The sequence below is a fragment of the Ammospiza caudacuta genome, chromosome 7 (genome assembly GCF_027887145.1).
Source record: "Ammospiza caudacuta isolate bAmmCau1 chromosome 7, bAmmCau1.pri, whole genome shotgun sequence".
Lineage (NCBI taxonomy): Eukaryota > Metazoa > Chordata > Aves > Passeriformes > Passerellidae > Ammospiza > Ammospiza caudacuta.
Genome location: NC_080599.1, coordinates 17,884,600 through 18,123,563, shown reverse-complemented (window position 1 = coordinate 18,123,563; position 238,964 = coordinate 17,884,600). Strand labels below are relative to the sequence as shown.

General features: G+C 46.6%; 11 protein-coding genes across 23 annotated transcripts in view; 7 read left to right on the top strand and 4 right to left on the bottom strand.

Moving 5' to 3' along the window:
- The first annotated feature begins 7,478 nt into the window (after positions 1-7,478).
- Positions 7,479-21,298, top strand: OLFML2B (olfactomedin like 2B). Of its 2 annotated transcripts, none has more exons than XM_058808410.1 (8): positions 7,479-7,686; positions 8,755-9,018; positions 12,393-12,500; positions 15,435-15,605; positions 17,262-17,490; positions 18,390-18,872; positions 19,332-19,508; positions 19,776-21,298. In XM_058808410.1, exons 1-8 carry the CDS (start codon positions 7,543-7,545, stop codon positions 20,375-20,377), a joined length of 2,178 nt encoding a protein of 725 aa, XP_058664393.1. In that variant the 5' UTR covers positions 7,479-7,542; the 3' UTR covers positions 20,378-21,298. The 2 variants fall into 2 exon arrangements, with proteins under 2 accessions (XP_058664393.1, XP_058664392.1); XM_058808409.1 differs by having other exon boundaries at positions 17,262-17,499.
- ATF6 (activating transcription factor 6) lies at positions 20,508-95,517 on the bottom strand. Of its 3 annotated transcripts, none has more exons than XM_058808411.1 (16): positions 95,379-95,517; positions 95,221-95,285; positions 93,415-93,502; positions 93,002-93,096; positions 92,390-92,519; positions 91,937-92,143; positions 89,206-89,426; positions 83,655-83,840; positions 83,157-83,248; positions 71,857-72,000; positions 69,989-70,108; positions 68,160-68,262; positions 67,146-67,210; positions 63,063-63,177; positions 39,532-39,616; positions 20,508-23,792 (listed from the first exon to the last, which is right to left on the bottom strand). In XM_058808411.1, the coding sequence occupies exons 1-16, from the start codon at positions 95,446-95,448 to the stop codon at positions 23,584-23,586; spliced, it is 1,995 nt and encodes a 664-aa protein (XP_058664394.1). In that variant the 5' UTR covers positions 95,449-95,517; the 3' UTR covers positions 20,508-23,583. The 3 variants fall into 3 exon arrangements, with proteins under 3 accessions (XP_058664394.1, XP_058664395.1, XP_058664396.1); XM_058808412.1 differs by having other exon boundaries at positions 63,063-63,174; XM_058808413.1 differs by lacking the exons at positions 93,415-93,502; positions 95,221-95,285; positions 95,379-95,517 and having other exon boundaries at positions 92,873-93,027.
- A 699-nt stretch (positions 95,518-96,216) lies between these two features.
- Positions 96,217-106,769, bottom strand: SELP (selectin P). 3 transcript variants are annotated; one of them, XM_058808641.1, is made up of 18 exons: positions 106,686-106,769; positions 105,431-105,518; positions 102,816-103,205; positions 102,611-102,718; positions 102,321-102,503; positions 100,155-100,340; positions 99,835-100,020; positions 99,529-99,714; positions 99,217-99,402; positions 98,897-99,082; positions 98,579-98,764; positions 98,252-98,437; positions 97,937-98,122; positions 97,594-97,779; positions 97,342-97,461; positions 96,922-96,952; positions 96,667-96,722; positions 96,217-96,527 (listed from the first exon to the last, which is right to left on the bottom strand). In XM_058808641.1, exons 3-17 carry the CDS (start codon positions 103,201-103,203, stop codon positions 96,668-96,670), a joined length of 2,559 nt encoding a protein of 852 aa, XP_058664624.1. In that variant the 5' UTR covers positions 103,204-103,205; positions 105,431-105,518; positions 106,686-106,769; the 3' UTR covers positions 96,217-96,527; position 96,667. The 3 variants fall into 3 exon arrangements, with proteins under 3 accessions (XP_058664624.1, XP_058664622.1, XP_058664625.1); XM_058808639.1 differs by having other exon boundaries at positions 96,217-96,493; XM_058808642.1 differs by lacking the exons at positions 98,897-99,082; positions 99,217-99,402 and having other exon boundaries at positions 96,217-96,722.
- LOC131560022 (1-phosphatidylinositol phosphodiesterase-like) lies at positions 106,695-112,823 on the bottom strand. Its single transcript, XM_058808643.1, has 3 exons — positions 111,979-112,823; positions 110,552-111,739; positions 106,695-106,831 (listed from the first exon to the last, which is right to left on the bottom strand). Exons 1-2 carry the CDS (start codon positions 112,135-112,137, stop codon positions 110,624-110,626), a joined length of 1,275 nt encoding a protein of 424 aa, XP_058664626.1. The 5' UTR covers positions 112,138-112,823; the 3' UTR covers positions 106,695-106,831; positions 110,552-110,623.
- A 112-nt stretch (positions 112,824-112,935) lies between these two features.
- Positions 112,936-115,440, top strand: HTATIP2 (HIV-1 Tat interactive protein 2). 2 transcript variants are annotated; one of them, XM_058809002.1, is made up of 5 exons: positions 112,936-113,126; positions 113,204-113,311; positions 113,409-113,546; positions 114,307-114,368; positions 114,938-115,440. In XM_058809002.1, exons 1-5 carry the CDS (start codon positions 112,968-112,970, stop codon positions 115,161-115,163), a joined length of 693 nt encoding a protein of 230 aa, XP_058664985.1. In that variant the 5' UTR covers positions 112,936-112,967; the 3' UTR covers positions 115,164-115,440. The 2 variants fall into 2 exon arrangements, with proteins under 2 accessions (XP_058664985.1, XP_058664986.1); XM_058809003.1 differs by lacking the exon at positions 114,307-114,368.
- Positions 115,441-119,439: 3,999 nt separating this feature from the next.
- Positions 119,440-131,455, top strand: LOC131560323 (regulator of G-protein signaling 5). Its single transcript, XM_058809004.1, has 5 exons — positions 119,440-119,564; positions 124,468-124,578; positions 126,753-126,814; positions 126,943-127,109; positions 127,623-131,455. Exons 1-5 carry the CDS (start codon positions 119,521-119,523, stop codon positions 127,782-127,784), a joined length of 546 nt encoding a protein of 181 aa, XP_058664987.1. The 5' UTR covers positions 119,440-119,520; the 3' UTR covers positions 127,785-131,455.
- A 729-nt stretch (positions 131,456-132,184) lies between these two features.
- RGS4 (regulator of G protein signaling 4) lies at positions 132,185-140,070 on the bottom strand. Of its 5 annotated transcripts, none has more exons than XM_058808269.1 (6): positions 139,862-140,070; positions 139,243-139,467; positions 136,471-136,575; positions 135,423-135,484; positions 134,530-134,696; positions 132,185-134,010 (listed from the first exon to the last, which is right to left on the bottom strand). In XM_058808269.1, exons 3-6 carry the CDS (start codon positions 136,563-136,565, stop codon positions 133,759-133,761), a joined length of 576 nt encoding a protein of 191 aa, XP_058664252.1. In that variant the 5' UTR covers positions 136,566-136,575; positions 139,243-139,467; positions 139,862-140,070; the 3' UTR covers positions 132,185-133,758. The 5 variants fall into 5 exon arrangements, with proteins under 5 accessions (XP_058664252.1, XP_058664253.1, XP_058664250.1 ...); XM_058808270.1 differs by lacking the exon at positions 139,862-140,070 and adding an exon at positions 139,569-139,698; XM_058808267.1 differs by lacking the exon at positions 139,862-140,070 and having other exon boundaries at positions 139,243-139,560.
- A 26,700-nt stretch (positions 140,071-166,770) lies between these two features.
- On the top strand, positions 166,771-176,291 carry RGS18 (regulator of G protein signaling 18). Of its 3 annotated transcripts, none has more exons than XM_058808444.1 (5): positions 166,771-167,078; positions 167,758-167,859; positions 170,869-170,930; positions 171,949-172,115; positions 174,348-176,291. In XM_058808444.1, the coding sequence occupies exons 1-5, from the start codon at positions 166,960-166,962 to the stop codon at positions 174,600-174,602; spliced, it is 705 nt and encodes a 234-aa protein (XP_058664427.1). In that variant the 5' UTR covers positions 166,771-166,959; the 3' UTR covers positions 174,603-176,291. The 3 variants fall into 3 exon arrangements, with proteins under 3 accessions (XP_058664427.1, XP_058664426.1, XP_058664428.1); XM_058808443.1 differs by having other exon boundaries at positions 170,866-170,930; XM_058808445.1 differs by lacking the exon at positions 167,758-167,859.
- Positions 176,292-185,406: 9,115 nt separating this feature from the next.
- Positions 185,407-188,269, top strand: RGS21 (regulator of G protein signaling 21). The gene is made up of 3 exons (XM_058808662.1): positions 185,407-185,462; positions 186,730-186,896; positions 187,891-188,269. Exons 1-3 carry the CDS (start codon positions 185,420-185,422, stop codon positions 188,092-188,094), a joined length of 414 nt encoding a protein of 137 aa, XP_058664645.1. The 5' UTR covers positions 185,407-185,419; the 3' UTR covers positions 188,095-188,269.
- Positions 188,270-220,710: 32,441 nt separating this feature from the next.
- Positions 220,711-224,213, top strand: RGS1 (regulator of G protein signaling 1). Its single transcript, XM_058808646.1, has 5 exons — positions 220,711-220,854; positions 221,227-221,310; positions 221,953-222,014; positions 222,591-222,754; positions 223,413-224,213. Exons 1-5 carry the CDS (start codon positions 220,733-220,735, stop codon positions 223,596-223,598), a joined length of 618 nt encoding a protein of 205 aa, XP_058664629.1. The 5' UTR covers positions 220,711-220,732; the 3' UTR covers positions 223,599-224,213.
- A 10,243-nt stretch (positions 224,214-234,456) lies between these two features.
- The window catches only part of RGS13 (regulator of G protein signaling 13), a 6,996-nt gene continuing 2,488 nt past the window's right edge, over positions 234,457-238,964 (top strand). Inside the window, 3 exon segments of the mRNA XM_058808065.1 lie at positions 234,457-234,521; positions 237,050-237,111; positions 238,360-238,526. Coding sequence (XP_058664048.1) covers positions 234,457-234,521; positions 237,050-237,111; positions 238,360-238,526 — 294 coding nt within the window.

Below are 238,964 nucleotides of genomic sequence, written 5' to 3'. Positions count from 1 at the left end.
TGTGCCTGGGTACCCAGCCCAGGCTCAGGCTGGGCAAGGCAGCACAGATGCTGAGTGTGTGTGCAGGACTCTCTTGGGTGAAGGAGAAGCTGCTAAAGACAAAGATGGTGTGCCATGGAGGCACAGCTCCAGACTTTGCCTTCTGGGACACATGTTCTCTGTGCAGTTTGGGAGCTGGCTCCGGCTTCTGCTCTCGTCTCTTTTCCCAAAGCCAAGGCCAACACTGCTGGGGTGCAGAGCAGCAGATTGGAAGGGATATAGGGGAGCAGGGGGAGCGTAAAGCTGAGCTGGTGGGGGTAGAAGCTGGTGGTATGAAGGTGTCCTCTCCAACACCTCCTGGGCCCCTAGAAGCCCACGGGATCTTCAGGGACGTGTGGGCACTGACCATGGCAGAGTGATCTGCTGTTGGTATGCCAGGACAAACAGAGCATGTTGGAACAGGTTCCACAGAATCACAGATTTGGAAGGAACCCTCAAGGATCATCAAAGCACAACTCCTGGCCCTGCACAGGACACCCCAAGAATCACACCAAGTGCCCCAGAGCATTGTCCAAACACTTCTGAAACTCTGGCAGGCACAACCACTTCCCTGGAGAGCCTGCTCCAATCCCCAACCACCCTCTGGGTGAAGAACCTTCTCCTAATATCCAACCCAAGCCTTGCTGGACACAGCTTCTTGCTGCTCCCTCAGGGTCTCTTGCTGGTCACCACAGAGGAGAGATTGGTGCTTCCCCTTGTGAGGAAGCTGCTGTGAGGTCTCCCCTCGGTCTCCTCTTGTCCAGGCTGACCAAGCAAAGTGACCTCCCTGCTTCTGGCATGGCTTCACCTCCAGGCCCCTCCCCATCAAACAGGACCCCAGGTGGGGCTGGGCAGGGCTGGTGACGCTGGCACGGGTGCCATCCCCGGATGGGCTGCCCAGGGCACTCAGTGGCACGTGCTGCTGGTATGTGGTGACTGCTGGAGAAACCTGTCCCAGCACATCCCACTGGATCAATCACCTTCCCTGAATGTGGCTGCTCAGGCTGATGCTCCCTGCCCGAGGAGCTGAGCTCAATCCATTCCCCAGGGACCTGTCAGTGGTGTCAGTTGTGACACAGGCTGCTGCCAGAGAGGGGTCATGTTTTTATCAGGCCTTGCTAATCCCTATTTTCTCTCCACCTTTTTCCCCTGCCCGTGCATCCCTCAGCGAGGTGCTCATCGGGGATTTGATTGCTGCAGGACAAAGGGCAGCTTTCCCAATGTTTATCAGAGCACTGCTCTGTGAGCCGTGGCTCCAACCATGGTGGCCTGGGCACCTCAGAGGCACTGCTTGGAGCAGGACAGGCTGTCCTGGCCCTGGCCCGTGCCCACTTTGCCAGCAGTGCTGAATGCTGTGCAGGGGCTGCCTGGGGTGTGCAGGCCCTGCCTGGCTCTCCCTGCACAGTGCCCTGAGCCCTCAGGTCCATGGTTCAGCTCAGGAGAGGGCAGAGCAGGGCATTAGCAAGGGGGACACTCCAAGGTGGGTTCCAGCACAGCTGGGAGCCATGGGGGTCAGCCAGGCTTCTTTCCCTGGAGCCAAAAGAACTGAAGACAACCAGTCCTCAGAGCCTCACTTTTGCCCAAGCTGGAGGCTCCCCCAGAAAGTTCTAAAGGGGTTTTCTGTCTGAGAGACTGAAACAGAAGGGTTTGCTTCCTTGCTTTGTCCCTGAGCACTTTTATGGCTACCACAAGCCCCTGCTTCCCCTTGAGGGCCCTTCTTGTCCCCTGCCCTGTCTTGGCAGGGCTGCTCTGAGGCCAGCAAAGAGACAGAGCAGCGTGGAGGGACTCCAGGGGAGGGGAAGGTGTGTGGGCAGGGCAGGGTGCTCCAGTCAGGGCTGTGTGGAGAGATTGCTGTCCTTCTGCAGCAGCACAGTCAGTCAGGCCTTGGTGGAAGCTCAGGGGCTGCTGGTGTGGCTGTGTCAGGTCCCAGTGCCAGCAGGGGCAATGTGCAGGTGGTGCAGTCACTGTGCCAAGGGCAGCGAGGGCACACACGTGCGGTGCCCGGGCATGGCACTGAAGGGCGGGATGGGCAGACAGAGGGACAGGAGGACATGCTGGTCCTCCCCAAAGTGATGGAGCAGCCTGGCAGCGTGTGGGCGTGCTGGGAGTGCGCTGTGAGCAGGGCACTGGTGTGGCTGGGTGGCCCAAAGCCGGGACTGCCTTGCCCAGCCCCACGGGGCACAGAGGGCACGTGCCTGGTGGAATGGGATGTGTGTGCTCAAGGAGGTTTGTGTTTGGAAACACAGCAGGGCAGAACCTTGCCTTGATCACAGGGGCCAGGCTTAATTACAGTGTGAAGTGGAGATGGGTACAATCAGCTGGCATCTCAGGGAGGCTGGATGGAGCAGCTGCATCCCTGAAGGTGCAGGCTATGAGTTAGGGTCGAAGGTATGGACACACCCTTGTTTTTACCCACTGGATTTCTTTGTCATCTTCTGCGCTGTTCAAACCAGAACTAATAGCCAGAGCTGTTTTCCTGGCTGTGCCATGCAGGGCGTTTCCACGGTACTCTGTAGGTGCCAGTGCCAGCACAGGACAGAATCCCTTGATGTGTAGGAAAGCCCAGGTGAATCCCAAAAGTCTTTGACACCAATGGGAAAATGTCAGGCCCCAGCATCTGCCACCATTTGGTGAATGGGAACAGAAAGCCAGGAATTTCAGCATAACATTATTATAAAGCAGAACTTGTATGAAGTCCCACTTTGCTCACACTGCAGTAATCTGTCCTGAGCTTTGCAATCAGTGCCTGTGCAGCTCAGTTTAGTGCTGAGCTTTTCCTAAACCCAGCCTTAAGCTACTCTTATAAGCTCTTGTGGATGGACCAGAGCTGCCCAGGAAGCCTGGGGCCCTTCCCAGCCTGCCAACCTACCTGACACAGTGCAACTCACCTGGCCTGCTCCTGGCTTCAAAAACCGTGCTTGGAAAGTTCTGTTATAACTGGTTTTAGGACATATTTTAACATACATTTTCTGTTCTGGCTTGGACAGGTCTCCTCCCCAGTGCAGGTGCTCTGCAGAGGAATGCTGAAGGGTCAGGCTTGGGGCAGTTGTGGCTCCGCTCCCGTGGACAGCCCCGGAATGGTTTCCGGAGCGTGTGCCTGCTCACCCAGCTATCATTTGACTCACAGACATAAACAAAAAGCTTGCTGCTGAGGCCAGCAGGGCAACCTCTCAAATTGCTGGGCAGCTCTGGGTCACGTCACGAGTTTTCCTGCCAGGTTAATTCGCTCCATGGGCTGGATTTCCTCCTCCAGCGGATGGATGTAGGAGGGAGCTTCCCTCAGCCTGGGCGCCTGGGCCAACCTGTGTGGTGGAGCTGCTGCCGAGGCGCTGCTCTGATTGCTGCGCCCCTGCCCGGCTCTGCGGCCTCCTGCCACCCCACCACAGGCTGTGCCAGGCGAGTGGCAGCGCTGGGCACACCTCCCACACACTCTCACCCATGCCCGTGGCAGCTGCAGAAGTGTTGCCTGCAGGAGCCCTGGCGTGGGGACAGATCCACCAGCCTCTCTCTGTCTGTGACCCCTGCAGGTACATGCCTCGCAGGATCCAGCGCGGCTCTACAGACACCACCGCACCAAAAACCACCTGAGCCGAGGCCACAGGTTCTGGGAAGAGCTCCAGCACATACCAGGGGCATGCAAAGATCAACCGCAGCCTGCAGCTCACCTTGCTCACCTCCGGGCCAGATAAGAAGGAAGATGATGTGTCCCATCCTTGTGATGCTAGGCATCTTTCAGGTTTTGACCCTAAGTTTTCTGACATGTGTCCTTTCAGACTGGCAGGAGTGCCTGGCAGGCTGGAGGCTTGGTCTGCCCTGCAGAGACAGTCTGGGGAAGATGGGGTGGCAGGGACCTCGTGCAGCTCAGCACAGAGAAGGGCAGGGCCCTGCTGGGGCAGGAGCAGCCCCCTCACCAGCATGTGCCGGGCCACCCAGCGGGAAGGGAGCTTGGCAGAGAAAGCCATGAGGGGGCTGGCAGGGAGCAGGCTGGGCAGGAGCCAGGAACACACCTTGGCAGGGAACAAGGTGGAGGGTGTCCTGGGAGCATTAGCTGAGGGCTGAGAGCAGGCACAGGGAGGATCTTTCCCCTGCACTGAGCGCTGCATGGCCACACCTGGAGCGCCGCACGCAGCGTGGGGCTGGCCGGCAGCGAGAGAAACCCTGGAGAGCTCCAGAGGGGTCACTGCCATGGAGAAACACTGGAGCATCTCTCCTGCGGGGCAAGGCTGGGCGCGCCGGGGCCTGCGCCGCCTGGGGGAGGCTCGGGGGGCGCGGGCAGGCCAGCACGGCTCTGTGGGCCGGCCGGAAGCGCTGCCATCGCCGGGAGCTGCGAGGAGCCGCAGCCCCGAGCGGTGGATCCGGCTCCGGGCCGGGCCGTGCCGCGCGGGGGAGCTGCGGCCCCGCCAGAGGGACCGGCGGGACGGGCCGAGATCGGGCACACCGGGATCCAGCTCGGGCATCCCAGGATCCAGCACCGGCATCCCGGGATCCAGCTCGGGCATCCCTAGGGATCCAGCACCGGCATCCCGGGATCCAGCTCGGGCATCCCGGGATCCAGCTCCCACATCTCGGGATCCAACTCCAGCATCCTGGGATCCTGCTCCCACATGCCGGGATCCAGCTCCAGCATCCCGGGATCCAGCACCGGCATGCCGGGGATCCAGCTCCAGCATCCCGGGATCCAGCTCCGGCATCCCTGGGGATTCAGCACCGGCATCCCGGGATCCAGCTCAGGCATCCCGGGGATCCAGCTCCAGCATCCCGGGATCCAACTCCCAAATCCCGGGGATCCAGCTCCAGCATCCCGGGATCCAGCTCGGGCATCCCGGGGATCCAGCTCCCACATCTCGGGATCCAACTCCCAAATCCCGGGGCTCCAGCTCCGGCATCCTGGGATCCAGCTCCATCATCCCAGGGCTCCAGCTCCCACATCCCAGGATCCAGCTCCAGCATCCCAGGATCCAGCACTGGCATCCCGGTCTCCAGCTCCCACATCCCGCGGGGTCCCACCCCGGGCACCCGCCCGCCCCCGGGAGCCGTCCCCGGGGCGCCCGGCAGCCTCAGGTGTCCCCAAGGTGTCCCCAAGGGGCAGGATGTGCCGCCTGTGCCGTCCGTCTGTCCTGCCGGTCTCAGCACGCTCCGGCATCCCAAGGAGCGGCCCCTGCACCCCGGAGGTGCCGCCCCAGCCCTGGCCCGGCCTGACCCGCGGTGTCCCCTTGGTGCAGGGCCCCAGACCAGCACAGAGGGGCGAGGCACCAAGGACAGGCTTTCAGGTTTTTGCACTCACAGCTCCAGGCACAGCCATAGTCGTTGCCTGTCCTGAGACTTGTATTCCCTTTTGCCCAGACCTGGTGGTGTTTGTTCTTGTTGCACTTTGAAGAGCACTGTCTCCCTGCATCCTTGGGCAGCCCTGGCTCTGCTTGAGCCCAATAACAGAGTGGAGTCAGCTCTGGGGATACTGGGGCCTCCTGCTCTCATCAAAGTTTGGGCCAGTTTCCATCAGCAAGACAGAAAAGCCAGAACCACACCTTCTTGCTCTGCTGTCCTCAGCAATCTGTGGATTTGTCTTGTTTTTTTCTTGAAGGAGGACTATTCAGACTCTAGAGATGATTGCTATGAACCCAAAGTGCCTGTCAGTTTCTCTCCTTGCCCCCAAAAGACCGGATTAAATCCATCTTTAACCCAAACTAAACACCACCGTAAGAAATGCTTTCTTCCCCTTCGAAAGAAAAGAAATCAGCAAGGTGTGTCAGTAACATGCGAAATCCCTCCTTTTAGTTTTGAAATAGCGTGGTTGATTTGTTTTCCTTCTGTTTTTCCAGCCTTTGGAAGCAATCATTGAGAAAAGGCCTCCCCATTTTCAGGTGCTGTTTGCTGTGCAGCTCTGTGGGCTGGTGCCGCTGCCAGCCTGGCAGTGCCATGGCTGCTCGGGGCTCTGCTCCCCTGGGCTGGTGTTGCTGCCAGCCTGGCAGTGCCATGGCTGCTCGGGGCTCTGCTCCCCTGGGCTGGTGTTGCTGCTAGCCTGGCAGTGCCATGGCTGCTCGGGGCTCTGCTGCCCTGGGCCAGCCAGGCACGGGCTGGGCAAGCGCTGGCCCGGCAGCCCCAGGACAGGGGCTGTGCCGGCAAAGGGGGTAGCTGCCCTCGGGGAAGCTGAGCCATGGAAACACAGGCGAAACAGCCTGTGCTCAAGGGACCCATTATCCCTGAGAGAGGCTGCTTGGGGGAGGCTTTTAGAGATGCCTTTGCCTCCCACTGCTCTCCAGCTGCCGAAGGCTGGCTGTCCTTCTCCTGCCAGCCTCCCTGGTTGCTTCCCGCCCTGCTCTGCTGTGCTCAGCGCTGCCGCAGGGACCCACAGGGCCCTGGCCCCCTCTCCTGGCTTCCCTTCCCAGGGAGGCCGGAGGAAAGGGAGGCACAGCGCCATCCCACACGAATCCTGAGGTCAGCATCATCTGCCATCCCCTTGCCACAGCCGCTTCCTCTCTCACACGAGATGTTTTCTTTGTGTCTGGCAGCTCCATCCCTGCGGAGCTACCGTGGGAGAGAGGGGTGGAATGGAGCAGCTGGAGTCCCCCTAAGGAGGGTGCCTGCTCCCAGGGCTGCAGGCACCAGATTTGGGGTGGTTTTAAGACCCTGCATTAGGGACTGGGGGCGCTTGGCTTGTGCCTTGCTTCAGCAAGAGCTCACACGGCCTCCCATGCCACTTGCTGTGCGTGTGACTTCTGTGGGCATGTTTGGAGGAAATGTGAGTCTGTGCCAGGCCTGGGCCACGGTGCTGGTGCGTTTGTAAGGGCACCTGGGGTTCCCTCCTGTGTGGGCGAGGCCCAGCCATGTCACGGCGGTGCAGAGATGCTGTGCCTGCGCGCTCCCCGGGAACAGCGTGTCCAGAACACTTCCTTTTGGCAGGAGGTGCACAAGGATACAGGACTGCCAGAGCACAGCCTGAATTTCACTGAGCACACAGAGGTCCACACTCATGGCTGGGAGCCTTTCTTGGAACATGCTGCTTGTGTGACCCCAGCGTGGGCAGTGCGACTGAGAGCCGTGCCATCGGGACCATTTCCCTGCCATCCAAAGGATGGATGGAGGGTGAGAGCCAGGCTGTTCCTGGAGCTGGAAAAGGAGCCAGACAGGCCGTCAGGATGGCTCTCCGTCCGCCCCAGCTCCCTGGCACACGGCAGGGATGGGATGCTCAGGCTCGCCGGGTGCCGACCGGCAGCGCAGCCCTTTGGGGAGGCGGGTGGCGGCTCCCCGAGCACCCCGCATGCCGGGGCTCCCCGCAGCCCGCTCCGGGCGGGCGATGCAGGTGGGAAGCGCCGGCAGGGGCTCGTCCCGCCGCCCAAGGGGAAAGGAGCGGGAGAGGAGCGGAGGAGGAGCGGAGGGCGGGAGTCGGAGCGGGAGGGAGGGAAGGAGGAGGAGCGGGGCGGGAGCCCGGGCCGGCCCCGCCCGCCCCGCCGCTCCGCACCTGAGCGAGCAGCGGCGGCTCCGCGCCGGCCCCGGCCCCGGCCCCGGCCCCTCCGACGCCCGCCCATGGCTCGGCCGCTGCCGCTGCTGCTCTGCCTGGCCGCGCTGGGCGCCGGCTGCCGGGCGGAGAGCCAGCCCGCCGGCACGGCCGGGCCCTCGGCCGAGCCGCTGCAGGACGAGGCGGACAACCAGGAGAACATCCTCTCGCAGGTACCGCGGGGACTGCGGCACGGCCGGGCCGGGCTGGGCGCGCCCTGCGGGGCGCTGGCCGCTGCTGCGGGCTCGGGGTGCTCGGCAGAGCCGGGTGCTCCTGAGCGTGGACTTCTCGGCAGTGCTGGGTAGTGCTGTGCACACTCTGGGTGATGCTGGGTGCGCGCTGTCGGTGGAGCTGGGTGATGCTGCGCACATCCTGGGTGATGCTGGGTGTACGTTCTCGGTGAAGCTCAGTGATGCTGTGCACCGGAGGAAGTTCATCACGGAGGGCGCAGTGAAATCACTGAAGCCCATCAGGGAGCACTTCACAGACTCCATCCTATCATTTCTCCGGGGGGACTCAGAAAAAGGGAAACTCCTTGAGAGGAGAATTGGTGGGGCCTCTTTGTGTGCCGAGGGGAGGGATCCGGGCTCTTTCCCTGCCAGTGGGATGCGGTGGAGGTTTCTGTTAGATTTGGCTGATCAGGCAGTGTGTTATTATCTGCCCTCGGAAATGGCTAACGCAGAGACTATTGCAAATGTACCGCCAAAGTTATTTTTGTGCTTGGGCTTCCAGAAGCGCTGTCTGCAAATCTCCGTAAAGGAAATTCCTGGCATTGTATAGGGCTAATCAGAAGTACTGCTTCACCACCAGGTTACGCTGCTTATAGGGTGGCTTTCAGTCACTCTTCCAATGTACCCTTGCTGTGTTGGCCTGTGTAAAACAGTCTTGCTCTGGGTAGCAGGTGGCTTATTGGGTCTTTTGCACACAGAGCATTAAAAGAAAGCAGAAAAATTAAAAACTCTTGTATTTAAAATTCAAAGCAGCATTCTGCGCACAGTGCAATAAAAACCACAAAAAATAACCAACTGAAGGAAGCCAGTTTTTATTCCCCTTGTCGGCAGCGATTAGCTCTGCGCTCTCTAGAAAGCTCCTTGGCTTGGCAGATTCTGGAAGAGCTGGCCAGTTTCCTTGAGATTCAGGGTATCCAGAGTGTCCTTGTTTGGACCTTGAGCTCCGGGCCGTGCTTGTCCCCGGGTGTGCAGAGGTCAGGAGGTTTCTCACTGCCGGTGACCTGTGCTCAGCTGCTAGGTGACTACGACAAGGTGAAGGCGGTGTCCGAGGGCTCCGACTGCCGCTGCAAATGCCTGGTCAGGCCCCTGGGCCGCGGCGCCTGCCAGAGGATTAACGAGGGTGCCTTCAGAGCCGAGGACTTTTACACGGTGGAAACCATCACGTCAGGGCCCAGCTGCAAGTGTGCGTGCGTGGCCCCCCCCTCAGCTCTCAACCCTTGCGAGGGCGACTTCAGGCTGAAGAAGCTGCGGGAGGCAGAAAGCAGCGACCTGAAGGTAGGAGAGCAGCTTCAGCTCCTGGCTCTTTGGGGACAAGGTCATCTTCTGAAGCCTTTTTTTTTTTTTTTTGCTGATCTTTTTCTGAAAAAAACCTCTATTTCCTAACATTTTTCTTAAGTCATCTCCTAGTTATATTTATATCTGCATGTTTGATATAGAAAGCAAGCTCAGCTTAAGGGACTGAGTCGAGCAGCTGCAGTGGATGATTCACTTGATTCATCCTGTCCTGCCTGGGGTCCACTGTGGCTTTCTGTGCTGAGAGCCCAGTAGGGACTGGGCTGCTCCCTGCCCCCTGTCCAGCTCCAAATGTCCCTGGAGGACAGCTCTGCTCTCCTCAGCAGCTGCCAGATCTTTTTTCTGTTACCGACAGGGACTCCCAGGGACCCACACAAAAAAGCTGATTTGGCTTCCATGAGCCGAAAGCCGCTGATGCATCAGCGTGAGGGTGTGATGCACAGCTGGCTGATGGCAGAATGGATTTGTTGTTTTAAATGCTGACGCTTCTCTACTATTTAGTATTTTATCTCTCTAGTAATACGTACTTCTTTTCCAAAAGTCACAGTGTTTGTTTTAAGTACTCCTGTAGTACTTTTACTGGATACTTCCTTTTGCTGGTGTAGCAGCTGGCAGCAGACCCTGCTGGGTTTTCCAGTTTGCCTCCCGTGCCACTGGCTTGGTCCAGTCCCTGTGAGTCCCTGGAGTGGCAGGTTGAGTGCTGGTGGCACTGGTGCCCCTCAATCCCTCTCGGGTGGGAAGGGGGTGGCGTGCAAGGTGCCGTGGGGCAGCTGCCATTGAGGCCACCACGATGGGCTTGTTCTAATTAATTTGGAGCTTGAGGATGTGTTTCATCTTACCCTACTGCAGACAGTTAGCAGCTTCTTGTCCAAGCTCTCCTGCAGCTAGGGAAGATAAACAGGCACAGGCAAACAATCCGTCATTCCAGGGAAGGATGACTCCCAGTCTGGAGTTGTTTGATGGTCCCACGTCTGGGGAAACGCCAGGAGGTCCCACATGGCCTTAGATGAGAGTCTGAGCTCTCTGTGGTGAGGGGAGGGGACACCCCGAGGTGACAGAGCCACCCCTGTGGTCCCTTGCGGGGAAGCAGGCAGAGCTCCTGCACCAGCAGCTCCCAGCTCCCTCCTCATCCTCCTCCAGGAGGAGCAGAACTCCTGAGCAGAGCTCCTGGCCGTCCCTTGGCTCCGGCAGTGCTTCCCAGCGGGCGCTGCTCGCAGCCAGCTGTGGTGTGAAAGGCTGTCTGCCTGTCTGTGTGTCTGTCTGTCCTCTAGGAACTGGCCCCGGCTGCCCCGCTCCCTTCGCAAGGGCTGGCGGCCAGGCGGCTGCACAAGGTTTATCCAAACACACACACTTGGGGTGTTCTGTGCTGCCAGCGTCCAGCCCAGCAGCTGGGCAGCACGACTGCCTTCCCTCCAAGCACAGAGCCCCTCCTGGGGTCAGGATCACTGGGAGCAGCCCCTTCTTGTAGGACAGGCTGGGAAGAGGGAGAGGACACAGCTCCAGTTCTTAAGCTACTCATGAGGAGCAGCTCCCACAACTCATCAGTGAGTGAACCCCTCAGCTCTAGCAGCCCCAAAGGGTTTTGCTCTCTTTGCTGGTCCAACAAGCATTGCTCTTTCCCGGCCCAGCAGCTGGAAGGGCCCAGGGTCATTTTTATGTTGTGTTTTACCAGGCTTTCTTATGATCTGACACAACAGCCCTGGGTACTCCCTGTGTGGGAGAGCTGTGGGAAGGTCCCTCCCTTGGGTGGGCTGGAGGATGAGTCCCTGAGGGAATGATGAGAAAGAGAGAGACATCCAGGCAGCAGGAACACAGCCCAGGGCAACCAAGCTCAGTTGAATGCCTGCACTGGGCTTTCCAGCTGAAGGTTTCAGTCCCATCTGTGCCTTTAGTAAGGTCCAATGGGAATTCATGCACCATCAGACCATGGGAGCCAAAGTCCACAGTGGGTGAAGGGAGGGAAGCAGTGAGTTGATAGGAACATCAGTGTGGTCTTTGGGGAAGGAGGGCAGGGAGGAGCTTTATCTCAGATCTGTGAAATGGCAGCAGGCTGCCTGCAGGCACAGCGCGAGTTTTGGGGGTCTTGGTGCAGAGTCAGTGCAGGGGGGCTGTGCTCAGGATCATCTGCAAGGAGGTTAATGCAGTCTGCAACCTTTGTGCATTGATGGAAATTCTCCAGCCTGGAGGAGAGTGGTTGTCTCCAGTGGCTGTCTGGCAGGCAGTGTGCATTATATCGGCCGTCTCCATCCAGCTCTCAGTGGAAAGTGGATGCACAGCCATAAAACAGCTCTTGTCTCTTAATGCTGTCATTTTATCTGACCCAAAAAATCTTTCCTTTGCTGTCAGCTCCACAGGGAGGTTGCAGAGGCTGGGGTGGAAACTCCAAGTGCTGCCAGCAGTGCTGCCTGTGATTCTCCCATGTTTATGAAGCTCTGCTGACCAGTTTGTAGCTGCTGGGAGAAAAATGTCACCGCCCTGTAGTAATTCCTATGTACTGAAAATCCTGCTCAGCCATCGGGGTTGTAGAATCCACAGCACCACGCTGGACACATGGGGACACATGGAGACACATGGGGACACATGGGGACATGTGAGACCAGGAGGAGGTGGCCCAGGAACCCTTCCCACCAGCCATGCCCTGCTCAGCACTGTCCTCTGTGGCACAGCACCAGAAACTGGACAAAATGCAGAACAAGGGCTCTGCTGTCCAGATTCCCAGGGGTGACCAAGGGCTGATGCTGGGCAGGACGCAGGCACAGGGGTGACTTAAATAGAGGGTGTCTGTGAAATGGGTGACTGCAAGAGAGAGCAGCATCCCTGTGATAAAATTGTTGTTCAGAAAGGGAACTGTTGCCAGGCTGGCACCGAATTTCTATTTCTTCACTCTTGCAATTTGAGAGTATTTTAAAACTTTTTAACAAGTTTCTTCTTGTTCCAGGAAAAAGAGCACAGGATGGCATGAACTCAGAGTCTGATCTCAAACTGAGCTGCCTTTTCCTTGTTGCCTCTTTTGCTGGCAGTCCCATCACTGGTGGAGTAGTTAAGCCTTTGGGCTTGTGGGAGAGCCTGCCTAGAGCTGGCAAAGGGAGCAGCATTTTACCTTGCTCTGCTACTGATCCCCAGCACCCAGAATGTGCTCCTGGAGCCCTGAGGCTCTGTGGAGGGGGCGAGCATCACTCTGCAGGCCGTGCTCTGACCGGGGCAGCAGTGCAGCAGGGCTGTTGAAGGGAAACCTTGCCTGTTAATCCAAATTCTTGCACTCAGATGGAGTGCACTTGACTTTTTGGCTGAAGAAGCTCCATGGGGGTATGTTAGAGCGAGTGCTGCTGCCTGACTGTTCTCCCCTTGCCTTGCAGCTCTCCTCCATCGTCGAGATGCTGGAAAGTGCTTTTTACGGCTTAGACCTTCTGAAGCTGCACTCAGTCACGACCAAGCTGGTGGGTCGGGTGGAGAGGCTCGAGGAGGTGAGTCCTGCTCTCCTTCAGTGCCCTTGCCCTCGGTGGGACTGACCTCCAGCCAAGTTCCTGCAGCCTTTGGTGCATTCAGAGCCACGTGGCCTGGGAAGAAATGTCAATTAACTATTTGGCTGAAACTAAACCAGACCAGACTTGGATGTCTGAACCAGACCTGATCACAGGCAGTGCTCAGTGCATCCCCATCCCACCAGCCTTGCCCGACCCTCTCCAGCTCTCGCAGTCCCTCAGGGTTTAGACTGGGAGCGGGGTCCCAGCTGTGGCCTGGACAGGAGCAGCACCTCCTTTGGGTCAGAAGGCCCTGCTGTTACGTTTCTCCTCTTCTCAGTTTTACTTGCATGCTGCTGCGATAGTTGCTGTCAACCAGGAGCTTTTGTGCTGTTTGATGTGGGGGCGAGAGGTTCGAGGCTGGTGCTGGGGTACACTCAGCAGGACTGTGGGGAGCCAAGGAGCTCGCATTCCTGAAGGACCAAGTTACGTCTTGGCCTGTGTTAAAACAGAGCAGAACCCTCAACCTTCCATTTAATTTTAGAGCAGACTTCCAGTGAAATAATTTTCACTTCCATGCAGTTTAATATTTCTTTGGCTAGCACAGCGTAGGGTTTGCAGTTTAAGCTCTGCTTGGCTGTGTAGGAACAGGTTGCCAGATTAAATAGTGGAGTTTTCTCCCGTGGTCTGTATCTGGGACGGTAATTCCACATTCTTGTCGGAGTGGAGCAGTCCTGTTTGTCTCCAGCCAGGAGCTGAGAGGCAATGACTTATAAAGCCAGAATTCCACTTGCAAAGCGTTTCGGGAAGGCACGGCGTGCTCCGTCCCGGGGTCAGGAGGGAGGCTGCTGAGGGGAGCACACTGCCTGGGAGCTTTGAGTTTCCAAGCATGGAAATTGACCCCAAAGGGGTTTTGAGGTCTGAAAATAACAAAGCACCCATGTTCTCCTTTGCAATTGCACCCTCTTCCTGTGGTTTAGTGTGTTCTTCAGTCATTACTTGGGTTTGCCAAGGGATTGTTTCAGGTGGTGTTATCACTGAACTCTGCTCCAGTATCAAAGTGGCCCTGCCTACCAGCTGGTTTCTGCAGGGGGGTTCAGAGCCAGCAGTGCTGGTGGCACGCTGGGCACGTGGGGTGACCTCTGCAGCCTGGTCACTCCGCTCACAGCCTGTCACAGGCAGGCAGATGGGCAGAAAGCTCCCTAGGGCTGAAGGAGTTTGGCCTGGGGTGGAGTTGTAGAGGTGTAGGAGCAAGGAATTCACAGGGGTCTCTAATTTCCCAGAAGTGAGGGTGCAGGATCATGTGAAAGCAGCTGCAGCTTCCTGCAGGCACTTGGACAGGATGGAGAAAGGCAGGAGAGGCCTTGGTTAGGAGGAGATTGCCCAGTGCTTGGGGCAGAGCCCAGCTGATGCAAACAGCAGGTGTGAAATGCCTCCTGCTGCTGGCTTAGCACGGGAATTCCTGTGGAGAGGATGTGGAGGAGGATCACAGCCTGCACCGGCCTGGGCTCTGACAGCAGGGACAGCTGAGATGCTGAACTGGAGCCTGGCATGGCTTCAGAGCATCGCCCTCCCGGGCGGGTTGCTTTTGGCAGCTGCTGCCCTGCACAGCAGCTGAGCAGCCTCAGCAGCATCACAGGCCAGGCTTTGGTGCTGCCTCTCTGCTCAGGGGGAGGCAGATTTCAACCTTGAGCAGGTCACAAGCCAAACATGACACAGGAGAAGTGGTAAGGGCACAAGGCTGTTGGAATCAGTCATCCTCTCCCAAGGAGGATGGTGTTGAGAGCTGCTCCTGCACTGCTCCTGGGAGAACATCATGAGATGCCCTGCTCCTCTGCTTACTGGAGCAAAATGCTTGCTGGAGAGTCCCTGTGTCATTGGACTCAGCCTCAGATATCCTGGTAAATTGGTGACTCACGATTCTTGGGTAAAGCCTGGGAATTCAGATGCCTGTGGAAGGGGCTGGGGGTTAACCCTCTGGTTTTGCAGGGCTTGGAAGGTTTCATGAGTTCTTTGCGGTACAACAAGGTATTTTAGACCAATGGTGTTGGTAGGCGGAAGGAACTTCCAATTCTTGGTCCATGGGGTGCCTTCTCTAGTGAGGCAGCTCCTCTGCTTTGTTTTCAGCTCACAGCTGTCACATCAGCTGGCAATTTTGAGGTCACAGATGGAGGTCACGGTGGGTTTAGGAGAAATTAATGGTGGAACAGATTGAAAATGAAGGATCAGGGTAACCACCCCCAGTGTCTGTGCTAAAGTGCTTTGACTAATGTGCCACCTATCCAAAGCAGTTGCTGTTTGAGGTGTAGAAGCCCAAGGAGTGATGAGCAGAGACTGCAGCCCTCCCTTGGGTACGGGCTGTGTCTGTGGCTGGGGACTGAGAAGGGTGAATGGCTTTGCCTGCCGGGGGAGTTGCAACCAGCCCCAGCTCTGTCCCTGTCCCAGGGCAGCTCTCTGAGGGTCACTGGCTCTTGTCCTGTTCCCAGATTCTCAGATTCTGTGGGAGCAGAGGGTGTTGGGGAGCAGTAGTCCCTGAGTGCAGGCACTGTGTGGCCAGGCCAGGAAAGTGGGATTAATAAACGCAAGATGAACTTGCTGCCACAAGGGCACCAGGGTGACTTAAGGTGTTTCAGCTTGTCTTTTCCTCTTCCTTTCATCAGCTGGCGAACGTGGCTGAGGGTGGGGGTTGAAAGACCCTCAAGGCCACTCTCCCACTCCATGGGAACCTGCAGCAAAGAGTGGATCTGGGATATGTACACCAGGGATGGGGTTCCTGGATCCACTGGGGTCATGGGCATCTTCTTAGCAGCTGAAGTGCCTAGCCTCATGGAGAATCCCCAGCTGTGGGTCCAGGATGGCAAACACAGAGCTCCAGGGCTGTGGTTTGGGGCCACAGAACATCCCTTGTGGTTAAAGTGTCCTCTCCTGCTTTCCTAGGGCATGTCCAGGAACTGGACGCAGGAAGGCCAGCGGGCAGGAGCCAGCGGGGAGGAGGGTCTGCAGGATCCCCCTGGCAGGGCAAACTGCTCCAGGCTCCTCAGCAACAGCCTGGCCGACATCGAGGGCTCTCTGCAGCGGGACGCTGAGGCTGCCTACGGCCACTCGGAGGTACAGCTCGGTGTCGCTGCTGCTGCCCATGCAGCCCTGCGGTGGCTTCTGCATGTGGCCCTGCCCCGGGGGGATCTCTCCTCGCTGGAGTGACCCCACCGTGTGCCTGGGCACAGCCCAGCTGCTGCTGGGATGGGATCTCGGTGGAAGCAGGGGGAGCTTGCTCCCTCGGCCTCCCCCCTTCCCACGGGGTTGTTGGTTTTCGAGGTCAGCGGTGGCTGAGCTGCTTGGAAAACGTGATGTCATTGTGGGGCCGGCTGGGAAGCGCTGGGAAACAGAGCCTTTGATTAGCAGGGCTTGGGGCTCGGTGGAGGGACAGCCTGTCGCCTGCCTCCCCTCCCTCCAGCCAGGCAATTGCCCCTGCACCACCAGCCCCTGTGCCTGGAGGGCTCTGGGCAGGGGCTGGGCATCCCCTGGCTCTGGCACCCAGCACCAGACTGTGGGGTCCCCGTGGGTCTGCCCAGCATGGGGACATCCTTTGCCTGGGCAGCAGTTTCGGTGCAGCCCCAGAGATGTGAGCGGGGTGTTTTGGGAAATGGTCTGGCAGGGGTGTCCTGAAGTTCTCGCTGCTTCAGTGGGACTATCTAGGATGGCCCATGCTCCTCTGATCCCTGCTGGGCAGCTCCTGGAGTGCCCTGCCCTCACCCCAGTGTCCCTCTGCAGGGCAATAGGAGGTGTCTGGCAGGGGGGAACAGTTAGTACATAATTTCCAGCTCAAGCAGGCTTGCTCAGCTCCTGAGGATGGCAAGAGCCTGTGCTTGCCCTCCACCCCTGCTCTGCAGATCCTGTGTGGGGATGGGCTCCCCAAGCCCCTGGGGACAGTGCTGGGCTCCCACACGTGCACTGTGTGTCAGCAGGGAGGGAAGTGGCACCAAGTGAGCTGTGCCAGCACTCCCTGCCCCAGGGAGAGCCGTGCCCAGGCAGGGGTGTCCAGCTGTGCCCCCAGCCCCACTCCCCTGCTCCCACACCATGAGCTGAGCAGCTGCTGCCTGCTGGAGAGGAGCCAGCCCCAGCCAGGCAGGGGAGCAGACCATGGGGCTTTTATTACCCCGAGTGACCTCATTTCCCAATATTCCCCTTTTCTCACTGCTAATTGCAGCAGGGCCCATCTTGTCAGCCAAATGGGCACCGCTTCAACCCTCAGGCTGGCTTTTCGATTTTCTTTAATGAGATGAAATCCTTCAGACCTGAGCTGTGGCAGCTGGTTCCCTGCCCTGGGGGGGTTCCTGGTCCCTGCCTCGGGAGGTTCCTGCTCCTGCTGGGAAGGTGCCTTCAGCCTTTGTGAAAGCTCAGTGCACATTGCACACTGTGCAGATCAGCTGCTGGAACCAGCCCCTGGCATTCCAGGGAGTGACCCTACTTCTGCCTGCCCTGCACCCCACAGCGTGTGCCTTATGGAGCCCTGAGTCCCAGAACTGCAGGGTGGCACCAAGGACATGCAGGAGCAGTGCTGGTCTGCCACCCTGCTGTGTCCTGAAGGACTTTCCCATGACAAAATGGGGCTGAGGGAGACAAAACCAGGACTGAGGGAGACCCTGAGGAAGGAGGGAGCTCAAATCCTTCTGCCCAGCATGGGGCTGTGCAGCCTGACCTGCCCTTTCACCAAAACATAGCATTTCTAGCCTATCTGGTAACAACCTCCTGTGTCTCTTCCAGGGGAAATATGAAGAAAGATTCCTGAAGGATGAAACCATCTCCCAGCAGATCAACTCTGTGGAATCCCTCCCGGAGCTGCACCTCTCTCTGGAGGAGAAGAAGCCTGAGCAGCTCTTGCAGAGGAAGCTGCGGGTGAGGAGCCGGCCTCCTTCCAAGCCCACCATTGTCCGAGGCGTCACCTACTACAAAGCCCAGTCCACAGAGTCAGAGAACGACATCGAGGAGCAACGTGAGTTGGGTATGCAGCCATGGTGGGATGGTGGCTGCATCCCGCAGCAAAGCCAGTGCCTCATCTCCTGGGAATGTGGGTGCAAAGTGTGTGAGAGCACGGGGGGAGGTGGGACAGCTGGTACCTCACTGCTGTGCAGCCTTTGAGCTGTGCCTGCGGGGCAGTGTAGCATTGGTATTCCATGGAAAATCTCTGATAGCTAAGGAAATAGCTCACTTCTTTGGTTCAAAACACCCAGCATCAGCACCTTTCCAGAAGGAAATGGGGCTTTATTCAATATGCTTGTGTTTCAAACCCGCCTGCCCGTTGGCATCCCGGGAGGATTGTGCAGTGTTTGCTGTGGTGCAAGGCAGTTCAGGGCTCGTGGCCCAGGCTGGGAGCAGGGGATGAACCCTCATGGACCAGCGGGGTGGGCAGCACGGGCAGGGCAGAAGGGCCAGTGCCCTCACTGTGCAGACTGGCTCAGCAAGGACATCCAGCCCTGCCCTACAGGGGTTTGGGAGCTCCTGGAGATGAGGAGGAGCAGAGGGTGCCCGTGCTAGCTGGGGAATCCCAGTGATCCCCGTGCCCTGCCTGAGGCTCCTGCTTTGGATCCTGGGTTAGGTGAGTGGGATCTGGTTTGGAACGCAGCTGGGTCTCCATCCTGCCCATTCTCTCTGGGAGGTGGCAGGGCAGAATTGGTTTCTGTCACCTCCCGCTCTGCCTGGCCCGAGGTGGTGGATGTCACTGTGATGGGGCCTCACTCACCTCTTGACACGGGCACTGTCAGCCTCAGGGGACACGGAGAGGGAACGCAGGTGGATTTAGTAGCAGCCAGCCTGCAGCAGTGCCCAGGGAGCCGGCTGGAGGGGCCTGGCTCCCCTGGCTGCAGGGCTGACACCTGTGCCTGTGTTTGGCAGCGGACGAGCTCTTCAGCGGGGACAACACGGTGGATCTGCTGATAGAGGACCAGCTCCTGAGGCCCAGCAGCAGGGCAGGCGAGCCCATGAGAAAGCCCTCCCCAGTGGGGTGGCCGCCCACCCCTGGCATAGCTCCCACCACCGTGCCAGCTGCGGGCACTGCTGTGACACCCACGGTGCCGCTGTCCCCTGCCACGCCAGAGCCCACCACCGTGAGCTGGGTGACCCCCGCCCCGAAGGCCATCACTGCCCCGGCAGGGCTGGCACAGGAGGGGACCCCACAGCTGCCAGGCACGGCCAGCACAGGGGTGGCCACAGCCACAGAGAACTTGCTCGTGGCCACCCCCACTGGAGGCTGGGGTGACACGGAGCCCAGCCCGGGAGTTTGGGTCCAGGCAAACACCCCCGCAACGCCGGTCAGCCCGGCCATCCCTGCCACGCCAAAGGAGGGCCTGGAGGAGGAGGACATCAGGAACATCATTGGTGAGTGCCTGCAGCTGCTGTGCCCATCCAGCTTTGTGAGGAGGGGCTGGCTCGTGCCCACAACACATCCTGATAAGCACAGCACACCTGGATTCGGTCACAGGTGGGAGATGTCATGGAGATGGCAGCTGGACAGCACTTCACTGGGGTGCCAGGTTTAGTTTTTAACTCTGGAACCTACTGTAGTTTCCTCTCACCTTTAGGGGCTGGGTTGGGCAGAGCAAAAAGACACGGGACCTCAGATGGTCAGCAGCCTCAGCTGGAGCAGGGACATGGCTGAAGCTGTGGGGAGATGTTTGTGGGGTCTGGCCAGTCCTGCTGGGCCTCACAAAGCTGCACCAGAGCCAAGGTGGCAGAGGGTACCTGATGGGTGAGCAAGGGGCTTGGGGAGAATGATGCCTTCAGGGAGAGCATGGCCACCCTGCCTCTGGCCTCACAAGCCTTTCCTTGTCCATGCAGGGCGCTGCAAAGACACGCTGTCCACCATCTCGGGGCCCACCACCCAGAACACCTACGGGCGCAATGAGGGAGCCTGGATGAAGGACCCCCTGGCCCAGGAGGAGCGGATCTATGTCACCAATTACTACTATGGAAACACACTGGTGGAGTTCAGGAACCTTGACAACTTCAAGCAAGGTGAGTTTGCACCATCTCTGATACCATGCTAGCCACCACTGAGCTGATCCAAGCAGCATCCCCATTCCTGGGGATGATCTGCCTAGGGACCTTCCACTCTTGGGTGCTGGCACCCGGTGTGCAGGGCACAGAGCATGGGACAGCTCAGGCTGTGGCTGGTGGCCAGGGAGGGAGTGTAGGCAGAGCTGTGGGCAGAGGTGCTGCTGGCACAGCCACTCACCCCACAGCAAAGGGAGGTCTCAGCAGCCAGGTGTGTCTGCCCTGCAGGTCGCTGGAGCAACTCCTACAAGCTCCCGTACAGCTGGATTGGGACAGGGCACGTTGTCTACAACGGTTCCTTCTACTACAACCGGGCCTTCACGCGCAACATCATCAAGTATGACCTGAAGCAGCGCTACGTGGCCGCCTGGGCCATGCTGCACGATGTGGCCTATGAGGAGTCCACCCCGTGGCGGTGGCGAGGCCACTCTGACGTGGACTTTGCCGTGGACGAGAATGGCCTGTGGGTCATCTACCCAGCCATCAGCTACGAGGGCTTCAACCAGGAGGTGATCGTGCTGAGCAAGCTGAACGCGGCTGATCTCAGCACTCAGAAGGAGACCACGTGGCGGACGGGGCTGCGCAAGAACTTCTATGGGAACTGCTTTGTCATCTGTGGGGTCCTGTACGCGGTCGACAGCTACAACAAGAGGAACGCCAACATCTCCTATGCCTTTGACACGCACACCAACACGCAGATCATCCCCAGGCTGCTCTTTGAGAACGAGTACGCCTACACCACGCAGATAGACTATAACCCCAAGGACCGCCTGCTCTACGCCTGGGACAATGGCCACCAAGTCACCTACCACGTCATCTTTGCCTACTGAGACCCCCCCCACCACAGTGGGGCACTGCAAGCCAGGGGCCACCAGCACCTTTTATTATTATTTTTATTGTTATTATTGTTATTTTGTACAAATTGAAGAGTAAATGATGGGTTTTGTTTCAAGCTGGTTTTTTATGGTGGATTGTAGATCGATCCCCAGGCCAGAAGCACTCCCTTTGTCTTTGCTGTATCCTTGCTTCTGATTTTCCTTCCCAGGGGAAGGAGGTCCTCCTTTGGAAGGGCAGGCCCGGCTCTCCTACCCAGGGAAGAGGAGGTGGCCCAGACACCGTCCTCCTGAGGATGTTTTTAGCTGGAGATGATCAGCAATACAGCCCGAACCAGTGCAAAGCTGCACGCACCAGGTCCCAGCGGGATGCTGCTGCCTGCCTGTCCTGGTGGAGGACCTGCATGTCCCATGGGAATGTCCTGTCTCTCAGGACCATCCTCCCAGCTGACAGCCAGCAGGCCCCTTGGAGATCCTGCTGTACATGGGGCTGCGAGCACGGCTCCAGCAGCCCCTGGTGCTGGTACTTACGTCAAGGACTGTCCCCTCCAGCCGGCGCTCTGCCCTCTGCAGGCCACCCTGGGGGGCTGGACGCACCCCGAGCCCTCACTCATGCCTGGAGGGAGCTGGCGGCAGGAGGGGGATGCTGTAAATACGTGTAGATGGCTTTTGTTTGTTCATCTTGTAACCCAAATAGTTCCCCTTGGCATTTGCTGGTGAAGGCTCTGCTCAGCTGGGCACTGGGCTGCCTGGGCAGGGGCTGGCAGTACCCTCGCTGTGCCTCTCCACCTCCTACATTCCCTCTCATGCCCATGCCCGCCCTGGTCCTGGACCACCAGGATCCCCTCAGAGAGGCACAGCCCTCGCCCTTCTGCCCATCAGCATCTTGTATTTACCTGCTGTCAGTAATAAAGGATCCAGTACCTTTGCAGCTGTTTGGGGCTTTCTTTGGCTCAGCTTCACCCTCTGGGTGCATGACAATGCACAGGAGTGTTTTGGGTGGGTTTTGGTTGGTTTGGGGAGAGCCAGTTTACACAGCAGATGGGGACAAACTCCAGAGGGCTTTAGGCTGCTTGGGACTGGTACTGGGGCAAGGTGACATACCATGTCCAGCCCTCATGAGCTCCTCTGGCAGGCTCTGGGTGAGCAGCTCGTGTAGGTACCTCTCTCCAGCAGCAGGAGGGGGACAGGGTGGATGTGCCACGGGCACTGCCAACACTGTGCCAGGCAGAGCCACACTGCACAGCCCAAGAGATGGCAGACCAGGGCAGGTGTTCCAGTAGTTTGCCTAAGGAAAACAGTATAAACAAGCACAATAATGAAGTTATTCGTAATAAATAAAAGAAGGATTTTACTGCCTTCAGTACTAGGGACACAGAGGACAGAATTACACAGCATGAGCGATGCTCTCCACCACCAGAGCCCAGGGCTGCTGATCGAGGACGTGGTGCTGCAGCAGCCCTTCCCAAGGTTGTGCCAGGCCCAGCCACCACCCCAGTCCCCTCCCCAGCTCCCTGGCAGCAAATGCCCCCAGAGCAGCCAGCAGCCCCTACCCACGGCTGCGGGGAGCCGCGTGCCTCTGGCTGGGGCACCGCTGGGGTTTTTATTTCTGACTATTGTGAGCTGGCCCACAGTCAGGTGGGGCCAGGCCAGGAAAATGAACTGGTGTGAGCAGCGCAGCCAAGCCCAGCCAAGCCCTGCTCCCTCCCAGCACTGCCGGGGACGTGGCAAAGGGCACAGCTTCCCCAAGGTGCTGCAAGGCACATACTGCACAGGGGGTGTATTGCCCCTCATCCTCCTCCTCCTCACTGCCCCTGGAGCTGTCTTGCTGCGGGATCAACCTGTATTTCCTAACAGCCACACACATACGTTAATAATAATGATAATAATTAATAATTAATAACCCCATGTGAGCCAGTTAGCACTCAAACCATGAAGGAAAGGCAGCTGGCTGGCAAATTGAAGCTCATCATACTCTTCGCAAAATGCACAAGGGAGAAAAAATAATGTAACAACATGCTGAAGTCATTATGCAATGCTGATGCTGTGCTGGCAGCTCATCCCAGCTGAGCTCCAGTGTGCTGGAGCTCCTGGGCCCAGCTCTGGCCTGGGGCTCGGCTGACAGACAAGGGACAGTGAACAGAGCTCCATCTGCAATGGCAGCAGTGGGCTGTGGCCAGTGTTTGGGGCCAATGGAAGCCTCCTGGCTGCCCAGCGAGTGGCTGGCTGTGCTGGTGAGGCAGACAGGGCTGTATGGTGCTGAGTGTGTGTGACACATGTGTGGCTTCAGGGGAAGGTGCTGTGGCTCTGTCCCATGGAACTGAAGCATTCCCAGCAAGGCTAGTGCTGCTCCAAGGGCAGTTGTTAGCTGTGAAAAGCATTAAATAGCACACACAAAAAACCCACGCAAAGAAAAACCAGGAAGAAAAAAACCCAAAACTCAAAAAACCTAAACTTTACAAATGCATCTGCTGCATGAAATCACTTCCTTTGGGGCAAGCCTTCAGCCGTGCAGCCACGTGGGCTGGGGAAGGCAGCAGCAGGATCCTGGAGAGCCAGGCAGGTGGGGGTGGGCAGTGCCTCATCGGGCAGCCCAGCCCCAGGGCAGTGGGGCTGTTCTGCTTGTAGTGCTTTAGTGGTGAGTGAGGGGCCCCAGCACCCTCCTGAGGGGCTGGGCTGGGCTGCTCCACCACACTGCTGCATCCCAGGGCTTCCTGCTGAGGGAGGCTGCATGGCAGGATTTGAGAGGGAAGGATGAGCAGTGGGGTTCTCTGGTCAGGCCCAGCACCTGAAGCTGGAAGCTGGACTTCTCCTGCTGCCCAAGCACACTGCAGGGAGAGCGGCCCCATCCCAAGTGTGGGTGTCTGCTGCCTGGTCTCTGGCTCACCAGCCCACCTCCGGCAGCCTAATAGGGACAGAAACGAAAACCAACCCACAATTCTGGACAGCGCACAAGCAGCAGGGATGGCCCGTGTCCCCCACGGTGCGTGGGGCCCCCAGGACTGTCCCTGGCGAGGAGCCAGCCGAGCTGCGCTATCCCCGGGCAGGATGCGGCCATGGGGTGAGGTCAGGCACAGCAATGGGCTAAGGGGGCTGTCCCTGCTGTGCCCCCGTGCCAGGAGCCCAGGATCTGCCAGGGAAGGGCTCAGGCTGGCGGCAGGACCTGCTGCGTGCCGGTGCTGCCCCGTGCGCTGCCTCAGGAGCTACTGCAGGGATTTGACAATGGCCCTCAGGGCATGGGGTGTCTCTGGGACGGACGGGGAGGAGCTGTAGAAGGTGTCGCTGCGATTTCTGCGCTGCTCTCGGAGGTATGGAGGGACAGATGAACTTTTGATGTGGAGGATCCTGGTGTCCATCACTTCGCAGTCAATCTGCATCATCACCTCGTAGTCCTGCCCATTGATCACATTCTCTGCAAAAGTAAGGATTAAAAAAAAAACAGGTCAGAGTTACCTCTGCAAGCTAGGGATCCAACAGCACTAAAAGCAGAGCTTTCTGGACCCCTTTTTGTCTGGAGCAGGAGCTGCAGTGGGGGAACTCCCTTTCTGCAGCTGCACACATGGAGCTCCATCTCACACAGCAGAGCCCCAGACTGCTCGTGACACCTCAAAGAGCTCAGACCACACTTAGCATGTGCAGTCACACCTAGAAATTAATGTCTTTTATTTCCCCTTCTTCATCTGCACATCATTACTGATGGAGTTTGCACTGTGTAACATTCACTACAGAACTGTTGTACTTGAGCTACTAAAGCATGGGAGTAATTGAAAATAAGGTTTATTTAAGAAAGCTGAATGTTTCACTTTCTGTAACCCTCTTGACACTGGGGACCTTGAGACATTTCTTCACCAGTTTATTAACAAAAACCCTAAAATGTGATCTCTCAAAAGAATTAACTGTGCCTCATTCCCATGCTGACCTGGCTGCTGTACTTGAGTGACGTGGTGGCACTGGGCAAGGCCACTCCCCTGACAGAGCCCTGGGCACAGGAAGACCTTGAGCAGCACACAGGACCCCAGCGTGGCCCCCAGCCCGGGACATCTGCTGCCACAGGAGCTGCTGGGCTTACAGGCTGTGCACATGGCTAGCATCTGCTGCCTGGATTTAAAGGTGGGAGACTATTCCCTGCACAGACAGTGTGCCCAGGAATGCAAGAGCTGAGATTGGATTTCCAGGCAAGACCAATCCTTTCAGAGCCAGAAGACTGCCATTGGCTGGGCTTCCTTTCTGTGCTCAGGAGGATGGAAGATCACCTAATGGAAAGCGTATGGATTGGAGGAATGCAATATACATTACTAATTTTTACTGTTTTCCTGGATTAACTCTGACTCTGGATGACAGCTGAGGACCGTGGCCGGACCCTGTTGCACCCCACGCCAGCTGCAGAAGCCATTAGATCAACCATGTCTGGTACAGTAATGAAAGGCAGGAGCAAACCCTGGCTAAGGGGGCTGAGAGCCTGCAAGGGAAATCAAAGCTTGCACCTGCAAGAAATGAAATGGAAAAAGCTCTGTATGTGCCACCAAGAGACTGAGGCCAGGAGCAGCTGTGCAAGTCTCTGTGCCACTTGACCCAAAGCCCCGATGAGCACCTCACCCTTCCTGGATGCTGCACTGCTGATAAAGCCCTGCTATGACATAAGGGACCCTTTCAGAGGCCATTCCTCCAGGTCACCCCTTCTCTCTGCCTTTGAAGGTGCTCTAGGCTCCCAGCCACGGGCTCAGGACCAGTCAGCAGAGGGAGCTGGGCTGCTGGTGCCACTAAGGACAGGGGGCTGGAAAGGGGAGCAGAGGGGCACAAGGGGAAGCTGAAGGGCACAGAGCCTGGAGCCAGCAAATGGGCACAGATGGGCTCCCTGTGACACAGCAAGCAGGAAACAACTCCTCAGCTCTCATGCTGTAGTTGATGGAACCCCAGCTATGTGAGAAACAGTGTTCCAAAGCCACAAGTGGGTGAGGTGGGATGGGATGGTGGCCAGGGCCAGGAAAACATCTTGATAGTGCAGTGAGCTTCCCTGACTATTGGCAGCCAGCACAGAGGGCTATCATTAAGTTCTGGGCATTGCACAAGACAGAGGAGAACAGCAATCCCAAGGGCTGCCCAGGCAAGGCAGGGAGCTGTGCTGTGTGGGTGGCACTGGGGAACCAGCCCAGCCCATTCTGACCAGCTGGGATCCCCATCCCCCTGTGCTGACACAGCTCCCTCCCAACAAAGTGTGCCAGGATTAAGTAAGCCAGAGCTCTGCCACCCCATAGCAGGAGGGGCTGTGTCTTCTGAGTCCAGCACAGCGGCGAGAGCTGGGAGGAATCACTCCCATGATGAGCTTCTCTGGCCAGCAGGCACACAGGGGATGCACACCTCCCCACAGACATTCACAAATACCCAAATCCTGCCCTCGGCCTGTGAGTTAGCCCAGGAGTTAAAGGCAGGTTTGAAGTCAGCACCTGATTCTTTCCCTTTCTGGGGTAAAAGCATTGAACTGCTGCAGAAAACCTCTGCAAAGGCTTTGATCTCACAGGGGTGAGGGCAGCAGTGGGAATGGCTCAATGCCCACTACAGGCATTTCCAGCAGCCTTTCTCATTACCCTTAGCTCCAAACAGACACAGAAGAGGAGGTAGGATGTTCCTCAAAGACCACAGTTACTGCTTGGTGCTGCTGCCAGGCACCTGGCCCAGCCTCATTCTAAGGAGAGTTCTGAAAGCAGTGGCAGCCCCAGGACACCCAGCACACCCCATCCCAGGGAGGGCTGATGCTCTGTGAATGCCCTTGTGATGGTCCCAGCAGAACAACAGGCAAATGTGACCCGAGTACAGCTGGCACAAGCCCCTGTTTGGGAAGACTAGCTCACTGTCATTGCAAAAAACGATTCCACATGGCTCTGTCCTGAGCTCGATGCCATTAAACTGCTTCATGATCTGGACGAGGAATAGACAGCATACTTAGAAGATTTCTGGAAGATGCTAAACTGGAGAGATTCCAATGACCTTGGAGTGGCTAGATCGGATGAGACTGCAATTTTGATAAAAGAGAGAAGCTGTCCAAAATTTTCAAAATGTATTTCAACCACAGCCAGAGCTGGAAAATGAGTAAAAATGAGTAAAAACTGGGCAGAAGTACTACAGAAAAACCTTGAGGACTGCAGAGGATCATTGTGGATAAGCCAGCAGAATGACAGGATTAGAAACAACAGCTCGACTGCAAGAGACACATATTTAACTTTGACCAAGTTTCTAATGATAATGAAATACAAGCCCTGGATGAAAGTACCTTGGGGAGATGAGAGGATCTTCATGATGAAGAGTTTTTAAGGAAAGGCTGGAGGAGCAGCTGCCTATCAAGCCCTTGGGTACCAGAGCTCCACAGACACTTGTATTCACTCCTGGTCCTCTGGCCCTGCACCTCTGTAAGCTGCAAGTTCCCACTCCTGACCAGAGCTGTGGTCAGCACCTTCCTCAAACCCAGCACCTCGAGCTGTGGGTTCTCCACTGGACTCCATGGTCTGATCTGATTCCCAGAACAAGCAAACGATATTGCCTGGTGATTCCTGTGTCAGATCATTCAAAACCAGCCTTGTCATGCTTTCTCTCCTTCCCCTCCCATGCAGTACCAACACCTGGAGGCACCAGAGGGGGGAGAGGGTGGGTTTCCAGAGGGCTGTGCCCAGCACTGAGCTCAGCAGGTGCCTGTGGCTGATCCAGAGCTCAGGCCAGCCTGCACTGCCCTGCCTGAGCACACAGGCACCAGCCCTCCCAGTGAAGCACAGGTAGCAGGGTGTCTGTGGGGCAGGAGTGACAGCCCCAGGCTGCTGCCTGCTGCTCAGGTGCTGGCTGGAAGGTCAGCACCGCCAGTGTGCGTTACACAAGGGCAACGCTGACGCACACTGATCTTCACTGCCCTCAATTACCAATGACTGATGTTTGGTGGGGTTGTGTAAATGAAAACAGATCTCCTGTAAAGGAGAGATAGATTAATAATAGATTAATAGAGAGACAGATCAATAAATAGATTTATTGCTCCTCTTTGAAGTTCAGAACACAGTTTTTCACACAGTGCAGACTCAGCCTAAAGAAGCTATCCTTGCTGGGCCAAGAGCCAGTGCTGCAGTTAATTCTTTGTTAACAGCTTTAAAAGCCATGCTTCAGATGACTGACTATTTCAAATTAATAGCAAAGGTAATTGTGCCAAGCGTTGCAGCTCTGACTGCACTTTCCCAAAGAGCCTTACTGGCTCTTGCAGGCTGTACCAAACTCCCAGCACGAGCTTGGTCTGGGGAACAGAAACCTAATTCCCAGTGCTGCTCTCTCTCTAAAAATAATCACATTGCAAGATCCAACAGATGAAAGCTGAAGTCTGCAGTCCAAACCAAAACCAAACAGGGCTGAGGGCATTAACTACTGCTACAAATTACTGAGGGTGATAGAAGATTGTCTTCATATTTGAAGCACTACATTTTAAAAACTGTAAAGGCCATAAAACCAAAATCCTCCTTCTTCCCTCAGTAGCACTGACATCCATGAATCAGTTGGCTGTTCAAATGTCTGTGAGATTGAGCACCTACTTCTATGGGAGATACTCTCTCAGAGAAAGGAAGAAGACAGGCAGAGAGTTTGAAAGGCAGGCAATGAAACTTTTGTTCTGCAGTTAGTAAGAACAAATGGTGATCTCAGCTCTTTCCACAGAATTCAACTTTACACATACCATCAGGCTGTTTGGCCCTACGGACACACCTGTCTGAAAGAAGATGTAATTCTAGATAATTTATCCTTTCCTATTTACATCTTCCCCAAAAAGCTTTGCTGCAGCAAATGTTCACTGTGAAAACTGGTGTCTGCAGAGAAACTGAAACAGAGCTCCCCTGAAAGGCCACCTGAGCTTGCTGGACTGTTTCAAACACCATGGAAAGGTTTTACAGCTTTTTGAAGGTGCACTCATGCCATATGTACATTTATAGTGCCTTATTCTACCAGAACTATAAATTTTACTTTGCTCTCGGCAATATCACAGTGTATTACCAAAAAAATACTCAGTGGCACCAATACTCTATCATGCAGCAAGGTCCTCAGTCCTCAGGCCCTTTTCTAAGGCCCCCAGCTGCCTTTGAAGCAGATAACTGTGTGCCTGTACCTACTGGCTGCTTTCTGAGTAGGCAATTTTAAATGGTCAGAACCTGCCTGGCTCTGTATCTGCTGTGCTCACTGAATACACATTTTAGGTGCTGTCAGCCACACAGATCTGGACTACATGTCCTTACTCCTGCTAAGTACAGGGAGGGCAGTCACTCACCCCGTCCTTATTTAACTACCTGTCTTTGTCAGTAAGGAGAGAGAATCATCCCCTCCTTGTGTGGGGGGTGGGGAGCAGAAGGTGACTTTGCTATTCATGGAACCAGTTTAACTGATGTCAAAATAGGAGCCAGCGAATCGCCCCTGTGTAAGGTGATCCAAACCCACCAAACTCTATTAAAGCTGTCTTTGCTGAACAGCTCCTCACACTCTGTACTTTCCACAATTCCTTCTGAAGAGGAAGTTTCCAGTCTGTGTCAGCATTAATCTACACTTGGAGCCCCTTCTGCAGCCCATCTCTCACAGCAGCAGAAACCAGGGCAGCTTTCAAAGAGCCACTAACGTGCTCCAGCACCTGGGAGCTTTGTGCGAGCTGCACCAAGCTGACAATGATGAAGTTTAGCTTTAGGAATGATTTAGCATCAAAGAGTTTTTATTGTAACCTACCCTGGCCCAATCCAGAGCTCATGTTTAGGGTAGCAGGGCTCAGAAAACATGAGCCTCAGGAGCTGAAGGCACCAGCTGCACTGGCCTGCTGAAGGGCTGCAGCTGTCCCCACACATAACTCACAGGGCTTTCTCTACATTGTCACTGCAGCAATCTTCCATCTCATCTGCATTGAGAAGCCCTGACTGTCCTATCCAGCACATCTGGACAATGTTTCCATCTGAAGGGTTGGTATACACTACCAAATAAGTATATAAATGAAGCAGTGTAACAGACTAAAAATATGCTCACTGCAACAACGCAGCAGGATTGCTAAAACATTTACAGATTGGATTGTTGGACAGGATTGTTAGAGGCAAGGGAGAAAGTTATAGTGTGACCCAAATAACTTCCTTTTTTAAAAGCAAATTCTCACTTGGAACTACTTCCAAACAGAGCAGTTGCAGTGGTCTCACCTCTGTGAACTCAGCTGTCCTCAGTCCTGGGCATAGACTAAGTGAGATCCTGGCATTTCAGTTTCCAGGTCTCCTACCTCCTCTCCAGCTGTGAGCCAGATATCTCTAGGAGTACAGAAACACTGGATCCACACCATCAAACTCACCCTGACAAGCCATGAACTGACAGCAGGAGACAGGGTCTCTCTCTTCATGCCTAATCCATTGGAGCAATGGTGTCAGGGGTTATCCAAGGGAGACATGCACAGGCATGAGAGGTAAGCAAGAAAACCAGAGGAAACAAGCTCTCAGTGGCCTCTGAAGTAAATAATGGAGCCACCAGCGAGGCTGGCACTGCTGTGGGTGAGGAGCATCACCTGCCCTTAGCTTACAGCACTGTGTGGTTTCTGGAAGAGGCCAGCAGCTCCTGTGAGCAATGTGGTCAATGGCCAATCTGGGCCAGCTGGTGCTTTCTAGTACCTGCTCTAGACTGGGAGGTCTCAGGGAGAGGGAAGGAAAGTTGGCTCCTCCCAGGGACCGTGTCCCACTGGATTGCCTACCTCCCTTTTCAGTCTTTCATGCTGCATCACTTCCTCTAAGAGAAAGAACGTGAGCTACTGAGGAGCTGGCCCAGTGTGCACTCAGTGTGATTGCTGCTGTTTTGGAGAGGGAGCCAATGGTCGCCTCAGGAAGAGAAGACCAGACTCATCAGTGTTGACCCTCACAGGCACTTGATTTAAAATTCCCTTGGAGTATTTCTAGGAAAAAGAGAGACATTTTTGACAGCTCTGGCTGTGTATTTGTGTGTTGTTGGCAGGGTAGCATTGCTGCAGGATTACCCTATTTAAAATCTTACCATCTGTGACAATGCTAATGACAAAAGGCAAAAACCCAAAGAGAAAACAAAGACAAGGGTAAGGAGTTCTGCTGCACAGAAAACTCTAGGGAGTGAAGGAAAGAGGCTAGAGGAAGAGCAATGCTCTTAGTCAGAACCATCCCATGCCTACTTGGGAGGCACTAAAAGGATAAACAAACTTCCCACACTGCCTGCAAATCCAGACCTACCCATTTTACAAGACATTAAACTGCACACAGGAGAGTAGCCTAGAAAGGCATTCCAGTAAAGGCTTCTTTCAAGAACTAGGGCTGGAGGGCTTGTCTCAGGACAGGGCACTGCTCCCTCTGAGTGCAGCAGGGACTGGGAGCCATGGCATCTCCCCAGCACAGACCTGTGTATCATACTACTGGCAACAACCCCTTCACTGCAAAATGAGACTGTCTGTTTCCACCTTTTAGAGAGACACTAATCTGTGAGTGAGCCTTCCCTCTTGTCTCACAAAAGCTTGCTGCCTTTCAGCAGTCTCAAAGAACCATATTTTCCCAAGGTTTCTGAACACTCAGTATGTTGCTGTGCTGAAGGGAGCACCCTTATTGCCACTCACTCTCCCTCTGGGGCCTCCAATGGAGCACTAAGGTAGGGCTTTCCTCTGCAGGAGCTGTGCTTTCTTCCCAACCTGTTGCATGTGCCAGGACACACTCAACTCTCACAGATTCTGCCAACTGGTGCAAAACTGAGACTTTGGTTGGAGTAATTTTTTAAAAGTTTGCCTTATTTGTCACCTGCCTGATATTTATACAGCCTCAGTGGCTAATACCAGCACAAGAACACTTTACTCCTTCCTTCAGCAGCGCTGATTTCCACTTGAAGTACTCCTTAACACCTGGGTCCTCCACAGGCACTAGAGACTCCCTGGCAAGTCTCCTCTCAAAAATATTTTTACTATTTCTTTTATGCCTCAGGCATGCTGTTGCTCAGTATCTTTTTCTGGCTTAACTTCTTATGGTTTGACATTTAGTTTGCCAGAAATTATCCTTTTTTTTTTTTTCCCCATTCTCTCATTTGGCTACAATGTCCATTGTTTAAAAGACATCTTCTTACTTCTATGGATTGACTTTAATGCGTTACTTAAGCCCACAGTATTTTTTTTAGTCTTCTTTTAAAGACTTTTGCAATGAGCTTTTAATCTTTAATCAATTTTCATTTGTCAGCATTTTAACTCCAATAGTTTTTCCTTTAATGTTTTTCCTTTTCTTGCCTTCTTTTTTTCCTTTCCTTTTCCCATTTTATTTAGCCTCTACCTTTGAACTGTGGCATTTCAGGTTGCCAGCACTTACTGATAAAATTAATTAACCTACTGGACTTAATTTTTATTTTCAAGAGGGAACGTCATGTTTGCATTGACATGGACCTTGCCTATCACCCAGTATCACTTGTATCCTGGTGTTAAAGTGTGTCACTGGTTTAAGACTGCAGGCCAGTGAGAGCCTGTATTGCCTTACAGTTGAAATGTCTTTATAGCTTGGACGGTATCCAAAGAGTGAGCCGAATTTTCCACCTGTCTAACTTGAGTACATAAAGTTACCTCATTTACTTAGATCCTGCAATCAGCTCCTGCTTGTAGAAGGGTATTTTTAACACCATCTGTCTGTGTGGGGTGAGCACTCTCCTGCACATGAACTTCTATGCCTCAGTGCCTGTGTCAGGCACCGATGGAAGCGCTGCAGAGCCTGAGCGAACGCAGCGTGCTCACAAAGAGACACAGCCCTTGCAAACGTTTCTGTCTCCCAGCTACAGCAGCAGGAGATTTACAGCTTTCATGTGCGCGTCCTGCTCTGATACAGGGGTGCCTCCTTTCCCATGGAGAGGGGCAGCTGGGGCTGGCAGTCATTTCTTCATCCACATTCACCCAGAAGGTGTTTGTGCTAGACAGGGACAGGGCACAGCCTGCTCCTCTGGAGCTGCTACAGACTCAGGCAGGATGCAGGGAGATGATTTACTTTATGAAGTGGGGAATGAGCAAAAATGTCCTTCAGGAACTCAGGATGTGTTTTTCAAATAGTTTCCAGGGCCAGAAGATGCCCAGGAAGCACAGCAGGAAGGACCAGGGGTGAGGAGGGCTGTACCAAGAGGTGAGGGAAGTGCAGCCTGGAGGACAGACCCAGGATCTGAGGAGCAGGGAAAAGCCTCCCAGCCCTGCTGGCAGGAGTCTCCTTAGAGACTAACCCAAACATTCCAACAGGCCCTCTCAGACTGTTTTCACCAGTCTCTAGGTTTACTCCAGTGATGTTCTCAAGACTGAACTCATAAATATGAACCTCCTCTACCAGCTCCATTGCAGCTTTTCATGTTTTTACAGGGTGAGCTCATTATGGGTAATTATGCTTCAGATCACTGCAGAAATAGAGAGTTATCAGAGTTGGCCCACGTATCACAAACATAAAACTGTTTGCCACCTATAATTTCACACCAAGAGGAATTATATAATCTTGAATTTACAACATTTGAAGATATATTAAGGCAGATTGGCTGGGCTGGAGGCTAGAATTACAACATGCTGCACATAGCAGGACACAGCCATGATGGCAACAGTAACCTCATAGATTGGGGTGAAAGTTTCCTCTTTGCTTTGCAGCATGCGCTCTCTGTGAGCCTTGGAAGAGCACACGCCCACAGCAGCACCAGCATGCAGGGCTAACAAACATCCAGGAGACACACACATGCTCATTTCAAACCAACTCTGCAACTCCACACTGGCATCCGTGCTGCCAGCCTATGGCAAGGGCTTCTTTTTAATTATATTTTGTGTATTTACAGAAGTGTATCATTCCTATGGAAAAAAAAAATCTGCTGTAACAACTCAACACTGGCATTGGAAATACTACATACCAAGTCCAATTGATTTATGACTAATTCTCTGCCCCCTTGGCAAACGGTGCATTCCCAGCACAATGCCATCTGCAGCAGTGCCCTGCCGGCACAGGGAGCACCAGGCACGCTGGGGCTTGGCCTGCTCTAGCAAAACCCATGAGATACTCATTTCTGTATTCATTAAGGGGCAAAAGGCACTGAAGATCCTCTGAAATAACCTTCCTGTTCTTTTGAATGCATAAAAATAGATTACTCATTTAGTAATTTAGGTAAACAACTTGTTATGAAAATTCATTAGGGAATAAGCCTTCATGATTTCATTTCTTGTTCGTTTCCTGTCTAAATAAATAAACATGAACTCAAGTGACACAGATTCCATTACTTTTGCGCACAGATTCTTGAATGATTTCTTTCTTACTTTTTAAAATAATTTCATCTCCTCCTTTCTGTCAAAGACAATGTATTAACAAACATGGCGGGGGAGAGCAAAGCCTTTCAAAGGTAACAGTTGAAAACTTTTATTTAGGATTTAATCTAGGCAATGATCAATTCTGATTCAAAGAAATGTAGGAAAGTTTGAGGAATATTTTGTTTTGACAAACTGCACTTCTACATGACTTTGAGAACAAAAACGCAAATAGCAGCATCTTACAAGATTATTAAAATCTGTTGTTAAAATTTCTTGTTAAACAATGTTCTGCCATCATTTCAATCCTGTCCTCTGCAGCACAGCTTTACAAGAGCACGGGAGCAGAAGTACATCTCTGACACTGGCAAATCCTCCTAATTACAGGAGAACCACAGTAATGTGCCGGCCCATGGCTGCACACAGGACACTGCAGGCTCTCCTCTGTCCCAGCCCAGGCTCAGGAATCAGCTGCTGCAGTGAGGGCTAATCATGCCTCTGATTCTTCCTTCCTCAGACTTCAGCAAAACAACTTTTATTCCTCAACTGGCAGCTCAAGAAGCAAAAGAATGGCAGTTACAAAATGACTGGAATGGCAGCATTGGAGACATTCTTAGATGTATTTCCCTACATCCTGTTTAGAGAACTTGACGGACTCCCGGGTGACTTTCCTGAAAAACCTTAGCAGTCACCCTTCTTTCATCTCACATCTAGGTTCTAATCCCACATACACAACTTCCAGAGTCTTCTGGTCACACACTACAGCTTGTAAGGCTGTGCCGAGTTCTCAGCACCTTCTGTCAAATGCAGATAAAAAGCAGAACACTGAGGGAAGTATCTCTATATCTCATGCTTGTGCAGCCAAGAGATGTGTCCCCTGTACCTGGTAGAATGGCATGAGCTTCCCAGCCTGGTGCCAAGGACAGCAGCTGTGAGAGGGAGCCATGGGCACCATGCCTTGGCTTTTAGGCACAGGGAGAACAATGAGGGACAACAGCTATGGACAACCCTCCTGGAAACTGCTCTGGAGCCATCCAAAGCAAGAAAGAGGCTTCCCAAAATGCCAAGCAGTAGCCTGCAGGGAAGGGGCTGCTGTTCAGTCAGATACATGCTATTTTAGACCTTCCTCAATGACTGACTGCGAATTCTGTTTCTTGCTCTGAAAAAAGGAAACCCATCTTTTGTTTGCTTGACCCTGAAAGGCAGAGGAAGTTGAAGACTTTATTTATTCAACCCTAAGACATGGGAACTTACAGACCATTGTCACTTCCCAAGGAGCTTTTGTTTTTATTTTCCTCCTCAGCCTGTGTGGGTTCTGTTTGCCTTACAGATTTTTCATAGACAGTTTGCTACCATCCTGGGACATCTGTGATTTGCTTGCACATGGCTGGCAGTTGAAAGGAGGTTTTTTGTAGCTGCAATGCAAATAATTATGCTGCTTGATGGCAGAAATCACTCCAGTTTTGATCAAAAAGCCTTACCACTAGATTTGTTTTCCACCTTTTTAATTAGAATGTATATTATTTCAGAGCACTTTTGAAGTCTGTTACCTCAGTATGATGATGGATGGCAAGAAGGAAAGCTGATGGAACTGCTCACAAATCAGAAATTGGCTAACACAACAGAGCACATGGACTCTGCTGAAATCAGCACTCCATTCCATTTCTGCCTTTGGGAGATTATTTTGCTGTTGGATTTCATGACAAAAAGCAACCCTTAGGAGAAGAGGGCTCCTTAAGAAGGTTAAGGAGAGTCAGGTTATTGAGGGTCACACAAACAGCTATCTCAAAGGCAGACTGAAGACAAGCCCCACTGGGCTTCATCAGACTAAGGACCTACCCAGAATATTTATAAAAAATTCAAAACGCTCTCTGTCATGGCTGCTAATTCCAAGAAAATGAGCCTTAGATTTCACCAGGGGCTTTCTCATCAGGTCTCTCACTTTTGTTTTCACCTAGAGCGCAGACACCAATCCCCAGTTTAAAGAAAGTGAACGATGGAAAAACTTTCACATGCAGGGAACTGTTTTGCACAGGGATCCCAAGAAGAAAAAAGGCCATTTTAGTCTCTGTGTTGCTGCTAAGGAGAGTACACACCTGTACAGACACTTAGAGCTGCTCCTACCAAGAGCAAGTGCAAGGTGTGAGAGTCCCTCACCTAATCCCAGGCAGAACTGAAAGGGGCTTCTTGGGCCAGACACTGAAGTGGCTCTCTGGCCCTGCCTGTCCCCACTCGTGTGTGCTGCACAGAGCAGCAGTCCTGCTGGGCTGTGCTGGGCTGCAGAGCTGCAGGCATGCTGCACACACAGAAAGCTTGTGCTCAGGGTGGGCAGAGTGGCTCAGCTACACTCTTCTCCATAGGTTACTTGGATCCAAGGATCCATGTTGCAACATGCTGCAGTTAAATAAATAGAGGGCTAATGGCAGATGGTTTCACTTAAACTTCAAGAAAGGCACCGCCTATATGTCAATTTGGAATTGGTGTAATGAGCCAACAACATTCTGAATTAAAATAAAAGCAAATTTAGGAATGAAACCTACTGGAGACTTAACTAGTCTCAAGTGCATAGTTAGATTTCTAAAATAATAGCTGCAATCCAGCATAACAAACATGACTTGCTTGAAAACAAAAGCCTGAGTTTAACTGTAGATTGCAGTTTGTTTTCATTCCCATGAGAAACTGTAAGATATTTCTTCTTGGAGTAACTTCTCAGGAAGGCTCACCAATGGTGCCTCCAAAACCACAGAGAGTGGGACTAGGACTCCCCAGTTGTGCCTTTTTCCTTGCAGGTTTACCAGTGCTGAGGCCCTTAGGTACCATCAGGCAGATTTTCTGTGAGTACTGCATGTGGTCCCTGGGCAGAGGCAGGTCAGAACGGGGCATGGCTGGCTGCAGGGGCCAAGGGCAGAGCTGCACCATGGGACAGCAGCCAGCAGGGACACGGCACAAGGGCAAAGCACTGCTAGAGCATCTGGGGAGGCAGAAAAGGAAGAGCTGCCAGCAAGCACTGACTGTGAACTGGGGCATGGCCTAGCAAGCTTGGAAAGGGACTATGACCAGGGAGGAAGAAGGAAAAGGGAGTAGGAGGCGGAGGATTACCAGGTAACAATGTATAACAAGTTCCTGTACTTAAAAAAAAAATTAAATTTACACATATTTAACATATCTTAACATACTAAACATATTTAAATAGGCAAATATGTTTCTGTACACCCGGACAGTGAGGATCTGGTTCCATCCTAATGCTCTCTGAGGGGTGTGGGAGATTCAGGCTGACTGTGAGAAGGAGCACATGGCACATTACAAGGTAAGGGCTGCTTTTACTCTTTGCCAGCATAGAGCAACTGAATACTTGAAAGCAAGTTTTTATCTGGAAAATTAATAACATACTGCTATTGCCTTGTACAAGATCTCCTTTTTAACTTCGATCTTACTGACTGTACACACGTGCATGTGCACATCAATTACAAGATTGTCTCTTGACATTTTCACTACCTCACAGCACAAGGACTGCCACCTTCCTCCCAGAAAAACTCTTCAGGCTGTAACCTTGACTCTGCTTTGTACACTTGTGAAAACTGCCAGCTTAGTCTTGCAGAGCCATGTAGGACAGCAGTGGACAACTCACTCCACTCTGTACTCATTGTCCATACCTGTTCTCTGTCACAGCAGCTAATGGTGGGAATGGCTCAAGCCAGCTAAAGGCAGCCTCTAGTGGGCCTCAGAAGGCACCAGAACAATCTAAGTGTAACCAGAAAAGGATGACTGTCTGCTGGGAAAAGACTGTCCAAGTAGTTCAAAGGGTTGGTTCTCAACTGCCCTGTCAAGTATTTAATCTTTGGAAACAGTGTCATGGGTAAACTTTAGTACACAATGCAAGTAATCACAAGCAAGTGATGAAGTTCTGAAAAAACTTCAAAACAAAGACCCCTTCATTTGTATTCCTGTCAGCTCCTCTGGCAGGGTTGTGGCAGTAAAAAAGAAGGGCAAGGAAATGGCAGTAGAAAAGGTTTCCCTTCTTGCACAGATATCTGGCTGAGGCACAAGGAATCAGGGGACAAGTTCTTACACTGAAAGTTTTGCCAATTTCTCCAAAGGAGACTCGTCCTTTTCCAGCAGCCAACTCTCTGCAGGTGCACAAAGAATTAAGGTGGGCTTAAAAGAACAGCAGACAGCTGGGAGGAAAGCTCTGCTGTCAGCTAACTCCCAGATGCTTGTGCAGATGAACTCCAGTCCCCACAGAGGCAGAAAAGGGTGGAGAAGCAATTTTCTCAAAGGACAGAAATGGGTTCTTCTCCAGACAGAACATTTTAGGGAATCATGTCCTATGGTTATCAATAGTCAAACTGAAAATCAAGCCAAGTTACCTACTGGCTCTTGTTTGTCTTTCTTCCCAACACCTGGCTGGGTGTCACAGAGGAATCCATGTTTGATGCTGTTGTTTACTTAATGCTATTCTTGTGTCTCATCTGTTTCGACATCTCTGCCCAAATCCTTGGACATTTTTTTTATTTCCTGGATTATGCTGATGTTCCAAAGAAAAAATCCCGAAGAACTGATGAAAATATAATTTCACAATGTTTCATTATTTATGGATAAGATTTGTCACTGGATTCTGATGGGTATTTTCCAAATTATATTTACTCCAGCAAATGAAAAGTTATTTAAAGTAAAAACAGGACTCGGTAAAATGTTAAGAAGAAATAATTTGTAATTTAGAAATAGTGTTTGTACTTCAGTGATAAAGTGCCCATTTGCATGTGGGCAGGTCAGCCAGAAAAGGATTTTTGTAACAGACATAAAAAGGGAGTTTCAGGCAGATAAATGCCAAAAATAATTTTGATACATCTAATAAAAATTCCCCTAGGATAGCTGTACAGATTATCACACTCGGCTGTACTGCATGGGAAAGTGCAATTATTAAAATGCTAAAAGCCTGAACTGATTCTTTTTTTCTTAGTTTATGGAAATTCGCATCAGCAGATAATGTTTTCAGCATGCTGGGATTTAACAATAACATTTGGGCTTATGATTCACATGTACTGTAAAAGACAGATGTTTTAAAAAAGCATTATGTGCACAGTTGTTCAGAAAGTAAAGTTTACGCTGCTGCAGGGTTCTCAATGCCTTTGATGAGTGTGGCAGTGACCCTGTGTCCCAAGCATGTCCCACTCTGGCAATTCCTCACCATCTGAATTCATGATATATTCGTGCAGGTCATGTCCTGTCTCTCGTGTGGGACTGAAATGCTGACCCAGAACATTTCTGTGCACTAATAAGCCCGTGCCCCAGTGCAAAGCTGTTTTCTCTGCTGTCCTGCAGCACCGTAACATGATGATTATTAATCCTGACCAGGCAGTGCTGAGAGGTCCCACTCACACTGAGTGTTGTATAACAGCGTGGTAAACAGCTGAGGAGGGCCAGGGAAGGCAGTCAGCATCCTAATAAACCAGCAAGGCCAAGGAATTTGCCCTGCTAGGCAAGCGTAGGAGGAACCCAAACGAGGAGATGAGGACAGTCTCCATGGGCTCTGTGAGCCATCGAGTTAAATCCCATTCATGTAACCCTTCATCAGCTGGGTACAAATCACCAGGACTGGATGGCACCCTCCCCGTCCTGGAAGGAGCCACAATGCACAACTGCTGGCCAAGTCCCCAGCTCTCCTCAAAGTCTGGGTGACCAAGCATGGGAGATCTGCCAGTACTCAGCTCCAGCGGGGACCCTGGCAGCTAAACCCCAGCAATGATCAGTTTGACTTCTTTTGCAAAGCTGTAATGACAGACATTTGGCCTAAGTTTGCTTTTCATGTATGAGTCAGTCACATCTCTTTGAAACTGTTCTCTTATCGTTCCCTTACTTCTTTTGCACTTACCATTGATGTTTACAGCTGGCAGCACTATAGACATCTTTGGTCTCCTGGTCTTGTTATGTGTGGTGGCTGGCAGTAGCAGGTGGTCCTGGAAAACAGCAGAAAAGATGTGTTAAATCTACTCTCAAAGCAGAGAGCTGGGAAAATGACTTTCCTTTCTCTCTTATTGGCATTCCACACTGTACTGTTTACAACAGCTCAGAAAATTCATATTGTTGAGGGAGTCTTCCAAAAGTCACAGCAATTGCTCATGCTGTGTAACCAAGAAGAAATCCCTATTGCATGCAGCAAATATGAAAAAGCCTTGATCATGTGGAAAGAGATGCAAACTACTATTAAGCCCTCATTCAACAGAGTGCTTATGTATATGATTAAAGCAATTTAACTTGATTTCAATGATATTTAAACATATGTTTAAGGACCTTGCTGAATTGAAGCTTTTACTTGCACAGCTGTTTACTTTCTATGTAAGTCATCTTGCTCTGTGAAGCTCTACACCACATGCCTTGTGCAGCAGGCCTGCACTGCTCAGAGCTGGACTGGGGTGTGAAACACAAGCTCTGCTGACAACACCTCCTAGGGAAGCTGGATGGTGAAGCTGTGCTTTAGTATCTGATCTCTCCTGGGCGCTGCTGCCTGGCTCTGACAGTGGGAGCTGCCTCTGCAGGACACAGACCTGCCCTGGATACAGACCTGGCCTGCAGGCAGAAGCACAGCCTCTGTCCAGGGCTCTTGTGCTGCTGCTGAACTCAAGCTGCTCAACTTGCAGCCTGGAAAAATATGCTTCTTCCCTTATCAATGGAACTTAAAAACTGTGGTCCAGGCATTTCTCATATTATTAAGCCAGTTTGATGGTCTCCTTTCATGCTTTCCCATGCTTTTCCCATACAAACATCTCATACTTTTGGGCAAGGTTATCTTTTTGGCAAACTGAATTCGACTTCCTTCAGGATACATTAATTTATTAATGTCAGGGTAACTGTAATTTTGCCATTGAAAAATATAAACATTACAGTGTTATATGTAAGATTTGGGGAACTGAGTTACACACAAAGTTAAGTGTCAAATATGTCAAGATATTCTGTAGATACACTGCAGAAATATCACTTTCTTTCTCTTTTTTTCCCATCAAAAATTTCCCTCCCCCAAAACACTAAATGACTGACCATGAGAAGAAAACATTACTTAAATAAATGTCTGCAAAAAACATCTTGGTAACCAAAATTATAAAACCACTCTGGTATAATTCTCAGATCACGTATGTAATTCCCATTTCACTTTTGAACCGCTTAAGATTAAGAAAACATTCACTAAGACAATGAACCTTACATAAAAACTCTTCTTGAAATCCAATGTTCCCAAAGGAACAGGCCTAAGATAAGATGTCCATTAAATTACATTTTGTAGCAATGCCCTTGCCACAATTTGGTGACTATTTTTAGCAGACCTTAAAAAATGCTTATACTGTTTGGTTTTTTCCTTTTTCAATGCTTCTGAGAGTCCATCACTACCTACCAAACCACAAGTACTGCACTGATGATCACCTGAGAGTCATAACAAGTAGCAGCTGCTTTTTGCTAACCTATCTGAAGAGTGGTGCATTAATCTATGCTGCCTTATAATGGCACCTTTATTTACTGTATGTCTAAATTGTATTAAGAGCTACCACAAGGATTTTACAGTGTTTTGGACTTGCTGCACAACCTCGCAGTGATTCAACAGCAACTCTGGAGAAAACAGGCAAACAGAAAGCTCTAAACCCAGACTGCCACCAGGAGCTAATGTGCAAGATGCACCCATTGTCTGGAAGCTGCCCATCTACAAAGAGACATTTTATAAATCTGGAATTGGTGAAATGTATCCATCTCTTGAATCATCTTTATCTTTCATATGCATTTTGCATCAGTGCAAACTTGCAAAGTTACCTAACTACCCTCATTCTGTCATGAAGTCAAAGGGTATACTGTAGAATATCAGATATTCTGACCACAGTTAGCCACCCACAGCATTCTCAAGCCCAGAAGTCTTCAAGCAGTCCAAACCTTTTATTTGAAAGCAAAACAAAATTAATTCTATGCCACAGAAATGAGTGTACAGATTAGTGATTTGGAAGATATCAGACATTTGGAAGCACTGTTTGAATGCATTTATAAAATGTCATGTGCCATTCTGAAGGATGCTGAATTGCATCCCAGAAGGGGTTGTCACACTCATCCCTAATTTTAAACAGTAGACAAAAAAACCCCAAAACAAACCTAAATTCAAATATTGTTTGTGATATTAACACATGGTATAAAACTGAAAATGAATAAAAACAAAATTTGCAAGTCAGCATCTGGCTCAGGAGCATGAGTGTCAACCAGAGGCAGAACAAATCAGAACTATTACCCAAGAACAGATGGCTTTGGCTTGGAGCTGGAGCTGCACTCAGACGACAGTTTAAACAGACTAAGCAGACCTGAGACTGCTGGCAGAATGACTGGAAAAATATCAGCCTGGAAAGAATATTTCAAATGAGATCCTTGCTTCAGCATTCTCATTTTTCTTTTGATCCTCTCTGCAGTTCTGTGATACTGAAGCCAGATGAGATGGACAGATAGACACAGATACTAAAAACCCAGCCACGAACACATTACCTTAATTCAGTTAAGTCTCAACAACACATGGGCCTGCAATAAGGATTCTGAGGTTTCTTGTGTATCAGATCAGTGTTATCAGGGCTCCAGCAGGGATAAGGCATTAGAGCCTCATGTATCTCTAACCCTACAGCCAAATGGCAATGGAAATCCTGTCCCACTGTGCTAGAATATTCCAAAAATACCGGTGCTCCTGCAGCTTCAGCCTCAGTCTATGATATGTGGTTTGGAACCCAAAGTCTCTCCTACCTAGATGCATGAAAATATGGAGACGTTTTAGCTTTCATTTTCTTTTGTTAAAAAATTGGTTTTAACTCTCATAGTTTTAAGGATGTAAACAAAACATCATCACTGCATACCATGAAGCTTCATTAAACAGAGGAAAAAATGCTAGGCATGGGTTTTTTTGATCTAATTTTGTTTCTTAAATTACCATCACCTCCAATCTGGACTCTTGGCATTTAAATTAACAGAACTGGCAATAGTGCTTGTTTTGGCTTTTGCAATGCATATCCCATCAGCCACAGCACCTCCCAGGGAGCAGTCCTGCACCTCCTCCATTCCTGCCTCATTGTGAGACACAAACACACAGGAATGAACCCTCGCAGTATGCCCACGGCAGAGGAAAATGCTCCAGGGACCGTCTGGAGGAGTGGGGCAGGCATTTCAGGGAAGCTCACGTGACACGGGACACAAAGGAGAGGATTTCCAGCCCCGCAAGGCGCTGCACTCTCAGCATGAGCTGTCCTTCCTCCTGTCCCAGGGGTTTCTCACTGTCAAATCAATCCCCCTGGATTTTTCTTACCTTCTTAGCTGTTGTGCTTAGGTATGGATAAGTATTTTTCAAAAGGCTTTTCTGAGGCCTTAATTAAGGACTCCTGATTGAGATGTGCTTTGTTAGAGCATATTCAGCACACCTGCCTGTGTGAACACTGCTGGCCATGCTGCTGCTGAGGCTCGGGCCCCTCCGGGGGGCTTGGAGCACGTACCCTGCAAAGTACAGATGTGATCCATGTGGGAGTCAAGGCTCCAGCAACACCGCCCCCGCCCCACTTCCCACAAAGACTTGGTCAACATGTCCCAGTGAGCCCTGCTCTTCATTAAGAACTTCATCTCTGACAAACCTTTTGCAAAAACAAGTGACATTTGTTGCTTGACAGCAATAAAAGCTCAGAGGAGACTGGATTAAAATACCAAAGGAGAACTTTAATGTGCTATTCTGGTAATTTGCCTTGATGAGGAGATTTGATCTTTACCATGGCCTTGGAGACCTGCTCTGTGCTAGAATGTTGCAACAAAGGCAGTTGCCAGAGCAGAGGGGGCAGCAGGAGCCAGGCGTGCCAAAGGGCACCCTGTCACTCTGTCCAGCAGCTTCCCAAGGCTTCTTACAGCAAACAAACACTGGAGCTGGACATTTTTTCATTTCCATTTATGACTAAGAAGTCTCCCAGGGAATTGTGTGCCTCGACCTCTTCCAGCCTGAATCTTCCTGCTGTGGTTCCACATTACAGCTGCTGCCGACCCAGGCTGAGCTGATGCCTCAGGTTTGAGCTTTTATATTTTTCATATTCTGTGCTGCTTTAGTGTGTAGTTCTGAGCTTCCTCTCTTCACAGAGTAGCTAGACAAAACAATTCCTTCCCTAGCTTGGGACCAAGGAGAGCCACCCAAATCTCAGGCCCAAGAGCACAAACAACATGGACTGAAGAGAGAAGAACAAGAAGGAGGGGACTGCTAACCCTAAAGCTGGAATTGGACAGTGAACTGCAAGATGCAAATGGAGCAGAACTGATCAAAATGAGAGACCTCATGACTGTTTGTGCATTTTGTGACCATTTTGGTTCATCTTGGGTGCAGCCCTGGCGGGGCTCTTGTACTGCCCAAGGTGGATCCATTGAGGCCTAATAAATCCCTGCTTTATTCTTTAACTCTGTCCAGCCTCTGTTCTAGCTCAGCCTTCACAAGGCATCAGAGGAGCTCTCCACATCCCACGGAGGGGCTGTTTTTCTTTAATGGCACAACTTTTGGCAGTTTTCAACACCTCCTGACTGCTTAAAACCTTATCTGTTCACTACCTGACCACACATAATGAGTGACAGAAAACAAGTGCTTTTTTGATACCAAAATTGTGTATCAAATCCATGCACTGTCTTTTGACCCTATTTTTTCTGAACATCTTCAGAGATTTTGAGTCTGACATGACACTGGAACCTCTTTACAGGTATGCTTTTGACAGTACAAAGAATGTGCAACAAAAATATGCTCTCCCAGGCCCAATACTGCATGCCACTTCAGAGACTGATTCATAGTACCAATACTCCAAGGAGCTAGACTTCTTAAACCCCTGGGTTGGCAGAGCCCCTGAGCCAGCTTTTTTTCCCACAAACTACAGATTTGACACTTCTTTAAAATTTCAGGATCATTGTTTCCAGCTTTTTGCTGTTACCAGAGATGTGATGTGTCTGTCCTGTTCTCCCACACAGTCACTGACCATGCCCTGAGCAGCATTCCAGCCCTTGGGACACAACTCCTGGGCAAGAAACGGTACCTGAGAGCTTCATTCTCAGGAATGCAGGATGTCAGCAGCTCTCTGAACACGAAAGGAGGCTTCCCCAGGGAACAGAATTCACCAATGTGCACTCAGAGCCAAGAGGCTCATCCTCATCTACCCCAGCAGCTCCCAACAGTGCAAAGGCACAGAGCAGGATGTAAATGGGAGTCAGGCCTTGGCATTTCTGGTTTCCTCCCGCATTTCAAAAAGGACATGTATGAAAGTTTACAAATTTGTAGAGGAAATGGCTGTATATTTTCATTATAGATTCATTTGGGAGACGGCAACCATCCAGTGCCCTGAGGTTACACCAGGCTGGATGCAGCACTGGTCCATCTGAAAATGCCAGAAGTTCTTGAAACACTGTCTGTTTGGCTGGTTTCTGAGGCTTTTTTTAAAGGTAGACCTTAGAAATCCAAGGAGATTTACTTACCTCATCATGGATCCTTACAGGGAATCCATGACATGAAGAGTATGGGAGCAGGTGAAAAATGGGATAATGACTGCAAGGAACCCACAGAAACTCCACAATAAAATTTCACAAGGTATCAGCCTCTCTGCAGCAGCTCTTGGCAGCACATCCCGAGAGCAGCTTTACCATTTTGAGTTTAACAATGCCATTTAATTTAATTTGAAGTTGTACCAGTTCTACCTATGCTAACCTTGATGTTAGCCAGCGCACTAACACTGTTTGAGTTTGCAGCACATTTAAAGAAGAGAGTTTGTAATTGAGAATTCAACCCCTAATCATAGCATCTAACTACTTTTCTAGGTTTTAAGGGATGAGGAGAAGATTGTCCCAGAACAAGAAAGCTCCAAAAAGTAGTGGGAATAGAGATTGTTTTTCTGCTTTCATTTTTGCCAGAATTGTTCCTTTTCACCCCAATGCTGTTTCAATCCCTGTATTTCTGTGCACAGGTGGTTTTTACAGCCTATTCTTTGCACACAGTGATGGAATGAAGTGATGAGATATGATTTTTAATTTAAGTGTTTTACCAGAAATAGCTCAATCCCACAGTCAATAAAATGTCCTCTAGTGTAAGATTACACCTTTCTGCCATTCCCAGACAAATTTTCATAAATAAAACCTAACTGCACTTTGGAACAACTTCTAGTCACTGTCCTGGCAGAAGAAGGAGTTGCTACCCAGTTTAGCTCCCACATGAGAGACCTTTTAATGAAGAAGTCTTTAGTGCCTTTTATTGTAAATTGTGCTACTGCCAGATGTGATAATATGGGCTGGACTCCAAAAGCAAACTACCTGGAAAGCACCTCACTGTGAGTCAGAGGGCCTTGTGAAAATCCCAGAGACCTCAGAGGAATGGAAAATTCACTCTGTCACAGCTTCCTTCGGAGGAGTTTCCCCCTCCATCCAAAGGCAGCACTGCTGCTTGCCCACGAGTGGGGCTCAGCTTTGGAGAGTCTTCTCTGTGTAAAGGAGAACCAGTAGCAAAGGATCTCTCCTGGACTGAGAACCTGAAAGGTTATGGAGACTACTAAGGACAGCCGAGACCTGCTGGGTTCACAAACATGCAAAGCACTGTGGAGGTACACAAAGGCAGCTGTAAAGCAGGTGTATAGAGGTGAAAAATACTGACATACTGCTCAGTTTTTCTGTTTTCATGATTTATAATCCCTTTGTTCAACATACAAGGCCAAAGAGGAGGAATTATGTCTTTAGATACCACTAAATTATGCTGGTAATCAGGTATCTATAGACTCTACCCCGTGGGGCTCTGGGAAGGCAGCGTGTCTCCCTCCCCCAGCAACAGGAACACGAGCGTGCTTCCAAAGAAAAGCTCATCCACCTGTCCTACTGAAACACCCATCTTCACCCTCCTAAAGTGACACCACAGCAGCAAAATTACCAGCTCTCTCAAGCTTCCTGCTCCTCTGCAAATCCCTCGTTCTGGAATTACCCGAGATGAACCTGCCTCATTTCTATCCAAGCTATTTCAGTATCATTTTTGACTTGCAAGACATCCAAAAAAGAAGCACAACATACCATCACCCTTGCCCTGTGAATAGGAAATGCCCCAGGAAACCATAGTTTGCAGAAGCTTGAATGGAGCACACGAGTGCCAGTCCAATTGCAAGGGAGAATGAGGTGAAGGAACATCATTTGGACTTTATTTCTCTGATAAATGTGTTTTTCCCTGTAGTTTTGTCCTTTTTGATTTGAATAAGAAGGAAAAAGGCCATGTTACCATGGAGGGCACAGGACAGAGACTGGACAGAAATCCTGCCAATTAAACTTGCCTGCAGAACTGCTCTGCGGGGCCAAAAGTAAAGAACAATGCATGCATTTGCTATGATGTAATTTTGGTTTGGCAGCAGATTAAAAAAAAATTCCTAAATGCAAAGTAAGAGGATGTGAGGGACAGAATTCTATGTCTAAGTGAACAGTTTTGGTTAAAATCATACAGGAAAGTTCTAAAGCATTCTTGAAAATACTTTGGTAATTTCTGTGTGTGTTATTTGTAGAAATTATCAGCATTTCAAAAGAAACTGGAAAAGGTATGACTTCTGTGCCTCAGAGAAGGAAAAAGAATCCCAGCTTGTACTGGTGGGAAAGTTTCTCCATTATGTTTGATAAGGATGAGGTTTTCTTCTAAAGGCTCTCTCAATCTAACCAGCATCATAAAATTACAAATGTTTGCTTCAAATTATCTGAAAATTGTTTCTCTGCCATTTTCTGTCTTTTCCAGAGGCTATAGAAGCACAGAAATGCAGTTCATCTGTAACTCCCAGATGAGTCTGTCAATTGTCTTTGCAGATTTTACAAACTTGTAAAACCCAAAAGGAATTGTTTTATTACTATTATCCATAAAAAGAAATACTCCTCCTTCTATAATTCACTGCAGCAGAGCTCTGCTTTTGCACAGCATCTGCAGGCTGTTAGTTTTGAAACTGCAATCTGTAATTGCAAAAACATGTAATTTAGATAGGGCATGTGAATCCAGCCCAGTAAAACCAAAAAGGATTTAGTCCAGATTCTCTGCTTCTCTCACAAAACACTAACTGAAACTTTCTATACTTGTCAGCATGACCTCAAGTCTTCTACAGAAGACAAATCCTGGATTGCCAGAGTTGCTGCTCTGCTGGAGACTGCCCCAAAAAGCACCCAGAACCCCACCTGCAGAGGAGAATGCTGCTATCAGCTAACACGGCTTTTCTGCGGTTCTGCCTTTTGCAGCCCAGCCACACAGCACAGAGGCAGCCAGGGCACAAAACCAGTGCAGTTCCATGGGCACACTCCTTAGAGGGGAGTGGGATCTCTCCAGATCCCATTCCCATGAAACAGAAGCTGCATGGCTAAAGAGAAATTGATGCCAGGCTTTCTCCAAATGCTGGCTCAATGTAACACTGCAGTTCCAAATCCATTTGCTAATACAGCTGTCCCCTGCTTTCTCTTCCAGCTGACTTCAAAGGACAGTGAAGTACTAGAACACTTTGATCTCACTTTGCGGTGAGATCATCCTGAGAGCTCTTCAGAGCCCACTTGACAATGCCACAGCCTACTCACTGTCAGCAACAGCCTTCTTCCACACAGGAGGCTGGACCAGAGCGCTCTTCTAAGCAGCATTTCCAGCATCCATAAGGACTTGGGCTCAAATTTTCAAGTCTGTCAAGACCATACTTCTACCTTGCCTTTTCCCTGACTTGCTCACCTCTCATGGAAAGACTGTGTGAGAAAGATGTTGATAGCAAGCAGGGTTACAAAGCTATCAAAGACAGCAATCAGGGTTAAATACACATGAGAAACATTCAGGAATAGCTACACAAGCTCAGGAAAGGTCACACAGCCTGTGACTGAACGCTCTTCTGGCAGAACAATTTCATTTCAAGGCAGGAGAAAGGATGCTTTCTTACAGTGCAAAAATGCCCACACATGCAGGCAGCTGGGGATTCAAAAGAACTTTAAAATCCTAATCAGAAACAACTGCTAAGTAGAGTCAAGACTTCAATTATTTTTAAAATCAAGGCAATTAATTTGATCACAGTGTGTTCAGTCCTACAACACATATGGCACAAGAGCCAGCCCTAATCTGAAATTACTGTCTTCTTGCCTTCTGCAGCACCAGAAAGAATTCAAACCTCCCATTCAAGCTCCACACTAATGCAAGACAGCTGCAAGCCAAGAAGTAGAGCACTTGCAGTTGTCAGTGCAGCAGACTGGCCATCTCAGACAGCTCAGCTAAGGGAGCTGAGACAGAATTTGGACACAAGATGCAGGATTCAATCTGAAGGGCAACTTTTATTAAGTGGATCCAAGCATGTTCCCATGCAAAGGAAAATGTTATATATATTACTGGTGTACAGGTGAATATACATTTAAAGCTTCAAGTAAAAATGCTACTAGACTGCAAAACTTCATTTTACAGAAGCTGTTAATTATTCTAAAAAGTGTGCACAATAGGCACATTTGGCACAACAGGACCCAACTGTTCATGAGCCCAAAATCTGAGCACACATAGACGCATTCTTGAGTTGAACACCTGGGATTCACCTTAAAATATGTTTTACTGCCTGCAGAGAGAACATCCATGTCCTTTGCAGTCAGGATATCAGGTACTGGATTCAGATCTGGTTTGAGGGAACAAAATGACAACTGCAGCTCACATCTCAGTCATTGTGACTTTCCCCCTTTCCTGATCCATCCACTGATCTGTGATTGTTGTCAACTTGCTGAAAATATGTTCACTGGGAGGGGTAAATAAACAAATTGAAAGCAAGGCTAATGACAAGAGTGAATAAATTAAGTCTAAATTAAACTCAGATCAAACCCACTGTGAGCCATACTCAGGGTGCTCCTCTCTCCTCTCCCTGCTGGGCCAGCCCCAGTTTGCTGCTGCTTGCCCTCGAGTGCCTGTCCTGGTTTCAACTAGGAGAGACTTATTTTCCTTCTTAGCAGCTGGCACAGTGGCTGTTTTGAATTCATGTTGATAACACACCTATTTTTTGGCTGTTGCTGAGAGTTTACCCCAAATCAATGACTTCTGGCTCTGGCATGATCTGCCAGTGAGCAGGTGCACTGCTGGGAGCCTGGACAGCTGACCCAAACTGGACAAAGGCATATCCCACACCACACAGTGCTGTGTGCAGTACACAAACTGGGGAGAACTGGCCAGGATTGCTTCTTGGGACAGGCTGGGCATCAAGCAGCAGGTGGTGAGCAACTATACTGTGCATAATTTGCTCCTCTCCTCTCCTCTCTCTCCTTTTCATTATAGTTGTTACCGCTTTTGTAATAATATTTATTTTATTTTCATTATTAAACTGGTTTTATTTTACAAGGTGTACATTTTTTTTCTCCAATTCTCCTCCCCACTGGTGGGGAGAGAGGGCATGAAAAAGTGGCTGCCTGGTTCTTATTTAATGGATGGGGTTAAGCCATGTTACTGCCCAAGAGCACACAGTGGCAGCTTGATTCACATCTGCAGCCAGAGAGATGCTGCTTCTGAGAGCACAGCAGATGTACAGGAAATTAGCAACAAATCTTTCCTAATTGTGGAAGTTGCATCAATTACACAGAAATACATCAGAGGACTGGAAAGTCTGGGTTAGAAGTGTTTGCTGTCCCTCAAATTCTTGGAAAAAGCAACTAACCATGAGCTAAGTTTCTGGGGATCTCCTCCTCCCCCCACCCTTTAGCCTCATATGCTCAGGGTACCTGAATCTCTCTCTAAACCTCTATGAACTTAACTCCAATGAGATGGAGCAAGCAAGAAATGATGTTTTAGGTCACCATGATGATGGCCACAGGCAGAAAGCTGTTTTATAAACAGAGACAGTACTTTTACTAAACTGCCTTTGACCTGGTTTAAGAATACAGATCTCATTTGCATTGCCAGTACCTGCTGGGTAAAGCAGCTTTGAAAGCACCTTTCTATGGAACCTGAAGAATTGGCTCCTCTGATTTCACTGCTGAAAGCAGTTTCTCCTTCCTTGCAAATCATGCCAAAGCTGACTAAGACAATACCTTTTAATAAATATAATCATCCATAATGCAAATGCCACTGCCAAGAACAGAGCAACATGGGACATAAGGAAAGAAACACAAAGAAAACATAGAAATAAACACTCCTCTCAGTCACCAGTCAGCTGCATTTTTGCCTGAACCCCCCAGCTTCACTCAGAGCTCTGCAATGACTCCAGCTCAGAGCTGGGTGGGTCTCTGCACACCCTGGCAGCAGGGACAGGCAGAGTCCTGGGCTGCCACGGCTGGACAGGGGGCTGGCACACTCAGGCCATGGCTGGGGCTCCAAAGCCAAGCTGCATTCTGTTTCCCTAAAACTGCTGGTGCACAGACAGCATGGTTTGAATATCAGGATGCAGTGGGCTGAATCCAAATGCAATGGCAGCATTTTGAGCTGTGCAATGTGTATTACATTACAGCTGCTTGTTGGAAAGATGTTTCTCATTCTGCAGATCCCAGGCAATCTGTATGGCTAAGGATTCATCAACTATTAATAGCTTCTTCTAATTAAAGAGGTATTCAATATAATAATGTTAAAGAAGTTATTGCCTCTGTTACTAATAATCTCAGTTAAGAGAGTATGAAGATGAAGCTCCCTTTATTTTTTTTGCCTATTGGTTTGTATTTAGCCCAGCCCAATGAGCTTCCTTCTTTTCACATTTGTAGCTAAGTTTCACTTCTAGGTTTCACTTCTAAATCTCAATTCTGAGTCCAGATTTTTTGCCAAACATCTGCTCTGTTTGAATTTCTAGTCTTGCTGAGGAATGCATAAATCAGTTTTTAGAAACAGAGAATTTTATAAGTGAAACAGTACTATAAAAAAAAAAAAATCAGCATTTTCCCCTAAAAAGAACCCCTCAAACCAAAACAAGAAAACAATCTGATGGAAAATGGTCTTAAAAGCATATATAAGGTACAGGACTAACTCTTACTTGGAAGCAAAAAAGATGCCCGACACTGAGGATTCTTCATTAATCACCCTTGAGCTACCTGAAGTGCCCTTCAGAATGGCTGGGCACAGCCTGAGCAATCTGATCCCCATGACCACCTAAAACAGGAGGGTCCCTTCTCCTTCCCTGCCAGCCTCTGGCAATTGTCAGACTCTCCTGAAACTGCCCTCAGCTCCTCAGGCTGTTTTCCCACCAAGATAATAAAATAAAATGGCCCTAAGAGAGACCTGAGTACTCACAGCCAAGGAACTGGCATGGACAACAGGAACCCTCCTTTCTGGTGCTGATAAACCATGTGAATGACTCACTGGTCTGTAGCCTTAGAAAGTCCTGGGATCTGCTCATGTAGCTAGGGAAGAAAATGAATCATCCAGTTTTGAACAGTGTGAGAGTACTACAGTGCTGTACAAGCCATCACACAAGCCACCTGCACTTGTCCATTGTACAGCTGGTAGAAAACAGCAGTTTCCACAGAAAAAGCTTTCCTGTGTGACAACAGTTTGCTTGGATCCTGCTCTGAAGCCTGAGAATGGATGAACAGAGGTGTGAACTGGTGCATGAGCACCACACTCCTTGTCCATCTCCTGACACCATGTGAGTAACTGCCTGTCTGCCACAGCAATTGAATTAGCAAGATCACAGGCACCAGATTAGATAAAAGAGAGGGAAAGGTCAGCTTTGGGAAGATAAAAACGTGGGGATGCTTGCTTGCACGCCACTCAGAAGACATCAGGCTATTGCTTTCAGGCTGGAGCTGTCTCTCTTCCTGCAGAGTAATGTGTTTTCTTCTATCACTACTTGCCAGCTCTCCACCACATTTAGAACAGAATAGCTCGAGCAAATAAAAGCCTTTCATCTCCCCACTCAGGGTGAGATTAATTTTTTCCAGGTTTAGCTCTCTCACAGAGTTGTCTGGGCTCCTTTTAAAACTTACAGAAGGAAAGGCACCTCTGGAAAGAAATCCACATTTAGGTAGCTGTTTGGGATAGGTGGGGAAAATTGAGAAGAGCTTTTCTGCCTCCATTTAGCAGAAAAGGAGCCTTGAGTGGTGCTTGAGAATTTGTGGTGCCTGGCAGTCCATAAAGTAACAACAGCAATCTGTGAAATTTTTTAAGAAAGAAAGTCAGATGCAAAGAAATTAAGAAAGAAAAACAGAAGTATGAGAGGAACACTGCAAATTAAGCAAACTTAAGCCTTTATCAGTCCACCTCTCACTTGACATGTGCCAGCAGCATGTAGAACTACAGTAAAGCTTTTGCCTTCAATAGTTCTAATGAGGTACATTTTGCTAATGGAAGAAGAAGTCTTGAGTTAATTTCCACATTTTCTACAAACATCCTGCAAAGTGTGACGCAACCATATCAGAGAACCACAGAAACTCTGTTTTCATAAATGTGGGTTTTAAAAATGAAATGCCCTATTCACAACATTTCACCAAGCCACTGGAGTTTTCAGCTTTTTTATTTCAAAATACAAGGGACTTTGAGGTCAAAGAAACCTCTACCAGAATTCTAATCACAGAACAAAGATGGAGGAATGATGCCCGAGAGGTTTTAGATGAGTATATATCAGTGTCCTCTTAGACACTGAGGGTACAAATACTATGGCAAAATAATTGATTTCACTACATGGATAGTATCAATTGCATGGGCACTTTTAAAATCGCCTAAATTATGCTTCCATATGAACCCTCCCTTCTTTTCTTATTACTGTACTGGTTTTAATTCTACACAAAACAACTGAACATCTTGGACTCATGGTGACTTCTGCAAATTAGCAGAGGTACTGAGCACTCTGAAGGCACCAATCTAAATCTTCTCTTCTAGCTGGAGGGCAACTCAGCTTGCCATTAACCAGTTTAACATGTGTAGTCACTACTTTCTTCCTTACCTAAACTCATCAACAAAAATACCTTATCGTGCTTGTAATGTGCAGGTCTACAGCAGAGCAAGAGCCTGAGGCTACTTCCTCCTGCGGGATGTGCTCCCTTTCACTTCCACTCCCTCCTGCCCTCTGAACCTCTCGTGGCTCTGCAGAGCTGTGCCTGACCCACACAGAGGCAGTGTGAACTCCAGGCAGTCCCCAGGCTGCAGATCATTCCCCTCTGTGCCTCTGACCCCACACAGATCTGTTTGTAAGCACACCAAGAGCATACACAGCCCTGTAACAACTGCACATGCCATTACTGGGAGGGAAACCCCCACCAGGAGCACAGTAACACATCCTCTGATGGGCCAGATTCAACACTGTAACTTCCTACAAGCCCAGGCAGCTGCACCAAGGCTTTGTCAGGGCATTTTTAATCACAAAAAGCACTGCAAGCAGCTAGAGGTGATTTGTAACAGAACTGGACAGAAGGTGCCACAGCTGAGGTACAGGGCTCTGGTTTTTGTCTTTCAGTGCACACTAGTCTTGTTCTAAGATGCCTGTTTCCTAGGAGAATTAAGGTACTGGAAGTGACTTTTATAAACAAACAGGTAAATTCTCAAGTCAACCATCAAGATTTGGAGAGACTTAAGTCATAAGGGTATCAACTTTGATTCATGTGAAGAGGTTCTACTCTGCTGGACAGTGCTGGTTAGAACTGCCAGGACAGCAGAGGAGGGATGGAGAGCTGTAGGGGATTAAATGATCATCACTTGAGAACTTACAGAAGGTCAGGTTCTTCTCTCTGGCCTATCCTGCACTCTTTAGAGGCACATGTGTGCATGACAATGAGATTAAGGGACAGACATGCTTTTTACATGCATTTCTTACATCCCTTTGACAAGTGCCATTCTGTGGGCAATATCCTCCTCCTGGACTGCCATACCAAGCCAACACCAACCAACCCTACCCTGAAATGGAAATACCCTGTCACAACATTACCATTTACCCAGCTGGCTTCACACCCTTTTTTCAGCATTGGTAGTACAGCACCTGTGTTTAGCCTTAACCTAAAGTTTCCTTCTAGTTGTGTAAATGTAGTTCTTTACACTTTCTTTCATTCTCCTAGAGCTGCAATTACCTGATTTTGCCAAAAATTTACACCAAGCAAATGGCTGCATCTGTTGCTTTTCTCCAAATGACAGCACGTTGAGGTCTACCTTCATTTTTGTACATGTTTCCCTATGTTGGCACTTTGGAAATTGAGTGGGAAGAAGGAAGGGAAACTTCATGCCTGGATTCTATGCAGCACCTCTGCTGCCTGCTGGAGAGTTAAGGCTTACAGCTGGTTAGTAAATGCCAAACAGATGGACCAGCAAAAGGAAAGAGAAACCCAGAGTGTTATTTCCTTGATGTTAAGGAGATGCCCTTCTGGAGATGGTGGTCCCAGATCACCTAAGACAGCAGATTGGTTTTCTTTCAGCTGCCTTTTCCAGGAGTCACCTGTCCACTGATTGTCTACTGAGTTCCTGATGAAAAACAGCAGATCTGAGTGCTCAGGGCTGTTCTTAGAGAGGAGAAGAGCTCCACACTGATTTCCTAGAAAGGAGATTAAACAAGGGCTTCCCAGATGCCAACAAGTGACTCAATCTAAGAATCTCCAAGCTGAGGAACAGCTTGGGAATGTGCACTTCTAGAATCTCAGAGGAGAGCATTGTTTAACACACAGGAGCCTGGCAGGACTCAGATCCTGAAAGGAAGGCCTGTGCACCTTCCCTTCTCTCCAAGCACAGCTCAGACCACTTTCCTCATAGTGGATATAAGCCTCTTTGAGACAGCTGACACTTCCAACCTTGTTTTGGATAGTCACGAAACCAAGGAACCATAACAACCACTTGTGCAATACTTGGTGGCCCTTTGCCAAGCAGCTCCAAGGGCAGTGGCCCATGGCATTTAGCAGGCAGGCCACTCCTCCACAGCATCCTCATGCTGCAACACACTGCTCGAGCTGTGCACATGCACCTCCTGCACAGCTTTGCCTTCTCTCCATGAAAAACACTGTCAAGTGCCAGAATTATTCACAGGCACATTTTAACGTTTGCAATCAAAACACAAAGAGGATTTCCTGAACAGTGGTTTCCAGTGTGAAGGATCTCTTAGCTTAGCCCATGGCATTCTGAATTCCTAATCACTAACTCAAAGCCTGACAGTCTCTATTAAATGTGCTGGCAAAATTGGAGTTCATCCAACTGCAGGGTGAAGAGCAAAGCCGTGCCAGGCATGAGGCAAAACGATCTCTTCTCACACCCACCACCATTCCAGTAGATAGACCACAAACAACTAGGAGATCCAGAAGCTGAAAACAAGTTTTATGTTCCACTTTCAAGCAATTTCAAAGCCAGTTTAAAGATAAGAATGTAGAGTGAATTCTATCACACTTCTTGTCCTAGGAGGGTCAGCTATTTAAAAATAAAACCTGGAAGCTAGCAGAGTTCTATTCGGTCCAGTGGGAGGTGATGATAATCTGCACACACTCATAACAGCACCTGGGCTCTTACTTCATAAAATAAGCTTTGTGTGCTGTCCAGCTAAAAATCTGGCAAAAGGATTAATTCTAACTAGAAGCAAATAACTTCATCTGACCAGAATTAACTCTACATGTGTGCCTAAGATTTTAAATAATGCTCTCAAATGTAATACTGTAATGATTAATATTCGCTAAAAAGTAGGACACTAATGAAACCAAACCCATCTCTATTATGCAAGCTTTACTTTTATACAGAGTGCCAGATATAAAACCAGAAAATGAACAGAAAAATATCACTAGTCCGAAGCCGTGGAAGTGTGAAGTTCAACTAAGAAAGCCAGCAGGGGTACTTTCAAGTGCTCTCTGCATGTAGTCATTCAAGGCAAGCAAAGTATCATGAAGGTCATTTTTTCAAGCAGTTCACTCCTATCAGATTCAAGTCAGTGTCTTACTGGCTACTGCAGTTCCAGACGTGAAGGGATCATTTATGTTTCTGTACGTTTATGGCTCAGTCAGCATCGATCCCACAATTAGATACTGCTACAAATCATAAGCAAGAGCCCACCATTCCCTTCTGGGAACTGTTCAGAATAATCTGAGTAAAATTTTCTTCAATGAACATCATGCTATCACAAAAGAAAGATGTACTATTATCTGGCATAAGTAAAGTATTATTAATGCATTATTGAACTTGGGTTATTTCCTGAAGGAAGGGAACTGTTTCAGAGCTCCGTATTTTCACCACCTGCACTGACTGAGCACAAATTAATTGTCTGTGGATAAACTTGTGCTCCTGCTCACTTTGTGGGTGGCAATTGCCTGTTCTGTACTCTTATTAGTGCTGTTCTGTACTCTCATTAAGTGAGATACTGCTGTCATTCCTTTACTGAGACAATGCCCACTATATAATCACATCTTCCTCCCACGCTTCCCAATTATACTTCTCTAGCCTATGTCCACACCGATTTCATAACCAGTGGGATTTTTACAGAGGTTTTCCAAACCCAACAATCTTCCTTTCCTTCTTGCCCACAGCTCTTTGTCTCTCAAGCATGCAGCACATTTTAAATACATGTATGCTATTACTGGTCACGTCTCCCTGCAACCACTTTGGGTTCTGGAGACATTTCTTGCAGCATGTTTTATTTTCACTATAATTATCTGCAGTGTATGTTGTCCTTCCAAATACTAGTTTAAAAATAACAAAGTATTAGTTAGATCTGGGATGTGTAAAGAAATTCAGTGATGGCATTAATATGATTCATGAAGTTCCAGCAACCATAGAGAAGACAAACGAATCAAGACTATACACACAAAATCCAACAGGAGCTTTTGCTTCATGCCAGACATATTCCAGTTGACTTTCCTGCCTCTGCTTATACATCTGTCCTCAACACCACATCAATTCTTGACTCTATTTGGAGGACAGTGGGGTTCAAAGGGACCCAATGAGATAAAAATCAGAGCAACTAAGCCTTTGCTTCCAAAATGCCTTGGGATAGATTCCCAAGTAGGAGCAGCTCTCCAAGCAGGAGCTAAGAACAGAACAAAGGAGGCAAAATCCCACTAGCTGGGACAGGCATCACTTCCCTTCTCAGAAACACCATTCTGCAATGCTGCTCTGGTCCCTCCTGCTTGCACCTGGTTGAGCCAGGAGCTGGCTGCTCCTCGTGGCTGCTCCTCTCTGCCTCCCACACATCTGGGATGTCCCACTGCCTGCTCCTTCTCTTCCCCCTCCTCTCAGGCTGCTTGTTCTCCACAGCACACACACACCTCTTTGCTGCTTCGCCCCCCAAAGGATGTCCTCAGTGACAAATGATGACCTAGTCAGGTTTTTTGGAAAATAGGAGAAGGTGTTGACAGAAACACTTTTTAAAGAACTGCTGGCCTTTAGCTGCAAACCGAAATTAACTTCTTTTGAGTGTCCTTTTACCTAACTTGCATACACAAATATTTTGAGAATCCCAGGACAGAGGTGAGGCCATTTGTGTTCTATAGACCAACAAAAAAAATTTAGACTTCATTTTAGATTGTTAGATTTCTCTCTGGAGGTTTTTAGACTAAGCTCTAAGATGCTACCAAAAGCAACATCTTCCCCAGCTGAGTAACAGAAAGAGCACAGAGAAACCTTCTCCCCATCACCTCTCCATCCCTTTGAAAGTCACCTCTACATCCTCCCCACCTACCTGAAATATTCCATATGGAAAGGAAGACAGTTCAAGAAACAGCAGAAACAAAAACAATGAAGCAAGCTTTACTGGACACCAGGGATTTGGAAGGAGAAGATTCCCTGACACAGAAAGAATCCAAAGTCTGGCCAGAAAAGATGGAATTTGTAACAAAGACTACAACAGGCCAGACTAAATTTTCACTATCGACACTTAGATGGAAACAGGAGGTTTTCATAATGGATTTTCAAACCTGAAAGTCAAATACAGCTGTAGTTTTGACAGAGGCTGACTCACTGAGCTTCAGGGCATTCTGAAGCACAATCACACATTCTGTTTGCTTCCAAATTCTCCCAGAGAGGCATGAACCGGCCTCACAGAGAAGACAGGATGAAGGGTGAGCTCTGCTTTGAAAAGGACAGACAGTTTTATCATGGATACTATGCCCTAAACCTCAGTTCTTTTACCACATATTATTCTCAGCATATTTATAAAATATAAGACAAAATCTAAAAAATCTTACAATCCTGTGATAAAGCAACCTTTTTCCTCTGAACAGCTACTAAGGTCAGGCTCCACAGGAAAAAAATCTGCATATTAACTGACAGCAGTTGCAAATCCACAGGACTCAAACAGAAGAGCTGCTCTATCTCTAGATAGATAGGGCAGCAGGACTATGTGGGTCTAATCAATTCATCTAAATGAAACACCAAATTACACATCCCAGTCTGCAGAAATCCACAAAGAAGTCAACAGCAGAAAACACTATGTTCAGTAAAAACCACCCATTGTCAAGTGCAACAAAGTAGGAGGAAAATATATGTTAGGACTGAATTTCTGGCTGTGAAACATCATCTGACGCCAACTTCTTCTAAAGCAGTTTTCCCTGCAGGACGTTGATGGCATCAGGAGTGCAGTGAATTGGAACCTGCCTCATTCAAATTATTGTTGCCAGCAGTGTGTGCAGCACAGCAAACTGCTGCTGCACAAGCATGTCAAAGCCAGCCTTTATCATCCTTTGCTTCCTGAAAGTAACAGATCATCCCAAATACAATTATATCATCTCAAATACAATTAGCACAGGACTGGCTTATTACCAACAGAAGCACATTTCAACTTTGCTCCTAGCAAACAAAGAAAGAACAAACGTTCTGATTGAAATTTGGCTTAATAATTTCAGCAAAAACTTGTTTGCAGAACTCGAAAAGCTGTTAAATGCTTACTGCAGATGTTGGCTTATAGGACCAGAAATTTACTTTCATAATAAGAGGTTTCCCTGAAGATCTATGGTTTATGGCACTGAAGCAGAAATTTATAAAGCCAATTCCTGGTCTTACAGAAGCTGGTAAAGGCTTTGCCATTGATTCCCTCCCATAGGGCCAGCATCACTCTTTCTCTAAGAAACAGAAACCATTTAATATCAACTTTTTACTACATTCTATTTGTAAGATAGTCTATATGCACTGCAATAAATGCAAGTGGGAAGCTTTTATATTAGAAGACATTTTTGCTTTGAGATGGAGAAGTAGTGAGAGGAAATGCCAGAAGTCCTCTGAACTTCCCAAGTGAATTAAACTCTAAACTTTGTTTTCCTTAAGAACAGTAATTACATTCTTACCCTAAAAAATGTCACTGTCCTTAAATAAGCCTGCAGAGATGTCATCACTGAGTGAACCTTCCAGGATGGAAATCTACTCCAAGTTGTTTAATCACTCCAAGTTGTGGGGACTCTGATCCTAACCACACAAGGGTAGAACGATCTGAAGCAGCATTTAGAGGCCAAAGTAAATTGGATGGGATTTGTTTTCTCCAATGATTTAGTTAATTACTTTTCACATTAAGCTAGCTCTTCAGGTAATTCTAGAAACAATTGCAAGGCCTGAGCACTCTGTGGCCGACCAGATGTGAGCTCTGACAGAGAGCTGTGTGGGTGCCGGGCTCACACAGAGGCAGCCAGGTGTCCCTTGCCTGCTGACAGAGCACCTCAGATCCACCAGCTGGGCTTCTGTATCCACACAGACGCTACAGAGCAGAAATCAAGGGGGTTGGCAGAGCAGCAGACTCTTGTTTAAAATGACATTACAGATTCCCCTGATAACAGCAACAAATTAATTTCTTTAGACCCAGAGCAAAAGCCCTGCTTCTTCCATGGACTCGCTGATCCAAATGCTACTTTATTTATTTTCCTCTCTCCTCCTTAAAAAGGAAAAAAAAAACCATGTAAACTTTAACTTCAAATATGTGGACCTGCAAGCCTTCCAAGACAAAGGAGAGAAAATAAAATTGATGAGATCATGGGAATCTCAGTCTTACAGGTAGCAAGCATCAGCAGAAGAACATGCAGCGTGCAACAGCTTTGCTTCCCAGTCCTGCATTTCCAGAAGTCTTGGCCGAGTCCTACCATGTAAGAGGCAGGGATAGCCCTAGCAAATCCCATTTTCTAGAAAATCCAAGGAACTCAGGGCATGGCTTCTGCAGTGCAAGTGAGAACACACAAAAAATGTTCCATTTTATCACAGGCATCCAGGAGAAATGCTGGGGTTTGTGAGGCTGCAGAGCAGGAAATGGGGACAGAGGATCCAGGGACATCAAGTGGAAAGGAACTCCTGACAACCACAGTCCACCTTCCACTTGGAGCACAAAAACCAGAATCACCCACTCCCTGCAACTTTTAACTACCTGATTCTTGTTCTGTTTTTTATGTTACAGGGCTGTAACAGCTTATTAAGTACGTGGGAGTGTCTGCATGGCAAACAGCGAGAGAGGAGAACAAAACATTTCATCTCCAGGCCTTGGCTCCTCACTTGGACAAGCACAAGCAACACAAGTGAACTTTGGGACAGCACTGGGGGGGAATCAGTCCTCTCACAGCTCCTAATCAGTAGGGAAAAGGGAGCTGTGGTCCAGAGAAAATGAAGTCAGCAATCCTCAGGAGGAGGTGAAAGGGCACCTTCCCAGGCTGGGGCCCTGCTGATGGCACCCCTCTGGCTGTGCAGGAGTCCTTTCTTCTGCACTCACAAAAGAATCTAAGCAAATCATTGAAAAGTGCCTCAGGGCAGAGCTTGCTGCTAGATCAGGTTTGCCCTGTTTAAACAATAAATGAGGTAATGCATGAAACTGCCTTCTATTTGAGGACACTTCATTCATAAAACAGAAATACCAAAAGCTTTGCAACCAAATAAACTTCATAGATGGGTTTAAAAGGCCCCTGCACCCCTCCCAGCAAGAGAGCAGAGCAAGCTGTAGGGATTCTGTGGCACAAGGCACACTGTTCCCAAGGACAGCTCTGCAACTTGAAATGAGAGCTGACAACTTCCAGGTCTTTAACCCAACAGTGTAAACAGGACCTATGGACATGTACATGCATTCAGGTGGGCTGGAGCAATGGCCCCAAGAGCAGAAGTCTACAAACACTGCTCTGATTTTTGTTCAGAGTTTCCAGGAACACTTTTATTCTCTGCTCCCTTTTCCTCATCCTCAGGATATGTGGAGCCTGGTGCTGGCTATATTTGTGTTGCTAGCTGAAAGAACAGCAGAACATGCCAAGCATTTAATAACAAAATTCCAGCCTTGTGACACAACCCAGTAATCCCAAGACTGGAAGCTAACCTCATATTTCTGCTCAGCATAAAACCTTAATACTAAGAAGAGCACTGCTATTTTTATTTTGCCTGAACCTTTTCTACAGAGGTGCATCTCACAAGTCAAGAAACCTGCTGTCTACCAGGTGGAACAGGGCTGTATTACCTATGTACCCGTGGCATCTATAGATTGGTGATTATGACAACACAGGAGCTGCTCAAGCTAGCTGTGCTGATCTGTGTGTTCTTACACAGAGCTGGTTTTAGCTGGGTGAGCTGCTGTCATGGCCACTCCTGGTGCCCACTACCTCAGGGCCCCTCTTGGGTCACTCTTCTGAAGAGGAAACAAATGGAGCTTTGCAGGGTCCTGGCAGGATCACAGCTGGGTGTGAACATGCACAGAACAATTCCCACCTAACACCCCAACTGCAAAATGGCAGGGCAGGAGGCTCAGCAAGGCCCAGGGTCAGCCAAATGTGCATAACAGACATATCTAATGACTCATCGAGACCTCTGCAAAAGGGAGGAAAGAAGTTCCTCCAACTCCAGGTTGATGTTTCAACCACTGTCTGCCTTGATCATTTCCATCACCAGATCCCAACCAGCTTCTCACTGCTGCAGCTGTCCTGGCTTTGACACTAGTCAGGCTTGCAGTGCAGAAAGTGCCATCAGACACCTGAAATTCCATCTTATAACAGCTTTTACCACCAGTAACTGTGCTGCAGATGTGAGGCTGTGCCTGACAAAGCTACAGCACAAGCCTCTGGTCTATCTCAGCACAGATAGCAGGCCCCCTCATCTGTGTCAACTTACAAGTCACAAAACAGCAGAAAAATTGTGGTCCTGCACACAGTTCTGTACAGCTGCAATATGTGATACATAAAACTGCAAATGCAAGAGTTTTAGGGGAAGACAGAAACTCTATTGTGCTAACAGTAATAATTTATGCAGAGGGTATATTTGTTCCCATACTCAGAAGCAGAGAAGGTTTGTAACCCTTTTAAGTAGCTCTAATGTGTGTTGAACCACAGAGTTCATGCAATTTTGGGCTGTCTTGCACTATAATGTTTCCTGCAAAGCTCTTTCCATCCCCAATATGACGGGCATGTTTTACAAAGACCATGATCTGGCATGTTACTTGTAAAGGACACAGAGAAGCATAATTTCATAAGAAACACATTTACCTTCAATCTTGCCTAAGTCATCTTTGGTATGTCTGCAAGAAGCAATCTCAGGGACATGAGTAAAAGGCCAGCAGCAGCCCCTGCTACACTTACTCTGCGGAATGACACCACATAGAAGGTATCTTCCCTTCGGTGAATCGCTTCAAAGAAGTCTTGATAGCTCCTTGGAGAGGCATAATACACTTGCAGCTCATTCCCTGAGTTCCTGCTGAAATAAAGAAGGGCAAAGGTAATTATTTTAGACAAGACAGTTAATTTCAGTGAGACTTTGGAGACCTGCTTTTTAAAGGAACTCCAGCTCTTCCTCCACTGAGAGAAGCTTGAGGAACACAGAACACAGGTGAAGGCAATGGAACTACTCAGTACTTTTTGAAAGTTCAAGGTGTTTCAAAGGTCTTACTGTGGCAAAGTTTTCCAGATTTGTTTTTGTTCATGCTTCTGAGGCCAGCAAAAACCTGCTTGCTAGCTCAACAGGAAAAAAAGGTTTCAACCTAAAGTGTCTGAAAAATTGTGACGACTTCTGAAAATAAATTTAAGGATAAAATGTCGTTCTAAAATAAAATATCAAACTATTTAGTAATGAAATAATTTTCTTTTACTGCTAAGAATCCAAACCACTGAAACTGAAAGAAGTACAAAGTTAAGCATAAACAAAGTTTTTAATTTACTGTCAAATGACAAATTCACCTTCTTTCTCACTCACTTTTTTTTTTTTTTTTTTCTGCTGTGTCCTCTTGTCAACTCAAAGATTTTTCCCCTGGTCAACTCCAAGGTTTGTTCTTGATTTCAATTTAGACAGAGGAACAAAAATAAGATATTCACATAATTCTGGCTTATCTTTTCCACGGTTCTCATCTTACACATGAGACACAAGGAAAAGATGCTCTAAACCATTCTAAGCCAAAACACTGGCAAGTCCTACAGTCATGGTACTTATCCACTGTTTATCCTGGAAAGGTGAGAAATTCCTAGCATATACTGCTATCATTAATACTTCCCCAATCCCATTCCAAAATAACTTATTTAATCACACTGGAAAGCTGTACTCAGGGAAACCATCAGCTGGACCTTCAACCTGTCATTTTCATTTCCTCCACTTTAATAGCACACTGCATGTTTGCAGCAAGGACACTGACCGGGCATCCCACCCCTCCCAAGCTGTCTTCTGCTGACCCAGGTTTTGAACTAGGATGGCTAATTTAGATTATTTTAGTATGTTTATAAAATATAACAAGGCACAAATCTATCACCAAGAGATTTTCTCAAGCAGCAGTAATAACAGGCTGTCACCATCTTCTCTTCCACTGCTAACCGAGTCCTGTCACAAGGAGAAGACTGCAGCTGACAGGGCAGCTGCCCTTTCATAGGACTGGGAGTGTAAGTCCTGGGGGATCAGGAGCAGGCAGCTCTACTCCACACATCCCCTTCTGCAGAACTGTGCATGACAGGACTCAGCTCCTGTCCTTCACACACAGGAAACAAAGGCTGGAGGTAATCTGAGCTTAATTACTCATCCACAAAAATACGCAGGCACAGCAAGTCCCTCCTGAGATGGAGCATGGAGCTGGGCTGTGATGAAAGGCATCACATCTGAGATGGAGCATGGAGCTGGGCTGTGACGAAAGGCATCACATCTGAGATGGAGCATGGAGCTGGGCTGTGATGAAAGGCACCAGCACTGGAGCTGGGCTGAGATGGAAGGCACAGCACTGCACATACAACACATCCTGAGAACTGACACAGGCTACACAGAGTTGTGTGCTAGCCCACACTCCATGTGACACAACAAGACCTGAAAACCAGCCACAGGACAAAACTGCCTCAAAGCACTTAGAAACCACAGGGTCTTTCCAAAGCTCTCCTGGTTGTGTAACACACCAAATATGAGCAACACCAGGGGCTTATTGTAGGTACACAGTTTGTGGTAATTGGGAATTGGGCTGTGGCCAAGCCTCATCCCTAATGGGCTACAATTGTGAAAAGCAAGTGAACAGTATTGAAAGCAATGAGAAACCAATCACAGAAGGGAACAGAGGGCACACAGGTACAGTGCATGAACAATGAGAGGTATAAAAGGTTGGGCTAAAGAACAAGAGGGGCAGATGTTTGCAGCCTTCTGAAGTGATATGTCATTCTGTACGGGCAGACACCTGAAGCCTTCTGATGTGATATGGTGTTACTCTGTAAGGGCTGAAGCTTTCTGAAATGGTAAGATGATACTCTGTGTATCATGGCCATCTCAACCGCAACATGTGCTGCGGTGTATGACATATTGCAAGGCAGGACATCACATCTGCCCATAACCGCGATGGACCGCTCCACCAAAGGGAGGGAGTAGCTCCAGAACCAAAAGCAGCTGCAAAACTATCAGTCTTTTAAGTAACACTTTTGCATATTACAAGAAAGCACCATCTTAAATTGTGTATCCCAAACAATGGTGCTGAACCTGGCCATTTATTGGGAGATAAAGAGAACTTTTGTTTTAAATCTCTGAAGGACACTGCTTGTCATGCACCACAGAGCACTGGGATGTTGCACACAGGCTTGTTTTGGGAAGAAATGAAGCAGGACACAGTGCTTTATGCATCAAGAGCCATAATCTTAACAGTGCAAAACTTAGGAAAATAACTGGAGAGTCTCATTTTGATACCTGAAGCCTTAAGAAGCACTCTTACATAAGCCCTCAACAAAATCACCTCTGAAAAAAGCTACACCATACTATAAAGAGATGAGGGGTGATTTTCTTTGAAATCATCTTAAATTTATCACCTCCACAGCTTTGACTTCCCTGAAATTCTTTTCAATCCTCAGCTTCCTGATGGAGATTACAATGGAGATGGAGACTATCTCTTCTAAGAGAGGCATTCAGTAAACCTGAAGTTAAGCCTTTGAGTAGGACATTGGACTAGAGATCTCCGGAGGTCCTTTATAACCTAAACTTCCCTTGATTCTATGATTTCACGGAGCACCAAATAGCTGGTGGCTCCAAGAGGAACTGGAAATCTGTTATATGTTCTTAGCAATTCCAGGACAGTCTCAGCATACAGCTGCCATGACTCACCAGTCCTGTTCACATAAACATCCTTAATCTGAAAAAACCCCAAAAAATCTCACTTCCTTTGGAGCACAACAGATGCATGATGTTTCATGCTGTTTCCAATAATCCAGATAATTTTTTTTCAAGAGTAATGCAAGCATATATATTAAACTGCCTTATGGCTTGAGGCTTGTTCATCGGTGCTCAGTTGAAGCAGCTATCCTTCATCTGCCTGTAGAACTCAAAAAGCTTTTTTTTTCTCTTGTAAGTCAAGATGTATCAAAATTTGACAGCCTGTTCTCCATAACATTTGCCTGCAGCTTGCTCTTTTCCCCCAGGCTGATGCTGCTTTCAAAGCAGCAGTGCAAACAGGAAGGCCACAGCTGTCTTACTTGCCACAGCACCATTTCAGGTGGTGTTCTCACCAAAAAGTCCCCTCCATACTCCATTCTGCTCTTACACTCCTCTTTGGCACTTCAAAGCAGACAGTCTTCTAAACAGTTTCACACAGAGATCAGGAGAGAGAAATTTTGTTTCCTAAATCTTTTCTGTCCAGTACTTCCCAGGAAAGAGGGACAGGATAGTTATGAAGAGGGGTGGGCAGGGGACATCAGGAAACTATCCATTAACATGCTCCAGTAATCACCAGAGAAAAGTCAGCAGATGGAGACAAGGAATGCAAATGAGATACAATGGCACTTTAAGTTCATCATACCAATTTGGTCCTGGCTCTACCTTTGAAAATAATGAGAGAAACCTCTCCCTTACCAGACTCATGGCTCTTTGAAACCTTCGTATAAACTAACGATGTTCTCAGAGTTCAAAGTCTGTTCCCCCTGTTTTTCCCTAAATATTCAAATCTGTTTAGAAAGGGACTCTGGACAGCAAAGCAAAGATTTTCTTAGAATTCATAGCTAGAAAATTCCTGGAAGAGTACAGCTGTGATACAGGGGTCCCTTCAACTGTAATATAAATAATTAGAAGCTGTTATTTGCTAAGGGAGAGAATTAGACCAAGAAAAGTAGATGTATTTGACTTAAGAACTCCGAGAAGATGAAAATGGTCGTTCTTTACCAACTGTTGGTGAAAAACTAGCTTACTAAGTAGAAAGCAATAACAAAAGAGCTGTTCTGCCTTACCTGAGACTGGTGTCTGTGTAAGGCATGGCCATTAGCTGGGAATCTGCTTTGCCACTGAGGGAGCTCTGAAAAAGGGGAAAAAAGAAAAGATGACACAAAGTGAAACCAATAAGCAATTCTGTGGTTTGCCACTACATTAAATACAACACACAGAATGGGGGGCAAAGGTTAATCAGCACTCTGCACCAGAAACGTGCATTTTTCCACTGAAACATGAGAAACTGAAATGGTCATCAATCAAGTTGGAAAAACAAAACCAGCAAGATTTTAATACAGCCAAATTTGAAGCCAACATTCAGAGACAAGAAAGGGAGCTTGGCATCATAGACAGCATTTCTAAACATTCTACCATTCTGCTCTGGACACAGGTGAGAAGGATCTCAAGTTTAATACACAACACTTCTCTAGAATACTGCAGTCTTTCCCGCATTGTAATGCTCTGGACAACCACCCGCCACAACATTGCTACATCTAACCAATTTAAATACTTTGACAATTCATTGTCTTAATTTCAGCCTTAATGTAAGTATGCCATCTAGATAAAAGAGATTTTAAAAAATAAGAAATATGAGCACAAGTCTCATAATTCTGTAGTCGTACAAAAAAAAATCCCTCTGGCAATAATTTAAAAATATTTCAAATATTTAAAATATTTCAACAAAACGAATCAGCTGTCACCCTTAACAGTGAGTCAGATGAATGTGCTGTAGAGGTTGTATTTCTCTCCACTAAGTAATTGCTTATCCTTACAGAGAAGCCATAAAAAGTATAACAATTTATTTAATTTTAGAAAATGCTGAACATATTTTGATGGCTGCAAAAAGCAATTCAAAACCCTGAATCCAAGAGCACGAATGGAAGAACAAATCTGACAATGCAATAATCAACCAAACAGAGCAATTTAAAATGGGATGTGTTGGCTGCCCTAATTCCAGGCACGATGGCCACTTCTGTCTATGATGCCGGGTGCACGTGAGGGAGAGTGCTCCGTGGAATGGGTTTTCGCTCGCATACCTGCGGGACTCGCACTCGCTGCTGCTGGCTGTTGCTCAGGCGCCGCGACCGCGTGCGCTCCACCTCGTGCCTGTGCACCCATCCTCGCAGCTCGTGGGTCAGCCTAGGAGAGCACAGCATCAGCACACACTGCACACAGCACTGGCACCATGGTTCAGTGTTATACAACAGTTTAGCTGCCACGGAGATGATGCCTTGGGATTTTAGTTTGTATGTTTTTCATATATTTGTAATCCTGCAGTTCTTTAGCGTATACACATACAGTGTTAGCTACTGTCTTCACATTTTGGTCAGACACATCAATTCCTCTCTAGGCCTGGGAATCAAAGACACCTCCCTGCCTTAGGCCCTGAGAAACAAACAAAAGTGAGATGGGGGGGGTGCAAACTTGGGTTAAATTACTTCATTACCTGAACCTGTAATTGGAAGATTAACCCCCAATATGCAAATGGACCAAACATGCAAAAGTATGAAAACCCATGACTGTCATCCATTTTTGGGTGTAGGCCCTGTATGAGCTTCGACTGCCCAAGGTGTACCTATTGCAGGCCTTTAATAAATATCCTGCTTTTACTCTGTTAGTCTTGTCTAGCCTCTGTTCTAGGTGGCCACTACAAGGCATCATAGACACTGAAGATTACTATTATTTCACCTTATAATAACTTATTTTTAATACCACAGGAAGAAAATACAATTTTAAGATTTATCTATAAAGTATTAGATTCACGGGTGTTCCCACATAAAATAGATGTGGAAACACCCATTCTTTTGTCCTTCCTTTTGCTCAGCAAACAGTAATTTTAAAATTACAGGAAGGACCACTTAAATTTAAAATCAAAAGTTGATCAATTCAAGACAAATTATTGATTAAGGATAAATTTTGGCAAATAAATCTGAGAGAAAGGATGGACAAAGAGAATGGAGATAAGGTTAGTGACTCATATCTACGGAAAAAGTGGAGCTAAGTGTTTTCGAACAGTGAAAAAAGAACATGTGCAATGTCATGTTTAGACTGCTTCTATCAGAAGCTGAAGAACAGAAGACCATCTTTTATCTAACTCAACTGGGAAAGGCTTTTAGCTGGACTCGATTTCCACATCATTAACACTTCTACATATGAAGTGACCTCTCTTTTAAGTCATGAAAACCCCCCAGACTATCAGAAAATTGTTATTTGGTTATTGCAAATGACCAGTGTGAAAACAGAGTGGTGAAAATCATTACTAAAAATCATGGAAACATTACAAAGATCCAAGTAGTCCTTATGACAGCAGGCATTGTGTGACACTGTTCACAGGGGTCTTAGGATGAGGGAAGAGACAAGGATCTGACTCCGTGTTTCAGAAGGCTTGATTTATTATTTTATGATATATATTACATTAAAACTATACTAAAAGAATACAAGAGAGGATTTCATCAGAAGGCTAGCTAACAATAGAAAAAGAAAGAATGATCACAAAGGTTTGTGGCTCTGCTCTCTGTCCGAGCCAGCTGACTGTGATTGGCCATTAATTAGAAACAACCACATGATCCAATCACAGATGCAACTGTTGCATTCCACAGCAGCAGATAACCATTGTTTACATTTTGTTCCTGAGACCTCTCAGCTTCTCAGGAGGAAAAACCCTAAGGAAAGGATTTTTCATAAAACGTGTCTGTGACAGGGATTGGACAGCGCAGACACTCAGGAGACACTGGTCACGTACTGGATTAACACGATGAATGGACAACAGTATCATCCACAGCTGTCCAGCAGCACTCAGCCAACACAGAGTTGATGTATCAACCCCTAATAAACTGTAAATGCTCTCAACAGGTTGTTTTCTCACCTCAGTGACTCTGTCCTGTTGATCAGAGGCCGGCAGGGTGGTGGTGGTGGTGAAATATATAACAGTCGTTCTTCTGAGACTATCATTAGTGCTTTGTTATCAGATACAGAACGGTCATCCCTGGGAAAAATCAACAAAAGCACAGCAAGAAATCCCTTAAAAAGCTTTTTCATGACCCTTTGACCAAAGCCAGAGAATGAGCACTATCACTAGTAGACCCATGAATGTTACAGCTGCTCCTGTGAGACCTCTGAAACAGGTGACTAACAATTCCTATCAAACATCCAATGTTCTTAGTCAATCCCTCAAAGGGGGCTGACAGCTCTCAGTGCAGGGCAGACAGATGAGCATTAGCAGATGTTGGATCTCTTCCCAAGAAGGCCAGATATTGATAGAATATGTAGTCTGTAAAATATTCCTCATAGTATGCAAACTATGTGATGTCTGCAGACACAACTTTCTTTTTCATTCCAGAGCTGTGCAAGACTTGCTACAGAAATACTATTTATTATCCACTAAAACCATGCAGATAGAAAGACCATAACCTATGTAACAACTGAGCAGCCACAAACTATATTATAACTGAATGGAGAGGATTTACATCTCTGTCTCCAGAAACTAGCTTAGTTTTGATAAGAAGTGAAAAGGAGCATGTATTTCTCAGTATAAAAATCCGTAACATTCAGCAATTCCTGAGGGGTTAACTATTTATCACCAAATATCTAATGTAGCTTTCTCTCCTGACTGGCTATCAATGTAACAGCTGTAGTCCTCTTGATTTTGACAGACTTGTAGTTCCTGAACCTCAAATTCTTTCTGAAAATTCAGGTATAAGAGCTTATGAAAGCCTTATTCATAATCCCCTCCCTTTCCCAGCTTTCTCTCCAACTTCATGTCCGCTTCTCTCTACTGCATCTAGGACTGATAAAGAATATGCAGCAAAAAGCTCACAGCTTGCCAAACCCAGGGAGAAGCAGAGAAAGAAAAGGAGGTACAGGCACGAGCACATCCTCCTGAGAGAACCACTCCACTCTTCTGTCCCACAGGTCATGGTCTGAAATGCAGCACGTAGGATACAAAGCCCTCACCATGGCTACAGCCTTAAAATGCTCCTGATTTATTGCTTTCTTTTTGCATGGCAAAATACATTAGGGCTTTCTGCACATTTGTGCCTGGCTTTGTTCAACCAGCCAAAACACTCTGCTGGAAAGGGACAGTCTAATAGGATAGATCTTGTAACGGGAAAACATGAGCTGTATTAGCCAGACTCCAATCTGGAGGCAATTATATGTTCACTTATGCACTGCATGCTGGAGATCTAGGAAGCCTGAAAGGCAGTATTGAATTAAATAATGGATAAGCACAGGGATGGACTCAGATGGACTTTTTAAAATGAAAAAGAGACTGCAAAGTGCATAGTGTGTTCTTACTTGTGAACTTCCCCAGTCTTCTCTGGAGCAACTAAGAAAACAAGTACTCCAGCATGAAAAGTAAGAAGAGATAGATAACATGACAGCTATCACAACTATGCAACCTAAAATATAGATCAGAGGAAAAAAGCAAACAGCTGAATTGAAGAAGGTCCTGGAAGTCTTGGTGACAAGCACTTGTGGATAAGCTCCCTTCCCTAACACCGTGCAGCACAGCCACGTGTACACTTCTGAAGCTCTACACATTGGGTACTCTGGGAGATAAAACATCATATTCATTTGAAAAGCAAACTGAGAAGCTTTCAAAACACTGTGCTTAGAACTCAGGTACTCTGTAGAAGCAGCAAGAGCACCGGCCAAAAAGGTGAGCAAGGCAGTGAGGGCTAAAAGCACCAGTGCCCTCTGCCACCCAAAATACGTAAAAAGTTTTGATCTCACCTATTACTCTTCTCTGAAACAATGCCCTCAGGTATCTTCTGAGCTGTGCTGGACTCCTGGTGAGCTGAGAACTCCAGAAGATTTCTGGTCCGGTGATTAGAACTCACAGTGGAATCTACTCCATTTGGATCCTTTTCAAATACACTGGAAAACACAATAAACATAGCAAAATGTATCACACACATAAGAGCTCTGCAAGGCACTTTTCTGTAAGGCATTTAACACTCAGGTGGAGAAGTTTCTGGCTGTTGTTACATTACATGGATAAGGTTCATGTTGTACCTACTGTAAAAAACTGAGGCATCACTGTAATATAATTGTTCAAAGCAGTAGTAGTCAGAAAAGAATTTCTGTTCTCTTTTTCAGTTTTAATTGATTGAAGGATTCAGATGCTCTAGTTTTCACATTCCCTCACACAAACTACATCTGCTGAAACTAAGTACACTCTGCTTGTAACCCAGGTCTACAGGGATAAGAAAATGATCTACAATCAAGTCAAAGCACGCCAAAACTTCAACTTTCATCAGCCTCAAAGTACAATCTACACAGTTTATATGAATACAACATGTAAAGAAAACTTAGCTATCAAATTCCGTGCAGCTGCAAGCCTGGAATGTTACGCCAGACATCTACCAGGACTGTACACAAACCTAAATATGTTCAATTCTACTTGGATTTAGAACAACTGGCAGGGCCAACAGCCCCATGGGCAACAGGCCATGGTGCAGACATCCTGATCTGGTGTGTGCTGGCATGGACTGGAGGATCCTGGCCTGGAGGCTGCTCAGCCAGCCAGGAGTGTCTGTGCAGCCCTCCACGCAGAGAGGGAGCAGCACTGCACATGTGAACAGACAACCCCATCTTCAGAAGGGTGAGCTACAACTGAGAACTCTCAAAAGCACAGAAGCAATACTTCAGTTTCTCCTCTCCAGCGGCTGGCTTTCCTCTTTCATAACACAGTTGCTTCCTGAAATATGCATGTTTACAAACCCAAATCCTAACCTTCTTGGCTGCCAACAGCAGAGCATCACCAGCAGCAACAGAGTGAAAACATAAAAATGCAATGCAGCGCACTGACGAGATCTCTGCCATTCATGCTGATAGCAGTTCACAAGGTATATTTTAACTCATGCCCCACCCCTCCTGTCCAGCAGACAAGTATTTCCTGGTTTTACATGGCATCACTTTGCAACAGGCAACAAATACAAATGGAGACAGGCAAAACCTAGCAAGGAGGGCAGATTAAATACTCCACAATTAAGCAGAAGGCAGACAAAATTGCCTAGAAATTCCTTCTCTTTTGCCAACACTTTTGCACTCCTATTAGCAGTGACCCTGTGAGCAACTGTGTCATGTTCTGAACCAGAGGAGTCAGGACAATCCTAGACTCAGGTTGATGTTGCTTTGACTGCCTCCTCTCCTCCAGGTTTCTAGGCAGCAGCACGGAATGCTACAGGCTCTGCTTTCACTTGTGCCAATGGGCAGAAAAATACTTACAGTTTCCTTACTGCCTGTGTACAGTGTATCCAAATGTCTCATTGCTTCTCCTGCACAGAAAGCTGGATGGTTCATTCATTACCTCCTATTGGGCAACACCAGGCCTATCCAATTTTACAGAATCAATCCCCACTACCTACTAGGTTTTATGAGATCATATCTCTTCTCTGCCAACGAAAGCATGAGCACAACTGGCAGCATCTCAAGCCCAAGAACCAGAGAGCAAAACTAACGCTGATGTTTAAACAGATGCCTCACATTCCTGTTGGAAGCCACTCACCTGTGAACTACCCTTACTGTACTTAATCTGGAGTCATGACAGCTAGAAGTACATGGCACTTTATTCATTAGACCAAGAATATCCCTCAGAAGATCTGAAAGTTGTTAACTGTCCTGCAAATCCCTTCTCCACAGCCTGAAGTGTATCAGCCATCCAGTGTGCTGCTGGACCTCCTGGATCTGGTGTTTTAGCCTATCCTACTTCTCTTCTTTCCTATTCAAAATGACACACAGAACCAGAGAAACTGTCCACGTAATTAGTTAGTTAAAGCTGAGAAAATAATCTAAACAGAAGAACAGCAACAAACTGCTTTTTATCCATGATGCACTTCCTTCCTATTTGTCTCATTCTGCAAAAGCAATTCTTGTTATTTCAGGTTCCAGCTTGGCGAGGTGAAGTGTCACATACAATTCATTCCTGCTGCAGCTCACCCTGAACTCCCAACAACAGAGACAAATCCAAACCAAGGATAAAGACATACACTGCACCACAAGCACAGCTAATCTTCCTTTCTGTGATTTAGTTGTTTTAGCTACACACCCATTCTAAACCACACACACCACATTTATTGCATCAGCTCTAGAAGAGAGGAAATGTTTATTTTCCCCTCTTCTCAAGCATAAAACATCTGTATCTTTTTATCAACTGAGCATGGGATGTTTCAACTTGAAAGAAGATACCTTCAAAAGCAAAAGGCAAAGAAGGAGGTGAACAGAGTATGCTTTGCCATCCTTACAAGCATAAACCATGGTGCCCACTTCTCACAATGTGAACACAAACTTGAGAACAAGATATGATATCAGGGTATTTTTCCCAATGCCCTTTCCTTTATCAGGATCGTTTATTTTTCTTTTGAAGCAGAGCTAGCAGCAATTTCTGCTATATAGGCCACTTTTGCACTCCCTCTTTCACATACTTTTTCTAGGACATTACAAATGACTGTTCCTTCTCAATGTCTCAGGTATGTCTGAAAAAAAAGAAATGTAAAAATCCCCTTTGTTGCTCCCCTGGTTTGTGGCAATGACCTGAAACTAAAATAACTTTAGTTCTGGATAACGAAAAGCCCCACAAATTGAAATCCTGCCCCACTGTCACCTTCTAATTACTTGGGCAGTTTTGCTAATTTTGTTAGTTTTTTCCCCATCTGAACAGAAGATGTTGTTCTGATGTATCATTCTTCTCTTCTCTTCTCTTCTCTCCAGAGGGAACACTAGTCAAGTTTGTCTATAAATAGGGCTCGATCTTCAGGAAACAAATAGGAGAGGACATGCAGGTAATGGTCCATGTCCTCCAGTTTCTCCAAGTCCTTTCCTTGCCATGTGGGTACCTGAGGGCCTGAGACAGGGCACCAGAAATATTCGCCCTTCTTCATCTCAAATTAATATGGGGGAAAGGCATGACTTAGAAGCAAGGAATCCCTCCAAGCAGCTGGGATGATGATGGACCTGTCCTGCAGAGCTGCATCTGGAAACATCTGCTGACCTCAGGCATGCTGAGCTTCACAAGTGCTAAGCAGAACAGCAACAATACAAGCAGCAACAGGAAGGGTCTACAGAACAGATCCCAGCACCACGACACTGAGGAGAAAGTAAATATTGGGCATTTAAAAGCATCAGGCAGAAGAGGTCAGCAAATGTGAAAAAGAAAGGTAGAAAATCCCATTCAGGGGGAAGAAAGTTTCAGAAAACAGTATTTTCAACTAAGATACCAACAGTTAGTTTAAGAACTGGTTTAATATGACAGATGGCAAAAGCCTTGTCAGTTTTTTCATCCTGTTGAGCTACAAGATGAGAAGTTGGAAAAGGAAGAGCACTTTGGCATACCTGCTCTGTGCAAGTCCTGCTAACTGCAGGAACAGAGTCACTGCCCCACATTACAAGTAAAAAAAGACTGAAGCTCAGAATTGGCTTTACTGGGCAAGACAGTCTTTTAGAAGTTGGAATCTTTCCTTGGAATCTTTCTTGTTTAGCTCACTCACACACCTGGGGTGCCTAGCAAGGCTTTAGAGCCTGCATTTGGACGTCCCAGATACTGTGAGCATGAAAGGGTTTTCACAAGCCACAAACACCCTGTCCCAAGCTGGCTGAGTTCTTGGCTTGTTCAGATGCAAAACCAGATCCAAGGGAAAAAAGAAAGAACCACTAAATACTTCATGCAGATGTTTGTTCCGACATGTAGATAAATTTGATTATAAGAGGGAAAGAAAAGCAGCACTCCTGCCATGGTTTCTCCAGGCACCTGATATTTTAGCTGTATTTTTACTTCTTTGGTTTGAATGTCAGTTTGATAAATGTGAAAGCAAGTCTTGCCAGGAGCCCAAACTAAATTTCATTTGTGCTTCTGGCTGAACAAATCCTGTGCATTTCAAGTTTTGAATACTGACATTTAAGTTGTACAGTAATTTGTAGACGAAAGCCAATAGTGGTATCATAACAAAGAGTTTTCTGGGGACAGAACTCTGAGCATGAGCTGGGAAGTTTCCAACAAGCTAAAGTTGACATTGCAAGGAGACACCAACCAAAGACCTTGTCCTCTTCCTAACTGATTCCAGACAAGGCTGCCATAGTGCCAGACACTCTCTGGAAAGTATTTCTCCTTTCTACTCCCAATGAGTGCCCCATCTGCTGACAGCAAGGCTCTGCCTTCTCCTGAGGGCTGCTCCACAGCTGCCCTCCTCTGAGTGCTGGGCTGGAGAGAGCAGCCCAGCCTTCCTCCTCTGCACTGGAAGAGGAGGAAAGCAACCCAAAGAAGAGTTTTTGTATATTTTTGCTGTGTTTTGCATGCTTTAAATAGTAATTAATTTAAATAGCAAATTTTTAATGAAGCCTCTGGAAAGGAAGAAAACAGATATTGACACCCAGAGCACTTTTTTTTGCTTAGAAAACTCCGTACCATTATCTGGCCTTTATTGCCAAAGCTTGTGGCTGTGATCAGCAGAGGACAGAGGAAGGAATCCCTTCCTGCTCCCAGAGTTGTAGTTTGTAAGAAAACCAAAGATATCTAATTTTGTTCCAGCATCAACTATCACGAGAGGTAATGAAAGGTCTGGAACCTAGACCCATATCCAATTCTCTCAGCCTGTCCTTTTTCTCTCGATTTCTCCCTCTGTCTTCAAGGAGAAACTACAACACAAGACCAAAGGTGTGCTGCAGAAGCAGTTTTATATCTTTTGGCCATCTCCAACACAAATGTACACTCAGCTCAGCACTGAAACATTTTCTTTCAGTGTCACAAACACCATATTAAGTTTCCTGTACTACAAGTGTTAAGATCCTCAAATGTCTTCTGATGCTTCTGCTATAACACCCAGAGGGCTTCATCTCTCCTTGACAGCCAGAAGCCATGGGCCTGCCTTACATAGCACAGTTTTATGCCTCATGCACTCAACTCAGTTTGTTCTTCACATTTCACCAGTTCCTCTCTACTAGTGAGTAAGAAATTAATAGGCATTTGACTGTCATCATTTTTATGTAGGTTTACTATACACCACATCTAAGCCTATCAGCCTCCTGAAGACATATGAGAGGCTATTGAGGCTTGCAAAAAGCAGAAAACCAATCCTTTTCTATCCTGCAAACAAGTGCAAAAAAAAGCCCATGAGAGGATGAACTGAGGAAAAGAAACTGACCCTGAAGTACAGCCCATGATCTGCAGTGCTCTGCTCTCAGAACCCCTCTCAGAGAGGCTCTGAGCTATCACCCTGAGTTTGGAAGTTCCACTCCTCCTGCAAGCCATCCGTGCTTCCAACCAACCTGCCCCACTTTGCTCTGGAACAGAGGCAGGAAGGAGCACACACAGAGTCCAGAAGAAATGTTAAGGAAACAAACTGATGTAAGGCCAAAAGAATGCTGTTTGAGCTGCTGGTCACTGCCCTTCACGTGCGGCAGGTGCCAGACTTCAGCCTACTCAGCACATGCGACTCAAGGGGACATTTGGGATGTTTCTGAACATACCATGTCACTGCTTGAGGTCACCTGCCAGGGCAGCACAGAGGAGACTTCAGACCACGCCAGGACCTGGCCTGGCAGCTGTGGGTGGGATCTGCACTGACAGACCCCAACACAAACACACAGCTCCCACACCTCTGCAGCAACACAGCACTTGCTGCAGGTGATGGTATGGGAACAAGATCAGCTCATTACCCACACAGAAAATGCTCCCTGCTGGCATTATTCCTCTAACTTTCCAACATCCCATCACTGAGCTATCCCTACGCTCCTGCTGACCACACAACAGGTCTCTTTCTTTAATCAAAGAGTCCAGCATAAAGTCTCAAACAACAGCAAACTTGCACAACACCACTGCTGAATGCACCTCAGAATAATCCTGGTCTCCCACATGCTCAGGTAAGGGCACTAGACCACAGTGACACCAATACAGGTGTGCCCAATGGATGGTGCTGTCAGCAGCCCAAATCCTTCATGCTCCAAAAGCTCAGCAGATCCCAGCAGTGCTGACTAGCATGCTGCACACTGGGTGGGATGCTAATCTGGGTACTGCTATCAACGACTTGTATTTTCATTACTTTATCCTCACAAACAGAAGGTCATGGTAGCTTGCAAACTGAACAATCCTTGGGCAATTTCCTCATTTTTAGTAAAAGATGATTATTCTTAGCACTTCTGCATTTTTTTTCCTGTTTGTGCTACCAATTTAAGAAATTAGACACACCCCTAAGTCCTCCAGGAATCAAAAGTCACTGCTTCTTCATTTCAAATGACAAATCACTTCTCAGCCAGCCAGGCCAGTGTCTTTATTTGCAACTGCTCAGTGGATCTAAATTTTTAATAGATTATTCAGTTTCCAGGATAGTCCTGGAAAGTAGAGGAAAATCCATGAGGACACCCTGGAGAGGAGCTGCAATGACATCTCTGCTAAAGGCCAGCCATTCTACTGCAGCTGCCTGAGGTCAGTGAGACACAAGAGGTTTTGAAGCAACAGCAGCAGCTGTACTGAGCTACATCAATCACCACCTCACTCATCCTCCATCACAAACACTGCTCCCTGCATATCTTCAAGTCTGTTTTCCAGTTTGAAAGGGATTCCAGCCATACAGAGGTGGCCAACTTGTAAGGAAACACAAAATTTATAATAATACTAACAAACCAGTATCACACCACCCTCTCAAACCTCCTGCTCCCATCTCTTTGCAAATCTGCCTTTCCTCCCTCCAACTTCATAGTTTTGTTTTCTGTCCACTACATAGCGAAAGTGGTAGTTAGGACACATTCTGGCTGGCTGACGTCTTAATAAATGCTCTAAGATTGCTGCTAGGTGACAACCACCATGTGAGCTTATGCAGACTGATTATGGGGAAAGAAATAACTAGCTGAACACTTTTTATAGCCAAAAAGATAATGCTACAGCCACCAGCTTACATGCTTTGCTGCTACGGTCCCAAGAAGAGATGCAGAAAATTTATCTTTTGCATCTTCTGTGATTGTTCTTCTTTTCCTGCATTTTACATGTGACTTGGGTTATTTTCCTGCAACTATTTTACTATCACATGTAGGACTTGCATTAAATAAACCAAAACAAACATACAAGACAATTTATATTGAAATGAGAACAGGGAAGAGAATCAAAATAAAAATGTTTCCAAAATAAATATATGGATTGTTTAGACTAGAACATGTGCTTGGTTGCCATTCGTTTCAGCTTTGTTTGTGCTTGTTTAACACATTTTCAGATCTGTTTACTCTAAGGCATAGTCCAACACAAACGTGGAAATCAAAGCAGGAGAAAAAGGCATATAGGAGCTGAAATAATTTGAAAATGACCAGATTTGATGTTGTAAGTGCTAAAAACCAGCACAGCTAATTAGATGTTTGTCAATGGCAGCAGCCAGCCATGTCTCAAGGATGCCGTGGCAGCTGGGAGTGGGACCAATACCAGCTCCACAGAAAGCACACATGGAGGCAGGAGAGCCTGGCTCACAGGGACACCCAGCTCCAGATGCCCTGGTTCCAGCTCCCAGCCCTGCTCTGTGCCAAAGCCTGTGTGCTCCCTGCCTTTAGCCCAATGCTGCTGGGTGCCAGTTCCTGCCTTGCACCTCACAGAATGCAAGGCTGGGGCAAGGGAGTGATCTCAGTAATGAACTGAACCAAAATATACCCTCTTCCCTCCACACACCTCACCAATCACTCTCAAATAATAATAAAAGGAGGTTTTTATATGTGTTGAATCCAAATCCAAATAACTCACTAAGATTACAGAATAGTTCACTGACACACAGATGGGAAATTCCTGGGCGCCTCTCTTTTAGTATAAAACACACAGATAAAAGAGAAACACTAACAGAATTTCTGCTAAATTAGTTCTGCTTTTAATAACTGAAAGCTTCAGTTTTCAATACAAAGCAGCAACAAACCCAAAGAGTTTAGTAACACAGAACTACCCAATGCAGAGTGACCACTAGCTCCCCAGAAGCCCCTTTCACATCTTCAAATTGCACTGGCATTCAATTTCTATACAATCAGACTTGCATTCTTTTCTTAGAGATACCATGGTGCTGTGTCAAAGACTGAAGGATGTTCTGAAAGGCTTGTCAGTAATTAAGCAGATTGGGCAGCACTCTCCCTGCAGTATTTTCAAACAGATTTCTTGTGTCAACAGGCCAACTTCCCTACCAGACTTTCACCCCCACCCCCAAATTCCCAAGTTCAGCATTACAGATTACCCCCACGCTATCTGTCAGCATGAAAACCTGTGTCAGCAGAATAATTTTATCGCTAAACTCGTTTGCCAAGGGCTGCCACATCCTGGACTGCTTTCCATAATCTTAAAACAGCAGAACAGCAGGCTCAGCATCCGCCACAAAACATTACAAACACCTCACCACACACACAGGCAACAAGACTTAAGACTGATTAAAAAAATTGTGTTAGTTGTTATTAGTGCAACACACATCCACTAATGCAGAGTAAACACAGAGACACACAGAATGTGCAATCTGAGATCATCCACCCATCCAGATGGGATTGCTCTGTGGAATGCTGAGCCCAAACACTGCACCTTCACTGATCCACTGCAGGCCATGGAGGCTCTGCAGGACTGCCTGCTCTTCAGCCTCACATCCCCAACCCTAAACAATCCAACTGTTTCTCTGCTTTCTCTGGTTTGACAGAAAGAGGTAACCTATACATCTGCCCTTTTGTTTTACCCCTAGTCTTCAAAAAATCCTACCACTTCCCACAAGAACTTGAAAAGCATCTTACAATAAAGCCAGCTAAGGGAATTTAAAAGTCTGCTACAGATTTTAGGGGGTGAATTTGCCATGATTTTGCTTTTTTGGATGTCACACTCTCTTTGCAACAGTTCATTGGTTTTAAGTAACAAAATATTCACTGCTAGTATGTTTGGATCAAAATATCCCGCAACTCCATTCAGGTGTGTAAGTGAAATGATTTCTTACATAGAAAAATTGGCAACACGAGGTTTCAGAACATATTTACCTCCAGCTAACCACTGCATGGAAATTAGGGATTCCACAGTTAGCTAACTGGGGGGAAATAGTGTTTTTGCTGAACTATAAGCTAGCATGGATATTATCACAAAAAAAGTTACTTGTTTCTGTAAAAAATTGCAGGGACTGGAAAAAAGGACATATATTGGAAGCTTCTGCTGTTAAGGACTAAGCAGAACAGCAATCCTGTCCTGTTCGTGGAGCTGCCATTCAGTGACACCTTTATAAAGAAAATGCGTATGGGAGGAGTGAAATCTAAAGAAATTGTCTGTATAGCTCATATTCCAGGTCTTCTAAAGAGTATTGCACAATCAAACATTCACACCACCTTGATACAGCCTAGCATTTTAATTGCAGTGTGAGCATTTCTTCTGCTAGGGAGGACAAAAAACAGGAGGAGTAATTCCTTGCAAATTTGCAATTACATTTCTCTTCATTGCCTAAATCCAGTGCTGATGCAAACCACCTGGTTCAGGCACAGCAGTTACACTGGCATGCTCAGCTACTCTACAGGCCAGGAACAGTCAGACACCCAAGGATTTCTTCTTGCTTTATCTACTTTATTAAACATTAAACCTGTCAGAAAGTTAACCCTGTCACACTCCTATAGTTACTGAGTGCTGCAAAGACATGAACACAACATGACCTTCCAGACCACTCCGACAGCGGTGCCTTGCCATTGAGCTCAACACCTTGCTTATTTTTGGGGGTAGGGAAGATACCACAAAACTTCAGAGCACTGTGGTAAAAGACTTTCCACCCACCTCTCTGTTCCCAAGCCTTTCATCACGAACAAGAATTTCATGCATTCCATCATCTCACTGCAATGCAGACACAAGTACACTTCCCCCAGCTTTAGAAAGATGACTGGCTCTAGTAATTCTCAACCAGTGTCTATCTCAAGTGAATAGTAATGCTTCAAATGTAGATGGGATGTACAAATCAATCCCTTAGTATCTGGAAGATGACTTTTCTGCCCGATAGTCAAAAGTCACAATACAAATCCTAAATACACTAAGAAACGGTCTACCTTAACATCATCCATATCAAAGCAAAATTATCAGCTGTATTTTACTTCCTGATATAAACAATATTTGCAGTAAGTGCAAATACTTCAGAAGTAATTTCAGCTTTAGCAATTTTTCTAATACTAAAAATACCAACATCACTTTCTAAAAATTTATCACAGTCAGAAACAAAATCTTCCTCCGTATTTATCCCATTGCTTTAGTTTGACTGGGATTTTGAGGACAAATGCAGACACTGCTGACTGGGATCCTACTGAAATATTATGCCTCTTTGAAAAAGTGAACAGCTCAATCAAAAAGGTCTTTATGTTCCAAAGCAAGTTAAATAGACAGGTATGTGCAAGAAGTATTTCTTTTTATTCTCCTTTCTTCCACAGATTTCTTTATAAAGTGTCTGCCAAGTGATGTAGCTTTTCCCTGCTGTTCTCTGGCTTCTACACTCTACTGATAACAGTTCAAATAAGAGAAGTTTCTGATTACCACTTCAACTAATTAAGGAGAGGGAACAACTTCTTCACCAGACCTGGGAGACAAGGGCTTACTCAGTAATGAGGGAGCTGGACACATCTTAAGAGTCAGGGCTGCAAGGCATGGAATATACAGCAGGGTTTCCTGAGTATTTTGAGCACTAAAGCAGCTTCAAGTCATAGCTACTGAAATTAGCACAGGTATGAGCAAGCAGATAAGCTCTCCAAGTCTGACTTTTTTTTCCTAAAAGGATTCTAAACACAGTTCTTAATCTCTACAGGCATAAATGGAGCAGACAAACTGCTGAGTGCTGGCACTGAATAACAAAATGCCAAACCAGAAGAAATGAGATGTAAAAGATCCAGCCCTTATTGCCAGAAGGATTCCAGAAGAGGAAACATTATACAGATGCATCTTCCCCTAAGCAGGAGGAGAATAAATGACAGATTTCAGATTTCAAGCTCAAGGCTTTAAAACACAACACTGGCTATTATTAATGATTCAAACAAAAATCTCAGGACAGGAAACTTGCCATGCAAAGAGGAATTTCTAAGCAGCTTACCTCAATGGACCATAATTCAACATTATAAAGGCCAGTATCACCATCACACAGAGTGTCCTTCTCTTCGGAGATGATACTTTGAGCTTCTGGTTCTAGACAGAGAAAACAGAAGACACTGAGTAGAAGACAGGTACACATATGCAGGGGTATGTCAGAAGCCAAGTACATACACCAAATTATATTTGATTTTTAGATTTATACTTGCCTAATTATGTGTGAATATGGTCCTGACCTACTTAAAAACAAAACTTTGGTTTAAACATTATGATCAGCTTCTATCCAGTGAAATATGCAGAAGCATCATGAAGTAAAGAATGAAAAGTCTACCAGATGTGTCAGCTATCCTGACCTAGAGTTGGTGAAAATCATGCTTGGACCGGGATGCTGAGCTAGAAACCCTCAAAGGTCTTATAGTCAATATTTCCCCAACTCTGTTGTAGCACCTTCCACCTGAACAACTGTCTTCATATGAAATCAGACTTCACCACAATCTCCTACCTCTAGTACCACTTCATCCAGCTGCCTCTTCAACGTGCTGTTTTCTTTCTTGAGTTTCTCATTCTCCAGCAGGGCTGCCTCCAGCCTGGCCTCCAGTCCCAACATGTATTCCTTCTTTTTCTTGCGTGACTGAAAGGCTGACTCACGGTTTTTAATCATGCGCTGCTGCCGCCTCAAGACATTGACCTGAACACACAATACACAGGCTGTTAACAATCCACAAGTTAAAACTGTCTCCATTCCACACAGAATTTCTGCTTCTCTGCTTTGTCAGAGGTCTGCACAGATAGAAAGCAGGTCTTTCCCATACTCTGCTTCAAATGACCTGGAATGGTCAGCACAGAGGCACCTCAGGATCATGGTACACCTAAGGAAAAAACAGGTCCTGAACTGCCTCTGTTTTCTTCTGTATTCTCAACATTCTATATGCAGGGGTCATCAAACATATACTCAAGTTTGATTTGATCAATCACATCACAAGACAGAAAAGAACTTATCTTCAGGTCTGCAAGGCAGCAAGAATGTCTTTTACCTTGACTTCTCCCTGCACCATTTTACAGCCTACAATCATCTGCTACATTCAGGCTACAGTCATCTGCTTTCCTAACAGAAAATTTCTAGGGTTTTTCAGTCTGTTCTGTATGGAAGTCATTTCCATACTGATTACACCTGCTTCTGTACCTTTATCACCTATGCTACACAGTTTTTGAGATTTTGAATAGTGTTGCTGATCTCAGATTGCACATTCCGTGTGTATCAAGCACTCACACGGCAGTTTAAATGCACTCTCTGGGTGCATCTACACTAACATCTTAATTCAGATCAGGAGTGTGGCTTGGGTTCACATTTCCTGACTGTCCCACTAAAAGTGCTTTGCTTCACATCACAGACCAATCTCTGAGAGCACACGAACTGGATTCCTTCGGGATGAAGCTCAACCAGCAAACATGCTCCAGGAGAGCACATAATTCATTCTAACCACTAGCAGGCATTCAGTCTGCAAGACCAGACTGGGACAGCTCAAAGCAACCCTTCCCCATCCTCCAACAATCCTGATGACTGATTTTTTTCCCATGCAGGAACACTCCATCATCTTTTACCACTTAGTCATTTTGTGGCTTGCACTGAGTGGGACGACCCAGACCAAAAGCATCTTGCTGCCGACAAGGATAACAACGATGAATACTGCAGAACTATACAAAAAATACTTGAAATCCTAAGTTTAAACACTAGATTGTTGATTTCCTTTCGCTCACAGATTAGCAACAGTGTTTTCATTAGGAAGAGAAGAATTCCATCGCATTTTTAAGCTGCAATGGGATGTGCCTCAATGACGATTACACTGACAGATTTCTGAATGATCCATCTTACATAGACCTGAATATCCTTCAGTACCTACCAGCAAAGGCTCTGGTGTAATCTGTATCTCCCAGAGCAGGAACATTAAAGAAAAAAGATGAGAACTATTCCAGAAGTATTATTCTAGGGAAATAGTATAATCTGTCACAGAACAGTAACATTAACTAACTCAGATTTTGAGTTCGGCTTTCCAAAATCCTTAACAAAGCTTTTCAACTCTCTCCTTGTATCTATCTGCACACAGACAATATGCTGTTCTAGGGCACTGGCATCTTCAACAAAAAGTGGCCACAAGCTGTTTGAAGAACCATTCTTCTTGATGCTGCAGTTTGGTGACAAAGATGAAGAAAATGTGCTACAGTGCATTAATGTTCTGGGTTGCCTCCATGTTGGTCTAATTGCTTTTTATAAAGATCATTTATTATATATCTAGCCTGCTTTCACCAACCAAAGTCCATGACAGTGAAGCTGTTTGTACTTAATCCAGTTTCTCTCTTTAGCATGGGGTGGAGAAGGAAAAGATTTTAACATATTTTCATTAACACTAAGCTTTGTCTTGAATTTTTAAGTACAACATTTAACATAAAAAAGCTTCTGCAGACATATAAAAACTGGACCAAAAAAAAGATTCAGCCTAGCCAAGAACTGCAGCGTACAGAACACACCAGTCTGGGGCCAGGATCACTTAAACTGTTCAGAGATGAAAAAACAAGGCATGAGTTCATGCAGCAGCTTTGGCTCAAGTTGTGTGCTATTCCAAACAAGGAGTTACATTCCCCTTTCAAAAAAGACATTCTGCATTTTGAACTCAGAAAAGACCAAATTGTTTTCATCCATTCTTGTTTACAGACCTGCTCAGGATTATTCATTACTGGACAGCTTTTAATTACATGTCTGGAACCTCTGGCAAATCTACATGCTTCCCTGAAGAAAATAAGGTGTTAGAGCACCAGTGCAGTGGCTCTATACTAAAAGTACATCCTAACATACATCTGTCACTGTTTCAGACACTGCCATCTACATTTTATGTGTCACTTATCTGGACTGGTCTACTTTACTTACAGTTGCCCAAATGCTGTGAGGAACAGCAACTCTCCCCAGCTGATTCCAGGTACTCTGTGCAGTAGCTGCATTTCAGTATATGCCTCACCAAATACATTTTGACTAATTTCTAAGCCCTGCTGAAATGAAATCCAGTATTTGTGTCCCTAAGTTATTTTGTTTTAATTTACAATCCTTAAACAGCTTAAGGTCTTTCTTGGTCAGCCCTCCAGGTCTTGCCTGGCTTTTCTCAGGGAATATGCCACAACTGCACACTCAATCCCAACTAAATGTGATGCAGGAAATGGAAAGAGCTGTGTGAAAGTGCTACAGGAATGCTGAACCTGGAAGCAGTATGGTAGTCAGCATCACACAGCTGGCCTAGCACCAAGGTAAATATGCCCCCTGCCCGAGCATTTTGATACTCAGGAGGGAAAGAAAGTAATTTATAATGTCAGTCTGCTTCAGCAACATTGCTTTACACAAATGCTGAACCAAGATAAAAGGTAGCAAACAGCTCTGCTAACTTCTTTTACAGCCTCCAACTTTTAAAATTGTATCATATTAATGTTCCACTCAAGATAGCAACTCCTGGTTCTAAGGAAACACAGACCATAGAGGGAGAACTTGGCCTTAAAAACAATCAGTAATTAGTGATGCAACTTCTGCTTTCTAGCTTTGAAAACCACACCACCACTAGCAGAGACACACACAAAAACGCTGTAAATATGGAGAACTGGCAGGTTCATTGCAAAGCCTTGCTTTAAAGAGCACTAACCAGATTCAGATTGTCCTCTATCTTCAGAGGTTTTACAGAGTCATGCACTTTACAAATAAACACCGCTACCTCCATTTACTTCCAAAGAAAACTCAGTTATGAACAAAATCTAACCTCCCTTCCAACACAAGCTGTACTTCTAGAAGCAAGAATGTCTCTCATACTCTGAAGTGTTTTTGTACATGTGCTGGGAAAGTTGACAAAGAGCTGAAAGTACAAACCATTCAATGCAGCATTAGCTGGCTTCTTACCTCAGCTTATGAAAGCTACTGTCTGAAGATGCATCTTTGATTGCAGGAATACAGGACATATGCAAGGTTTTTTTGTTCGAATGGAAGTTCTGGGTTTTGTCTCTAACTCAACAGAACACAACTTGCTTAATGAGTTTACATCACACAAATATTACATAATGTACAGCACAGAATTTTGCATAATTAATCTTTTCTAGGTTTTCTGTATTCTGGCACTTCCTTCATGGCTGGTGGGCTGCACGTGTGCCACCAGGACACACGGGGCCTAACACTTACAGCTAGCCATCAGCTCATCCCAGTGTAATTCACTGGCAGTCTGAATGTTAAACTAACAGTTTATCCCTCCTAAACCCAAAAGAAAGTCCTGCAGTGTTTCTTTTTATCCTGCAACATTTGCTTAGATTAGGAAACAATAACACGTGTTGCAGAGCTCAAATGGCAGTTCCCTCTGTGCAGCCCTGAGCGCCACATACTGTGTCCAAGGCAATCGGGAGATGTTTTAACCCTGCTGGCCCCAGCTGAATCCCAAAACATTTGTTTCTTCTCAAAGCACTTTTTCACAGTATGTGCCAAAGAACAGCTGCAACTGTTTTTTCATGTTGTAACAAACACAGGTAAGACGTGCAGCATTTCACAAGTCTTAAAACTATTTCCCTAAAATGGCTTTGTGTGGAAATACCAACACAACCACCCCTGGAAACCAAAACCTGCTTGGTACCCCAGCTACACATTTGACTCCTGATGTCGTGGATATGGATATGTATATGGAATATGATGACAATGAGGGGGCTTTGTCAATTAACCCTTACATTCAGACAATGGCAAGGTGCCATGCTAGCCCTGCTTACAGGGAGTCACAAATCTAGTGACTGCAGGTCATTGATTTGTGGTCCCTCGACTTAACTTTGCATGATGGGCAATTATCATTAAAAAATGCAGCACACTTAACTGCCTTGCCTACTACAGACCTTTGCTTTCTGCACTTTGAATATCAAGTTTCCACTGTACTCTGGCTGCTAAACCATTGGTAGCACAATATTTTCATTACAAAACACAGCCCACACACAAAAATGATTAGTGAGGAAAAGTTACCATCAAGCCTGAGTGGCAATCCCAGACACCAGGAAATACAGCAACATCCCTCCAAAGAAGCTGAAGGAACAGGCTTCCCACTGCTTTTGGGAAACAGTGATCTGCACTGCTAATAAGCAGGTGCCTATACAGCAAAATTCCACGTGTTTTCACCAGTGTTTTCTACCTTACACTGAGATGTGATAGGACTCTCAGCTCACAACTGTTCTTGGAATACCCCGCTGGGGAATGACAGAGTTTTGAAGTCACCAACAAGAAGCTTTGGTCTGTTCTACAAGCATGTCTTCTTTGGACAACAAAATGCAATCAAAGCAGTTCCAAGTTACTAGGAGCTAAATCAACTTAACACCCAGCTTGCTAGCTGGTTAAGATGTCAGAGCTGAGGGGGAAAAAAAGCCCACACACATCTCAAAAACTACACTTTACACCTACTGCTTACTGTGAGCTACTACTGAAAAACTTACTTATTCACATTATAATTGTTGAGAGCTTAGCCCTCTTCTACTCATTCAATAAATGACCAAAAGGGAGCCTGAAGAGACTAGGATCATATGGAACACAGTAACTGAAGTTTCTAAAAGTTATTAGTAAAATCTGGAGAGATAAATGGGTATGGAAAGAGAATGAGGCATTGAAATTTCCAATTCACCTGCTTCCAAAGAAATGTTTTTACTATATGGATTAGAAAAGTCATTTGGCACTAACCAAAAACCAGATCTATCAAATTTTCCTGTATATAAGAGAGGTCCAGCCACTAAGAACTTGCACTTGAGAAGACAAGTTACAGTAAATATCAATCAGCACTGTCTTCTGCCACTACACTTGCACACCTGGTCTGCAGCTCCAGGCAGGCCAGCAGACATTTAGCTGCTCCTCCCTGTTCTGTGCCAAGCTGCTGAATTCCCTGCTTACAGTTGGAAATCCTACTGAGGGTTTTCCTGAGACTCTAAAGGGACCATTAGGTCCCTCATGCAGGTAACTGCAAGAGGTGCACAAGCCTTGGCTAGCAGCTGTCAGAGTCAGAACTTACATCCAGCCCCATGGCCGGGGAGCTGCTCTGGAGCAAGGGCTTTGTCACCGGGATTTTGCCGCTGCTGGAGCCGTTCCCAGCAGCTGGAGACAGAGCCTTCACCGTGTGGTTCTGAAGTGCTGGGGCCCCTCCAGTGACTGCAATGACTGGCTGGGAGGCAGGAAGCACCCCAGAAGCCTGGAGCTGTACCACAGCAGGCTGGGGCAGCACCACAGATGGACCTGGAACACAAGAACAGCAGCGCTCAGCATGGATGGAATGGATTTATACATCACCATTTTGCAGGGGCATACTGCTATCCTCTCCTGCCCTGCACAGCTGATCTCAAATCCATTAGTATATTGCACAGAACAGGAATGGAAAGAAGTTATTCCGAAGTTTACAAGACTCTTAATCCATCTTGCAAATCAAAACTACAGACATTAAAGGAATCCAATAAACCAAGCTCTGTCTCAAAAGCTCTTCAAAGTTAATAAAAGTCAACACTTGTTATATACATTATTCAGTATTGCTAATACTTGAAGCACTCTGAACAACCTTTTCACAGAATTTAGCCAACTTTCCTCAATCCTTCTTCTCCCTTTTGTCCATAAGTACTTTATTGCTGTATTCAATGGAAAACTTACAACACCAAAGTGACTCAAGCAACATAGATCAATTCAAACTAGCAGCGAGATGGAAGATGAACAAAAAAGAGCAATGCAAGTTACGCTTTCAAAACTTATGCTGAAGCTTCAATTCACACTAAGACCAATTTTTGAAAAATGTCTTATGCAAGAGAGTTTATACACAACCTGAATTGAGCTTAAAGAAAAGCCGGCAGAAAAAATGAGGTAATTTTGACAGTTTGAAATGGAATTAAAAACAGTCACTTCCAACAAATTTCAGTCCAACAACTACATTTAACTCAAGCAGGTGCTTGAGTAATATTTTGCTGTCTGAAAACACATGAATGTCTCCCTAATCCTTTGTAACAGGATGACCTTGCCAGCTTTCAAAAAGAGCACATTCCAGCTGAGCATTCCAACCAAAATGCTCGACAATGGATTACAGCACTTATCCAGCCTTCTGAAAGGTGAAAAGTGAAGTAATTTACCTAGTGCCAAGATCTTATGTATGGGGTTAAACTAGACCTTTTTTTTTTTTGCAGGCACAATCTCAAAGACATCATAACTTAGTACAACCCTGTTTAAGAATCTTAAATGATGAATTTGAGATTTTTTCAATTTTTTTTTGTGTATAAAAGAGATGATGCTCTAAAACCATGCTTTTGCCTTTAAGCGTTTCTAAAAGGGGCTGTGAAAATAAAATTTCTCATGCTTCTTTTAAGATAATGGCATATTTCAAACTGGCACTTCCAACTTGTCATATGCAGGGGATTTAGACAGATGAAAAAAGATCCTTATGGTTTTTATTATGGGAGCTCCACAAGAGAAATTTTAAACATGCCATCAGTTAAAGGAAAGCATGGACATACTTTCTCAAAAGTATTTCCTCTACACTGTCTCACAGAAACTACTGTCCTGACTTTTTTTCAGAGAAAAGGAGAAGCTGATCTTCAGAGTACTAGACTTATATCCAAAGAAATCCATATCCCCAGCATTCCTTATTCCAGATGGTATTTTATCAGCTGGAACATCAGAAGGAATAAGAATTAGGTCACGTTGACAATGCTGACCTGTGTTTTAAGCAGTCTAGCAATCTTAGGCATGTTACAACAAATGCCAGCATCTCCAGATTTGGCTGAACCCCTGATGGAAGAGAAATCAGTAATGGAGACAAATTTTTCCCAATTGCAATAATTTCTAGATACGTGCCCTTAAGAATTTGTCTCCTTTTCCTCCTTCCGCGCCTCAGCTCCCGTGCAGTCAACTGCAAGAGACTGTGGCCATCAGCTGGTGAAACGAGCAACTGCAGCTGGCAAGTGCTGCAAGGCAAGCACGGGCCCTCCTGCCCCGCCTGGAGAGGCACATCCAGAAATGAAAGCTCAGGCCATGGAGCCAGAAATGAAAGCTCAGGCCATGGAGCCAGAAATGAAAGCTCGAGCTACTTCAAAAACCAATAACAGGGTAACTGTAGCAAAGAAGAATTATCACGGGGCAGGAAGTCACTTTCCTCTTGTTAACATCATCAACTTTTCTAACCTCTGACACAGCTCTCAATTTTTAGCAGATTTCACAACATTCTCTTTAATGCTGTTTTAGTGAGCTAAAAAGCCATAAACCCATGCTCCCTCCATCCTGTGGAAGAGTTTCATGTGGGTAAAAAATGCTTATATCACTTCCCCCAAGCTTTCCAGCTCCCTTCAAGCCATCCTGATTCTTCTGGATCTTCCTTCAGTTATGACAACAACAGCACTGTAATCACCTTATGCACCACCTGACATTGCAAGCAGAGCAGAGCAAAGCATCCCTACAGATCCTTCCAAATCAGCAGTTTTATCTCCACAGCTGCCAGCGTTCAGCACAGCCTGTCTTCCAATCCAAAGAATGGAATTATATAATCCAGTCCTCCATTTTACACAGTGCCTATGTGAGTGCTGTTTCTCACAGGACAGGATGAGAGGAGTAAGGCCATCTTCTCAGCCTAAAGGTTTTCCAGCAATGCATGTAGGACCCTTTTTTTTCCTATTCCTCTTCTTTCATACACCAAACCTAACTCCATTCTACCAGCCAACCCAAACAGACAATGCTACCACCAAGACCTGGCTCAGTCAAGACAATTCACCTACCTTTAGGAGGTGCTGGCTGGATGTTGACAACTGGCTGATTCTTTGGCAGTGGCACAAGCGTGGGAAGAGTCTGAATAATGATGGTTTTAGCTGGGATGCCAATATTAGCCTGAGCTTCAGGCACAGCAGGCAAAAGGGGTTTGGGTTGTATCAAAGGCCTGGACACTGTCTGACCACACTTCTTCAGGCTCCTTGCAGAATTATTTGCTAGAAAAAGAAAAAGAGTCAGAACTGGACCAAGAGGCATAAAATACATAATTCAAGCTATAATGAAGTAGCTTTAAATGTGGGGTTTTTTATCCATCTATAATATCTGTTGAAAATAAACACACCGGATCAAATACCTAAGTAATAAATGACAGGACTCTAGTGTCTGTTAGTTAATAGTATTAATTTGCATGCAAGACAACACACATATTATCTATAGCATGAAAGTAACTCTTTCTCTCATACCAGATCGAGAAGAAATGCTCACAGCAGGCTTCTTCCCTCCATCTCCTTCAGGGGATGCAGGGCTTCTGCAGCTCTTGCTGTAGAGAGAGATGGGAGACATCTGGGAGCTACAGCTGAAGTCCACATCATCCTGCAGACACGAGGCACAGGAGATTAACACTTCAGAAACTCAGAGCAGTATCTACCAGCACTTCAGAGTCTATCTGCTTCTCATCACATCTGTGTTGCTGCTGCAGCCAACAGGACAAAGGTTTTACTCTGCAATTTAATTCTGGCTAATGTCAAGTACCACTAAAAAAAACCAACAAGTACTTCTCCCCATCAGCAGAGCAATGGGAGGCAGAGGCCAACCCTGCTAGACCCAGAAGCCTTTAGAAGGCATTTTGTTTGTCAACAAGGCTACTGAACATAGATGAGGAAAGAGAGCTGAACATGTTCTTATTCGAACGGTTCACAGAGAAGAGATAAGAAAACACCACTGACAGGTTTTTGCCAGGGTTGGGAAAATAAGCTGTTTCCTCTTATGCCATGAATTTGGTCAGAGGAGTAAATCCCAGGGCTTTTGGTTTGTCAGAGCTGTTGCTGTGTGTGTTACATGGGGGGTTTGCATACAGGCACATTCTGCACTGGAGAGTCCACAGCCGGTGGTGAAGGGACCGAACAGCTGGAAGCGGCTGGCGATAAAGGCTCTGTCTTCACGTTTGCATCTGCAAGAGGCAGGTAAAGACATTTCACTGCACAAGTTTGTAGCAATGGGAAAAGTAAGGAACACACTGTCCTACACCAGATATTTAATTCCCAAAGCAAGGCACAGCAGAAAATGTAAGGAGATTAAAGGTATTGAACAACTTGGCCTGTAGGGCAGCCCTTGCCAGCTGTACCCATCTCCTAGAGAAACACAGCCTATCTCTCATCACAGAGCAAAGGCTGCAGGGCATCAAACAGCTCCACATGAGTTTTAAGAGCTCACCCTTGTGGGGCAGGAGGGGAAGAGCAACATCTGCGAAATATAGGAGGTTAATTACCTGCATAAGCATGGCCTGTAATATTCCAAAGGTCCGAGTCCCAAGACATCAAATCCAAATCAAAATGAAAGTTATAAAGATCATTTTCCTGAAATGACAGTTCAGAAAAAGAGACAAGACAAAGATGCATTGACACCATCAGCAATTATGTTCACATTCCTACAGCTCCAGAAAACAAAACAAACAGCACAACTATCAATCACTTCAGGTGCCTTAAGGTATGCAGAGAATAAAGTCCTTAAGGGAGAAATTCTCAACTGAAACACACAAAACAAGGCTTCTTTTTAACTTACACCAGTAGGAAGGGGCAGGTCAGTTTAAGATCATCACTAATTATCATACTCTTCTTTCTAATTTTTACAGCAAAAGTTTTAAGTTCATTGAACCATCTCACTAAAAAACAAAAGTCTTGGGAACCTGGTGCCATCCTCTCCTTCATCTGCCTTGAAAAATTTATTTCATGCTTTTCCACCACTACATCTCAAAGCACTTTACAAACAAAAGCAGCACCAGAGGCAGTTTACCAGCAGGAAAACAGACACAAGACTGATTGCCCAAGACCTGACTAATGGTATGTGTTAGGTCTCCCTATAATTGAATACACCAATGTCAACATCTAAAGCCAAGGACACCAGTTTCCTTTTCCAACAAAAATCAAAATAATCAGGCTAAAATCACTCCATACATATTATTTATCATATGCCGTTTAAAACAACAATTGGGGGTTTTCTCCATTTATTATGCTTGTGCATCTGTAAGTCTCAGTTTCCTATGCAAATGTGGCCCTTTATAAGCATTTGCATGAAAAATACAGACATGACATACCCAGCTTATACAAATATATAACAAAGATTTTCCTGAAAACCATGCTGCAACTATACCTTCCCCTATACTCTCAACTTGCCCTGTGAAGGGAGGCTCAAAAAGCCTGCAAGCTGCATAGATAATGGTATTTTTAAGTTAGAATGAAAAGAAAGCTTATCAGAGCACATTTAAAGGAAGAATGACCAAAGAACCGCAATGTGAGCTGTGCATTAAGAGTCCTTACCCAGGCACGTAATGCTGACCTGCTGATAGGGAATACCTTTCCCCATGCAATCAGTCTGTTCCCACATTTTCTCCAGTGACTGGTTCTACACATGTAGGAATGCTCTTAGAACCTGGGGTTCACATGAGATGATAACCCAGGCTTGTGCTGAAGGTGGACTGGGACACAGAGAGCAGAGACATGGCAGGGGAAGAACATGGAGAGGAGAATCCACGAGGTGAATGCCCCGGGAGAGAAAAAGCAGTACGGACAAGTGGGCAGAAAAAACGACAGGGATTAATGCAGAAGGTTGCAAGCAAAAGTTTTTTTGAGAAAATCCTACATTAAAGAAAAAAACAATAAGCAACCTAATAGGCAAAGGGATAAAGAACAGCCCGGGTGGGTGTAGGTGTAACATACCCACCGTTCTCCCAGGTAGCCCCGAGCCAGCGCCACCCCAGCACTGCCCTGCGGGGTTCACCTTCACCGGGGCAGTGACACCGCCACTCGCCCTCGCCGGCACCTCGCACCCTTACCCTGCCGCCCTGCCTGGCACCCTTACCCTGCCGCCCTGCCTGGCACCCTTACCCTCACCCCCTGCCTGGCACCCTCCGTTACGCTCCGCAGCCGTGCCCGCAGCGCTTCAGCCATCGCTATCTCCGGGCGCAGGCCGGGCGGCCACGCTCTCCTGCCAGGCTGCTCCGAGGCCCCCCGAGCCGGGCCGGGGCTCTCACCGCCGGTAGAGCGCGGACCCGGCCCCCGCCATCCCCGGTACTCACGTCGGGCTCGTCCTTCGGGGCCGCGGCGCCCAGCAGTTCGCTCAGCTCCTCACCCAGCACAGCCTCTGCGGAGAGAAAAGGGCTCAGCGCCGGCCCGGCCCCGCCGGGGAGCTCCGCGCCGGCCCGGCCCGGTCCCGGCCCCACGAAGCCACGCTCACCCCAGTCCAGGCCGCCCCCCGGGGCGGGCAGCAGCCCCGCCGGCTCCCACTCGGCCTCGGCCGCCGCCATGGCTTCCCGTTCCTCCCGAAACACACGTCTGCTTCCGGCAGGGCAGGGCCAGGCCCGCCCGCCCGCCACGGCGGCCGCCGGCGGACACTCGGAGGCAGCACGGGCTCGCACGGCCGCTCTGCGCGCTCCGAGCTCCGCCGAGAATCACAGCTGCAGCTCGGCTGGGAAAGACCTCTGAGATCAGCGAGCCCAGCCCGTGACCCGACACCCCCTTGTCACGCAGACCATGGCACTGGGGGCCGTGTCCAGTCCTTAAACACCTCCCAGGGCAGCCCATTCCAGTGTCCGGCCACCCTTTCTGTGTAGAAATTCCTGTGAATGTTCAACCTGAACCTCCCCTGGCACAGCTTGAGGCTGTGTCTTCTTGTCCTCTCAAAAATAACCTGGGAGAAGAGGCCAAAGCCCACCTGGTTACAATCTCCTTTCAGGCAGTGATCAGGTTACACCTGAGCCTCCTTTTCTCCAGGCCAAACAACCCCAGCTCCCTCAGCCACTCCTCATCAGACTTGTGGTCCAAACCCTTCATCAGCCTTGTTGCCTTTCTCTGGACATGCTCCAGCATCTCAACATCCATCCTAAATTGAGGGGCCCTGAACCAGACACAGCACCCCAGAAGCGGCCTCACCGGTGCCAAGTCCAGGGGAAGAATCACTTCCCTAGTTGCGTTGGCTACATTATTTAATGAAAACTTCTCCCCACGCCAGGCACACAGGAGGCATTAGTTAGAGAAAGGTATTTATTCAGACCCCGCTGACACAAGCTCATTGGTAGAAGCGTGAGTGGAGCAGCTATTGGGGAATGTCCAAATTCCTGGTGGGAGAATGTCCAAGGGCTGGGTGGCAGGCTGCCCTCAGCACATGGCTCTTGGCCCCTGGTGGGTCTCCAGCAGCCTGCACTGGAGGCAGCTCCCCTTGCCAGGGGAATGCTGCACACGCAGCATGGTGGCAATGTCCAGGGGCAGCTCTGGTCCAGGCTACAACCACATACAGCCACAGGCATGGAGTCCCTCTGTGCTCCCACAGCAGCTCCTGCTGGGCCTGCAGCCCTGGGGGACACAGTAGGTTTCAGTCTCAGGCAGGCTGGAAGCACAGGAATGATGGAGCTGGTGTTACCCACTCCAGTCCAAGGGGTGTCCCCTCCCAGGAACACCCCAGCCAGGAAGATGGCCACCCAGGTGAGTTTTGAACAGGGTGCTGCGAGGGTCTCACCCGGCCCCACCTCACAGATTGGCATCATATGCTGAGTTGGTGAAGGTGCCCAGCGCTCCCAGGTCACTGGAAGGCAAACACAAGGATGTCACCTTGGGGACTGCAGGAGTGTGTGAAGACCAGGAGTTAGCACAGCCCTGTCGTCCCCAGAGATGCTCCCGTAAAAAACCAGCCTCACACAGGCAGATCTGGTTGTCAGCAGGGTGAACATAGGGCTGTGACAGTCACAGTGCAGAGCCACCCTCCTGCAGAGCACAGCTCTCACCTGGTGGGTTTCAGGAGCTTCCTCTTCTCCTCTGATAACAGTGTTGAAATGTCCATGGGCATAAAGCACATAGAAAAGAAATAACCAGATCTGTTTAGTGAAGGTCACAAGAAGCTGCAGCAGCAGCATCTGAAATTGAGCAGAGTTGAGCAGGCATGAGGTGGGGCTGCCTTAACAAGGATTTGCTGCCTCCTTCAGAGTGATGATGTTTATCTAGCTCTGCCCTCCAAACCTAGCTGCTGACATTTTTAGCAGGACCAACTGCCAAGGACCCAAACAACTCAGCAAATAAAACATGTGAATGGAGGCAGTCACACTGTTAAACACTTCTGATCACCCCAGCCTCCCCTGGGACTGTCACCACCTTGCCTGAGAGCCCCTGGCCAAAGCTAGAGTGGGCTGCAGGAAGCATTTCTGTACCTCTGTCACTGAGCCTCTTGGCAAGGAGGGCAATGAGTCCCCCAGAGAGCACAAGACCAGCTACTGCCAGGGCTGAGCCACTGCTGTAAGCCAGGACTTGCTTTAGGAAGGCACCATCCTCTGAAACAAAGCCACAGAGCCATGTGTTAGAAAGTTGTCAGCACTTTGCAGCCCCTGGAGTTCGCCTCCACCACATTCAAGATGTCCTTGGAGGAAAGCTGGAACTTCCACATGCTAGAGGAGCTGGGGTACCTGCACAGACAGGAGGATCCCTGGTCCAGTTCCCTGTGGCCTCACACTGGAGCACCTCTGCTCCCATCCGAACAAACCCCTCCTCACAGGAAAAGATGCACGTGGAGTTGTAGGTGAAGTTCCCATGCACATGAGAGCAGCTCAGCTGGCCTCTGCTGGGGGGGGACAGCACTGGGCAGCTGATGGCTGCAGACAAAGCACAGCAGGAGCATCAGGAGGACAGGACTGATAGCAATGAGATGGGGTTGTGTGGGCTGGCAAGCCAGGGGATAAACTGCCATAGGCCAGGGTGCTGGGGAGAGCACTCTGCTACAACAGATACGTGTGAGATCACAGGATTTACCTTTGCAATGTGTGGGGTCCCCAGTCCAGGTCCCCAGGGCTGTGCACTCACGGCTCTCTGGCCCCTTCAGCACAAACCCCTTCTGGCAGGAGAAGGCACACATGGAGCCAAAGGTGAAGTCCCCATGGAGGTGGGAGCAGGCAGCCTGGCCCATCTTGGGGCTGGTCAGTGCTGAGCATTTGATGGCTGCAAGGGTAAAGAGGCACAGCTCAGAAAGGAGCCTGGGAGACCACACTGCTGGGACCAAGGGGCTGGGGACACATCATAGTGTCACCCCACAGCCAGTGACACCCTGAGCTGTGGCAGCAGCTCTACCTTCACAGTGTGGGGCATCCCCTGTCCAGGTCCCCGTGGCTGTGCACTTGTGACTGTCTGACCCCATCAGCACAAACCCCTTCTGGCAGGAGAAGGCACACGTGGAGCCAAAGGTGAAGTCCCCATGGATGTGGGAGCAGTTCAGTTCTCCCTGGTCTGGAGCTCTGAGCACTGGGCAGGTGACAGCTGCAAGGACAGAGAAACATTTTCAAGCTGAAATGTGGGTACTACAAGGCTAGACTGTTGAAAGAACAGGACCAAGAGGGTCCTCTAGTGAACATCCCTTGCTCAACACAAGGCCTGTGACACCTTGAGCAGCAGCAATACCTTCACAGTGTGATGTGTTCCCAGTCCAGGTCCCCAAGGCTGTGCACTCACGGCTCTGCAGCCCCACCAAGGCAAATCCTGTCTGGCAGGAGAAGGCACACACGGATCCATAGGTGAAGTTGCCATGGAGGTGGGAGCAGTGCATCTCCCCCTGGTCTGGAGCATTGAGCACTGGGCAGGCAATTGCTGCAGAGTGAAGAGGTGCACATCAAGCAGCAGCTTGGGGACTATGAGGCTGAATTCTTGTGATGAGAGAACTAAAAAGAGAATATCCCAGGGTCTGCCCAAGGCCAGTGACAGCTTGAGCAGCAACTCTACCTTCACATCTTGTTGCATCCGCTGTCCAGATCCCCGAGGCTGTGCACTCACGGCTCTCCGGCCCCTTCAGCACAAACCCCTTCTGGCAGGAGAAGGCACACGTGGAGCCAAAGGTGAAGTCCCCATGGAGGTGGGAGCAGTTCAGCTCTCCCTGGTCTGGAGCTCTGAGCACTGGGCAGGTGACAGCTGTAGGGGTGGAGAAGCACTTTGAGCAGGAGTCTGAGGACTACAAGGCTAAACTGTTCATCCTGAGAAGCTTCAGGGGAACCCTAGTGCCACCCCATGGCCAGTGACACCCTCAGTTCTAGCAGCAGCCCTACCTTCACAGCGTGGGGTGCCCCCTGTCCAGGTCCCCAGGGCTGTGCACTCACGGCTCTCCGGCCCCTTCAGCACAAACCCCTTCTGGCAGGAGAAGGCACACGTGGAGCCAAAGGTGAAGTTGCCATGGAGGTGGGAGCAGCGCATCTCTTCTTTTTCTGGAGCACTGAGCAGTGGACAGGCAATTGCTGCAAGGACATAGTTCAAGGAGGAGTCTGGGAACTACAAGGCTAAACTGTTTGGTCTGGGAGACTGGGAAAACTCTAGTGTCATCCCATGGCCAGTGACACCCTGAGCTCCAGGAGCAGCTCTACCTTCACATCTTGCTGCATCCCCTGTCCAGGTCCCCGTGGCTGTGCACTCACGGCTCTCCGGCCCCTTCAGCACAAACCCCTTCTGGCAGGAGAAGGCACACGTGGAGCCAAAGGTGAAGTCCCCATGGAGGTGGGAGCAGTTCAGCTCTCCCTGGTCTGGAGCTCTGAGCACTGGGCAGGTGACAGCTGCAGGGGTGGAGAAGCACTTTGAGCAGGAGTCTGAGGACTGCAAGGCAAACTGTTGGAATGAAAGGACCAGGACACTGGTGACACAGAGGCCTGTGACACCTTGAGCAGCAGCAATACCTTCACAGTGTGATGTGTTCCCAGTCCAGGTCCCCAAGGCTGTGCACTCACGGCTCTGCAGCCCCACCAAGGCAAATCCTGTCTGGCAGGAGAAGGCACACACGGATCCATAGGTGAAGTTGCCATGGAGGTGGGAGCAGTGCATCTCCCCCTGGTCTGGAGCATTGAGCACTGGGCAGGCAATTGCTGCAGAGTGAAGAGGTGCACATCAAGCAGCAGCTTGGGAACTAGGAGACTAAAATTCTGGGACCAAGGGGCTGGGGAGCACCACAGTGTCACTCTAAGCCCAGTGACAGCTGGCACTCCAGCCACAGCTCTACCTTCACATCTTGCTGCATCCCCTGTCCAGGTCCCCGTGGCTGTGCACTCACGGCTCTCCGGCCCCTTCAGCACAAACCCCTTCTGGCAGGAGAAGGCACACGTGGAGCCAAAGGTGAAGTCCCCATGGAGGTGGGAGCAGTTCAGCTCTCCCTGGTCTGGAGCTCTGAGCACTGGACAGGTGACGGCTGCAATGGAGAGCAGAGCTCAGAGACGGGATAAATGAGGTTAAATCTAATAATTCAGGCTGGATCCAAATCAAATCTTACCCCCACTCACCTCTTTGAAACTGTAGTTGGTGCAATGATTTTTCTGCCCTACAAGTGATTTCCTCAGGGGGACACAGTTGCTGCTCTGCCAGAGCCCTGTTTATCCCTTTCACTACCCTGGGCCAAGGCCCCTGGGAGGAAGGACCGCAGCTGCTGCAGTCCTATTCATCTCCCTCCCTTTACTGGAGCAGAGACCAGCCTCTGTCCTTGTCACAGTGACAGGAGGACAGCTTTGGGACTATAAAGCACTGCCATGGCTAAAGAGGTTGTATACCAGCCTCCCCTGCCTGTTCCCAGGGTGTGTTTTGCTGCATTCCAGGGTGATACCCAAAGTTTCCTGGGGTGAGTGGCTCTGCTGCCCGTGGGAGCACCAAAGGTCAGTGCCAGCAGGGTATTACCACCACCTAGCCAGCTGAGACAGACTGCATTCACTGCATCTTCTGCTTTCAAACTGACACGAAGCACTTTCCTGGGTAGACTTTTCCTTTTGTAGATATTTTACAGGCAATTCTGGTTTCCCAGTCCCCAGAGGTGCCTGTTGGTGAACATGCTGTGCAGGTGGGCGCAGCTGACCCAGCCCCTTTGGGGGCCAGCCAGCAATGGGCCCACAATGGCTACAGGCAAGCATGGGGCAGAGTTTGAGGCAGGACAGGCAGCCTTGCCCCTCACAGTCCTTGCTGCACCACCAGCCTTGCTCTGCTTGTTTCTGGAGTAAGCTCAGCTGGCAATGCTTGCAAATATCATTTTGTTACCAGCACAGGCGACCAACTAACTCATCTGATTGTTTGCAATAAAACAAAAAATCAATCATATTACAGCCAGCAGGAAAAAAACAAGCTGGGAAAGCAAGCCTCTAGGAGCCTAAAAAGCCTGGAGCACAAAGGCTCAGCCCAGCTTGTCAGTGGGGATTTTTGCAAAATTGGGAGCCATCTCCTGCCCTTGCCCTGCTGGGGATACTGGTTACAGAACAGTCGCATCATATCTCCATGCCTGTTCCCCTTAGCTGCAGACAGTTTTGCTGGTCTCAGCTACCTAAGGTCCTGGGTTGGACCACAGGCCCAACCAGCACAGGCAGCAGCAGCAGCACTAACTTCAAGGCAGTTTTGGTTTTTTTTAAGAATATATATACAAAGATGCTTCCCAGTCCCATTCCTTCCCAGTCCCAGTTGTGTCCCACGTCTGCTTGACTCACCCCATCCTTGTGCAAGGCTGTAGGTGTACCACACAGCAGCACAAGAAAGGTGGAGCGAGACTCTTGCACCCCCAAAAAAGCCTGGCAGTTCTCTGGGATGCCTGGTGCCTGGCTGCAAACCCTCAAGTCACTGACAGGAAGACTTTCTCTGCCCCTGCAGAATAACATATCACAGCTTTCTCTCCTTTGTGGTTTCCTGCCACACTCTGTCCCACCCAGCTTAAATCTAACCTCATTTCATGAGTCCTTATCCCTGTTCAAGGTGGCCCACCCCTGCCAGGATACACCCTTCCCCTGGCTGTGGGACAGAAACCCCTCTTTTCTCTTTCCCAAGATGCCAAAAGCCTTCCCAAGGCAGATCAGGTGGGCTAGGGGAGAGGGACACTGCCACAGAGTTGACAGAGGAGCCAGGACACCATCCTGACCCCACACTTGGTGCACACAGGGTGCTGATATCTGAGTGGGATTCAGGGCAGAAAACATGGGCACTGGGACAGCCAGGCAGAACAGGGCCTCACAGCTCACAGCTGCTCTGCCCATTGCAGCCTCCTCAGGGAATCCCACCCCATGATGCACCACCAGGAGATGCTTCCACAGTAGGCAAGGGTGCAGCAACAGTTGTCTGAACAGCATTGGGCACATGGGGCTGGTTCCCCCAAAGCATCAATGCTGCACCCCTGAGACCCCCAACCCCTGCCAGGCCCTACCTGTGCAGGTGGGGATGTTTGCTGACCACTCCTGGGAAGGCAGGCACCGCAGCACGCCTGCCCCTCGCCGCTCAAATCCCTCGTGGCACCCAAACTCACAGGTGGAGTTGTAGCTGAAGTCTCCGTAGGGATGGCTGCAGTTCATGGGCACTCCCTTGGGCTCCAGCTTGGCACACTGCACAGCTGGGAGAGACACGGTGCCACAGCCCATCAGGAGCACCGGAACCCTGCTTTGTCACCAGGGCTTGGACCCTCCAGCAGGGAAGGAGGGGTGGGGATGGATGTCTCACCATCTGTGCACTCAGGCCCGCGGAAGCCGGGGTAGCACTCGCAGCGGTAGCTCCCAATGGTCTCCACGCACTCGCCACGCTGGCTGCACAGGAAGGGCTGGCAGGAGGCTGCATGCACAGGGGACAGTCATCAGGAGCTGCTGACCACCCTGCCAAGGTGCCCAGCCCACCCAAGCCAGCTCCGGCACGCAGTGCCCCTGCTCACCCCGGTAGCACAGTGCCTTCTTCTTCCGGTTGCAGGGCTCGTCGTTCCACTTGCCGGCCTGCTGTGGCCGCTGGATGTAGATCTCCACGCAGTCCTGGTTGGAGCGGCGGTTGTTGGGCTCCCCCCGTGCCCAGTTCTCTGCCTCCTTGGACAGCACCTTCCCGGTGCCCACCCAGGTCCAGATGCCGCCCAGCTTGCGTATGCCGATCCAGTAGTAGCGCCCGTGGAAGGGCAGGCTCTTGTTGAGGTACTCGATCTCCTGCTGGTTCTGGATTGCCACCAGGTCGGTAAAGAAGGTCTGGCAGAAATTCCTGGCCTGCTCCCACGTGTAGTCTCCTTGGTCACTGTAGTGGTAGGTCCAGGCACCCACCTGCATCCACAGCACCATGCCTGGGAAAGAGGATGAGGTCTGGGATTGGTGCAGAAAGGATGGCAGCTGGGTCAGGGGTGGGATCCCTTGGGACATGAGGGTGGGCTAAGCCTGACATCGTGGCCAAGAGATGCCAGGGACAGGCTGGGTGAAAGGATTGGATGAAGGGGTGACTGTGGATGAGAATGGGACTCCATGCGTACACAAAGACGTGGCAGAAGGAGATGAGGACAGAGGGGGATGGCACAGGGATGAGGAAGGTGGAGGTGACAGGGTGAAGGCTGACATGGGGCACGGGATGAGGCAGGCAGAGCACAGGAGGCAGAAGAGCCCCAAGCAGTGATGCCAACCCTCCTCCAACATAAGGATTGAAAGCTCAGCCCAGTGGCCCTCTTCCCCTGCCCACAAAAGCTTCCCAAAGAGGAAAGTCCCGCTTCAAGATGGTTCCATAAACACAGTTCCTTCCTTGAGTGCAGATGTGTATACTTCAGTTTTCTTGCTTTACCCTGCTACATGAGAGCCAGATTGGAGCACGGCAGAGCAGGAAATATGCCCTCACCCCCAAAAGCATTTGGACCCCAACCTGCTCATCTGAGACAGAGATGGTCTAGAGTCTTGTAAAACTCAGTGTTGCAAAACAAGGTCTTTCAAAAACAAGCTCATATTATGGTCATACCCAGCAGGCAGGGCAAAGCCAGAAAGTAACTGGAACCCACACCCAGAAGTGAAGGGCACTTTGCTGAAACCCTGCTCTTATTTACAGCATTTCACACCACAACTTTATGCAATCAAAGGGTTTTAGCCACAGAAAGAAGCTTCCTCCATTCTCCCTGGAGCAGCTATCTCCACAACTGCAGAAAGTGATGTGGGGATATCATATCTCCATCTGTGCAGAAAGGGAGATGAGGATCAAAGTTTGCTCCAAACAACCAGCCTAGCTTACACTGTATCTCAGGAGAGCATTTTATCACGCTGCAGTTGTGCAAAGATCCAGGCATTGCAGATGAGATGCAAATACTCGTCTTCTAAAGTCTAATTAGGGCTGTACTTTGGTCCATTGTTATACAATTTTGTAAGTAATTTCCCATAATTTGTCTGGTTTTTCTTGTGAAAGAGCAAACTATCCTCTTTGTTCAACAGAACTGAAGCTGGGGAAAATGCGGTTCCCTCTTTACCTTTTGGGAATTTGGGCCTGCAGGACAGGAACTCAAGGCACCTTCTGGAAGCCTGCCCCATCCTCAGCTCCCACCAACCTCCTCCTGGCCCCTGCTGCTCCCCAGCACGGCTCAAGGCAGCTACCCTCACACAGCCCATCCCCAAACTGAGAAGGACCAAAGTTTGACATCTGCTCCATGTCTGTCCTCCATATGCTCTCCTACCTCTTTCCTCCAGCTCCACCAGTTACACCCTTTCTATGGCACAGCTCATCTCCCTGGTGTTATGCTACTTGTCTCTGCCCCACCTGGTGCTGAGCCCCCAAATGAGTGCTGTTTTCCTGTGGTTTGACCCCTTGCTCCCGTGGCAGCCCTGATACCTCTTCCTAGGGTGGTGCTCAGCAGTTGAGGTGCCTTTGCCTTTTGGTTTTCTCTCAGAGCCAAATCTCAGCCTCCTCCTGACACTGCACTTACCTCATTTCTGTTCCTTAGCTCAGTCACTAAGGTTCTTAGGAAAATAATTCAGCTCACAGAGGTTTTCCAGGAACAGAGCAGGCACCAATAGGCTTTTCTCTGTGCAATGCCAGTATGTGAAGGAAATACCCAACAGGCAGCAAAACCAAGTTAGTTTCTGTTCAAAACCAAGTTAGACTCCTGATGTCAATTAGCAGCTCTAATTCTGTGTGGTGCTGCCCCAGCTGTGCTATGAACCCTCACACCCATGGTCCTGTGACTCCATCCATGCCCAACTCCCCAGCACGGGCATGGGTGTGGGCGGTGGGTAGAGCTGCCCTGCCCTTCCCCGGTTCGCAGTACAGTTCACAGTACCAGCTGCCATGCTGCATTTGGGGAACCAAACATCCTGCAGGGACCTCAGCCGTGGCCTGGCCCTTCCTAGGGGAGCACAGTCTGCCTGGAGGGAGCTGGCACAGGCAGGGGCAGCCCCCTCCCGGCCCAAAGGGATCCAGCCCTGAGGATGGGCCGCTGAGCCCCCAAAATAACAATGCTGCATTTCTCCAGTTTCTCAGACCTGCAGACTCCTTGGCAGCAGGGTCACACTGGGCTTACTGAGTGGGTGGTGGGTGGCTTACCCCATGTGATGGCAGCGATGCCCAGAGAGGTGCCAGGAGAGCCCAGAGTCCGTGTCCTCCTGGCAGATTGCAGTCCCACTGCAGTGCCCTGACAGAGAGGAGACATGAGCATGCACATCCCAAGGGGTTCACACGTGCACCCACACCGCTGCCAGGCAGTCCTGGCTCACACAAGGGCAGGCGCTCGTGGCACTGGCACGCACGCACACACGGTGTCCTGTGCCCTGGAGCCCCTTCCTGCCCAGCCAGGGCTGGCACCTACCTCTGCAGTGCCCTGTGTGCCTGGCAGTGTCCCGTGAGCCTGGGGTGGCTTGGGCACGGTGTCCCCGGGCCAGCGTGCATGTGTCCCACAGCCCCCAGCTGTGGTTCCTGTCAGTGCCTGCCCACAGCCCTGCCCTCCCCTGATCCCCTTGTCCAGGCAGACCCTCAGCCATGCCTGAGGAAAGGAGCAGTTCTTACCATGTTGGTGCCGCGGCTGCACCGTGCCCAGCCCGCAGCGGCTGTCCCTCGGTGGGCAGTGCTGCTCACGCTTCCCCCGAGCCTGCAGCTCCCTGCCCCCGGCCTCTTCCCCTCCCATCCCAGCCCCGCTGCCAGCCCACATCCTGCCCCACACCCCCGCCCTCCCCTTCCTTCTCTAGCCCCAAGAAACCCTTCTCTGAGCCCGGGGCTGGAGGCAAACAGTGGGGTCAGCACTGGCCACAGTCCTCATGGACCTAGCTTGGCAGCAGCCCCATGGCATGGGAGCTGGCTGCATCCCCGCTGCCATGGGGACATGACAGCCACAGGAATGACCCACAACAAGCCAGGATTGCTCAAGCACCCCAGAAGGAGGAGAAGGGCCCCCTGAAAAGTGTTCAGCCCCAGGCCATGATGCCCAGAGCACTGAGACCTCTCTGACCCACCGTGTCCATGTGCCCACGCTGGTGGAAGAGAGAGGAGGCTGAGGTGTGATGAGATCCCTCGTGGGCTGAGTAGGACAGTGGCTCACCACCTCTCAGCTCCATGCCAGACACTCTCCTCACATGCAGGTGTTTTGCTCTGGCTGTGAATCTTCATATACCATTTATAAACACTTACACAATGTATTTTCTGTCTTTGCCTTTAAGTCTTTATGAGAAAGGTCCAGGAATATGCCAGAGGAACTTCCCCCTGACTTATTAACATCCTTTAGGAACTTCCACCAGCGTTTCAGGAACATGTCTAATTGTGTCCACCGCCCCTTGGATCATTATAATAATTATAAACAGTTTCTTACCCTGTCCTGCTCGTAAGTAGAATTGCCTTGGCTGGGTTTTCTGCAGAAATTACTCTGCTCACTTCCAGCTAAAGCCAAACAAGAGCCATGCAGGTCACATGCATTTTCCAGTTCCAAAGAAATTGATGCTGCTCCACCAGGACATTCTAGACAAAAGGAGGAACCCATTCCACAAGAGCCATAACCCACTACAATTATTTTATCATTGGCCAATATAAATGAACCTTGTTTCCTGTCTCTGGATCTCTTCCTTGAAAAATGTTTTAATGCAGTTGTTTCTTTCTATGGAATTGCTGAGTCTGTATACCCAGTAATTCAGGAACACTTGATTTCTAGCAGCTCCTCTGCCAAGAGTGGTCAGTTATGGGAAGGGAAGGAGCGGCCAAGCAGGCAGAGAGGCTGAGGGGCAGCTCCTGGGGAGGAGACCAGCACCAAGTGCTGAGGGTCACCTGGCAGGGTGGGAGCTGCCCCTCCTACTGGTGAGAGACTGCTGGGACTCAGAGGGATGTTCATGGGTACACAGCCTCAAGGCTGTGCCCCTGCCAGTTTCACTTCTGCTGGAACCCAACATGGCAGGGCAGAGCGGTAGAAAAAAATACTCCCACCTTTATTTTTGTAACTACAAATAGTTGTTGGTATTGCTTTAAAAATGGAATCAAGGTGTCTGAGATGCAGAGGCTGTTGCTGCTGCGAAGACAGAAAATGACCAAGTTCAATCTCTGTGTGAAGGCAGGTGCCCCATGCCTGGGTTCAGAGAGGCAGTCCTACATGGCAGAATGGATACTTGGCAGGATGGAGGCTTGCTTGGCAGGTACTGGAAAAAAGTATACATGGTAGAGGGGAGAGAAGACCCGAATCAGCTCTGCTGGGAGCTGGTTAATCACCAGGAGCCCTTTCACATCTCAGGTTATTTCCATGGTTGGCTTCGCTGGAAGGGATTCAGGATGCTGCAGAGCACATGCTCCTGCTGGATTCCTGCTGCTCTGCTCACCAAGGAAGGGGCTGAACAGTGTGGGGGTTTCCCAGGTGTCAGGATGGTGCATCCTGTCCCCCCAGCCATCCCTCTGAGGACACGAGGCAAGCTGCCAGCTAGGGCTTTGCTCAGCAGGGGCTCAAGGGAGCAGGTACAAAGACCCTTTCCTGTGTCACCCCTGCCCTGCCCTCCAGACCCAGGCACTTGCATGGAGAAGCGCCTCCTTTGCTGTGCCCCGGTGCTGAGCAGCCCTCGGGGCGATGCTCTCAGCGCCCCGGAGCCGTGCCGCGGGCTCTGCCCCTGGGGAAGGGCACGGCCGCGCGTTGTTTGGGGCAGAGGCTCCCGCCCCAGGCTGGCACAGCGTGTTCCCCTCCTTGTGCAATGTGCCCGCAAACCGCACAGGAACCGAGTCACCCGACACGGCCCGGCGGCTCGGCTGCTGCCCGCGATACAGCGGGCACCTTCCTGGGAGCCCCAGGGCTCACCAGCCCCTGCAGGCACCCGATCCCGCCCGGCAGGGCTCTGGGGTGCTGCCGGCCAGGACACACACGCCTGGGTGCAGCCCCGCCGCTGCCATCCCTCCGTTCTTCCCTGGGGACACGGGCGGCTCTCCCTGAGGCTTTAGAGGCATCTCCTGATGGCGGGCAGGACATCCCTTCCACCACAGGTCCCCAGAACGCCGGGGACCTTTAACCCAAAGGCCGGCCCTGAGCTGCAGAGTGCCTTTGGGCAAGTCTGCCAGCGCACAGCTCCAGCAGCCGGAGCCTCCTCCTGCCCCCTTTTATCAGCTGCTGCCCCGCCTCAAGCAGCACCTGATAAAATCTTTCTCACAATTTGAAAGCGTTTGGACACCGGGAGACGCATTAAGGGTGCTACCCTGGCTTGGAGGTACTGAGATGATCGCAAGGATTAGCCAGGAGCAGAAGTCCAGGGGCAAGTACCCCGTAGCCCTCACCCACAGGGACCTTGAGGCGCTGGGACAGCCCTGGCTGTGGGATATAGGGGTAGTTTTGGGCAAATCGCTCCTGCCCACCCTATCCAGACCCTCTCAGAGATGTTTGTTTGACCTCAGCTGTAGGACAGTTCTCTGCCTCCTCTCTTTCATTGTGAAGCTGGTGCTGGAGAGCCTTTTCACTGGGCATCACTGTCACACGGGTACCCCTGCCTGTGCTGCCTGCCGGCTCCCTGGCACCTGGCACCAGCCACATGTGCACGGCACAGATAAGGGTTTGCCAAACAGGATGCCTGGGGCATAGATAACACCGACATTATCTCACTGCTTGAGTGACAGGGAGTAAACAAGTGACTCTGCCCACCCAGGGAATCCCAGGCGGCACCTCTGCCCTGCCAGTGAGCTGGGGAACAGGGTGGGCACAGACTGCTGGGGTGCAGCTGCAGGGATATGCCACATCCAGGGGCAGCCCTGTGTGACAGCCAGACCACTCAGCCTACAGCTCCGAGGAACTGTGATTGCCCGGCTTCTGCCCTGCCTGGCTCTGCATGGCACTGTGCATCCCTGGAATGCTGAGACAAGCCACTGCTCACCTGGCCCTGCCCCAATAGAACCCATCCTCCTGGCAGGACAGTGGGACCAGCCACACTGGCTGGTGTGGGGGCAGCCCAGGCACAGGAGGCACTGGCAGCCAATGAACCAGGCCACCCTCACCTTGGAAACCACCAGTGCTTTTGTAGCATGTCTGGTTTAATGCAGAGATTTCAACCTTCTCCCATCTCACATAGCAAACCCGGAGCCAGATTCCTCTGCCTGTCACCTCTGTCACCTGCTGTGTACTATTGCATCACCTGCTGTGCGCTACTGCCGGCTCCTCTCCCTGGGCAGCAGATGAACTCAGCACCAAGCAAGAGCTGTATTGCTAGCTAGGGCTAGCCCCTGCACAGCAAAAGACATCCTCTCCTTGGGCCAGGAACTCCTGTGGCATCTTCTCCAGCTGTGCCCAGCTGTGTTTCACCTGAGACAGAAGCAACCTGAGGACATCCTTCCCCTTCTGGCAGGCCAAGGCTGAGCTTTCTTCTTCTAAAAGTTCCTCTTTCTTTCTCAACTCCCCGCTTCAGCACACAGCCTGTCTGGCTCGGCTGCTGCCAGTGATGCAATAGACACTCTCCTAGGTGATGATTTCTCCCCTGGGATCTTGGTTACCTTTCTGCTCAAAGGAGTTATTGTGTTGTCTATTTGGATTAGTGATCTATTATCTGCAGATAGGGCAGGCACTGGCACAACATGTTTTAAAGTCTTTTTTTATGTAGAGCTGCAAAGTGCCCTGTCTGCACTGCCCCAGCTGCTGCAAACTGCTGGGCTCTGCCGAGTGCAGCATCCCTTGGTGTGTGACCCCAGGGACAGGGTAGCCCTGTCTGAGTCGCTGCCTCTGTGGCCATCCAGCGCTCCATGCACAGGGTGGGTGGCCCTTGCTGGAGCTGGCTCTTCCTAAGAGTCCTGACTTCTGGGGCAAACCCCTGCAGGAAAGAAACAAAAGCTAAAACAATGAGGAGAGGACAGTTCCTAGCCACTTGTCACCTTTGAAATTAATTCTTACTCCTGTGACCTCTTGCTGCACTGCTTTAAGAGCAAGATGGTCACAGACAACAATTTAACAGTGCTTCATCCATGGGCAGAGGGGTACAAGATCCTTCACATCTAAGAGCAAAAGCAAAACGTCTTTTCTCCACTTTTCTGACAGGAAATGGCAAGGCAACATCGGCAGTGCTTTCCTAGCTTCTTTTTATTTTTATTTACCCTTAAGGAAAAGGACTATTTTGCAGAGAGGCATCTTGGGAGAACTCACTGGCCCGACAGGAGGCGAGGCAGGACGTTGTATCCCCACCCACCCCTGCTGCCCTGCGACTCAGGCGGCCCAGCCCCGTACCGGCACCGTACCTGGCTTCTGAGGGCAGGGCGCAGCTCCCCGGCCTGCCCGGCTCCGGCCCTCCTCTGCTGCCTCCGCGGCTGTCACACCATCGTCACACGAAGGCTTCCCGCTGCTCTGCAAGGCCTGGAATCCCGCTTTTGCCTCCCAGGCCCGGAGGCCCTTGGGCCGAGGCGCGGGGCCGGGAGCAGTGTCCTCCCCGAGGGACAGCGGCGCGGGCAGCGTGCGGGGCTGTGAGGGCCGCGGCCCCGCTCCCGTGTGCCGCGGCGGTGCCGGGACCGAACCGTGGGGGTGCCGGGGGCCGCTGTGCCGCGTCCGTTGGCCCGCGGGCCGTTGCTCTCCACGATGAGCCGGAGAAGGCCTGCGCCAGGGAAGTCCATGATGACCACCCCCCAGCGCACGGGCTGCCCGGCCCGGCGCCGCAGGTGCTGGCAGCAGCGGGGGTTCACAAAGCGGGCCACCTCCTCTGGGCAGGTGAAGAGCCCGTTGCCGGAGCAGAAGGTGAGGTACATGGTGCTGGGGTCTCCGTCGGCCGCCTTCTCCAGGTGCCGCCGCACTCGGGCCCACTTGTGCTCCAGCGAGAGCACGTTCCAGGCGTCGCTGATGCTCAGCTGCTCGTAGGGGATGCCCAGCACCTCCCGCGCCAGCGCCTCCAGCACCACTATCTTCCCGCGCACCTGGCCCAGCGTGGGCACCTCCTCCCGGCACCACACGCAGCCCTGTCCCTCTTCCAGCAGGCAGCGGTGCAGCTGGGCAGCGAAGCCGGGCCGGGAGAAGATGGGCAGCTCCTCCTTGATGCGCATAAGCACGGCCTCGCCGGGGTGGGCGCGGAGGAAGCGCAGGGTGCGGCGCAGGACGCCGCGCAGGCTGGCCCGCTGGAAGGTGCAGAGGTGGTAGATGCGGAGCTCCCCCCGCGACAGCTTGCAGCGCACATCCAGGAAGCGGATGCCGGCCGCCAGCTGGGCCTCCAGGCCCCAGCTCTGGCACCGCAGGCGCCGGCCACCGAACAGGCTGAGGGAGTCGTGGGTGCCAGGGATGGAGAGGTGGGAGAGGGGCAGGGCGTCGGGGAGCCCCGCCATCCAGTCAGGGCAGCAGGCTGCCGGCTGGGGCACACAGTCGAAGGCAGCGCTGTGCCGGGACCATGTCTCCATGCCGCCAGGAGAGCGGGCACCTCGGCACCTGGCTGGCCCACCAGAGCCCTGCCGTGGAGGAGAAGCAGACCATGAGCGGTGGGAGCATGCATCCCGATCCCACTCTCCCAGTGGCATCTCCACATACTATAAAACCCTAGAACACACCATACCCTATGACCACATGCACCCCATATACTTTGCTGCCTGTACTTCTGTCACACTATACTGTTCTCTTGCCATTCTCAAGCACCCGTCCCAGTACCCCCGAGCCCTGCAACGCCCCAGCCTCCCCCTCATTCACGCACCTGGGTTTGCCTGTGGCTGTGGAGCAGAGCCCAATGAGCAGGGCACGGCCGTGGGTGCCGGCGGCACACTGGCAGGTGGAGCGGGATGCCAGCCATTAACCCGGTGACTGTCATGACGCGCGTCCTGCCTCGCAAATGGCACGTGCACCTGGGATTCATCCTCAGCCCTCGGCCAAGGAGCGCACTTGACAGACACACCAGGCTGGAAAACCACCTGGCTGATCCCGACAGCAGCCATTCAGGCCTCTGCACCTCCCTCCCCAGGAATCAGGACAAACGGGATCGTGGTGCCGCGGGGCCCCTTGATGCTGCCCACGGGAATGGCTGCTCAGAGCTGCGGGGTGCCTGCATGCCTGCTCCAGAGCTGTGTCCCGGTGGGACCCGGACCGCCCCGGTGAGGATTGGCGTCGTCCCTGTCAGAGAGACAAAGCACAGAAAGTGTCCCGAGCGGGGGTCTGCGCTTGCCAGTACATCCTAAGACCTCCTCAGCGAGAGTTTCTAAGGAAATGGGCTTCATCTCCTTGCTCTTCAGGCACCAGGGACTGCTTCACAGTGGAGTCACTGCAAGGCTGCCCGGCGGGGAGTGACCCACCTCCTGCCCAGGGGACAGAGCTCCAGAGCACCCCGGCCGGCACCACGTGCTGAGCACAGCGGGGTTTGGAGAGGAGCCGCCGCACAGATTACAGACCCCTCCGAGCATCCCTCCAGCTCGCATCCCCTCCGCCTGAGCGGGGTGGGCACAGGGATCCTCGGGGAGCGTTCTGTTCTGTCTCTACAGGAACAGCCCGCGGGGACCGGCCAAGGGGCACCTTCCCTCAGCAGCGCCCGGGCTGAGCGGGGGTCCCTGGGCCGCCCCGACAGCCCCGCCCGGGCCCCGGCAACGGCCCGGTGTGGCGCCCGCCCGCTGCCCGGGCACGGAGCGCCCGCCCGCGGAGCCGAAGCGCGGCCGCGCAGCCGCTCCCGGCCCGGCCCCGCCCGCTGCTCTCGGTATGGCGGCGGCGGGCGGCGGCAGCAGCTGCTTCGTGCTGGGCGCCTCCGGGGAGACGGGCCGGGTGCTGCTGCGGGAGCTGCTGGCCCGGCGGGCCTTCGCCCGGGTCACGCTGATCGGGCGGCGCCGGCTGAGCCTGGGCGAGGCGGAGGCGGCCGTGGTGCGCGGGCCGGGGGACAGGGCTGGCCGTGGCGGCGGGGAGCGGGCCGGCGGCGCTGACCCTCGGCCTTCCCGCAGGAGCAGGCGGTGGTGGACTTCGAGCGGCTGGGCGAGCACACCGCCGCCTTCCAGGGACACGACGTGGGCTTCTGCTGCCTGGGCACTACCAGGGCCAAGGCTGGCGCAGTGAGTGGGGACCCCCTGAGCCCCGGGCGAGCAGGGGTCCCGCCTGTCCCCTCCCCTGCCCGCTCCCTGCCCCGCTGACCCTCCCCTCTCCCCGCAGGATGGCTTTGTCCGTGTGGATCGGGACTACGTGGCGCAGGCAGCCGAGCTGGCGCGGGCAGGGGGCTGCAAGCACTTTATCCTGCAGTCCTCCCGGGGGGCAAACGCACAGAGCCGCTTCCTCTACCTCCGCGTGAAGGTGAGGGGGCTGCTGGGGTGGGCTCCTGATGCTCGTGCAGGAATCACGGGATGCCAGGAGGTTCGGGAAGCAAGCAAGAGCTGAGGTTTAGAGATGCAAATGACTCTGAGGGGCCTCCTGCTGCTGTGGGACAAGGGAGGGGGCTGGCTGGACAGCTGTGCAACTGGCTTCTTATAAAGCAGCACAACACCTGCATGCAGCGTCTGCCTCCCTCCTCAAACTCCAGAAACATCTGCTGGGGTCTCCAGCCCAACAACAGTTCCCCAGTCTTAAGCTGGGATAGCTTCACAGCTATGTGGGAAGCTCAGGACTGTGGCCAGGTGAGACATGAACTATCTCCTGAGGGAAGGCCTGCAGGCTCCCCAGGGAGGACCACACCCGTCGCAAAAGCTTTTTTGTCCATGTGTTGCGTGCTGCTGGACTCAGAGCTGCCTGCCAGCGCCTTGTGCCACCTGGATCCATCTCCAGGCTGGATGCTGAGTCCAGATGCTCTCCGGAGCAGCCTGTTGCAGTTTAGCACAGTTTAGTGATGGTTGCAAGGGCGCACTGCTGAGCCGTGGTCCGTGTCCACCACGGGCCCTCGCCCCGGCTGCCTGGCCTGGAGAGCTGATCCCTGCCTGGCCTGCTCCAGCCTCACATGTGTGTTAGTGCCACCCTGCCCTCGGCTCAGCAGCCCTCTCCTGACTGTTCATGGGGGGTGGCAGGGATGGTGCTTGCAGTCATCCTTGTCTCCTTTCGTCCTGCCTGGCTGCTCTGACAGGGAGAAGTGGAAAACCTGGTCCAGGCTGTTGGTTTTGATCACTGTACCATTCTCCGGCCAGCGTGAGTAGTGTGGAGGAGGGAGGGCACAGGGTGCAGGGTTGCCAGGGCAGCAGGGAAATGCTTCAATGGGAGATGGAGGAAGAGAAAGGATACATGAGGGTAGGGCTGGGGAGGGAAGTGAAGAATGCCAGCAGCAGCAAATGCAGCTCATGGATGAGCAGACTGCTTTCCAGTGCTGCAGGGAGCAATCTCTGCAGTTTCCTATGGCCCATTCCACTGCTAGTGCCATGCACCATGCAAGGACAGGAGCTTTGGGCTGAAAGCATAGGTTGAGGCACATAGGTCAGAGCTTAGCTCCAGATGGAGAGGGAACACTCCCCTGTGTCCTTTCCGGTGTACTGTGCTCTTGATACCTAGGAGAACTGGAATTCTGCCCTCATCAGCACAGTGGGGAAAGGAGTTTAGTATCCGAGGGCTCAGCTCTGTCACATTCCATGACCCTGTCAAGACCCCAAAGCCCATGTCAGTTCAGGGAGCCTCTCTGGGCCCTGGTGCAGCTGGAGAACTCAGTCTCTGGCTCTCACCGTGGATTGTTTCATGCTGACCCACCTCACCTGCTTGCTCTGCAGGGTGCTGCTGTGCAGGCGCCAGGAGTCCCGGCCCATGGAGTGGATAGCCCAGCAGTTCTTGGGCGCTGTGGCTCGGCTGTTCCCCACCGCTTACTCAGTGCCTGTGGAAATGGTGGCCAGGGCTATGGTGGCCTGTGCACTGCAGCCAGGAGAGGGCAAGGTAAAGGTGCTGGAGAACAGGGCCATCCATGAGCTAGGAAAGGCAGTGCCACAGCAGGGCACATAGGGCAGCAGCGATGACGCACAGGAGCTTGGTTCACTCTTCAGATGCTCTCTGGGGTGAGGATGAACGCACACATGGGAGAGGTGTGGGGTGCTTGCATGGCTAGCGTGGAGCCAGAGGTACATCCACTTCTTTGCACTTTGGCTGATTCTCTCAAGGGATCAAAAATGCAGGTGCTGGCTGCTGGGTGGGGATAAACAATGTGCTCTGCTGCCTGGATCCATAATACAAATACGGGTAAAGATGATGTAATCCAGGCCTTGAATAAAACCCTGTGACTGATCTGGTTGTGCCAGCTTTGTGTTGAAATAATGTCTGTCACCCACATGTCAATAACCCAGCCTCAGCCTCATGTGCTCAGATCGTGTCACTTCAGAGAATGCTCACAGGCAGGTGACAGGCACAGGAAGGCAGCTGCCTGTGTGGAGGCTGCACTTGACAGAGCACATGGTGGCACCAGTGCTGTTTGGATAGCAGAGCTCCTGGATGCTCAGCAGCAGCTGCTGAGGCGCCAGGAGTGGTGGCTCTGCCTGCAGCAGGTCTGTGCAGACACTGCTGGGCTCATCTGCTCTGGGTGCAGGGCTCTAGGGACGCTGCTGCTCACACCTGGCCTGCCACTTGGGACCTGTAGTCACAGAAACACCATGCAAGTACTTGCAAACGCCCGTCCCTCTGGGCTTTCCTTGCAGGCACGAAAGAGCCTGAACCCAGCCCCGTTTTCCCAGGAGTGCTCTGCATGTGCAAATGTTGAGGTCAGCCCTGTGCACACCATGTAGGGGGCTTGCTCCTGCCCAGGTGCCAGAAGGGGAGCAGGCACGAGGAGCAGGGCAGTGTCCCAGGCCCCGGCTGCTCTCAGGCCTCGTGCTCGGGGTCGAGGAACTCGGTGGCTCCCCACAGGGGATGCAGAACATACGTGACTCCCAAGTTCCCTGCTGGCCAGAGTCCCAGTGCTCCGGGTAACGCTGCTTTCCAGGATTCTCTGACCTCACCCACGGCTCCTGTGTCAGTGACTTGGATGTGGCAAATGGAGGGAGCCTAGATCTCATCTCCTCCTTCTACACAAGCATTTCCATCGTTGGCTTGGGCCTCAGGAAGTTGGTGCAGGCAGTGAGACAGTGTAGGCCTGCACCTAGGCAACTCCTCAGCCATGTGAGGGGCTCAGTTCAAAGAGGCCACAGAGCCACAGCTACTGATAAAGACTGTCCCAGTGAGAGCAAAACACCTTGAGAGCAGTGCACAAAGGGAAATGAGAGCTAGGCTGGTCAGCATCACGCAAGTATGAGGAGCACAGAGGCTGGTCGCCTGCAACACTGGCTTACACAGGCATGGTGCACTCAACGCTCAAAGAGATTTTTATTAAAAGGGCACATGCTTATATGAGGGAGTGCAAATGAACATCTGAAGTGGCAGGACCTTAAAGAAGGGAAAATTGAGATGAGAGAATAAAAAAAAAGAATTCAAGCTCTGGAAAAACCAGGTGGAAAGCGAGCCACAGAAGATGTGAGAAAGCATCCTAAAGGCATAAACATGAATTATGGCTATGTGAGAAGCAGAAAGTTCTCCAGGGAGGCTCAAGGACAGGATGTGATCAGGCTCTATAGGAAGGAATGAGCCATCAAAGAAAGCCTCGCTGAGTTACTTGCACTGCCCTTTGCTGTTAGGGAGCTCACACTACCATCATTCCTTAGGGGACACACATTTGCATGACTGTCCCAAAGCATGCAGGGGAAAAAAATATTTTTTAACACCATTTTTAGAACACATGGTTAAGTCAGCCAAAAGGAGCGCTCAGATGAATGTCCAAATACTCTCCTGGGTGGCAATTGCAGTGATCCCTTTACCAAAAGGTCAATATTATTAAATATGATGCTAGTTCTTAAAAAGTTCCAGTGGGAACCAGGAAACAGCAAAGCAGCTAGGCTGCCTTCTGTAAAAGGCACATTGCTAGAAAGGATCATAGAGTCTGGAAATAACAGGGCCAAGGATAAATTGGTTGTAATGGAGATTCCATGTGGCTTTTGAGGGGTCAGTTGCAAGGCACAAGCCTGGATCCCTCTTGGAGGAAACCAGCCATTGTGTACACAAGAAAATCTGCTCCTCAGAGTGCACTCAGATCTCCAAAAAGCTCTCCCAGAAGGGCTCTTAAAGAAATTAGGCTGTCATGGGAAGATGAGGAAGGTCTGTGTAGTTTCTTATTGGAAATATTTTCTTAGCACTCCAAAGCTTTGAAGCACACAAAACAAACATTTCTTGCTGGACAAAACTCTGTGGAAAATGCAAGCCATTTCTGTGTAACCCTTGTTTCTGCTCAGTGGTAAAGGTTTCTTTTTCAGTGTTTCAGATAAATCTGTGTTAAAATGCTCAGCTGCAATCCCAGCACACAGTATAGCTTCCTTATCACCCTCCCACATGGAGTTTCCTCACACACTTTGGACCTCAGTTGCCCAATTTGCTCTGTGCACTCCTTAAACCCCCACCCCAGAGCTTTAGAAGAGATTTTAGACCACTGGTCACTGAATTACGGCAGAGAGGATTTGCTCACCTAGGGCTGAAGGAGGTGAAGGAGGCTAAAGTCTGCAGGGAAGAGGCCCAGTCCCTCCAGGGGTTCTCACTGGGGAGAGCTCCACGTTCTGTGAGCAGCAGGAGCCTGCAGAGACGGAGCCGAGTGCTTGGCACACCTGGCGGGGCTCTGGGATTTCCAAGGGTGCACAGCCCTGGCTGCAGCTGGCGGGAGAGCAGAGCAGGGAAGGGTGCTCAGGGGCAGCAGTAGCACAGAGCACCTGGTCCCACAGAGCCACGTTCTCCCGGGGTTCCCATGCTGGCTTTATTACAGAAGATTGGTGATGGAAGGACACTGCCCTGCCAAGGGCTCAGCAGTGGGGGTTGCCCAGGAGTGCCCTGGCCCTGCAGTCCCTGCCAGTCCTGAGCTGTGAGAGCCACCAGCCCCTCTTGCCCGGCCCACGCTGCCACCACCTTCCCTGCCTGAGCAGCCAGCACAGCCTCCTGCAAACAGCACCACGCTTCAAAGGGGCTCTTCAGAACAGCCTCTGAGCTGGCACTCTGTGACATCCCGGTGACATCCCTGATGAGCTCTGTGGCCCCAAGGGCACTGGCACAGCCCAGCAAAGGTGCAGTTTGCAAGGCTATGTTCCTCCAGAGAGCCGGGGCTGCACCCCAGCTGCTGGGAGATGGGGCCACTGATGGGGGTGAGGCACCTTCGAGCTCCTCCTGAGTCCTTTGAGAACAGGGCAGAATGAGAACAACCTGGAAGAGTAAAGGACCTCCATCCCTTGTGGGTGCTGCTCTTCCCTTCCCCACTCTGTGGGACACAAGAGAGGCTGGTGGGCACCTCCATGCCAGCAGAGGGAAGGGCAGCCCACCACACCCTGGCTCTGATCCCTTGCCCGAGTGCATCTTGGGGGCTGTAATCAGCCCAAGCCATTATTATCTGAGCATCTCATCCTCTGAAATTGTTAGCTGTACTTTTTTTCTTTCAGTTTCCACTACAGACCAGCACAAAGCCAGGCCAAGCTCTCCAGGGAGGCACAGTTTCCGGCAGACTTCCAGCTTTCACTTACTCAGATGCCTGAACACAGGCAGTGTGTTGCTGCATAATCCCACAACAGGTGCAAAATCCAGCCAGAAGCCAGAGCCAGGCAGGCACATCTCTGACACAGCACAAGGGAAAGGGGACCAAGAGCTGAGCTGCAATGTAACCCTGGGTTTCACCCAGGAAAATGGTGGCTGTTAGTGCCCCTGGGTGTAGACAGCCAGGTAGGGAGCAAAGTCCCTATTCCCAGCTCCCAGTGTTAAACAAAGCACAGAGAGGCACATTTTCATAGTCACCCAGGAGCCAAGGTCTGAAACTAAAGTTGCCGATAGCCACCACCATTGTTGAAGCAGTGGATATTTGACATTAGCCACTGCCTAGAAATCAACAGCAAGATTTCTCACAAGCATTTTTATTTTTCTTAAAGTTCCATTTTTCACTCGAAAAATCTCACTTGAATGAAGCATTTCTACCTGGCTCTTCTAAATACTGACCTGCAGCCTGATGAATCATTAAAAGAAACGCTGTGGGCTTCCTGAAGTCCCCTAAACCTCAGCTTGGCCCTTCCAATTCCATTACCTGATCTCACCCCAGCAAATGCCCATTTTCCTCCCCCCTGTGTGAGCTGAGAGAGAAGAACGCACAGCCCAGCAGCCGGCGGGGCCGGCACTGGACGCGGGGCTGGCGAGGCTCCAGCCGCGGCGCTATATAGGAGCGAGGGAAGCGGCCGGGCTGCAGCCGGAGCCTCTGCTGCCGCTTCGGCCGTCGCTCGCACCCTTCTCGCGGCCCAGGGAGCTACAGCCTGCCAAGATGTGCAAAGGGTTAGCAGCGCTGCCCCACACGTGCCTGGAGAGGTGAGAGCGGCCGGGATGCGCGGGATGCCGGGGCTGCCTACCCGCGGGGCTCTGAGGGGCACAGGGGCCCTCCTGCAGCACACCCGCGATGGGCATCGCTCGTGGGGACTGCCAGGACCCAGCTCTGAGCGGGCAGGGAAGGGAAGCTGGCTGGGGTGGCACAGTGGCTGAGGTTCCTCGGAGGGATGAGCGCTGGCTTGGTCCCGAGCTCCCCACTCTGCCCTGGGAGTCGTTCTGCTGCGCGAGTTTGGGCTGCTCCAAACCCAGCCCTCCACCGTTCTGGGCAGGAGCGCTTCGTCCTCGGATCTTATCAATTTCCACACAACACGGGGAGGACAGGAGGAAAACATCAGGACAGAGGTTTTGCCTTTCTGAGGTGGAAACAGCCCTGTCTCTCCAAAGTGCCTCACGATCCTCTTTTAATTGCCTGCGTGCCACTGACACGTGGAATAGCCAGAGCTGGCCCCTCTCACAAGGCTCAGCCCTGTACAGGGCACCAGCTCTGCCCCCCTTGTGGCACCCATCCTCATCTCCATCCCTGTCCACCCTGGTTCTTGCCCCACAACCTGCCCCTGATGGTGGCAAAGGCTCCTCACAACCCCTTGGGAGCTCAGGCGGGCTCCAACCCCTCGCCATTTCCATGCTGATTGGAACCTGTCCTCTCCTCTGCTCCCATGGGCTTTGGAGGGGGTCCAGTGAGAAGCAGAGGTGCAAGCACCTGAGGTCTCACTGCAGCAGCAGGGCACTCAATGCTTCACCTAAGGGGGAAATTTAGGAATAGACTCAAGTGAATTCCTCAGTGAGGGTTCCCACACCTGCAAATGCCTTAGTCCTGGTTTTTGGATGAGACTGACAGTGGGAAATTCACTGCTCTGAGAGGAGCTCCAGAGAAGCTCCAGCTGAAATTGTGCCACTGAGGGCTGATGCTGCTTGCCCAAAAGGCAAATTCTCACCACAGGCACAAACAGGAGCACAGGCCTGTGATGGTTTTGTTGTTGGAAACTTGTCTTTCTGTGATGCTCCTGAATGCATGCTGACCTTGCCTGCTCCCCTGCAGTCTCCTGTGCCATGGGCAGCCAAGAGCACTCTTCCAGTTTCATGTGGGTGATCCACGTTTCTGCTCTGCTATCATCCTTGTTGCCACTCTTCTGACACTTTTTAACAGTAAATTTTCTTAATAAAGATCTTCTCCCAGTCCTGCTATGCTGATGTTTTCATCTGCTGTACCCTCAAATCCTCACTCTTGAAGGCTGCATTCACACTTTGACACTCAGAGTCAGGACTGCATTTGTCCCCTGTGCATCACGTTGGATTGCTCTTCCCAGCTGCTGCACTGCTGTGTCACAGACCCTCCTGCAGCTACTTCCAGCTCGTTCCCAAGCTCTGGTATCTGCTGCTCGCCACTGACCCCTTCCCAGAGTGGCTGAAGGCAGCTGCAAGCCCGCCTTCCCCAGCACATCCCCACAGGTGTGTGCTCCCTTCCCCACATGCCATCCATGGACTCACCTCCCTCTGCACCTGCCCACCCAAGGAGCTGCTCCCCCAGGTCCCCCCACAGCTGCCTTCTGTGTTTTCTGGCCTCTTCAGACAGGCATGATAGGTTGAAAGGAATCTCTTCCTACGGCCAGAAGAGCCTTGACTCCTCTCCAATAGACCATATTTGTCCATGTGTCCACCACGGGTCTGACACAGCTGCCACTGACATGCCTGTACAGCATCACTCTTGCAGTTCTGTGGCTCCTCAAATACCCTCGGGAGGCTTTTGCAGGTGAAGGGACATTTCTCCTGGCCCCTCCCTGCCCTCAGGCACAGCACCACCTTTAGCTTTCAGCTATGGCTTTAAACTCCTTTGAGGTTCTATTTTTGTTTCGCTTTTAAAGCTGGAGTCTCTCCTGGCCCTCCCCAGCAGCCCTTCTTGTCCTTGATATGTTTGACAGAGCCCATATTTTCTATTAATGCTTCTTGGAAGCTATTTCTCAGACTTTTTCTTGGCTTGCTCCCATATGTTCTCACAGTTGACCTTCCACCATTTACAGTCCTCTTGCTTTTTCTCACTTGGCCGGGGTTTTTTTCTTTAAAAGATGCCTTTTTTGTTTATAGCTGCCTTTTTCCTCCTGCTGTTTAGCCTTCCCTGAAGCCTTGCTTGATAGCTTGTAATCCATCTGCTGGAGGACGCCAGGATGGTGTCTTTAAATAGCCCTTCCTTCCCTCAGCCTGCAGGCTTTCAGCTCGCTCCTGCACTTCCTTGCTTCCCTTTAACCACCTTCCTTGTCTCTGCTGTCTCTACAGATGTCAGGCAGGTCCCCCTGCCAGGGAATGGCTCTGGCGCAGGGGGAAGGCTCCTGCTGCTGTCCCCACACCTGCAGGGCTCCAGCAGATTGGGCAGCTGCTGGGGTCCCTTGGCAGCACCCCGGGATGGAGCAGGATGGGGCTGCTGGGGCCTCAGTGCCTCTTGAGCCTGGCACTCTCGGCCAAGAGTCACTGTCAGGGGATGGGAATCAGAGAGCAGGGCTTTGAGCAAGGTCTAAGCACTTGCTGTGTGAAGCCGCCATCAGCTGCATCCAGACCTCGTGTAGGTGTTGGCCTCATCTGCACCAGGGCATGGGGTCCCCAGGGGCTGCTCCAACAGCAGCAGAGTCCTGCTCCTGTCTTGTCTTCCCAGCTCCTTGGGTCATCATGGGCTGAGTTTGACTCTGGGTGCCCCTGCTCCCAGCACAGCTCGTGTTATCCCTCTGCCTGCTCAGGAACTCCTGGTATCCACTGTCCTTGCTTCCAAGGGCAGCCCCCAGCCCCTCTGCTGCTGTTCCCCCCTGCTCCTGCCAGACGAGCCGCCCGTGATGGGACACGTAGTGCAGCTGCTTGGAAGGGACTGTCCCTGCTGCACAGCACCTGGCACTGGCAGGGGCTTGGTCCTGGCAACATCCTGACTCATCCCTCTCGAGCACTGCGAGAGGGACAAGGTGGCACCCAGTATTTCTGCTCAGACCCTCCTGAGAGATGCTCCCTGAGCCCATGTGTCCCCTTCCTGCAGGCACCTGTGGCCACAGGTGCAGATGCCTGGGAAAGGAGAGTCAAGGGAGAGGCCAGCCTGTCCCCTCAGCTTTCCTGTGGCTCCCTCTGCACCCAGCCACTGCTTTGGTGTTAAGGGGCTGCCCACTTCACCTGCTCCCCATCCCTACAACTGTGCCATCCCCATGGGTCAGGGCCATGCCAGGTGGTCCCAGTGTAGCAGCACTGGCCAGCAGGGTGCCAAGGGGCAGCTGAGGCTTGCCGGAGAGCTGGCCCCAGGACATCAAGGGCCAGCTCTGGCTTGGAGCACTTGTCTGCATTTTACTTGTTTACTTACAGCAGGATGAAGGGCAGCATCCCAGATGCTCTGTGTGGGAGCATGGTGACCTTGTCACCCTTTTCCTGAAGTCTTGAGCTCTCCAAGGTTCAGGTTTTCTCAGAAGCACTGGCAATGGGAAGTGTCCCTGTAGCTGCTGACGCTGTCCATGACAGCAGCTGGGTCTCCGTGCTGCACACCCGCTGCAGGCGGCCCCTGCAGCCCCAGGCTGGGCTGCTCCCTCTGCCTGGTCCTGCTGCCGACCTGCAGCAAGGGTGGCTGCTCACAGGCAGCTTTCTGCAGCAGAAACAGGGGGCAGCTGGCAGGGAGCAGAGCAGAGCAGAGCAGACACCCCTGTGCCAGGTCTCCAAATGTCACCCGTGGGGACTGGTGGGTGGAAACCAAAACACAGAGAGAGAGAGAGTTTTACGAGGAGGGAAAAAATCAAAGGAATTGAAATGAAATAGCAGACATAGCAATGGAGCGATCATCCACAGAGGGCTTGTGAAAATAAACAGCAGAGAGGAAAATTGCAGGGAGCCCTGCAGGCAGCTGCCGTCCAGCTTTGCCAGCCATGCCGAAAGCTCAGCCCAGCCTGTGAGGAGCTGTCTGTCCCCTCTCCTTCACCTCCTGTACCAGCAAGATAACCTGGAATCCACCAAATGTTGCTGTGCCAGGGAAAAGCCCTGCCCTGCAAAGGTGGGGACTGGGGGTGGCGAGGGGTGTCTGTTTTCACTCCTTCAGCCTCACACAGTACACCTGAGTGCTCCCTGCAAAAGCTCAGCCTGCTCTTGCTGCCACCCCTGAGCTGCAGTGGGCTAGGGGGCAGCCTCCTTAGCAATTTTAGATGCTCAGGACCTAATTACTTCTTGTCTTGCATGAAAGGGAACATTTTGGGAGACAGCTGGGCCTACTGCCAAGCCCCAGGACCCCCTGTTTTCTCTGCATCCTCCAAATGCAGGTCTAGAGCATGGCCTTGGTGCAATGGGAAGGGGCAGTCAGCCTTTGGCAGTCTTCAGCTCCTGAGACATTTTTTCCCTCTCTGCCCAGAGAAGGCAGCACCCAGGAGGTGCCTGTTTACAGGACCCTTCCCATTGCAGATATAAGGCTTAAGTATTACTGACAAACATGCTGTGTATCTCTATAAGGGCTCTGAGCGCTGTCAGCAGTGTGTGCTGGTGGCACAGTGTAGGGTGGCACCATGGGGCAGGCATCCCCCAGCACGGCCTCTTCTCCAAAACCAGCTCCTTCAGCTCCTCACCAGCCCCTCTCAAGCTCATCTCTATAGAGACTGAGCGGGGCACACACCCCCTCTAAGTCAGCCCCAGAACAGCCTGACAGCCCTGCTGATGCAATTATCCTGGCCACAGATGGGGACAGAGCAGGAGATCAAGATCAAGAGCTGCCGCTAATGCACAGTGCCTGTTTAGAAATGCCGCAGACAGGCACAGCCTTTACAGCATTAAGGTCCATTTGTTCATCTGGAATTAATTACAGAGTGGGTGCAGAGCAGGGACTGTGAGAGTCCCACTGCCCTGCTCCTCTGCCTGACCTGTCTCTGCTCCTCCCCTGCTGCAGAGCCAAGGAGATCAAGACGAAGCTGGGCACACTGCTCCAGAAGCCTGACTCAACCATTGACTTCATCATCCCCTACCCTGAGAAGCCAGAGAAGCCACCCAAGGCCCAGAAGTGAGTACTGCACTGGGTGGGCTGCAGCAGTATGTGTGCCCAGCCACTGGGGTGGATAGGAGCCCTTTTGGGATGCAGAGGAGCTGAGCCCTGCTGTGGGCTGGCACAGCAGCCTCTACATGGCAGGCAGCTTGTGGCACGCTCCTCGTGACCTGCCTGCTAGGTGCAGGCTCAAGAAGTTATGTCAGGGCAGCATGAGACATGTCAGGTAATACAGCTCTATGGAAACTAGATTTCCCATGGAAACTCAATTTACTTTTGGTGAGATTTCATGTTATTCGATAAAGGTTTTCTCAGAGGCATATGGCACTTGGACTTCTCTGAGTCACCTGCCTCAACCCAGAGGTGCCAGCCTCTGCAGCCATCCGGCTTTGGAGTGGCAGTGTGTCCCTGAGCTGGGTGCCCAGCCTCATGGCACGGCTGGCTCAAGGCAGCTTCATGGTGATGGGACCTCCTCACCCTATGGCCTTTGGCCTGAACATTGCTCCCCAGCACCAAGCTGGTGTATGGTACTGGCTTATCAACGTTATTTAAAGCAAATGAAACATTAATTATTTTGCCTGCCAATCCAGGGTGCAGCGGGTAACACACAGGGGGATGTTTGCCAGCACGGTGCCCGCCTGACATAGCGCTGCCCGGCGAGAGCTGCCCGTGCCAAGGAGGGCTGGCAGAGCCTGGTGGATTTTGTGGTTCTCACTCCATCACTGCCGTGCCCCAGATGCCTCTGTGACAGAGACATGTCCATCTCCATTAGCCATCCCTGCAGAAAGCCAGAGAACATCTCCACTCCCCACTCCCTGCTCTCTGGAGGAGCTGTTTTCTCCTGCACTGCATCACTGTGCAGCCCTGGCATCATTCACCTGTCAGCATCTCACTTGCAGTTAATATCATCCCAGGGACATTCAGATAATGGGAAAGTGAATTTGGTGGTTTCCAGGAAATCTGGGTTGTGTTAGGTTGCTGCAGTGATTCTCCTCCTCACTGGGGTGAGAAGTCACCTGACAGGGACATGGGGGCAGGGATAGCTTTGATCCTTGGCAGAAGTGCAAACACAGTTCAAGGTCCAGAAAGTGAAGGATAAGAACCACTGTCATGGTGCCTGCTGCTGATGGTTTGGTGACAGGTAAGGGCTGGTACCCACCCTGGGCAAGCCTGGCATTCCTGCCACTCTCCTCTCCCTGCTGGAGCCACATGGGCAGTGTGACATGGCTGGGCGCCAGCACTGTACTTCCCCCAGATCCACCACTGAAGCTCCTGTGCCCCCAGGAGCAGGATAGGCTGTCCTGCCCACTCTCCCTCCCTGCTCCCAGGGATGCTCTGCTCAGCCAAGGGGTTTCAGCCCTGACGTGTGGCCTCTGCAGCAGCAAAACAAGAGAGTGCACCACTGCCTTCAAGGGGTGGAGAAGGACCTCGGCCAGCCCAGCACTCAGTGCCGAGCAGGAGGGCCTCCCTGGCAGGGCTGCAGGGAAGGAGCTGGGAGCCCAGGGCAGTTTGGTGAAACTCCTCGGGGCTTAAATAAAACAACAAAAAGCCGCAAACAACAACAACAAAAAACCCAAACCAACAACAAAAACCCCACAAACCCGTTCCGTCTGACTGCAAACATCGCATTGAAAAGTATATTAAAGAAAAAAAAAAAAAAAAGAGGAAAAACGGTGCAGATGGAAAGCGCTGGAGGTTCCCGGTGGGAAGGGCGCCAGGGGCCGGGGCGCAGGGCGTGGGAACGGGGCGGGCGGGCTGTGGGAGCCGGGGACTCTGACCCGGCCCCGCAGCTCGGCCCGCAGTGACCGGGCCCCCGTGGCCAGCGGGAGCATCTTCCCCAGCCCAGCAGGAAAACACAGGGATGCTTCCCAGCCGCCCCTCCCGCCTGTGGGCCAGGAGGAGCCCTGTGGCTGCAGACGGGACTCGCTCTGCAGCTCCGCCGCAGCTCTGCCCAAGCCCGGGGGAGTTCGCCTTCCCCACGCCATCCTCACCCTCCCTGCACTCGGCTATCGCCCTCCCCTGGGCTGTGATGCAGCCCCATTCCATCCCCAGACCACTGCCTCTGCTCTGAAAGTCTCTGCAACGTGTTATTCCATTCCTCCCTGTTTTCAAAGGAATTATTAAAAACCCTGGAGCCCAGACAGGGCTGTGGGGTAACCATGGACCACCTGGGCTTTCTTTACTCTCGTCAGGCCCTCTCCAGAGGAAGCTCTGCAGTGGCGCGATTCCTTGGAGAAGCTCCTGCAAAACCCCTGTAAGTTCACATCTCCCTGCGGTTGGTCACCTCCCCTCTTTCCACGTGCCCTGGGGTGCTCAGGGAGGGCTTTGCCCCCCTGGCACTGCCAGTGCTGAAGTGAGGGCTCACCTCCCCCTTGCCCCCAGATGGGCTCGCCAGCTTCCGCAGCTTCCTGCGCTCCGAGTTCAGCGAGGAGAACGCCGAGTTCTGGGTGGCCTGCGAGGACTACAAGAAAACCAAGTCCCCTGTGAAGATGGCAGAGAAGGCCAAAAAGATCTATGAGGAGTTCATCCAGAATGAGGCACCCAAAGAGGTCAGTGGCCATGGGGCAGGAGATGGTACTGGGAGGGATGAGGCCGCAGCCCTGTCGGCCTCCATCCCAAAGCACAGAGATGGCCACAGAGCACCTCATGTGGTGGCTGAGAGGTCAGAGGGCTGTGTCCTTGTCAAGGGGCAGCCTCATCCTCACATGCTGCACTCCCATCCTTCACAACCCTGGAGCCCCTGTTTGCATGCTCAGCCTCTGCTGGGCTGTCTCCATCCATGGGCACCCCCAACACGTGCCTGTCCCCACCCTCCCCATGGAGGCGTGACATCAGTCATAAGGGATGACAATGTACAGTCATCTTCCTCCCCAAGTTAGCTTTGCAGCAGGACAGAGCTCATCCTGACAGCTTTGCCACCAATAATTCTACCAGAGAAATGAATCTGCCTCAGTCCCTCCCCTCACCCTTTGCGTGATTGCTGGTGGGACAGAGCGGCGAGGGAAGACCATCACTCAGCCCTCCAAAGGCAGGCTCCCATCCCTCTGACACTCTCATGACAGGTGAACATCGACCACTTCACCAAGGCTGTGACCATGAAGAACCTGGTGGAGCCATCACCAACCAGCTTTGACATGGCCCAGAAGAGGATCTTTGCCCTGATGGAAAAAGACTCCCTGCCCAGATTTTTGCGGTCGGAGTTTTATCATGAATTAATCAAGTAGCAATGCAGCAGGGCTGTGAAAGGCATCCCTGCTGCTTCTCTCTAAACACCTGCCCCTTCTCCTGCAGCTGCTTTGCTTTCTCGATACCACCTAGAGCACTCAGAGGTGTTGCTAAGCTTCTCCCCCATGCTTTGGACTGTCCGGTGTCCTGGTGTTTCCTCTCTTACTATCTCTTTCCTCTCCCACAAAAGACCAATTTGCAGAAACTCCCTGGAGTTGGGACGCAGAAGGGTGAGGGAGCAGCCCCAGCTCTGCAGTGACCAGGAGCCTTGTGGCCAGCTGACACATCCCTGATGCTGCGGAGCTTGGCATTAGCTGGAGGCTCCGAGGTGCTGATTTTGCCTTCTTAGGGCTCCTTAGAACATGACAATTTTCCTCAGTGTTGCCCATATTGCCGGCTTGGCCCAGGCTCGCTCCCTTCTCCCACCTTCCCCAGCTGCTGCTGAGAGTGCACAGGTACCTGCAGGTGCTCCCCTTCCTTGCCAAGGTGAAGTGAGACACATCCACTGTCCGATTTGCATCACCTTCCCTCCGAAAGCAGCCAGTCAGCAGGCGCAGTGACAGCCGGCCAGGGACAGGGGCACGGCAGGGACACCAGTGACACTGACATGTACAGCAAGGATGGCACTGTGACAAGGAGGGCAGGGACCGCTGTACGGCAGAAGCAGGTGCTGCAGGGAATGCCTGGCTGGCACCAGGGGTGAGCAGAGCGAGCCTGTGGCACCTCTTCCCCAGCAGCTCCACTCGAAGTCAGCCTGTGTGCTTCCCTCTAAATACAAAAACAACAGGATAAAATGAGACCTGTTGGTCCAAAACACTGGGACTGCTTAGCAACGCCGAACTCCTGCTCACTCCAACCTTTGCACAGCGCCCTGAGCTGCCAGGGCACATCCTGTGCCACATCCCAGTGCACAGCCCTCGTGGTGTGCTGGGATGCAGCTCTGGGGGCTGCCACGGGCTCTCTTGTTGCAGTTGATTCTCTCTGCAGTAGGCACGCCAAAGCAATGCTCCTGAACAAACCCAGCATCGCACAGGAGGAAGGGAGGACGTGCTGGGGAAAAAGAAAGCTAAAATTCCAGCTGTTCAGGTCCAATTTGAAAAATCCAAACCAAACACACACCCACCATTGGAAACGTGAAAAATAACCCCCGGCTTCTAGAACAGCATGTAGACCCTGCTAAGTTTGTGTAGCCTTCATCTCTCTCTGCTGTCTCCTCCTCTCTACCCAGGCCATGTGTTTCCATAGGCTGTCTCTAAAAAGGACTAGCTGCTTTCTAATGATTCAAAGCCAGCCCTCTGCTAAGAGAATAAATCACACCTGAGGAAGGGGCAAGGGCATACATGAAAAGCAGCCCACAGGATCTCATTTCAGCTTTGAGGGAAATGTGACAAACCCCTGCTCCACAGGGCCCAGATGGTTCATCCCTGAGTTGGTTTCCTGGTGCATCATCCACAGGGTCATGGCTCGCAAGGAGCTGCTTCAACCAGCAGCCTGACAGGTGCCATCAAAACATCCGTGGCCCTGCTGCCCACGGGCATTCGGGGCTGCTCTGCCTCACTGCAAGTCATGGGACTCTAAGCAAAATGCAGTAACATAAACAATGGATTTGCCAGTCTCTTCAAGACTTTCAAAATCTGATCAAAACCCCACCAGTCTCAAATATTTACACATTGTCACTATGGCAATGAAGAAAAATACATCCCAAGCAGCAGGAAATGGGCAGGAGTGGGGAGGCAGGGGAAGGATGGAGGCAGTCACAAATGTGACTCTTTTTTTAAGCTCTGGAGCAAAAGGCCTGGGAAAGTCGGTGCTGGAGCAGCAGGGTCGATGCTTGCAGGCATTCCCCTGGGGTGAATGCAGAGGGTGGCTTGGGTGACCTAAAGAGCCCAGGGGAGCCCATGAGCAGTAGGAGGGTCCCATCAAAAGGGCACAGGACCCCCCAGCAGTGTCCATCGTTCAGTGGGCAACAAGGGGGAGGCAGAAGTAGGGCTAGGTGTGGGATGGGGGGCTTGGCCAGCCCCTCTGCTGCCGCGTGCTCCCCCCACCTCTGCCTGCACACGCTCCCTGCACCCTCCCAAAGTCTCCATGAACTGGTGTCAATTCAAGTGGATTCAGCATGTTCAAGCTCCTCATTTATAGCATGACTCAGAAAAGCAAAACGGAACAGACTTCCCTGCAGGAAGACCTGGATCTTTCATTTCTGCTTAATCTTTGGCAGCTATTTCCAGGTTCCCTCACATGTTTCACAGTTAAATGCCACCACCACCACCACTGCCATAGAGTGGGGATGCTGCTGGAGGCTCTTGCTATGCACCATCAAATCCTGGGACGTCACTGCTGCAGCAACAACACATGGGGCAGGGAGAAGGTGTCTGGGTATGTGTGTGCTGGAAAGAAAGGCACAGGCTGGATTCAGGCTGGATTCAGGAGAAATGCCACAGCTCTGTTGGCAACCCCTCCCTGGCTCAATTTCTGTTAAAATGTTGGAAGTCTACTCTGGGGGCTGCCCGTGATCTACTGGGTGGCCAGAAAATGTGGCCACTGAAGCGTTTTGGAGCTCTAGGGAAGTTGTGTTTGTGTAGAAGGGCCATTTGGCTAATTACTCCAGCAGGCTTGCCCAGAAAGGTGACAACACCTGTACCAGCCCCAGGCCCAGCTTTCCATTAGCCCACAGGTATTTGCTATTGGGCTGATGCCAGCCATCATATTTCAGGTAGGAGATACTTCATGTATTTTATCACTCTAGCTCTTGTGAAATGTGGCATATATAGCAGTATGTAATACAATATGTACATCTGTATTCCCGTATTCATATATACACGTGCACACACATATATACTTGTAACATGGGTATCTTGGCCCCCTGAGAGTCAGAGAGCCAAAAAGCAGAGTTTCCACACCACAAAGATGTAGTGCCTAGGGTCCATCACAGAGAGGAGTGTGTGTGGGTTTTGCATTGTTCCAGACCCTCCTGAGGGAAACCTTGGCCATCCAGCTGAGAGAACACAATGGTGCATCCTTCAGGATCACCCTGTGCCCGTGGCCTCTGTGTGCCATCCTGGCACCTGGGCTGGTGCAGGAGGCAGGTCTCATGCCCCTCGAGGGACCCCTATCTCTGCCGTGGGGCAAGGCAGCCCCACGCTGCAGCCAGGGGCATGGGGCACCAGGCACTGCCTCCACGCCACCCTGGCACCCAGTCCCTGCCACAGGCACATGTGGAAAATGGCTCCCTGCTGCTGCACACCCCAGAGGGACACCAGAGGATGGTTTGATGTGTGTTCTATGGTGACTTCAGCGACATGGAGCCTCGCACCTCATCAATCACAGGGAGAACCACACAGCTCTTGCCCTGCGTGCTGAGGCTGGGCACCACCAGGGCTGCCCAGTCCCTGACTTGGGCACTGCCAAAGCCCAGTGGCTGAAAGCGTCCCAGAGCTCATCCAGGCTCCCCTCAGGCCTTGGTCACTCCCTGGGAGGGTGCTGCATGCTGTGGCCAAGGGCTGGAGCAAAGGCAGGAGGGCACATCAGCTCCTCCCACCCAAGAGCTGCAGGTTTTCAGTCTGGAGTTCTCCATGGGACAGTCATGTGGGGAAGATGTGGGGAGCTGGTGTGCACTGAGGAGCTGTGTTAACCCATATTCATGTACCACTCAGTAATCCACACATAAACATGTATTTCTGCTACTGTCTCAATGGACTGTTCATTTTGTCTCTTTGTTCTGAAGGTGCAGCACTTTCTTACCCACTATAGAGCACTCCCAAAACTTATACCCAAAAGTCTCTGGGAGCTTATATTGCATGATGCAGTGGTTTCTCAGTGAACTGGAAAGGGAATCACCCCAGGGAGCTGATCCAGGAGAACACCCCAAGGCCAGTGCAGCACAGCACCCCTGGTCCTACGCTGCCTCAGGCTTTGGCTCCCAGGGTCAGCTCAGGCTCCAGCAGCTGGAGCTGGGGCTGAGCAAGAGCCAGGCCTGCTCTCTGCACCCACAGGGCATGGCCCAGGGACAGGCTCAGCTTTGGGATAAAATGTGTTCTGTCCATTCAGGGTTGCAACACATCTGCATCAGGGAAGGGCTCCTTGATCTTCCCCACTCCAAAGCTGTCAGGGGGCGCTCACACTCACCCCAGAGCCTTGGTGAGGATGGCTAATTCCCATGTTCAGCTGGTGGCCAGGCAAGGCATGGACCCATAAAAACCCTTTATCCCCCAGGCTCATGGTGCTGAAGGTGTCTGAAGGATATAATTGTTGTTGCTTCATCTGCTGTTTCATCTTTCTGTGACTTAAAACAATCTCTGAGTGAAGCCACTTGTAACAAAACTTTTAAGAGTGACCTTGTCCAATGAATTGGATCTCCATGCATTTTCTTTTGTTCACGTAATAGCATTTTAGAAGGGACTAACACAAACATTTTATTTAGACTGCATTCATCATTATTTAAATATTGATACAGTTTTTGCAATAGTTACCAAGAGTTCCCAGTACCAGGGGGAAAAAAAAACATAGCCACATGCTTGGCTATGTTCAGTGCTTTAGCAAGCCTCTCCATCTCTTAGCTGAGCATGCAGGGTGATAGGTGTTGGTACATTGAATAAATACAAAATAAAGCACATGTTAAAAAAAGAAGTTTCTCTATGGGCCTGGAGAGCCACAGCCTCCTCCTGCCATGCCAAAACCCCGGTGTGAGAGCTGCTGTCTGGACTGGGATGCAGAGTGCAGGGTACGCAGTGGCCGCAGCAGCGATACCTAATGGAGACCAAGGCTGGGGGACAGTGAGACAGCCGTGCTGCAGCTCACGGCAGCAATGCTGCAGCCGCCTCCTGTGCTTCCCACTGCAGTCAGTGCCCAAGCCCACAGCAAAGGCCCTGTCTCACCACAGCAACCAAAGTGTCAGCTGCCTTCCGGCAAAGCCCCGGAGCAGTAATGAGATAGACACATTCCTCCTACCATCTTCAGGAAAAGTGAGCCATGCTACTACTGAAATACATAAATAACACCTTAAAAAACTCCAACATTTTCAAGTACTCCCAAGCAGGGCCTTTCATCCTCAGATATGGTGGTCCTATTCCCTCACAAACTGCTTCTTACAAGCCAGGACAGGCAAACCTGAAATGGCACTCCCAGAGTCAGGAATATAAACCTGTCTGGGAGAGAAGGAACATGTTTCTGTTCTGTTCTGCTGGACTATTTAACCTGGGAGCATGAAGGTTGCAATTAATAATATAGGAAATAATGAGCCTCCCCCAAAGTGACAGCTCTGCACAGCCCTAGAGAAGATCCTTGGCCAGCATAAACAGGGTGCTACAGAGGGAGCAGCAGCCAGAGGGAAGAGTTTCCCGTGATGGCCGAGGGAGGCTGAGCTTCCCTGCGACTGTGGCTGTGATGATTGAGGGAGGCTGTCCAAAAAGTTTTGGTTTCCCTTCAAGAAAGAGTAGGAGCTCTTCCTGTGCCTGATACTGCAATGCAGCACAGCCTGAGCTCTGAGCATACACTCCTGACAGCCTGGACATTTGGGAGTTATGAACAGCTAAGAACCAGAGCCAGCCCTTTTCACCTAAACCTCTGCAGATTAGAAAGGGGAGATGACAGTCCCCAGCACTTCCTTTGGCTGCCCCTCTGCCCTGCACCTGGCTGTGTGTCACGCTGTGACCCCGCCAGCCTGGTCCCTCCGTGGGCAGAGCCAGGGCTCACTGGGGCTCCCCAGCACCCTGCTGGCTCGCAGGGCTTGGCACACGCAGCCACTGCCTCAGCTCCTGCCAGACAGACCCCAGCGCTCCTACACCGACTGTCAGAGGAGGGTTTGCTACACACACTGAGCCTGGATTGAGTTACAAATGCTGGCTGCTGCATGACATGGGATACAACTGGAACATTAGACAGCTACTGGAGACAGCTCTGTTGCTTCATGCCAATGAGTGCTTTTGCTGCCACTTATTCTGCAAGAGCCCGGCCTGCCCCTGCCTTGCTGCAGGTTCAGGCGCACTGAGAGATGATGTTGGAGTTGCAGTCTAAGCTGTGAGTGTGGTTTCTTTTGCAGTTTTCGGGCCTACAGCCAGCACCAGGTGGGCTGACCAAGTCCAGGTAGTAAGGGGACTTGAGGAAGCGACGGTAAGAATCCTTCTCCATGAGGGTGAATATTTTTCTCTGAGCCTCATCAAAGCAGGACAGTGTAGGCTCCAGCATGTTGTGGCTTGTCTTCTCCCGTGTGCATGAATCCAAGTTCACCTGTCAAAGGGCCAAAGGGACAGTGTAAGTAGAACCTGTCCCAGATGGGGCATAGGAAAGGGAAAATCTAAGTATCTCTCCACCATGTGTGCTTGCTGAGCAGCTGTCTGAAATGGCTGTTTAACACCCTGTAGCCTCAGCAGAATCTGTGCAGCTGGACACCAGTGCATCTCTGCTACCAGAAGAGCTGTCAGGGGAGACTGACACATACATCCCTCTGGGATGCAGCTGGCCAGGAAACTCAAACTGCATGGGAGCAGCTGAAACATTGGGAATCATGGACCTCTTGGGCTTCTCCCATTTCAGTGTGTGCGTGGAATGGCCATGTGGTTGTAACTAAACACACTTTCTCTCTAGCCAAATTTAATATAAAATCAATAAAAGACCCACCATGACCTTCTAACTAGCAGAGAAGCAGAAGCCTTCATCTCTTGTAAAACTATTGACTTCTGCTTGGCTGTGCTTCTGGTTCAGAATTTAGGGTGGTGCCTTTGCCCAAGGAATGTTCAGTGCACGTACCTCTTTTGTGGCCTGCACTGAGATGAACTCATCATAGATCTTCCTGGCCTTGGGGCTGAGCTTGGCTGGTGACTTGGTTTTCTTGTACTCCTCACAACTGACCCAGAACTCGATGTTTTCCTCACTGTACTCAGATTTGAGAAAAGCGCGGAAAGCAGCCAGTCCTCCTATGGATTGTTCAGAGGAAAACCGAGTCAGGCAAGAGTGTTGGTCCCTGAACACGTGCACCCCTGAATCCCAGCAAGCAGTGATTGTGGGTTCTCCTTCCCAGAGCTGGATGAGGAGCTGCCCTGGGCTGGCAGTGGGGAGGCTGGAATGCAGACAGGCCCCATGGGGATGTCACACGTGGGGGCCCAGCTGCCTGTTCCCCCACTGTGACCTTCAGTGTCCCTGCCAGGGGAACACAAGCAACTCGTGTGTTCCCAGGAGGCCTTGAGGAGACAGCCAGCATGCTCCACAGAGTCTCAGACCATGGGAACAATGTGAAGGAAACCTCAAGGACGTGAGTGTAGCCCACAGCTGATGGGAAGGCAAAGTTTCCCATAGGTTCAGCTGCAAATAATATCTCCTCCTTTTGCTTCTTGTTTAACCCATCACTAACTGTGTGTCCCAATCTTGCCCTCCTCTTGCACAAGGGCTAAACCAGTTGCTTTCACAAAACAGACAGCTCAGCAGCAGGCCAAAACCACACTCATGATGCATTGGGATTGACCCTTGCCTTGGATCTGAGCAAGAGACCCCTTCCCCACCCCTCCCAGAGGTCTGCATGGCCAAAGGAGCTCCTGTGTACCCCTAAGAGACAATCATAATGTCCTGTGTCCCCTCCCATCCCCTCCCAGGACTGTTCAGAGCACACATGCTCTGCAGGCAGCATAAGAGCACTCTTCACTTACTGTCATGATGGATCAAATTTTCCAAAGACTCTGCCCATTTTCTTACTTCCTCTTGGCTAAGCCTAAGAAGAGACAAAGGGAGAAACACAGGGCTGAGTTAGAGTACAGAAAGGACAAATTTGGTTTGTTTCTCAACACCACTAGAAAAATCTTTTTTCCTTATTGTTGTAAGAGCATACACAAGAGACTGAGAATGAAATATCAGCTCGTTTTACAAATACCCCCAGGGACCCCAGATCTAACCTACAGAAATTTTGGTTTGCAATCCTCATCAGCAGCCACGGGCTAGAAATTAATTTTCCTGGAAAAAAATTGGTGTGGATTTCATATTTATTTTGTGCCTGGCTGCATCTCTTGCTAGAACACAGGTCTGGAACCACTCTTAGAAGTCATATCAGTGAACTCCAAAGGACTGGTTCCTTTAAGCTGTCAGGGGAACAGTAGCTATGTGGAAAAGAGGACTATGGGAACTGGAAACACACGGGGAACACATCCTACATTCATCCCCTCTACCATACTAGAACACCCTAGGGCTCATCTGTTCCAGCAGCAAAGCTTGGCTTTTGGAACCCTCTTTGGAGAGAGCACTGTGTCCTTGCAGACTGGGGAGAGCAGTGACACCCTCACAGGCTGCTGGCTGGTTTGTGTGCCTTCACCTCTGTGCAGCTGTGGGGAGTACTGCACAAACCCAGCCCAAAGAGGCATGGGATGCTGATTCTGCAATGTATCCAGTTGCACTGGGTCTGGAATGGAGTCATTCCCCTGTGCAGGACACTGTACACGCCCTCCCCATGCTCATTCCCATTGAATCACGGACGTGGAGCCAGAAGGGACCTCTAGTTCAGCATTCTTCATGGAAATTGAAGTCCTCAGGTGTTGATGGTCAGCTGACAGGACTATCAACACCTCAGGGCTATTGCCACACTAGATCCACGCACAGGTGTTCAGGAAGAACTGGGAAGCAGCACCAGAAGTCCAGCTTGGTGAAGGAATAAACAACATGCTGCAGCCAGTCTGCGATTAACTAGGTGACAGCATCTGCTCTTACCTTTGGCTTGAAGATAACTTTTCCTTCTTGCCCTGGGAAGAGCTGTAGTCACAGGAATCTGACTTCTGCAGCAAGAAGCCCAGGCGGTGCTTCATGTCTTTGGCACTGAAAGAAAAAAAATCAAGGAGGAGATGAAGACAATGCTTTGCACTCCCTCTGCAGCCTCCTCCAGCATTACTCAGTGACACAAATTCAGGTCACTGACAGGGACTCCAGTGCTGATTTTCCCCTCATTGCATAATGCACATTTTTCATTCTAGACAAACACAATGGCAAACAAGTCATTTTTCATGTTCAACAGCATCTTGCTGAGAAGGTCATCAGACTGGAAGCAGGTGGCAAAGGGAGAGAAGCTGCTGTTTTCCTACTGTTTACAGTAAAAATATTGTGACAGAAAAGCATCACCGTGCTGTGTGTGTTACCTCTCCGTGAGCTGATTTGCCCAGCTGCCAATGTATGGTTCTTTCACCCTTACTAATCCCTTCCTGCAGCCCCTGCCATTTCCCCACCTCATCAGCTGGCACAGGAACAGCAGGGCCGTGCCAGACCACCCCACCAAGCCCATGACACAGAGGGAAGGGAGGAAGTCAATGGCTTGGAGCAAGACTGTGGGGTGAAGTCAGGGGATGAGCCAAGAGCTCCACCACAAGCAGCCCACACTGGCTGCAAGCTGCTCCCTCGCTCCACAGCAAGCTCCTCTGAAGATTCATCCTTAATTCTGTTCCACCTTCCAGCTCAGGACAATCCTTTCTTCACAGCAGCTTCTAAGTACGCAGCTGATACTGGCCTTGGCACCTCTCTGGGTTTCCTTCCAGTTTAAGAATGGGCGGTGGGTAAACCATGCCTGCTTGCTCAGGGGTGGCCCTGGCCTGCCTCAAGGTGCAGCCACAGTGTAAAGCAGGAAATTCTTCTCCTTCTCAGATGGGAGCCTGGAAAAGAGCAAGAGGCTGTGCCACAGGGCTGAGCCCCAGTAGCTGCTCAGCCCCCCAGCACTGCTCTCTGCTCCAGTTCCCTGTCAGGGATCCTGGCCATACCTGATCTCACTGCTTGCCTCAGAAATGTTCCTGCGACAGCTCTGGCACTCGGGGAGAACAAAGGGAGCTCACAGCTGCCTTAGAGCAGGGTGCCTGTGGCCAATACCAACACCCAGGCTCTGCCCAGGCACCCATGGGGACTCTGGGCTGCCAGGCTTGGGCTGCCTGGTGCTGTCATGCTCCTTGCCCAGGAGAAGGAAGCTGCTCAGCTTTGCAGGAGGGTGGCAGCAGGAGGAAACAAGACACTGCTGCTTGCAGCCAGGCCCACAGCTTTCTGGAAGAGAGGGATTTTGCTGGGAATCCTGGACAGAGGTGTTTAAAAGATGTGAACTATTTTTCCTTGCATTTTTCAATATTTTTTTAGCCTCATCAAATGTTCCTGCAAATTGGAAGTGTCAACACTTTTTCCTTGTATTTTCAGCACCCGTTTTTAAATTCAACCATGAGCAGGAAGCTTTATCCTCAGATGATAGGATAAAGCTATCATCTTTAGCTCCCATCCCCGGATGGGAGCCAGCTGAGTCTCTGCTTGCATTTTCCCAAGCCATTGCACATCTGCTGGGAAGCAGCCTCAGGAGTGCTGCTGCAGGCACGGGTGGGCAGCAAGGCAGCGCTGCACCAGCACAGACCCGCACGAGTTTGGATGGGCTGGATGAGAAGGGAGCGTTGTGCCTCCCTCCTGGGCATCTCCAGAGCACCTGAAAGGGAATCACACCCCTCCAGGAGGGCTCATGGCAGCCTAGAGCCCCCTCGTGCTGGCCTGTGGGCACATTTGGGGCTGTGCAGCTCAGCCCATCCTGACTGGCACCGCACGGCAGGGGTGTGGTGAGCCCCACAGCAGCCCCACAGGGCTGCGCATTGGGGAACAGCCTGACCTGGCCCCTCACCATCGCCCAGGGGACTCGGGCTGATCCCACACCAGCTGCTGCCGCATCCACATCCACCGTGCCCGCATCCCTGCCTGCTGGCACACGGGTCTCTTGCGCTGCCACGCTGCATTATCTGCATTTGAAATGCATTTCAGGGGATAATCCTTAATTGTTATCCTGTCTGCCTTGCTTCCCCCTCAAAAGAATCAAGAAAATTTAGCAGAGAAGAGCCAAGGGAGAAAAGGGGTGCAAAGACTGCAGCAGAAGCAGCTGACAGGAATATCAAAATATCGCAATGCTAAAAGCTGCTGTTTTTGATGATGGGGATGATGGGAAGGAAAGCTTTAGAGTTCTCCCTGCTCCGTATGAAACCTTTCTGCAATTCTGCTTCTAGCTGAAAAAAACCACAAAAGCTTCTAAGCAGTCATTTATATCTAATCTTGCAAAATAATCAGAGCCAAATCCGTCCTCCTGCCTCGGACACAAAGCGCAACGCATCAGCGCGTCTCCGGGCTAACGAGACCATTCCCAGATGCTCAGAAATAAACAGTACCTTTTTAAGCAAGTGGCTGGCAGTGCAGCGAGTCCCTTGCACATCTTGCTGCCGAGGTCGGATCGGTATTCCAGGAAAAACAAGGAGGCAGGAGGCGGCGGAGGCTGCGCTCGGTGCTGCGCTCGGTGCGGTGTGCGCGGCAGCGGCGCTGCCTGGGCTCGGCTTTATAGCCCAGCCCGAGAGCCCGGCAGCGCTGGCTGACCCAGTCAGGAGTCAGCGCAGCAGCAGCAGCACCCGTCCCCTTTTTGCCCACCCCAGAGGAAGAGGGTGACGTATAAAACCCAGACAAAGGGGTGAGAGAGATTGAAAACCTTACCAGAAACGAAGCTCGATGTCTGGCTGCAGAGGTGGAATCTTCGAAAAGGGCTCAAAAAGCTTCGGGGTCTTCCTCTGTTGCAGGAGGTCGGGATGGTGCAGATGAAAAGCAGATTTTCGTGGGGGGACACAAATAGTAAAAAAGGTCAGACAATCAATTCTGAGACGTGAGATGAGCTTTGCTGGTTCCTCTGTTAATTTCCTTTCCTCTTCTATTTAAAGTAACCTGGATCGAGAAAGGGACAAGAATTTTAAACAGAAAAGGTTACCATAATCCAAACGAACGCAGAAAATAGAGCTCTTAAGGAAAGAAGAATGTAAATTCACCAGGGAACTACCCAGGCAGATGAGACTTTCCTGTTTTATTCCAGAGTCATGTGGATGTATATTTTTGGTGAGGCTGCAACAAAAGCCCGGGGGGGGGGTGGTGGTGCAAGGCATCATTGGAATATAAAATGTGCATGTCTCAGCACATAAATTTGAGGATAGCTCACATACATGCGTGGAAAAAAGGAATTTAGGTTGGCAGCGCATCTGCCTTAGATATGAGTATCACTGCAGCACCTTCTCCATTTGCATTTGCAAAATCAAAAGTCAGACCCAGGGACTCTGGGACTCACCAAGGAAAGATGGTTAATTAAAATAAAAGGCTTAACTGTGCCTGACCAGAATGTCTTTGAAGAAGTTCTGAGAGTTCTTCATGCTAAAGAATGAACCCATGAAACACCTGTGGGGGTGCCTGCACTGCCCTGGGTTTGCTATAGTTCCAAGAACAGGATGACTTCAGCTACTTGTCCTCAGCCCTTGGATGGTGCAGAAAGCATCTCTCTCCCTGCCCCTCTAGGGAGAGAGAGAATTGGCTGATATTTATCGAGTTGCAGCTCAGCACAGCCTGTACCATCCTTAGCAAAGCGGGGAGGGCTTTGGGCAGACGGAGGTGCATATGGGCTGCTGCATTTTAAGTCCTGCTCCCACTGTGAAATAAAGGAGCTTCTGATTAGCAGCAGGCTGCCTGCCCACGCTATCCACTGCTGCACCTCCTCTCCCAGAAACCTTTCAGTGCTTTGCTCACGATCTGCAGAAGTTGCAAGATGAGCCTTTCCCTTCTGTGTCTCTAGAGTCTACAGCCAGCAGCGTCGAGTCCAAATCCCCAAAGAGTTTACCTGCCTTGGCATACTGCATCCTCTCAAATCATTAATTGTGCTGAAAGGCAATGCTCTAATTAACTGTAAAATGCTTTTGTAGGAACAGGATTGTCCTGCTGCCAAACCTGAGGCAATGAGCCTGCGAGTCCTGTACTGTTTGGACTAAAAATCAGCTCCAGCTCAGGGCAGTGGAAAACTTTACCTGAGTGAATGCCCTCGTCCTTTTAGTGTTGGTGAGTTGACAGCCCTTGGGTGGATCTGTAGGAAGCAACTGGGCCCTGGCAGAGTTAGTGCCTAAGCTCTGTGGTGTCTTCTGTCTGGGTAGAAGTTGAAGGGCAGAATATGGCCAACAGAAAAATCTTAACTAATTATTTACTAAATATATGTTTAATTTCATTTGACTATCAAACTTGTGCAATGTTACTGACATTCAAACAATTCAAGAACTCATCTGCCTGACACAATCAAAGTGTTTGCAAACTCTAACCTTGCTCCTCTCTCTGGCAAGATTAGAGCTCTGGCTCAGGCAGGTCACAAAGGCTGCTTGCTAGGGAAAGGAACTTCTGTGCAGAACACAAAAATTCTGCACTTTGTCTGCAAAATGTTGTATACTGGATTTAGGAATGTCACACTTCTTTGTGGATTGCAAGCACGTTTGCTGCATGGCTCTAATGACACTCAGATGCTGGTGTTGTTGACATCAGGTCACCTTTTGCATTCCCCAACTTCTGTGTGAGCAGGCTGTAATGAGGAATTTCTGGCACTGCCATCACAACAGCCAGCCTAAATGGCTTTAAAATAAGGACCATTCTCCCTGGACTGGGCATGGAGACTCCTAGAAATGCTGCAGTTGAAATTTCCCTTTTTCCAGTTCATTAACACTGACTGGCTCAGCCTGGACCCCGTGAGAGGAGTTTGGGCTTGTGCACTGTTTCTCCTCTAAGATGTGATTCCCAGCTTTTGCAGTTTAATATCCTCTCAGCTACACCAGCTGGTCTCCAATCTAAAGTATCCCCTTCCATCTCCCACCATCACAGGCAGGCCTCTTCCTCCAGGGCAGGCAGAGACTGCGCTGTGCTCAACACCAAGCTCTCCTCCTCATCCTCCTCCTCCCTGCCAGCTCATGAAGCAGCAGCTCACGCCATGTTTTACGCCTGGCACGTCATCCCTGGCTTGCCTCACCTGCTCATGGAGAGCTCAGAGGTGAGGATCAGCTTGGGTGCAGGGCTGGGGGTGGGCTGGGCCATCCCTAGGCCGTGCAGGCCTTTGGAGGCACCCAGGGGCTCTCAGGAGCCAGCACAATTGCAAATGTCTGTGGTACCCACCATGGCATACCTCCCCCGCCCGCTTCATCCCTGCTGCATCTCGAGCAGCTGGAGATGAGGCTCTGAAGGGAGCTTTCCCTCCCACCACTGCCGGGGAAGAACGTCACACCCGTGTGCTCACCCCGCACACGAGCGCGTGTGGGAAGTATCCCTCGGCCCCCACAGCCGGGGGCAGCCCGTGGGAGGACACAGGGAGCACGGGGAGCGCCGCTGCTCCCCTGGTCATTGCCCGCAGCTGAGCTGCCCCAGGCCGTTGCCCTCCTGCCCCAGTCCCATCCCTTCTCATCCCAGAGCAGCTGCTGTGGGACGGGAGGGCACCAGGAAGATGCTGCTGCTTTGCGTCACTGGGAGCCAGGAGGGCGTGATGTGGGGCTGTGGGGATGGGCTGCTGGGCCTCTCCTGCCACTGCTGCCTTCCTTCCCCAGCCTGCCTTGCAGGGGCTGTGAGCCACTCCTGCTCCTGTGCCAGCGCTCACAGAGCCAGCCAGGCACCTTGGCAAGGGGTGAGCAAATGCCCAGGTGTGCACAGTGGACAGTGGGTGAAGCACTGCACATCTTTCCCACGGCCAACCATATCCAATACGTGTCTGGCAGACAGCATTGGTGAGGAACTACACAGCTGAAAAGCATCACTGGGGTTGGCACTGGTCCCCAAGCCCCCAGGCTGCAGAAGCCCCCCACATGTAGCCACTCTGGTGACATTTCTGCCAGGCAAGTGGCCACAGTGCTGAGCCCTGCTGTGGGGAGGGGACCTGTACACCTGTTAGCAGGTAAGATTTCCTTCCAGCACTGAGAACTGAATCTTACCCAGCAGGCATGTGGCTTGAGCGAATTACAGCTAATGAGCTGGGAGCAGAGAACCCTGGAAGGACCATTGGGGTGTGAGCTTGGATGGATGAACTCAGCCTGTGTCTGACCCTGACACTGCATGCAGCCACATTTCCTGTCCCAGGGCACTGACTGCGGCCTGACCTCCCTAAGAGACACACAGAGAGGCCACACTCACCCCCATAGGGTCCTCCAGCCAGCGCTGGGATTCCCAGAAATAGCGTCCCACAGCAGAGTCGGAGGGAACTGTCCTTTCCCATGGCTCTGCAATGCACAGTGTGACTCCACGCATGAGCACGGCCCTGGCTCTGTGGCCAGCCCCTGGAGGCGGCCTGAGGAGGGGCTACGTCCCCCAGCGCAGCCCTGGCAGAAGGGATGAGTCACCCTTCTGCAATATTGGTCATTTGCTGCTCACACGGAAAATTTCTCGAGTGCATGGATGTACCTCCAGGCTGACCCAGTCCCCTTTCTGCTCTGCAAGCACGAGGCGAAAATGGAACTCTTCAAGGGAAAGCCGCTTTAGTTTGCTGTGGTAGTTTCTTGATGAGCCTGCCATTCTCTGAAACAATGCTCTGTAGACATTAGCACATTCATTTGTAGCCTCCCTTAATTCCAGCTTTGCAGAGTTCATGCAACCAAATATGGAATCCAGACAATTTCCCCATGCTCTCAGTTGTTTCCTACTTAAATGTGCACCTACAACAGCATCAGGGACCTTTTGTCATTTCTAAGGGCTTGGAATTTCCTAATCATTCTGAGGGATTGGTGAGAGTCATATTTTTCTTCACTTCAACCCCAAGGTTTTGGGCTCCCTACTTGTCCTCTTAGTACCCAGAAAAAATATTTCAACTTGTGTCAAAGGAAGAATTTTGTTCAGCCCAGATGGATGGGTTTTTTTCCCTCTCCTGGTTTGGATTTGCTAACGAAATAAGTTTTGGTTTTTTGTATGATGGTTTTTTGGTGGGTTTTTTGTTTGTTTTTTTGGTTGATTGGTTGGTTGGGGTTTTGTTTTGTTTTGTTTTTTTAGGTCTGGCTATTCTTTTTTTCATGGCCATCAGACCACAGGAAAATTTATTATTTGAGTAACTTGCCTTCCAATTTCCCGAATCTCTGTCTCCTCATCCATTTTAAACATTTCCTGCTAATCACTAAGACAATCACTGCACCACAAACCAGTCAACATATGGCTGTTCATTGATGCTTTCTCATACAAAAATCACTTTGAAATGTCTCATTTAGCCACTTGTAATGCATTTAGTATGGATTTTATGACACTTTAAGCCAAATATTGATAGCACGTCATATTCACTTATGAATCTATTTCACCACCATAACTTCCTCATATAAAAACTATTAAGCTCATTAGAAAAGGTCTATTTTTCCATTAGATCATGTCAGCTGGTATCAATGACATCACTGCCTTTTCCAGTGTGTTCCCCATTGTCCATACTAATAGTGCTCCTGAACTCATCAACAGTTAAGAGCTATGGGACTGCACAGCTCACCCTTTCCTAGGGAACCGCTTTAATTGTGGGGACTGATCGTGAAGAATCATTAAGGTTGGAAAAGACCTCCAAGATCAGCAAGCTCAACCTTTCACCAAGCACCTCCATTCCAGCTAAACCATAGCACTGAGTGCCACGTCTGGGGGTGGTGATTTCTCCACTTCCCTGGGCAGGTCGTTTGGATCCTTAACCACCCTTTCAGTGAAGAAATTCTCCCTGGTGTCCAGACTGAACCTCCCCTGCTGGAGCTTGAGGCCACTTCCTCTCATCCTGTCACAAGCTGCCTGGGAGAAGAGTGCAAACCCCACCTGGCTCCAATCTCCTTTCAGGCAGTTGTAGCAAGTGATAAGGTCACCCCTGAGCCTCCTCTTCTCCAGGCTAAATACCCACAGCTCCCTCAGCTGCTCCTCACAGGACTTGTGCTCTCCAGAGCCTTCAGCACCTTCATTGTCCTTCTCTGGACCTACTCTAGCACCTCAGTGTCTTTCTTGTAGTGAAGGGCCCAGAACTGGAAACAGTACGTGAGGTGTGGCCTCACCAGTGCCCAGTACAGGGGGAGCAATCCCTTCCCTGGTGCTGCTGACACACTATTCTTGATCCAGGCCGCATGCCCTTGCCTTCTTGCCCAGCTGGGCACAGCTGGCTCATGTTCACCCACTCGTGACCAGCACCTCTTTTTCTGCACGGCAGCTTCTCAGACACTCTGCCCCAGCCTGGAGCATTTCATGGGATTGCTGTGACCCAAAGGACCTGGCCTTCTTGAGCCTCATACAGCTGGCCTTGGCTCATGGATCCAGCCTGTCCAGATCTCTCTGCAGAGACTTCCTGCCCTCCAGCAGAGCAACACTGCCACTCAACTTGGTGTCTGGGAACTTGCTGAGGGTGCACTCGGTCACCTCTTCCACATCACAGATAAAGATATTAAACAGGACTGGGCCCCATAGTGAGCCCTGGGGAACTGCACTGCTGACTGACCACCAGCTGGATGTAACTCCAGTCACCACTACTCTCTGGGCCTTGCCATCCAGTCCTTAACCCAGTGAAAAGTGCACCAGTCCAAGCCCCGGGCTTCCAGCTTCTCCAGGAAAATGCTGTGGGGAAAATCAGAAAGCATGGCTTTCCAATTCCAGTATTGTTTTATTTTTAAATGAATGGAAAAGAACCACTCTTTGGTGTATTCCTCCAAGAACCCTAGTGCAAGCCAGTTGCACTTAGCTGATGCGAGACTGTGTGGATCATTCCCAGGGCTGTGTAGCCCCAGGCGGGGAGACACTTGCTGTCTTTACAACAGACACTGAGCTGCTGTTTGTTTAAATACACAGTTCTGTGCTCCTTCCTGCTCTTCACAAGATTTTTGCACTACTTGAGGCTTACTGGGAAATCCCCTTGTGAGAAACAACAGTTCACTTTGAAAATTTAAAAAGGTTTATCAAACCTTGACAAAAATACAACAAAAGGACTACATAAGGAAAAATTCACAGTGCTGGGAACTGCCTGCATGCACACCACATGGCTGGTTAATCTTCAAGATGGATGCTCAGTCTTTTATACCCCGGGGGGTTGCATCAGCCAGCCCTGGCCCTTCCCAAAGTCTGTCAGGCAGCTCTTCTTTGCCATTTATCAGGGCAGACTGCTTTCCTGTAACTGGATTGGAGCTCAGGTGTTGCCATGCCCACCCCCTAAGCACCACCAAGCTTTTCCATTCCCAGCTGCCCCATGCAAGGGACACGTGTGCAGCCTTCTTCTACCTGTCCTAGAGAACCCCAGCTGTCTGATGGCAACAATACAGGGGGCAAAGGGAGCTGTGGGGAGAACAGAGGACACCTAAACTACAATAACATAACTGTACCTCACTAAAGCTTTTCTTAATATTCACACAATAGTTATCCTTTAATTGCAAGAGCCAATCATCTCATTATCCATCTATAACACCCTTGAGCCAGAAGCTGTGATGAGTGGTGGTGGGACTGCCCAGTGACCCTGTGGGGCCCATCAATCACTGTTTGCTCACAGTCAGTGCTTGGCACACACCTCTCACTTGTGGGCTGATTGCTTCACCCTAAGGTATAGAGTAGGAGGAGGCATCAAGGGAGGCAGGAAGAGAGTTGATGCATCAGAAATTAAGATGTCTTTATGTACAGTGTGCAACAAAACCACTTCTTGATCCTTCTGCACCCTAGCAACCCAGCTGTGCAGCAGCTCCTGTTCTCCAGCTTTAAAAAGCCCAACCCTTCAATGTGAGTGAACAACCTTCTGCCTAGACAAGCACTGCAGGATGAGGAGTTACAAGCTACAAAACAAAATCTTTCATCACTGCAGATGTAGCAGGATCTACTCTCTTAACCTCAAATGGACGTTTCTTGCTCCCTTCCCTCTTATCTTTGCAGTGGCAGCTTACCAAGATTAGAGGTGCCATACTACAAGGACCATGCCAGGGAACAAAAGCTAGAGCTTTATTGGCTCGTGAAAAGCCCAGGGGACGTTTTGTCAGTGAGGTCACGGCCCTGTGCTACAAGCACGTTGCTTGCTGCTCCGATCACAGCTTAGTTGTTGAGCTCTTTAAGCCAGCTCACAAAAGGTAGCTTGGAAGCAGCAAGCATCTGTCAGTGCCTGTCTCAAGGTTATGCCTGTTATTTAAAAGGTGACTTCTTACAAGCCTGTGAATGAGGTGGCAAGAATTACAATTTCAGGCTAAAGAAACACAAAAGCAAGAACAAGCAGCTGCAGCACCTTTTCAGACGCACTGTGTGATGCCAGCGTGCTACACACAATGACTTGAGAAGAAACGAAAGCTCTTCATGCCGCCCCAGCCTGAGGGACAATTCTAAAAGGTGCCAGGTATCCAATGGATCCTCAGCCCTGGTGTGCAACTGGTTTAAACCTCACAAAGAGGGAGAAGAGGAAACGCTGACAGCAGTTGATTCTTGCCTGAAGTTTCTTGACCTCTGTCTTGGAGGTGACTCAGAAAAATTAAATTGCAAGTGGCAAACATCCAGTGTAGCAAAAATGTGGAATACTACAGCGGGCAAATGTGAATTGCTGCAGAGACTGGTTGCACGAGACTGCATACCCTGTATAACAGACATGCAGAGGCTGCTTGCTGCGCCCTGTTTTGTCAAGGACATCTTGATATTTAAAATTTATGTTGCACGAGTACTAAAAATCTGGGCAGATCTGAGTTTCACTGTGCCACAGAGATTTAAAAACAAGATAGAGAAAGAGCTGTGAGCAAAATCTACGGCACATGGGCACATGGCTGTGTCCAGCAGCTGAAGCTCAGAGGGACCACACTCAATGTTTTATTGCTCAGAAATTTCTGCTTTTTCAAAAAAAAAAAAAAAAAAAAAGAGGAAACAACTGTTTCATGTTGTTACATTTTATCCTTCTGAACTTCTCAGCCGGATGCAAGTGCCTGAGATTTTAGTGCCTCTTCTGAAACCAGTGGTTCTGGTACTCCAGATGCAGGCTGAATGCTAAAGACTGCAATCAGCAGATGAGCCACCAGTAAGCTGCTATCCCAAGGCAAACTCATGCTTTGTGTTTCAGCTAGAAATAAGTTTTGAGGAAAAATATTGGCTTCTACACATATTTTGAATCAAGCCTCCAGTGTATCCATAACTGGCTCATCTAACACAGGATCACTTGGATCACCCAGGAATCTGACCAACACTTACTGCAGCAATCCTAAATGGTCATCCACAGGGGACTTGTGGTTCTAAGGACGTAATGTAAAAAAATCAAAGGAGATACTCTGTTGGATAACCTTATAAATGGAGCCACAAATGTATATTATGGACCTGGACTTCCCCAGATCAAGTATGTTCAGCTCCAGGACACTGTCTCTGATCACTGGAAATGCAAGTCAGCTCTAAAGACGTGCATCACACTGAAAGGAGCAGCAATGCTCATTGCTGTCATGGTATAAATCACACACAAAGAGTTTTATAGTCCATAAGTGCAGCGTGTTTATCTTATTTGTTCATCATAAGAAATTGCAGTTTGTGGCAAATTGCGTTTCCTCATTTTGTGAAATTATGCTGCAGTCCCAGTTAGTCTAGCTAAACCTCACCCACCGAAATCTAACATGAAATTGCCACTCGGTTTAACTTCCCTACTGGACTTGTCCCACCTGGAAAGGATTGCCAGACACAGACCTTGGGTTGTTACACAGAGCACTAGATGACCATCAGAACATGCCCAACATCCCATCAGCCAGGAAATGCTGCCTGTTGGACAGGACATTGCTTGTCCTCTGCCCGTATCACTGGGACAGCTGCACACCACTGCCATGCTGCCCTGTGCATTCACCTCTGCTCCATGGGCCATGTCCTGCCCTTGTGCTGCCACCAGACACCAGCTGTATTTCTCCCTGTCTCATGAGCACCAGCATCTTGTGGTGCCTGTGAAGGGAGGGCCAGGCTGAAAAAGGGAATGGAGACACTCTGCCTGGGAATGGGAAAGGCTGGGGTCATGAGAGCTGGAAAGGGAAAGAATACCCAGTGATGTACAGAAGGAGCAGGAAGCTCTGTGAGGAGAGGCCCTGAGATGAGCCATGGGAAGGAGGAGAACACATCCCACAGCATCTGGACAAAACAATCCTTGGGAACACTGTCCAGCAGCCAAAGATCTCCAGGGACATTCATCTGTCCCTGGAGGGAGCATCTGCATGTGCTGAGAGACCTTGCTGACCTGCAAAAGAGGTCACAGTGAGCTGAAAGCAGCATCCCAGTGCTTTAGGACAGTGTAGTAGGATCTTTAAGAGAACTGTGCCACATATGGGCTCCAGAATGATTCTTCAGCTCAGCAACACCCAACCATCTTTACTGTCATCTCGTGCTTGAGATGCATCATGGAGAATTACTTATATTCGGAGTGGGAGCAGCTAAAAATAGTGCTAATATAACAAGGATGAGAGATGAATTTCAAGATGGAGCAAGAAAATCCAGAATCCCTTCACAGTCATTATATACTCCCACAGCTTTCAGACATGCTTTGAACAGCAAATGCTGTTGCTGTTTGTTAGACAAAGAGGCAAATTGCTTGTGACAGTGGCAGATGCCTGGAAGGCTTCATATTGGAGTGATTTCTTTTTGCCCCCTCTTCCTTGAACATTGTTGCTCTCCATCTTTTAACCCTGTTCCCTGTTTCCTTCAACCAAAATATATGGGGCTGAGCATGCAGAGCATCTGGTAAGCCATCACATCAAACCTTTCACTGGCACAGAACAGAATGGCATCTGCAATTTTCTGCGTCAGCATCAACAAGGCAACTGTCCCTGTCTTTTTTCAGGCTCGCCCTTCAGGTGGTGCCGTTTCTGCCACGTGCAGGGAGTCTGTCCCTTCTGATGATGTGCAGCACAATCTCTGAATAAGCACTGCGGATCTGTGAAATCTTCAAGAACTTTTTGATGAGACACAACCAGAAGGCTCAAGAGTGGAAACAACCAAGAGCTCAGGGATTGGGGTATCATGATACCCCAATCCCTGATGCTCACACTCCTTCAGGTGGTGCAAAAGGTACTCCTGACTGAAGGAGGACAAATACACAGAAAAAAATCTACTTGCACCTCACCGGATTAGCTGCCTAGAGACCTCTCAAAAGCTGCAGAATCCCCGAGTTTAAGCCTTATCTGAAGAAAAAGGGTCATTTCTCTCCCCTCGTAGGAGCCCTTTGAATACGGTGACCCCTGTCCCGGTGCTGTCTCTCAGCTGTCTCACACATATGCTGGCTCCCCCCACACTCTGCAAGCCCTGCACTGCCCCAGAGCAATCCCTGCCCCGCTGCCGAGTATAATGCAGAGGAAGTGGCTCACCTAAACTCTCTGAATCGCTCCGGGGGCTTTAGGGGGTGTTTACCCCTCCTGTTCTAGTAGACAAGGGCTCCAGGGAAGCTACCTTGAAATCCGAGCTGTATTTAGAGTGACAGGCAGCTGATGCAAAACAGGCTCAAAAGGCAGTTTGGAAAAGATAAATTGGGTAGAGAGAGGCCTGGCTCACCCCTCCCACAGCCACAATAAAGTGCTTGATGCGTCCCTTCTCTGCACTTGATCACGTTCCTGCTGCTTGTGTTTCGTATTATGCAACTGATTGACTTCACAAGATGTGAGAACAGAGCGTCTCCTTGCCCTGCTCCCTGATGTGTGCTAAGTGTGTTAGACTGGAAGGATGGAGCAGAAATCAAAACAAGCCCCGAAGCTGCCTGGTTTCCCTGCTAATGCTTGTGCTCAGATCCTTGTGCTACAGTAGTCTGAAGGCACCACCTTCATGTTTCACTGGTCTGCAGAGCTGTTCTGCTGCAGCTTCCCAGTGAGCACTGGGATATTTCCTGTACCGAGCAAAAACTGTGCTCAAACAGGACTTTGCTCTTTAGGGGTTAATGAGCACCTCTCGAAGCAGACTCTGCTCCATGATATGTGCAGGAAGGCAGCAGGAGGCACATATTGTCTTGCCAGCTGCATCCCCATCACACAACGTTAAAGTCACAGGGCTGTGGCCAAGGGCATGACCTGCTCGAGAAGTGCCCTAATCCCTGAGAGCTCAAGGCATTTCTCATGGAGGCTCAGACTGCTCCCATTCAAGAATCCACTGCCCTGGAGCCAGCATATCCCACTGTAGCATCTTCAGCCAGGTGCCACCTCCCCAGGGATAGTCCTCAAAAAGCACTTCCCACCATGATGCTCATACTAGGAGGGAACAGGATCTCTCAACAGAGGACACCCATGTTGTGTACTCTCATGTCCAGGGTGCATCACTGTGATCTTGCTGAGCTTCTTAGAATTACTTTGCTCCATGAAATCTAGTGCTGACAAGAGTGGGTTTGCTGCTGTATTTTTTCATTTTCCAACATCCAGCTGTGGATTGCCTTTACTTATAGCTCATGGATAATAGAGGCCGAATCCCACTGTGCTTTTTAAATTCTTCAGTATATGCATGCTTGGTCCAAACCCCATCAGGGCAGTACAGAAGGCAGGCTGGACTGTGTCAGCAGCAGAGACCAAAGTAGGCTCAAATTTTGAAGAAATTATCTCTAAAATCCTGCTTGTCTTTGTTCTGTCTGAGTCACACAAGGTAATATACAGTACATACGGGAAGGGGAATGGGGACAGCTCTAAAAGCAGGGTTTTTCTTCCCCCACTGCAATTTCCCTCTCATATATTGCCTAGAGTTGTTCATAAGAGGGCAGAATATTCTGCCCTCAGTCCTTGACCAACAATCTTGTGGCATATAATTCAGTCAAATGTCTGCTTAGTATTGTTAATAAAAAAGAGGACTGCAATAAGATATTGGCTTTCACATTTATAGATATTATTTTTTGCATTGATCATAAGTATTCAGATATTATGTCATGTACACCTTTATTTAGCTGTTTGTCAGTATAACAAAATCTATAAGTATGTCCTTCATAGTTTATAGAAATAGTAGTAGGGTGAATATCCCATATTATAGGCCTTAGGTGAACACTAGGTGTTAAAATACCTCTATGGAGCCAAACAAATAGTGTAAAATGTTGTTCCCCTTTCCACTGACTGAATCCTTCAAGTAATAAGATAACTGTGACACAAACCAGAGCAGCAGAGGACAATTAAAGAATATCATGTTAAATTTAAGAAGGACATACAAAAATCTTATCAGAGGATGTGAAAGAGCAGGATGGAGACACAAGAAGAAATAAATATATTGACCTGACACACAGGATGTTATGCAGATAAGCTGGAGTGTGAAGAACCCAAACAAAGAAGTTCCCAAAACATCAGAAAGTTTACAAGAATGTTTGAATAATGTATGAAACACATGAATATGCATGTACCTCAGGATGTAATCATGTAATGGTTGTAACCATATAAAGATAACACTTTATATGTCAGGACAGGGCATGTTCTTTGGCTGCCCGCCAGGAGCACCCCAGCACTGGACTTTTGTCTCTTATTTCATTCCTTAATAAACTTTACAAAAATTCTTTATCTTGAACTCTGTTTTTCACGGTATCACAACAAAACAGTAACAGACCTGGAACACAAAACCACGTATTATTATATAAGGACAGGGAAATTATTCCAAGCCAAAACTCCATCAGATTTTTATCCAGATATTCTGTGTTCTGCAGCTGCTAATACTTTTTCAGTTAATCTGTTTCAGTACTGGTGTAGAAACATGACTATCTCAACCAGCCTCCACTCATGAACTAACTGGCCTAACTATCCAGGGTTTGCAATTCAGTGAAGCAAATCCTTTGTTTAGCAGCAAGTACATCTGACCCTCCAGGGCTTGTCTGGAGACACCCTTTCCAATCTGCCCAGAATCCCCAAATATGCAGCCATGGAAGAGCAGTGGTGAACCTAGCATGTACAGAGCTTAGCAGCAGTTTAACTACAGACTGGAAATGAGGAAAAGCATGGAGATTTAGAACATGAGTGATCCTGCACAGGGAACAAGGGGAGGGAGAGCAGAGTGTGCCATGCACACAGACAGGCTGCTGGAGGTCCCTGCAGGATGAATGGATGAGACACAGAAGCTTTCAATCAACTACACAGCTAAGCAGCTGTAGTTCACAGCAGCTAAGTTGCTGTGAATTACAAATATTTTCCCAGGAGGTAAAAGGCTACCAGGCTGGGACCATGCTGCCAAGAGCACAGGGCAGTGTGCAGAAACAGAGCCTTAAACTGTACACACTGCCCTTCCCGCCACCAGCAGCACAGGCTAAACTCTTCAGATTTGAGGCTTATCTGCTTCTCCTAGTCTGGACACGTTTGCTTTCCTGGTGGCCCATCAGGAAATGCAATGGTGTGTGAATTGCCATTCTCTCGGTGGGACGTGGGGTCTTGTGATGCCTTCCTTGTCTGTGCCGTGATCTGACCAGACTGCAAGGTCTTTTGGTCATGACATGAACACATTCTTCAGTTTTACAACCAGGAGTGGCATCCTAGAAACCCAGTTTTGGGAGCAGTGCTCTACCTTATCACTACAGGTCATTCTTTTAATCCTCACCCTCTTGCATTTCTCTCATTCTTTACACACACTACGATTCAGGCTTCACTTCAACCTCAGTATTTCTGTTACAAATCTCTTACACACCTACATGTGGGATAATCACAGAGCTCTGCCTCCTTCAGACATTCAGTAAGAGGCTGGAAGATGGATATTGCTCTTCAAGGAGGTTGCAGACTGACTGGAAAGAGTCCAGAGTGCAGACCTAAAAGGTAAGATGGAAGAATGAGAGTTTGTTCAATCTAGAAGTGGGCAGACCAAAGCGACACAGGGTAACAATACATGAAGTACCTAAACATCACAGCCATAAAAGGCTGCAGTTACGGAGAGAAAGATGATAAACTGTTAGTGTGTCCATGCTGGGTAAGGACAAGAAATGTTTGCCCTCAATTACACCAAATAAGGATTAGATTAGGCAGCAGACAAGACTTTTCCAGCCATAAGATCATGAAGTACTAGACTGGATCATCTGGAGAAGGGCTTTTAACACCACATCGAAGAACTCCCACTAAAAATATAATTTATCTGCCTCTGGCTTGGTGAAGCTCTAGAGGGCCTTTCTGCATTCTTTCAGAGAGGGTTTATGGGGAGATGGTAAAACAGGAGTTTAAAGTCCAGCTTTGGTCTCCATGTTGGTGGAGATTTGTGGCTGAATGTTGGGGCCATGGCATGTCCTGACCCTAATGATCCCACCTGGCTGCCTCAGGGACAAACATCCAGCTCCTGTTGAATAGCAGGGACCCACTAGCTCTGTAAAATCCTGACCTTCCTATTCTTCCCACTGCCATAAACCAAGCTAAGCTGCATCATCAAATTTTTTTTTTTTTTTAAGCTAAATGGATTTCCGCCTACTCTGCAACCCTGGGAGAAAAGGAAGTTGAATTTCTGGCTAGAGACAGCAGTTCACAGTGACCAGTCGCAAGGGAAAAGATGATATCAATGTTTCTGAGTTTCCAGTTAATTGTGTTTACTGAAGAATGCATAGCATTACAGTGCCTTGAGCTTTGGCCAAGTCTGTAGAAGTAAATAAAGACAATTCCAGCCTAATGTTAGAAAACTGACCCTTGGATTATTTCTGAGCTCACTTCTTCCAAGAGCCAGAATAAACCCTGATGTGTATATGATACGTGAAATAGGGAGCACTGGACTTATACCTTATTATTTCAGCAAAGAAATGTGTTTGCTGTAGGGAGAAGGCACCTCTCCTCCAGGTGACAGCCAAAAACATGGCAGTCCTTTCCTCCCAGGGCTTGTCTGGTGACCCCTGTGCAGCTCAGCAGACTTCCAGTGACCTTCTTAGGAGGATGTGCTGCAAATGTGCTCTGTAAGGAAGCAGCAGCAGGGGAGATGCTGCCCAAGCGGAGACAAGGCAGGAGCTGAGGATGATCCCAGCATTGGCTGTGTGCTCACTGAGGGCACCATCCCACAGCACCTGAGCAAAGCAGGTTACACAGGAACCCACCAGTGTCCATCCACAGCCCTGGGAGGGATCAGAGTAGGGGCCATTTAGAGGTCTAGCAGGAGATGGGGCTGCAGACAGACCAGCCTACAGCAGAGCTTGAGACCTGAGTTTAAACGGAGCTCCTGGTCCATGAGCATAGGGTGTGGCTGGGGCTGGTTGGGGCAGCTAAGGCCCCTCAGTGCCCTTAGGGGCTCTGATACACTGCCCTGCACCCTGAGCCTGCTCCCAGAAGGGCAGAGCCATCTCTGCCCTCCCATGAGGAGCTGTGCTCTGTCCAGAGGCCATGGCAAGCATCAGGTGCTGGCCAGTTCCTTTCTGATCCTTTCCAGCCCCTCTTCCCCCTGTGCTAGCCAGAGTCCTGCTGACTCCTCCTATGCTTTATGAGCACACCTTGCAGATTGCTCACAGCAACCCCAACACAGCCATTTCTGCCCAGTACAGACCCATTAGCCAGCAGCTCTCTCCTCAGTCTTTAATGATTCAAACCACAAAGCCATTTTTCATGCTACATCTTCTTTCCCAGTGAGTAAAAGTCAATTAGTGTTTTCAACTTTGCTCTGAAACAGCCTGGCTCCCTCCTGCTTCTTTATGCTACCAGGAAACCATCTACAATAATGACTTCCTTGGATGTCTAGTGCCGTGTTGCTGTGAATTACAAGCTCTCTAAATTTCCCTCCCTGTGTACCAAACACCTTACACAGAAGCTATGTTTTGCTGCCAGAAATTCCATGATGAATTGGGTTTTGAACCTGTCATGTGGCTGCTTTTTAAATTTTAATTTTTATAGTCAAGAAAAGAAATACAATTTTGGCTTCCAGAATCTTATTTCCTAACTCAAACATGTAGTTCTTAATCCTGCCTTAATAGAGGAATAAACTCTTGAAAAGCAAATGCTCCAGAAGATCTGCAGAGTCAAAGCAGGTAGGAGTGCTGTGGCTGTCAGTGAACTCTGGTGGCTGCTGTCATTCACCCCAGGGCCCTGGCCAGCCCCAGGTCACACAGCCCAGGCTCCCTGTGAGTGGCTGGCTGCAGCCCACAGGGGCTTCAAACAAGGGGCTTTGCAGAAACAAATCAGCCCCAAACACAGGCTCAGAGTCTCTTGTATTTGTCAGTGTTAGGATGTAATAAGGCATTAAAACTTGATTGGCACATGATAATTGTATTAGAGCTGCGAGGGTTTTAAAGTTAAGAGACAGTAATGTTCCTGAAATGAAAAATTCAAAACTAGTGTTTTCTATCATATTGATATTTTTATTTGAAGGAATAGCCATTAATCAGAGCTAATTGAAATTAAATAAGATTTTAGAAATTAAATTATTTAATTGCCTTGCCATTTTTAATTAAAGAAAGCAATTCAGTTATTAAATAAACTCAGATGTTTTTAGGTTCATTGCTGGTCAGTAATGAGTTTGTACATCTGCCTGAATTTCACAGAATCAAGCAAAGGTTTGGGTTGGAAGGTTTGTCATTCCACCCCCTCGTGAGCAGCAGATTCACAGCAGGTGAGTGGCATCCCTGAGCTCCTTGACTGAAGTCTCCTACCCCACCAGCATGCCAGCATCCTCCCTTACACACTGTGGAAGAGCTGTGCATGTCCTTCTATTTGCAAATATCCCCTCTTGGGCAGGTTGTAGTGTATCACCTGCCTCAGAAAGCCCACACAATAATTCCTGCCCTATGGCTAATGGACAGGCAGGGGCTGGTCTTTGAGTCCATGGCATCCCTTCTGGCACCTCCTGGGGCAAGTTCCATGCAGTGCCAGGCTCCTGGTACTCTGCTGAGTGTGCTTCCTGGCATCCACGTCTCTCATGGCTGGATGGGGCTTACCCTGGGCAACAGCACCTGGGGCACAAAGCCTGAGTCACTTTTGGGGAGAGCAGCCGCTCTTCAGACGGGGCTGAGCACGTGTGCAGGGAGTGTTTGCGAGGGCTCTGCTCAGCTCTGATTCAGCCTTGAAAGCAGCTGGCAAAAGTCACTGGGCCTGGCTTCAGGCCCAGCTCACACAATTAGAAAAGTATTAGCTGAACTTAATAGGAAAATCAACATTAAGCAGATCGGAGCTGGTACAGTTGTTAAAGACTATGTTGTGTTTTTCCCTGGCAGAAGCCCAGCCTAATAGAGGGCTTCCAGCACCCAGAGCAGTCTCCAAATGAAGGCTTAATTGGCCTCTGAAGCCACTCATATAATTACAAACACTTTTAATGAAGCATGAAAAATACAAGAGCCTGGGACTGGGACATGGAGGGAAGAAATCACTCATTTCAGAAAACAAAGCAAAGCTGCTTTACCGTCCTCTTACATTGAAATCTTCCTAGCTTCTGCCTGGCCAGCAGAATGTGGTGCTAATTTCCAGGGCAGTGCTAAGACCAAGGGGAAATCTAACACAAGACAAAACTTTTACTTTCTCCTGGCTGTGGGGGACACCCCTCCAGACCCCCACCCCCGAGGGGTGGGGTGAGCACTGGGTAGACACTGGGACGGACTTTGACTGCCCACTGCTGGTGTGCACAGCACAGCCCTGCCTGCGGCAACACAGCTGATCTGGCAGAGGATTTATTGTTTGATTCTGCCGTAACTTCAGCTAAATGGCCTCCCTGATTTCTCTTCAACAGCTGCTCCCTGGAACACAAGCCTCTGCCCATTACTCAGGCACAGCAGCAGCATCTGTAGCACCTGGCTCAGCCAGAGCCAGGGAAGCTGCAGCCCCTGGAATATGCTCCCCAGAGCAAACTGGTGGAGAGCCCAAGGTACAGCTCCTCAGTTCCTATGCTGAGTTGAAACAAAGATCAAGGGGGTTTGGGTTGGTCTACAATTTTCTTGTTTACTGGGGCAATTTGTTGGCTTGTCTGTTTTCAGGAAGACTCTCAAGTCTTATTGACAGAGTAACTGAGGTCTGGAAGGGAGTCAGAACCCATCTGGTCCAACACTCACAAAAAGCAAAGAGAGATAGGACATCCTATATCCTTTCTGTAGATCAGGTGGCACCTGGTCCCACCAAAAGGAAACTTCAATCAGGAATGTTAGGAAGGATCCACAGGCAGATCAAGTTCAATCAAGAAGGCTTCCTCCCTGTATATATGAGCAAAACAGATGTACCAGCACCACACCCAGCCTTGTCCAATTAGCCATGCTATCATCCTGGCTAATTAGCCTTCTCAGAGCTTTGCAGGGCCAAAGGAACCTTGCTTATTCTTTCAGTATCAGTTCAGATCACACTGGAGACTTCACCTTATATTTTGTCTCAGTGTTTATGACTAAGGCCAGAGTCAGAAGCTGTGTGTGTCCATCACCCACACCTCTGTTGCCAAAACTCACACCTGGTAATGCAGGGGGAGGAAAAACTCAGGAGAAAAATTCCAATAGTATCGTATGGAAGGCAAAGGGACGCCACAGGTGCTACCAAGGCTGCCAGAAGGGCAGCAAGGAGGCAAGGAGGCAGCAGTCAGCTGTGCCTGCTGTAGAGTAGATAAACACCACTGAGCATCACTTTGGTGCAGACTGGTTTTCACCACACACCTTGTGGGATTTGAAGGCTCATGGCCCTACACACATCTTGGCCTTCCCTCTTGGACCCTGGATCCCTCTCTTTGGAAAGCTCCAGTGCACATTTCTCATGTGCCAACACACACCCTACACAGTGTCCATACAAAGCCACTGAATCACTCAGACCAGGAATGAGAGATAGGAAATTTCCATGCTGTCCAAGAAACTGATTTTGGCTGGACTTACTCAGCCTCCTGTCACTGCTGTGGCATTCACGTGTAGTTACACACTGAGAGATGGACACTGGTCACTGGACCACAATTTTTTCTGTATGACTAACATGGTTTGCTAGCAAATTCTGTCCAAGAATTCTAGCCCTGCACAGGCCAGACTGTGTCAAGAAATGCCGCAGGATAATCTCACACGTAGCATTTTTTATCTTAGGGGGCACCAGGCAATCTACTGAAGCAGGCTGTATTCAAGCAAAGGGAGAGCATCCTCTCCCACCCAGGAAGATGGTGATTAACAGCTACAGTTTCCCTGGCACAACCTGGACACAGTCAGACCCAAAGCAATGACTTTTTCCTTGGCTTTGCTGGGTTTTACTTTAACAGCTAAGATGCTAACATTTGATCAAATCACACTTGGCTAGAGCAAGACCTGTCATGAGCTTTACTGCCTTCAAGTGATGATAAGCAGAAAGTGCAGATAAATAAGGCACCTGAAGAGGAGCACGTTTTGCAGCAGCCAGAGTGAGACTTCAGAGAGGCTCACTTGTGCAAGGAGGCTTTTCCTCACATGTCCCAGGCACAAGCCCGGGGTTTTGCTTTGAAGTATCTGCTCTGACTCTGCCCCTAGGGCTTGGTGGGGTTCCCTGTTTTCAGCTCTGCTCAGATAACCATCACACCAGTTAAATGAGTACAGCATGGCAAGCACTGGGGGCAAAGCAGTGCCAAATGATCCTTCAGAAGCCAGACAAGGACCCCAGGTCACAGCCCACCTGGTTTTTTACAGCTAAGATGATGTGGGTTCCCACATGCACTCAGCTGCCAGATGCAGCTACAGGGGCAAACATAAAGAGAACAGTTGTGTCTCTGGCCATGTCTGCAGAGCCCTGCCACAAAAGTAACAGAAAGAAACAGGGCCTGTGCCATCAACACAAATGGAGATTTGTCATTGATGGGTCTGTCATTGGAAGAGGGTGACCAGGACAGCAGTGCATGATCACTCAGCTCTGGATACTGGAGATCCATCAGAAGCGAGAAGGTGATAAGAGCATCTGCAGGTCCTTCTCAGTAGGAACAGAAGGATTCTCTGATACAGATGATCTTTAAACTGAGAGTTGATGGTCTGACCTTGCACAGTCATGAGGGCCAACTCTTCTGCCCCCCAGGCAGCCGACAAGGATCTTCACATCATGGCACATGTCTGGGATGAGTTGGTGTGAACCAGGCAGCAAAACTGCAAGTACAAGGGAAGTCTGAAAGGAGGTTGGAGCCAGGTGGGGTCCAGCCTCTCCTCCCAGGCTACTTGTGATCTGACCAAAGTTTTAAGCTTTGCCAGGGGAGGTTTAGGTTGTATATTAGGAAGAATGTTTTTCACAGGAAAGATGATTAGACACTGGAATGGGCTGCCTTGGGAGGTGGTGGAGTCACCACCCCTGGAGGGTTTAAGGACTGGACATGGCCCTCAGTGCCCATGGTCTGGGTGACAACGTGTGGTTGGGTCAGAGCTTGGACTCGCTGATCTCAGAAGTCTTTTCCAACCAAACTGATTCTGTGATTCTGTGTGACTCAGCAAGATCTGCTGGAGGTGTGGGATGGACATATGGGGGTACCAAAGGTGCTCTTTCTGCTGGCTGCAGGTCTGACCCTGCTCATGGAGAGCTGGGAACCTCGGGGAAAACCAGAGGCAAACTGTAGCTAAACTACCTCTAGAGAAGAAATAGAATGAAAGGGAGGAGGGTAGGAGGGCTGGGAGGAGCTGTACCCAGGGCGACATCGGGAGCTGTAGTCCTGTACCCTCCATGGCTGCGCCTCAGCCTGTGCCCTGTGCTGGAAATCAGGCTCTGTGTTTCCTGGAAAACCCCAAACAACTGACTCCTTTCACCAGGGAAGCACCTGGGAAGAAAATTTCCAAAAGATCAGACTACTGCACTGATTATTTCTTAGTCCTTAAGAAAGGCTGCTCTGTTCATTGCTGAGGAGCCAAGCCCCCCTCCCCAGCATGAGCTGGGGGGCATGGAAGGTACCAGCAGCAAAGGGACACAGCACACAGCTCTTTTGGGTTTGACTGGAGAACGTGTGGGATGTTGATTCCTAGGCAGAGGTGTTCATGTCCCCTTTTTGCGAGGGAGAAAGGACATGTCAGAACTTTTCCTACAGAGGGAGCACCGGGACAGCCGTGGCTACTGTCAGCCACCAGCTGAGGTGCCTTATTTTGGCGCTGGAAGGTCTGGGTGCCCATATACCCATCCTCTGGGCAACATGTGTCTATACTACAACGTGTAACATCGGTCAGGATGAGATGGAATTTGATAATCAGAAAGCAAACACTTTAAACTTGGAGATCATTCTGGGTTGAAAAAAAAAAAAATACTTAGCCTCAGTGAAAATCTCTAAATTAGGATTTGAAAGGCGCTTGTGGATCAAGTAAAGCAAAGGGTCTCCTGATCTGCAGACCTTCCCTAGGAATTGCAAAAAATGGCTGTGGTCACTGCAAACTGGAATGGAAATCGTTTCATACATGCCACAAGGACATATTTCAGATCAATGGTCTGTCCTCAGGCAATCTAGGCTGATCAGCAATAGACGAAGTGCAACATTTGTATTAGATTTGGTGACCACAGCAATATCAAACTTCTTAAAGATTCATGTTTATCAAGTTGACAACAGAAGCTGATAAATGATCACCTGTTTTCACTCAACAGAGAGACTAGAATACCTCCCTTCCTAGTGTGCATACTGAAACTGCAAATATCATGCTTCCTCTGTTTTGAGGAAGCACTTTTGGCAAGCTTTGCAAAACTTATTTTTGTGATTCCAATTATTCTAGCTGTGGCAGAAAAACACAGAGGAGAAAGACAGGAGCAGCAGATTGGGCCTGATGAGAATCTGGTGTGAAAACCAGAGGTCACCAAGGACAACTCATGCAAAAGTTAAGAAGTGTATCATCAAACCCACAATAATCATGCAGTATGCCATGACTCAGGCTAAAAGCCTGAAAAATTCGAGGAATGGATAGTGCCCAAATGGCAAGGTCTTTTGTCATGGTAATAACAGCACAGGGTGACAGTGAGGAATTCATAAAATCCATCCTGCTGCCTAGCAGAATGAAGGATGGGTTCAATTGTTTCTGCTGCTGCTGCTCACATCTGCTGGGTCCCAAATGTCTCAGATCACACAGTCTCCAACACAACACTGCAATCGAATCAGATAAGATTTCTTGCATGACTGGAATTAAACACTCACACAAGTAAAGTCAAGGACTTTACTAGAGCAAAGCCTTGTCTCTGCTATGCCTGAAGTTTCCCTGAAGGCTCTGTAGGATTCACAGCCCTCAGCCTCTCACTGTGTTAGGTAACCAGTAAGTTTTCTTGAGGGTTCCTGCAAATCTGAAAAAACTGGATAGCAGTTTTGGGAAAGCTGGTACCCTGATGCCTGGTGACAGAAGGCTTTTGTTAGAAATTCTGGTATTAGCAAAGAAGAAGAGAGACTATGACTGACTGGTAAAGGCTGACAAGGAGCATCCCTGCCTCAAAGCCAAACTCCTCATTAGATTTCTAAGTTTAGGAGGAGGAAAAAAAAACTACAACTGCAAAACGTCCATAATCTAGGAAATAAAACTATTCCAGCTTCCATTTTAGAATACAACTTTTTTCAATCATCAAAAATTAGTTGAACCTTCCTGGAAAATTTCTCAGTCATTCTGAAGATTGCACTGAAATGTGATGTAACATTATTATTTTTACCTAATTTTCGTGATGAATGTCTTTGGGTAATTACTGAAGATAAAGATCAGACTGACATGTAGCTTTTATATCTTCAGATGCTTTTGACAGACTTTGAAGATAATATATTTACATATTCATATGGAAATTTAGCTATATATTTTTTGGGTACCAATTTTTTTTACTGTTCTGATGGGAAATCCACCATACCACTTTGTAAGCCCTTGGACTATTCACCTCAGCTAAATTCAGGATGCAAGAACAAAATGTTATCAGGAAGAAGTAGCAATAAAATATAATAACATATAAGCTGAAAAAAAATATTGCAGAATCACTGTGGAGGTTTGACAATGCCTGCCCTGGTAGCTCAGCCTGGGCTGCAGCATCCTGAGATGTTCCTGATAGTCTGACTGGAAGAGCAGAGATGCCTGGCATTAAGCATGTTGGCTCTGCTTAAACCACCCAGTGGTTCAGTGATATCAGACTCAGTCCTGATGCAACACAGATTTTATTCCCTTGTGCTCTGTAGGGAGTTTGATATTATGGTTATTACGGTTAATAGTCAGTGGATTAGGAGTCACAGCCCTCTTGTGCATGACCAAGCAACAGTCCCACATCTTTCCCAGAAGGACCAGAAAACTCTCAGCCCAAAACTTGCTGCTGTTTGCTCCATTGCCATGGGTCGATAATATCTGTCTTAAAAAACCAAACAAACAAACAAAAAATCCTTTAAGATCAGGCTGTCATGTGAGGAGTCATTCTGGCTTTCTGTAAGACAGAAATAAATCCAGTAGTGCAGAACTCCAGTAGGAAGGATATTTTGTGCAGGATTTAGAGAACATTCCCGCCTTCAGCATTTCCGGTGAACAGCACAATGGAAAAACCACATTTTAAAAGAGGCCTGTGAGTGTGGAAGGTGAGCCTTTCCGGAAGCTGGTCATTAACACGCCATTGTCTAATGAGCACTGATGTCAGAGCTGGCTGCGAACACCGCAGGGCTCAGCCGAGGAAACGACTGCCTGAAGATTAATGGTGACAGTGATGTATGTCACTTGTAAACAGCACTAATCAGAGATGCCGGCCGGGAACCGCGGGCCAGGCAGGAAATGAATACAGCTGAGGACTTTGCAGACTCACTTTCGTATTCTGACCTTTCAAAAGACCAAATAAATTAATTCAGTTTAGCACGGATGTAAACACTTTCCCCGGCAGAAAGTTCTGATGAAGCTACAAAGACTCCCAAGCCCGCGCCACTCTTCAGTTTTCATCACGGATGGCTTAAAAAATCCTTCAGCAATGCCTGGCTAGCAGACCCCAACAGCAAAGTGTTATGTTCCTGTTGTCAGTGCTTCATATCTGAAACAACGCAATTTTGTTTCCTTCCTTTTAAACAGCAGCAACAAGGGAGAAAAACACATTTTTCAACGTGACCCGTGTGCAGGCTTCTCAATGATTCTCCTTATCTAACTGAAGAACCCCACACGACAACCCCCACCCCTGGGACACATCTTTTAAGGGCACCACTAAACAAATTCCCTGAATTAGCAGACAGCAAGATCCTCTAGTTGACATTTCCAATAGAACTCCTTTCCTTCTGGATTTGCTTCATGGGGAAGAGATAAAAAAACCAACCATTGGTTGGATCATATTATTATTAAATTTTACGTCCAATTATTGTTTCCGATAAGGAATAAACAACATAAATATTGAGGAGTGATAAATTGGTCAGAAGTGACTGAAGAGCAGAATTATTAATTAAAACCAAATTAGTTCAAAACACATAATTTTAGTTTTCAAGTCTTCAAATGTCTTTACATGAAAAATAAATATGGGAATTCATGTTTTCAGCCCATACTCTTCAGTGACGTTTCTTTCCATGCTTATTTCTTCCTGTAAGAAAAAGCAGTAAAAACACTATTGGTTTGGATATTTTGTTTTTCTTCTCACAAATTTTGCTTCCCTTCAGCAGAAACATAACCCAACAAAAGCCATACTGGTAGGATTAGATTTGAAAAAAAACAGTGCTGGAGCTCGGCTGTGGAGGAGCCTGGGCAGAGCCAGAACATGAGAATGGAAATGGAGGAGGCAAAGTTTGCTTTTACCTGGGAAGTAAGGAAAACAGCTTTGGAGAGAGATGCTCTGGGACTACTGACAAAGGAGGATTTCTCATTGTGCTCCAGCTCTTTGTGCTGAGCTGAACTGCTCACTTGGGGCTGCACTTCTATTCAGCTGGACTGAAAGCCTGAATCTCTCAGAGACTCCCCGTAAAAAGGAAACATTACATTCTAAGTGTACAATACAATGCCCTTGTTGTTAACACTGTCAGTCAATATTTCTTTCACAGTGGGCAGCTACTGTGTCTATACAAATCAAGCATGACCTGATCATCAGCTGTGACAAGACCTTATCAAACACCAACAGAAGCCAGCACAGACACTTTTCAGCCAAAGAACAGGAAGGCCCAAAGGATCAGCACATGACCTCATCATCCTGCACTTTATGCTCTATTCAATTTTACTTTTGTGTCACATGAAGATTGCTATGAAAATACATTTAGTATTCATCCAGCAATTGAAAAAAGTATTTCTGCAAGTAACAGAACATTAACTCAATATTGTTCTCATATTTTAGAATCTTGATTTGAGGGTTTAAAAATCAGAGCCTCCTTCCCAACAGATTTGTGAATATATTTCAGTGGTTAGAGAAACAGCTGGGAAACAGGACATTTAGTTCTCATCACAATTTTTTTAGAGCTTTCTAGATCTCTAGTCATGTCATCAACATAATATTGTAGGTCTGCTTTATCTGGTTTTAAAATAACTTATTTGTTTTCCTGTATCGTCATCCTGCAGCACCCAAAATGGGCCAGAAGCATTTACAGAGTCATTAATACTGTTACTATAACCACTGTAGCTTACAATTCAAAACAGGGATGCTCATTAGCACCAGCAGCAGTGCTGACAAAACACAGACTGACTTGGATGTCATTTGGCTACTTCATGGCCTAGATTTAGTATAAGCTTTCTATTAATGGGGAGGGGGAAGTGTGGGTGAGTGGGGGAAAATTGTTTGTGATTATTCCCCCTTCTCCACACTCCAGATTTCTAAGTGAATTCTCAGGAGCTGCACAGCACACTGCTGCAGTCAGGACTGACACAATTGCTTGCACTGTAGTATAGGAATAATTCAATCTGAGTTGGACAGGCCCTTCAGACCATGGCTGGTGGGTGCTGAAAGAGGGGACACAGCTGCTCATCCCCATCTAGAAGCTGCCTGGCACAGCGGCCCCTTATAATTCACTTCTAAATTATATTCCATCTCCAAATCTTCCTTAAATCAGCTTAGATAGGATGTGGAGGCTAAATTACAAATATTTTCCAGGAGCTGAAATCAGCAGGTAAAAAAATTATGTCAGATGGGCACGGACAATATTTTATACATGTAACAGGTAAAAAAAGCTCATGTGACCACCACTATTGCAGAAAAGTGAAATAAAATAATGCAGTCTATCTTTATTTACTTATCTTTTAAAGGCAGAATAAATTATGAAACACAGTTGCGGTTAAAGCCAGTTTAAAATATGCATGATATAAGCCTTGTCTGAAATTGAAAATTAGGTTTAAACTGTAACCCTGCTTCCTAAAGTCCCTTGGGTTACAAAAGGCAGTTGTGCACTGTTCCCCATTCAGTCTGATTTTAAAATTTGTATCACACATGTGGCACAAGAGAGTTTTTCAGTTAACTCTTAAAAAAAAATCACGATAGATTACATCTTATTCTTCTTTTAATGTTTCACAAATTTGGATTCCTAGCAGAGTTGGGATTTTTTCATTTCTTTTGAATATTAGTGTCTTCCATTCCCATTCTCCTTAGCTCCACATGAAAAAGGCCACAGTGGGACTCTCACCAGAAGTACCCATGGAAGTAAAACACAACAAAATTACGGGGGGTAATGAGGTCATGTCTTCTCCTCGAAGCTCAGTGTCCTACCTGAGAAATCAAAATGAGACATTGCCATTAAAAACATGAGAACTATTAAATTCTTAATCAATTAACTGCAGTAATTTTAACCCTTTCCAGTTTTTCATTCAGCTAACACTGAAGATGTTTCTTTATTAGATGTATTGTTCTTATGACACCTCCAAGAGAAACTGAATTTAAACCCAAGAAAATTAACTGACATCAGACTTGTATGTGAAGAGATAACTTGCGCTGATGAACCTCAGAGATTAATCTATTTTTACTTTATGCAAACTGAAATGAGAAGTTTTGGGTTATTTAGTAACACAAAAAAAATTCAAAATGCAGAGGTTTTTTTTTCTGAGCTAAAGATTTTCTATCCTGGGTGGGAGATTGCAAGTAAACACAAATCCACAGACAGAGAAGTGAAAGAGGGAGCATTTCGTGGATGAACTAGAAATTAGCAGTGGGTGGTTGTAATTTCTGAAGAATGGTGCAAAAATTAAAATATCTGCTTGCAAAATGATTGATCAGCCAAAGCTTGGAGGAGACACTGAGAAACTCTGAGTTTGAAGTCAGGGTGCTGTGGATGGAGCTGTGTGCAGCACACAGCGCTGATGCTGCGGAGGGCAGCTTAAGGGCAGATGGGGTGCTTCTGGGGGCTGAAGAGAAGGCTGGATGTTATTTCATGTGACATTACTGTCATTAAGGTTAATTTTAGGAGCCTAGGGCATGTACAGGTGTTTGGGGCCAGGGGCTGGTGTCGCCCTACCCCGAACAGGAGCTGAGCTGCGCGGAGCAGCTGCTGCTCTGGGCTGCGGTTTGTAGCATGAGCCCTGCAGAGCTGCAGTGTCATTTCCCCAAGGGACGAGGGCACAGCCAGAGCTGCCCTCGGAGCCCGGAGTGGGCACAGCTGCAGAGGCCAGTACAGAGCCACCTCCTGCCACCAGCTCCTCTGGACACAGGGCTGGGGCTGGCCAGGGCAGTCCAGGCTGCTGCAGCATGTGAGAGCCCGAGCCAGCACGCAGCGGGGCCGAGGGAGCAAAGGGAACCTAGCTGGAAGCTTCTCTAGAGGAAGATGGAGAACCCACTTCTTTTATTCCCCCAACTCAACATTTCTGCTTCAAAGGATAAACCCTATTACAAAGTCATGAAACCAGAAATTAAGGAAGAGCCAAACAAGGCAAGCAAGCCTGGGTAAGTGTTCAGGTCATGCCAGCCTTCTGTGTGTTCTATTTACATGGAGGATTCTTCTAGCATAGTTTGTGGGGGTGAATTTAGGGCACAGCTAATTTCATTTTTGACATATATGTGAGAACTCATGAACTGCAATCCTAGAAATTGTATGTGTAAAATATTAACTCTTTAAGAATAGTTATCTCAAAGAACTCTCGGGGTTTTTTTGGGGGGGACAAGAAACATTCCAAATTAATGATCTAAAAATACTAAGAAAGAGAGATTGCAAGAAGTTCTGAGAAATGCTTCTCTAAAGCCTGAATATGATCCGGGAAAGCTTTTTTCAAAAATTTCAAATGACAGGAAGCAATACTTCCTTTTTTCTTTGTGAAACATTAAAAGTAGAAGACGCTGAGCCAACTGTTTACATTGTCTAATGGGAAGTTTGGCCCCTCATCGTTAAAATAAATTAAAAGCATGCTGAAAATTAAAGGATTTCCATTTTTCTTTGCCAGTGCAAAATATGTGCTAAGCTATGAATAAAAAACCATTAATGTGAATAATATACCTAGGAGAAGTAACACCAACATTACTATAAGTGAAAATAGGGAGCTCTATAATGCAGAAGCAGAGAATGCTTGAGAGGGAAAAACCAATTTTCTACGATGTTTCTTGAAAAGCCACTCCAATTCTGTCGTAGAGCTAAGCAGAAGAGAAATAGGCTGAGCCTGCTCCTGCAGAAACCTGAATTCCATGAAAGTGATCACCTTGGCAAACCTGGAAACTTGACAAAAGCAGCAAGGTAAACATTGTAAAAGACTGGGTTGGTTGGTGATTCCCTCCAAGAAGCACCTGTGTGACTTGGGATGTTTCCTGTACCCATGTGTGTGCATTCAGACTGGGCAGAGTAACACTTTGAAAATTTCTCTGTGTAACCCAAGCATGCAAACACTACAGAATTACCTGGTATGCATCGAGGTAATCAGCAGTGTTTTCACACCACTTGGCCCCCATACATTTGCAGAGAGGTTTAAACCTTGTGCCAGCAGCCTTGGTACGAGTCCACTGACTGTACAGAGCAATAATCCACTCAGAAATGCAGCTGGCAGGAAAATCATACAGCTCCTGGCAAAGCAGGTTTTCCAAATACTTCTGTGATGCACAAATGCCATAGCTGTGTTAAACAGTGAATGCAGAGTTCCTCAGTAACTGCAGTAATTGATTGAACACTTGTCTCCAAAATTTCTACACTTTGGTAGTATTGTCCCTAGTATTTACCATAACGATGCAGGGTACAGTCTTGGGTTTACTGACTTCCATAAGAGTTTAATTCCTCACTTCAGTGGGGTACCAAGACATTGCTATACTAAGAATTGCATTTGTAGGTCCTGACTGAGAAGAAATATGTAGAATGCTACAACACTGTGGCCGAAAGAATGTATCGGTCCTTTCTTTCCACCACAAATCATTCCAGAACACTTCAGTGCTTACCACAGCCTTTTCTCTTATTCCAGCAGTTCCCACTTTCTTGACAAGCTTTCTTCACAAGCTGCCTGCTTTGACCAGAGCTGCTTCTACAAGCCATTAATGTGCTAATTGATGAGCACGTGGTAGAGGTCACCTAAGGACCCAAACTCTGCTTCCAGGACCTGGGGAAAAGTGGCTGGGGAGGGGGTATCTAAACAATCCCACCGGTGCATCTGAGTCACCCGGCCGTGTTTATTGCTCACGTTTTGAGATGTCCTGGTTGCAGACGTGTCAAACCATTCTAAGATTGCATCTGTAAAGAGAAAATAGAGCCAGACAGTGCTGTGTGGCTCACATACCCCAGGTATTTAATGCAAAGTACAGCCATTCACTGCATTCTTACAATCTGCCAGACGGCACTTTCAGAGCAGTAACAATTCTCTGAAGAATTTCCCCCTTTTAACATCATTTCCTCATTCAGCCAGCTGTCTTTTACCATGTTACTCTCCGCTGGTGCCTGACTAACAGAGATTTGACTGTTCTTGTATGAAAGAGAAACTTGTAGATTTTTGCTGGTCTTATATTTGGATTAAAGTGACAATTATATTTGTCAAAAATGGGAAAAAACCAACCAAACAAATTTACTCTTTTTCAAATAAAAAAGTGAGATAATAGTTTGAAATTTATTAAGTGATTTACTTAGCTTTTATAATTTCCATTTTTCACACAGAATTACTAAAATAAATAGAAAGAAATTTAAATAAAACACTGCAGATGGAAATTGAGGTGATAGTAGAAAAGTTAATTTGTTCATTTAGAAGTTTGGTTTTAGTTTAAATGTCTATTCATTTGTTTAAATTAGTTTCTTCTCATATTTAGAAAGCAGCAAAGTTGAACAAATCTTGGTTTCTGCTTATTATTGCACAAGCTCACTGCTGCACTCAGGTGTTGGGGGTCTGTGAGGCTCCCAGGTTGTTGCAGATGCTGAAGGAAAACCAGAAGCTCAGGGGAGGAGTTTCCAAACCCACAAAGATCCTCTCCAGTATTTCATGCCTTTGTGAACTGAGTATGTGGTCTAAAGACATAAGGCTCTATCTTTTACTATGGCCAAAATAATTTCTGTAGGGACAGGAACCTGCAGCTGGCAAAGTTCATGGGACTTTCTGAAATTCTCATACCTAATAAACGCTGTAAGGGAGTAAGGTCTCATTTCCCTGACTCCAGAATTCCCCTGCTTTCCTGAATTTCTCCTCATGAACTCTTTTCTTCTCCCTAGTTAAAATTTACATTCCTGCAAGAAATTACTTCAGCTACGAAACATGTGATACCTATTAAAATTTTAAAAACCAAAACAAAACGCCTCCTTTCACGTTGTGCAAACCCAGAGTCATTATTGGCTTAAATTCCTTGCCAAAGAGATTGGAATTTCCTTTCATCTAAACTACACGTGCCTCCTCCCTGCCAAGGGAGCCCAAACTGTGTAAATCAGGAAACAGAACCGCAAGCCTTGATGAGGAAGTGGGATCATGTTTCAGAAACGTTTGGTCCATAAGTTGATTTGATCAACTAATCCCAGACCAGTCACTTACTGATACTTTCAGTGTCCTGTGATTTGTCCTGGAATGAAAATGGTTCCAAACATGCACATCCACAAAGCAACTGATAAAATTTGCTTCTTTTCCCCCTTTCTTTGCTGTTTCCTAGGGCAGATTTTTCAAAATTGACATGAAACACGTGCAACTTGACATACTTAATGAAGAACATGAGGAGTTTTATAAATGAGGCACAGTGTCTCAGAATAGCATGGCATTTGAAGTGTTTGTGGTAAACAAACCAGACTACACGTGGTATTGCCCTGTAAAACTGACACCTAAACCATATTGCTACAGTTTTTTCTTCAAGCTACAGAATTCTGTATATTTCATTAAAAAAGCAGACTGTCGTAACAGCCTCAGAGTGAGCATATTCAAAACTACATCTCTGCATGACTATCTCAAGTTTAAATAGCTGACAAGACCTGCTTCCCTTATGATTCACCATGCTACATGGTCTCAATTGCCTTAAAGATTAGTAGGACAACACAAATACCACAGTGAAAAGCCTCTGCTCTGATGTTTTTAGAAAAAGAGAAAAGAAATATACTCTGCAGGAAAAAATGTCAAGAGTGAGTTAAAGGAAATGTTCCTGATGCCCCTTAGAGAATGATCTCCCTTAGTGAGGTGATCTAATCAAAGGCTCTGTGGAACAGCCCTGAGCCACAATGGTGACAGATAATGTGTGTTACACAGCTTCCTAAATGCACAGTATGAACAATTATTCTAACTCCTTTCTGTTTCTTAAGCAGTGTGTCACCTGAAGAAGCAGTGAAATGGGGAGAGTCTTTCGACAAACTACTTTCTGAGAAAGGTCAGTAGTTTTTTGTCTCTCCATGCAGACTGTTAGGATGGAAAATTGATGGTAAAGGATGGAAAATCATAAAATCCAGTTATGCCCTTGAATAGACATGCCAGTTACCTAAACTAGGTATGATGGGTCATTTATGGCAGCATGTGTTTCCTGCTCTTCTTGTCTTCTTCAGCTATAGCTTGCTGTCAACTTGTGAAAATAGTTTAAAATAATTTTTGTGTTTGGTGTTTTATTGAACAAAGTAATACAGCAGACAGCAGACTCCCTTCAGTAAACAGGAACATTTAACCATAATATTGCTCAAATATTCCTAACTGCATATGCTCCATATACTTGAGACTTTGTCACTCCTGACAGTTTATTTCTAAGCCAGTGATTAGATCCAAGCTGGCCTTCATTGAGAGGCCCTGCTGCTCGCATAATTATCAAATGCACATATGTTCCTCCCTTCACTTTGGAGAGCCACATGTTTCAGCTACAGTGCTGGACACTGTGGGCTTTTCAAATCTGTTCCTTGAACAGTTCACATCCACACAATTGCATTACTTCCACAGATGAAGCACGCTTGGCAAAGAAAATATCCTCAGCATAACAACAGCAGGATAAAGCCAATTACAGAGATGCTGAAAGCCATCCATTTTAAATTGCTGCTGAAGAGTAGTTTACTTATGAGCAAAGATTCAAATAGAGTTTTGATCAAACTGAATTGATATTCAGCTGGAATAAAGTCCACCACTTCCACATACTCCCATATGTTTTGCTTAATGTTTTTTCTAAATTTATGAGATTTTGGTAGCATTTTTTACTGATGCTGAGAATTCTGTAAGGAGAGTTACAGGATCACAATGGAGAAACTGCACTTATTTACAGCCTTTATGTATTCTAGGATACTTATCTCTAATGTGGTATTGTTCCAAGGGAGCAAAACATATTTTACTACATTGCACAGACTCTTTGAAAGAGTAACTGTCTGATAAGGATAGATTTTTTTAATGCAATTCAACTTTCCCTTTTGTAGCTGGGCTGGATGCCTTCACAAAGTTTCTGAAAACTGAGTTCAGTGAGGAGAACATCGAATTCTGGATAGCCTGTGAGGATTACAAGAAAAGCAAAAGCGCACATGATCTTCTGACAAAAGCCAAGACCATTTTTGAAACATTCATACAGAAAGATGCTCCAAAAGAGGTAAAGACCTTTCTCATTATACATAGTGTTTGATTGACACAACTGCATCTGGTGAAACTTTCTTTTGAGAAGTGCATGCCCAGAAGCAGCTTCAAGAGCTAATCCTGCAGTCCCCTGATATAAGAAGACTTTCATAAAAGTCAAAACGCTGGAAGGAGCACGGACGTGTCTTGATTGACTCCCTCTCCCTTTTCCACCCCTCCACCTCCAATTGCATATCCCTGGTGTGTTACTGTCAGCACAAAATGATGTTGATATGACAATCCTCACCAATGCTAAGGCCTTTTCTTAATATCCTAAGAATGAAAAAAGTTTTCATATTTCCAACTTATTCATTTTACTGAAGTTTATGAAGGGTTCATAAATGAACAAAAGAAATAATTTTTTGCCTGCCCTAAAAAGGAGATGAACAGGTTGGGAGATCATCAAATTTCAGTGAAATCACAAGCAGCCTCTTGAAGAGGTCTTTTTGACTTACATTTTCCTTTAATTCTATCCCATTTGAGTAGATCAGTAGCTGTATTTTTTTATTTGCCAGAATAGGAGAAGTTAAACACTTACTTCTGCTTCCTTGTAATGAGGGTGAAAAAGGTGTAATTCTCATTTTAGTGAAAAGATTGCAAAGCGGTGCAGTTTCCATCTGCAATTCCCATAGATTGCATTAGGATTCTGATCTGCTTTTCCTAGGAAATGCCTACTTTTAAGGACTTATGTCCCTTTCCATTCCTTTCCCTGCTGTGTGCCTTTGGGGAGAAGCAGCCCTGGACAGGTAACAAGTGCTGACACTGTCAATGCTTGAGACTGATTGAAGCAAAGAGATGAGCAGGAGAAAGCTGAGGAGAGGACAAGGCAGGGAAGTCATAGTAACTTAACAATTTCTTTCTCTGCCATTCTTGAGTTTGGTGCAGGCAGGGTGGAAGCTGTGGTTCATCTTGGACACTTGGCTTTGGTGTGACTTCCTCCCTTGGGCTCAGCTGAGACCACATAGCTCTGCAGCTTGCACATCTCCTCTGATTCCTTGTCCAGCAGAACTCTTTTAAACAATTTCTAAGCCTACAGTTTGATGGGATCATAAAATTTTGGATGAGTGGACCCTTCTCTGATCACTAATTGCCCTTCGGCTCTTAGATCTACACTATTGAAGTCACTTTTTGATTGGGTCAACAAATTTTAAAATATATCCTACCTTATTTTTCAAAATAATGTGCTTGAACTAGTGCCTGTCACTTCATTAAAATTCTTATACTATTAAACATTTCCCAGGGTGAATACAGCAGCACATGGGGTAAATAGTAATTTTGATACACTTCATCAATCTAAGGCCTCCAGAGACCCATTTAAATGAAAAAAAAATTAGAATTTTTTCACCTTCCTACTACAGAAAGTACACAGAAACCAGAATTTTTAACTATTCAGTAATGTCATCTTATTAGAACCAGTTCTACTTTAATCCTACATGAGAGCAGGGGAGATCTGTAATAGTCTGGTATTGCAAAGCTGGGAACTTTTGACTATACAGTGTTCACTGTTAGAAAGTTACTTTTAGTCAAATATCAGAGTTTTTCTTCTGTTTCCCCAGTTTTCCATGGTACCAATGATACAATGGGATTTGTGGAGACTTTCTGAGAGCCACCACTGAAGGCAAACACGCTAATTCTGTGGTGTTAATATCCTGTTGTATGGGGGATTCAAGGTCCTCCTCATGCCTTGAGAGGCTACTAGAACAGAGGCTGGGCAGAGTTAAAGGAATAAAACAGAGATTTATTAAAGGCCTTCACAGGATACACCTTGGGCAGTACAAGAGCCTGGCCGTGGCTACACCCAATATGGACGACAAGTCACAAGTTTTCACACTTTTATGTTTTGGTCCTTTTCTGTCTTGGGGTTAATTTTCCAATTCCAGCTCCAGGTGATGCAGTCCCATCCTCCCAGTTTGCTCTCCTCCATTCCCTGTCGTTTGCACTTTTTGGGCCTGAAGATGCAGTGGTGCCCTTGGTTCTGGGGCTGGAAAAGGATAGTTTTGTCTAAGCTGTGGAGAGAACTTGCTAACACTTTATAAGAAGTTCAGAGTTATAAACTAATGCAGTACAGAATCTGGAAAATATGAAGGCTCAAACTTAAGGCTTCACTCTTATCAGAAAAGTCTTTTCCTGGTGTACTGTATCAGTGCTGTAGATAATAACACTGGATATACAAGAATGTACATTAAATACCCTTTTCCTCGTCCTCCAGGTGAATCTGGACTTTCACACCAAGGAAGTCACAAGCCAGAGCATGGGGCAGCCCCTGCGCAGCACCTTCGACGCGGCGCAGAGCACGGTGTACCGGCTGATGGAGCAGGACAGCTACCCGCGCTTCCTGCGCTCCGCCGCCTACCGGGGCCTGCTGCAGGGCCGGCCCGCGGCCCGCGCCCCGCTCCGCCGCCGCTCCCGCTCCTTCACCGTCAACGACTTCCAGGGCGTGCGGCCGGACCTCACCGTGTGGTGACAGCGCAGCTCAGCCCTCCTCACCCCGTGTGGTGACAGCCCAGCTCAGCCCTCCTCACCCCGTGTGGTGACAGCCCAGCTCAGCCCTCCTCACCCCGTGTGGTGACTGCCCAGCTCAGCCCTCCTCACACCGTGTGTTCCCGTGTGGTGACAGCCCAGCTCAGCCCTCCTCACCCCGTGTGGTGACAGCGCAGCTCAGCCCTCCTCACCCACTGTGTCCCTGTGTGGTGACAGCCCGGCTCAGCCCTCCTCACCCCCTGTGTCCCCATGTGTCCCTGTCCCAGCTCAACCCTCCTCACCCCGTGTGGTGACAGCCCGGCTCAGCCCTCCTCACCCCCTGTGTCCCTGTGTGGTGACAGCCCAGCTCAGCCCTCCTCACCCCTGTGTCCCCATGTGTCCCTGTCCCAGCTCGGCCCTCCTCACCCCCAGCTCCTGCAGCAACCCGGGTGTGTTTTAAACACCAAACCCTCAGCGGGTGTAACTAAGTGGTGAAGCAAAAGAAAATTCATTTATAGCAGGTCAAAGGTCTGGAGCAGAATCTCACTTTCACAGAAAAGTGGGTGATGTATTGGCAAGTCATAACATGTGGAGTTTTCATATAGGAATTTTTTTTTTAAACTCACAGCAAAGACTGTGATCAGATTTGGGGGAAAATTTTGATTTTCCTGCTTAAAAATGTCTCATATAGTGCCATTTGATATTACCAAACACGTATCCTGGGCCTGTACCTTTATGCCAGAGTTTCATCACAGTTAAAATATCTGTATCCAGTCTTTGCACACATTTATGTTTTTTTGCAATATTTCCTACACTAAGCACAGAGAATTTGTGGTATTTTCTGATACTGTAAAACACACAGGAACATTATTAGGTATAATGCCAATTTACATTTATTTTAACTAAAGACACTGCATAATTAAATCTATAATTAAAATGTGGCCATTGCCTATTTTAAGAGGAACGTAAAAATACCTATTTAATTTTTTAAGTTACATTTTTCTTATTCCACATGTCTGTTGTCTACTTTTAAGTTATGATGTATATATTAGCTTTGGCATCAAATGCATGTATTCTAATTTTTTGCAACTAAATGAGCAGCAGCAAGGGGACAAGAATGCTATTTTAACACAATGTGTATTCTTAAATACCAGCTGATGTCTATGTATATAAATATAAAATATTTCTACTTTTATTTATAAACAGTCATGGTATACCAACTTTGTTACTACAGCTCTTGGACTCAGGCAGGACAACTTTCAGTTCCATTGGACATTAATACCCTCTCTATAGGTTATAGAAGAGGGAGGAGAAATCTTTTTTATTTCTTTACTATCAAAGACAGACATATTTATTTATAGTCAGCACACACATTCATTCTGTCCTTTTCTTTCACAGTTGATGCAGACATACCTTGAAGCTTGGGGCAGTTCTTAAAATCTTAAACATTGGTTCAGTTTAGGAAGGGGCTGCAGGATTTATCTGTAACTATGACTTGTATATTACATTGTTTCTTGTGGAATTTAAGCTTTCTCCCTTTCCCTCCCCTTTCTGTAAATGGTGAAGGAGAAGAGATGCAGTTCCTGAGGATGGGACTTTGTGTTCATTATTAATTTGGGGTGTATAAGAGCTTCTGGATCTGTAGGTTTCCCTGTCTGCTTTATTAACTTCCAATAAATCAGATCTACTTAAAGAGTTGCCAGGATTTGATTTATCATCAGTACATTGATGAGGAAGATGTGAAGACTTCACCTAGGTTCAACTCTAGCTGTAATCACTGCCACAATAAACAAAATGTTACTGTGCACAGAGATCCAAACTCATGTGGAAATGCTGCTGAGCCACAGTGACCCAGGAGCCATCGCCAAGCTCTTACCTTTACCTGGGGAACAGAGAGGAAACACATTTGTAATGATTATCTGTGCTGGTTTATTCATCACCCTCCCCTGATCTCAAAACACCAGGCATAGGCTCTTTCTGACAGTGAAAGCAGTCTGGACCTGGCTGAAGGGGTTTTTTCACTAAAGAATAGTCAGGCATTGGAACGAGCTGCCCAGGGAGGCGGTGGGGTCACAGTCTCTGGAAGAATTCAAGAGGCCTCTGGCTGTGGTGCTTGGGGCTACAGCTTAGGGCTGACTGTGGCTGGGGAAGGTTAATGTTTGGATTAGATCTCCAAGGTCTCTTCCAGCCTTGGGGATTCTGTGATGAGGGAGTGTCAGGATCCATCCTAGTGAACGGATGACCTGATGGTTCGTAGGGGTGATCTCAAAGTGCAAAAGAACCGACAGGGTACAAGGGGATTTGCAGTGATAATCAAAACAAATGCAGTTTTATTGAAATAACCACAGCAAAAATGCGACAGAGGGATTAAGGGAGAGAGAAAGAGAGAGAGAGAGAGAGAGAGGGGATATAGCTACCAAAGCAGAGACGAAGTCCTTTGGTCCAGTCCAGTCGAGGGTCCGCCTGTTACGCTGGGGAGATCTCAAAATCTCTAGCTAACTCAGAGGTTTATATTACTGAAAACTGTGAGGGGGAGGGGAAACATATACAATAAGGAATAGATGTAACAGGTAGTCCATGTTCTCAGGAGTAAACAAGAGCCATTGTTTTCTTGGTCCAGTGGTCACAACCTGCAGGCAAACATCTCGCTTTGGTCAGCTTGCCTCCCCAAACACCTCCCCCGGGCTGGGGGTTTCAGTCCTAGTCCTTGGAAGGAGCAGAGGGGCCTTTTCTCATGGGGGTTTCATGTCTCAGTCCTTGATGGAGAGGCTCCTTACATCTCAGTCTGTGGTTGTAAAACAGGTGAGGGTCTTCTGTGGGAGACCACCCAAAACTCAGGAGAAGTCCAGCCAGGCCAAGAGGTGGAAGAGCTTCCAAAGCCATTGTTGCAAAAAGGGCATGGTGCCCCCTTCTTAGCACACAGCGAACACACCTGTGAAAACAAATAGCTTAACACTGAGCTTTCAGGTCTCAGGGCCTTTGGCGTGTGACTTTCTCCTTCAGAGCCAGAGATTCTAGACAGGGGGGGTCTTCTCTTCAGTGGTCCTCCAATGACAATCGTGAGGCAGATGAGGGAAAATTGAGACAGACTCTCACAGGGAGTCTCTAGTATCACCAACAATGTCTGAATGCCTGTTCTCAGATATTTAAAATATCCGTGTTGGAGGAAGAGATTTGAGAACAGCCCCACCTGAGTGCTGGCACTGGCCTTGCTGCCACACAGACATAAAACCTACACACTTGCAGCTAAATTCTGCCCTAGTGTGATTATGTCCCTTCATATCAGTGGAGAATCCACATCTTGAATGGATTGCCATGAAGGAAACTAATGAAAAAAGTACACATATTTAATACTGTTCCAAAATCCAACCAAATTACAAATATAGTACCCTGAGTAAGACATTTTCATATTAGCAAAATCCCAGCTGCTAGTCAGAAGGGTCTGCAATGATAAATAGAAGTCAACAGGAGCCCTTTATTTCGTTTCACAGACACATGGAAAATTTTGCTTATCTCCAGGGAGGTCTTCCTCAAACCCATCAGTCTGCGGTACTGACAGTGCGAGGACCTCTTATGAGTTTTATAATGAAAACAAACAAATAAGATATTCCTGGTAGCTGTTTATGCATGTGTGTTTTCCAAAGATAATTATGAACCCTAGCTGAATTTACAGCAGACTAGTGCCATGGGAACTACTGTAAAAAGAAAGTCAAGATAAACTCAGAGAAAGGAAGGGAAAGGACACAAAGATAAACCAAAATGAAATAATTATCTGACAATGGGTTTTTTTCTAGAAGAGGCTCCTTTTCGTGGGGGAAAATGAGCACTCTATAATTTAGTGCTGTGCTGCAGTCCTGAAGATGAACTAGGTATGGATTTAGTACAAGTCTGTGATGCTGTTTCAGGATTGATCAGACTCAGGACTGGCCCTGCACAGATGTATTTACAGCACAAATCTCTGGGTAGTACCAGAGAACACAGTCAGGCTTCTGTAGTTTTGGCAGAATCCATGTCAGTATGTAAATCCTCTTGTTGAGCCGCCCTAATGCAAATAATACATATACTAAGCCTGTTGAGCAAGTACTACTATTGGAGATGGTTTTATATAGCAGCTTTTTATATTTATATGTGCCATTCAGGGTGCCATTCAGCAAGAGCTCCCAAAATATTCCTCCTGTCAACACGATAATTTACCCTACCTAAACACTACACTTTACTCCTTACATAGGTGAAGTCTCAAGACACAAAGCATGAGGGAAGCAATCTGCTGACTTGTGTGGCACCAAGGTTTTTCTCCTGTTTCAACACTTCAGTCTAATTAGATGCTTTAAATTGGCTGAAGGTGCAGCTCTTGTTTAATTTGAGGGAGGCAGAAATACACAGGACCAAATATCTTCTTCCAGTTGTGGATTTGTTACTGAACAAAAGACAACTTGACTGATTTTTCAACTGACAAAAACAAGAATGAAATCTAAGACAAAGAATCTCACAGAAGACAGATTTCCATTTCCCAGTGAAGCAGGCAATCAATAACACGGCTCTTACATGCTTTTACATGCTACAACTTTTAAGTGACTCACAAACAGCAGATCATTTTCCTCTCCTTTTGTCCCCAGCTGCTCAGCCTTCCTTAAATAGCTACTGCTTTGAATGCAGTTCCCTCTCCTTTCCACACATGCTGCCAAAGACATCAGCTGAGAAAAAAATTGCAGAAAATCATCTTCCTCTCATCAGTGATTCATATGCTCATGAACTTACACCTTGCTCAGTTGCTTATCCCAGATCCCACTCTGTTCTTTGCATTTTAGTCAAATGCCTCAATCAAATGCACTTTAAGCTCCTGTGTGGCTCTGTGCCAAAGAAAAAAATTATTTCCTCTATTCACCACCTGAGCTTGCTTCCATTTTTACTTTTCTCCTTGTTAATGTGTTGCTATCTTCCATTTGTTGTGCTCTTATCACTTAGGGCTGGTCTCATAAAGGCTCCTTCTGGTTTCATACCAAAGGAGTGAATTTCTCTCTTCTTTCCTAAATATAATCTGTTTGTGTAACCTCCTCCTAATTCTCCCTTATACTTTACAGGACATTATCTGGACTCCCAGATTTACAATCTAGCCTCTACCATTGCCTTCTCCATGAAGGGTAACTAAAATTAACTAGCAAGAAACACAATCCTACAGCAGTCATTTAAGAGTTTTCAAGTAGGACAGAAGATAAGGCTGAAGCCTAAAAAAAGGACAACTCTGAACTCTCATTTCTTCACCATAAAATTTGCTTGTAATGAAGACACTCTTGTTTCTTCACAGCTTAGTGGCCTCATTTTAAATTTCTGCAGCTAATGCTATTCCAGTTTTTCCTGGTTGTACATTTTCTTGAGAATTGTTTCCAGTTCTTTTCCAGTGGAGGTTTGTGGTTGTACAGCACTTGGAAATCATGAATATGAGGAGCCCAGAGCGCTGTAAAGTATTTTGACAGCTTGTTCTTGAAATCAAAACATTTCACCTGAAGGGCATAGTTTGCTTGGGTGGAAAATAACAGCTCATTTTCTTATGCAAAACAACTCTGTGACATACTGAAGGCACACAGAGTTATTCACATGGAAAAATATCAATTATTTTGTGAGTTGCCCATGCTGTGCAGTGCTGTGGGAAGGTGGGCATTTACATAGTATTCTGATTAAGGTGTATTTGCATCCCTGTGGGACAGGCATTTCCATGTTCTTAGGATGCCAGAAGTGCTTGGATCACGTTGGCTTCTCCCAACATAAGGGATGCACCCAAGTCCCCATGGGCTTCGACTGCTTGGGGCAGCAGAACATTAATTTTTTTTTTTTTCTGCTGAGGTTACCTTGTACAAGCCAGCACTATCCGAGCAAATCTCTGCATGGAATGGAATGGAATTAACAGAGGCCAAGTGCTGAGGAGCATTAACACACTGAACTGCTGGGAAACATCAGCACATCCATTGGAGAGTGTGAGCTTTTCTCACTTTGTGCTCAGGTGAGTACAAGGCAGCCCTTTCAGGAACATATGTAAATGGAAATGGATTACTTAGGTTAATAAAGCAATGGTTTGAATATGTAACATTGATTTAGACTGTCTATTGTGATTAGTCAGATGAACAAAAATGACAGGTCTTATGGCCTGCAACAGCCAATAGCTTTTCATAAAGGAAGATAATTCAGCAAAACTAAAGACAGTTAAAGAACAAAAGGTGAGCATCAGTAAAAGTCAAGCTGTGAGCCTAAAAGTTCTAAGGATTTAAATATTTAATAGATGTGGGGTCCTTAGCAAGTAATATTGGCAAAGTTGGGAACATTAAATCAGATCCACATTCCCTTTTCTAGAGTTTCAGCTCTCCCATGTCATCAAAGGCAGAGGACTCAGAAATCCATAGCCCAGTCCTCAGAGTTACCAGAAGGTTAAGCGACAGGCTGACAGATAAAGAGAAAAATATCCTGCAATTAGCCAAGCAAGTAAGGGTCCGAGTGACTCTGGAGGTCCAGTCCCAGCTAGGACTGAACTGTAGCTGTAACTGTGTGTGTCAGCTGGGTCCAGCAGTGTCAGCTGAGTCTAGATTCACAAAAGGTATAGCACTAATTCCATGTGCAATTTCCAGCCCATCTCTACTACGTATTTCGTCTTGTTTGCTTGATGCTGTTTATTATGAATAGCCAACACATTTGCACAAGCAGCTGATGCATTTATATTAATACTAAGATCACTTTTTCTCCTATGACATTTCAGTGAAATATTAGAGTTTCCTTCCAGACACTAAGTTCCAAGCAGAGGAAGTACAGAGAAATACAACCAGCTGGTTTCTATGGGAAGAAGTGGCTGTGCCTAACTTTGGTTAGTGAACTTATTTTCATTGCCTCAGTACAAATATCATAACAATTCTATTAACCTGTTGCATACCTAAAATATTTTCAGCTTGCATAGACTGAGCAGTCACTGACTGCTCAGAATGTTGTACAGTGATGAGAGTTCCTCACAGCTTCTTTGTGGTTTTGTGGATTTGAGCAGTACCCCATTAGATGCAAAAGCAATCTGACTGCATCCATCCATTTATTGTGTGTGTAAAATATTCCTGAGTTTTAGCATGGTTCTGTGGCTGCTAAGACTGACTTCAAAAATATCCATCAGTCCTGAAAAATCTTGAAGAGATGTTCATCTGCTTCATTCAGATAACAGGCTATCAGGTAGAAATTTTAAAAATGCATGTGTGGCACTATCTGGAATTTTGTTTTGAAATAAATGTAAATTATCTGATGATTTTAATTAAAAATAGGCATAGGTCCTCAACCTTCCCTCTCATAGTTTCACAGGAGTTAATGGAATAATGATATAACAATGTTAATACCGCTTTTAAAAAAGCAAAAATAAATCAATTTATCGTCACAGTCCTGAGGTGGGTAAATAGAAGAACCACTGGGATTAGACACAGGTAAATGCTGAGAAATTAACAGAGCCAGCCATAAATTATGAATTGCCTAATTTAGTATCACCTCTGTCCTCACAACTGGACTGGACTGATTCTTCTGGCATGACACTGTTAAAAAATTCAAATTGTAGCTGTTTATGCTCTGCCTGGCCAGAAGCTCCACAGATAAATATCAGCTGGATTTTGTATGATGTTTATTTCCTTTTGCCAAAGCTAAAACCAGGGACTGAATCAGGCACAAAGGACTTGATGTCAGTGCAGATGCTGAAAGTTTTCTCCCCTGTTGTAAGATGCTGAAGTTAGTCTCATGAGCACAATGTATGAAAGGCTTTTGGTCCTCTCTGGCACACAAGATATTCTCTAAATAACAAAAAATGACCAATTAATATTTCTGTTCTTCTGCTATAATGTTTAGAAGCAAGCAGATGCAAAGCTAAGGGATTACAGAAAGTATTAGTATTTTGCTGCCAAGAATATTTTTAGTAATATGTGGGACTAAAGGGCATCTTAGGTCATAATTTCTAGTGTTCTATTAATGAAGACAAGAATTGAAAATGATCTTATAATTATATGAAGCTTTATCTTCAAAGTACAGAAGAGTAGAAAGGGAGACTGCAAAAAACAACAGTTTGTGAAGCCTTATTCTGGTTTTCAGTCTGAATTTGTTCACTAGCTGCTTCTATACATTTTTTATTTTGTCAATATAACCATTGTGCTAAAATAAATTTTTTTTCTCACCAGGCTACCTCTCTGTAGAGGGCAATCATAGCTCCTCTCTTCTTTCATCTTAAGAGACAAACTGGTCTTTCATTCTTCTCCTGCAAGACAGTTCAATTCTCCTGCTTGTCCCACCTCTCCATATCTGTTTCCACCTGATTTCGTCTTCCTGGAGCACAATTGACCAGATTCACTGGTTTTTGTCCCCTGTGAAGTTTGTAATATAGATTGGCCTGAAACTTCTTTTACAGATCTATAAAGGATAAGGATAAGGAATAACCTCTTAACATTGCTAAGGGTGAAACATGGCATGTGGTGCTTGTGTTTTTCTTTCTGCTCTTAGAAGATGAACATGGCTAAAATAAGAAAGATGTTCTCACGCAGGCAGGAGTCAGCTTTGCTCATGATTGTACCACAGAGGAAAATCAAATGAGACTTAAACTCCTAAGGCTGCTCTGGTGTAAAATATGTTTTAGGTGTTAAAAATATTTTAATTGAGAAGACAAAAATCCCTAAGTCTGCAAGTTGGGAGAGCTGGGATCCCAGTTCCTGAACCACTGGAAGTTTATGCTAAGTGGAGACATTGAGAACCAGGAATCTGGGTAATCTGAGTAAAGGATTTAGCCTCAGGACAAGATTTGGAGGGAGGCAAGAAATCAATCAGTAAGCCTGCTTGTTCAGGAGAGTGAAGGACAGCAAGGGTTATACAGAGGGAGCCAAGAGCTGGGGATGAAAGAATAATTATCAAGAGCAAGAGACAAATTACACAGATCAGCAGCCGGCTACAATCCCTTCTCAGCCAGTTCCAGGGAGCAATAAGGTCCCCTCTGGAGCTTTTCTCCAGGCTAAACACCCCAGGTCCCTCAGCTGCTCCTCATCAGACCTGTGCTCCAGCCCTTCAACACCTGCTGCCCCTGCTGCCCTTCTCTGGGCTTGCTCCACTGCCCTTGACCCTGGGCAGGAATGTGCTGCCATTGCCCCCATTCCTTTTGTATTATGGCCACTATCAGGTGAGAGTGGTGCTGCCTAAAAATAGGCTGCATTTCTGAAAGAAATAGTTTTAAAGAAAACGTTGAGAAGGTTTGTCAGGGTGCATTGTCCTGTTTGGTTATTCACATGCTAACTGTGTTGTTCCTGCAGTACCTTCAGCTTGAAGATCAGTCAGAAAACGAAACTCTGCCTTCCCTGAGACAGTCAGACAGACAAACAGTGGAACGAAAAATGCCAGTGAAGTGAGTTGCTGTTTATGGCTATTTTAACAGCAGGAGATTTATGTGATGGGATGACCAAGTTTGAATAATCTGTACAGCTTTATTTTCCTTCACCCTTTGAAGGGGATATGACTATTCTGATTCCTTGTGGTCAATTCTGCTTGCCATTTCCATTCAAGTAAATCCCACACAGTCAGTGAGATCATTCTGACTGGTGAGTAAATATTAAAACAACTAATATTACCCATAAGAACAAGAAGCAAAACTGTTTGGTTTATCCTGGTCTTTCATTTTGCTTTTTTGCTTGACAAGAAAGCTAGTAAACATTTAATAAAAATCCTGAAAATTTATCATAAATTTGATAAAAGTTTCTTATTGTTGCTAAAACAAATTCTCTGCTGATTAATGCCATCATCACATGATGTCTCACAAAATACAACATAATGCTATGTTTGGTTTTCATTTGTGTTTTCACAGACTTTCTATATTTGCACTTCCCTCATGTATGTCTTTATATATACTTATAAATATGCACTTTTTTTGCTTGCTTAAATATATTTTTTGCACTCTGGATACAAGTAAGTGGAGAGCTACAAAAAAGCTTGCTTGTTTAAGGTGTCACTGTCACCATCCCTTGTAATAATTATAACTACAGCCACATAATATCCTGACACTATTATATGATCTTTTTATAAATTTGCAATTAGAAAATACCATTACTGATGATGCTGAGAAGTGGCTGTGGAACACAGCTCTCCAACCAATCTCTATAATTCAGAGAGCAGGGGTTTGATAGCTGAGCTCTCAGAGCCCCCTTAGGAACATCAAATGTTTTTTACAGAACTTGAGAGTGCTTGTCATTGTTTTTAATGCTAAGTTGTTTTTTTTTTTTGATTGGTTGGGGTTTTTTGGTAGGGTTTGTTTGTTTTAAGAAAACTGGCAATATTTTATACAGAAGAAAGTGTTTACCCTCATGTCTAGCAGAAGCCTACAGCAAGTTGCAGGGGAAGAGTCAAAGCTGTGAATTTACTCAATTATTTATGCCCCCTAGAAGCACATATGAGGCCCATGTTTCCTATTAGTGTTAGCTTGGTAATATTTTTAGATAATTCCTGTCATTATAAGCAAAAAATGCCATATAAATGAATTCCTAATCCTTTTGAACTCGAGAAGAAATTCAGTGCACTCTCTAGAACATTCCTTCCTCTCCTGTGCTTTGTTAGAGCTCCACCAGCTGCAAGCATTACGAGTATTTCCAGGGTGAATAGTCAAGTTATCAGTGCCAGTATCCCTGTTTTGCTGTGTGTAGGGTAGGAGGAGTGGCTGAGCCCCTCTCCCCAGCAGCCAGCCACACCATAGGCTCTCAGCCACCCCAGGCTGCACAGGGCAGAGACCACAATGCTATTTTCAAGGGCAGATGTTGTTTCCACAGGTCAAACGCTGGGGAAACCATGGCATGGTCTGAGTCTGTGGATACAGTACTATCTAATAAAGGTAAGAAGGGATGGAAAAACATATGTGTTTTTAAAACATTTGTAATCCCATTTACCCAACATTCCTGCCAGGTTTTCACTCTGCTCTCCATTCAGCTCCCCACATGCACTGAACTGACCAGAGCTGCTGATGCAGGTGGGGGACCTGCTGTCCTGAGAGGTTTGTCCAATCTGCAGACACAACATACCTTCTGTCCAGTGCTCAAGGGCAGGCAGAAATGCTATGAAATAGTTTTTATTAAAGTGACTGCTAAATTCCCCTTGCAGAGGTTTCATTTTTAATAATTTTTTTTCACAAAAACCCACAAACGTTTCCTTAGATATTCCTGAGAAATATGTGCATTGTGCAGTGACTTCCAGTCAAACAAAAAATGACATACCTAAAGTCACTTCTCCTAGAAATGCCATTTCTACAGACCTGACACCACAAACCACATGCAACTTGGAAATTTCCTTGCCCCTGCCCCATTTCCTCGCAATAATATTGTGGCCTGGACCTTGGGACGCCTCCACCCTGTTCCTGGATAGCATTAACTTGACTAATACAACTAAATTTGGGTACTGTCAGCTTTCTTTACTCAGAGGTTCTGATTTGGATTAATTTTAAAAACATTTATTCCAAACAAACCTTTATTTGTTTCATTTTTTCCCCTTCAAAGTGAAAAAAAGAAAAAAAAAAAAAAAAAAGAAAAAAAGAGGAACAAAGAAGTAACAAAAGTAACAAGGAGTCCATCTTTTATCCAGGTCTTAATCTTTCCTTGCAAGGAGATGGAAGCCCCATTTGGGCAGGGAACCTCAGCTGTGGGGGAAGCATACTACCACAGTGTGACCTACATTTCTATTTGCTTCTCAGCCGAGGAGTCAGCCTCAAATCTCTGATTTCCAAGCCACTACAAAGCCTTTTGAAACCAAAAACCTCTAGGATCCCCTTTTAACAAATGTACCAGTGCTAAAGAGATCAAACCACAACAGGCAGCTGTTGGGAGCAATCCTTGGTTGGCAGCTCACTGAAAAACTCTCTTAGTAGTCCCCTTATCAGCACTGTAATTTAATCTCCTATTTATTTCCCCTGCAGCGGCTTCTCAAACCTGATTGCTGGCTGACATGTAAAAGAGTGGCAGATACATAGGTTACACTATACACATTCTGTAAAAATAAATATATATATATATATATATATGTACACACACACACATGAGTATGCACACACATAAATTGCACTGGCCTTTCAGTTTTCCTCCATCCACTATCTGATGCATTTCCCCCAGAGGGCCTGGCAGCTTTTCGGACATTTTTGAAGTCTGAGTTCAGTGAGGAGAATGTGGAGTTCTGGCTAGCCTGTGAAGACTTCAAGAAAACCAAATCCTCCTCTAAGATTGCATTGAAAGCCCAGAAGATTTATTCTGACTTTATACAAGCTGATGCTCCAAAGGAGGTAAAGAGGTTTTTGTGTGTGTGCTTTGGGTACTGAGGATAGGGATGAAGTAGAAAGTTCAGATCCAGACCTCAAAGAATGACCAAAACCACAATTCATCCTGATTGTAACTCCCATTTTAATGTCCATTATTTACCAGGTAAACACCTTGTGCAACGCTGTGAAGCAAAGATGTTATGGTTTACACTTCACATTCTTTACATTCTTCACACTGGGAATAAGTTTACCTCATCTTCTGAAATTTCTGCCAGAAGTTTTAAGGACGTTTTTGCTTAATATAATTTGTTTTCTCTAATAATTTTTTGTAATGCAGTAAGCACCATCTCTTCTGTATTCAATGTACCAGAACATTAGTAGGTTTATGATTGCATTTTTTCTTTTGTGTAGGTACTTTTGACATGAAGAGAATGCAAAAATTTCCATCACAGAATTCAATTTTATAATTATTTCAAAAAGGCTTACTGTGAAAGATTTGCTTATTAATCATTATTCACTTTCTGCACCTTAAACATTTACACTGATGTTTTTGCATTTGCTAGAAAGAGTGCTTTAAACATTCCCATGTATTACATATGATTGAAATGTAATCATATCCATCAATAATAAGATGATTGATTGATATTATTGTTAAAAACAAAAAATCCTTTAAAAATACATAGGGCCAAAGTCTAAAATGATGCTGAGTACCTTCATTTTTAATTTTCTCTTTGGTAATCAGTACTTCATACTGATTACCTGATACTGATTTACTTGGCAGAAAGATGAGAAGGAAAAGCAAGTTTTTCCCTTATTTTTTTCAGTGATGCCATCTTTTTAAGAGTCAAATAAAATGAAGAATTCAGTCTGCTAGAAAAGGAAGGGATGAGCTTCCTGTTTATTTGCATCAGTCAGGTTATTTGGGAGGAAATTCAAATGCAGCTTGTGTCCTGGACACAAACAGACCTCAGCTTTCTGAGCAAACTGACACTGCTTTCATGCTTCTTTCTTCCTACAGATTAATATTGACTTCCATACCAAAAATGACATCTCCCAGAACATCTCTGAGCCCACCCTCTGCTGCTTTGATGCTGCTCAGAGCTCAATCTACTGTCTCATGGCAAAGGACTCTTTTCCCAGGTTTCTGAGGTCAGAAGTGTACAAGGAACTGGTGAAGAAGCACCAGGACAGAAATCAGAAGAGATGGCTCCCGTTTCTGTGAGGAAAAACACTGGGCCTTTAGGAATTTATAATGTCTCCCATTGCAATTCAGTACAGATAATTATTCATTATTAAAGGGATTGCAGAAGCCACTTTCAAGAATCACCTGTGCCAACTTGTTTTTAAGTACAAATTGCACATGATGCTTTCTAATAACAGTAGAGAAATATTCAAGAAGCAGGATGGAATATGCTAGACACTTGAGCTACCTTCCTAATAAAAAACTTTGCCATTGTTGTTTTTTTCCTGTGTTTGCTTCATTTTTGAAAGCAATATGAGATTTTTAAGCATAATGTTTTGCTTTCCTTGTTTGCTGTTGATTCCTCTTTAGAAGTACAGCCTCCAAAATAAATCCCTTTCAGTAGACTTGAATACATTTACTCCTTCATTTGTCACCTTTTCTGAAGCTTGCAAAATATTTATATCCTCTTTTAAACTTGTTTTATGCTAATTCAAAATAGGAGATGTAGAAATGTTATCGTTGATAACACACTATGATAATATTTAATAAATAGGCAGCTGCTTTATAACAAATGTTCTTGGCATTCAGAGCAAATTAACGTTACACAATACAGCTGTCTTCAAGAAGAAGGTCATCAAGTTTCTTTGTGTTAATTTAATTTTTTACTGAAATGTCTATTTTATTAATTGCATAGGCATCTGGGAAAAAAACTACAACTGAGCAAATCTTCCTTTGTGCGTTTTCAATTAATTAATTTTCTTTGCTTTTTCAAACATATTGGTGGTACCGTCCCCCCACATACGATGAAATAATTTCATTAATTGCTACCAATGAAATTCATTTACTAATTTCATTTCAATAAAATACAGATAAACAGAAAAGTAGGCATAAGAAACAGTTTTAGGTTGTAAAGTAAACATGTAAATCAGGATTTAGTAATGGAGTTATCTTTCAAACCAGCAAGGTATGATTGGAACCTGCAATCTTCAGGTGTTTACAGATGTACACACTGATCAAATTCACTGCTCGGAGGATTTATTACACATATTTAGATGAAAGGAGGAGGGTTGTGTCATGGTATTGAAGAAAAAATATTTTAAAGAAATAATCTTTGCAATGGAAAAAAATTTCTAAATACAAGAGACAGCAATAAGAGTTTTCAAGAAGAAAAAAAATCTTTAATTTTAATTAGATGCTTTTGAGTGCTATAAATCTCCAGGAATCTTGCCCTGCTTGGAGCTCTGCTCATACCTTCTACACACCACCACATCCTTGTCCTAGGTTGACTATATGATGCTTTTATCCCCCATCATCTTGTTCTGTTTATGCTGAATAATAAGTTTTGCACCTTTAAGACTCGTTGCAGAGAGTGAAGAGGGAGAGAAGAAGCAGCAGTTTGTTTCAGACACTGCACTCACTCCTCCACACTCCTGCTCCTGGGCTGTGCAGTCTGCAGATGAACAGACAGCGGGACAGAGCTCTTCTTTTGCTTTAGTTAGTTTTAGCTAGCTGAGGCAAAGAAGTTCCCTGCACTGTGTTTTTATTTATTTTTTCCCTTTTCTTTGGCCCTGTTCAAACATGCTCTGGCCTGAACACCAGCAGAGCTCTGGCAGCTGCCCCTGTGGCCACCGGGCCAGACCTGGCCTGTGGCATTTCCAGCACCAGAGGGACTGATCAGAGACTGAGTGAGCCGAGCTACAGCCCGGGGAGGGACTTTCTCAATTTGTCATCTCTTTTGGAGCAACAAGGGGTTTTATTGTTTACTGTTGTTCAGGTTTTATTGTTTAATAAACAGTATTTTCCACTTTTCTACAAAGAAGTATTTTTCCTGAACCAGCTGGGAGAGAGGCCAATTAAATCTGCTTTTCTAGAGAAATCCCTTTGGAAGTTCTCTCCCAAATTTGCCCTGAACCAGAACAGTCCTGTATGCAAAATAACCCACTTTATCAAACTACATTAAGGAACCAAGTCATTTAGACCGTAAAGGGTATTAAGTAGCCTGAAGGCCTGAATAGACTTCTCAAGTTAAGAACTAAGGTTAAAATCCTGACACATCTTAAGCAGACAGGGTGAAAAATATCTATTCTTTGATACCCAACTTCTAGTCTATCACTTAGTTTTAATTTTTGCTGTCTGCATTTCCTTTTCTCTTCTTTTCTTTCTTCCCCAGTGCTGGTGGTTAGTAGAGACACGAATAGGAAGGCTGAGGTTAAGCTGCAAGGAGGATGTGGGCTCCTCTGGCCGTGCCACAGCTGCCTCTGATCTCACAGTGACATTTCTGGGGACAATCGCCCCTCCTGCCTGCAGCCAGGAGGGCCCAAATTATGGCATTTACTCAAAAGTGTAGCAAGTCATCTTCTCTTCCTACAACTCCCATTTGCGTTTTCAGAACAGAAAATTCCCACAGAAAGGAAGAGGTGGGATCACACCACTTTTCATAGTAGGTCAAGCAAGTAAAAGCCCAAAATTTCTGTGCTCCCAATCTTTTGGAACCTGAGGATAAAAAAGTGCTTGAAAACAAGTGGGTGGTAATGAAATCTCACAATTCCCTCTGTGCCCCTATAAATCCCCCCACTTCTGGCTCTACCCCAGCAGAGATAGAAAGTGCCAGAATGGTGGCTGCTAGGGAGCTCCAGCTCCTGGCCATTTGAAAACACAGCTTAAGGAGAAGTTACAAGCAAATATAAAACAGTCAAGCATCTTCAAAATGACCATTATTCTGATAACTGCATGAAAACAGTATCACAAAACATGATGTCCACGTTATGTCTGGCTGATCCTCTGTTATCGACAGCACCATTATTGTCAAAAGAGGTGACAATTCTTGACATTTTCACATATGACATGAATTTTAATAATTACACTGTGAAGAACCATTAATGATTTTAACAAATTTTCCATTAATTTATAATGTTTTTATGAGAAATGTAAAGGAATGGCACTTCTAGGGGGTATATCCCTGACTCAAGGGTGAATTAACAGTACTAATCCTTTCATAACCTCTTAATGAAAACTTTGGTACTTCTAATTCACAAAGTTAATTAAACTTTTGCTGTTGATCAAGCCTCACAACATTTTTATTAATCTGTTTCAGATGCTAAACATGAGATGAAACTTGGAGAATTTAAAGAAATTATCACTATAAATTCATATATCTTTAAAGGCAATTTGATTGCCATTCACATGTAATTTTTCAAACTCTCAGAGAACTATCTGCCCATATCATATGCAATTACATAGAAGCATCTACAGCATATTGAAATGGTTTGGATTTTAGCAATCCAATTTATGAAAACTTCTGTAATGCAATTTATCATTTAAGCATTATAAAAGGTCTATTTCAGAAAGTGTTTGAAAACACCCACCTGTGAAAGATGGGAGGCAGTAATCTTTATTTCTCTTTATTTCCTAGGTTTAAAACTGCTGCTTCATACTCCTACATCACCAAAAAAAGGTCACAGCTTAGCATTCAAGCTCTGATAATTTGACTTAAGAAAGGCCAAGGACAGAAGTGTGATTTAGAGGATTTAGATTGAACTTTGCCAAAAAGACTCAATCTTGGTCAGCACAAAAAGGCGGGTTTACCAAAAAATCCTACCAAATATAAATGAGAGTAAAAAAGCAAAGTGAGTACCACACATTTTAAAAAATAAATCCCAATTTCTTCGCACAGTGCCAATCCTAAAGCTCCAACAGCATCTAGACTCAGAGATCCCACCATATTCATCATGCTTACAGCATGAAAGGACTGTTCCAGGTTTAATTTTAAAGGCATATAGTCTATGTTTTCATTCTATTAATATATTTTATATATATAAAATATGCATAGAAAAATAATAGGCATGTACATCAAGATAAAAAATGCAGATTTGCCCTCAACAGAGGATGGATATCAGGATTGTTCTGAAGTTCAGGACCACAAACTAAAGGCAGACAGGTATATTTTCAGTTGCAGACAGGATTATATAACATCCTTTGGTATGTCTTGTCAAAGGTTTGTTAAATTCAACACATTTCTGTACATTTTGGAGATGAAAACTCAGTATTTCGTCTTTTGCCAGAAAATTCTCTACTAACATTGTAATGCAAAAATGTACTTGAACAGACACACATAATTACAGGCTTTGCACAGGAACCTCTTAGGCATTTGTTTGTTCAGATCTTGACCCAAACAAAAAAGATCAGGAGGTGGAATTCCCGAAGCAGTGTCTCCTGCTTAAGCAAGACAACCATCACTCTAGGAACCTAAGCTCCTAGCCTTTGAGGAGGATTTTCAGTGAGCCATTTTCAGTAGGCTTCTGCTCCTGAGGCGTTTGGATTGATGCCAGAGCCCAGGGCCCTGTCCCCATGGCTCATCCTATTCCTCCCTGAGCTCTCCACTGGGAAAACAGTGCCCTTCTCACATTGCCCGTACTTTCTGTATACAAAGCTCTCTCTTGGTGAGATGTCTGCAGCTGATTCTTGACCCAGTCCAGCTCTTCTGAAGGATCCATCTTTTGAAATGAACCTCAGTCACAGAAAGAGCAGAGACAGCTTGAGCAATGTCTGCAATTTATCCAAACACGAATGACACCAGTGTGGTCAAAGCATTCCAGTGAGCAGCAGTCACAAAATGTTCCATTTGACAACTTCCCTACATGTGCATGCCAAAGTGGGCAAGTGACTTCCTGTTTTTTATCTTCTCTCTGCACCACACACCTTTAGAGATGCTCCAGCTTGTGAGAAATCGTGTGAATGATGCCCATGAGCCAGGGGAAGGGCCCCTGCTCACCTCTGTGGGGGTTAGATCAGACACAAGACAAGAAAATCCAACCTGAACTAGGCATATAAAAGTTCCAGGAATTTTGAAGACTACATGCCAAAATTAACCATTTTTGATTAAAAAACTCCCTGGATTTTGGGGAGAGCAGGTGCTACATCTAGACTTTACTGCTATGTCTTAGAAAGGGAAACCTACCATTTGTAATATGACTCCTGCAAAGGCAATACAGGGGAATTAACTTAATGAAATCACTTTAATATCTTTATTTCTGGAGGATAATTACACTCTGCAGTGCTGGTGGAATTTTAAAGCACATTATGTATCTGAAATTGAAGCATGTTTTCTGCCTTTTGGTTTACTGAAAAGCGAGGCAGGGAGAAAACCATAAAGAGAGGCATTGTCACAGTTGTTGACACCAATTAAAGGTCTCATGTAACTCAAGAAGCAGCCTGTGCTCGTTAAAACAAAATGAAATGGAGTAATGAAAAAGAGATCCTCATGCATATTCACCTTCATTCAGTAAATAGTGTGCTGCCTAAGAGCGGTAATTGTTTGATATGGTAATTTTGAATTTTATTTGAAATACTTATCTAGTAACAGAAAGTGTTTTGGCTAACTGACAAGTGGCACTAAAATTATCACTGAAAGTTCTACTTTAAGTATTCTTAAGCTGTTCATTTTGAGAAAAAAACACCTCCCAGCAAAGTTTCTTTTCCATTTTTTTCCCAGCTTTTCAACTTCTACAATATTAGGCCCTGGAAATTAGACTCAATATATTATTATATATTTCAAAGAAGGCCCTGGATGCCTTGATCTTTAGTAAGAAAAATGAGTCAATACTAGATCAAATGCTTCCCTACTTTATTTTTTTATACTGTTGCTATGGTTTCTAGCTGCAATGTCATAATTTCTCTGTACTAAAAGAGACATTGCCTTTTAATTTTTTTTTCCTGTATTGCATGGGTTAGGTTATTTGCATATAAAATGAGTAGAGCTGGATTTGTCTCTCAATCCATATCTGTTTCCATTTAGATTTGCATGGAGGTTATTTTTACTTCTATGAATAGTTTCCCTACTATGCATAACAGTCCTGGAAAGACAAACAAAAGCAAGTACTCAGTAAAAACCGTAGGGAAAACATTTTTTTCCTAATACAGTTGTTACAACTTACAGGCTCATAAACCAGGGAAGAAGAGGAGCAGGGCAATCCATAAATAAATTGTTTCTTCAATAATTTCAAATATGCTGTGCTTCTAAATGTCATGTTTTCATGGAGAGAATAGAAGAAATAATGAAGTTAAATGATTTAGTATTTTGGACAAAAAAATGTTGAAGAAACCCCTCCATGACTCCAACTGCATGGGGAATACAGCAAGACAGGATACAGGGAGATTTCCCAGCCTAGTCTCCCACACTGGTTAATCACCCAAAGGCTGAGCTGCAGTCGATTCACCTTTCAATTCTTAACCAAATTCCAGGAGCAAAAAGACTTTTATTAAAATGCATTATGTTTTATCCTGCCAAATATAGAATACCTGCACTGCATTAACTACAGGCTACAGAGGCCTTGGTCTTTAAGCCCCCACCACTCATAAACAATGTTATTAACAGTTATTCTCGTCTGCTTGTAGATATTTCTGCCATCGACCTTGGGAAACACCCAGGGTTCCAGGGGCAATTACTTCTAGATTGATTATCTAAAGTAGAAAGAACACGAAGAAGTGGAAATATCACAAATTCAAGAAAGCTCATTCTTCACATCACAGAACAGGGGAAGCTCCTTTGAAAGGCTGAACTAGTTTGTTATGTAAAACATATTCAAGAGAAAAGGTGCATAGGCAAATGCAGGCTGAATGGGCGGACAAGAGAGAGCCTAAGAAATGCTCTTGACACTGTAAAGTGACATCACATGAATGAGGAGATGTCAGCCCATGGCATTTTACCCGGTAGTAGGACACTGCTGCTCATAACACCAGCATTTTCCTAAGTTCTGCATTTTGTTTTCCTGGTCTCTTACCCAGGCTCCTCACCATGAAGGGACTGATCTCACTACAAGCCGGTTTTGAATTTAGACAGTGCTACCAATTTATCTTGAAGTGTCATCAGCAACTGTATGATGGGAATAGCTTCAAATTGATTAGAATTTAATTTCCAGAACTAATGGACTGGATTTTGATCTCTGTGCAGTCATTTTGCCTGTTGTCATAGGATAAAATGGCCCCAGCAAAAAGCTCTTGTACTTCTTGAATTTCTTGCCAGAGCTGAGATTTTTAGGGGAATAAAATGAAAATTGCAGCTTGATAAATGGCATAAAAGGGTTTTTTTTTTTGTGACATGGTATCTTTTCATGTCAAATGGCAAGTACAACATATTCCAAACTAGACAGACTCATTAATGCTGACACCTTTTACAGCCCCAAATGTTTTTCACTGTTGATAGTGACTCAGTATTGGAAATTATATCTTCTGAGACAGGAATTACCAGAACAAACTGTACTTGGATCATACTTCATAATTCTGATATTTATCCCTTTTTACAGCTTTTCTCACCCTTTATGAGGATCCCTCTGCAGTGACAATGCTTCTTTTGTCACAAAGACATTGGTTTTCATTGCAATATTGCATTTTGGCATAAATTTTAAATAGAGAATAATTTGATGTTTTTAAAATATCCTTGATGGTTGAAATTGCCTGTTAATGGTAATCCTCCAAGCTTGTTCCCATATTTTTATTAGGACTAACACTGGGTTTTGTTTGCCATGCATGGTGAGGTAATAAATCTGTATACTGGACCAAAACTAGAAGTAGAGGAATGGTAAAGGAAGGTACAAATGGAAGATCCTGGTTCTTAAAAAAAGGTCATAAAAATCTCCCCAGGTTTCTGTGAAGCAAATTAATAAAAACACATGCCCACCACCATTATTACTTTATAACCTAAAAATGCATTTTACAGGGCAACGGTACGTATGGGTTTAATAATTACAAAAATAAACCCTTTTGCTTCTTTCTAAAGGGAGCAATGTGGTTTGTTTCCTTTTAGAATGGGTGGAAATATTAATTAACTCACACTTTGCTATTCTCTGTATAAGGAGGGTTTTATACATAGGAATTGTCTGATGAACTTTAATTTCCAAAGGGCGGTTTCTAACCAAAGTGTTTACAGAGCAAAAGTGTTCACAAAGTGTTACAAAACATTGCAGTCTGTGCTACAAAATTGTCTGGTTTTATTGTACAAGAAAATTGTATCTCATGTTTTATTTTTGTAATGCATTTTAATATTATTTTGTGTTACTACTCATTTTTTAAAAAAATCGTGTATTTAAAATCAACTGAGGGATTGATTTTTTGTTGGCAGACCGTATGAACAAAAGAGAAATGACAACAGGAATTACAGGCCACTAGAGATCTCTTAAATTCTTCAATTATATAAAAGCGAGGGAAATTCATATGCAAATTGAATTTGCTGGCGTTAAAAAGGGAGATGGGTACAATGTAATTGCAGAGAAACTGCACAGTGGCAGCAGGATAATGACAGAGACATATAAGTGCTTTATAATGCTTTATAAATATTAAGCCAATACAACTGAGGAAAGAGCTTGGAATGCAGCCCCTTGGGCAGAGTGATAGCTCACAGAGCTGGAGTGCAGCCCCTTGGGCAGGTGTCAGCTCACAGCAATGTTCTTGAAAGACATTTTGTGCCTTGGTGTAGGAACTTGTTTATTCACGTGTTTGTATTAACTCCCACCAAAGCCATCAATCTGAGCCCATAGATAACATTTATGTAATGCCCCTTTAGGTTTCAATGAGAGCACAGACTCCAGAAATCCAATTACAGGGACATGGCCTTGCATTAAGAACAACCCACTGAGCTTCTCTTCAAGGATTGAAAGCAGTTCAGATGGATCTGCACATACAGACCCACAGAGTCCCAGAATTAAATACACATCTAGAATGCTGCAGTTTGGAACTATTTAGGGCTCATTTCTTTTTCAAAATCCTATCAGCATGCAACAGACAGAGAACTGTTGCTATCTAAAATTTCCATACCATTGGCATTTTTAAATCGGAGGCACCTCAGTTATCTGAGAGATGCAGGAAGTCAGTGACTGGGTAATTAGGGCTACAGAGGTTTGATTTATGAAGAAACATTAAAGAGAAGAGCATAAATATGGTGTGTCAGTCAAGGAGATGTGAAGCATGGATTTTAAAGTAGCTTAAAACCAAACTACAGGATGTGTGTTGTCACATGGAAGGTGATTCAAGGGACTGGAGGAATGGGCTCACAGCTACACAATACATTCTGAAGCTTTGTAAAGATTGTCAGTGTTGGTTCTAAGGGAAAGGACAGAATTCCCATGAGTCTGGATACTCAGTTATGGACCAGAGGAGTAATCTTCACTGGCACAGCTGCTGGACTTCCACCACGAAAGAATTCCCTTTTGCCTGTACTCCAGTGGACACTGACCCCACCTGACAGGGACACCAAGCTGGTGTTTTATTCCCAGACAGCGGAATTATTTAGGTTTCTCGTTCCCTTGGCACTTAAACATCCTGGGCATTTTCAGGAATATGTCTTTGCTCAATCCAGGCACAGCTGTCCTTAACTGAAAAACCGGAGAACCTCAGAGTGGCTAACATGTGGGAGAAGGAAGGGGAAAAATCAGGACAGACATCATAATTTACTTATTTAGGCAGATATCATTGTTAGGAAAACATTAATCTGCTTAAATTTCAACACCTAAACAATCCATCTTGCATAATTATGGCAGGAGAGCACGCTGCAAACATTGCTGCCCAGTTAAATTGGTGCTATCAGACAGACCCAATTGCTGTTGCCTCTGCAGTGCCAAGTTCTGCAGACAACCCCTCTGCAGCACTAAAGGGATATTATCTTCAAAGAAAAGGCATCTTTTTGCATCCTCATCTCTTCTACATTGTACCTCTACTAAGCAAATAGCTGTTTTAAGACAAAAATGTCAAAATCTTATTAAATACTGTGGTACCACCTTGTGGCAGCTTTACAGATAGCTCTGTTGGCATTAAAACTGAATGACTTTTTAAAATTAAATTAGAACGTTAGCATTTGGTCTCATTAGAGTTTTGAGCTGTGTTCTGAACCATCTGCATCCTTCTATTAATTGGAACACCTGACATTTGAAGAAAAATTTAAATGCATTCCAGTGAACACTGGATATCAATTTTCCAACACTATGTAAAAACATTTATAGAGACACAGAAGCTGCTTTCTGAGGCACCACGGTGGGAGAAGACACCAGGCTTGTCTGTCAGGTAGGACTGGCAGCTCAGGAAGCTGCTGAGAGACTGCAGGTATCAGCAAGACAAGAGGCAACCAACAGAGGAGCCCACGTTGCCCCTGCATTCTCACAGATTTGCAAGGAGAAGGAAGCCAGTATGAGGTACAGAGGGAGGACACAAACAAGACAGCAGCTTCTGCCCTCATGATGAAAATTAGAGGATGGCATGGAAAGCTCTGGAAGGTGAACAGATGTGTAATGGAGCTTCCATGGTAAATATGATCTTTTGGAAAGCAAAACACAGAAATCCAGATACTGCTAAGCTAACTGGAGGCACCAGACTGAAAAAGCATTTGTTTTAGCTGGCCTGGCTGAGCCAGCAGCTAATTAGCTCATCTGTACTCTCCTGCTTTTGCATCCTTTTAGAGACTCCAAAGTGTGACAAACAATAGTTTTCAGGACCTTTTGGGTTGCCCCTCCCACAGCCATCTTTTGCCTTCTTTTACACAGCACTGCAGGAAATTATATTTCTTCCCTTAAACAAGATGAACCATCTGTTTACACTTTGTGCTTTGGTTGAAGGCTGTCTCAGGGTATTGAAGCTTAGGGACAAATTAATCTCTTACAGCTTTGACTGATTTGAAAACACAGAGCAGGAAGGACAACTTCTTGTGCTTGAAAACAGGAATTCACAGGAAAGTGAATTAACAGGAAAGTTGTTTATTATGTGTACAGGGAAGCTCTGTGTCTTTTCAAATTAATGCTTTAAATATGAAACAGATTGCCACATCCCAGCTTAAACTCAGGTGTGCTTCTGTTTCATTCACACCAGTAAGCACAAGTTTAGTGTAAAAAACCCCTAAAACTGGCACAGAAACCAGGCATGAATGACCAAATTTGAAGCAAAGGTTTTTGTCTCTGTGAGAGCTGGTTCTCCAGCATCCTGCTTTTCCATTCCCAGCTGAAGTTCCAAGGGAGAAGCACTGGGATTGTGCATTGCAGCTATTGATTAAGGTTAGCGATGAAATATGAAAATACCAAATGGTTGAGGGTTTGGTACAGCATGAGACTAAAATACAAAGTAAGAGAAGAAGTGAACAAAAGCTCTTACATCCTCTCAAGAACATTCTCCGTGTAGGTACCTTCCTGTCACACTTTCTAATCTCTCCAACCCCGTGCCTGTGTTACCCCTCTGCCTCAGATTTAAAGAGATCACAAAAGAGTGCCAAGGTGGTCACTAGAGGAGTAAACCTCCTTTCTCCTGAAGCACCCAGATGGATGCTGGCTCCTGCCAGACTAATCAGATGTGTACTTTTGGACTATTTCTCTCACTTTTAGAAGCTGCCCTTTGAAGGCTCACACCACTGTGTTCCCAGTGTCCCAGGCTGTTACAGCAGTAAAACATTTTTCCGCTAAGGAGGCACTCACGTACCTGGGACTCGTGGTTTTCAAACTCTCCTGCGTACTCTATAAGGCAATGTTGATTGTGACCTGTCAAATAATCTCCCAAAATATCCATCATTTATGGGAGCTATAAGCCTGTGCCTTGATGCTACATTAAATAACTCGTAACTCATGGCAAGAGAGGCAGCAGAAAGGGAAGATGTATCGAGCAAATTAAAGGAAACTTTCTTAAACAGTTTCCTTAACCTCTACACACTAAGCACCCATTTATCACTCTGTGCTTGCAGCAGACCACGTCACACGTCCTCTCCTCAGGAAAGAAGGCCAATTCAGAAAGTGTTTAAACATGTGCTCACCTCCCAGCTGCTGAGCAGAAAGTCAGTCCTCACTGAAAAAGCCTGAGGAAGAACATTTTGAGAAAATACTGCATTTTTGGGTTGTTTTTTTCCCATGCTACAGACTGGGCTGAATGCTGTCTCAGTAGGCTGAATAAGGAAGCTGTAAAACACTGTGCACAAACCGTCTGCAAAGTGGGCGGTAGAAAGGTGGCAGGGACGCAGAAATATTTAATCAGATATTGCTGTAATAGAGAATATTTTTGGCTCTCAACTTATTTGTACCTCATTTGTCAGCAAGAGCCTGATAAGTTCAGATCCTGGAATACAAATGAACAGTCTGAAAAAATTTCTGTTCCTGAATGTCAAGGCCAGGATTTTTCAACAAAAGCTTTTTGATGGGAAAATGATGAGTGAAACCCCAGATTCCCTAAAAAAAAAAAAATATTTAAAAATGTATGTTACAAAAGGACTATCTTGAGATTTTTTCAGGTTAAGGTTGGAGAGGAAAGAACAAGAATAAAAATAATTTTCATCATGACTGCAATATTTCCTCCCTCTTTTGGAAATAACCAGAGATAACAAACTAAGCTGGGATGTGTGGAGGTGCAACAGAGCCCAGGACAGCTATCTCAAGTCTCCCTCACTCCAGCTACTGCTTATCTTGTGACTAAGGGGCACCTGTCTGCGTGGTGTGGGTTCCTCTGTGAACACACTTTCATTTCTGGCTTGGGTTTTTCTTTTTACACCAAACCCTTTGTCCCCCAACTTCCCATTGCCCCCTCTTGCTTTTTTCCTTGATTTGGAGAACTTTGGTTTTTGAGGTCCTGGTGATGCGATCCCACGCCTGGCTCTGCCCACAGAGGCTGAATGTTACTCAGCCTGGGGGTGGACTTGTGACCTCGTGCTTTTTTTGGTTTGTCTGCCTTGGGGGAGGGTGATGGAGATAGCACTCTGGCCCACACTTGAGCCTCTCCATCTATATATAGATGTATACTTGTGATATTTACACAACTGTAGGGTTTAAGGGCCATGTCACAAAACCAGAAAGAAAGTGGTGACTTGCATGGAAAGTTTCTGCCAACGTGCCTAGCTGTTCTGCAGGCCTGAGTCACCCTGGAGTGTACTCCTCCTCACCACTCCTCCCTGCCCATCCTGGCCCAGGCAGGGACACAATCCACTTTGCTGCTCAAAGACATCTCCTTCCCAGTCTAGGAGAAAATATCTAACTACAGCATTTGCAACACCCTTTTTAACAAGCGGATGTGAGAGCCCAGAGGTCAGGGCAGCCTCTTTTCTCTATGGAAATTGGTGCCTTCTATTCTTAGCATGACAAAGTCTCACCCTGCTTCCACCCACCACCTCACCCTTACATAAGGTTCCATTCCTTGCACCCACAACCCTTCTCCTTCACACCTTCTCTCCCTGCTGCCTGCAGACCTCTGGTAAGGCAATGGCAGCAGGGGAGTCAGAGACACCAGGGCCTCATTGACCTAAGTCACTCAAGCACAGGCACAAAAATAAAACCAACACCAAATTTGCCAAGGTTTAAAGGGACACAACAAACACTGGGCTCAGACAAGCCTAAAGGTTTTTTCAAAAACTTAAAGGTTTGTTTTAGTTGCCAGCAGAGGACAGCAAGGCTTTATACATGCAGAGAGACTGATTTGCTTCTCTGCTCTGGGAGAAGTGACTGGTCAGTGTTCAGATATACCCTTAGGCAAAGGCTTCCAAAGAGAACGAATCAAGAGTGTACATAAAAGTGCTGCAGAAGCAAAAACCTCCTGAGAAACAATGGAGCCATCCACTTGGCACAGCTATTACATCATCCGGATACTGAAAGCCTCAGTTCTTAATCCTGTTTGCCTTCAGTGCCAGGCTCAAATTCAGCCAGAACTGTGGGATAACAACAATAAACACCTGGAGTACAGATCACAAGGCCCAATCTTGGATTAGAAACACAACAACCTATTTTACATCACCAAAAGTATCGAGGAGGAGACTTAATTTTTATTTACTAAAGCTAATTTAGTGCTATTTTACATTCTGAATGCGTTCCTACTTGCCCTTAGTTGCTATTTCAGAAGGGCAGAAACTGCAAGTTCAATGTCACAGCTGACAACCCTGTACCTTCAAAATTTTAGGGCACTTGGCAGTGACAGTATGAACTTATTTAGGCAGCTGCCTCACACTCTCTGGCTCTTGAAATGAGGAAGAAATTTTGAAATGCACGCTGTAATTTTTGATCATAGCTCTCCTTTACCATGACTTCATATTCCACAAGACTTCATGACACTTTATCACCAAGGAATGACAACATTTACATAGTCCCCCATCACAAATTAACAAAAACCTCTATTGTGTCTTTAAAAATCAGGACAAGAGATTTCTTCTTTAAAAGACATGGGGAGATCAAGGGCTCTTCTTTTCTACCTTGGCAAATAAGGAGCATCCTTTTGGAAACATTCTCAATAAGACATTTTAACTTTGTTAAAAATATTTTCCAAAAACATGAACTACTCTGTAAAAATCTCAAAATATGGAAAAATGAATGAGAACATCCCCAAATGCAATACAGCATATGTATGTGCACTCCAAATGTGATTATGGAATTCATTTTTGTACTTTGATTATTCATGCAGAGAAGCATTCACATCCTTGCATATCAAGTGGGACATAAATACCATCCTTAGTTTTGATCTCCATGTGTTAAAACCATCACTTCCAAATTTAAAAGGCTTACAAAAAGAACCAGAATTGGGGCCCAGTAATCTCCTTACCAATAAAGAAACAAAGAAATTAAATCAATTTAATTTGTCATGGAACAGATCAACGAATGATGTGATCATAGCCTATAACAGAAATACAAAAAGCAAGACCAGTTCAAACTAGAATGAGACACTGTTTAATGACAAGACCATGTTAAGACACAGTAGACTGGTACTAAGCTTTAAATCCAAATTGGATAGCATTCTAAAGAAAGTTTTACTTGCACACAGTTGTAAAGCTTTTATTTTGCAGCATGTCAAACTAGGTCATCAAGGTCTTTTAGGGGTTTAAAAACCTTTGAATCTGCTGTATGAATTTATTTTGTAGGTATTTTTTAGCCCTTTAATCTTCTCAACACTTCTGTTGAGAATCTGACATCTAGTCTCACTGTACTATAAATGCCATGGATCTCAGCTTCTCACATGGACTTCAGCACTAGCAGGAGCAGTTGCTAGTTTATTGCTATTCACAAGGTACATTAAGTTGCAGCATTGTGCCTATCATCTGTTTTTCCCTGAGTACCTCTTTCTTCATGCAAGCTGAATGTACCAAAATTAATCAAATAGTGCTCAAAAAGATAGAACACAGAACACCCTGGCTGTTGGACATTCATTCTATGATATGTACTGGTTGCTATTAACAGCCAGAAACAGTCTTAAGCTTCTGGCAGCTGTGTTGTTTCATTGTCAGCAGGATTTGTAAGACCATGAAAATCATGCCAATGATTCATAGCCTTGCTTAGGGAGCATTTCTTGGGAGCATTTTTGCAGCTCCCAGTGAAGTCAGTTGAAGGTCTGAGGGCTGAACAACTACAGACACCGAACCAGGGGATTTTATTTCTGAGAGACTTCATCTTATCTTGCCCTTATTATCAGGAGTGTGAAATTAAACTACAGCATTAATAGAAAAGTTCAGAAAGATGACCAGGTTATGATGCATTTAAAATGGAAGGGAACACATATGGATGCATATAAATTTTACAAGTTCACTTACAATTGGAGTCATAGCTCTCCGAACCAGGACAGTCTGTCCCCGTTGTGTCTAATTTAAAAACTCCAAGTCATAAATATCAAAAATGACTAGAATTTCCTTTAAACTTTTACATAGTCTTGTCCAAGGCAAAATTTAATAAATCTGATTGTGTCTACGCATATTTATAAGACTAAAACCTGTGTCAGTTTAGTGTGCTGAGCACCTTTTCTCTTTTCTCAGCCACTGGTATTACCAGAGGCAGGTGTTTCACAGGTACTTCTGCAAGTCTGCCCATAGCAAATGCTTTTTCCCTTCCCTGGGGTTTGGTGCATGGTGAACATTACAGAAAGGGGAAGCAGAGAAATTCCAAGGCCTCTGTGACTTGGTGAATATGTATTTTTTAAACCTTTCCATACTTCTGTGGGGAGGGAGATGCAAGAAACTTAGGAGGGAAGCATTAGCTTTCAAAGTCCAAGAACTGATACTGCAGTGTTTTGGTCTAATTATCTTTTTCTTGGAATTACTGATTTGTGTGAACACTCAAAATGTATTAACCAGTCTAAAATATTTCCTTTTATAGTCTTGTATAAATATTCTCCAAAAGATGTCACTTTTCCCAGAAAAAAGTGTAGGTGGAAGTAGATAGGGCTCTGTAGCTGGAAGCCTTTGTGGGGCAGTGGCAAATATATGCTTCATTTTTTGATAAGAGTAAAATCCCCTTAATCCTTTGTCTACAGATTTTCTTTGTTTTTTCATTAACTATTTTTATTAAAATGCTTCACTTTCCAAAACATTTGTTCCCACAATGAGTGGTATTAGGGGGACTTCATGATTTTTTCTAGCAAATATCAGTCAGGTAAAAAAACCAAACCAAATAAACCTAACCCTCCTCACCCTCTCCACATTCCAAACAGACATAACTCACATCGCACTGCACAACTAAATGTCACACACACTGGAATCAAAGAAGTTTAAATTATAAATTGATCAGTCCTACTTTCTTTGATAAATTGTCTTTTGTGTTCATGAATCATAATTACATGATTGAGCTTGGGCTCATAGTCATAATACCATAATTGATGCATTTTAAAGAAACATCATTTAAATACAATAAAGATCTTTCCTTCAGTGTCAGGCTTAACATCTACTTCATCCTCAGATTCGAACACTAGAATAAGTGAGGTAGAAATTTAGTAGACCAGATCTTTAAGATATCTTAGAACCTTTTTTCTCAGGATTAACTGCTGTAATATTTGTTAAAGTCAGTCATTAAAAATTGAATTACACATACTGAAAATACACACTCTTATTGGTTTAGTATCTAGCATGAACTACAGTCCACCACACTATTAATAAACCTAAGAATATTTTCCCCCTTTGGAAAATGACTTACAACGTAATTGAAGAAAAGATTACATCTTTTGGTCTTATGAAGGTCTACTGGTGTGGACATATGCTGTCACTTTATTCATGTAAAGGGGAAGGGTTTATAAATATCGATTTAATAAATAAATGGATTTATTTGATGCATTCAGCTGGACCAATAAATAGTTTGGGTGAGCAAACCCTGGTTTGGCCATAGAGGGGACGGCGGTGGCTCTGTCTGGCAGCAGCATGTGCTTCCGTGGGACGCGTGCCTCCGACGCACCGCCTCAGACTTCTGCTGTCCCGTTTCCTTTTTCCCGCCCCCTGCAATGGGGCTGGGCGGAAGCTGTCTGCTTTCGTTTCAAAAGGCTGACTAATCAGCCAGGGACTCTCTTACTCATTGCACTCGATGCTTGTAACCTCGTGGTGAGATTTATAGAAAAGCCCTGCAGGCAGAAGAGCTCCAGGAGCTCTCTGATGTTCTGCTTTACTGATGGGACATGGCAACAGCACGGAGGAAGCACAGGCCCCCCACATTCACCTCTTGAGTAAGGCAGGAGAGGGTGTAAATTAAGGAAAGCAGCTATAGTCATGTTTTAAGTTAGAAAAGGAAACAAGGAAGGAAAGAAAAATAGTACTTTTGTGTTTATAACTATCTAAGGAGCAATAAAGCAAAGGGAGAAAACACACTTGAAAAGGTATTCCCCAAAATCAAGGTACAGGAGTGGATAGTGAGCTGCGATGCAGGGTCTCAGTCTGAGGCTGCCTAAAGTCTTTGAAACATCCAGCCAAACCCAGGCCAAGTACCTTTGGCAACCTCACAAAACTTATTAATTCACTTCAGATCCACATTAAGTTGAATTAATAGCCTTTTAAGCTCAGCATTCCTGTTCCAGGCTAGACATCTATATCCTGAACAAAACCAGCTCAGAGCCTGGGGGTTGTTTGAAATGCAGACATCTAAATATACTGATAGTAAAACTCAAAACTGGTCTTTGCTTACATTAAACTATGCCAAGGTTCATTTCACATTTTCTCCTTAACAAGTTTTTTGTTGAATCTGCATTGTTCTACCACCTGCAGCACAGCTGCTAAACCACACACAAATCCTTTTCCTGCAAGTACAGGTGTAAGCACTTTCTAGCTTTTCATTCCTGTATACAAATGATGCCAGGTTCTGCCTTCCTTGCAGTGGTGTACAGGATCTAGGGCTGTGCCTCCATTCCCAGACACAAGGTGGGAAGACAAGCTCCCCCATGGCTCACAGGAGAAACATTCCATGCTTGTAAAAGAAGCTTTTCGGTGTCTAAGGTGTATGGAAACAGGGCCAGGATGGAAAGTTGTTACCCGCTAAATGAGAGAAAAAATTGGTTCCTTTTTATGCCACCAATAAAAATTGATAATTGTTGAAGAGCTTAAAAACCCCCTCCCCTGTAAGTGAATAAAGTGGCAACCCATGCTTACACCCTGCTACTCTAAATTTCATTTTTCCTCAATATAACATCACTATTCTATTTTTCAAACCTCTACTAACAATGACAACGTTGGCTGGTCGTTGTTTATTTTTTTTTTCTTCCTCTCTGCTGTTACTTGAGAGACTGAATTATTTTTGTGAATTCTCAGAAAAGGACTACTGGAAGACTACTATTGAGTTCACACAATCCCTTAATATCTTCTACAGCCTCTGGAAAGCTTATTTAATAAACTCAGTAGGGAGGACAGAAATTAAATGGAACAAGAAGCAACATCTCCTTCCCTCATTTTGGTGTCAAAAAAAGATGAAAGACTCCATTCCGTGGCGCACACAGTGGTGTATTGACACCTGACACCCCCCATGTAGCACAGGATCTTCACTCAGCCCTTGAGGAGAGCGCAGGGCTGCCCCAGGTGCTGGGTCACACTTGCCAGTGCTGCCCAGACTTTCCAGACACCCTGCCCCAGTGACTGATGAGAATCCAGCAAGAGCAACTTTTGCTCTAACTCACACAGGAAATCCATGGTAGCCACAGGAATTAGACCCAGCTTACTCAAGTTTCAGCCCAGAACTATGTGACCTCTGGTACTGCTGCAATGAAACTTGTTTAACAGATCACCCCTTTCTGGTGGTGAGAAACTTCATTTATTTTACACGTATGCTCTAACACCGAAAGCCCTACACTCTATCTTCTAATCACTTCAACACCACTTCTCAGCTATTTTTGTACCCAACAGTTGATCTATTCCATCATGTTCTGTTCTGTGTCATGTCCTGTTCTCACTGCTGTGTCAGTAAATAATGTTGATGTGTGACCAGCACACTGATTCAGCCCCTCTGAAGCTCTAGGTTTCCTGTCTGCAAATGTAATTCTGCAGCATCACACATGCAGTGTGCTCTCTGGCAGGGAAACTGGGGCTAGCAGATAGCAGGAAACCCTAGCTTACAAATAAAACCAGACAAAATGAATTTGAATTCAAAATACACAATTTCCCAATCCTTTAATTATTTTGAAGGAGCAAGCTGGTCTGCTTTCTTTTCTCATGACTGCACAAGGCTGCTTTGTCACCAATTAGAAATGTCTTTAATGTGCTTTGATATTCAGGCAGGTTCACAAGGCAGTTTGTGTAACAATCTCCACTTTTGGATACTTGTTCTTCACAAAACTTCAAACAGATTACAATTTGAAAACGCATGGGTTCACCTTTTGCCCGCCCAAGGTACAAAGAATTTAGCACCATCTGCCATTTTTAGTTTGTTTTCCTTTTTTTTTTTAACTTGTATCAGTGGCACCAGGCGTGTCCTGTGTTACACTCAACAGTTGTCCCAAGAATATACTAAGCACATTTTACATTGCAAATGTAGAGTGGTATACAAGTTGGGACTTAAGATCAATATCCTCCAGAACAGAGCGTCCAAACTTCTTGGCTGTAATTTTGTTAGTGTTGGTATTTTTAAAATTTTTTGAGTAAAACGTCATCAAAATTAAAAGAAATAAAAATCTCTATTATGCAGAATATACCTCTATATAAATAGCCAACAACTAATAAGAACTCTGTGTTAAAAAAATGATACCATTGGCAAACAGGCTGGATAGCATGTTAAAATAAGAGTGCTTGCATGGTATTACTCCAAATTGTTCCTGTTTAAGAGAAAAACCACTATTAGACAGGTTCCACATTGATTATGGAATTACTGAGCTGGAGTTTTGATAAGGAACCAGAAAATTTATCTCAAATTATGTTGAGAGAGTTTTCTCATTAATACAGGTACAACTCAAGTATTGTTTTTAAATTAGAGCTTTTTAATTAAACACACTGGAAAACTCCAAGTCTGTCTAGTAAGAATGATAAATACACTTCCTAATGCTACTGCAGCAGTTTCACAGATTTCTTAGAGATCCTTTTATCTGGCTTTCAAATAAGATCAGTTTTTTTCACTGTCAGGGTAAGCTCACAACAGTCACTTATTCGTACTTACAGAGCATCCTACAGTTCTGTGAATGCTGCATAAAACTTCCTCATCTGCCTCTGCAATATATTCTGCAATAAACAAATACTCAGCAGAGACCCTACCAAAGGCAGGCAGACTCATTTATGTAGAAGGAAGTAAAGAAGGGGAATGGGCCACTGCTAGACAGGCACTGTGTGTATGTGACAGATTTTCAAGTTTATTCCAAAGAATCCTGGCATTGGGTTTGTCCTAAACCTCAGGTATGCCCTCCCTACCACATCTTGTCAGCCATTGTAGCAATGAAATCAGCTACCTATGTAAAAGGCTGATAAACATTGCCCAGACAGAGGAAAACCACTCATTCTGAAGTGGTTTCCTTTTGCCAACCCCTGGGGAGAGCAACTTGGATGCTCTGGTGGCCACAGCTGCTCCAGGTGTTTCTGAGAGCATCACGCACGAGGGGAGTGCCTTAAAGCTCTGGCAAGAACTCTGAACAAACAGTTTTCCACAGGCTGGGGTTCCTGTGCCACTCCTGGAGCCAGGCCGCGGGAACGAGGTCTCACTGCCCTGTTCAGGAGACTGAGGAGTTTAAAACTGAGAGGTCTTTTATACATTATAAAACCTCACTTCACACATCCTTGGAAAGTTTTCCATTTGGGACAGTACTGAGCTTTCATTGCTATTTTCACAGAACATGGAACTTCAAGCTGAACTCTACTATCAAAGTTAGGGAGAAAAATCAATGTGAGAGCTTTTTTTATTACTGCCTTGTGAAAGTACAGGGTTGGGACTCATTCCACAGCACAGCAGCAGATTGTATGGGAAAAGTGCCCTCTCAGTCTTTCAATCCTTTGCTTTTTTCTTTTTTATAATTTCCATTGTTTCAGTCCCTCTCAGCCCTACCTCCCCCACTGCCCTTCTTAACACTGCCATTATCCTGACATTTAGAGAGAGGCTGAGCTGAATAGTCTTGACCATTGAAGAGATGTTTCATAGAAAGAAGAGAATGAAAGGCCCAAGTTGATGTTCTAAGGGGACAAGAATCCAGATAAACTACAAGTCCAAGGTGATACATAAAAATATACAGGTTTTAGGCCATTATGCTTTTTCTTCACATCAGCCCTCACTTTTTCCCTTGCAAATGCAAGCAGCATATACAGTACTGGGAAATCAGGCAAGAAACCCCTACTTCTTTGTGAGTCTGAGGCATAGCACAAGTTAGGCAAAAAGGAAACAGGTGTCAGTACGAGTCACTGAAAGCAAGAAAGCAAAATTCACAGAAATTACATTTGTAGAAATAGCAGAATGGTCTGAAAACATGTTTGGTCTTGACCTGAGCCTGTCAATGGGCAGGTCAGGTAAACAGCATCCTCATTCCATCGTAAGCCATAAGCTTCATAAAATATGTAATCCATGTGTTGTGGTGTTGTGAGGCCTTGGGCCAGTTTTAGGCTCTTGGGTTCAGGGATCATAATTTTCCAGTTGTTTTGCTCTGTGACTGGAACCACATGGAGCCTTGGGCTATGCAGTTCCACAGTTCCCTAATATTTGGAATGCTCCATGGCAACCCACAGAGAGACTAAACCAGATGACAAGTGAAAGTGGTCCTGGTTATTCAATGAACGTAAGAGGAGTCAAAAGGAGGTTGGCTTATAAAATACAAATCTTGCTACAATAGCAGACAAAGCAAGTTATAAAAAGAGAATATGCAAACAGCATTCTGAGTTTCAAATGACGCAAGTTGGTGTTGTCAGGTCTCTCTTTTATTAGCAGCTGACTTTAGAGGGTTATTTGCATGAGCCATAAGAACACAGAATAATGTTTTAAATGCTCATCAAGGTTCATTGTAGCTTTCTGTTTAGTGTGTTATGCCCATACTCTCATAGAGGGCCGAAGTTAGAATGGCCCCATTATGCAGAATGTAATTTTATACATTTCAGCCCAGTAGTCATTAAACATCCTTATTTTGTCATTTTCCAAGCAGCAATATTTATTTATGTGAGGGGGAAGCTGCCACATGCAAGATTCTAAGCAAAATGTAACCAAACAAAAACATTACCATATGAAAATTTTTCCTATTGGAAATAAGCTAATAATTCATAACTGATTATTACATGAGAAATAAGTGGCAGGGCATGCCAATTCACTAGAAAAAGACAAAGAAGGCAAAGCCCATTTTGTATTGATAGGAGAGATCTGATAATTAATTTTCCACTATTTATCTGTGTCCTGGGGCAAGTGAAGTCTTATTCAGCTCAGAATGGAGCTTTCTTATTTCTTACCATTGTCTTTACTTATTTTGGTCATAGATCCCAACCAGTATATTAAGAAAAGTCTAGAACACATCTTTCCCACACAAAGTTTAACAGAGCAAAAAAAAAAAAAAAAAACAAACCACAATGTAAATTTGAGTTGCGTCTGTTTGAATAACAGCAGTGAGAGGAAAGAAATAGCAACTCGAAAGAGCTTCTAAGCTGAGGGAAGTGTCTCTTACCATCACAATGAGGGGGAAATTTGGCAGCAATCAGTCCAGCTCCCTGACTTCAATTCAAACTGCATCATTACCCAACTTAATTTTTTATTAGGAATAAATAGCTGAGGAGTGTTGTTCTTCAGTTTAAAAAAATATCAACCAAATACAGTGAGCATTAGGACTTCAAAAGCAGCAACACACATGTGAAAATGAGAATGTGACACCAGAAAACCTAAGTTACCTTCCCTTTCCTTCCCTTGCTGTGGCTATTCTTACATTATGTGAGTCATGGTAAACTAAAGTATGCAATAAAACTCTAAACAATTCTAAGAAAATTACACCTGTGTTTCTATACAGCACAATAGTAATTTTATTGCATTTTATTTTTTAACATCAACAGGTTTTGTCTTTCTGTCCATCACTGAACACAGGGTGTTGCAAGTCAGTGCTTGAGCGTAAAACATGACATGATTTAAGTGAAAACCAAGAATAAACTGCGTTTGAGAGGAAACTTTGTGACTTGGAAGTTACAAAGTGGCTTTTAATATGGATAAAACACACGTAAATATCTACAGATACTTCCTAACATGTATTTATTCATCAGATCTGGTGCAAGCATTCTGGTGTTATATATCACATGTGGAAAGAGAAAAACCATTCTGATATTATGTTTAAAGGGTTGTTGGAGATAATGTCAAGTTCTATATACACATATCAATACCCACACATGTTTTTACAAGTACCTACACTCTTAAAAAAAGAAAAATATTTTTAGAGGTCTTTTCTTGCTTCCTTTTAGGAGTTGCTTGGGCAGTGCCAGCCAGCAGAACAGGTATCTCTCTAAATGTTTGTTAGCCTGTGGTTTCCTTGCCCCACAGCTGAGGTTAGAAGAACATGTACATCAGTGTCTCATGGCTCTTTCAGAGCAACTCAGAACTATTATTGTCATGAAACTCAGTGGGTTCTGTTTCCTGCTGCTCATATAAAACCTTCCCTCCAGATTTGGTTATCTTGCTTTGCACACTGAAATTATTTTTTGTGTTCATCTTCAAATTAATTTCAAAATTAAAGGGAAGTGGTCGCATCTATCAAAGCTCACCTGGTTTACTGACATGTACAGAACACAGTTGGTGGGGAATTCCAAACCAGGCAGCCCACACTGCAGGAATGGCAGTTTTAATTGTCTGTGGAGGAGGTCAGGGCTGAAAAAAGGAGTTTTCACCACAGGTGGGGAACTGGTGGGACATGGGAGTTTGGTTTTTCATAATGACGCATACTAGGAAAATCCAGTCTGAGTATGTGACAACTCTCTTTTGCACAAAGGTTATATTCAGTGCTTTTGTCAGCCAAGGTCTGTGGGCTTCCACACAGATAATTAACAAGGAACTGAGCATAGTTCTGAATTACAAGGGCCCATGTCCTGCAATTTAGATGTAAATTAGAGCACAGTCATTTCTCACATACTTTATGGAGAAGACAGATATGCAGGGACACAAAGAAGTGCATATATTTATTTTGGCAAAACTGTGGGCACGTACATAAACTCTGTTCCTAACCCTGCCAGAAGAAGGTGTGAAGGATCAGGCTGTTCTCAATAAAACTCAGACACTAAAGGCTTTGTTAAGCATGCACTCATTCTTGAACACAGGTGCCAAGCACAGGCACTAGTGACATGGGTGAATACATTCAGGAACATTTGTCTTGTCACTCATTTGTTTGTTTGACAAACACAAACAAACATTTGTTTCTTACTAATAACTGTCTTTAACTAAACGGTGTATGATCCAGGAGGAGTTCTGTTCTCAAAGAACTACAGTAGACTTTCATTTTAGTAACAAGTCTTTGCCCCCATTCTTCCCAGGAACGGTAAGCTAGCTGCTGGAATGTCCCCAAATGCACACAGGTGCCATCAGCTCACCAGTAGCACAGCCAGTCCAGCGCAGGCATTGCATAGAATCCTAAAGGGGTTTGGGTTGGAAGGGGCCAGAAAGGGCACCTGGTCCAGCTCCCTGCCACAAGCTGGGACACCCTCAGCTGGAGCAGGTACCTCAGAGCCCTGCTCAGCCTGAGCCTGAGCGTTCCCAGACATCCCAGTGTTCCAGGGGCGTCATGTGCAAGTCATATGGAAGGGAGGGAGGCTCACCAGTAGGATGGACAGGGTAGGATGGACAGGGTCTGTCCCTGTGACATAACAGAAAACTGCAAATAAAATAAATGTAAGGAAATCCAAGTCTTTCTGTTGCAAATATTTCAGTTCCATAGAACTGAAATTAAGCAGGTGAGATTCAAAGTAAATGACAGGAAATACAGCTAAACTCTCTTCCTTTCCTGGTTCATCACAAGAAGAGCTAGTTCTCAGAGATCATAATGGAAAACATGTAGCTTTTAAATCTTTATAGATTTAAATTGAGACCTCATACCCATCTTCAGTTTTCCCATTTCTTGAAGAACTTTCTGCTACTTCACCTATATACCAGGCAAGTATTTTCAGAGGGAGACAGAAGAAATGGTGATTTGAATGTTGCACTTCCAATGTGTAGTTCTCATCCAAAAAAGTCAATCTGGAAACCTGTATTACTTCCTACAATTACCATTCTTTCCCAAGTAGTTCTCTTCTAACAGAATTAGATTTCTATATGCTAGCCATTATTCATTAGTTATACATAGAATCTCAGGATAAATCATGTTGGGAACAAAATGAGGAGGTTTCTGGTCCAACCCCCCCTGCTTTAAGCAGGATCAGTTATGAGCTTAGATCATATTGCTCATAGCTTTATCCAGTCTGGTCTGGAAAATCTTCAAGGATGGAGACAACTCAGAACTGCAGGCTGTCTGCTCCACTGCCCTGAAGAGGGAAGATTATTTTCTGTATATCCATGATCTGGACAATGTTTCAAATTCCCTTCTATTTAGCACATCCATTCTTCCACTCCCTAGTTGCTGTTTTTTGGTTGGCGTTTGAGTAGGATTTTTTTTGTTTGGGGTATTTTTTTATTTTGGGGGTTTCTTCGATGTTGTTGTTGGGTGAGGTTTTTTTGGTTTTTGTTTTATTGGGATTTCTTTTTTGGGGTGGGTTTTTTAAATTTGTGTGGTTTTGTGGTGCTTTTCTTTTGTTTATCTGTTTGCTTGAGGGTTTTTTGTTGTTGTTTGGTGGGATTTTTTTGTTGTTGTTGTTTGGGTTTTTTTTTTTTACATCTGAGCACCATCATGAGTTCCTTGCTTTGCCAAGATAGTCCCCTGATACATCTGCTGGTTCTCCTGAGTATCAGGACAGATCCTCCTTGTGTCTTGAATGGTTTCCATAAAAAAGGCAATCTTTGGATGAACCCAGCCTTGTGATGTTTTTTTTTTTTTGGGTTTTTTTTTTTTTTTTTTTTTTTTTTTGTTAAAGAGAGCCATATCTGGGCTGGCACTGAAGTGAAAATTCAACCAGGAAATTCATAACACCAAGTATAAAACAGACACTGTGCAATTCTTCAGAGACTTCTTTATCAGCATAACTCCACTAAAAGCTTCAAGTAATATTTCTACTGTTCAAAAGTTCTTAAAAACATTTCTTAAATTCATACCTTGAGTTTCAGCTTGCTGTGTTCAATCAAATGTTTGTTATTATAATACTGAACGATATGGAATTTTACCATCTCAGAGAGAATTTTTCTGATTTTTCTCCATTAAGATTCAGATGAAACTGAAGCCTTCAAGCTCTGAAAGCCAAGCTTGTACTGTACTCACATGTCACATTTCCATGCTGACAGTGGAAACTCAGCAAACTGCTTCACACCCCAGTGCCACAGGCCCTGCTCTCAGTCTTTTTGCTTAATAAGACATGAGAAACAAGTGCTGGTTCAGTGCAGTGTGGGACTCATGAAAACATGAGGAGATAATGAGAAATGTGTGCATTTCCCAGATGGTGAGCGATGAACACTTCCTGCCCTACCCAACAGCAGATACAGGAAGCATCACCCTCAGCACCCAGAAGTCGCTGTACTGCAGATTTTTCTTTTTTTTTTTCCTTTCTTCATCCAGATGTCAGCCAGTCTGGCTGAGAACCAAAAGTCCCCTGATTTCACAGAAATTCAACAGTTAATTTATTTCAGATAGAAAACCCCAGAAAGAAAAGGATCAGGTTTCTGATAAACGGTGTAAGCTTGCTACAGTGTAATTAAAAAATGGTCATAAAAAAGAGGGAATTACTGGATATGCTTGTCAGTGAAATGTGCTTTAGTATGGTGAGGAAATACACATCTAATTCTTTGCACTGACTGTCATTTAAACACAACCCTTAATGCCAACAACATTTATCATAAATATTCATATCATTTTTCTGTAAAGTCAAGTCATGAAAGTTTGCAAAGATGCCATAGAAAAAATAATAACCGTAAGAAAAATTTTATTCAACAAAGTTTCAAATCAAAGGCTTCCAGTAGGTAATGGTGACTTGCAACAGCCATGTGAAGCAGTCAGAGAGGTTGGGGACACAACTAAAGTCACAAAAACTGAGAATACAGCACCCATGGAGACATTTAGAGGTTGAGACAGACAATGGAAAGACCTGTTGTCATCTCTTTACAGATCCAGTAGGCCTACAAGAATGGATGCAGGGACTGGATTGTATTTTAGTCCCCGTGTGATTCATAAAAACAGGGAAAACATCATTGTGTGCTCTCCACAATTACTTGGCTCCTGCCACATTTCTCCTTCACTGTCTTGGTACAGAAAAAAAACCCCAAACTCCACAAGGTTCCCTCAGACACTAGGGGAAACCCTACAAAAAAAAAAATCCCCTAAAAGCATTCTGCAGATACTTCAGAGACAGATGGGGGAATTTTGGGCTGAACTGGAATTTTGCAGGAATGTTCCTGCATTGCCATTTTATAGTGAGGAAGGGAAAAAGCTAAAAACAGATTTCAGCAAAGCTCTGGTCCCTTGTCCTTCACAGTCAGGTCTCTCATTGACCCTGTGCTACAAGACACTCTCAGGTGGTGGATCATTACTCAACGTTTAGCTTGTGGCATTCCTTGATGCAGGTTGGCATTAGGCTCCGCTTTTTTTTCAAATCCAGAACTCTTCCTGAATTTTGAGGAGTCTGATGCCATTCCGCCCTACTCATGCCTTACTGGCTGCAATATTAGAACTCATTGAATTAATCAGGAACAAAATCTAACATGGGGAACATCTTAATTTCAAAAAACCCCCCAAAAAATAGCCCTCAAAAAGATCCAATTCTCAATTAAATCAGTCCAACACCAAAAATGAGTCTGCTAAAACCAGAAGCAAGATTTTGATCTTGGTGGTTTCAAGATTTCTTTCCAAAAAACTTTTGCTTGTAGCAGAAATTAATTCTAAAAATAATTCATAATGGCTACCATGGCTACTCTGTTATGGACTGACTACATAATATGAGAGAAAATGTTAACATTTCAAAATAATATCACTGCAGCTCAAAAGCACCCACCGCCCTTTTTTATTTCCTCTCCCACAGAAACTAGTTTCTATTTCCCTTAAGTGCTAGAGAGATGGATTATCAGTGGCTGATTTCTTTAGGTCACATTAGAGACAGATGCATTTCAGAGAAATCACTTGTTTTCACAGCCAAGCCAGCGCTCAGCTGCGTGACGGGCAAGGGCAGTTCTGCAGTGGGGCAGCACTGCCTGACTGGGCACTCGAGCTCAGCACAGGTGGGGTCAGATTAACCCCTGGGAAGTTTATGCTCAGCAGCAAGAGTGCAGCAAAGCTGAAAATTGGCCACACATGGAAGACAACAACTTCCCTAAGCCAAAACAGAACAACTCAGAAACAAAGTGAGGCTGAAATGGAGAATGAGCAAGGGTAAGGCCAGACAAGAGTGACCAAAAAGAAACAAAAAAGAGGTCAGAAGCAGAAGCTAGAAATAATTTTGACCAGCAAATGGGACTTGGAGTTCACGGAACTTTTTGCCCTCTTTGCTTTAACCGAATCTGTCCAGTGTTGAACTTGGAAATTTTCTCACATTTTTTCACTTTATCTCTACCAAGTGGTCTCCAGAAAGAATAGAAAACGATGCACAGAAACAGGCCGAATATTAACAAATATTTGTAAGTATATCCTGTGCACATAAAATTGGAGTAATTACTCATCACAAATCTACAAGAAATCTGGAAAAGAGTAGAAACCAGCTGGTGACAGCCAGTTATGGTACTGTTCCTGCAAGAAGTTTTCTTGTGTCCTTTTACTGGACAGAATCAACTAAGACAATGCCAGCCTTAAGACAAAGAGGGTTTTGTATCAAATAATGATATTATTCTAATAAACTCTAAAACTGTAAGGCTTAAAATATTTTTGCAATTTCCTGTAATAATAGGAAAAGTGAATAGTTATTAAGTGAGGAAGTCTTTAAAGCAACAATTGGTTATCATCCATGAAACAGAGAAAAGTATATTTGTTGATTAAGTTTGTGGGAGATGAAAAAGGCAGGTCTGTTACCAACCATCCCATAATGAAACTGAAAGAAATCCAGAAAATTAGGAGTGAAGAAGTTACATGAAAAGCTTTCTGCTGTGTCAGAATATGACTATTCCTTATGGCATCATGTAAAATCCCACTAGGCATTTTTGTCTACAGGAAACAAGGACAGTGACCCAATATTCAATATGGATGAATGCATATGGGTTTGAAGCACTGTATTTTTAAAGTTCAAATAAGCAGCACTTTCGTCACTAGAAATGTCAAGTCAGAGTATTCAGGACAATAGAATAATGAAAACTGTAGGGAGTCAACATCTAATCCACCTGTGCAACCTAGTCCAACTCTCTCATAAAGCAGAACCACTTACCAAAGTCAGAGTTAGCAAAGAATTTTTCACTTAGGAAACTCCATGCAGGTCTCTCCCTGGTTTTTCTGTGGTCTGTAGAAGGAGAATGTTGCTGCAGCAATAAAACAAAAATTCTTGCCAGCCCTATGAATCTTAAAGTTCCTCTTTTCCCTCTCACTTCAGTTGTACATGTACCTCAGTCTCGTACACAGGTTTTCCCATTGTTGAGATTGGGAAATTTGCACTGGGCTTTACAAGTAAAACCTTAAAGATGAGTAGGTTTGCATAAAAGAGTGAACCAGAGTCAGTGAAACATTCCATTGAGAAAAAAAGAATGCCTGAAGATCCAAGTTACTCAGAGGAAGAAAGCATTTGTCCACAAAATAGGAAAAAAGGGACGGATAATCATAGTCCCATATTGATATGTCTGCTAATGGATAGAGTAGGCTTTGGTTTTGCAGAGTTTGAGCAGCATTTACAGGAAGGCAGGAGGCTTTACATAGGGGCTTTACATTGTCTTTACACTTTTAGGAACCTAAGCTAGGAGCTTATGTGCCAAATGTTCATCCTTTCTCCAAAGCAGACACTCACAACACCCAGTCTTCTTTCTTCATTTGTACATTTCTACATGTACCCTCCTGCATGAATCATTACACATGTTTACAAATAGATCTGGCTTAGGCTAAACCAGAGAGGCAGCACTGACTTTTTTTTTTTACTGAATTTGTCCAGGAATAAGGAGAGCAAGCAGCAATGCAGAGATTGGGGTTTTAGTGATGTAGCATACTGGAGAGGACTCCCCAGTGTGTTAAGAGCACTATTAATTTGGGGTATGAGAACAGCGGAACATAAGGACATCAGCCAATTCCAGGTGGTCTGCTTGGCAGGCACAACTTTTTCCTCATTCACAGCATAGTATTCAACCTATTCCTACTTCACTTTTGACTGTATTTGAGTCCAGTAGCAACAAGACTGCGAAGCAAAGGTCACCACCTCCCCTAGGGTCCAGTGGTGTGGTATCTCTGCAAGAAACAAGTCACCTAAGAGTTATCCCATACTACCACTGGCCTCCTCCAACAAATAAAGTACCTGGAAAGCAATTCAAGTATTGTGTGACCTGGAAAGCAATTCAAATGCTGTGGGACAGCAGCATTACCCTGATGCAAATTACAAGAATGCTGTTTTTTCTTTATTCAAGACAATATTTATTGCAAGAAGGTGAAGTGCAATGAGACTCAGTAGCACGAGAATTCCTTTCTACAGGAAGGTCTGACTCAGCACCTGTTGCATGCATTGATATGTTCAACAAATCCCAAAGTGAAAGACAATAATTGCATTTTAAATGGAGAAAAGACATTCCTCGTCTAGTAAATGAACTGTCAACAGCCCATCATTGATACCAGGTACAAAAAAGCAAGCCATCCTGTACCCTCACTCTCACAGAACTTCACTGGTGGATTACTTATAATGACCGGCTGCCATAAGTTCAAGACATTGCCCTACTTTTAGCCTGAGGCTACAGAGCTCTGGGAGATGAGATGGGTAATTATTTTCCCTGATGTTTTTTACCCTTTTGTTGCCCTCCTCTGAGAAGGGTTTGGATGCATCGTCCTTCTGACCTTGCCAGCAATGGAACATCCTTCCGAGGACAGCTCCTAAGTGAGGGAGCGTGATGAGACGCTGAGGGGGGCAAGAATGTCAAAACCGAGCAGGTTAGATATGAAAACAAACCCGGCACTGATAACATCTCTTCCTTCCTTCCTTTTGCGCCCTGTTCTGGGGGGTAAGAGCAGTCAGTAAACACCTCTACCCTGGCACAAAGGGCAGTGTTCACCTGGAGATAAATATTTCCTGCAGACACACTTGTGTCACTGCCAGCAGTCAGTGGATAGCTGCTGTGGTTAAACCCAGCCCGGGGCTGGCCGTCTGTCCTGGCACATCTGTCTGCAGCCCTTGGCACTGCAGCTCCAGAGGAAGCCGGGGATGTGTCAGCAGCAATCACCGTCATATGCAGCCCTGCACACATCATTCACGAGCTATTCATAAGTAATCAAAGTTGCCCACGTTATTTAGTAAAAAAAAACAAACCCAAAACAACAACAACAACAAAAAACACCAAAAAGGAAAAAAAAAAATTTGAAACATCACAGAAAAAAAGAACTCAAGCAAACTAGCAGAAATTGAGATGCTCAGGGGCCACATTAAGTATTTCAATGTCTAAATCACCACTCTGGGCAGATAGAGAGTTATGCTTAATTCTTTGTCTTTATATCCATGGCTGCTTTTATGCAGTGGAGCTTAAGTATGTACAAACAACTCGCACCTCCCTCAAACAGCTTGTAATACTCACATTGTGTTTACAACAACAGCTCTATCCTAATTAATATTTATACATGCCAAGTCACTTAAAATTAGGGAGGTATTCCTGAAATATGGCATTGTGCTTCCTAAGAACCTGAATTGCAAAAATTAAACCAAATTAAATAAGTTCTTGCTGCTTCAAAACCCCTTCCTGGGAAAACCACATCGAAATATTTTCGCACAGCTTGTCCAACCAAACCTGTTTAAGGTAATGTTGAGCAACAGGGGACTTGCAAATAGGTTGTTGCATATAGAACTTTATTACTGGGGTATGTTAAAGTACCTTCCCCTTGTCTTCTGCCCACCTAATCAACTAAGAAGTATGAAATTGCAGGACACAGGCATGCAACAAGTGAATTTTGTCAAGAAAAAACTGCAGTATTTGCAGTTCTGTTGATCAAACCAAAAACTACTTCTGACTTGCAAGTACCCATCAGAAAGGGACAAGAATTCAAAGTTCTAGAGGGTTTTGTTGGTGGGTTTTTTTTGGTAACAGACATACACAGTGACACATAACAACCCCAAAGCAATTCAGCCTCATCTGGTATAACCTCAACCACGAGACACTGCTGTCTGTTTTTTTTCTCAAAAAAGACTCACGTCACTGAGCACTGAAAGGGGAACTTCCAGAGTCTGTGATGAAGATACATGATAAACAGCTCTGCTCACCCCAGCTCCCAGGGCTGCCTGCGTCAATAAAAGGCAGCAGCAGAGGCAGGGAGCTGTCACTTGGGGCTGGAGGATCCTCATGGCCAGAGGTGCTTCATGTTAGAGCCAAGGAAAATGCCTGGATTCTTTTTCTCCCATGACAACATGACTGAATTAAATGGAAAAGAAGATTGCAAGCTTGCAAAAGGCAAAGTCCATAAAAAGAAGCAAAAGGCTTTGTAAGTATATGCACCTTAGTATAAAACTTAATGTATTAGAAATGCAAATAACAATCCACTAATTTTGGGGATTAAGAATTAGTGCTGCAGTTCAGGTTAAATGAACAAAACCTGCTCAAAGCCCAGGACTACAACATCATTTTAAAAAGCTTGAGCTGAGGCATACCAATTAATTGATTACATTAAGTAATCCAAAACAGAATTTGGATACAGTAGGGGCCCTCAGTATTTTTTTTTAATTACTTGGATATGTAACTTCTCAGACTTCAGTAATAGAATGGAGCTGTCTCTGAAAGTTTGAAGAAAATTTAAATAGAAGTTAAGTGCTACTGCAATTCTAATTGATTAAAAAATGTTTGTTCATTGTTTCAGTGGTGCAGATCTCAAAAGTTATTTGAAGTGCATGGTGCCACATATTGAATCTGGGATCAAGACTTCCAGCTCTAGAAATGTCGTGTAAGTATGGAAACCCACTGAGTTATAAAATGCAATCATAGCTAGATTAGTGCATGGTAAATTACTTCATTTCTAAACTACTTCTAGAACAACAAATACTGTAAAAGCATCTAGAATTTCCAAAATACAAGAGAGGTGAACATTAGTAGTTAGAAACTACTCATGGAGTTAAGGATTTTTAATTAGTGATTGGATCTGTCTGCATCGAACAGTGAGGAAGAAGGCACTACACTTAAATCCATTTTTATCAGAGGGACACTGTAACCATTCTCTAAAGTTTTACAAGAAAAAATGCTTCTCACTTAAATGAGGAGTAGGGGTATTACCATTCTTATTGCAAAAATATGGAAACAGAAGTAGAGGTACAAAATAATTTTATCATAATTACAGTAAAAGACTGTTTTCCTGGGAATAGAATTCAAGATAACATCATAGTTCCAAATTTTTTCCATTTCTGATTATTTTTCTTGACATGGCCTGTCTCCAGGATCTCAGATTATGACAAAGACATAAATTTAGTAAAATACCTGGAATATAATACCTGGAATATAATAATAAATTATAAACTTTGACTCCTTCCAACATACGAACAAAACCCCATGGTTTCTTCCCTAAAGCCTTTTCTTTTTCTTGTCACCTTAGGCTTTCTGCAGAGGAAGTTATTCAGTGGTCACAGTCTTTGGAAAAGCTCTTGGCCAGCCAAAGTAAGTCTGTTACCTCAGTATGACTTGGTTCTGACTCTAAGGACAAAGTTTTATCTAATCTCACCAAACAGGAAAAGCTGTAGCATTGTATAGAGTCAGACAATGGGCAGGTACACTTCAGTTTTTTACAGCTCTGGTGTAACTTGGACACTGCTACAGCTTGGCTTCCAAGTTGGGTTTTGGGGTCGCTTTCCATTTTCAGTACAGCTATTAACCCCTAAATAGCTCATTTTGATCAGTCTTTAATCCTTGGATAATCAGTTTAATCAATTTAGGACAATCAGTTTAATCTGGAATTTCTCTCTACTTACACCCTAAGACACTTCATTTAGGAAGGACTACAATACACTGTTACAGGATCAGGATCCAGAGCCTAGATCTAAAAACACTGAACATGATTAGGAAGACTCCCAACAGCCTTAATATTAGAATATCTGTTGTACGATGAAGAAGCGAAGATCAGTGTATTTTGGCAAGATTTTTCATCAGATCTCAATACAAATCCTGGTATTTATTTTCTCCTCCCTGGTCACAAGTATCATACAGTAAATAATTAATTATTTGTGTTGGCTTTAGGTGGCCAAGGTGTCTTTCGGGAGTTCCTGAAGTCAGAGTTCAGCGAGGAAAACATCGAGTTCTGGTTGGCTTGTGAGGATTACAAGAAAACCAAGTCTGATCACTTACATGGCAAAGCAGAAAGGATTTACGAGGAGTTTGTTCAGTCAGATGCCGTTAAGCAGGTATGTATAAAGCCAGCCTGTGCAGAATTGGAAGGGAGAAGCATAGCTCCACCAAGACGCTCACACACTCACTCAGCGGCATTAGAAGACACAGACACACTTTCAGGTCCCTTCTTGAATCACAGCTACCTGCAGTGCAACATTATCAAACCTCACAAACAGCCACAGGCAGCAGGCCAGTGCTGGGAGAGCCCCAGCAGGGCTCAGCAAAGGCCTCAGCACATGATGCTCTTCATTGAGCCAGCCCAGCTTGAGCCGCTCATGGTACTTGGAGATTCTTTGTGTTTGTGAGTGGAAGCACCACAGAAGAGTTCTTGTCTTTCAAACTATGCTGACCTTCTGGAAAAACTAAAGTTCTGTATGTTGGTCATATCTGAACTGGAGACATTCAACATAGGATTTCTTTTAGTAACTGGAGGTTGTTCCTGAAAGTTGAGCTGTATTCATTCTGACTCCAGAACAAACTACATTTCTATAGTAAACAACAACTTTTGTGCCTAACTGGGATACAGGTATTTGATTTCCCCCAATTTACAATTATTGTGACAATGAGCTGTCATAGAATTCTAAGGCTGCAAATGCATGTATTGACAAAGAGATGTAGAAAAGAGACTACATTCAAACTTAGCTTTTAAACCACATTTTTTTAATATTCCAGATCAATATTGACTATCAGATGAGGGAAGCAACAGCCAAAAAGGCTCAAGACCCAACTCACACAAGTTTTGATGAAGCCCAGAAAACAGTGTATATCCTTATGGAAAGAGATTCGTACCCCAGGTTTTTAAAATCCAAATCCTACCTGAACCTTTTGAACCAGCTGCAAACCAACACTTCAAAATAAAGTATCTGAGGCATGAAGAGCCAAGTAGACTCTGTCAAATATCCTGTGAAGAGATCCTCCAAAGTGGTTGGATCTTGCCAAGGAAAATCCCTGTCTTGGGAGATGTAAACAGCTCCACAGGCAACAGGATGCACGATAAAAGCTGGTGAGGTTTTCATAAGGGTGAGAGCATCACAGGGAGAAAATCCTCTGCTCTCACATGCCACGGAGTCAAGACAGCATGTGGAAACCAAGTTTTGACCTGCACTATGAACACTGAACCCTGTCTTAGGTCCCAAAGAACTGCTGATTGTTAGGAAGTGCAAGACCTCCAAGCTGAGCATTGGGAAAAGATTATTAAGTTCAGAAGAAAAACTAGGATGACTGATAATTTTTGGCATAACAAGAAAATGCCAAGACAATATCTCTTTTAAAAATCTGTGAAGTGTTAATAGGTGTGAGTTCCAGAATGCTGTTGTACTATGCAAATATATTCTAAATGGACGTGTCCTAAAATCTATATGGTTTAAATTATATAAGGTTTGTATAAGCTTTATTTTTATTAAGTTGGTATTCAACAGGCAGGCATGTAGCACCTTTGCTGTTTTATTTATTGAAAAATAATAAGTAACTATTCATTAAAATACAGTTAGAATAAAGATTTATAGTGGTTTTACATCTTATTTGAAGTGATTTTTCCATTGTAGCTACTGACATACTGAAACACACAATTCCTTTCAGTCTCACTGTGTTAATACTCCTCATCTCCATATTCAAATACTAATTTTACCTTCGCCATTTCTCTCTGCAGCTGATACTGACTTACACAGACCCATCCTCACAACCCCCAAAAAAGAAAAGTTGTGATTATGGTTGAAATATGTAACTAAGAACAACAGCACTCCCAAAACTCTAGTGCTGAGGACCTTTGTGACATTGGAGCTTATAATGAAAATAAGTCAAAGAATGTCTTGGTTTTATGAGTTCCCATCACGAGACACTGGTATCGCATGGTTGGCAACACAAGATTTTATCTCACCCATGCAAATTCTCAATTTTTCCAGAATAACATGAGCTTTGTGAGCTCCACTCTGTTCTGTACCAAAGGGAGAAGCTATAAATTCAGAGACATCACCTCCTGGCCAGAACAGACCATGTTCTTATTGCCACCCCCTGGGGACTTTGGACCTCCAGGGCAGAACCAAAATCTGTGTCAGATGCAAAACAGCTGGAAGGAACATAGAAAAGTGCCAACCCCTACTATCACCTACTGTAGTAGCTGGAAGCCATTGGAAATTACATCTTCCTTTCAAAGCTTATAAATACAGAAGACCCCAGACTCCCAGTATTATTTTTAAGTAACGTGTTCCTGAGAGTCTGACTGCAACACCTGAATGTTCCTGTAATGATGTAAGCCAGTCTCCAGTTGTCACTCTTAAATTATTTTATTTTCCAGGATCACTAGGAATAAGTCTAATTGATGTGAAGTAGGAACAACAGCAGTGCCTCCCACACAAGGTGCATCACCATGTTTGCTTTAACACAGTTTACATGGACCAAATGCCTCTGTTTACAGAACTTCAAGCTCACAGAAGATAAAAGAGACCCTTGAAATATCAGCTACCCTTCAAACAGACACTGCATTCAAGTAACATTATTCTTTTGACTGTAAATCCCTCAAATTATTATGGCCCTGATCTTCCTTTGCTCCCCCCTGTCATTTCTCAATTTTGCTATGATTTAGCCATACACCCATATGAATTTTCTGACTAAAATAATATTTCATAGCATGGATAGTTAGGGTTTTTATTTATTTTTGAATGGCTTGTTGGTAGGAGAGGAGACTGTCATAGCAATTGCACCAACATGTATTACACAGTTAGGATAGACCTGAGTTTCTGAGGAGGGAAGAACAGACTTTTGACTTTCTTCCACAAGCATCTGTCCCTACTTCATAATCTGGTAGCGTAAGAGAGCAAAAAGATTTATTTCTTCTTCAAAAGGAAACTATTTCACTCTGCACAACCCAACAACTTTGGCTATTTTCAAGTCTCTCACCTTATTTGCAATACAAACCTAATAGCAACAGCAAAACTCAGTTGCCCAGATTGTTAACTCTAGAGATATTCCAGCCCACTTGAGCATCCCATACAACATCACCACATTTCACCAAACAAGTAACAGCAGAAATTCAGGCCTGGCTCTGGGATGCTGGAAGCCCAGAATTATATGTCTGTTTCTATAGCAGGCCTGTCCAAAGTGGTTGTTTTAACAAGGTCTGAGGGATGTGGATGACCCAGAACACACAGATGCTTTCTGTCACCCTTGGCTCATGTACAAGGTGGGTGCACTCATGTCCGTCCACTCATGCTCAGAAACAGCCCCAACGTCACATATTGGTTTCACAGCTGTAGGTTGGGCCTTTTTCTTAAACTGGATTTCACTTTCCCTCTTTGGAAAAGATATACCATGAGAGAATGGAAATCTGCTGTTCCGTTCGCTGTCTCTAAAAACAACGGTTGAATCATGTTGGCCATCAGCTACAGAGCAGTGCAGGAAAACAGGATGAAGTACATGGAAAGCTTTAAGATTTAACAGTAGTGACTCAGACTTTTCTTTAAGTGTTCTATCTTATTCCTGAAAAAACATTCTCATTGTTTGTCAGTGTTCCAGTGGAAAAATCAACCACTGTACCATCTGCAGGTACACTTTTGAAGTGAATTCACTCCTCTCTGTTTCAGTTTTCTTTATGGAAGGACTCAAGAGTCCAGCAGACCCTGAATGTGTATTTAGCAGACTAGCTTTGAACTCTCCCATTTGGAAGACTTAATTACCCAAAACAGATATTTTTAATATTATCCTAAATAAAAATATGGTATGGCGTAGTATCAATCTCTCCCATATATTGAACAGGCCACCCATGGAAACATTGCATTATTACAAACAATGAAACAGGAAGGAAATTAAAGCTGAGATCATGATGAACAGTTCAAATTCACCACCACAGACTCCTCAGTGCCACCCATCCCTGCCCACACTGAAGCAACGGGCTTTTCACATGTCACCTTCTTTATGGTTGTGAAATGAGTTTGAAAAGAAAAAATAGATAGTAGAGCATGACAAAATTAGATGCTCTCATCTTCCTTTCATAGAAATGAGTTTGTTTTATCAGAGTGTGCAATGTCTACAGATGAAGCTTTTTGAAATTAAATCATTAGTCATTAAACAGAGGCAGAAATCAAAAAACAAGTTCTTGCTTAATATGAATTGGATTATTAAAAATTGCCTTGGATGCTCAGAAACAAAGTCAGAGGACACTTAAATTTATCTCCTGGCTTTTCTTGGGTAGATAAAGCCTCAAAGGTTTTAATCATTAAGGGGATTTAAATCAATCAAGAACCAATGTGCCTATTTTGAAAATAAACTCATACCCCCTCATTTCTCAAAACATCCCCAGAAATTACCCTCTTGAAATTACCCCAAAGATGATCAACATTTACATTTTGCTGAGCACTTCCCCTCAATTTCTTCAAGCACCACACAGCCTAAGCACCACACTGCCTTAGAGCACTTCTCTAAACTACTTCAGTGACCTGCCCTGTGAAAATGACATGGTTCCTTTCACTAATGAAAGTAAAAATACCTTGAGTAGAGCATGAAATGCAGAAATGTAAACCTTTCAGGACAGCTCTAGTCTTGTGTTCAGAGAGAAAAAGAAACAGAGCAGATTAGCAATGCTTCTCTTCATGTCTGTGACACAGCCAAAGTACTGAAGTGTCAGCAGCAGCTGCCTACAAACTCCTCATCACTGGAGTCACAACAGGTTTGGGGTTTTTTTCAAGTCACTGTGGCCAGAAGGCTTCTACTATTAGAGGGCTAACTTTAAAAATAAAACAAGACTCTCTGCATAACACTAATAACTCAGTAACCCCAGATTTTTGTACTACCTATGGAAAAAGTCTGTAATGTATTTACTGTGGTAAATGGTTTGTCAACCATGCTTGTCAAGAAGGCAGCTTTAGATACAGAGGAAGACTAAATATTGAACAGAATTTGACCAGCCATGAGTTTGGAAACATGCTTCTTGTTTATGCCAGTCTAAAGGAAACTGTGTACACACTCTGGGTGTTCAAACAAAGCCCAAAGTCCAGCCAGGAGCTCTTCAGGCACTAGAGCAAACATCTGGAGGAAAGGGGAGCCCTGGACTAACATAGACAAACATTCTGACTTGACCCTCACTATAATTAATAATGAATCTTGAATCTTGTCCCTGAACTATGACAAGATGAAGAACTGGCATCTTGCAAAGGAGGACACACCTGGAGGGGGTGTGAGGAGCCCTGTTCACTGCTGAGCTGTGGTGGAAGTGTGAATGGAAAGTCTCACAGCACACAGTGCTCTGTATCCAAACCACAGCACACCTCTGAGAAGCCTGACTGAAGGGGTAGGGTGAAAATTCCTGTAAAAACTGTCCAAGCTTCTCATGGCATCATTTCCTCTCCTACTGAGATGGCCACAACCACCAGGCTCACACAATGACATGACAGTTTGACAGCTTTTAGGAATAAAAAAGGAACAGAAAGGTCACAGAGTACAACTGAGGTCAGGTTTCCAGCAGTGCTATCTAGACTCCAGTCTGCCCTCACTCAGCAGGACAATGGTTAAGAGAGTTTACAGAAATGGGTCACGTCATTGATAAAACCTAAAGCCCCGAATATAGAAATTATTCAAATTCCTCAGGCAGTGACTATTAGCAGGCAATGCCAACTTCTACCCAGAAACAAAAATCACTTAATCATCCCTATATCTGCAGACAACTTACTGGTTGTTTTGACCTACTGTAAAGACTGAAGCTGTGAACACTGTTCCCTGCATCTCTGTGAGCAAAACTTTGTTGCAGAGAGAACCTAACTTTTTATGAGGCTATTTTCAAATATATAGCAAGAAAGCATTTTCTCAGTTTTGATACTTCTCCATTTCCCTTATTTTCTTTCTGGAAAGCGCATCCAGCTTAACCACTGAATAAACCAAGCAATAATTGATTCCTGTGTAGCACATCCCTTCATGATCCTAGGGCTGCTCTGTGCACTACACCTGGCAGCACAAGGAATCCAAAGGGAAAAGGCCCCATCAGAAGTTACCTGCAGGTCTCGGAGTCCCATCAGGAGTCTTTCATGCCAGAAGGGACCATTTGTAAAGGTGTCACTGCAGTGTCCCCGCCCAGAGCCTGCGCCCACATGCCCCCTCCCCAAGGCCGAGCTGATGGACACGGTGGTTCAAACCTTCTCCTTCAGTGTGGCACCAGATGACATCTAGTGGAATTTGCATGCAACACAAGGAAGGGTGGGATTTAGGTTAAATCGTGTAATTTTACAGCGCAGCAGCACACCTGGTTAAAAACTAAACTATCCACTCTTATGGGCTGCAAATATTCTGGAAAAGGAAATAGATGGGTAATTTTCTGGGTATCAAGCTATAAGTGATCATAGTGGAAAGAGCTGACACAGAGAAATGCATTGCTAAATCGTTTTTGCAACCCATTAAGTTTCAAACTTTTCTTCAGAGTATGGTCAAGGATACAACAAAGCATGAAATTTGCAACAAATCCTGCACCTAAATAGCCTCCTCTGTTCAAGGCACCAGAGGTTTGCAGAAGTATTTTCTTCAGTTTAATAGTAAAAAATAAACTTAGGGAGAAAACCCCAGGATGAGTTTATTTCAATTTAAGCAGTATTACAACACTTTTTAATGCCTGTAATACAGAAAAGAAAATGTTTGAACACAAAATCATTGGTTACTGACTCTCAGTCTCTGCACAGTTTAACTTCACAAAGATATAATCTTATATGTGGTCCCCCTGAACATCAGCAGATAGGAAAAAAACCTAAATAGTTCATTATTGTTCATTTTAAAATGAGATTTTAAATGAGCTTTCCTTTAATGCAAATAAAGTTTAGAGTAAAAAATAAGATATAATTAGGCTTTTCCAAAAGAATGTGCATAAATCCATGTAAGGTTTTTTCAAATCTATGTATATCAAATAGTTAAATACCGGTACAAATCATGAGGGACCATTAACATAGTTGGGATTTTCATTCGGTAACTTTTCCAGAGTCATAGTTATTAATAAGGTGTTTTTTTCTTATTTTAAATTTAAGGAGTTCTACAAATGAGATTCTTTATAGACATATTTTAACATGTCAAGTTCTGGCCCTCAGATACTTCAGTATATAATTGCCTGTATATGAAGCATTAGAAGTTAATTTGCTCCTGCCCATTCCCATTAGGGAAATGGAACAAATGACTCCAAAATCCTGTGTAAAGTTGCAATGAATACAGAATGGGATTTAATGAAATGGCAATCAATAGAAAATAGATCACAGTGATATTTGCCCTTCCCTAAGGACAGGCCAAGGTCTCTCAAGGTGATGCTGCCCTGCTCTGCCACCAGGTTCTGCTGGAGGAGAGCACACCATGCACATTTCCTCCCCAGCAGAACCAGTGCTGTGGGAAAAGGGATGCACATCTCACAGACAAAGCCTGTGTACCAGTAGGGTGAGCTGCAATAAAATAAATGAGTGTACTGCATTGTTGGAGGCTCAACCTCAGTTGAGTTCTTCAGTTTACGTTCCAGTCCTACACCCTTCATGCTCTGCCTTGGAGGCTCTGTAAGAGGAAAAAAGATGGTCTGGAGCAGAGAGATAAGATTGAAAGATATCACAGCACAGAGCTGGGTTGTCAGAGGCAGCAGGGACATGACCAACCTTCCCCTCCCAACAGGGTCACTCCGTGCCTTGTAGGCAATGGCAAATTCCCAGAGATCCCAAGTCACAACCACCCCAGGAAGGACAGAAGGCCCTCCAGAAAGATCCCCTGCTGTCACTAATTTGCAGCAAGCAGCTGAGCCAGTGCTTACTCTCAAAGCCCCAGCATCACTGTAAATCTTGTCAGACAGCATCAGTCTCCCACTGACAAACAGCAACTTCAGTGCTATTGCACTGCACAGCTCCTTTCAAACACTTGGCTAGAGAAGAGAGAGCAAAACATAGACGTGTCTCAACTGAAAATGAAGCCATAACCTGGGCAACAGCTATAAGAAAACTGACAGAGGACCTCACATAAGTTTAAAAAGTTTCAACATTCCTTAGATGCTGTGCAGCAGCAGGTTGGCCAGGTAGGAGCACACAAAAGCCTGACACTGATGGGTCTGAGCAGAAAAAGGTTCTCCCAGAGCACTCCAAAGTGCTGTCATAATGCTGCCTCTAAGAAGAAAGCTGGTTTCAGTGCAAGGGTATTCATGCTCTTTGTCTCATTTCAACATGGACTGCAGATTTCATAAAAAGAACTTTGATAAAAAAATGGAAAACATTGGTCACAGGACTTGGACCATACATGCAAGATTTCAATGAAGTAAAGATTTCAGCTTCATGTCATTAGAGCTTGATATCAGTAGAGATGTCAATATAATTTCAGTGTAAACAGTCTCTTCTATCAGTGGAGCATAGGAGCCCAAAGGAGCTTTTTCTGATGGACACCACAGCCAATGTTTGCCTGTCATATGTATAAAAGAGGAGTCAGGCACTATTATGAGCAGCATAGACATGGAGAGTGGGTACTAAAACCATCCACCCTAAGAAAATAACAAAACAAAAAAGCAGGTCAAGGAATTTGGAGAGCTACCCCAGCAAATGCAACTACTAAATTAAGCTTTTCAATCAAAAGAAACGACCCAAAAGAAATTTCTGTAAGTATGAGATTTTGCACTTTGAAATATTATCAGGAAAATGTAGCATAGGTGGGGGAACATGTGTTTTTTCTCTCGGCATGTAAAGTTCTCAGCATGGCAAAGGCATTCATGTTAGAAATGTTTCTGATGTATACCCAGATTTAGCCCTATATAGGTGAATGTTCTGTGTAATAGTTAGTGCAAAATAATCTGAATAACTGGTGAGGCTGCACCTGGAGTGCTGTGTCCAGCTCTGGCCCCTCAGTTTGGGAAGGACGTGGAGACACTGGAGCGCGTCCAGAGAAGGGCAGCAGGGCTGGGGATGAGCTTGGAACACAAGCGCTGCAAGGAACCACTGAGAGAGCAGGGGCTGTTTAGCCTGGAGAAAAAGGAGACTCAGAGGTGGCCTTACCACTCTGTACAGCTTCCTGAAAGGAGGTTGTAGACAGGTGGGGTTGGTCTCTTTCTCCAGGCAGCACTGACAGAACCAGAGGACACAGTCTAAAGCTGCATCAATGGAAATATAGGTTGGATATTAGGAAAAAGTTTTCCATGGAAGGAGTTAAAAGTTCTGGAATGGCCTGCCCAGGGAGGTGGTGGAGTCACCATCCTTGGAGGTGTTTAACAGAGTCTGGATGTGGCACAGTGTGCCAGGGTTTAGTTGAGGTGTTGGGGGCTGGGTTGGGCTTGATGATCTTGAAGATCTCATCCAATCTGGTCATGCTGTGAATTCTGCGTGAACTCTACATGGGCAATCAGTTAGAACTTTTATATAGCAGCATCTCTCTGATGAAAGTTATGCTGTGCACTAAAAGCTGTGGCATTTAGTAGTTTACAGACTCATTGGCACAGAACAAGGGTGCTCAGAAATCAAAATGTGCATTGTAATTTGAAAGGTAAATAGATTTTTTTTAACGTACCGAATCAGTTTTCCTGATATTTCTCAAATATAAAATATAAAAACAGTTAAACAGTCATTTCCAGATCAGCACTGCTTATATCTTTTACAGACATGAATAACTCCAGCACTTAGATTAATTTATCATCAGTCAGGCAATTCCTTCTGCAAAAGAGTTGTAGCCACATGGCTTTTTGTTTGATTACCAGTCCTGCAGGCAACACACAGCTCCTACACATTAAAGAGCTTGTGGCCTTGTTGCAATAGTATCTTAGAACAAGCAAAGAGAAAGGACACCACGTTTCATAAACATTGGGTGAGAAGAGTTCCACCATCTGAGTCAAGTTATGTGAACACTACAAAGCTGTAAGGAGTAGTTGAGATGCAATTTACCATTTACAACAGATGGCAGGGCACTGTGACAGGTAACAGGCTGCACTTGTGGGAGTTCAATGACCCAAAACTAGCACCCTGCTCCGGGGTGTCATGTAGCTTTTGTACTGCTCCTGTCTTGTTCTAGGGTTAAGATCATTGTCAGCAAAAACACAGTGTCAGACTAATGAAACATAGACTATGGCTCAGTGGAACGATGGTCCAAATCAGCACTGGAAAAGATAAAATCAGCGTGCTCTCTTCATTGGTCTATTAGGGAATGAGTCTGACTAAAAAAGAAGAGAGAACCACAAAGCCCTGGATGTGTATGCTTGGAAAATGTGTGTTCTCAACAAGTTTAAAGCTTCTAACTCAAATTAAAATGGCTCCTCAGAACAACAGCATTTCCTTACACAAAAGTCACTTTGTGCAGCCATCACTTGGTGAAAAAATTAATAATTGTCCCTTCAAATTCAGATGGAAGTAGCTGAACTAGATTACTTAATATTGCTTCATCTAATATTTCTTGAGAATCTCTGTACAGTAAGAAGCCTGTATTAATTTCTCCAGATTTCAAAAAACCACCAAGGCTGCATTTTATTTTCATCTCAGTGGATAGAAGATGAATGATTGCAACGTGGAAACTCCCAAAACAGAGGGCATTGGACAATATAGCCCAAAATAAGGTGATAAATAATAACCATATACCAGAATTCAATGCATAATTTCATCTTAAATATGGAATACTGTGTAGTTTTAGACAGTTACTTCTAGGCAGAGGGCGAGATGTGTAAATTCTAGTGGAACAATTTAAAAGTCGCAGAGACCTAGCAGAGAACATAGCTGAGATAATTCTGAAGCAGGCAGCAGCTACAGGGCTGCAGAGAATGTGAGCAGGAGTTGCAATGCAGCAGTTGGGCAAAGTTATGACATTTCAATACCCTGCAGGAAATGTACTAGGCAAGACCCTCATTTGATATAAAACTGAATATAGACCTCAGGGAAACAAGGAAAACAATACTAAAGGCAAAGGAAATATTTCACAGCTTCAGAAAGCTGGGAGATAGAACCTTGTCCTATGTTTTGCTGTGTGCTTCATTTGGAAGGAAAAAATTGGTCATAGTTATAATATGTGCCAGTCAACCCCAAATCTGAAAAAAACTCCAAGTTTAAATAAATAAGGCTATTTTGATTTCAGGCAGGCCTATACAAACTTACAGTCCAATGTAAATTCAGCATTTGGCATTGCTTAAAAGCCAAAGGAGAAGCACTAAACATACCCCATGTCACAACAGATTTTTTTAATTTTGTATTTTTTAGACAAACATTTACAACTGCCTCATCCTAATAAACTACACCCTCTCTTATGGATATAATATCTATATAAAGGCAAGTTTTATATTACTTTTATTGACTTTGAAATACATGTTGGACAAATATCAATGTTAATCTCAGACACTTAACAATTTATTCAGCATTGTCCAGTTTACATCGAGCTCTGATCTTTGATCCTGGTCACCCTGAGCTTTCAGGGAAAAAAAAAGACTTCTAGTTTCATTCTGCTTTGGGTCAGGCTCAACCTTCAATCCCCTTTCATAACTGGAGAAGCAAAGAGGGAAAATTATTAACATTTCTATTTTTCCCCAAAAGACATCCACTGGATGGCCTGGTAATTTGCTTTTTTTTTTTAAGTTCTCATCTTACAAAATATATTTTTGTCAAATGCTTCAGAAATCACTCATAGATAAAGATCAGATGTACAAAATAAGAATACTGCTAGAACTGATTGCACTGCTATATGTAAAAATTATAAGTTTTTATTTAAGAAAGCCGCAGCTCAGCAGAGCAGATTCAAAACTCACAAATTTTCCATGTTTAGGAGAATGAGTGCAAATACTTGCTGGCTTTGCAAGATATTCAAACCAGAAGAAAATGGGATCAGTTCTAAGTAAGTAAGGATAAGAATCTTATGTTCTGCAGTCCACGCAGCTGAATAGGAGAAACAAACGCCTCAAAATTCACAGTGGAGATTTTCATTGTAAGCTTAGGATCGTGCAAAAGAGGGCAACCCCTTCACAGCTGCCCCGGCCAAGCAGCTTCTGGCAGCCCCTTCCTTGGCAGCACACGGACGTACACTGGCATATCCCACCGGGAACTCCCTTAGTGTTACACAGGCACAGCCCAAACTCACCTCTGGATTAAGTCCAGATTTGGACCTGGGAGGAATTAGAAAGCCAAATATTTGGTCCATCTTTTAAAAGAATTCAGGCTGTTGGCAAAGGCTGAATATTCATGCAGAGCATAAGAGACATGGCCAAGTGGCTCTTGCAAGTCCTCGGGTGCCACCAGGCTCTGTGGGGGCCAAGCACTGCCAGGAATCTGGGGGACGTGTCCCATTGGGGTGGTGGAGTGCTGACATCCAAAATGCCTTCTGCTGGAATCGGATCAGACGCAGAAGTGATTTATTGACACACATCCCCCACAGCAATACTAAGGAGCACCTGACGACCCCTGAAACTGCCATTCGGGTGAAGTCAGGAGTAGAAATCCAGACAGTGTTTCCAACTGCTGGACGAGGATTTCTGCACCATGGTGGTGAGGGGAGCCACTCACAGTGGAGGGTGTAGGATAAGTGAGAAATAGCTCCCACAGGACACTACAATTTCAGTTTTTGAGTCCCAGCTAGAAAGCCTTAGTTATTTTTGGAGAGGTTTTTTTTTTTCAATGTAATAGATGTGCTTCAGCAAATCCAATCATATTGCAAATCAGTGCAGCAAGACATTTACTATCAGAACAACAGCTACTAAAAGGGCATTAATACAGATCATCATAACCTATTTCCTTGCTGTCCTTCATATTTTCCTGATTGTTAAAGGAAAGTAAAAAGGTAAAAAGGTTTTCCTCTGTGTCAGCTGCTCCATCAGGCAGGGTTTTTTCTGCTTCACAGATTAATGCATAAGACAAATAATCAGAAATGGAAATAAGATGGCTCCCCTGATGATGTTCAGTGAGACAGACAAGATTGTCACTCATTGTATACAAGTGTTGTTGCTGACAGGTGAAAAATTACCTGCATCAGGAAAAGCAAATATGACTCAGAAGTAGTTTGTAAGGGGAAAAAAAATCATTCAAAGATCTAGAGATTCTCACTCCCCATAACCACATGCTTTATGAGTTTTTACAGAGAGAAGGCTAGAAAAGAACAAGAACGAAAAAAAATCTTTTAGCGGCAAGAGTTACTAGAGAGTTACTGACACCACAGTTCAATAGTGGCAGCATTTCTCTTATTCTATATTTCTTTGACTATGTCAAACTGATCACAAGCCTGAGAAAATAATCACCTAGTCATGTACTTTTTCAGAGAAAGAGGGAATTGGATCAAGTTATAAATAAATTATAAATCATTACCAATTAAAAAAGCTACAGAGCAGGTAATGGCTGTTCTGCAGCAGAAATCTATAAAGCATCATGCAGCACTCATATCAAAGCCAATTTTGATTAAAATTTTAAAAAGCCCTGTGATACTAAACAGTTGTTGACAAAATTATAGCTGCTATGAAAAGCAAATACTCAATGAGAGGGGACCATACTCCAAATCATGGAAAGCACCCACTGGAATACATCCCCTGTCCTTTCTTTTCCTAACATAAGTATAAGCATCTCTTCCACGTTGCCAGCATTGGTGTCCTAAAACTTCAATGCTTGAAAATATGTTGGTGTAAATGGAACTACATGCACTCAAATGGAGATACGGCCTTCAAACATTTGTTTTTCCTTAAATTGTTTAGTCTCTCACCTCACTACATCCATGCTCTTTCCCAGAATCAGGCATGAGACTCCCACAAGCTTATGAATTTACTGTTTAAGAATAGAAAACATGAAAGTAAAATCTGACTCTGGCCACTTCCAAGGGCTGTGCAGATTAGTAATAATGTGTCACACTGCATTGTAAACAACTGGTGAGAGATGGAAGTCTCTTCCAGCTAAGATTGCATTAACCTTTCATTATTTACCTTATTCTTGGACCTTATATTAAGCTCTCAGATGGTAAGTCAACTTTGATGTTAAAGGCCTTGAAATACTACAATAAGATCTTGTGCCCCCAAAGACTTGGCTACTAAATACAAACATCAATATTTCCTGAATTCTATGATGATTTCTGCCTCCAAAGAAGTTGCTCTCTAGAAAGGCAGTACTTTTCTTGTGTTTCTCCTAAGCACAGTTTAAATAAGTGAATGCCATCTCTAGAGGAATTACATGGAGCACCTTGAAATGGAACTGCATTTGTTACAGCAAGAAAAATATTTGTCTCGACATAGTAAGCACAAGAACTGGAAGATGCAAGAAAGCCTTTTAAAGTGTAAGATTCATAAACCTCATATTTAAATTAGGGAACAGATTTTCAACAAGGTTATTAGTTTTTTTATACTTTGAGCCACGGCTAACCCTGCAATAATCACCTCCTTTTTTCTAAAGGGTATCTTTGGAGGAAGTGCTACAGTGGTCCCAGTCTTTTGAAAACCTGGTAACAAGCAAATGTAAGTAATTGCATGTTTGTGTCCCAGATGGATGACTGAGAAAAGTTCCCACAAAGCAAAATCAGTAACTCATGCTGCATAATATATGCTGCCTTATACACAACTAATGAAAAACAACTTTGTGACATGCCTAGCACGCATCAGACTGGAAATAAACATAGCATGCTGCAAATGCTTTCCCAAACTTGCCATTTCTGCAATCGTGTAATTTCTGTACAGACACATAATGAGAGCATGGTTTGTCTGCCACATCCCCACTTAGAGTACTGAATAGCACCTTATATTAGCAGAAAAGTGACAAAGTTCACTTGGGAAACCCTGCATACACCAAAGAGACCAGATAATGGCATATCTATTCAGGGAAATGCCATGGAAGGCAGGTCCAATATTCAGAGATGGAAAGAACTGTAGATCCAGCAGGAATTCTGAACTTTCCCACTCCATCCCCCTCTGCTTCATATGGAGCTCGGAGCTCTCCCAGATTTCTCGTATGGGCAGCATTCCAGAACATCGCTGCTGAATTACATTTTTTAAAATAGTGATGAAAAAGTTGCAGCAAAAGCCTCTAAAAATTACTCCTGAGGACTGGCATTATTGTATTTTACTGTAGAAAAATTACAGAGCTAGAAGATTACCAGCATTTTTAACTGAAACGATTTTGCTGTTAAAAATCTTAAACAACCTCGTATGTTACAGCACAGGGAGAAACTCCTCAACAGAAAACTGTTCAAAGAGACAAAGTGACAGCAGGAGCAGCAGGCACACATGTGATCACCCCCTCCACCAGATGACAGGCTGTGCTCAATATATTCAGAAATTTGAAAGGCCAGAATGCTGCACCAGCAACAAAGTTTGCTTTAAATAAAACACCTTGAGATTCCAGCAGTAATCAGAATGCTGTCCTTCTTAAAATGCCTCCTTCACTGCACCTGAAAACACTACTCATTGAATTTTAATTAATTTGAAAGCTTTATGACACCAAAAATGGAAAGGTGGACTCACATAAAAAGCCAAGTACTCTAAACCAAATGGATTTGCAGTTCTTCAGGAAATGAAGGCAAAGTGTTTGCCTACCTTAAATTTACTGTGGGATTAGATTTACTAGGGAGCCCTGCATGTGCAGGAAAATGCAAGGTTGAAGTGTAGGGCCAAGGCACTACTTTTTAAGTGTCCCTATTACCTCCAAAGCACTCTAAAGGTAATGCATGTAGGCAGGCAGTATAAATTTGGCTTCTGAAACATTTACAGATGTGCCCATAATCTATAAGACCTACTTGAAGACAGAACACAGTGATGAAAACACAGAATTCTGGCTTGTCTGTGAAGCTTATAAGAAGATAAAATCACAGAGGAAAAGGATTTCCATGGCCAGGAAGCTCTTTATGAGTTACATCCAACCCCAGTCTCCCAAAGAGGTTACTACAAGATCATGAGCTCTTTATTTCATAGAAATGCCTGAAGTCTCACACAGTAGACCAACAAGAAATGCCTAGTTCCTCTTACACCAAAGGGAGGGAAAACTTGTGTCCACCCTCCCCTCAAACTCTTTTCCACACAGAATTTTAATATTTGAATCTACACCTCACCTGCAGGCAAATATTTCAACTACATCCACCAAGAACACAAGCAAAATGCACGACTCAGTTAAGAACTAAATTAATGGATCTCTTTTCTTTTTAACATCAGATCCAGAGGCCATTGATATCACTTCAGTATATTTTGGATTATCCCATTGCTACATATATCTATATCTATCTATATATCTATATCTCAGTCTGGTCTTTGCAAGAGTAAATATAACTGAGAAAAGTAAAAAACTCTGCCCAGTGCTGTCCCCTTTTGCAAAATGGGTG

Excerpts from the sequence above, each read along its gene's own strand:
- OLFML2B (XM_058808409.1), top strand. The coding sequence starts at position 7,543 with ATGGCTCGGCCGCTGCCGCTGCTGCTCTGCCTGGCCGCGCTGGGCGCC. Across the intron at positions 12,501-15,434 it reads GGGTGGAGAGGCTCGAGGAG|GGCATGTCCAGGAACTGGAC; the intron begins GTGAGTCCTGCT and ends CTGCTTTCCTAG. Across the intron at positions 19,509-19,775 it reads CCTTGACAACTTCAAGCAAG|GTCGCTGGAGCAACTCCTAC; the intron begins GTGAGTTTGCAC and ends TCTGCCCTGCAG.
- ATF6 (XM_058808411.1), bottom strand. The coding sequence starts at position 95,448 with ATGGCGGCGGCCGAGGCCGAGTGGGAGCCGGCGGGGCTGCTGCCCGCC. Across the intron at positions 92,144-92,389 it reads GAGCATTTCTTCTCGATCTG|CAAATAATTCTGCAAGGAGC; the intron begins GTATGAGAGAAA and ends TTCTTTTTCTAG. Across the intron at positions 83,249-83,654 it reads TGGATGAAGTGGTACTAGAG|AACCAGAAGCTCAAAGTATC; the intron begins GTAGGAGATTGT and ends TTCTCTGTCTAG.
- SELP (XM_058808641.1), bottom strand. The coding sequence starts at position 103,203 with ATGGTGCTGTGGATGCAGGTGGGTGCCTGGACCTACCACTACAGTGAC. Across the intron at positions 98,765-98,896 it reads GGATGCAACAAGATGTGAAG|CAATTGCCTGCCCAGTGCTC; the intron begins GTAGAGTTGCTG and ends TTCACTCTGCAG. Across the intron at positions 98,438-98,578 it reads GAACACATCACACTGTGAAG|CTGTCACCTGCCCAGTGCTC; the intron begins GTATTGCTGCTG and ends CTGTCCTTGCAG.
- LOC131560022 (XM_058808643.1), bottom strand. The coding sequence starts at position 112,137 with ATGAATCCCAGGTGCACGTGCCATTTGCGAGGCAGGACGCGCGTCATG. Across the intron at positions 111,740-111,978 it reads ACAGCCACAGGCAAACCCAG|GGCTCTGGTGGGCCAGCCAG; the intron begins GTGCGTGAATGA and ends CCTCCACGGCAG.
- HTATIP2 (XM_058809002.1), top strand. The coding sequence starts at position 112,968 with ATGGCGGCGGCGGGCGGCGGCAGCAGCTGCTTCGTGCTGGGCGCCTCC. Across the intron at positions 113,127-113,203 it reads GCGAGGCGGAGGCGGCCGTG|GAGCAGGCGGTGGTGGACTT; the intron begins GTGCGCGGGCCG and ends GCCTTCCCGCAG. Across the intron at positions 114,369-114,937 it reads TGTACCATTCTCCGGCCAGC|GGTGCTGCTGTGCAGGCGCC; the intron begins GTGAGTAGTGTG and ends CTTGCTCTGCAG.
- LOC131560323 (XM_058809004.1), top strand. The coding sequence starts at position 119,521 with ATGTGCAAAGGGTTAGCAGCGCTGCCCCACACGTGCCTGGAGAG. Across the intron at positions 119,565-124,467 it reads CCCCACACGTGCCTGGAGAG|AGCCAAGGAGATCAAGACGA; the intron begins GTGAGAGCGGCC and ends CCCCTGCTGCAG. Across the intron at positions 126,815-126,942 it reads GAAGCTCCTGCAAAACCCCT|ATGGGCTCGCCAGCTTCCGC; the intron begins GTAAGTTCACAT and ends CCTTGCCCCCAG.
- RGS4 (XM_058808266.1), bottom strand. The coding sequence starts at position 138,970 with ATGTGCAAGGGACTCGCTGCACTGCCAGCCACTTGCTTAAAAAG. Across the intron at positions 134,697-135,422 it reads AAATTTGATCCATCATGACA|GAGGACTGGCTGCTTTCCGC; the intron begins GTAAGTGAAGAG and ends AACAATCCATAG. Across the intron at positions 134,011-134,529 it reads CAGTGCAGGCCACAAAAGAG|GTGAACTTGGATTCATGCAC; the intron begins GTACGTGCACTG and ends GCCCTTTGACAG.
- RGS18 (XM_058808443.1), top strand. The coding sequence starts at position 166,960 with ATGGAGAACCCACTTCTTTTATTCCCCCAACTCAACATTTCTGCTTCA. Across the intron at positions 167,079-167,757 it reads AACAAGGCAAGCAAGCCTGG|AGCTAAGCAGAAGAGAAATA; the intron begins GTAAGTGTTCAG and ends ATTCTGTCGTAG. Across the intron at positions 172,116-174,347 it reads AGAAAGATGCTCCAAAAGAG|GTGAATCTGGACTTTCACAC; the intron begins GTAAAGACCTTT and ends CTCGTCCTCCAG.
- RGS21 (XM_058808662.1), top strand. The coding sequence starts at position 185,420 with ATGGCATGGTCTGAGTCTGTGGATACAGTACTATCTAATAAAG. Across the intron at positions 185,463-186,729 it reads TACAGTACTATCTAATAAAG|AGGGCCTGGCAGCTTTTCGG; the intron begins GTAAGAAGGGAT and ends CATTTCCCCCAG. Across the intron at positions 186,897-187,890 it reads AAGCTGATGCTCCAAAGGAG|ATTAATATTGACTTCCATAC; the intron begins GTAAAGAGGTTT and ends TTCTTCCTACAG.
- RGS1 (XM_058808646.1), top strand. The coding sequence starts at position 220,733 with ATGTTAGAGCCAAGGAAAATGCCTGGATTCTTTTTCTCCCATGACAAC. Across the intron at positions 220,855-221,226 it reads AAAAAGAAGCAAAAGGCTTT|TGGTGCAGATCTCAAAAGTT; the intron begins GTAAGTATATGC and ends TCATTGTTTCAG. Across the intron at positions 222,755-223,412 it reads AGTCAGATGCCGTTAAGCAG|ATCAATATTGACTATCAGAT; the intron begins GTATGTATAAAG and ends TTAATATTCCAG.